Here is a 288358-nt window from a genome sequence, read left to right on the forward strand (position 1 = left end):
GGACTAGGGAAGACTCAGAAATAGGAGATGTTGCCCAGGGGATGCACATGTGTAGGGAGGAAATATCTGAGGATAGCCCTGGCTGAGGAGGAGAAAATGGGAGCGATGACAAAGAAAGCAAAGAATTATGAACCCGATCTTGGCTTCCTTCATAACTTCACCTACCGCGATGTCAAGAGATCAAGTGCTGGAATCGGGGCCAGAAATATCAAGAAAAAAAAAATGACCAGGAAAAAAGAAAGCACCTGAAGTTAGTTGCAAAATGTTTAGTTATGTGTATGTGTGGACAACATAGGTGTGTAGACCTGCTGGTGAGCTCACAGGAGCAAACGCCCATGGGGAGCTGAGGGGACAGAACGGAAGCCAGGGGTTTCAAAAGGAAAGATGGGGAGGCAAGGCCCCATTAATAAAGATGTGGAAATAAGATGCATAATTGTGTTTGACATGGTCTGGAAAAAAAATTAACCATTTTATAGACATCTGCCACCTTTTGTCAAAATTATTACATGCATAAATATTAAGTACTTTTGGGCCAAAAGGGGAAAACAATGAAGAGGAAGAAAAGTCTTCTGAATGCCTTCTTAGGTGCTGTGATTGATATTATGGAGGGATGAATTAGAGTCACATTTAGAAACCATGACAATGGCCTGACCTGTGGTGGCGCAGTGGATAAAGCGTCGACCTGGAAATGCTGAAGTCGCCGGTTCAAAACCCTGGGCTTGCCTGGTCAGGCACATATGGGAGTTGATGCTTCCAGCTCCTCCCCCCTGTCTCTCTCTCCTCTCTCTCTCTCCTCTCTAAATTGAATAACTAAAAGAAAAAAAAATAGAAACCATGACAATGACAAAATAATTCATGTCACACTGAACTCTGGTAACATTTTTGCTTATTTAGGAAGCATCTGATATGTTAGTACTCTGCATGAACAGGTTTTACATACAAATCTTGAGTATAGGTGGCTTTATGCTCTTAGGCTAAAAAACTTGATAGAAGAGAGTGAAGAGGCCAAACTTCTCTCAAATCAACACAAAGACTTTCATGTTCAAACACAGCTAACCCTGCCTGGTGTTTGAGAGAACACCACAGTGTAATTAATCAATATGTCTCCACAATTGTTACTTCAGATATTTGTTGTGCACAAAACAGTCAAATGAATTTTGGTAGTATAAATAGTCTGAAATAAGAGAATATGAAATCCAAAGACAGTTCACAGATTTCTAAAATTATCACAGTGTTAAACGATAACACTTTCTTTTCCAGGTGTGAGCCAGATGCTATAAGATTATTTTAGGGTACTTTCTTTTCAGCAAAGCCTTTCCTTTCAGCATATTCTCAAGGATTATATAGCGATGATTCACACTTGTGTTGAACACTTTCCAAATTGCCTATGCAGGAGTTACTTCTAACAAAAATCAAACAAAGGCTTTGAAGATTTATATAACTGGTGTTTTCTTGGGAGTCATTTTCTAGCATTTTCGGTAAAAAAAAAAAATCTGAAAACAAAACATAGGGTAATATTACAGTTATTAAAAACTAATCCGTGATAATAACTTAAAACGTATAAAGCAGTAAAAAAGTCATAAGGCATATTTTTATTTTTAGAAGCCTTATTACATGAGGTAATATTCAGCTCATTATCATAAAAGACATTCTCTTGGGACAAACATGTATGAAATAGCTGGGAAAAGAAATTTGATATCATAAAATATACAAAATGACAAATCCCACTGTCTTCAGACAGGTTATATATGTGTAGCCCAAATATAACAAAAAAAGATTAAGGAATATATAATATACACTTTATGGTATGGTTGAACAGAAATTAATTAAATTTTATTATACTATAGGTAGAACTAAAGAAATATTTGAATTTTTCCTCCCAAATTTTCCACTAGGCCTATGTCTTAAAAACAAATGTTACAAAAATGCAGTATCCACGTATCATATAGAAAACATAAGGCTGTGAGTGAGGCTGTGACAGGTGTTCTCATGTGACAAGGGTACTGGTGAAAAGTCTGAACAAGAAAATGCCCTTGATGAGCGCTGGCATACCAGTTTGAGGAAGAGAACTAGGGAGTAATTATATAGTGCTGAGGCATTCTCCTAACTGGGACACAGCAAAACTAGCAGAACCCTCCTTCTGACTGTTCTTACTAGTTTCCAATGATGGCAGCAGAGAAATGTCACCTTGTGGCCTTCCCTACTCCAGGAAACGATGTATCTCAGGGGAACGGCCATGACTCTCAGCTACTTTCACTCACACCAGGGATGCCTTTGCTAGACATATGCTGGGAGCAGCTTCTGTAGGCTGTCTACCACCCAATTTTCATGACTTCATTAGAAGAAATTTCTAGGACCACACCCATGAAAACCCAAGATAAACTCCCCATGCCACACACACACACCTCACTGTCTCCCGCTTACCATTTCCCCATCACTGCTTCCTCTCTGGGGCTTTTTCTCAGTTTCCCATTTCTGACCTCTCTGTTATTCTGTTATTCTTTTCTCATCTCTCTCTCTCTCTCTCTCTCTCTCTTTTTTTTTTTACAGAGACAGAGAGTCAGAGAGAGTGATAGACAGGGACAGACAGGAATGGAGAGAGATGAGAAGCATCAATCATCAGTTTTTCGTTGTGACACCTTAGTTGATCATTGATTGTTTTCTCATATGTGTCTTGACCGCGGGCCTTCAACAGACCGAGTAACCCCTTGCTCGAGCCAGCGACCTTGGGTCCAAGGTGGTTGCTCAAACCAGATGAATCCACGCTCAAGCTGGAGACCTCGGGGTCTCGAACCTGGGTCCTCCACATCCCAGTTCAACGCTCTATCCACTGCGCCACTGTCTGGTCAGGCTTTTCTCATCTTGTTTTCCTCACTGTCTCATTGTCTTCGTCTTTATCTCTATTTCTTCCCCCATCTCCTCTATTTCCTCTCCCCTGACCGCCTTCCATCCTACCTTCCTTTCTCTTTCCCCTGTCTCCCTGTCTCATCCGCGTGGGGTAGTCTTTGGGGCTGGTTGCCTCTCTGAGCATATTCTTAGCAGAGCCTCTGTCAACAGCTCTCCCCAGTGTCACTTCTTTGCCTCACTACGCTCTTCACCTTTGTCCCACACCAATCCTTTGTATCCCAAATACACCACTCCTTTTATGAAGGTGAAGTGGGTTAGATGGGTAGGCACCTTGTAGGAAATAAGATTCCTATTGATTTATTGCCATCAGCAATGTATTTAGGCTGGATTTTCACGGGCCCTCCCTTTTCAGAGTCTCCTATTTTTTTTTTTATAAATAAATTTGTATTAATTTTAATGGGGTGACATCAATAAATCAGGGTACATATATTCAAAGAAAACATGTCCAGGTTATCTTGTCATTCAATTATGTTGCATACCCATCACCCAAAGTCAGATTATCCTCCGTCACCTTCTATCTAGTTTTCTTTGTACCCCTCCTCCTCCCTCTCCCCCTCCCCCTCCTTCCCTCGCCCCCCCCCAAGAGTCTCCTATTTTTAAAGCTTCTGTTTGATTTATGCTTAAAGCCAGTAAATTGTTTTCTGCAAATTAGGAGGCCAAAAGCTAATTTTATTGCGTCAAAATGAAGACTGTTTCTTTAAAAATCTGGCCAGAAATATTGGCATAATTGCTCTATTCATCAAGGCTCAAAATACCAAGAGAATGATCATCTTTAGGAGAAAAAAAATGACAGTGTTGTGGTGACAATCTAATATTTTAGATAAATGTCAGAGCCAGCCACTGACCTCACTGTGCGGAGTTACCAGGGCTTGCACATCAGGAATGAAATGGCTAAGGTACCGTATATCCCCATATATAAGATGCTCCCATGTACAAGATGCACCTTAATTTTGGGGCCCAAAATTTGAAAAATAAAATGTATTACATAAAGTTATTGAACTCAAGTTTTATTCATCATAAAATTTATACAACTCCTCATCACTGTCAAAACTCCCGTCCATTAGCTTGTCCTCATCTGTGTCTGATGACAAATCACTGTCTTCAACAATGAGCACACAAACAAGTGCGAAAAAGCGGGAAATGCAAGTAAAAAAATCTACAACCACTGTATAAGATGCACCCAGTTTTTAGACCCCAAATTTTTTTTAAAAAAGGGTGCATCTTATACATGGGAAAATATGGTAAATTACTTCTGAAGTATGCAAATACATCAACACTCCACTACTGTTTTATTATCTGCAGGAAATAATTCCAAGTCTGACTCCAGAAAAAAAGGACCCCTAGGAGTTCTGTTGGTGGGTGCTCTGCTCATGGAGTGAATATGAACATGGCCCCATGTACCCACAAACTTGGAATGTAGACTCCCCCCACCCCAAAATAATGTTAACTATCTGATAAGGAAAACTGAGCTACTGGATTATGTGCCTATTTCCCCTTCTCTCACAATGCTGTTTGATTCTTACACTGTGAATTATCTTAGGATAAAAGTGGGATTTAAAATAGTGCTTATCTGTGTTGTTCTTGACAGAATTTCAAATGAAGCCAAAATCTCTTTTTCTGCTTGAACCGGACAAAAAGTTATCGCCATCGTGTTCCCTTACTGAATCCTATTAGCTGTTCAATGATTCCCAGTTTAGTATGTGAATGTGGCATTCTTTTCTGTGATTAACCCAAATTAAAGTTCACACTACCTGCTTTTTTCAGATTTTCTTATTGGATGAAAGAAGCATACTTAGCATTCAGTAGAAATTATGATAATGAAAATGACCCTAGCCAGTCATCCTGGCACTAAAAATAAGTGGTTTGCTAATTACAAAAAGGGGAATAAAACCATCATGACAGATTAAAATCTTCATCTCTTAATGGGCAGCAAGCTTAAAGTCTCTTTGTCTGAAGGGTGTCTTCAAACCAACGGTTCCCTTTGTATCAGAGTCCAAGGAATCTGTTTTTGTTCCTTGGCAAATTCTATTAAACTTCTAGCAATATAAGAAATATTTGGCCCTGGCTGGTTGGCTCAGTGATAGAGTGTTGGCCTGGTGTGTCAATGTCCCAGGTTCAATTCTCGGTCAGGTCACATAGGAGAAGTGAATATCTGCTTCTCCACCCCTCCTCGCCTTCTCTCTCTCTCTCTCCTCACCCCCCCCCCCCTCCAGCCATGGCTCAATTGGTTCGAGTGTATTGGCCCTGGGAGCTGAGGATGGCTCCATGGAGCCTCTGCCTCAGGTGCTAAAAATAGCTCGGTTCCAAGCATGGCTCAAGTTGGTCAGAATATCAGCCCCAGACGGGGTTGCCAGGTGGATCCCAGTGAGGGAGCATGTGGGAGTCTGTCTCTCTATCTCCCTCCTCTCACTTGGAAAGTACGCTTTTCCAAAGGTATTTTTCTGAAAATAGTACACTTTGTAAGGGTATTAGAGTATCTGAAAATAAAAATGCCAGTTAATTGTATAAAGTGCATAAAGATTTAGTTTCAAGTTCACAAACATACACACGTACACACACATATTCCATAACATTTACATTTTCCCAAATGATCGTAGAATGTTCACACTAAAGAGAACTAGAGATCAGCCAGTGGTTCTCAAGATTAGCGGGCATCAGAAACATTGAGAGGGCTTGTTAAAATGCAATGAATGGGTTCACCCCCCCTCCCCCCGAGTTTCCGATTCAGCAGAACTTGCATTGCAACCAGTACAGGTGCTGCTGGTGCTGCCACTCCTGCAACTGCACTGTGAGAACCTGTGACCCATGCCAAGCCTTCTGACTTACAAACGAGAAACCTGCAGTTTAATACACTGTGGAGTGCTATTCACCTTGTGAGTGGATGAAGTAAGAAAAGGACCTGGTTCTTCTTGCTCCTAGTTTCAGTCTTGGTCTTCTACAGCACTGTTTCTCAGTGGGAGATTTGTGCTTTAGGAGGTCTGGGCTGAGACCTGGGTTTCCACATTTCTTTCAAGCTCCCATGTGCTGTCTGTGAAGCTGGAACACAGATAGACTTCTAGTAGCAATGTCCTACTCTGTGTTATGCAGTAGTGTTGTCTTTATGTTAATTACTTGCACTCAAAAAGTGTAGACCAGATTTTTTTTTCTAACAAACTTTATTCTAGAGCAGTTTGAGGTTCACAGAACAATTGAGCAGAATATACAAAGATTTCTCATACACTCCCCCTTCTCACCCCATCCACAACCTTGCCCACTGTCAACATCCCTCAGAGTGGCACACTTCTTACAAGTGAGGAACCCACACCGATGCGTTGTCACCCGAAGTCCATACTTTATGTGGAAGTTCACAATTATTGTGGCAAGTTCTGTGGATTTTGACAAACATATAACGGCATGTGTCTGCTATTATAGTATCATACAAAATAGTTTCTCCCTCCTAAAAATGCTTTGTACTCTATTTATTCTTTCCGCCTGCTAACCCCTGACAACCATAGATCTTTTTTACTGTCTCCATTGTTTTTGCCTTTTCTAGAATATATTTAAAATCATACTGTATGTGGCCTTTTCAGTTTGACTTCTTCCACTTAAGATCCTCCTTTTGCCTTTTTATGGCTTCATAGCTCATTTCTTTATACTGCTGAATAATATTCCATTGTCTGGATGTTGCCAGTATATTTATCCATTCAAATGCTGAAGGACATCTTGGTTGTTTCCAAGTTTTGACAATTATGAATAAACATCTCTGTGCAAGTTTGTGTGCAGACATAAGTTTTCAACTCCTTTGGGTAAATACCAAGGAGCGTGATTGCTGGATCATATGGTTAGAGTATGTTCCGTTTTATAAGAAGTAGCCAAATTGTCTTTCAAAGAGGCTTGAGCATCTTGCATTTCCACCAGCAATGTGTGAGAGTCCCTATTGCTCTACAGTTTCACTAGCATTTGGTGTTGCTCACTGTTCCAGATTTTGACCATTTTTGTAGGCTTTTAATGATATATCATTATTATTTTAGTAAAGTCTTTTGCCTTTTTTTTAATGTTATGGGTTATTATTTTGAGTTCCTACAGTTCTTTCTATATTTGGGGTATTAGTAATTAATAATATATGCCTTTCACAAATGTTTTCTTCCAGTCTATGGCTTGTCTTCTCGTTTCCTTGACAGATACTCCTTTTTTTTTTTTAAGGCAAAAGGCCTCCTTTCTTGCTTAGGTTTTTATTCTTTCATAAAGTGAAGCTTTACTGACTAGCATTAATTCTTTATTAAGGAAGTATATGAATTATTAAAAATATCTTTTAAACTACCATTTTATTACTTCGGAAGGAAAATGTACTCTGAATATACTGAGTATTTTTGTGGATGTCTTAAAACTATTTTAGTGACTAGTTATTTAATAGCCTTTGCTAGCCTGCATATGTATTCATTCATTCAAGAGCATTTATTACAAGTACTTTCCCTGGGCCTGAAACGTGGAACATGAGAGTCATAAGACATACCCAGTCTCTGCCATCAAGTCTAGTCAGGAAGGCACCTGTAAAATGAAGTGCCCTGGAGGAGGTGTTAGCATGGCAACCTATACCCGAATGGAAAGAGGACTGGAGAGAAAGGGTATTTCGAGATGACTTTCCAGAGGTGGTGACTCCTGAGCTGGATGTAAAAGTACTCTTGGGAATCTAACAGACTTTGGGGGGGGGGGGCTAGGAGGAAGAGACAGACATTCCATTCTGAGAAGTCATAGAACTGAAGACCAGAAGAGGAAGAAAGTCCTTGAGGACACAGCATTGAGGAAGTTCACACTGAGGAAGATAAAGGAGGAAGAGGAAGTAAAGTAGAGAGAGGGCATCTTCAGAGTGAGGTTTTGAGCTGCAGTGTCATTGCCTATGGAGCGTCCTGAGCCCCAGCAGATATAAACAAGGAGCACCTAGCTTCTTGTCAGTTTTGTAGTCTATAGAAAACCCAACATGTTGTAGCTCAATAGGACTCATTGCTAAGGCAGACACACTGGCTAAAACTTCAGGAATTCACTTTAAAAACACTATATTAATTAAGCAATTAAAATGTAAACCAATATGCCATCATCTATTTTAAGTGAAATGTATATTTAAGCAATCCAATAAAACAGAATCAATTGGTTAGACTGCAAACTTTAGAACAGGACAGTGAGTTAAATTAAAACTCTTTTATAGTTAGCTAGTATTTTTACTTCTTTCTTGCCCTTTACTTTTTTTACAACTTGTATATGTGGGGGTTTTTTGGGTTTTGTTTTTTTTTTTTGTTCTTTTTTAAAGAAAGGTCTTCTTTTCTTTCTTCGCAACTTAACTGAGCTGCAAACCCTGCTCTTTTTGGCAGCTCACTTCTCTTTAGGGAGCGATCTTTCTCTGACTCAGACATTTCTGCCTTTCCCCCTCTCTCGTGCAAGACCTCTACCTAAATTTTCCAGCTATATTTAAGCTAAAATGTCTCTTCTTTCCTGTGTGGGTAATTCGTTTCTCTCCAGTTTATTTTCTACCCTACAGTTTCCCTGTTCTTCTTTGGGAGAAAGGCCTTTTATAGAACTTTCTGAGCTCTCAACATATGTCTGCACAGTGATTTAGAGTTATGTAGCAAGTTTTCCTCAAATATAAATTTTTAGATTAGGAGAGAATACTTGTAAATACTCGGACTCTCTTCACATGGAAACATAAGAAGTACTTGAACATATTACCTGCCAATTAATGGATTTTCCTGTATTCTATCTAAACTTTTGTCACCATGAACAGTTAAATACTAAACATTGTTACCATTTTAAGAATTATTCAGTTTTTAACACAGTTAATTCATATTTATGGTGTGGCTATCATGTCAATACAGAAATTGTTAGCTTTTAAAATAAAAAATATAAATATAGAAAAAATAAACTTTTTACACCATTAATCAAAAGAAAGAAAATAATAAAGATAAGAGCATTAGCCCTGGCCAGTTGGCTCAGCAGTAGAGCGTCGGCCTGGCGTGCTGGGGACCCGGGGTCGATTCCCGGCCAGGGCATATAGGAGAAGCGCCCATTTGCTTCTCCACCCCCCCCCTCCTTCCTCTCTGTCTCTCTCTTCCCCTCCCGCAGCCAAGGCTCCATTGGAGCAAAGATGGCCCCGGCGCTGGGGATGGCTCCTTGGCCTCTGCCCCAGGCGCTAGAGTGGCTCTGGTCGTGGCAGAGCGACGCCTGGGAGGGGCAGAGCATCGCCCCCTGGTGAGCAGAGCGTCGCCCCCCCCCCCCCCCCCCCCCGTGGGCGTGCTGGGTGGATCCCGGTCCGGCGCATGCGGGGGTCTGTCTGACTGTCTCTCCCCATTTCCAGCTTGAGAAAAATACAAAAAAAAAAAAAAAAGATAAGAGCATTAATCAATGAAATTGAAAACAAAAAATAGAGAAAATCAATGGAACAAAAAGCTGATTCTTTGGAAAAAGTCAATAAAATTGATAAATCTCTAGCAAGACTGAGAAAGATAAAAAGAGAGAAGACACAAATCACTAATATTAGAAGTAAAACAAGGGCTATCAATACAGATCCTGCAGACAACAATAACAAAGAAATAATACAAACAATTTGATGTGCATAAATTTGACAACTTAGAAGAAATTAAAAATCACATGCTACTAAAATTCAGCCAGGATTAAATAGGCAACCTGAATAATCCTACAAACATTAAATTAAGTTAGTAACGTAAAAGCTCCTGAAAAATAAATCTGTAAGCACAGATGGTTTCCCTAGAGAAATCTACCAAACATTTAAGTAATTAATACAAATTTAACACAATCTCTTCCAGAAAAATAGAAGAAGAAGAAACATTTCCTAGGTCATTTTACCTGGCTTTTTATTACTCCAAAATGAAAATCAGATAGGGACAATACAGAAGAAGAAAACTATGAGCCAATATTTCTCATGAATTTACATTCAAAAATCAAATCCACAAATGTGTAAAAATAAGCACACACCATGACCAAGTGGGATTTATTCCAGGTATACAAGGCTGTTTCAACATTTGAAAATCAATCAATTAATCTACCATATCAACAGGCTAAAGAAGATCATATAATCCTATCAGTTAATGCATGGAGGGGGAGGCATCAGCCAAAATCCAACACCCAATCATAATAAAAACTAGGAATACAGGGGAAAACTCAATTTGATAAAATGCATTTACAAAACACCTATTGCTAATATTGTACTTGACAGTGAAAGACTCAAGACAAGGATGTCCACGCTCATCATTTTTATTCAACATAGTACTAAAAGTTCTAGCCACTGCAATGAGAAAAAAAGGAAGGAAGAAAGGAAGGAAGGAAGAGTAGCAGACAGATAGGAAACCATTTATAAGCATGAGTTCTAGAGGGGTGTAGGATTTAAGGATGGCAGCACTGAAGTCCTGTTGGTATCTAAAGAACAAAAGAAATTAAAGGCCCTGGCTGGTTGGCTCAGCGGTAGAGCATTGGCCCGGCATGTGGAAGTCCTGGGTTCAATTCCTGGTCAGGGCACAGAGGAGAAGCACCCATCTTCTTCTCCACCCTTCCCCCTCTCCTTCCCCTCTCTCTCTCTCTCTCTCTTCCCCTCCTACAGCCAAGGCTCTATTGGAGCAAAGTTGGCCTGGGTGCTGAGGATGGCTCCATGGCCTCCACCTCAGGCACTAGAACGGCTCTGGCTTCAACGAAGCAACACCCCAGATGGGCAGAGCATTGCCCCCTGGTGGGCATGCTGGGTGGATCCCGGTCGGGTGCATGTGGGAGTCTGTCTGACTGCCTCCCTGCTTCTAACTTTGGGAAAATAAAAAAACAAAAAAAAGAAATTAAGGCCCTGGCCGGTTGGCTCAGTGGTAGAGCATCGGCCTGGTGTGCAGGAGTCCTGGGTTCGATTCCTGGCCAGGGCACACAGAAGAAGCGCCCATCTGCTTCTCCACCCCTCCCCCTCCCCTTCCTCTCTGTCTCTCTCTTCCCCTCCCGCAGCCAAGGCTCCATTGGAGCAAAGATGACCTGGGCGCTGAGGATGGCTCTGTGGCCTCTGCCTCAGGTGCTAGGATGGCTCTGGATGCAACAGAGTGATGTCCCAGAGGGGCAGAGCATCGCCCCCTGGTGGGCATGCCGGGTGGATCCCAGTCGGGCGCATGCGGGAGTCTGTCTGACTGCCTCCCTGTTTCCAGCTTTGGAAAAATGAAAAAAAAAATAAAAAACTTAATACTTATCATCGAAGGGTAGTGTTATTAGGAGTAGATCTTTACCGAAGTCAGAGTAAAGATATATCAAATGTTAATTTGTGGTTGTTTGTACATGCTATCTACTGTTTTCCTCTAAAGAGTTTAGGAGAGGTGTTAGGATTTTTTTACTTGCATACTAGTTAATTTGGAATGTGCTTTTTGATGTGCATTTATACACTTTCATATTAGATGCTTACTAAAGTCAATGTCAGGCAAAATGTCTACTCACAGATTTGTACTTTTTCTTTCCTTGTTGCCCCAGAATCTGGACACCCTGGTGTGACTATATGTGTGCATTGGAGTCAGAAGCAGCAAACAAAAGGTAGTGATCATATCACATGTGAACTGTTGGAAAACTGATATTAAATTGTCTTGAAACTCTAAGAACCACTCCCAATAACTATTGTAGATAGTGATTTGCCTTAGTAAAAGGTAGCTAAACCAAATTTAATGAGGCCTGCAATTGTAAAACAATGTTCGGTTTGATTGTGTGTTGATCAAGTCCCAAACCTAACTGAGTTATCTATTTCTTCAGATAATTTTTAAAAGCTCAGGTTTTAAATTTGAACAAAAATTAAATGTTAAAAGGGTCCTGATGAATTTAACTAATGAGTGATATATTAAAAACAACATATATGTAAGGTCTTGAAATGTGAACACACAGGCCCTTCACACCCCTTCCTGCTGCTCCTCCTAATTCTACAGAGGTATTGTAGATTCCTAAAACAGACCTGCTTGAATCAGCACATTTAAAAAAAGAAAGAAAGAAACATATCTAGATCAACAAAGAGTGTTTTTAATTTAGCCTGATGAGATGTATTTCAAACAGCCATGTAAATAGGAGGCTTGAGAGTCATTTTCTTAGACACACACACACACACACACACACACACACACACACACACACATCCCTACCCATTTGGTGATCACAAAGCAAACTCTTGTAATCACAAGATTGCAGGACTGAACTTCTTGGGAGACATGCCATCTAAGAACCCAGAACTTCAGAGAAATTTAATTACCACGTTGCCCCATGGAGCTTACCCTCAACTCTGATGAGTAGATTTCATGTTAACCTTATAAACAAAATGTCTAAACTCTTATTGCTCAGAATAAAAAAAAAAAAATGACAGTACATTTTCTCAAGTAATCAGCCCCAAGATGACAAATCCCCAAAGAAAACAATGGTTTAGAAGCTGATGTGGTAATGTCAAATACCAGAGACCCCGTAAAAATATTCAATATGAGTTTTCTTCTTCATACGAAGGTCTGGTTCATTCACCTGAATAAACTGGCCCCTGATATACATCACGAGTATGAGATCAGAAATTTCTTTCTTAGGTAGTTCTTAAATGCAGAAACATGTGAAGCCTGTGTTTCTTGGAATAGTTGTAGTTACAATTTTAAAGCATGCATAGCTATTTAAGTGTTATTGAGTACAACGTTTTTAAAGCTTCAGTTCCAAATTATGAATTGTTCCACATTGGACAAATCACTCCACACCGACACGCCTGACAATTGCTCTTAGGGACCAGATTGGTAACTCTTTATCCTGACACTCTTAAAATCTATGATTACCTTGGTGTTCAAGTATGAATTGAAAGGTAGTTAAAAACAATAGGAAAGGTAACTCAGGAGACTAAAGAATCCAAGGAAACCAATTCTTCTGAATCTTTATCTTTTACAAATGTTAACAGATTGGAATTGTGGGTTTGTAGTTTTTGGCAAGCATGTTTATTTTGTACTGATGGAAATATTTGGCTTTGCGAAATGTGTTTTAGTCAGGTAGACTCATAACCCAAGCCATCCATCACTGGACTAATGTCAGGACTAGCATAGCTTGGCAGGTCGAGGAGAACATGAATTTCCAAGGATATATAGCAAAGAGCTGTTCCTCAATGAGCAGGTATCTGGGATGGTACACGTGGCTCAAGTGCTGATTGCAGCTGCAGGCTATTATCTCCTTCCCCACCCTCAGGCATGTATCTGCAAATTGCAGTGACTCAGTCCTTCCTGACGGTGTGCAGGACCACAGTCACCTTGAAAACTGGGAAGAGGTCCACTGCTGGTCTGGGCTGGGCTGGAAAAGCCAAAGCAGGTGGGCAATTCTAACCGTTGCTGTGCTGGGCAGTCCCAGAGGTCTCACAAGGCTGGTGGGACATGACCCAAACCTAGAGTAAATGTCACCCACAACGGTCAGATTTCACCACTCACTTCCCCAGAGAAATGGCTATTCTTTTCCGATACATAGGACAGTGCAATGCAATAGGTCTGGCCATGGGGTAATTGTGAGTGGGAGGCGGGTGAGGGTAGGTAACCATAAAGCACAAATTTTCTTCTGTGGGTGGAACTCAGTGTAAACGGCGAAGTCCTCAAGCTGTGCTTTGCATCTGCCTACCATACGCATATAAATTAAAACTTTGTCTACATAAATAGGCAAAGATCCTCCCTTGCAGGGGGTTAGCCAGGCCAGGTGCAGCATTTTAGAAAGCCTGAGACAATGTGCTGTCACATGATGCTGCAATGTTGCTATTACTGAGCAACAGGAAACGGGATAAAAATGCACTTTTTATGAACTGCACCTTGAGCACCTGACCCCAAGTCCTCTCTTCCTGTACTCACTTCCATTCAAACTGTACAGCATGGAAGTTTGGCAACCAGCTGATACATCTGTGCTGTACCAGACAATAGTAGTGGTTAGTTAGGGTCAGATGTGACCATAGCTAAAACATCTTCCCATTCTCGCGAACCTGTGAGCTTTCCTTATGCTTAAAGCATGCTTGGCCTTTCCCTTACATCCTGGTACTATCGGGGACCAGCTCATGATGCAAGTTTGCAGATCTTGAGGTTGGCGGTAAAATCCTTCCACCGGGTGCTTTGCCAGTCTCCACGCCGCCGTTTGTTTTTGATCTGCCTCGCTTCTGTTCCTAAACGGCAGGTTTGCATTATCACAGTTTATGGATCAACACTGCTTCATGGTGGTCACTGCCCATTCTGTCACCTCGTCACTGAAGCACCAGAGAAGAGGATGCGCCACTATAGCTTTGAAATTGAGACCCTGATCGTGTGTTTAGGGGCTAGGATTGGAGGGGGACGTTCTTATTAATAGACGAAAGATGAATTTAACAGAAAGACTATTTAAAGATACGCTCTTTTAGCACACACATGGCGGGCACTCCAGTCCCCAGCTCGGAGCGTCTGGGAGGAGGAGGAATGTTGCAGCCCAGCTGCTTCTTATTTGGCTCGCCACGATAAACTTCCCCTCTGACAGGCTGGCCTTTTAGGTGTCACATGGTTCTTGCAGCTGACGGAGCCTTTCTCTAACTTGGCGGTTTTACATGCAAAAATAGTTTAAGTCAGATACACATTAGCTTAGAGTACCTTAATTTCAATCTTTTAAGCTAAAATAAAAGACTTGTTTTCCTTTGCTGGAATAGGGAGGAGCTCCCTGTGGGTCAAAAGGTTTCAGACCGATTATTAAGTCCATCATCATTACTGTTCAATAATTTTATTTTCTGATTTTCTGATTTTTTTGGCAGTTTTATATATAAGAAACAAACAAACAAACAAACAAAAAACCAAACTGTTTTTGAAAAATTATGCTAGAGAGAAAATAAAAGCACTTGTCTTTATATAACCAAAACCCAAATATCTTAAACTGGTTTTTCCACCTATTTCTTAATCCATTTCTATGTATAGAGTATAACTAACTAAACTTCATTACATACATAATGGAATTAGTTCTGTACAGTGTCTAATTCTCGGACTCCTGTTCTTGAGGAGGAGAACCAACTCTCTAGCTTTTGCAACATGCTGAGATGAATGAGAGAGAAGACCTTAAGGAAAACAGGATTCATCAGTGTCTCCTCTCAGAGCGCCTCCTCACCTCCCTCCCTGCACACACAGAGCTGTCCTTGCCTTGTGAACAGGCTCTCCTGAGGGGATTACAGATTTGTGATCCACTTTGATAGGGAATGCAGGAGGGTGTGGATTTGTGGAGACATATTTGAAAGGTGTGCACTACCATTAGCCCCAAGGTCTACCCGTCTGGAGCTACACTTTTCTTTAATGTCCAAATCAACTGAATCAGCTCCCTGATCCCAGGGCCCCTGCTCCTATTTTTCACACATCTCGCACAGGAATTTGTTCTCCTGGTTTAGCTCTTTCTCTGAATTCCTGTGCCTCTGTGGCAGCCGACCTCCTTCCACAGTCCCTGTTCCCACTCTGGACAGCACAGAAACTCTGGACATTGCACAAAGCTAGGGGGCGCTACTCCCATGGAAGTCTATGTGAATGGAGCACATCTAAAAGTAAATGGAGTCCCTGGTACTGGGCAGCATAGCAGCTGCAAAAAGGGGAGGATTAATAGTACCTGTGAAATTACTATTAATTCAGGATAGAAGTCTAGTGAAAATGTGGCTAATAGACAGTAATGACATCACAGGATGGGGAACCCTTTTAATATAAGTGGAAAGATGAAGACGGCCTCATTTCATAGCCATTTATACCAAGGCCATTAGGGTATTTTCTTTAAAAAAGATACTGCAAAGAATTCTGCCTTCTTCCTAAGACTTTGCTTCAAAATGTAAAATGACAGGTATTTTTATTGCCTCTGTAGATAGCTTGAGGAGAAAGGAGGGAAGGATGAGTTGAGACTACACGGATAATTTAGGACTATGACAAAGCCCCAAACTGAGAACCTGAAATTCCTGGATTTATTCCCTACTCGCCATTCATATTATGAATTCAGCTTTTCCCACACTGAGAGCCAGGGGAAAATACAGCTTTCAGATGGTTATACAGAAACAACTGCCTCTTATTTACCCAATGTGGGCCAGTTGTTTACTCTATTGATTTGAAAATCTTCCTCCTGCTCTAGGTCTTTTTTTTTTTTTTTTTTTTTTTTTTTTTTTTTTTTTTTTCTACAGAGACAGAGTCAGAGAGAGGGATAGATAGGGACAGACAGATAGGAATGGAGAGAGATGAGAAACATCGATCATCAGTTTTTCGTTGCAACACCTTAGTTTTTCATTGATTGCTTTCTCATATGTGCCTTGACCATGGGCTTTCAGCAGACCGAGTAACCCCTTGCTCAAGCCAGTGACCTTGGGTCCAAGCTGGTGGGCTTTGCTCAAACCAGATGAGCCTGTGCTCAAGCTGGCGACCTTGGGGTCTCAAACCTGGGGCCTCCGCATCCCAGTCTGATGCTCTATCCACTACGCCACCGCCTGGTCAGGCTGCCCTAGGTCTTTCTTACATTGCCAGTTAGCTTGTTCCTATTGTCCTGGTCACCAACATTAAGATCCCCTAATTAGGAATTTACAACTGCAATCTCATTTTCATTATATTTTTTTGAGATGTGAAATTTTCCCCTATTGTGTAATTCTTCTCTCCTGAACATAAACATATTTAATTGACTGAAAAGTAAATAAAGTTTTTCTTTTATAATGATTTACAAGGTCTTGATCCAATCCAAATCAAAGTTTACAATTGTTCTTTATCCTTCAAATAGCTACTTCACTGAACATAAAATGAACATTTAATGTACCTATAAATTTTCTTTATGTTGTGCTAAAGCTAAGTGAATTGAACAAAGGTCTTCACCTATGGAAAAATTAGAAAGTACTGTGTTTATATATAGCCATGTCCAAAATAGTTAAGTAGCCAGGAAAATTTATTCTTGGTAATAGAATATTAGTTGGCTGTTCTAAACTACCTAATAAAAGAACACAATGGAAATAGAAATATTCATCATAGAATAATCAATTAAATTTAGTAAAATATTGCAGTATGTGAAATGAATTTTTATTTATATTTAGAAATACAGAGAAACGGATCACTTCCATAAGAGCTTTAGATTAACTTCTCTTCCCTCTGATCTTAATCAAAATCACTTATGTCACATACTGCATCTTCAGCTGATGCTTGGAAAATAAAATTGAAATACTGCATAGAATCTATACTATTTAAAGAAAAAAATCATCATATGAAACAGTGAATTTGAAGGTATCAGAAAAAAAATGAATTGAGTTAAAAACACAAGAGACAAAAGAAATGATTGAATGTTTTGTTCAGATGGAATAATGCTATCTTCTTTATACCAATTTGACCTGACATGTGTATCTTTTGAATTCTTTGTTGAACATAACATGGTAGGAATTTAAATGAGATTCTGTAGAAATGGCATACCTGGCCCCTTGTGTGCCCTCTACAAGACAGGTTAGCCATGGAGGAGGTGAAACATAAGTGTGAGAAAACTATTCAGTGAAATGTGCTCATCTCAAACAACGTGATCTTTCACTACCTGACTTGTGAAATGACAAGAGCCTGCCTTACATTGGAGAATGCTCACCTGCGATGAGGAGAAGACCCAAGGACTATGAAGGCATAGTGCAGTTCTGTTAGGATATTCCTTGAATTTCCTTGTCAAAACAGCAGAAGGCTGAAGGCCAGGTTAAGTTGGTGTGGTAGCGAGCCGCCTCATTACGTGCTTTGAAGAGTTTATTTTATTTTTTTTTCAGAGACAGAGTAAGAGTCAGAGAGAGGGATAGATAGGGACAGAAAGACAGGAATGGAGAGAGATGAGAAGCATCAATTCTTCGTTGCAGCTCCTTAGTTGTTCATTGATTGCTTTCTCATATGTGCTGGACCATGGGGCTACAGCAGACTGAGTGACCCCTTGCTCAAGCCAGCAACCTTGGGTCCAAGCTGGTGAACTTTGCTTAAACCAGATGAGCCAGCACTCAAGCTGGCGACCTCGGGGTCTCAAACCTGGGTCTTTTGCATCCCAGTCCAATGCGCTATCCGCTACACCACTGCCTGGTCAGGCTTGAGGAGTTTCTTTAAGCAACTCTGGCATTGAATACCCTCCACAAGAGAGTTCTTTAAAGCCCCACCATAATACTCATTCCATTTGCACAAAGAGGATCCTAGCCAGATTCAGGAGGAAGCTCTTAATTGCACATTTTACCCAAGAGATGTACCTACCAATGACCTCACTTGTATGATTCTATCAGCTTCCCTTCAGATCCTATTAAGATCCAGGGGAGTAGGGCACAAGACAAATATATTTTGGTGCCAAGTGTTGGATGGAGACAGAAAAGTCTGAGAGGTAGGACATAGCCCAGCTCTATGAACAAAGCGTGGTCCTAGGCAGCCCAGGCCACGGTGAGGACAGTTAATTTCTGGAGGCAAGGGGAAGTTAGGGCTTATTATCAGAGATAGAGGGTAGTTGAAGTGAAATGAGTTGGTTGGTAGCGAACATGTACTGGGCCTGCCCCATAATGTTGCTGTCAAGTACTAGCCCTGCTTTGATGGCAGCCATTTAGGACTCATTGCTGATTGCCAAACAAAGTAAAACTGAAGAAGGCCCAGAGGTCTTGCTGCCTTGGGCTCCAGATGCTCCTCTGCATTCCAGTATCACACGAGAATCTGCCATCAGGAGTTCATCTTTCTTGTTAGCAAAAAAATCAGGGCTTGCTCTTTTAACTGGCCAGTGGTTTTTTGGCAAAATATCTGCTACAATGGGAGATTTTATTACAAAATTATCTCGTGTTATTTTGTTACATTTTAAATAGAACCGGGGAAAACAATAAAAACAGAAGTGAAAGTCGACCCCGCTTCCTCTCTGGGATCACAAAGGCACCTGCCTGTCCTGCCCAGTTCAGGTTATCTGAGAACAAGGGCTGCACATCAGTCAGCACATTTTTTATCTCCCTGCCTTCAGGCATAAAAATGCCAGTGGAAAGAAAATTAAGCCAGGTGATAAACCACCACAAGAAGTTTTCTCGCTGGGAGAAGGTTGGGGAAAATATTACAGGTCCCTGGGTCAGGCTTCAGCAACCTGAAGCATCATAAAGCACCCCTCACCCCCAAAATGGGCTGATACTATCTGCCGGTTTAATAATTGTACCACAGCAAAAAGAAAAGTTATTTTTAAAATTTTAGAAGTCTCCTTGGAAAGGCATTCAAAGCAAAAGGTAAAATAAATGAACCCTGTCCACTGGACTGATAGAAGAGGAACAATTGTATTGTCAGTCTTTCCAGGACTCCAGCGCCCCCGCAGAGTTCGGAATTAGAGGTGCTTGTAAGCCTCTTGATCTAGACAAATGGACAGTAGACATCTGCCAGAAGGTGAAGAACTGTTTTACTAACTGTCTTTGTGTGGTAATTGACAGAAGCTGACAATAAAAATGGCAAGAGATGTAGGTTAAGAGGTCAGTCATCTGCCAAGACCTGTGTACTCGGAGCATGATTTGAATGTTATGCACAAACACTAGAGAAAGCGATTGTGCATTTGTGATTGTAAGCGCAGACCTCACCCATCCTGGATCAGATAAATTATGTGGATGTTTCTTCTCATGTCACACTTCAAATCCCACCTCGCTGCTGCCTATTTCATCATCCCCAGTGTGGACAGACATAAGGATGTGTGCAAGATGAAGACTTTAACTGGCCTTTGTCTTGATCATTAGTTCATTGTTTGTGGTTAGGAAACTGCTGTAACAGAAATAAAAATCATCATCATTTTAAGATGACTAAGGGTATATTGAAGGATATTATATCAGTGGATCTAATAACAAAAGCAAAACAGAGCAAAAAAAAACTAGACAGACTAATATTTCTTTTAATATGTTGAAATATTAGTCAGCCACTAAATAAAGTGAGGTGGACCTAAATGTTTATGCATGAAAAGATGTCTGTAAAATGCTTTTAATTGTTTAAAAATAATTATATTGGTTCCATATCTTATTAAAAGAAAAAGAAATACTTTTTAATATACACAAGCAAAGAATCTGGAAGAGCACACTCGAAGACGAACTTGAAGACGAGGTTTGAAACGTAAGATTTGGATTTTTATTTTTTAACAAATTGACTTCTTTACTACTTATATATATATATTTTAAATGGGTATATATTATTTTATTAATTTTTAAAAATAGCCAATACATATTTATTTAGATAATATGGAAACAGCTGAGAGGTATGGGTCAAAACTTTACACTTTTGCATGCAGGCTACATTCTCTGTCAGGAAAGGTTAATTTTATTGTATTTTTTAAGTTGGTATACAATTCTAGTGGGTAAGTTAAGATTGATATTCTTTAGAATATCCATGTGTGCATGTGTGTGTGTGTGTTTGTAACTTCTACTAACACGTTAAGAAAAAAGAAAGAGAAATTATCTTTAATCATTTTCAGTTTTCTTCTTCCCCCATTTGAGAGACCCTTATTATTTTTTTCCCTTATCTTCTCTCTTTTTACACAGTTTTTATTTGCACTTCACATAGTCAATTAGTTATGAATCTTTTGATTTCCAGAAACAGAAAACCCAGCTCAAACCAGCTTATGTCGAAAAAGAAGGCTGAGTGGAAATTTTGTGATCATATAAGAAATTCAGGGCTTTAAATTTTTTCATCCGAACTTTCTTTGTGTCACACCTCTCAGTACTGCTTTTCTCTACGTTGGCTTCATTCTCAATCAGGCTGTCCCCTCAGGGTAGTAGAGATGGCAGCCGCAGCGGCCCTAGCCTTACATTACTCAGAGGAACAACCTAATCACCCTAAGAGGACAAGAATGAATATCTCTATCGCAACAGCTCCTGCCAATCACCCCATCCCTGTGCAAACACTATGGCCAAGAGGATGAGAGACTCTGACTAGCTAGTCTTGGCCACGTGCCTAACCCAATGGCAAGGAGGTAGCTCAAACAATAAGCCAATCTATCAAGTGAGGAAGGGGGTGTTTCCAGGAGAAGAAGAGAATAGCTGTTTCAAGAAGAGAAAAGATCTGCTAAGTAGGCAAAGACAACAGATATACACTAAACATGATTTTTTTTTTTTTTTGTATTTTTCTGAAGCTGGAAACGGGGAGAGACAGTCAGACAGACTCCCGCATGCGCCCGACCAGGATCCACTGGGCACGCCCACCAGGGACGACGCTCTGCCCACCAGGGGGCGATGCTCTGCCCCTCCGGGGCGTCGCTCTGCTGAGGCCAGAGCCACTCTAGCGCCTGGGGCAGAGGCCAAGGAGCCATCTCCAGCGCCCGGGCCATCCTTGCCCCAATGGAGCCTTGGCTGCGGGAGGGGAAAAGAGAGACAGAGAGGAAGGAGGGGGGTGGAGAAGCAAATGGGCGCTTCTCCTATGTGCCCTGGCCGGGAATCGAACCCGGGTCCCCCGCACGCCAGGCCGACACTCTACCACTGAGCCAACCGGCCAGGGCCTAAACATGATGGTTTAAACGTGTGACTATTTGAATGAAGTAACAGAACCTCCCTCATCTTCTTGGTCTTCCTAAATTCTTAAAAGGTTTCCCGCCTTAGGTTTCTGTACAGTCTTTTTAAAATCTCTCCCTGGATTGGAAGACAGGATTGCCTGTGTTTTTCATCCCTGTCAATCCTGTTATGAGCAAAAGGCTCTTTCTCTGGTTTGTCCAACTGTCCTGTCACTTGCTTTCCAATGATTTACCTCAAAAGGAAACTGGCAAAATAAAATATTCCAATTTTTGAAATAACCTTGTTTGGTTAAGGCGAACGAAAATGCACTGTTTTAGACAGGATTTTTAAAAGGCTTGAGCTGGCGAGTTTTTGCATAAAAATAAGTTATGTTCTGTTCCCTGAGCCAGCAGTCCTTTAAAAAAAGCAGGTGTTCCGGATACTAGAGATGACAAACAGCTTTATAACTAACACAAGGAAGAACAGAGGACAGTGAGCAACTCTGCCAAGTGTTAAAGCCAAGGGCAGAATTTTCAAAAATGGACTTTTCTGTAACCATTTTAAAACAAGGGAAACCAGAGGATTAGTAAAACAGTAAGTGTATACAGTCTGGTTGCTTTGAAGCCTGACATATTAGCTAGTTTGCTAAGGGCATACATACATTTACATAAATCTTTTCAAGGGAAAAGATTTTTTCCTCTGGCCAAGTATGAAGATACAGTAGTGTTTTCTCTATCCTCAGCTCACACTAAGCCTCATCAACATCTGTTTTATAGTCTACATGAAATGGGGCTATTGTCATGAAGTATGCAGAATACACCCTGGATGCCCTAACTCTGGATTGCAAAGGCTTATTTTCTGCTTGTTTTGTTTTGTTTTGGAGGGAGGGTGAGAGAGGTTGGGAATGGGTTTGGAGAAATATGCAGGTGCAGTATAAAGAGATGTCTTGTGACTTTGGACACCTAAAACCTGTATGATTATAATAACTAGAGTCACTCTAATAAATACAATTAAATAAATAAATAAATACATAAGAGCACAAACAAGGTGAAAGACAAGATATTCTGAGTCCCTCAGTCATGGGAGACAGGATGGAGTAGTAATGTGTGGTTGTTTTATTCCGTTTTTCTGGTTTCCTTTTCTGGGAACATCTACAGAACACATCAGTAGTTTCCTTCCAACACTTACTGATGAGTCTTCTACCAAGCATCAATTTTTCCGAGGCTATGTAACTGTCATATCCATCTGCTACATTCCTCCTCAACCCGTAGCTGGTTAGCCACCTGTTTTGCCTCTGACATTGCTGCCATCCATTTGGACAGAATGGTTTAGAATGGCTGTTTAGGGAGCATGTGTGATGGAGGTGATTTTTCACATTTCCTAGAACAGAGCTGTCCAATTGGAAATAGAATGCAAGTGAAATACGTGATTTTAAGTTTTGAGGTAGCTTGATAAAAAAATTACAGGTGAAAGTAATTTTCAATATTTTATTTCATCCAGTATATCCAAACGTTACACAGTTAATAATATACTTTACATTCTTTTTTCTATACTCAGCCTGAAATCTTGTGTGACTCTAACATTTGAAGGGTTTTTGACCAGCCACTGTGTAAATGCTCAATAATTACCTCTGGTAGTGTACTGAAGGGTAAAGCCCTAGGGGACCATGTAGGCTACACTTAAGTTATTGGTTGTGGACTTGTTATGCTTTTATATAATACTCTGTAGTTCTGAGTAGTTCAGGATGCTTTGAACAATAGAATTTTTTTTCCCCCAAAATCTCTGTTTCCTCAAATCTTACCAAGATAGCACATTCTTTTCCCCTAGTCAATCTCGCTGCTAAAAGTCATTGCCAAGGTCCTGACAGGTTTTAGAAAATGTGGGAGGTTAGAGTGAAAGAAAGTGCTCCACATTTCTAGGTCTCAATTCTTAAGTTAAAAGTCACATCAAATGGCAAAATTATTAGAACGTGTCTACTTGTTTGTGAGTCTCATAGACTTTTTTTTTATCATCTTCATAATTTCCTGCTACCTGACTTGCTCTTAAATTGTATTATATTTTGTGTTCTTATCTCAACTCTCCAAGGTTTTGGAACAATCAATGTTCTTCCACTTTGGCTACATATTTCTATTAGCACTGCTTGATCCTCCTGCCAGGGAGGATGCTGTAGGAGCTGCAAGTTTCTCTGAAGACTTGCTTCTGAGGCGTAAGCAGTATGCAGTAATGTTGTGCCCACAGACAATTTGTAAGCATTTTAATATGTCATCATTTCCACCCGTGTTTCCCTACTGGATGGTTAATGGTATTGTTGATGATTGTTTTATTCGTCTGTCGTACTAGTCCAAGAGGCAGATTGCACACGACTCTCCTTAGATCACAGAGTTATTTAACTATTCTGAACACTCTTGGTTTCTGAGTGGTAGGTGGATGGCCACTCAGCAGTCCAAGCTGGGTTTTTTGCTAGAACTCTTCTGCTCTCCCTGTCCACGGGGCTGGCTTTCTATCCTTCACACCTCAGAGGCCTTCCCCGACCACCCAGTGTTACATTAGATGCCCGCTGTAGTTTTTTCCACAGCAATTTGCTTTTTTACCTCAAAGCTCTTTGCAACACTAAAATATACTTGTTTATTAACTATCTATAAGGGGTTTAGTGTGTCTGTTCTGTATACCCCAAATATCCTAAACTACTAGCACAGTACCCAGTGTGCAGAAGGTGCTCAAAAACTATTTTCTGGGCCTGACCTGTGGTGGTGCAGTGGATAAAGCGTCGACCTGGAAATGCTGAGGTCGCCGGTTCGAAACCCTGGACTTGCCTGGTCAAGGCACATATGGGAGTTGATGCTTCCAGCTCCTCCCCCCTTCTCTCTCTCTGTCTCTCCTCTCTCTCTCTCTCTCTCTCTCTCTCTCTCTCTCTGCCTCTCCCTCTCCTCTCTAAAAATGAGTAAATAAAAAAAAACCCAAAAAACTATTTTCTGAATAAATGCACAACCAAGTACTCTGTATTTTCCCAAGAACTGCATTTTCCCCAGATGTCAGATTAATGGTAAACACATCAAGTCATACTGACAGCTCTAGAGTTAAAATGCCAATGATACTCCTCTCACTAAAGATGTTTTATTTTTATAAAAAAAATTAATCTATTCCTGAATTGTTAATCAAATCATCATTGGAGGTCTGGGGAAAAAAATATAAACCAATGTTAAATATCAAATTAGAGGATCGAAATCTTTAAAATTCTTAAATTGCCAGAGAACCAATCACAATAATAAAACATAAACTGTTATGTTTACAAATAACATTTTACATAACCTAAGTGATTGTAATAAAAGTAGGATTGAGGACAAATACATACAGACCTCATAAGGAACCAAGATGTACTATTACTATTGTTTAAGAAGCAAAGAAGTCTAGGTCTATTTAATGCCATGATACAAGTAGTGAAACAGGGATATTTATAGCCAGCAAGGCAGGACTCAAAACTCAGAGCCGGAGTCCATATTGCCAATGAATTCACGAGGTGCCATCAGCTTTCTCAAGTTCATTTATTGAGCAAATACTTGTGAATGCTCTGTTCTCGGTTCTACTTTAAATTCTCTTAGAATATTAGCTTATTTAATCATAAGAACAATTCTTCAAAGGAGGTACTATTGACATATCATTTTGTAGTTACTGAAACTAAGACCTGGACACATTAAAAAACTTTGGAGATGGTAAAATATGAACCTGGGATTTAAACCCAGTGAGTCTGATGCCTTAATTAGTAACCTTACCCTCTATACTCCAAGGACACCTTGGACTTTGAATTTAAAACCATTTAGTCTATCAAAAAATTATATTTTTCTCTGTTCTTTCTATAATCCACATTTAAAACATTTCCCATGATTTGAAAGGAATGTTTTTTTCCATCAATCAGCAGCTTTTCTCATCCAATTCAGTATCTATTTAACTTTTCTCATTGTCTTCTAAAAAGGACCATATATCCCTAGGTTGAGGAATTGGAAACTGGGAGCTATAACTTGAGAAAATAAAACTCACAAGACAGTCATATCTAAAGACAGAAAACACTGCTTAATTTTCAGATCTACTGTTTCTTCCCCAAAGCTGTTTGGAAATAGGATTTATTGTGGTTTGGAACAGTGGCAATTATAATTATTTATCCATTCCATTCACTAACAGCTCTCTTCTGATAATTAGAGGTAACCAATTCTATGCCTTTGCATGGCTTGTCCAACAGGGAAAAGTTAACCTACTAGAACTGCTTAAATATAAAGCCGGAGACTAGTTCATTATAGCTTTAATCCCCACAGGTTCTAAATCCCTTTGTCTCATTTCATAGCCATGGGTATCCAATCATCTCAAAATGCTTGTTTTTGGTCTCCAGGTAGAATAGGTGAGTTAAAGGTGAATTATGTGTAAAGACAACAGAACTCTGAGTCCAAGTGGATATATATCATAGTAATATTCAAAGCACAAATTATATGCTATAATAAAATTATTATCAAGATGAAGGAGGAAGATTTTGTAGTTGCCTATAGCAGTGGTCCCCCACCCCTGGGCCCCAACCCCAACCCAGAGAAAGAATAAATAAATTATTTCCATTTTATTTATATAAATATTTAAGTCTGAACGATGTTTTATTTTTAAAAAATGACCAGATTCCCTCTGTTACATCTGTCTAAGACTCACTCTTGACGCTTGTCTCGGCCACGTGATACATTTATCCATCCCACCCTAAAGGCCAGTCTGTGAAAATATTTTCTGACATTAAACCGGTCCATAGCCCAAAAAAGGTTGGGGACCACTGGCCTATAGGACCAGATACAATTGAACATACAGTACAATAATCAATGATAAGTAATCAATGGAATTTGTTTCTATGAGTCTCATATTCTGCAACTATGGCAGGTCCATGTGAATGTGGCATGGTGTTCGGAAGTTGACCTGCATTCCTCTTCAAATCATTTAACCACACTCAGCTGATCTGCATTCCTTTTTAAATCAGCCTAATCAAATTCATTTCAGATACCAAAACCTCCAGTTAGAGATTTAATCTGTGTTTATGCAACACGTGTGAAGTGTCTAGTGTCTAATGTATCCTTGCCTATGAATACTCCATGCTTGCAGAATAGAAATTTACCAAGACCTCCCAGCCATAGTTTCCCAATCTTAAATGAATTCTCTCTCTCTTCCTTGAAAATGGAAAGCAGCAAGACAACTGCCAGTCTGGGTCGGACTGCCCCAGATAATGTTTGGTATTATGCACATTGGCCTGTACGGTATTAGGGAATCCTTGCGGGAGGGAAAGGCCAGGGCTCCTCTCTAAGAGGGTCTCTCTTTCTCTCCCATTCTTTCCCCCTTTCTTCTCTTCTCTCCCCCCTCCTCTCTCCTAAACAATCTTTAAACTGTAGGATATACCAATTGTTGAACCACCCATCCTGGGCCTCCATTTTAAAAATTATTTGTTTTATTAGCCCAAGTTGGAAAGTAGTGTAACCCAGCAGGCAAATTACTAACTTGAAAGCTCTGAAAAATATATTGATCCCATGGTATAGCATAGAGAATTTGGCTGAGTATTTCATTACTGAGATATTATATACACACCATGTTATGAAAGCTCACATGCTGACCCTTTGGTAATTGTGTAGCATTTTCATTTATCCTTAAGTTGAATACTATGACGTAGAAGGGCTACTCATTTCACTGATAGGAAAAAACAAAACAAAGCAAAACAAAAAATTAGGAAAACGTTGAATAATAAGGCTGTACAATTTGAAGGATTTTAAACACTGCTTAGTTATTGTTGTAGAATGTAAGATACTTCCCTTCTAGACAAAAATGTTTATATAAAAATTTCCTTAGAAATAACCATTTTTTATATAAATAAATTTTTATTTTAATGGGGTGACATCAATAAATCAGGGTACATACATTCAAAGAAAACATTTCCAGGTTATCTTGTCATTTAGTTCTGTTGCATACCCATCACCCAAAGAGAGATCGTCCTCCACCACCCTCCATCCAGTTCTCTCTGTACCCCTCCCCCTCCCCCTCTCCCTCCTTCCCTCCCCCCACCCCCCGTAACCACCACACTCCTGTCCATGCCTCTTAGTCTCGCTTTTATGTCCCACCAATGTATGGAATCCTGAAGTTCCTGTTTTTTTCTGATTTGCTTAGAAATAACCATTTTTATGGTTAAATAACATATCCATCACATCAATTCAAAGGCTGTTTCAAAGACAAAAATCAGACACGTATGATTGATTTGATTTAGGCTCTTGCAATAGCAAGAACACCCTCAATCTGACTATCATAGTGTTTCTGGAGGGTGATTTTACATTACACGTTTATAGGGAGGAATAGACAAGTTACAGGTAGGGTTTTGCATTGATATTGTTTTGCAATCAGGGGAAGTCTAGGTCAGTTAGCTGAACAGGAAATATTTTTCTCTGCGTCTCAAAAGTTTCAGAGGGAAAAACAGCTCTAATCTCAGCTATTCATTCATGAGACAAAGAATGGAAAGTTGGAGGGTCTGTGTTTGGTCTTGTCAGCACGTTCAGGCAGAAGGGGAAAAGTCTGTTTGGCCTTGACATAGGTAAACAAGAGAGTTATCTGTGAATCTTATGAAGTCATGAGAAAGAGTGAACCATGAGTTTATCAAAGCAATATGGGGAGGTGACTTTGCAGTACGCCATTTCCTGGAACACAAAAAGTTGGGGGCATTTCTGAGACGGCAGGGCTCAGGCAGATTCGATCATGGTCAAAAGTAACCTGATTCAGACTAGAGGCATCAGTGGTCAGTTAGGGAGATATGATACAATCCAAGGGGAGTTAATTCAGATGGACTGGAAGGCAACAAGCTATCCTGGAGGGAAAAGGCTTTTTATAAAAAATATCCAGGAAAAAAACAACAATGACCTGTTTAAAGACAGTGTGGGTGGAACCACTAGAAAAAGAGGTCAATCTACTGGGCTCAGTTTGCTGCAGAAATACCAGTACCACTTTTAAATCAAAACTGAAGGTTGGAGGATGAAGCTTAAGACAGTCTCTCAGGGCCAAGGTGAAGAGTGAGCCCATGTTAAGCTCAGGTAGAATTAAGTGCTAACCTGCAAAACTCCAGCTATCAGGTTAAAGTAAGTGTAAAACCAGTAATGAAACTTATATATTGCCGGCCCCAATACAGTTTGATTAGGGTATCCCCTCAACTTTGTAGATGCACTGTGCTGTCTGCTGGCAACTCATTATGAAAGAGGGGCACAAGGGATAAGATCAGGCCCCAACTCAGATGATTAACCAAAAACTCTTAGCCCCTGTGTGAGATGTCTTTGAATTTCCTCCCAGCCTGTTTCAGAACAAGACATTTAGTCATCTGATTGCACATGACAGAATTGTTTCCATTAAAAAAATAAAAAAAAACCACCAGTGAACTTCCAATAATCTGTAAGATTAGGTAAAGCATGGTAATAGGATTAATTGAAATCCCAGGATAGTCTTGGTGAATGTTGGTCAAATAAGTTTGTAAATATGATATATAGGTTTGCTCGTTTATAGTTTGCATTGGGTGTGGGGGACAGGCTGTAAGCAGGCCGGGTCATTATAGCCTAAGGCTGAGTTTGAAGACTATGCTTTTCCCCACACCCTTGACTGATTGTATGATGTGGGGTGGTGCACTCTCATGAGGAATCTCATTATGCCTCAGATAAGTGACTTTGTATCAGAGACTTCCTTGTTTGTATATTGGATTAAAGGTTTTGATTTTTATACTATAAAGTGGGGCAGACCTAGAGCTTGCACTCTCTCGATTCCTGAGATTAACATTAGAGAGGAGAGCAGAAAAAGGCCACATGGAGGAGAGGAGAAGCAGCCAAGATGGCAGAGTGCTGAAGGAGAAGCCAGTTTGTGCAGAGTTTGTGCAGAGAGAAGGAGATAGGGAACAGAGGTGAATAAGGCTGGTGAGGTAGAAACCTTTGATTCCAGGAAACTCGGATAAGTCAGTGGCTTTGGGAACCCTGAATGGGAAGGAAAGTGTTTTCCCACTGTGTGTATTTCTTGCCCGCCAGGTGCAAGCTAGGATTAAAGCTAATGGCCCATCAGTTCTTGGCTTCATTGTTTCATTACTGTCTGTCCGAATCAAATGCGAACCTGCACCGGCCAGGTGGCTTGTGATGGTGGCCGTGGCTACTGGCTTTACAGTGAATCTGATTAAAAATCCATAAAATTTCTTTTCTACCAAATATTTTATTAAAGATGCTATATTATAAGCAGCTAAGCTGCTGGACTGTTTTAACTTTATCAGAAGTGCTAAGATGAAGCAAAAAGGTAAAACTTGCCCCAGCAGGAGAGAAAAGAAGAAACATTGAAGAAAAATTCAAAAGTAGAAACTGCAGGTTGAACCGAAAACACAAGGCTAGTGTGTTTAAAAGGGAAAACTTATTTTAAAATGCCTGGGAGTAGGTGATCTGAGACAGACTAAGCCCTGTCAGCATCAAGGGAAGGATGGGGCAGGGGTTACATGGATTCGTCAAAGGGCCTTGGGCAAAGGCAGTTGCAAGATAGCTTCTTCTTTTTGTGGTTGGGAGTGGTGCCACAGTTTTTCTAAATAGTTTGCACCCTGATCCAATTGTCCCTTATCAGCATCCAGCTGCAAGGGAGGTCTGAGCCAGATTACTGAGTAAGCAAGTCCTTCTTCTTCCTTCAGGCCTGCATTGTTCTTAAGAAAGATGGTGGCTGAGTAGCCATTTTATCTATTAAAAATAATCATTGGAAAGGGAAGGGGTGATCATAGAAAACAGGTCAGGCAAGAAATGCGAAATTCCTAGTCACACTCAGCTCAGGCAGAGATGCAGAGATGCACCAAGGTGAGCATGATGTAAAGAAGAAATCAAAGATAAGGAAGGTGTGTACATGGAAAAGAAAGTGAACATGACAGCATGCCCTATAATTAGGTGGAAAACTGGGTAAAACCACATATTTCTATAATCATTCTTTTCTCTGTGAAACCCAAAAATTAAAAAAAAAAAAAAAACCCCCAAAACTGGGTTCCTAATCATTCTTTGTCAGTTACTCTTTTTTTCTTTCAAAATGTAAAACTGCTATGGAATTTATACTTTTCAGCATCTCTTTCCGTGCTTAAGCTCTATGGCTTTTATGTAAAATGCTCAATTTTTTTCTCTGACATATAAGATCTCCAATGACATGTAATATGTTCATACTTCCTCAGCCTATAATTTACCAAAGATTCTGGCTATATCGTAAGATGCACATCCTTGTCATCTTGTGATTGGTGGAGCCACATGACTAGTTCTGGCTAATGAGTTGAGAGAAGAAATGACATGTGTAACTACTGAGCTGGAGCTTTCAGTTCCTGGTATAAGATCCTCCAGAGATCTCTTTCCCTCACTGGAATGAATAATAATATTGCTGTTAGTGGCTGTGGGCAAATAAGTTTGTAAAATTTTGTTGCTTGGTTTTGCTCACTTTTATTGTTAAAAATGGCGTTACCGGCCCTGGCCAGTTGGCTCAGCGGTGGAGTGTCGGCCTGGCGTGCGGGGGATCTGGGTTCGATTCCCGGTCAGGGCACATGGGAGAGGCGCCCATTTGCTTCTCCACCCCCCCTCCTTCTTCTCTGTCTCTCTCTTCCCCTCCCACAGCCAAGGCTCCATTGGAGTGGGGATGGCCCGGGCACTGGGGATGGCTCCTTGGCCTCTGCCCCAGGCGCTGGAGTGGCTCTGGTCACGGCAGAGTGACGCCCCGGAGGGGCGGAGCGTCGCCCCCTGTGGGCAGAGTGTCTCCCCTGGTGGGCGTGCCGGGTGGATCCCGGTCGGGGGCATGCAGGAGTCTGTCTGTCTCTCCCCGTTTCCAGCTTCAGAAAATACAAAGAAAAAAAAAATGGCGCTGCCCACGTGGGGCGGCTGATTACCTTCCTGTTCGGAAAGGAGCTTGGTTATGCTAATGTGTGCTAGAGGAGGGTTTTCACGATGAAAGGTTTAAAAGGAGGAGCTAGGAGGTCATTTTGTCAGAGAAGAGGAGACTACGTTGTTGCAGGAGAGAGGCCACATGGTTGGAGAGGAGGCAGGGAGCAATATGGAGGTGTGCAGAGAGAAGGAGATGGGGAACAGAGGTGAACAAGGCTGGGGAAGCCTTTGATTCTAGGAAAGGACGGAGAAAGTCAGTGGCTTTAGGATCCTTGAATGGAAAGGGAAGTGTTTTCCCACTGTGTGTTTTTACTTGCCCGCCAAGTGCAAGCTAGGATTAAAGCTAATGGCCCACCAGTTCTTGGCTCTGCAGTTTCATATCCGTTTGTCCGAATCAAATGCGAACCTGCACGGGCCAGGCGGCTGTGACGGAGGCCGTGACTACTGGCTTTACAGTGGCTGTTCCATTGGGCTGGGATGTTAAAAAGACATGAAACAGAGTTGCAGGTGATCTGGGATTGTTATCTAATGAGAGTGAGAAATTTTATTACTCCTTGGAAATTTGGGGTTGTTACCACAGCATAATCTAACCTATCCTGACTGATGCAATCACATTTACTTAAGAAGTATGATCTGATTCTTGATTTAAAAAATAAACAAACACAATTACTTACATACATTTGCACAAGCAAAGAAAACAAATGACTCCAGAAAAAAAGAATAGTCAGGCCCAAGAGAACATATATATCATTCCCAACCAGAAATCAGAAAGAACCTCAATGAGAATAAATAATCTTTGCCTTTAATATTGAGTGAGATATTTTATTAAGCAAAATCTACCCTTAAAGAATAGAAAAAAAAATCTAACTTGATCACTAGCAATGTTATAGCAGGTTTACCCAATTTTTGTGCACAAGATATATTGTGGAAACTGGGTAAAAGGAGAGAGGCAGATGTTTAATTGTAATAATTGAATGAACAATTACATGGCAGCTGTTTGGCAGATGATATACAGTGAAATGCACTGATGTGGTAATTATTTTCAGTAGCTAACTCTTGAGTTTAAAAATGTGCTCAGTGTTGAAAATCTAAATATAAGTACTATGACCTCTCTTGGCACCTTGATGGGAACTGACAATTGAATAGTAGGGGATAAGAAATGGACATGAATCAGAAATACTCTAAGTACTCTGAGCAGTGCACACTCCTGTTGTGGCAGGCATGAGCAGGAGGTATTCTAAAAGGGGGCAAATGGTCCAGCAGCTGCGGTTGCTAAATCATTTCATTGTTACTAACAAGGCTATAGAGGCAGTTGCTTGATTAGAAAACTGATTATCAGAGCCTAGTTAGTAGTAAGAAACCCCTGAATAGTTTTTTTGGCTTGATAAAAAGCCAGGAAGCTGCCTTTCATTCCATCCAATCTAAAATCTATTTATTTACTTTTTTTTTTTTACTTTTTTAGATTTGATTTTATTCATTTTTACTAGAGAGAGAGGGGAAAGAGAGAGGGAGAGATAGAGAGAGAACAGGGGGAGGAGCAGGAAGCATCAACTCCCATATGTGCCTTGACCAGGCAAGCCCAGGGTTTTGAACCGGCGACCTCAGCATTTCAGGTTGACGCTTTATCCACTGCGCCACCACAGGTCAGGCCCATCCAATCTAAAATCTAGCATCTCTGTTTCAACCCAAGTCTTTTACTACTTCCACACTTTGGTTGTACCAATTTGTGGCTTATGATTTGGCAAGATTATGATTTGACATAAGAGAAGCAAACCAACCAACAGTCCAAGCAAAAGCAAATTCTCAACCTGTGTAAGAGAGTTAATATAGGCCTGACCTGTGGTGCACAGTGGGTAAAAGCGTTGACCTGGGATGCTGAGGTTGCCAGTTCAAAACCACGGGCTTTCCTGGTCAAGGCACATATGGGAGTTGATGCTTCCTGCTCCTCCCTCTGTTCTCTCTATCTCTTTCCTCTCTCTGTCTGTCTCTTTCTCTCTCTCTGTCTCCTCTCTCTAAAAAAAGTTAATAAAAAAATGTAAAAAAAAAAAGAGAGTTAATATAAGCATGTAAATCATAGTGTAAAAATAATCATGGAAACAATGATAAATATGTAATCAAAAACATGTCAGAAACAGAATAAACCATAACAAAAGATCTATATGAAAAAAGGGAAAATATCTGAAATGACATCTCAGAGATTGCTCTAACTCTATGACATTTTATTCCTTTGGCTATGCAGAAACAAAACTTTCTTTCCAGGGATCACCCTTTTTCTGTATATGCAATATAATTGGGTCTCTCCTTGTTGAACAATTTAAATAAAGTTAACACCTGGCTCATTGTTAGAGCTTGCAGATGATTAGTGCAGTTGGAAGGAGATACTCATTTATAATTTTCTTCAATAGGTTGCTCTCAATAAATTAATATTTGATTTTTAAAAAGCAGGCTGTCAAAATATTTAAGAGGATGACAATGAAAGTATGTTGCCTATACAACATGCCAAGGGCGACACCAATTCTATCCGTATCTATTGGATGGAAGCAAGATGTGCTTTTCTCAGAGTTTATACTGGGAAAAAAAAATTATTTTAACCAGATGTGCACAAATTAAAGCCAATATTTTCAAGTATTTTTAGTGCCATATGATGTCATTTGATTTTATATTTTCTACTGAAGGATAATGTGTATTTTTAAAATTGTGAAGCCACATTCCATGTACGTACTTAAAATCTTATATATGATAAATTACAGTAAACAAATTACAACACTGCAGAACATGCTTTTGGCTATTTATGTCAAAAAGCAGAAAGAGAAATTCAGTGTCTCAGTAGGAAATGGAATTAAATTCATGTGAAATTAAAAGCATGTCTTCTGCTGGCCGTCCAGGCAGTCCTCATTTCAGTGACTATAGGTTAACTAGGGCTCCTGATTGTCTTGTCCAAATAGGTCCAGGGCAAGGACCCCTCCCCCACCCCCCCACCCCCGCCTTCTCTTTCCTGAAAAACTCCAGAGGCACTGCGTGCAATATTACACTACTCATCCCAGGAACCCCAGATTTTAAATCACCAGGTCCTTTCTTTTTTATCGGTAACATGTTTTCAATGACAGGCTCACACATGCTGCACATTCCCATTTCCACTAAACCAGATAGAGCTGAGTTTCCGAGAGTCGTAGCGCCACTCTTGTCTTCTGGAATCGTCAAGGAAAAGAGGATACCCCTAAACAGAAGGACCAAAACTTGCTTCCTCACACTTTTCTCTGGGTCAGCATCAGGCAAGCAGCCACATCCTGGAACAACGGTGTCGCCCTCACTGGCTTTGCTGAGTGAACTTCCCCGAGTCATCTCTCCTGGGAAAGAGATTTCTTCAAACCATTTAAAGCTTTCCAAAGGGCAAAAGCGAATGGTCGTGAGCCAATGTAACCATAAATGCTTCCACTTTTCCCTAAACTCATTTCGGAAATAAAGAAGGAGACAGTCGTCACTCTTGGCTTGCCCTCGCCTCATCCAGTGCGCCCCTCCTCCCCGCCCTAATAATTAAGAAAGACGCTAAAAGTAAAGTTAATAAAGTGGTGTTATAAGCGTTGCTGAATTAGAAAGCCGTTATTTCAGACCAAAGTCTTCTCCGCTCACCACCCACACGAGCATAAAACCTTTCAGGCAGAAGAACCCTCTTGCCCTTCACTCCTTGGCGAAGTCCTCGGAGGTGGGCGAGCGGGGCGAGTGGGGCGAGCGGGGCGGGCGGGAGGGTAGGTGACAGGATTGGGGGCTGAAGACTCCGTGCCAACCCAAAATGCTCTGCCAGGAGCTCTGAAGCACAGCAGTTTCCCAGGACCGTGCCCACGCTCCGTTTCCCTCCTTGCCCTGTTTCGGCTGGAACCCAGGAATGGTCAGGGGACCAATGAGGTGGCAGCGGTTGGCGCACGGATCACCGCGAGGGGCGATTTCATTTCCAGGGGGAGAGGCCGCGAAGTGGGCAGGGTGGGGGCGGAGGAGAGCGAGGGAAGCGGTAAAAGTAGGAGGGAGGGGAAACCCAGCTGCCGAGCAGCAAAGGCAGCAGAGGTAAACGCGCGGAGGTGAAGAAGAAAGAGCAGGTTCGCGGCCAGGCGCTGGCGGGCGGGCGGGCTGGGGGTCGCGGTAGGGAAGCGGCGAGGGAGGGGCGTGCGCCGGGCCGGGGGCGCCGCGCGCAGGGCGGGAGGGGCGCTGTCAGCCAGGCCGAGCGGGGCTCGCCGGTCCGGGCGCGCGGCGGACAGAGGGTGCGGCGGCTCCCGCGGGCTGGGCAGTGGCGGCCGCGCCCCCGGCCCCAGCCGTGCGCTCAGCGTCCTCCGCGCCGGCCCGGAGCCCGGCCGCCCCGGGGCTGCCCCCGCCCGCGCGCGCCCTTTGGGGGGCCGGGGGAGCGGCGCCGGCGGCCGGCCGCATTGTGACGTAGCGGGGCCGCGGCAGCGCCTCCACCGCCCGCCTGCTCCGGCTGCGGCTCTTGCTGCTCCCGCCGCCGCCGTCCGTTTGTCGGTCCGTAAGTCGGTCCGCGCACGGGAGCCGCCGGCGCGCCGGGTGCCCCGGGTGAGTCCAGGTTCAGGGCGGGCGCCGCAGGGAGGCAGGGGCGGCGGCGCGGGCGGCCGAGCCTTTCCAAGTTTGCAGCGGGCGACTCCGGCGGGTGTCGCCCCTGCTCCCCCAGCCCACAGGCCCCCTTTGTGCCTCGAGTCCCGGCTGCTCGGGTAGCGGCGGCGACTCTGCAGAAAGGGTTTGGGGGGAAGGTCTCTATAGTAACAGCGGCGGTGCCTGCTTTACACCGGAGAAGGGGGAAATAGCCCCAGCCTCGGTTTCCAAAGGATTGTTCTTTTCATTTGCCCGTTTCCTGTGCTCATTATTCTTGCTGCCACCTCGGACCGTAAGGGAGACAGGGATGGGCAGTGCTGCGGCTCCTGAGAGCTGAGATAACGAAGGGTGAAGTAATAGTAATAATAACAGAACCTACTATAGTAATAGACGCCAAAGACGGACACCTGGGTTGCTGCCGGCCAGGGCTAGCCCCTCGCTCATCAGTATCTCGGGTCCGGTCTGCCCCGTCCAGCCCGGCTTCGTCCGCCTCCCTACGCGGCAGTGCTGCGTCCCCAGCCGGTCCGTGTCCATTACAGCCGGGCACGTTTCTCTCTTGGCCTTTGCTGGTGATGACTTGCATCTGCAGGTGGTAAGTGAGGTGAACTGGGATTTTGGCTATTGACAGATGCCATATTTTGTTTATTTCATTTTTATGAAAAGAAAAGAGGGAAAATTATGAGCCATTACTGGCAGCCATATAGTTTCCACAGGAAATTCTAGCATTCTTTGAGGAACACGCTACTGCTTGCAGAGAAGAAAGTCTTTAGGAAACAAAAAGGCAACAGCATTGTTGCTCATTTTCAATGGACCGCTAGGAGAGAGGAAACGTGTTGTTTTTTCCTGTGGGAACACAGCATTCCTTGGGAAAGTTAATGAAGGGAGCTTACTGTCCGTGTCCATTTTTCACTTCCTGGTAGCTGGGCCCCACTCCTCTTGGCTGTTATTGACAGGTGTCCATCAAAGAGCCCCAAGGAAGGAAGAATCACTGCAGGACAGTCTCACCACACACTATGTGCTGTGGAGCCTGGCCAGGGTGCAGTTTGCAAAATGAAATAAGGGCTGTCTGGGGAGGTTTATGAGGACTACATGTGTGCAGAGTCTGTCAATTCTCCAAGGTGTCCCTCGAAACACATAATTTCCAAACACCACTTGCTGGATCTGCAAGAAGGCAAAAACCTATTTCTCTCATTGTGGACCAGACATCCCAGTTGGGAATCAGTTGAAACCTGTATTTCATTTGTGAATATTGAAATTTTATTTTATTTTATTTATTTATTTATTTATTTATTTTTGTATTTTTCTGAAGCTGGAAACGGGGAGAGACAGACAGACTCCCGCATGCCCCCGACCGGGATCCACCCGGCACGCCCACCAGGGGCGACGCTCTGCCCACCAGGGGGCGATGCTCTGCCCCTCCGGGGCATCACTCTGCAGCGACCAGAGCCACTCTAGCGCCTGGGGCAGAGGCCAAGGAGCCATCCCCAGCGCCTGGGCCATCTTTGCTCCAATGGAGCCTTGGCTGCGGGAGGGGAAGAGAGAGACAGAGAGGAAGGAGGGGGGGGGTTGGAGAAGCAAATTGGGTGCCTCTCCTATGTGCCCTGGCCGGGAATCGAACCCGGGTCCCCCTCACACCAGGCCGATGCTCTACCGCTGAGCCAACCAGCCAGGGCCTGTAAATATTGAAAATTTAAAAGGTAGAGAGAACAAGGTGTAGAAAAGCAGTATGCTAATATGTTCACATCTGGGAGAGAATGCCTATTGGCTATTTCTGATGCATCTCAATAGTAAATGACATGCACCGTGGTTAGAGTGCAGGGAGATACCTTAAAGGTGTCCTCAAAAGTATTTGAAAAAGATGTGACATTTTGGTAGCAGTCATAGAAGTCTCTCCAGGAGGCGATATTAACTGAAGATTACACATAACCAAACATGTAAGAATTCCAAGATCTAGAATCAAAAAGAAAAAGATTGTGTTTCTCTTAAGAGTCTTTGGATATCTCAGTTAGAGATATAATTTTTTAATTATTTATTTATTTTAGAGAGGTGGGAGGAGAGAGAGAGAGAAAGAGTGAGAGGGAGAGGAGAGAAGGGTAGGGGGAGGAGCAGGAAGCATCATCAACTCCCATATGTGCCTTGACCGGGCAAATCCAGGGTTTTGAACCAGTGACCTCAGCATTCCAGGTCAATGCTTTATCCACTGTACCACCACAGGTTAGGCCAGAGATATTTTTGAATATAAATTTTATTTTCTCCATAGCAAGCATTTCATGACAAAAGGTTACAAGATAGTGGATTTGAAATGATGACGCATTTGTTTTGATATTTACCATGTGTTGACGTCCAAAGAGTAGTGATTAGAGTAAATGAATTTCTGTCTACTGTGTCACAGTTTAACAACTCCAGGCAGCTGCTCTGGTGCAGGTGTACAGTGGAAATGCAGAACAGAGGCCAAGAAACTTTGTATGTGCTGTTGTTTTGGAAGGAATCATAGTAGTGCTTTACTGCTCTTAAAGGGAGGGAAACCCACACAAACATCTAATACAAACAAGTGTCTTTGATATTATAAGAGAAAGCCTGGAGCTATTTTTTTTCTTGCCAGATTTAAGGCATGATCTTGTCAAAAGAGGAAATCTCCCAAGGAGCAGGTGCACTATTATAAGAAACACGAGGGAATTTCTCTGTTCAATGCAAAATCTAATTGAACAGCAAAGAGAAAGGCAGTGACATTCTTAGAATGGAAGCCTTGTGTTTTGGCAGTCTGTCAGATTAGGGTTGCGAACCACAGAGGAGAAATATGTGTCTTGGGAGAAAAATAATGTCCTGGTGAAAATCAAACAGTTGCTGCTGTGAAACTTTTACACTTACAAACTTGTTTCTTTGTGCCCCCTTTTATTGATGTGTTTGCAAGAAGTAATTGTCTGATAATGAATCAATAAAATGGTTCCTAATACATATGCTGTGCATGATTTTGCACTTTATAGCTTAGATAGATTTTATATGTTATGGCTTGCATCTTATCAAATCTTTTTTTAAGCTTTTAAAATTAATGGTCAAAATATGCATTGAAATGAAGAATGTTAATTGATAGGATTGATGACTGAGCCCTGAAAAAGTATAAATTTATTTCTAAATAGTCATTGTGTGTTCAGTTTGTACATAGGTGAGATATAAATATATAAAATGCACAGTCTCTTCACAAGGAACTTACAAGGGGGAGAATAAGACACCTAAAAGATTAAATAATGCTACAAAACATGCAAAAATATATCTTATGATTGAGTGCCCAAGATGCTAAATAGTAGTTGAAAGGAATTCCTTTTTTTTTTACTGTCAGTGACAAGTTATTTTTTCATTTTTAAAATTTTATTTAGAAAATTAACTTTAACAGGGTGACATTGATCAATAAGAGTACATAGGTTTCAGGTAAACATTTCTATAGCATTTGAACTGTTGACTATGTTGTATACCCATCACCCAAAGTCAGATCATTTTCTATCATCTTAAATTTGTCCCTCTTCACATCCTTTCCCCACCCTCTCCCCCACATCCACCCCCTCACATCTCCCCCACCCTGTAACCACTTCACTTTTATCTATGTCCCCGAGTCTCAGTTTTATATCCCACCTACGTGTGAAATCCTAACAGTTCTTAGCTTTTTCTGATTTACCTTCGTATAATGTTCTCAAGGTCCATCATGTTGTTGTAAATGTCACTATGTCATTATTTCTTGTGGCTGAGTGGGAGAAAGTGACCAAATCAACCTAGATGTTTTTTCAGTCATCCTGTGCTATATAACAAATCACCCCAAAAGTTGTTGCTTAAAATTACTACTATAGGCCACGATTCTGTAGTCAGCAGTGTAGGCTGGCTTGAGCTAGGTATTTTTTCTACTGGTCTTGGTTATATTTCCTCAGGCAGCTTTGGTCAGCTATTGGGTATGCTGGTGGCAGGATGATCTAGGATGGCCTCACTTATGTCTGGCAGTTCCTTGGTGTTGGCCAGGTTAACAGGTGACTGGGACATGAGCCTCCCATTCTCTAGCCTACTAGCCTGGGCTTTTTTACATAGCAGTCAGAGCACCATCAGAACAAACCCCAATTCAAAAGTGATTTTTAAGCCTCTATATTACATTTGCTACTGTTGCATTGACCAAATCAAGTCATAAGGTCACCCCAGATTCAAGGGGCATCCAAAGACCCCACTTATGATGAGAAGGAGCAGCAGAAAATTGTAGCCTTTTTTTTTTCTCCCAATCTACAACATGTTTAAGAATGCTTGTTCTAGAAAATGTTTTCTGCTGAGGAATAGTGTCCTGTGAGATGGGCTAACTGGGTGGAGCCTGCTTGTAGACAGCCCCGAATTGAGGTTAGGGAATGTCCTGGAATCTTTGTTGTGTAAACTCTGGGTAGAAGAGGAGTGATAACAGTGATAATAAAATTTTAGCCATGTCCCTCTGCTGGTGGCACCAGGATGATTTGGAGACAGTACACTGGTGGCAGAGTCAGCAGCCACTGTTGGGAGGTGAGAAAGGCTCTGACAAAGTTGGAGGCAGGGGGGATGGGAAGGAGGGGTTTGACCAAGTCGATCCCATATTTAGGGTGAGGTGACTGATTATAGGGTGGTGAAAGCCTAGAGTCAAAAGCATTCTAAGATCTAAAAAAGCTTAAATAACTGAAAGAATTATTGTGCCATTGTGAGAAATAGAGAAATCAGTAAGTGATTTATTTTGGGGGAGGATAAGAACTCAGTTCCAGAAAGGTTGATTAAAAGAGATAAATTGATTGTGAAAGTGCTTCATAAGCTGTAGCATATGCTATGTATTTTAGCTATTGCTTAGTGTTTAAATCACAGTGGGTTATATATAGCTAAATTCCTCTAGTTGTAAAGCAACGGAAGATAGAATGCCACATGGAGGATATCCTAAAGTATCAAAAGAAGTCAAAATAACCACTCCCAGGACGGAAACAGAACTACTCTGGGCACTCTGGGCAGCTGGGGAGTAGAAACTGATGTTCTTTTTCCTGCGGCCCTGCTGGACGTCTGCCCTTGGACTTAGCACACCAGAGAAAACAACACTTTTTGGTAGTTTGAGTGGCAGGCACAGTGCAGAGCCAGAAGCATTGATTGACAGCCCCACCAAGACAGAACGCAATCGGGAGAAGTGCTTCCGCAAAGGACACGAGAGCACTGTTGTCAGAAGTGGGAATGGACACACGGTGGCAAAACCAACAAAGGCCCACCAGAGATGGACACTTGAAGATTTATTTGGGCCTAGCCACTGGGAAGCAGAAAGGGAAGGTGGACAAATTAAGCATATCTATATAGAGGCCTGAGTGCTTTAATCAAAGTTAAGCCTGTCTATGGTAATGGTAGGTGTTTCGCATGGAGGGAGAGTAAAGAAAGAAGGCCCCGCACAGTGTGTCGTCTGAGCTCCTCCATAAATGTCAGTAGATATTTTATTAGAGGGGAGAGAAATTCAAAACATGTTCTGTTTTTTTACCTAAGGCTTGGTTGAGGTGCTGCTTCACCAGCCTTGCTTTATAGGTAGCCAGCCTCAAATTCAGGTGGTGTCCTTAACACCAAGTACAGCTGTTGGGCCAGACAGAAACACCTGGCCTCTCTGACATAGTACAATTAGTCTGAACAGCACGCACAGCTGCTTTTTATGGAAGGGCCTTAGATGGACCAGCTCAAACCCACGCATAGAGTTTTAGAATTTCTATTGTACAAGTTTAAGAGCCCTGAAGATATTCAACAAATGTTAACTTAATGAGTGAACGTGCTATTGTTGGTGCAGAAACCTCTTCTAAAGCAGTCTGGTTTGGCTTTTCATTATTCACGGTAGACTTTGCTCTAAAATCCCTAAACGCCTTGTGTAGATTTAAATGTTTTAAGGCACTCTCTCTTATCATAGGAATGTAGGTTTTTATAATGCACCACTCAAAAAAGTAGTCTTCTCTTTTTTTGAAACACAGTTGTCTTTACTTTTCGTACTCGCCGGGACTCTTGGCAACAAGTCACAGAAACCCAGTTTGTACTTGCTCCAGTAGGAAGGGCCACATCCTGGCCCCTGCATCTGAAAAGCTCAGGAAGGACCCACTTCTGATTTTCCTCTCATCTTCTTGGTGGTAAAATGGTGAGAGGCAGCTCCAGGCTTAAACCTGGCAGGAAAAGGTAATAATTCAGGATTAACTTTAATTAGATCACTTTGATCCCATGCCCATGCCTGAATCAGTTCAGAGGTTTGGAGCCTTTGGGAATGGGAAGGGGGTCTGTGTGAGGAGTGGGTGGGAGGTGGAGGAGGTACACAGGAGTGGGGACAACAGCCCTCCTAATCCAAGTGACCTGAGTGCAGGGAGAGGGGGGTTTTTTAAAAGGAAATATTGAAAAGAGAGAGTGGATGCTGCGCAAGGAGACATAGCAGATACCTGCTGTTCCCTCTGTTGTCCCTGGAGGTGCTATCGTCCTCTCACTAAGCCACCAGGCCCTGACCCTGGGAATGCGCTGTTCACACCTCCTCCCTTTCCTCCTCCACCTCTTCAATCGGTTGATTGGTTGGGGCCTTCTGCTGCATCTGTCAGTCTTACTTGTGTTCTCCTTCAGTTCAGACCCTCCCTGTTTCACTCGTTACTAGTCATCTCTAAGATGCTGCCTCCAGTCTCTCTGCTTCCAGGCCACCCTCCTCACCCCTGTCTGAGTGCTCTTTCCAAAGAACAGATAGATCAGATTGAATCATGAATCCATGGTCAAAAGGTACAAACGTCCATTTAGGAATAAACAAGTCGTGAGGATGTGATGTACCTCACGCAGTTATAGTTAATAATACTGTGCTGCATATTTGAAAGTTGCTGAGAAAGTAGATCTTACAAAGTCTCTCATAAGAAGAAACTTGTCACTGTATGTGCTAATAAAGGTTCCATTCAGAACCTTATAGATACAACTAGAGAGGACCTCACAGATAGAACCATTCAAAACCTCAACGCCCTGGGGGAAAGTCCAAGCTGCTGCCCGTGAATTCTGAGCGTCCCCGTGATATGTGCGCTGCCTCCTCTGGACTCAGTAGATGGAGAGGAGGGAAGATGTTCAGTAAAGGCTTCTCCTGGCTGCCCACATTATCCGGAAGCTGTGCTGACCTGTATAACATCAGGATTACCAAATGCTCCATTTCCTCCTCGTTTTCATGGCTTTTACATGTGCTTTGGTCTCTGTGGAATATTGTTTCTCATTTTATGACCTAGTGAACACCTACTCCTTCCTAACTCAGCCCAAGTGTTGCTTTTTCAAGAAGCCTTTGTTGAACACCCGCTCCTACCCAGTCCCTGCATCGGACTTGACCCTGTGGTGCCGTGGTGGCTCTGCTTGTCTGTCTCTCCTGCTGCTCTGTTCCCTCTTCTTTGTGTGTCCTTGTGCCTGTCACATCACATATGCCCAATGATGTTTAAATGAGGGAAAAAATGTGTACTGAATCATTCTTCTTTAGGCTTTTAAGGTGATTTTTTTTGAGGTGTAGTCTATTTCTTTTCACTTGATTCTCACATTTGCATCTCAGTGTTGGACATGGTGATAGGTTCTCTTTGAATAGCTGCTCAGATGTTCTTTCAACAGTTTTCACAGCAGCCTGTGCTCTCTTCCTGCTTGGTCACTAAGAGATACCTTAGGAAAGAAACTGAAATGTATTAATGGCCCAGAATCAATCTTGAGGATAGAATCTATGATTCAGAAATCAGATGAGGAGGAATTTTTAATACTATAAAAAAAGATATTTAGTAGTTAATATTTACACTGTGTTGGGTGCTTAGCAGACACCTTACAATTATTTTCTTATTTAATTTTCACGGCAGCCCCAGGAAAGAAGTATTATCACTGTCATTGCTTCCCCCCCATGAGGAGACTATGATTTAAAGAGTTGAAGTAGCTCTCTAGCTGCCAAGTCTCCTCTTGCCAGAGATTGTTGAGCCACTAGACACTCATCTGGGTTGATGAGGAGCAGAACCAATCTTCAACTGGGCTCCTGCAGTTCATTTGTTATGTACTTTTTTTTTTTTTTTTTTGGCCTAAAATGAAGTGACCACCTCCCAAGAATAAAACATTCCATCTGCCTCCCTTGGCCATCAATTATGTCAAAAAGACTAGAAAAAGATGCATTTAAAGAGGTCAGAGCTGCAGTACTATTGTTGATATTAAGATGAATTTCTGCTTCAGAAATTTCTGTCATATATCTTTGATTCTGCTATTGCCAGATAGTAAGGCCTCTGACGAGGTTGTGTTGTGGTGTTTTAATTGTAGGCTTCTTAAATAGGCACAGGAAAGGTTTAGCTCTGAGAATGCCTTAGAAAGTTATTCTATAGATACATAAAGTGAACTCAGCACTTTGAAAGGCACAAAAGCTCAGTGATTTAGAACCTGTTTTCAGTCTGAGAGCTATTTGAGGTTCTGGTGAAAACTATGGATTTATTCCTTCGAGGAAAAAAAGGTACACACACACACACACACACACACACATTCCACTTTGTATGAGTTCAGGGTATTTCCAGGATCTGTGGAAGCCCATCTGTGGATTTCCTGGGGCTCCATAGACTCCAGGTTAAAAACCTTGTTTAAAAACTACAACCCAAGCCTGACCAGGTGGTGGCACAGTAGATAGAGCATCGGACTGGGATGCAAAGGAACCAGGTTCAAAATCCTGAGGTTGCTGGCTTGAGCATGGGCTCACCAGCTTGAGCATGGGGTCGCTGGGTTGAGCATGGGGTCGCTGGCTTGAGCGTGGGATCATGGACATGACCCCATGGTTGCTGGCTTGAGCCCAAAAGGTTGCTGGCTAGAAGCCCAAGGTCGCTGGCTTGAGTCCAAAGCTCACTGGCTTGAGCAAGGGGTCACTCTGTCTGCTGTTGCCCCCTGTTCAAGATGCATATGAGAAAGCAATCAATGAACAACTAAGGAGCTACAACAAAGAATTGATGCTTCTCATCTCTCTTCCTTCCTCTCTTCCTATCTGTCTGTTCCTCTCTCTGTCACAAACAAACACAAAAAATCAACTAAGAAAACTACAACCCCAAAGAAATAGAGCCATTGTTGGGTATCAACCATGTATCACATGTAACCATTTACTGAGTGTTTACCATTCGCCAGTCCTTTTTGGAAAGTGCATTATAGCTAACCAATCCTTTAAGATATGCATATGAGCCCTGTGTAAGCTGTGGAGAATGAGGTTCAGAGGAGGAACTCCCAGCTGCCAAGTGGTGAGAGTGGGATTAAACCCAGAACCCAGACCTGTATCTCCGCTGCCTCCCGCTGCCTCCATGCACGTTCACCTTACCAGGCTGAGTGTGAGACCAGTGCCGGAGAAGTTCTGAGCCACTGTTAGTCCTGACTTCTCTCAGCCCTCAGATTCCTTGTGTAAAGTCTGTCAAGGTGCTGCCTCTGCCAGAAGAACCCCCTGGAAGGTCTTCAGACCACTGTCTTCCTTCCCCTGTCACAACTCTTCACATGCAGATAACGCCATGAGAGCGATCCTGTACTACTGCTTGACCATTCCTAGGTGAAGCCTAGCTCGTTCCTAAGAGCAGTCTACACATCTGGAACTAACTCAACAAATAGATTTCCAACAACAATAATGACTGCAAAGTCTCCATTTGAACCTGTCCCTAGACGTTTATTTGGATCTGCTGTGTTGTGGGCTCCGTACTAGGACCTGCGGCCACAGCAGTGAGCACACAGGTGTGGTTCCTGGGCACATGCCACTTCCATCTAGGGCAGTGGTCCCCAACCCCCCGGGCCACAGACCGGTACCGGTCTGTGGGCCATTTTGTACCGGTCTGCAGAGAAAGAATAAATAACTTACATTATTTCCGTTTTATTTATATTTAAGTCTGAACGATGCTTTATTTTTAAAAAATGACCAGATTCCCTCTGTTACATCCATCTAAGACTCACTCTTGACGCTTGTCTCGGTCACGTGATACATTTATCCGTCCCACCCTAAAGGCCTGTCCGTGAAAATATTTTTTGACAATAAACCGGTCAGTGGCCCAAAAAAGGTTGGGGACCACTGATCTAGGGGACTAAATCATAACTTAAAGTGCGATAAGTTTTACGAAAAAGGAAATGTAAAGAATTTGTTTTGTACTAGTTTCTGCTCTTTCACAGCTTCAGAATTCTAGTGACAAAATGAATCTACTTCTCTGTCCCTTTCCTCCCTAGAGTACTTCAGGCTTCCGGAAACTTAGCTGACAGAGTGAGGGGGACACACCAGCAGAGCGGTCCATCTTTGTGCCCCCCTTTGCAAATGACAGGCCGCAGGTAGGGTAAAGACAGGGCTAAGTAGTCTGTCTGGTCCCAGGCAGAGCAGGACTCATTGTAAACCGCAGGCTGCTTCTAATTTATTTGCAATGTGATTATTGTCATTGTTTTTGGCCTTTATGTTGTGGTCTGTCTGTTGCAAATGAATCCAGCAGGCAAGCGCTCTTCAGGAAGCAAACACATAGCCAGTCTCTGTTCCCCTTTCTCAGCCCCCGGTCAGCCCCTCGGGGTGTCGGCTCTTCATTCTGGTCACTCTCCCCACTTGCCCACCTGCCCCCCTGTCCTGAGGCTGCCTCCCAGGATTACTCCCCAAGTGTGGTCTTGTGACTGCTTAGCCCAGAACCGGCTGACAGAACTAATAGGACCCATGGAAGTAAGCCACCGAAGTAGTTTCTAATTTTCTAGTAGATATATTAAGAAAAGCAAAAGGAAATGGTGAAATTTTAATAATGTATTTTACGCCTTACCAGGCGGTGGCGCAGTGGATAGAGCGTTGTACTGGGATGCCGAGGACCCGGGTTCGAGACCCCGAGGTCGCCAGCTTGACTGCGGCTCATCTGGTTTGAGCAAAAGCTCACCAGCTTGGACCCAAGGTCGCTGGCTCGAGCAAGGGGTAACTCGGTCTGCTGAAGGCCCGCGGTCAAGGCACATATGAGAAAGCAATCAATGAACAACTAAGGAGTCACAATGCACAATGAAAAACTAATGATTGATGCCTCTCATCTCTCCGTTCCTGTTTGTCTGTCCCTGTCTATCCCTCTCTCTCTCTGTCTCTGTAAAAAAAAAAAATAAAAAAAAAATAATGTATTTTACTTAATCCAAGAGATAAAAAATATTAGCATCTCCCCATGTGATCAGTATAAAAAATTACTAGCCAGATTCTTTGCATTCTTTTTCTTCAAACTCTTTGAAGTTTATTCTTAATTTATTCCTAACTCAGACTAGCCACATTTCGGTGCTCAGTCACCAGTTTAGTGGCTCCCGTAGTGGTGGACTGCAGACTTGGGCACTGAGGAGGACCTGCGAGTCTCTGGGGTGAACCCAGTGACATTGGACCCCGTCTTCCTCAGCTCTCAGCTTGCACTTGCACTGTTGCTTGTGCAGGAGTGCTGTATGTGGCTGTCTGTACTCTTGAACCTGGCTCCTGAGGGTAGGGAAGGCACCTGTCATCTTTCTGTCTCCACTGTAGAGTGCAGTGTTCACTAGGCCCTCGTTCGGCATTTAGAACAATGGAAATACATTAATAAATGAGGGAGGATTCATTGGTAACCCAAGCCTCTGAAGAGAGTGGTTTGTGGGGGCTCACCTCACCAGCCCTGGCACCCATCTTTAAATTCCTGATGCTCACCCTGGCCGGATAGCTCAGTAGATTGGAGCATCATCCCGAAGCTCAGAGGTTGCCAGTTCAATCCCTGGCCAGGGCACATATAGGAACAGATCAATGTTCCTATATCTCTTTCTCTTTTTTCCTTCTTCTCCTTCTAAAATTAATAAAATAAACATTAAAACATTTTTTTTTTGCTCCTGCTGCTCTGCAGTGCCACTGGCCTGCATTTGAGTCCGACTGAATGGGGTGGGGCCTCTACAGTCAGAAGGAATATTCTAGCCTAGAATTGTACTACACCTCTGTGGGTCTTGTTTAGCTTTGGGTTTCACCTCTCCTAATATTGAATACTAGAGAAATTTATCTGCAGTCTAGTAGGCGAAATCATAATGGTTTTATTGAACAGGATAACACCAACAACAAAGACAGATAAAAGACCAAAATAAAACTCATCCACTGAACAAGCCTTCTATTGAGAGTACTCGAAAGGCCACCTGGCATCTAGAGCGTTAAAACTCAAGGAAGGAATAGTCTGCACCAGGGAGCTTTGGAATCATCATGATATGCTTTCTCTATTTCCAGCAGTTTCAGATCATCACCCTCCCCCCCGAGAATGAGAGGTTTATATCCTGAGTAAATTTGCCTTTGCACATACAGTATTTTAAATCCTGCAAAGGCTTCAAACCAACTAATGTGCATGGGCTTGCTTGTCTACTTCACCCCTAATGATAAATGTCACTTAAAATAATTCATACAAACAGGGCTCAAAGATTGAATATGTGGTTAGTAAAACCATACTGACCACATATTCATATAAATTCAAAGTTTGAAAATGCAAGAAAATATGAGTGTTTGATCTGTTAAGTCATATAAACATTTTTAGAACAGATTCCTGTCTCAGAAAAGAGTATGGTTACTTCAGACCCACTTAAAGAGCGCATTGAAATAGAAAATGGAGTTAGGCCTAACATCCATTTTACCAGTGATGACCAGTTTCAACCTGGAAAGCTCATCGACCTGCTTGGGTTTTTTTGTTTCTCAGAATGCATACAGAGAGAAGCAAATCCTGCTGTCACACACTATGTAGGAGGACGATGAATGAAGTCTAGAAAATGTTTTGAAAAATTCTTCCAAAAACCGTTTGGAACGGTTTAAGGGTAAGGTAGCCTGCCAATATTTTTGCAAAGTCTAAAAAGTTAGAAAAATCATAGCATACATCATATAGTAGATAACTATACACTAGCCATGTATAAGGAATTTGTAGCTCTCTTCTTTAGTAAGTCAAGGATGGTTAAAACAGACAAAGCTTTGCATCCGTTGGCCCCAGTTTTGGGAACGCTGCTTTCATTTTTGAGTCTCTCAAAAAAAAGAACTTGTGCCTCTCTGTAACTATAATACACTTCTTCCAATATGACGGCTCTGGTGTGCTGTGTTGGTGTAATTGAAAACCTATAAAACGGCTGAGAGCTACTTTTGAATTGGCTCAGTGAACTTGGACTGGATTTGTCAAAGTGGTGAAAGGTTTAAAGGAATTTTCATAAATGAGGTCTCCGAGCTGTGTTTTAACCATAGAATTCCAATGAACTCCAAGGCCTGTGAACTCGGAGAATAGCGCCTCAGAGAAGAGCAGTCATATCAAGATGGAAATAAATGATTCATTTTCATTCCCGGAGTTCTGCAGACATAGGCACACTTAGCCACTGATCATCATAATTTAGCAGTACTGTTGTGCACTAAAAATACAATTTAAAAGTCTAATCTTTAATTAAGTTGAGCACTCGCAGATTAACATGGTTACAAATCTTGGGGCACTGGATATAGCACCATGTTTACTCATGTTGCTAGGAAATAGCAGAGCTCTTAGCAAGTTACAGATTGCCTTGGTAGAAGGAGGGAAGTGAGCTTCTCCCAGTAATGTACTTGAATGTTTCTGCTCTGTTTTGTTACATGATGTATGTAATTACATTTCATGCAGCAAGAGTTTTGCACATGCAGAGCTTTTGTTGGCAGCAGAGAGCACAGGTGTGGGTACCTAAAGTAAACATTTGGAGGATATTTGAAATAGTAATTTTCACCTAGAGCTCTTGGATGAAATAAGCTTTATGCAATATTTGAGTTTTTAATGAAATAAATTTTTCCATGTGCTAGAATTATCAAGAAAATAGATTCTTCTTTAAAATGTAATGATAATGAGGCTACTTGATGGTTTTATATTCTTGCCATTGGTTGGGAAACTGTCAAATTAGTATAGAAATTTGATCCAGGTTGATGGTTTTCCAAAATCATTTAAACTTGCATGTAGGAAATCAACTCTGCTATTCTTTTTTTCCTTTCCCTCCCTTTGGCAAACCTCACTGCATGACACATTGTACAATAGTTTTTAAAAATGCAAAGCTAATGCTTGCACAGCATGAAAGGGAGTAGCGATGCCAGCTCGCTTGCCTTGTCCCTGAAAAAGATGAAAGATTTCTATGTGCTATTTCAGTCAGGATCAGGCATGAAAGAGTGGCCTCTCCAAGCTCAAAAACAGAACTGAGAAAAAGACCTACAGGGACAAATTCCTATTTGATCTATTTGAGGCTGGCCCTGTACATGGGGCTGGTATTTCAAAGCAGAGGCCTTTCCTAAGAGACGGAAACTAGCAGAATACTTGATTATCTTGAGGCACCACATCAGGGCTGGAGTGGCTGTGCTCATTAGAGGATTTTACCCTGTATTCAAGCTCGGAACCTGGGGAGGAGGAGGAGGAGGGGAGGGTGCTACTGAGGGGCAGCAGCATGACTGTATTCCAGGACACATACCCACGACCTCCTCTGGTAATTGACACACTTTGAACTAACCTTCGGACAATTATGGACAGCTTTCTTTTAGAAAGCCAGTTGTTGATTTTGGTAAGAATCGTTTTCTCAGTCTTACCCAGCACAGGCTCCAGGTATATCCTGTATGATCAGTAATTGTAGGGTTGAAGAAATGAATCCTTCAACGGGTCTTGAGCAAGTAAATTTATTAATAATATAAAAGTCAAGGCTTATTTCACTGAATTAAATAGAGGTTACGGGCTTGGTTTTTCTTCTCAAAAGATGTCATCGTGTTACCTGTGTTATGTATATTCAGAACATCCCTCTGAGGCAGGATACTGCCAAACAAGTGGGCAAAATGCCGTGTGCAGTGGACGGTTTCACTGCTTAGCTGCTAGAGGGAATAGGTGGTGGAATTATAGGAGGCCTAGGACCTGCTGTTAGAGAACTTCTGATGCTCGAAGGGGTCGTCAAACTTTTTATAAAAACCGCCCACTTTTGCAGTGCTGGTCAACCTGGTCCCTACCGCCCACTAGTGGGCGTTCCAGCTTTCATGGTGGGCCAATCGCAGCGCTGTTTGGTTGCGCGGTAGGGACCAGGTTGACCAGCACTGCAAAAGTGGGCGGTTTTTATAAAAAGTTTGAAAACCCCTGAAAGGTAAGATAAAACTAGCACACAGAGTGTATGCTTCTTGGGGGTGTTTATTTCCTCTCATTCTTACAGTCTCCCAAAACACCCAGCAGCCTGTTTACAGAAGGTGTGGTATGCAGATGGAGGGGAGGGGACAGAAGACCATCCTGGTTATGTGGATGGACCTGAAGCTCAGAGCAAAGCGTGGCTCTCAGCCTCTTTCTGTATCTGTGACCCGGCGCGGCTTACCCAGCCTATGGATGTTTGGATTTGCTTCTTTCACTAACAAATATTTAGGGATTACCCTATTTATTCAAGGTAATTTTTAGATATTTGGGGTAAAATGGGAATTGTGGATGTCAGAATAACTCTCTTCCTTTCTCCTCCTGCTCTGTGTGCTGAGATGTCTGGAAGACATGGTTTTGGCTGTGGCCAATGGGAGGCATTAGCAGAATGTACAGGCAGATAGTTTGAGCTGTTTATTTCCTGGGTTCCCTACTTAACCAGGTCACCTTCCGCTACTGTTGGCCACAGCTCCTGGCATGCAGCCAACTCCCTAAGACTGCCTTATGGATTCTGGTGACTGTGCCCTCCTACAGACACTTCATGCTGATAACTCTTCATGATAATCTACTAGCTCACCATATCATTTCTTATAGTTTCTCCAAACCCTGCCCACACCTTTGCAAATGTCTGTTTATTAAACTACCCTCAAATTGCATTTGAATGTGTCTCCTGTTGGGAACCTGACACAAATGATTATTTGTCTGAGGTCATAGTAAAAATGACATGATTTAGGTAGAATTTAATACAATGATTGGCCCATAGTAAGTATTCAACAAGGTTAAGTGTTATTATCAGTTGTTGTTTCTTACAGAGTATTAGGTTTGCCATATTAATTGTTGCATTTCTTTTAAATTTCAAAAAGGTGAGCCCTGGCTGGTTTGCTCACTGGTAGAGCACCAGCCCGTTGTGTGTATGTCCTGGGTTTGATCTTCGGTCAGGGCACACAGGAAAAGCAACTATCTGCTTCTCCACCCTTCCCCCTTCTTTCTCTCTCTTCATCTCTTTCTCTTTCATTCCTGCAGCCATGGCTCATTTTGTTTGAGTAAGTTGGCCCTGGGCACTGAAGATGGCTCAGTGGAGCCTCACCTCAGGTGCTAAAAATAGCTCAGTTGCTGAGCAGCAGCCCAAGATGGGCAGAGCATCCCCCAGTAGGGGGCTTGGTGGGTGGATCCTAGTTGGGGCACATGCAGGAGTCTGTCTCTCTGTCTCCCCTCCTCTCACTTAAAAATAAAAAATAAAAATTTAAAAGGTGAGAAGAAATATATTATCTTGAAAATGTTAAAAATGAATAAGGTATAAACCCTGGTTGGATAGTTTGGCTGGTTGGAGCATCATCTGGAAATGCAAAGCTTACTGGTTTGATCCCTGGTCAGGGCACTAACAGGAATAGATCTATGTTCCTGTCTTTCTGCCTCTCTTTCTCTGCCCTCTCTCTAAAAAACAAAACTAAACTAAACTAAACAAAAATAACACAATAATAAAATAAAAAAGTGAAGCATAGTCAAGGGCTAAAGTGTTGCTTCAGTGGCAAAACTAAAAAGTGAATTAAGGATTTTTTATCTTGTTTCTTTGCACAGGGTACACAGACACATGTCTGTAAAAGAAACTTGCAACATCAAAGTATTTAAATGAAAACATAACCTACTTTGTATAATTGGGTATACCTAATGTTATAAACCCTATTTATGACCACTAAATAATAATTGGGTTGAATCATGGACAACTCAACATCCTCATTTAATTACTGTAAGGGTGAGGGCTAAGCATTTTCACATTTGTACCCTCTTGGTTTCAAGGCAGATGATACTTAGGACTAAATTTCTTGTGAGCTCTTGACGGTAGATCTGTTTATTTATAATTAACAGCAGCACTCTGATGCTTGTATGGTAGATTTTCTGCACATAACTCATTTTTCTAACTTCTTTCTTGAAGTTCTCATTTAGTCACACAAAGTAGGTCACTCTGTTATAGTTACAAAGCATCTCGTCTATAACTTATATATACTCATGAAACTGTCAAGAAAGAAAACTGACAAATTCCTAAAGAAGTGGTCAGTTTGAAAAAGAAAACATCCAACTTCTTTCCATCTTATACTAAATTTGTCATAGTTGTTGAAATTTCAGACCATATCAATGTGTCTTTCACTGTCTTGGAAAACTGTGTAAGTATTTCCTAACTAAAAAGAAAAATGAATTTAAGAAATGTCTTCTTTTTACAGTTTAAATAGAATCAAGGGAGGAATAGCAGTACGAAGGGCCTTTTGATGTTAGTCCAGAAAAGGATTTAGAAATTGTCCCTTCTGTTCAAGGAGTTGAGTAGGCAAAAACAAACGTCCTGTTGCCAGAAGAGCTGATGGTTCTAGAAGGAATGATTACTGTTTGAGAATTTGGATCTCTTTATATTCTTCATCATTTTCTTTAAAGTCAACCCAGATACAACTCCTGTCTTCTTTTATTATAAAGACTCTGCCTCTCATACGTTGGACATGTAAATATAAACGTTTTCAATTATCTTTCTATCATCTATTTATCTATCATCTATCATCTTTGAATTGCCCTTTCTGAAGGAGATACTACATCAAACTGCCATAGTGATCTCCCAGATGACCCTAGTGAAGCCTGCTATTGCTTCATTCCAGCCCACTACTTCTGCTTAGATTTCATCTCTTCCCATTTTTTTGCCTTGAGTGAAATACAGTGGCATTTTCATTGAGAGGAACTAATGTAGTCATAGTAATTATTATTCTAAACGATTACACTGTTTTCACCACATCATTTGTGTTGACATGAGTTCTAATTACAGGGGAGTAGAAAAAATTCTTAGTCAATCATACTGAACATACAGTATATACCTAAGAACCTGCTATGGCCGCGTGCCAAACAGAAGTCATCACAGATCCTTTAGAGTAATTGATGGTGTTTGCAGATAGAGAGGACACATTACTGTATGAAAGCATTCTGTAAACATGCCTTGATGCCTTTTCCTGTGTAGATACAATATTTTCCTTATAGGAAGGAAAATGTTTCTATCTAGTAGAGGAGGAAAAAATTGTATATCAATAGTACAGGCATGGGTCAAATACTAGAGTAAAGAAGGAAGAGAGTGCTATGAACCTCACCTGGAACTGAGAGGAGGGTGGTCAGATTATCAAGGACTTCCCAGGAAAAGTGATATTTGGTTTAGAGTTAAAGGCCAAGTAAGTGTTCAATGGGCAGAAAATTTAGGGGATGGCATTGGGTTCTGACAGACTGAGTGTAAAGCCAGTAGGCACGGCCACCATCACAGCCACCTGGCCCATTCAGGTACACATTAGATTCAGACAGACGGTAATGAAACAACAGAGCCAAGAACTGGTGGGCCATTACCTTTAATCCTAGCTCACACCTGGTGGGCAAGTAAAAACACACACTGGGCTCCAAAACCCACTCATTCAGTGCTCACAAAGCTACTGACTTATCTGAGTTTCCTAGAATCAAAGGTTTCTAGCTCACTAGCCTTATTCACCTCTGTTCCCCATCTCCTCTCTGCCCAAACTGCACAAACTGGCTTCTCCCTCAGCACTCTACCATCTTGGCTGCTTCTCCTCTCTGCCACGTGGCCTTTTTTCTGCTCTCCTTTCTCTGCTCTCCCTTCTAATGCTAATCTCAGGAACCGAGTGAGAGCAAGGTACCAGTCTGCCCCACTCTATAGTGTAGAAATCAAAACCTTTAATCCAATATTCAAACAAGAAAGTCTCTGATACAAAGTCACTTATCTGAGGCATAATGGGATTCCTCATGAGAGTGCACCACCCACATCAAAAATGGTGGGTAAGGCTTAGTCTTAAAACTAAGCCTTAGGCCAGGGGTCAGGAACCTATGGCTCATGAGCCAGATGTGGCTCTTTTGTTGGCTGCATCTGGCTCTCAGACAAATTTTTAATAAAAAAAATATTAAAAATATAAAACATTCTAATGTATTATAATCCATTAATTTCCTACTGCTCATGTTCATGGTTGCAGGTGGCTGAAGCCAATCACAGCTATCCTCGGGGACAACACCAAATTTTTATTGGATAATGTGTAATGTATATGAGTCGTTGTATGGCTCTCACGGAATTACATTTTAAAATATGTGGCGTTCATGGCTCTCTCAGCCAAAAAGGTTCCTGACCCCTGCCTTAGGGTATAAGGATCACGCCTGCTTACAGCCTGTCCCCCCGCATCCAATGCAAACTATAAGTGAGCAAGAATATACATATTTGCAAATTTATTTGACCAATACTGAGAAAGTGGTATTTTGATATGGCTTTACAGTAAGAAGTTGCAGGAGATAATGTTAAAAAGATAATTGGAGCCAAAAAAAAGGGAGCTTATAAATCTTTTTCAGTGAGTGATATTAATAAATAACCCTATGTCAATTCATGTGTCATCCATTCTCAAGGCTTATGCTATCACCTGTCTTGGTGACTTCCAAATTTTTCTCTCTAGCCCTGGGCTAGAGAACCTCTTTGTCTTCTGGTCATCTGCATTTGGATGTTTCATCAGCTGTCACAAAGTCTACACCTCAGACAACAGCTTTATCACCTCTTGCTCAAAATCTTGGCTCTGTCCCAGTGTCTTAGTTTAGTGACTGGCCCCAATTTTCAAGGATATTATCCATAATGCTCCCTTCTCTTAAATCCCTCCCTACTCCCTAGTATCGCCCGGCATTCAAACACTCATCAAGTTGCCTTATTTATTCAGAAACTTAGACATTATTGTTTTCTTTCCATTTTCATTTTTAGTATCTTTATTCATGTTGTCATATTTTTCCCATTTTGTTATAAAGTAGCGTTCTGCAGGTTTACATAGAGACACCAAGGCAGGATACAGAAGAATTTTTAAGGGGAGATTTATTGATTAAGCCGGCTGCATATGACATACACGGGGTATAACTGACCCAATTTGTGCCGTGTCGAATATAGCTCTGAGGCTGGTTATATACCCTTAACCAGATACAGTTTGGGGGAAAAGTAGGGAGAGCATGACATAATCATTAACCAGCTTATAACATTTGTCTAGAGGATCTATAAAAAACATTAAAACTTTCAAGGTAACACAATAGTGATGTCGTTTTACGTATCAAAGATATTTGCACCTTACCAGGCAGTGGCAGTGGATAGAGCGTTGGACTGGGATGCAGAGGACCCAGGTTCGAGACCCCAAGGTCACCAGCTTGAGCATGGGCTCATCTGGCTTGAGCAAAAAAAAAAAGAAAAAGAAAAAGAAAAAGCTCACCAGCTTGGACCCAGGGTCGGTGGCTCGAGCAAGGGGTTACTTGGTCTGCTGAAGGCCCATGGTCAAGGCACATGTAAGAGAGCAATCAATGAGCAGCTAGGGTGTCACAACGAAAAACTGATGATTGGTGCTTGTCATCTCTCTCCGTTCCTGTCTGTCCCTATCTGCCCCTCTCTCTGACTCTCTCTGTACCTGTAAAAAAAACCAAAACGATATTTGCAAATCTTTTAGTGTCTATCTCCCCTCCCTTTGCCTAGAGGTATATGTTACTCTCAGGATTCCAGGAAGGGAGGAAGAGTTAAATCAGTGTAGGATATGTAAATATTGTCTCTTATTGACAGGGAAAGGAAGTTCTTCAGATAACCTTTATTGTAGTTAAACTAAATGACCCAGTCATCCTTGCAAGCCAAAATGCTTCTGCATTCTTCTCCCTCTATTCTCTAAAGAAAGGATGGGGCAAGAAGCCTGACTTTTCCTCCAAATATTAATATTAATGTTTGCAATTCTTTGGTCCCTTACCACAATTTGATTATAGCAGCAACCTCTTAACTCAACTCCACCCATTTTTTTAAATCAATTCCATCACTGTTACCAAGTTGATCTTTCTAAAATTCATTGCATCAGTAACTGTGTTAGTAAATTTTTTGTGGGTTTTCATTGCTTGTAGATAAAATTCAAAATACTTAGCATGACATACAAGGTCTTACTGATTTTGGACCTGCCCATCTGTCCAGCCTCCTGGGTCCCATGACCTATCCTCCACCCTTCTCCAGACTTATTACATGACTTGGAGCTCCCTGTAATTTCCAATGTATTAGTGTCCTGGGAATTTTCTTGTCCCAGCCTTCTTACGTTGTCACTTCATTCCTCCTACTTTTGCCTCCACCCAAGTCAGGGTAAGATGTTGTAAAGCCAGGAGCCACGGCTGCCACTATCAAAGCAGCCTGGCCCATGCAGGTTCGCATTGGATTTGGACAGTCGGTAAAGAAACAATGGAGCCAAGAACTGGTGGGACATTATTTTTAATTCTAGCTTGCACCCGGCAGGCAAGTAAAAACACAGACTGGGCTCCAAAATCCACTCACATTCAGTGCTCACAAAGCTACTGACTTACCCGAGTTTCCTAGAATCAAAGGTTTCTAGCTCACCAGACTTATTCACCTCTGTTCCCCATCTCCTTCCTTCTCCCTGCATAAACTAACTGCACAAACTGGCCTTTCACTCAACACTCGCCATCTTGGCTGCTTCTCCTGGCCTACTCCACGTGGCCTCCTTCTGCTCTCTGCTCTGCTCTCTCCTCTAAATGATAATCTCAGGAACCAAGAGAGCAAGCTCCTATTCTGCCCCTATTTTATAGTGTAGCTTCACAACCTTTAATCCAGGAGTCCCCAAACTTTTTACACAGGGGGCCAGTTCACTGTCCCTCAGACCGTTGGAGGGCCGGACTATAAAAAAAACTACGAACAAATCCCTATGCACACTGCACATATCTTATTTTAAAGTAAAAAAACAAAACGGGAACAAATACAATATTTAAAATAAAGAACAAGTAAATTTAAATCAACAAACTGACCAATATTTCAATGGGAACTATGCTCCTCTCACTGACCACCAATGAAAGAGGTGCCCTTCCAGAAGTGCGGCGGGGGCGGATAAATGGCCTCAGGGGGCCACATGTGGCCCGCAGGCCGTAGTTTGGGGACCCCTGCTTTAATCCAATATACAAAACAGGGAAGTCTCTAATACAAAGTCACTTCTCTGAGTCATGATGGGATTGTACCACCCCACATCAAAAAGGGTGGGAAAGGCTTAATCCCAAAACCAAGCTCCAGGCTACAAAGATCCTGCCTGCCCACAGAGACACACATTAATTTCACCTGGGCAACGGCCTCCACGTGGGCAGCGCCATCTTTAACAAAGTGAGCATAATATATTTTATCTGCCCAACAGATGTTTCCACAACTGTGTGGTGATAGTCTGTTTACTTTTCTGTGTTCCCACCAGACTTTAGACTTCTCAATTCCAGGTGCCATGTCTTATTCATGTCTACCATAATCCCAGTGCTTAGCTTCATGTCTGACACATAGTTATAGCAAAATATAATAGTTTTTACAAAAGACTTACTATAGACCAGGCAAGGTGATAATTTATTTATATGCCTTATCTCCTTTAAAGGTGAAAAATAAAATCAAGGTATGCTTTGGAAAGGGAATGTGGCAGAAAAGTGAAGATTGAGCAAGAGAATTGTTACATGGAGTTTAGTAGGATGGTATTTTAGCAAAACAAGTGAGAATTTAAGAGATCTATGCTAAAGTGGAGACAATAGAAATCAAGTGAGAATTTATTATAGTGATTTTTAGAGAGATGATGGATGGATGGATGGATGGATGGAAACAAGGAAGGACAGAAGGAAGGGAGAACGGAAGACTGACTAGAAAGCCCAGCATGTGTTTTTTAGAACTTTCAGCAGAACTTACTTTAAGTGCAAGAAGTTTATTAGGAGTATAGAAAGAACTAGGTGAAATGAAGCTTTGACTAGAAGCTTAGGGATTGTCGGCAGAGAGCAATGGTTATAGTGTGGACTTTGGAGTCACAATGCCTTGTTTGAATTCCTGCTCAGCCATTTACTAGCCATAAGACCTGGGACAAATTATTTAATCTTTAAGAATGGAGGTCCTTTCATTGTTGGGGTGTATTAATGATTGAATAAAAACAAACATGCTACTGTAGCAGAGTGGAATGTAGCTAGCATCCAGTAAAATACAGGTTTCCCTTTGAGTACAACCTCATTCCTTAGCAATAGTGGGAAAGGAAGCAGTTCCTGTATTTGAACTTCAGCTTATGTTTTTGATTGGCTTTCATTATGTTTTGTAGATGTATTATAACGGAAGAAATTTTGCCTCGTTTTTTATTAAAAATGATAATTATGTATATGAAAATTCACTTCAAGGATTTTTTTTAGGATGCAACCTAAGGACGTTTGGTTTCCCCACATAATTCCTGGAAAAGTTAGTGAGGAGAACACACAAATGTTAGCGGTGAACACTCACTTAATGCATTCAGTGTATTAAACGTGGTACCTAATTAATTCCTGTTCGGTGGCAATTTTCAGGTTTATTGGTTTTGAATATTCATTAAGCAGTCTCTTATGCTATTCATTATTTTAGCCATGTAGACAAACATCTTAACAGGAAGAACCCATAAACTATGTTTACCAAATGCTTAGACAATATAACTTGTTTCTGTATATTTCAAGGTAAAAGTATTGCATCCTTAAGGGACTTCCCCAGAATGAATAATAATAAAAGTTGTTGGTTTAATGACTGCCCAGCCAATAACGAACAAGGAGTGAATAAGCACCTGCAATATTAACCCGGTGAGGCCCTTCTGCTTCTGTGCTTCTTTGACTTCCGTGTGTGTGTGTGTGTGTGTGTGTGTGTGTGTGTGTGTGTTTGTTTTTGATGGATATAGACTCAAAACACTGGTTTCTTCTCTCAGTCCCATATTATTTTCTACCTTTCCCTTGTGTTATTTCTTGTCATAGCTCTTACCGCAGTTTAGCATATCCTATGTTTATTTGCTTATTTATTGTCTATCTGCCCCGCCTGCCTATAAGTTGATATGCGGACAATTTTTCTTTGTTCACTACTCTAGTCTCCAAACTTAGCATAATGCCTGGCCTGTAGCAGAAACTGAGTAAATATTTGTGGCTTGAATAAGTGTACCAATACAAGCCTGTGCTTAGTAGAGAGTCCTAAACAGGCTGTGCTGCCAGTCCAGTGTGTGTTTGTAAACATTGCTTGTGGAATATAATGTAACACTTGTTCTCTGAAAGCAAAACAAAACTTGGAAACTACAAAGAAGTACCAATAGAAAAATTGAAATGACTCTTCAACTCTGAGACAATGATTTAACATTTTGGTGTATTATTCCCTTCATGTATTGGGTATCATAATTATGTGTCATCCTGGATGTATTATTGTATAGCCTGCATTTTTTTTTTCACTTAATGTTGTATCATCAGCATCTTTCTATGTTTTTAAGGAAATTTTTATACAGATTTATATTTTAAAATGTTGGAGTAAAAGTACATTTCTCCCCATTTTCCAAACAACAGAAATAATGGAAAGCAGAGAAGAAAATCTGTCTATAATGAAATGAGACATTAGCAACAACCCTAGAGCAAAAACCTTGAGGTGCATACACCTGCCAAGTCTGGGATGTTCGGATACAGAAGGAAGACATAAGATACTATAGTTGTCTCTTCGTCTTACAGTTTGAGCAAGACATGGACTTTTCTCTGTCAAATGATGGTTGTTGGCCCCAGCTCAGTACCAACAGGAGTCTCCAAGTTGGGGTGTGGCAAGGAAGGAAACTTGATTCAGTGCAAAACAGCTCAACTATGACAGCAAAGCTGTGAAAAGAGCATGGCTGTGAAAAGAGAGTGGCCCTGGGGCCAGGCATCTCTCTGGCTAGACATCTCAGCTCTGCTCCTTCCCAACTGCTTTGTGCTGTGCTGTTCTGTGCTGCTCTGCTCCTCCAGGACATCTTCCGTGTTAGGGTGCCAGCCAGAGAAGCTCAGTCTTCAGTGGGAAGGGAGAGTGAGTTCTCAGAGCCTGAGAAGAACTGGCCTATATGGACAGAAATCCTTGTCCCTGGTCCCTGATTGGTTTGTCCTCATGCAAATAAGGACACCAAATCCTTGCAGATTGGTCCAAAAGGCACAGCCCTGATTAGTCAGAATAGAGTTGCTCTGAGGGTGGAGCTGTGCAGCTCCAGTTGGGTGGGGAAAGCCTCAGTCCCATTGGTTGAAATAGGATTACAGGAACTCCTTCATACGGGCTGGCTCAGATGGCAGAAACAGTGCGGGCAGGCAGTTCAGTGCAGAGGCATGTGGTTAGTGCAGGCTTCACTGTGAAGTGCAGTTGGCTTGAGAGATCCTTTTGTAGAAAAGGCTACTAGGCTCTGTGTTTTAAAATTTGAGCCCAGTTAGCCACAGGAACCCTTCTTTGTAGGTGTCTTCTTTCTCAGGGTTCACACATTAAATGAAATGTGTTGCCATAAAAGACATCACCATTTTTCCCTGAATTATGTGACAAGACCAAGAGCTGTATGTAGATGGACTGTGGGAGAAGTTGGGGGTGACTCTGTAGACATGCAAGTGTTACCACTGAAAGGCAGATGGGGTGGAACTGGAGGAGAACCCGTTCTGCTGTGCCATTTAAATGTTCTTCTCCCTAGCCTGCTGGCTGAGGGAGCCTGGTGACAGTGAAGCGTGGAAGGGGGGAGCGCAGACAGCCATTGCCTGTCTGTGCTTTGAGGCACACTAGAGCAAGCCATGGGGGAAGCAAGGGACAGAAGAGAAAGGCTTTCTGGAAGAGGTAGCCAGGCTTTTAGGGAAATGGATTGCCTGTCTTAGACTCTGAGAACACACGAAGACACTGGCTAGTGTTAGGTAAATTGAAAGAGTGAAGAATTTCTCCCTGACCTATTTGGTAGAGAGACATGGCCGCTTGGGAGAAAATAACCCATTAAGATTAGAAATAAGAATGAAATAGCTGAGCTTGTACAAACTTCACATAGTGTACAGAAAGAGGTTAGCACAAAGATAGGGCCATAAATCAGAGATTAAGCAGCATGGCACAGAAGGGCGAGTGTTTCTGTAATTGTAAAGTGAGCTTTGAAGCAAAAGGTGAAGCTGAGCTTTTCAAATTGCTAGACTGTCACTGTTTGTTTATGAGCCAAGATAAAACTCATTTTTAGATAAATGACTAAATTGAAATACTATAATGTGTACCATTCAAGTGCTGTTATAGTTTTAAAATGTGACTATAAAAATGTCACATTGTTACGGAACCTATTTGTGGTTTAGGTGTTTTCCGAGTTCTATCTGCTCAGTTTATTGACTCCCACTAGGCTTAAGGCTTTACTGCAGCCTGCCTTGTGTAGGATACACAGGAGTTACTGTAAAAGTAAGATCTAGTTCTCTCTCCCTCACATAGCCCTGAAGAGTCTCTGGAACTCTTTAAACCAGAACTGTTATTGTCAATGATAATGTTAGATGAAGTAGAAATAAAGGCACTTTGTTTACAGAGACCACACCTGATGGCCAGAAAAGCAGTGGCTCTTCATAATTCAAGAGCATATTTAATTTGCAACTTTATACCCTACATTGTAGTTGTTCTGCCATTTCCCTTGTGGTGTCTCTCTGCCACATTTAACCAAGGCAGTGCTTTTGCTATATGGGTGGGGCAAAAGTAGGTTTACAGTTGTTTGTATGGAAAATAACACAAGAATTAATAAATAACAATACAAGAATAAACTGTGTTTCCCGTACTTAAAACTGTAAACCTATTTGCCCCACCCTGTATAACTCATTAAAAAACCTGTGCAAGACAGCACCACAGCAGTGGTCCTGGCATTTAGTGTGCCTTATGGGTTATGAATGGAAATTTACCCGTGTTAGTAAATCACATTTTACATTTTATCATAGGTCACAGTGGGCTGAACTGTTTGGAGACAAGTGATGATAGTTCAGAAATAATGGGGCAATGGAATGTATGCTATGATGGATGTGGAGGAGGTGGCGGCCACAAGAGGTGGTAGATCCATATGGAAAACTGAGCTTTGTAAAGAAGAGAGAAGTTAATCAAGACCATGGGTCAGGTAGTGACGTAAGAAGATGCTATAGCAGGCTAGCATTCTGTAAAGAGTTTGTAGGAAGAGGAACTCAAGGAAAATGAAAATAGAATGGCAAACTATAGCAAACACAAACATACCATGTACAGGTACTGTCCTAAATGCTTTGCATATGTCAACTCGTTGAATCTTCACAATAGCCCAGTGGGATAGGATTGATTAACATCTCTACTATACAGATGAAAGGAAAAAATGAAGCATAAAAATTTTTAAAATGACTTGCCTAAGTCAAACAGCTAACAAGAGGCCCAGCTGGGATTTGAACCAGGAACCTCAGATCCGAGCCCATGCTCTTGATCATGAGACTGTATTGTCTCTTTCAGACATGGGTGACAAATTAAGGTGATTGTTTTAAAAGAGTTTATTGTGTGAAAGAATGAGTTGGCAGTCAGGTTCTTTGTTTAACGTCTAATTCAAACTCAAGACAGTTACAGCTGAGAAGTGAAGAGTAAAAGAGGACACACAAGTTCATGTCCATGGACACCAAATCGTAAAATTGAGGGAAAACAGGGTGGTTTAGAGAAAAAATAACAGCAAAGCCTCATCTGGGAACTGTGGATTCATATTAGAAAAAGTTGTTTCTTTTTAAAGTTTTATTCTGCAGTTGAAAAATATCATGCAAATTTACAGCGGTCCCAGATTAAATAGTATATGAAATAATTTATTGTTACTACTATACAGATGAATAAATCACTGGTTTTGGCGAAGTGCCCAGTAATTTGTGAATGATTCCTTCAACTTATTATCCTTGGGCAAAAGCTGATATTGATGTTATAGGTGTGGATGTAGTTACTGCAGTTTTCAGGAAATGTTATTGAATTGCAAGAGATATTATTAAATCAGTGTAGATGTGACTGAAAGTTACTTTTAAATGTATTTGACAAAGCGCCTTCACTTTTAACAACTAACACAGTTAAAAAGGTGGGAGGAAGACTTTTAGGCAACATAAATATATATTTTCAAGCAATTTCCCATTTCCTTTTTGTTGACAATGTAGATACTGTATAATCTTATTTTAAACAGAAACAAACCTAATGTTTTAGCATTCATCTTTAGTGGAATATAGTTATTGGGAGGGGGGGACAGTTTTATAAAGAAATTTGAGTTGAATATAATTGCCAAGGACCCAAAAGACAGGTTATATCTAAGGTATTGTCTCTATAGTGTCAAAATAACTGCTTAGTTTGATTAAGCATTCAATTCCACAATCAAATAGGAACAACCAATCAATTTGGCTAAGTTAACCTGTTTTTATTTTTTCTCTCATCTTCCTCAATCAAAAGTACCCATTTGTAGTTTTAGATAAAGCAGGTACACGAGCTCTGATGAAAAATGAAATGTGTTTCAGTCATGATGGTATTGGAAGCCCGACGTTGGTAACCTGTAAAGCACGCTTGAGTTGGGGCAGCTGGTTTCTTTGGACTGTTATACATCAGGGTCCTGATGGTTTGTGTTGTACATCAGGTTCCCTTGGAAACGGACTCCAGAGGAAAGTTCATTAGAGAGTTTTCTTGACAACGCCTGTGGAGGGAAGGAAGCAGACGTGGGCAGGAGGAGGAGTTGGGCTATGATGCCGTCTCACCAAAGGCCTCTGCTGTCCTGTAGATCAGTGGTCCCCAACCTTTTTTGGGCCACGGACCGGTTTAATGTCAGAAAATATTTTCAATTTCCGGCCTTTAGGGTGGGATGGATAAATGGATCACGTGACCGAGACAAGCGTCAAGAGTGAGGCTTAGATGGATGTAACAGAGGGAATCTGGTCATTTTTTAAAAATAAAACATCGTTCAGACTTAAATATAAATAAAACGGAAATAATGTAAGTTATTTATTCTTTTTCTGCGGACCGGTACCAAATGGCCCACGGACCGGTACCGGTCCGTGGCCCGGGGGTTGGGGACCACTGCTGTAGAGAGCTCTGAAGTGAGGCGTGCTCTTCAGCAGGGTACCAAGTTGGGGCAAGGGGGCCTGGCCTGTGTGAGTCCATGGCAGCCGGTCATGGGGTACAGTAAACTTCTGGAGGCTCTCTCTAAGCAAAGGCAATCCCCAGAGAAGGCCTATAGCTGAGGGCTTTCCTTCTTAGCAGCTAGGACAGTAAGTCCTTCGGTCTCAAAAGGGAATCTGGGTAACACACGATAGTCCCTTCTATAGTAACTGACTAAGATATTTTGCCATTTTAAGGAAAATAAATGGAAATAATAAAAAATAATATCTACATTTTTGGGGGGGACATTTAAGTTATACCATATAGAGTTATCACTGAAGTCTCCTTTGTACAAAGAAAATACAGCTAAAAGAACTTTTGTTCCCTGGATAAGTCTTTTTTTGTATTGAAAAGAGGAAGAAGTCATATGTTTAGTTATATACTGATAATCAGGACAGAGAGAGAGAGAGATAAAGTGAGTTGACTAACAATAGATAAAAGTGAGCCACTTTTAGTCTTATGCACTGTATTAGGCTTATGTTAGGAACTTACTGTATTATTTATTCTGTGTAACTCCTCTGTGAGGAAGGTACTGTTGTCCTGATTCTACTGATAGATAAACAGACTCAGAGAGGTTAAGTGACTTGTCCAAAATCACACAGCTACTTCGTGGTGTAGTCATGACTCTAAGCCAGTTCTGCCCAAATCACAGTTCTTTTTCTTAGGTCCCATACTGTGTTGTTGGTTCTAATCCTTGAACTTTAGCCAGAGATTTTCTAGTTCAGAAGAAAACTGTTCACCTTTGTTTTAATGATGTTTCTTTATCCAGCTTCTTGTCCTTAAAAAACTCAGAAATTTCACTTTAAACTGAGTGTGTCTTGTATTTGATTCTTGCCACAGCTTCTGGAGGTAAAAGGCAAGTGTTTTTATCCCCTCTTTAGCAGGACTGTAGTTCTGATAACAGTGACCCAGCATCCTATGGGAACGGGTCCATTCTGGGATGACTACTGCCCTATACTTCTGCCCCCATTTAATAGATGATATAGCAGGTAACTGAAACTTGTGATGCTAAAATGGGGTGAGAGGTGACACTGATTCTAAATCCTATGCTTGATTTCCCCTTCAGTGGGATTAACATGGGGAAAGAAAAATGTGTGTATATGTATGTACGTTAAGTACAGAAACAAACTAACCTTTAAATAACCCTCCAATATAATCATTTTATTTATTATGAAGAGATTCTGGGACCAGTAGAAGGAAATCATTTGAGTGGCTACTAATAAAAATATAAGTATATGCACTTAAAGTGTGTGACATTTGAAATGAATGTATCCCTCATTTAGGTTAGAATAACTTCCTGTGGGCTTCTCATTTGATTGGAATGTCTGAACTATATACTATATACGTACTATGTTCCGCATTCTGAGAGAATATGGTTGGCTGATCCCCACAGTTGAATCAGGTTACAAATGATACAACACTTGTACTGCTCTGTGAGTGTCGGCTTCCTCCAGTTTGTTTTTGACGACACACAATTGAACTAGACAAGGTTCTCTTGTTCCTTTGCTTATTTTAATAGGGTACTGCTTGTGTCAGATAATCCAGGAGAATTTTAAGGTATTTTTCAGATTTTTATATAATATTTTTCTTCTGTAGTTAAAAAAAAGGAATAAGGAGAGTCACTGTAATATTTTTAGTCAACATATTTTTTGATACAGTGAAGTAAATGACATATCTCAATCTGAAGTATTTTACGCCTTTTATCAAGCAACTGTTTGTTCATATGTCTTTGGTTTTAGTTCGGTATTAATTCAATGGAGGGTTTTGAGAATTATTGGATGGAACAGATATTTCTGCATGATTGATTCAGTGTCCTATATATTGTATAATTGCATTATAAATTATTTGGGACTTTAGTATTAAAAACAGATGACAGTATGTTTGCTTTTTAAAATGTAGAATTAAGGATATCATTATATAAACATATAAATATTTTAATACATCATAAACACATATGCATGCATGTTCGTTAACAGCAAGTCAGTCAGCTTAAAAATATGCATTCACAATTTATCAGTATTATTCTAAACATCTATAAACTGGATTATACTACTTGTGCTAGAGTCAAGACCAACTAAAAGTTTATTACTTTTATTGTTCTGGGTATTAAAATGGTCACAGGATGACAGTAATACCATTTCATATCTATACATACATATATTAAGTTATGCTGACATTGGCAATTATAACAGTTTCTGAATGAGAACCAAATTAAAGATGCCTTTGAGTTCTCTTTTTTCCATTAAGTACTAATACTATATCTTGAGAATTCATAAACGTAGAACGATTTAGTACCTTCAGGTCTCAACGTTATTTTAGATCCCCACAGTATTTGAATGAGGTTTTGTGTGTTATTTGAGTCTGCTGGCCCAACTCTTCAAGGCAATGCTCATTTCCTAAAAGCTCTTTATGGGCTAAACATAAGAGCGGGATTCACACGCACCTCTCTGCTTCTAGGGCAGGGATCCAAAATCACATGCGTAAGGAGGCAGGAAGTACTTGGATACCGCGAGGGGACTTGGAAACGATACAGTTGGGGGCGGTGGAAACTGGCAAATTGAATGGGCGGGCCTGGTCTGAAGGAAGCAGCTGGGTTTGTGATCATTTGGGAAAGTAGTGCCACTTTCTCCACATCTGATTTCCAAGAGAAGACAAAAATATGGATGTTTTTGTAAAATTCCTTATTTTTAGAACACCAAGTGGGCCAAATCAATCCCGTATGTGTGCTGCATGTGGCCCAAAGGCTGCCAGTGTTCACATTCCCATCTAAGTCATGGGAAACTGGAGTCCTGGGTTGTTTTGCCTGTTACGTGTATGGGTTGTCAGTGCAGCTTGAGTAGGAAGCTAATGACCTTAATGGAATCTTCAAAAGAGAATCAAAACCAACTTTGGGTAAGTTTACATTTTATTCTTCAAGTGTGAAAAATAGAATGACCCTCCAGTTTTCTAGTTTAAACCAGGGGTATATGTACTTTCAGCCAGAAGGGGGCGGGGGACTTGGAATCCCGTTTCACTTGTAATACTGTGTTTTATTAATGATTGGTCCAAAATTGGATACCGAATTTCCTCTTTCCCACTTACATCTCACTGTGAGGTTTCCTGACTTGATTCAAGCCTTTGAGGCCAGTTTTTATCTGATCATTCGTCTGTCTGATATCCTTTATATGTTTTTATAACATTTTTAACAGAAAAGTGTAAGTGCTATTTATGGAAAGCAAGCTGGTCGGTGGGGAAGGGTCTCTTGTGATTTCTCAAGTTGTTTTCACATTCGACTGATACTGGCTTCTAGAACAGAAGTCTGGGAACTAACAATGAATGTTAGACCTCTGAACACAGCTTTCTTTCCTTTCCAAGTCTGTCTTCAGAGGGAGAGAGAAAAGATGAATGAGAATGGAAAATAGATGCTTGTAGCTGAGCAGGTTAATTATATTAATTTCAGACTCAACTCAGCTTGAAGACAATATAATAATCTATAAAAAATGGAATGCCAACAAGGAGCCAAACTACTATTACCTTTTTTTCCATTTTTCCTTTTTAGGAGTACAATATGTTATAGCAATCAGGAGCTCATAAATTGCCCTTACAAGCAGTTTAGAAAAAAACACTGTATTCAGAATTGGAAACCGTGGGGATATTCTTTTCCCTGTTGCACCTGAGGTATTTTTTCCATGTGTTGAGTTCTCAGTGGAGAACATGGGAATTCTGCTGTGCTTCTTGAACATGTGATGGATTGGGAGGGGTCAGGATGCAATTGAATTATTTAAAATATTGGGGAGCCAAATGTAAAGAGCACTCTGTAGTTATGTGCGCTTACTGTATATGTGACTATGGAGAAGCAAGCATTTCCCCGCCTGCGTACTAAGATACCTGGTAAGAGTTAAGCGGGGATGGGGACGGGCACAAGTGGAAGGGTGGGATGAAGCATTCCAGTCTGTTGTGTTTTTTTTTACAGAGACAGAGAGAGAGTCAGAGAGACGGATAGACAGGGACAGACAGACAGGAACAGAGAGAGATGAGAAGCATCAATCATTACTTTTTTGTTGCGACACCTTAGTTGTTCATTGATTGCTTTCTCATATGTGCTTTGACGGCAGGCTTTCAGCAGACTGAGTAACCCCTTGCTCAAGCCAGCAACCTTGGGTCCAAGCTGGTGAGCTTTTTTTTTTTTTTTTCCTCAAGCCAGATAAGCCTGCGCTCAAGCTGGCGACCTCAGGGTCTCGAACCTGTGTCCTCCACATCCCAGTCTGATGCGCTATCCACTGCGCCACCGCCTGGTCAGGCGAAGCATTCCAGTCTTCTCCAACATAAACCTCTCCCTTCCTTCTGCATGGAAGCTTAGCTTCCTCTCCTTCCTCAAAAATACTAAGACTTGCCAGGTACAAGACTAATGAGAACGGTTGACACTTCAAAACAAAGAAATGTTTCAACATATTTACAGCAGCCGTGAAAATAATTCAGAAAGTTAATCTGCCCTGAAAGGATTCAACTTAGTCAATTGTGCAAAACATCCTTAATATTTAGTATCATTGCGTTCTACAAGCAGAAATAATCACGTTTCTGACTCCTTTTTATGGAATTATGTGAGCGCTTATATTTCATTATTGCAAAGAAGCACGTGATCCTACAATTCCATGGAAATTATTTAAAGTGAATTTTACTACCTCTTCACCTGTGTCTAGACAAATTTATTAGGTACTTGCTGGTGGTGAGTAATACCTGTTTATTAAGCTGATTTTCAGGCTGCTTACATGAGAGCCTTCATAAATTAGCTTTAGTACCTTAGGATTTGAGCTTAAACGGAGATTAGGCACCCATAAATTGAATCAAGTGATCATTGACTAAGAGGGAAGAAAAATGCTTTTTAATGCATTTTTTGGCCCACTACCCCTCCCTTTCTTTTAACCCCAAGAGCCTGCTTTACCATAAAGAGGACATATGTAAAGTTAAACTCTCCTAGCACCAGAAATACCTACTTCATGTCTTGGCTAACCAGGGAGGATAATCAGCACCTTGTCTCTCTTCAGACTGGCAGGGTACATTTTTCAAGTGTTGAAAGAGAAGTATACAGAGCTCACAGGTTGAGTAGTCTCAATTCCCTGGCCTCATGGAGATTTTGAAACTTAAGTTGTTTTCAGTTGTCAGGGTAATGTACTGTGGTCAGTTAAATGAATTGGGTACCTTAGTCATCAGTATTTTCTAGCTAATACATAAAAATCAGGAGTGCATGCTCTGAAACATGAAAACTGACATTATTCCTAGAAAGGCTTATTTTGTATAGTTTTATGGTACTTGAATGAAAGGAACAATCTCTCACCGATCAGGCTGTAGATCACCCGCCGTTGATGTTAGTATAGCCAATGTTATCATTTGTTTTGGTGTTTCCTTTCTTCCACCTCTCTTTTCTTCTCAACGGTTGATCCACTATTGTCTTGTTACCCAAGTACTTAGGTCAAAGGGTAGAGAAGACTGAGCAGGGCCGTTTGGGGAAGGGAATACTGGAACCAGCACTGATCTGTTCCCTCCCAGTGGGAGTCACTTCTCCCAGTGCACAGTCCTCAGGTAATGTCCACAGGGACAACTGTAGGGTTCAGGGGCTTTGGTAAGCAAAGATTTGGGATCCTTTTACCATGAATCAGTTCATGGATATGGATTTTAATGCTTAAGAAAAAGTGGAATTGTTTTAATTCACATCAGTTAATTACACCACTAATAGCTGCCAGTCATTATTGATTCCTAATGGAGTGCCCAGTGAAGTGCAGATACTCTCAGATGTTGCCTTGTTTGATCCTTACTACAGTGCTAGGGGGAACTTTGATGACCATTGTCCCCAATTGACAGATGAAGAAGCTGGTCTTATAGATTGCTTAAGGAACTTGCCTATGGTCGTTCTTCATGTAATTGGTGGTAAAAGGACTCAATCCTGGCTCCTAAGCTTATACTCTTAACTTGGCCATGTGTCCTCCCAACTGCCTGATTTACTCACCAGTATATGCAATGCATTTCACAATGTTAGCTTCCTTGATTCTGTCACTTGTTTTCATGGTGACAGTATGATAAGCAGGCATTGCTCTTTTTTCCAGTGACAGAATGGTTAAGATATAGTGTTCTTAGATGGTGTATGAAATGTTTACAATTGATATGTGAAACTCCATCTCCATATTTGCTTTAAGTAAAACAAAATAGAATGTCTTTTCTTGCTTCTTAAACTTGTGATTACACTTGTATTGGGAGAGATCTCATGACAGATGGTATCTTAAAATAGTTTTCGCAGATCTGTTCTTGAGTTAAAACTATAGACGTCCTTAATACCAACCAGACTTTTCAATGACACAATAAAATCCAAAGATTTTAATGTTGAAAATTATTTAGGTGCTTAGCTCTCAGGCTGAATTAACCAAGTAGAATTTTCTGCTTGCTTCTTAGTTGTGTATAGCTAAATATTTGCATAGGGAACTAAACTCTTGCCAGTCAAGTAGTTCTCTCATGTTCTCCATTCTTCTCACTATCCTCCTATCAGTTATTATTGACTGAAATCTTTCATTCAAGTACAAACTCCGCCTTAGAGTAGGAACACGTGTTACAAATTCAATAATTTGAACCGGGGACTCTTGATATTAGTGCAAATTTTAATTATAGGATATTTGAAAGAACAACAATATGGTTATTATATGTAAGCAGTTATTTAAACTGAAGTTTAAGGGTTAGTGATTATCTCTTGCTTTAATGAATCACTAAGACTTTTTAATAAATAAGTTCTGCATAGATATTCTTAAAGTAAAGGAGGATATGCTGTTGTTTTCTTTTGAGTAGGCGTGGAGGGTTTTGGAGAGGCCAGGCATGCCTCATTCTCTATGATAGGGTTTCTAAACCTGGTCCTACTGACATTTTGGGTCAGATAATTTGGTTTTGTGGGGGCTGTCCCTTTGCATTGGAGGCTGTTTAGCAGCATCTTCGGCCTGTACCCACTGGCTGGTTCTCCAGATGAGAAACCATGGTTAGAAAGGGATCAAAAGATTAGCTCTGTTGATCATGAGGCCAAGGAAGGGAATATGGCTAGTGAGGTCTAGGGCCAAGCCAGGTTGTTTATTGTGTCCTTTTCCGACTTGTCTGCTTAGGTGTCATCTTACCAGACCTTCCATAATCTACTTTATTAAAAAATAGCATTACTCTGTGACTGTCACTCTCATCTCTTCTGTTTATCTTCCCATCCCCCTCTCAACTTGAAGGTATGTGTTTACCTATTATCTTCTTCCCCCATCAGAATGTAAGCTAAATGAAAGCAGGACATTTGTGTTTTATTCAATACTATAAATTCAGAGCATAGATCAATGCCTAGCACATCATTTGTAATTCATGAATAATTGTTGACTAAATGAGCCGATTAGTTAGAGACACTTGCTGTAAAAAGATAAAGAGTGAAGATATTAAAGATCGCAAATATAGCTTAAAATAAATTGTTGAGTGGAGAAGCCCAGCTTCAAATATGATAATTCTACCTAATGGTTTTAGAATGAATGATTCCATAATTGAGATTTAGGTTTTTCCTTCATCTAATGTAATTAGTTTTACTAGAGTCTATTTTTCATGTCAAGCTTCAGATAAGAGAAAGCTTTGAGCTGTAAAGAAATGAGGGAATGCCCAGATGGTGCTTGAAATGAGAAGACAATAGGGAAATACCAACACTTCTTATAAAAGCAATAATTGAACATGTCAGTAAGCAAAAGGCCAGCATCAGGTGGTTTCACTGGAAGGTATGGAAGGACAAACACAATAATCCTTTTAATACTTATTTGTAATTTCAGAACTAACAGCTGAAGTTTGGGATTTTCAGCCGATAATTTATTCATTGAGTTTACAATTTTTATTTTATATTTTCAAAATTTTACTTGTTTCATACTTATTGATTTAGCTCCCTAAATTTAATTAATTGCAAATATTTTAAAGTAGTTTTGCAGTTTTGAATTGAAGTAGATGTCTTTAGTAGGAAATGTGCATTTCATTAAAAAGATAGAACACAAAATCCTTGGGTTAGTTGAAAGGTCCGGAAATGAATGGCTAATATGCGGCAAGCTTATCAAAAACTAGATATATGCCCTGGCCGGTTGGCTCAGCGGTAGAGCGTAGGCCTGGCGTGCGGGGGACCCGGGTTCGATTCCCGGCCAGGGCACATAGGAGAAGTGCCCATTTGCTTCTCCACCCCCACCCCCTCCTTCCTCTCTGTCTCTCTCTTCCCCTCCCGCAGCCAAGGCTCCATTGGAGCAAAGATGGCCCGGGCGCTGGGGATGGCTCCTTGGCCTCTGCCCCAGGCGTTAGAGTGGCTCTGGTCGCGACAGAGCGACCCCCCGGAGGGGCAGAGCATCGCCCCCTGGTGGGCAGAGCGTTGCCCCTGGTGGGCGTGCCGGGTGGATCCCGGTGGGGCGCATGCGGGAGTCTGTCTGACTGTCTCTCCCTGTTTCCAGCTTCAGAAAAATACAAAAAAAAAAAAAAAAAAAAAATAGATATACATTGCACCAAATGTGTTTTGGTCTTGAAAAATTATGGATATATATAGGGGCAAGGTGAAGAATGCAGCCCTTGCAAGCTGTGTACTGAACACCACTGAAATTTTAAATGACAAGAATTACCTACGTGGCCATGGGCAGATGCCAGAATTCACTAGTATCATCAACAAAAGGGGTGTGACAGTTTATCTTTTAAAAAATGTTAATATCAAATTTATTTTTGTTGGTTGATTAGAGTGCCCTCATGTATTTCTTAATTATACTGCTTATTTAGCTATTTCAAAGACCATAATATTTCTTAGTTTTAAACATAGGTTCAATATAATTAATAAAAATACTGGATTGTTTTTGTTTTGTTTCACCTTTCCCCATACGTGCTTCCTGTGGTATGCTAACATATATCTGAAGAGTGCAAGGCAAGCCCAGGGCTGTGGATTGGCACCTGCTTATTGCTTGCAAAAGTGGAAGAACCCAAGTAAATATTCAACGCTACGCCTCTATTTGATGGGACTAGGAGAACAGTTGACTCACCCAGTCTCACACAGTGAGTTAGTGCTAGATCCTTGACTGAGCTCTAGCACTCATTATCTCTATTCATTGTTATTCTCGTCTTCTGTTTGTGGTATAGTATGGCCACATCTTAGCCTTCCTATTTTATAACATTGGTCAACATCTGGAGTCAGGGTTTTTTTGTATAGTTTCATAATAATAATGGGATGAGTGGAGGTGACAGGGAACAAAGAAAGAGAGAAAACAGTACAGGACTGCTATTCCCTGAAATTCTGATAGCAGAAAATTTAAAAAATATGTCCAATTAATAGATATGTTAAGTTTGTGTTAGGTGCAAAACATCATAAAAGTTGATACGGTGGATAAAGATGAGTCTGATCTTGCCCTGCCCTAGAGGTTCAAGTAAATCATGCTTCTTGATCTTTTGGATACTCAACAGAATGGCTTACATAGTCTGGATTGGCTGGTAGCATTATTTATTTATTTTATTTTACTTTATTTTTTTTACAGAGACAGAGAGAGCCAGAGAGAGGGATAGACAGGGACAGACAGACAGGAACAGAGAGATGAGAAGCATTAATCATTAGTTTTTCATTGCGCGTAGCAACACCTTAGTTGTTCATTGATTGCTTTCTCATCTGTGGCTTGACCGCGGGCCTTCAGCAGACCGAGTAACCCCTTGCTCAAGCCAGCGACCTTGGGCTCAAGCTGGTGAGCTTTTGCTTAAACCAGATGAGCCCACGCTCAAGCTGGCAACCTCGGGGTCTCGAACCTGGGTCTTCCACATCCCAGTTCGATGTTCTATCCACTGCACCACCACCTGGTCAGGCTATTATTTTTTATAATGAACAAACTTTGTTTATTGATTTTAGCAAGAGAGAAAGGGAGGGAGGGAGAGAGACAGAAACATCAATCTGTGTCTCTATGTGCCCTGACTGGTGATTGAACTAGCCACCTCTGCTCTTTCAGAGGATGCTCTAACCAGCCGAGCTGTCTGACCAGGGCTGACTTATAACATTTTTGTCGTTTTTTAGAATCATCTCAGAGACTTTAAAAAAAACTCAAAAGTATATTTCATTCATTCCACGATTTGTTCTATGTGGCTTTATATTTTCTAAGTATATTCACATCACTGAAAGAGGTTTAAAGTAGGAATAGACCTTGTCTCAAGTAGCTGATGAGTTTTCCAAAGTTGAAAATAACACTTCCTCTTTTCATTCAAGTAGAAGACAATTTGACCAATAAATTCAATTATAGCCTATCTCTTGCAAAGCATAGATTTAGAGCTGTAAAATTATTAGCAATACTCTCCCAGACAGCTGAATCAGAAGACACTTGAATACACATCTTCCTTCTAGTTATTGAATAATAGGACTTACACAATTTTTTTCCTAATAACTTACTGGAATTTGGGTAAGTAAAAATAAGGTTGAAGTGACCTATTTAATCTATTTTGATATATCCAGTTAATGGTAGTGTAAAGCTGAGAAATCAATTTTAAAACCTTTTAATAGCCATATAGAAAGTAATAACTTTATTGACTACTGAGATATTTGAACTGCAGATTTGTAATGGAAACTAACGATATGGATATAATGAAAGCAGTTGTTAATGGATCGTGTAGGATTTTTTTCCCATCGTACTAACTATATTACCACATAATTAGAACAGAATTAGAAGCAAGTTTTCCAGGAATGATTCCCAGATGTGAGTGAGCTCATTTTTATCATTAGATTAGAGATAGCTCAATGTTTTAATGCTGCTGAAGCAAAAAACATGTACTTGAGTAGAGTCTTCAAGAAGCCACTGCTATTCGATATTTTTCATTTTATCCAAAAATTATTTGAAGAGGTAGGCTATGAAGTCCTTGTCAGCCATAATATATTACCGCTTTCTGGAAGGTCTGTGCAAGAAATGCTTTTCAAAGCTTGCTGGGATAAAGTGGCGATCATTGCATCTTTACCGCAAAGAACATCTGTTTACCAGCTCTGCTTTCTTTGACCGGTTGTAAGAACACTTCAGGGAATGATTTCTTTTTTGTCCCTTGACAGGCTTCTGTGCTTGAGGCCCGACTACAAAGATTACAGTAGGAAGGGTTTCTGTGCGTGTGCGTGTGCGTGTCTAAGTACACGTGTGTACATGTGCGTATATGTGTAGAGCATGGTCAAATCATAAGCATAGCCACATATGAGTATGTTTTGTTTCTGCAGATAATTTGGAAGTTCTTGGTATTTTCATATATGTGTAGATAGACACCCTCAATTTGAAAAAAATTAAATATTGGTTTTCCTATGTCTTCCTTCTAATTTCTCAATTTCTAGAAATGCTTTGCAGTTTTAACTAGAATAATGCCTTCGATGTTGCGCCCCCATGTGTATTTATACAGTTCTATTTGTGTCTTATTTGCAGACTGTTATTTAAAAAAGTATATTATGTCTTTTCGCCTGAAATAGAATTGCGAAGTTCTTTGAGGTAGGAGAAGTTGAATTTGGGAAACATTCATCCTGATTTTTGCTCTGATGCCATTTTCCCCCTTCTTCTTCTTAGCCTTTCACTATTTAGAATTACTAAGCATGATATGAGCAAACAAAATTATTGATAGTTTGTTTTTACCTCTTAAATTAAAACTGATTTTCAATATGTAAAAATGCTACAATTATTGATTATATTTATACTTTTCTCAAAATTCTGGAATTCCCTTTTATTATTTCAGATTCCAAGGGACATATAACTTTCATTCAAAATATTTTAACAGTTGAAATACAACTTGGAAAAATTTAAATTTCCAAGTATTTTATATGTTGCTTAAAGAAATGTGAAACATAGAAACAACTATTAATAAAGTTTATTTTTTCATATTTGTTAAGATATCTTTGTTCATTAAAGAAGAAAAAAGATTTAGAAACCTAGTTTTCACTTTTTGGACATTATGGTCTAGCGAATTGATATTATGCGTTATATATTAACGTTATGTCCTTGAATAAGTGGTGTGCTAACAGGAAACCTCATCATCTGACTCCTCACAGTTCAGTTGAGCTATCATAAGAGGAAACTATTCACTGATGAAATAACTAGTTATAAAAGTAGCCTTCTAAACCCACATCAAGTTAATGTTTCTATTAGTTGTTTTTGGGATGATTATAAGATGCTTATAACAATTTAATGCTAAAAATATAATGCACATGCAATGCAAATAACAAAAAAATTGACTGCAAGAAATCATTAATTCAAGGAAATTTATGATGCAAAAGTATCTGAATCAAATATAAATCCATTGATAAACGAGAATGCAACAGTGTTAGAGCAACGAACAGTTTAAAATGAGAGTGTAAAATGTTTGACACAAGTAGGTGTTTCATATGAGAATTGCTTTAGAATACAAGGATGGGAGAAACTCTTGGGGCAAATGATATTCAGTATTTTTTGCATAATAGCTCTGGTTTAGGCTGAAGTGTTGTATAATTTTGTCAGAAAAGAAAAATTATAACCCCCAAAAGTCAACCCTTGTTTCAGTCTTTACTTCCAGTCACAGCCACAATTATAGCTTAAATGTTGTTCCTTATATAATTTTTAATGAACTTAAGATAATAACCCAGTGTGATGTTTTATCATTTTTGTTAAAGTGTGGATTGACCTTTTCCTTTTTCCAGGTTTTCTCTGATAATGAAAACCTAAATAAAGCAGCAGTCTGAATTACCTATCGCCAGTAATTATGAATAGAATGTGCCTCACTTGTTTTTTCCATTTACAACCTAAAGTATTATTTGTCTCTTCTCAGAATATTAATTTAACACAGTCATTCTCAATTCTGCTCACACCTAAAAAATACCCAAGGAGTTTTAAAAAATACTGATGCCTACATTCCACTCCCAGAACAATTAAATTAGAATCTCTGACAGGTAGAGGTTGAACTAGTTTTGAAGCTTCACATGCGATTCGAATGAGTACCACTGATAGTACATCCAAAAAAAATTAAGGCTTCCAAAACTTAGCTTTACAACCAAATAAATGAATATATATATGGTTTTTCTTCTATTCACATGAACTGAAAACATCTTAAGATTTTCCCTTATATAAGTCAAATTTGTAAAAATAATGACAGCATATTAGGTTTTAGTGACAAGAAGGAGAATGTTCTTTTTTTTTTTTTGACAGAGACAGAGAGAGAGAGAGGGACAGATAGGGACAGCAGACAGGAGAGAGATGAGAAGCATCAATTCTTCGTTGCAGCTCCCTAGTTGTTCAGTGATTGCTTTCTCATATATGCTTTAACTGGGGGCTACAGCAGAGCGAGTGACCCCTTGCTCAAGCCAGCGACCTTGGGCTCAAGCCAGCGACCTCGGGCTTCAAGCCAGTGACCATGGGGTCATGTTTATGATCCCACGTTCCAGCCAGCAACCCAACCCCTCGCTCAGGTTGGTGAACCTCTGCTCAAGCCAGATGAGCCCACGCTCAAGCTGGTGACCTCGGAGTTTCAAACCTGGGTTCTCCGCATCCCAGTCTGATGCTCTATCCACTGCACCACCACCTGGTCAGGCAAAAGAGAATGTTCTTAAGAAAGACAACTCATTTCTGTATTTCTTCAGTTTATTTTCTCATGTTATTTCTCCTCTTTAGAGAAAACATCACAGTATTATCCGTGTTACTGTGAGGTCGAGGTCCTGGCAGGCAGGACCTCATCCTACCTCACTCCCCTAATCTCCTCTTTGTCCCATCCCATTATGCATGCTTCTCTAGCCACATAAGTGTACACTTTATTTCCCAAATCTATGGTGCTTCACTATTCTTTTAAATGTATTTATTGATATTAGAGTAAGAGGAACAGAGAGAGAGAGAGAAACATCGATTTATTGTTTCACTTATTTATGCATTCCTTGGCTGCTTCGACCCTGCAACCTTGGCATATTGGCATGGCGCTCTAACCAACTGAGATACCTACCCATCCAGGGCCACCATAATGCTTTTTAGGGAGCATTCTCTGTCCGTGGCTGTGCTGACTACCTATCACAGCCCCTTCAGCCAGTCTGTAGAACACCTCCCAACTTCCACAACTCTTGGCTCCTAAGTCAGCTGAGTAATCTTTAGGAAGAACAATTGTATTGTGTTCCTTCCTAACTGGATGTTATAATTTGCTCATGCTAGATAGACCCTCGGTATGTTCTTATTAAGTTAGGAAATGGTGAAAAAGGAAATAATGGTGGACAGAAACTCAAAGTTTCATTCCACTATAATACTAGTTTACTCTGTACAGATTTATTTCAAGAATTATATTTTCTTGGTCATGTTACACTTCTACATTTGGATTAAGTTATGCATGGCAATATCTGAATTCAGGAATCCATCCCTGTTGCAGGAACAAAAACTGCTCAGAGACCAGATGAAATGCACCAAGGGGCCGATGGGAGGCCACAGTCCTGGTCAGCAGATCAAAGGACTGAAGCCCCGTCCCCAGCCTCACGCAGATATTTATTAGCCAGTACAAATAACTCAAGGAAGCAGACAGCAGAAGTTTTCAGAGGGTGAAGTAAAGGACAAGAAACATGCTAATCTCTGTTCTGAGAGCCTAAACATTTCTGTGTTGCTGATTCTTATCCTGCTGTTCTGATGTTTCCACACCTACTGTCTCCAGTACAGGATCAGAGAGGCCCTTGGACTCTCAGCTGCTCAGGGCCTTCACCCTAGGCTGCCTCACTGTCTCTAATTGTTATCCTAACTGTATGTTTTCACAGCATGTTCCCATACATCCCAGCTGAAAACACTTGTAAATCCATAGTTAAGTTTGCAGATCTTTATGTTGTAGAGGAAGGACATATCAGGGGTAGTTGTTTAGATTCCATTCAAACATAAAACAATGATTTCTTCTTTTTTATTAATTCAGTTTTTCAGAATTAGTTTCAACTAATGGAATTATTTTTTAAAATTAGGATAATAGTTTTTTTACTTTATTATTTCAGTATACAGTAAATAGCTATTATAGTTTAGATTTGTGCATCCCTTTCATGCACAAAGAATAATATCTCATAAAGGGTTTACTAGGATTAAAGAGTTTTGCCTGAATTATTGTTGATTACTAGGAAAATCTTATAAATTGCCTTTCTGTATTTTAGCTCAGACTCTGACTCATAGCTCATCACTGACAAACTTTAATTACAAGGGTTTGGGGGCAACAACCATGTTATTTTAAGTTGTGTGTGTGTACGTGTGTGTGTGTGTGTGTGTGTGCATGTGCTAATGCGTGCAGTGAAGCCAGAAGGTCACATAATGTGTATGGCAGGGTCATTAGACATGTCTCCAAACCGCTTTCAGGATGCTTCCTGGCAGAGCCTGACAAGAAGGTGTGTCCCAGATGGGAAGATGCTATGAAAAGAGGGTCCAAGACGAGGTCGGGGTGTTCGCAATGAAGTAGGGAGAATAGGTTAGGGTGGTATTGAGGGATTTTTTGAGGCTTAACAAAAGCCAAACACCCAAGGCCATGTACTAGCTAAGATTCAGGATTTATTCTCTTTACAGTGTTGAGTACTGTTTACTTTCTCTAATCCTGAAGAGCTTTGTTAAAAAACATTAATTATGTGTCTAGCATATCAGTTCATCAGCTGTTGTGACCCAAATCTTATTTTCTTTTATCTCTGCTGTAGTTCCAACATTTTTCTGTTGATGCAGCATATTTACTTGATCTTCTCTTGGATATAAAATGTTACTTGCCCTGGCCAGTTGGCTCAGTGATAGCACGTTGGTCAGGGATGTGGAAGTCCCTGGTTCATTTCCTGGGCAGGGCACACAGGGGAAGCAACCATCTGCTTCTCCACTCTTCCCCCTCCTTTCTCTCTCTCCCTCCCCCTCACCCACAGCCATGGCTAGATTGGCTCAAGTGAGTTGGCCCCAGGTGCTGAGGATGGCTCCATGGCCTCACCTCAGCCACTAAAATAGCTCAGTTTCCAAGCAATGGAGCAATGGCCTCAGATAGGCAGAGCATCAGCCCCAGATGGGTTGCTGGGTGGATCCCAGTGGGGCGCATACAGGAATCTGTTTCTTTGCCTCCCTGCTTCTCACTTAAAAAAAATAAAGTGTAACTTTTTTATGATTTTGTTATCCTATCTAAATTCTGTGTTTTGGTACCTTCTCTCTTCATTTTACCTCTTCTCCCCCCCCCCCCATTAATAGATACAGTTTTTTATTTCAGTCAGAGGAAAATTATAAATTTAAACTGATGAAAGACATATTATTTCTTCTGTAGTGGTTGTGTACTTAGCATACTGGTATGCAGCTTTTTATGTTTTTTGTGTAACATCGTTAGGATTCAGGCAGGCCTGAACAAAGGGCAGTAATCAGTAGCATGCAGTATCTCCTCTCTGTTTGATTCAGCTATAACTGGGATGTCTGTATTGACCTCATTGCGGAAGGCTGGCTGTTCAGCAAATGTGGCCAACCCTAACCTAAAGCAACAGAGTTTGTTAAAATATGTCAGCTGCGTACCAGAAGACAAGATGATTGATTTGCTTAGAAGGAAGGATTGTTAGCAACGATGACCTCTTGTTTCCCCAAAATCAAGATACTGTGACCTCACCCACTGATACCTCCAGGAGGCAGGCCATATCTCACTCACCTCATAGCTGTGTTGGAAGCAAGGCGTTGGAAGCAACAAGGCTTAAGAATGATTGACAAAGTGTAGTTTTCAAAATCTTGGATTTTGATGATGTTTTCATATTTGTATTGAATTGGTACATGTCATATTGTCAGTAAAAGTTACTATCTTTTTGTCTCTATTCCTCTCATTAGATTTCATTCAGACCTTCCCAGAAAAATGAGTTACTTGTATGTATATCACTTCTGCATTGTCATCAAAGAGTACACCATGGTTTGGATAAAAATCTCAAAGGTCTTTTCAGAGTTTCCAGTGTAATTTTTTTTAACTATATGTTTTTAATAAGCCTTCTTTTAAAAAAAATATGTCGATGTGTTTAACAGCTTCTTGTAAATTATTGAAATTTTTATTGAGCTCTCATTAATAAGGCTAAAATCTACTTTTTAAAACTAAGTTGTCTTCTCTAATTACTGCATTTTCTACTTCTCTTACTAAAGGACAAACTGTAAATATGTGATTCCATTGATTTTTCTTGGTTTGCAAGATTCTGTGTACCGTAAATATTAGAAATCTTTCTTCATGGTTCCATGTATGGATGGCAAAACAGTCCCTTAATACAAAAAGAGATTCTTGCAGGTTTTTAAAAAATGTTTTTTAACCTCTTTAAAATTTTAGGTAGCTTTTAAGAAGTATTTATTGATTTACTATTAATGCAATGTATATTAACATAAATAACATATATTATTATTTTGAGATAAAATTTGACCTTATGGACCTCCTTAAGGACCTCCTTCATTCTAATGAAGGACAAAACTTGGAAATTAAATATTATTTGCCCTGGTTTATCATATTTGAATTTGAAAACAATGAAATTTTTTAAACCTTGAAAATTTGTTCAATTTTCATGGTCCTTTTTCCTTGGTTTACTAATTAACCCTCTCATATATAAAATCAAAGATTATTCTTTACCTGTTTGTGATTTTCCTAGATAGAATTTTTTGTTTGTTTGTTTAAGAAGTGCTTTATTTTTACTTTATTATGTATTTGATTATTTAAGGGAAAAAAAGGAAAAGTTTCTCATTTCTGAAAGAGCTGTTTCTTAATTTTATTAATCATTTCTGATTGACATGTTTTCTTGCTTTTATTAAATAAGAAATCAAATATTGTTTGAAATTCACTCATGATCCTGTCTTAATGAAAGATCAGCATTTCCCTGAAAACCTTTTTGAATTTTATCTTCCCAAATTCAGATCCCAAATACAGAAAAATAAATAAGTAAATTCTCAGGAAATCTTTTATACCTAAAACAATTTTTTGAGATTTCACAGAAAGTCACTATGAATATCACAGAGATTTGTGCTTTCATCTTATCAAAAGAGAAGTAGTAGAAACAGTTTTGTTTGAAATGTTACTGCAGTAATTCTCCCTTATCCACTGTGAATCCATTTCAAGGCCTTCTGTGCATGCCTGAAACGAACCACATCTAGTACCAAACCCTGTATATAATGTTTTTTCCTTCACATATGATATAGTTTCATTTCTAAATTAGGCACAGTAAGAGGTGAACAGCAATAACTAATGATAAAATAGAATAATTATAACAACATACTGTAATAAAAGTTCTGTGAATGTGGTCCCTCTCTCAAAATATTTTGTGCTATACTCACCCTTCTTCTTGTGATGATATGAGGTGATACAGTACCTACGTAATGAGGTGAATTGAGCTGAATAATGTAGGCACTGTGATGCAACATTAGGCTATTATAACGGTTACTTGAACACAAGCACTGCAGTACCTTAAAAGCTGATCTGCTGAAACAGCTAAGTGACTAACCAGCAGGTAGCATACACAGCGTGGATACACTGGACCAAGGGAAGATTCATGTCCTGGGCAAGACGGAGTGGGATGCCATGACATTTCATCATGATACTCAGGACTGCTCTCAATATGAAACTTACCAATTGTTGACTTCGGGAACTTTCCATTTAATATTTTCAGACTGCTGGTAACTAAAACCTTGGAAGGTGAAACCACAGATAAGGGGGAGGACTACTCCATTGTAAAAATTCTTGGGAAAAGTCTAATAAGAATAGTTTCTCAGACTCCCTTATGTTATCTGTATAAATTGTTTTGTTTGTTTGTTTGTTTGTTTTGTATTTTTCTGAAGCTAGAAACCGGGAGAGACAGTCAGACAGACTCCCGCATGCGCCCGACCGGGATCCACCCGACACGCCCACCAGGGGGCGATGCTCTGCCCCTCCGGGGTGTCGCTCTGTTGCGACCAGAGCCACTCTAGTGCCTGGGGCAGAGGCTAAGGAGCCATCCCCAGCGCCCAGGCCATCTTTGCTCCAATGGAGCCTCGGCTGTGGGAGGGGAAGAGAGAGACAGAGAGGAAGGAGAGGGGGAGGGGTGGAGAAGCAGATGGGTGCCTCTCCTGTGTGCCCTGGCCGGGAATCGAACCCGGGACTTCTGCACACCAGGCCGACGCTCTACCACTGAGCCAACCAGCCAGGGCCATAAATTGTTTTTAAGATAAATATTTCAGAAATTGTATGCTTTATAAAGGGAAGTCCCTAGATATTTGTCAATTCTCTATTTTCTATAATATTTTTAATAGATTTTATTTCTTAGAGTAGTTTTAGATTCACAGCAAAATTGAGAGGAAGGTATTGAGGTTTCCCGAATACTCTTCACCCCTACACATGCATAACATCCTCCATTAGCAATACCCCCCCATCAGAGCGGCATATTTATTAGATTTGGTGAGCCCACACTGACACATCATTGCCACCAAAAGTCCGTAGTTTACATTAGGTTTCATTCTTGATGGTGTACAGTTCATGAGTTTTACAAATGTATAATGACGTGTATCTGTCATTAATTACAGTGTCATACAGAGTGGTTTCACTGCCCCATACTTCTGTGTTCTGCCTATTCTTCCTCCCTCTGGATAGCCTCTTCTTGCCTGCTCTGAACCTTGTTAAAAGAATCAGGCTTTTTAATCCTCACAGTTGCAGGCCAAGAAAAGATCATTGTGGGCAAATAATCAGAACATAAGAAGACAGACAACCTTGGATTCCTTGAAAAGAAGGTATTAGTCCATTCATTGAACAAATACTTCCTTTTCTCTTCACGCACATGAGTTACAGGCTACTCAAAATCACCTTGCTTTACAGATTAATATATGGTTAATCGTAGTTGATATGCCATGGCTCTAACTAAGCAATTAATTAGAACTGTGGACTCTTGGAAAGTTATCTAGAACAGTTCTGGAATCATCATCAGCTCCAGTTACTCATCACCAGTGAATACAGAGCCCCTCCTGCATGGGAAATCTTTTAATACACATGTAAGCAAAGATAATAACATCTAGAGCAGGGGTCCCCAAACTACGGCCCGCGGGCCACATGCGGCCCCCTGAGGCCATTTATCCGGCCCCCGCCGCACTTCCGGAAGGGACACCTCTTTCATTGGTGGTCAGTGATAGGAGCATAGTTCCCATTGAAATACTGGTCAGTTGGTTGATTTAAATTTACTTGTTCTTTATTTTAAATATTGTATTTGTTCCCGTTTTTTTTTTTTTTTTACTTTAAAATAAGATCTGTGCAGTGTGCATAGGGATTTGTTCATAGTTTTTTTTTATAGTCTGGCCCTCCAACGGTCTGAGGGACAGTGAACTGGCCCCCTGTGTAAAAAGTTTGGGGACCCCTGATCTAGGCTCTGTCTACTTATGGTTCTGTTTATAACTGTGATCGGTTTATATTGCCCTGGATGTTTTAAAAGTATTTTTTTCTTGTTTATTGTGTTAGTAGTTGGCATCAATAGAGCTGGAAGAAATCAACAATGTGTATGAGTCTCCCAACATTACGGTGAGCAAAAGAAGTTAGGCTTAAGATTGCATACTGTGTGGTTCTATTTCTATAAAATTAAGACCAACCAGTCTATTGTATTGGAATTCAGGGCAGTGGTTACCTAGAATTAGAGAGGGAGCAGTAACTGAAATGGGGTAAGAGGGAGATGGCTTCAGTTTGTGAAAATGTATTAAGGTGTATAATTGCGTGTACTTTTCAATCAAAAGCTTAAAATAATTCTAAAATTCTAACAGTTACTAGCTAGTTGAGGGGAAAGACGACTGCTGTAGTTAAAGCAGGGATAGTATGAAGGGCCCAGGATGGGGTGGGGTGTGAGCCAATTTGAAAAGCACTGCTGTAACCCAGCCACGACATTGATAGGTGAGGAAAGGAGGGCGCCCCAGAGATTGTGAGTCGGCCAAATTATACAGCTGCTTGATCACACACAGAGAGAGAGAGAGAGAGAGAGAGAGAGAGAGAGAGAGAGATGGAAATTGAGAGAAAACCATGTCACACACACACACACACACACACACACATATGGAAATTGGGAGAAAACCATGTCAAAGATATGGAACTGAACGCCACTGTTGTTGGACATAGACAGGGACCGAGGTGGGTCTGTCGGATCATTCTGGAAATAGGTTCTTGTGAAGTTGCAAGAAAAGAATTTCAGGGACTCATACATAGGAGGATTTGAGGTATGTGGCAAGATTTATTGGAGGGGCACGCAGGGCATAGATGCCCCCAAAGGTACTGCTGCACTGCCTCATCCGCGGCCAGGTGGCTCAGCTGCATCTCTCTGTGGGAGCAGTCCAGCTTCTCAGGGGGCAGGCTTGCGCTGGTCCTCACCCAGCCCAGGAGGAGGGCCTGGGCCTGGAGCAGTCGTGCCATTACCCTAGCACTGGAATCTGAAGCTGCAGTCGTCTAGGTTAGTCTCTGCTCCCCTCCAGCCCATTTTCAGTGCTGCTACAGAGAAGAGAACACACAAGCCTGGGGCTTTGTTAGCCTTTGATTATAGCTCTTTGGGTTTGGCGTAAGCTTTCTTTCAAGCTATCCAATCTTCTGATTCTCTGCAAGCTTATACTGAGCCCTCCCCCAACCCAGTCCTTTTCTGGATCTTCTGAGGTCTTGTGCCCTTATCCTATCCTGTCCTTTTCCCAGGGTAGGCTCTTCCCCTTTATGTTGCCATTTTGGCTCCTACTGCACATACCTCAGAGTTCTGCTTCATCAGATGGTCTGGGGAGTTAGCCAGCTGTTCCCCAGTAAAGTCCCTTTGGCGGAGGATGCAGCTGTCCCCTGCGGTGTCTGTGAAGCCATAACTTCCAGATTCAATCATACTTAGCCAGTTTAGCTCCTTTCTCTTTTGAGAAATCCTAACTAGCTACCTACACTAACACAGGATGTACTTAGGGACCAGACCGATGCAGCCAGACCCTGCCCGCACAGAATTGAGAATTCAGGTTTTCCAGCAGACTCATTGCATGACCTGCCCCCTCTCAGGGGACCAGTAGACGTTTTGCACTTCCTTGATTCACATTTATCTTCCAGTTTCAGAAAAGTGGATACTTTTTTTTTTTTTTTTTAAAGAGAGATTGAGAATGAGAGGAGGGAGATGTGGGAAGCATAGTAGTTTCCCGTATGTGCCTTGACTGGGCAAGCCTAGGGTTTCGAACCCATGACCTCAGCATTCCAGGTCAACGCTTTATGTACTGTACAACCACAGGTCAGGCTGGATACTTCATTTTTTTTTTTATAAATAAATTTTTATTTTAATGGGGTAACATCAATAAGTCAGGGTACATACATTCAAAGAAAACATTTCCAGGTTATCTTGTCATTCAGTTCTGTTGCATACCCATCACCCGAAGAGAGATCATCCCCCGCCACCCTCCATCCAGTTCTCTCTGTACCCCCCCCCCCCCCCCCCCCGTAACCACCACACTCCTGTCCATGCCTCTTAGTCTCGCTTTTATGTCCCACCAATGTATGGAATCCTGCAGTTCCTGTTTTTTTCTGATTCGCTTATTTCACCCCGCACAATGCTACCAAGACTCCACCATTCTGCTGTAAGTGATCCGATGTCATCATTTCTCCTAGCTGAATAGTATACCATGGTGTATATGTGCCCCATCTTCTTCATCCAGTCCTCTATTTTTTTTTTTTTTTACAGTGATTAAAAGCCTTTAAGCAAACTCTTGGCCAATACAGTAAGAATCCATAAAAGAGTTGTGTCCTGGATACTTCATTTTTTAAGGCGCAGACTAGCCTTTCCTTTCCCGTTCTTGTTACATGTCTTCTTGTGTTCAGAGAAGGATGACTCGAGAATTAAGTAAAGTTTAATATTCCTTTAGAAGAGACACTTTTCCACAGTCTGTGATGAGAGCAGAGAGAACTTTGCCTGGTCCTCTCTGGGCTTGCAGACTGGAGTCCCCATCATTTCTGTGCGGGTAAACTCATTCACATCACTTGGCTCCCAGGCTTGTCATTTGATCAGGCTCTCATCTGCATGTCAATGAGGCTTAAAGCCCATGGAAAGAATTAACTGGTCTGGGATGTTTATGCAACTTTTCAGCAAAGGCAATTGAAAGGAAAGTTGCTCTGACTGAGCTGATTGTCTTGGAGCAGATATATAGTGAAGTAATCATGTTAATATTATGTGACTCGAGTTATACGATATTTTCAATAATCAGCCTAGTAGGAGTTTAAACATGAGAAAAAACACAAACTAATCAAAAACAGTAAATGAAACATCCCTTTTAAAGCAGATCAACTTGCCTTTTATTTTTATACTTTTATTCAGATTAAAGCATAGGACAAATTCAGATTTCTTTCAGAGTTTATGAACCATGTTTTCTATTGCATTATTAAATCAACAATATTAATTTTCAGTTGTATTTCTTTTCCTTTAGGACTAATTAAAGAAAAGGCATGTTTGTTTTTCTAGGCATTACTCCCAAATCTGCAAGTGCCAGGATATAAATTCTGGTTTTATGTTCCAAAAGGATGTTTAAGTTTTGAGATCATATAAGCTGTAGTAGAAAAGAGTTTGTGTGTGTGTGTGTGGTGGGGAGGTATATGATCTTTGTTCAAGGATTTAGCCTCATGCCATCAACATTTCTAGAGAGGTAAGCGAATTCCATGCAAAGACTGTCCTGTACTTCTCCACAGGTTATATAAATAAACACACAACAAATTCAACTTAGATTTAAAACTATATTTCAGGGGCAATTTAATAGCTATAATCCCTCAAAATTGGTGTGTTTCCTTTTGTTCATGTTAATGTCCTTCATTCATATAAGGATGGCCTGCCCCCCGCCCCCCCAAAAAAAAACCCTTGAGAAGAGCTTGATTTTCAAATTCTTATAAACAAAAGGTAGTAATGTTAGATCCTTCATGATTTTCCTTCTGAGAAAAGTTGAAGCCTCTCTGTGGCAATAATGGTGAACAGTGAACCCCCATCCTATAAAACGATTAGGTTACAAACTCAGTGCACGAGGCAGAAATTATGTCTAATCAAAATGACCCTTGAATGCCCGTTAAATTGCCCATAAAATTCTCTCCCGTAAGCCCAATGCTGCCAGTTTTTCCTCCAGCATTGGAAACAGCGCTTTGTCTTTGAGTATCAGAGGAGGTAGGACCATATTATAGGAAAAAGGGATACTAGAAGGGCATCTGGCGTGGTAAGACACCATGAAATAAGTGGGAACCAAATCAATGGTGGAACAGCTAGTTTCCCGTTGAGCCCCATGTTTATTGTCAGGCCTATATACTCACTGAGGGGAAGGGTGAGTGCAGTTTCCCATACTCTCCATTGCTTCCCTTTCTTCCTGACTCTGAAGCGTTAAATTGAACTTAAATGCATACATGTAGTGGTACTAGCTCATTTATGAAATCCCTATTGGGCTTTTCTGTGCATAACACACCCGTGGACGCAGAGGAAATACATTGTCAATCCCAGGGTTAAACACTTGAACACAACACCTGTAATGAGAGATTTAAGTGGTCTGTACCCAGACTTTCTTACTAGATAGCATTTGTAGTTTAAAACAACTGGTTTTGAAGGTGGGTGGCCATTTATGCATGTTTAAATATATGTAGATCGTGTTTAATATTCTGCCAAAGCATATTTTGGCAACAATGAAATGCTGCAAGAGTTGGCTTCCTTTTTAAAAGGCCATTGCACAGTTTATATGCCTAAGGTTAAATAAGTTCTTTTTGATCAGACTTGAAATAATTGGGCACATTTTACTTAAAATTTTACATGGACACATGCACAAATGGGCTTCCTAACATATGGATAAGGACATTTCTGGCTTGATTTCTTCTGGGAATTTGAGCACCTTTTTTTTCCACATACTGTTCAGAGGTTCAAAGGTCATTCTCTCCCCAGCGTCTAATGATGTTGGGATAAGCTCTACAACTAATTTGGAGTCATCCTCCTTGATCTCTCCCTTTCCCCCCTCACACGCAGACATACTCTCACCACATGTCATCCGTCCCCCAGGCCCGCTGGCTCTGCCTGATAGTACATTCTGAGTCTGGCACTGGTGGGGCCCCAGACAAGCCCCTGGAGCATCAGGCCTGACTAGGCAGTTCCCGCCTGACTGACCGCTGTTTCCACTCTTGCCACCTGGTCTCCAGCTAGCTGTTCGTCTGATCTTATTAAACATAAATCAGCTCATGATACTCTCCCACTTGAAGCCATTCACTGGCTTCCCTCCACGTCGGAGTAAATGCCAAACTCCCTCCCTGGATGAGGCCCTGCCTGCTCACATCTCTGCCTCGCTGCTCTCTTGACTACCCGTTCTCTCCACCGCACTGGCCTCTGGCTGTGTCTCTCCTAAGCACTCTCACCTCCGGCCTTTTGCACTTGACGGTTCCCTCTTCCCCCACATTTTATATGACTGTTTTGTTGTGCAGAAAGAGACCTTCGGTGACCCACCATACTTTAAAGAGCCCAGCCTCCTTGCCCCACACTATCATGCTCAGCCAGTTTTTCCCCCCATTAATGCACTTATCCAGACCTGAAAAGATTTTATGTACTATTTATTTGTTTATTGTTTTATTAATCCATTGGTTCTGTGCTAATGCAGTAGCCACTAGCCACATGTGGCTATTTAAATTTAAATATAATAAATTAAAGTGGAATAAAATCTAAAATCTAGTTCCTTGCTTGCACTAGCTACCCTCCAGGCGCTCAAGGGCCTCCTGGAGCTGGTGGCCACCACATCGGACAGTGCAGCTCTAGAACTCTTCCCCCCCTCACAGAGCGTTCTCTTAGACGGCACTGTGTTAAAATGGGAGTTCCCTGCGGTCAGTGAGCCTGCTTTGCTTGTTCACTGCTGAATGGCCAGTGGCCACGGTGCTCAGGAAGTATGAGTTGGAAGAAAAGGGATGGAGGACGGAAAAGGGAGGAGAGAAGGAAGAGCCCTGTATCTTTCATAAAGAGGTATCTTCATTACTTTACAATTGGTCTCCAATTCTTCCTAAATAGTCTTAAATTTCAGAATTAAAAACATTAAAATGCTTTTCTATGTATAGAAGACTTGGGAGGAATTTTAATGATCATAATGGAATCCCTTCTAATTCCCCTCTATTTGCCACCTTCTCTCATCTTTTTAGAGCCTCACTCTGGGGACTCCAGTCTTCATGTGACTCCCAGGAGAGAAGTGCGTTTTTTCTAGTCCCTGTTCAGTACAATAAACAGTTCTCCTCCCGTTATCTCCAGATGTATGTAGTGGTTTTGTTTTTTTTTTCTCTTGCAAAGACTACATAGAGTTCCTGAAAGTTAAAATATGCAATGTGTGTACCTGCAGGTTTTTTGTGTAATCTTTCTGAATTGACCTGGTGGGAAATCATACATTTTTAAACGTGTCGAACAGTGTAGGAACTCGCAGCATTCTATATCCTACTGGGTTGGCGCAGGGTACAGCAAGCCAGGGATTGAAGATGAGTGTTGATTTAAAGCAGCACTTCCCCTCTGGCTTGCTTCAGTGCTAAAACCTTTATAAATTGTTGCTCTGAACTTTTGAACTCAGAGAACTTGTGAATATATATAATAAGAAGTAAGGTAATCCAGAGCTTAGAATTTGTGTCTTCCTCATAACAAACCACATCTATTAAAAATAAGTTTGATTCTTGGCTTTTAAAGGTTTTCTTGCAATTTATTGTTTTAAAACTTATCTGAAACCTGTATACTTTACATAAACTCCTTAGAAAACAATTTTTAATATACAATTGTCTAGATAGGAAACCATTCCATATAGTAGATATAAAAATTTTTTTCAAGTAAGAATGGTTTCAAAAACAAAAATTGATCACTTTTGTATTAAGACACAGAAAGAAATCATTTAAGCCAAGAGTAATTTACCAAATCATGTTTTGAAGACTATACAGTCTAGAAATATATTAAATTTGAACTATCAGAAACATGTCAGAGCACGTACAATTTTTGAGTAGGTTTCATATCAAATATTCTATTAGCCTGAGTAACAACATGAGATGTTTCACTTTAATAAAACAAATGTAGATCTACTATGCCTTTCTTCAGAAAGCTTAACAAATTAGTGAATATCTTTATTTAATAAGATTTTATAAGAGAGATATAATAGCTATTAGTGGATAGTCATAATAATTTATTTTTATTGGAAAAGGTAAAGCATAATATGGCTTTAAAAGCTGAGTGCTAAGCAGCCCACGAATCTGTAGGCTTAGAGATCAAGATCTTGGCCTCCAGCACGTGTTTCAGGCCACAAACAGTAATGCCTCCAGCTTCTCAAGAGGAGGATCTCGTGCTGCAAGGGTTCTTGTGGACAGTGCTAAGGCTTGGAGAACCTACTGGATTTTAAGGTCCTCTGTGTGCAGTCAGGCTTGATTATTTGCACTTGTGGCAGGGCTCTTACGTGCAGAAGTGGGAAAACATTGTTCCAGGAGCACCTGTAATCACTTTTTCACAGTTCTTTTTGGTTTTAACATGTTGATGTCAGAATTTGCTTTCGACTCACTGAATCCTAAATATTTGGCCAAATAGCCATTCTGCCCAGAAGAATATCCCACAACAATCATAAGAGTGCTTCAGATGTCTATAGCTGCACCAATTGGGCAGAAGGCCTGGAACCCTTTGGAGCTGTGGATCTTGTATCTTCTTGACAGGCCCATGGCCAGCTGCAGAAGCTACGTTTCAGTTTCTTTTTTATGGAGGCTGGTGATGAATAGGGTTGCATTAGCAGCTAAACTTAAAAACCGCTGTCTTCCACCAACGCCAGCATCCAGCGTCTGGTTTACTGTCTCCTCGGCATCAGTTGGACTGATCTTAGGCTCTTAGACGATATGGATTGTAATCTTTCTCCGCCAATTACTTGCCCTGAGAACCCACACCTCAGTTTTCCTGTGTCTAAAATGGGGATAATTATATCAACCCCATTATATATATTACATAATTTGCAGAGTTGTTAAAAGTTTTAGAAGTTAGGCATGTAAAGTGCCTGGCATGTGGTAGTTCAAAAAGCACTATTGTCTCTTTAGCTTCATGAAATTCATTAGGTAGAACTTTACTTGGAGAAGAGAACTCTTTTTTTTTTTTTTTTTGGACTACATTCAGTTAGCTCTTAAGTTCTATTTTGTAATGTCTCCAAGTATAGTTTATGAAAACCAAGTATGATTATATGGACCAGACGTCCTTATTATCTGAGAATAATCAGAAGAGGAATAAAAGACCACTTTAATTAAAAAATAAAGTACTTGGACACAGACAACAGTACGGTGGTCACCAGAGGGAAAGGGGGATGGGGGCCCTGGCCGGTTGGCTCAGCGGTAGAGTGTTGGCCTGGCGTGCGGGGGACCCGGGTTTGATTCCCGGCCAGGGCACATAGGAGAAGTGCCCATTTGCTTCCCCCCCCCCTTCCTCTCTGTCTCTCTCTTCCCCTCCCGCAGCCAAGGCTCCATTGGAGCAAAGATGGCCCGGGCGCTGGGGATGGCTCCTTGGCCTCTGCCCCAGGCGCTAGAGTGGCTCTGGTCGTGGCAGAGCAACGCCCTGGAGGGGCAGAGCATCGCCCCCTGGTGGGTGTGCCGGGTGGATCCCGGTCGGGCGCATGCGGGAGTCTGTCTGACTGTCTCTCCCCGTTTCCAGCTTCGGAAAAATGCAATAAAAAAAAAAATAAAAAAAAAAGAAAGGGGGATGGGGAAAATAGTCAAATACACAGTGACAGAAATAGATTAGATTTGCGGTGGTAAACCCAATGCGGTAGACATATGATGTGTTACTGAATGATTCACTTGAAACCTGTATAATTTTATTAACCAATGTCACCCCAATAAACTTAATTTAAAAAGTGAAGTCACTACAGACTCCAACATGTTTTCAGAGTAAACAGTAAAACAAACTTCACTAATTTAGAATTTGTCTTAAAAAGTTAAACTGAAATTATGAATATAAGTTCATTTATGCCTATATTTAATGAGATTTACATTAGACCTTTAAAATGAATTGACAGTCATTTCTTTCAATAAAATTATACATTCATATTACATTACATCATTGTGTATTTGGCATTGTGGTACATAATTATGGTCATTTTTGCCCCCCTAAATGTCCTGGGTTTAATCAACTTACCCACAGCCTCTCTTTACCTTTTGAAAGTCAAATCAATCTCTTGTGAAACATCTATTACACCACCACCCTTGTAGATATGTTTCTGAAATCACTAACCATTCCAACTTTCCTAGTGACGTGATGTGCATTTCAAGCAGTTACTCTACATCACTGTTTCTGACTTTATGAATCCTACATCTTTGGCCAGCAATTTCCATTCCAATCTACTTGCATTGTATTTGTGTTACACTAAAGGAGTGTTTGAAGTCTCCCACAACCAGTGTGGGACCGACTTCCAAAAACATTGATTTAATGAATAAAGAGAGATGCTACTTGTAAGCAAGAAGGAAGGGGGGGGGGGTTGGTGGGGGGAGGTTGTTAAAATAGCTAACTCATGCATATTTTTATGTTATGATGACTTTCATATCCCTATGTGACCTTGAAGCTGTGGGCAGTTGGATAACCAGGCCTCCCCGTGTAGAACTGTTGTCCTCCCCTGCCGAGGAGCTGTACCGCTGACCTCAGCCTCCCAGGCGCGATCTTCTCCAGCATGTTTGCTCATTCTCTCCCCTGGGTTTCCCAGAACAGCTTCTCACTTCAGAATCATTTGATCTTCTGCTTCCACATAATCAGTTCCTAATGACAGACCAGACCTAGAAAAGCGGGGAAAGATCTTTCATGCTTCCTCAGTCCTGAATCATCACAATCATCTTTTCACTAGCAGTGATTTAAAAAGTATGACCCTTGTAATTTTCCGCGACTGGAGGATGGGTGCAGTTTGGGACAGCTGAAAATGGAAGATGATGTGTGTCAATGTTCTGGATTCTAGATGTGGAGTCTTGATTTCCTAATCACTGAACCTGTGCACTGAGTAATTTTGCTTATCGTTGGAGATACTCTAGTAGTTGATCTAATATGAGGATAATAATAAAAACAGGAACAACTAACATCTACTGAACTACTCTAAGGACTTTGCCTACATGATCTCATTTAATCTTCATAAAACCCTCAAGTGCCCATTTTACAGATGAGGACACTGGGGCCCCATCACTCAAATACCTGTGAACATTGGATGAGAGTAGATATCTGGTAAGAGTGAGATGACTCCAGATGTTGTTGCCTGCTGATGTATCAGTATTACCATTATGGCTCACCACAGCAGGCATGTTGGGAATTCAGGAATCTGTGTGTTTTTTTACCCCAGAAATGGAGCCAATGGAAAGAGGAATGGTGGAAAACCAGGTTTTTCCTCTGTTAAACTCAGAGATTTGCAGCAGAAATACAGAATTGATTTGAAGCAAACTGTAGTGGATTTAAACAAGGGGGATTGAAGGCTTATCAGTAGAAATGGAATGTGTGGAGTCAGAAAACTCATAATAATATGTACTGGTTACCATGTGCAGAACCAGATTAAATGGGGGAGAAGGTAACCGGAGAATGTCTACATTTCTACATCACTCTAGATAAGGAGAAGAAAGTAAACCAAGAACTCAATTAGAGTTTGACAAATGAAATAAAGGTTCAACTGAGACTGAATTGAGCATGAACCATATTCAGTGGCCTTGGCAATGCCCCCCACCTTGATAACGATATAGTGATAACAGACACATTCAAATAAATAGTGTAGGAATACCTGCTCCAGCTAGCTTTACCTGGGGGAATGGAATTTGAAAAGCTTGATAAGGGTTTGGGTACCAGACAAAACATGTGGTCAGGGGGAAAATCTATGTTGAAAACATTGAATTTCAGCCCTGGCTGGTTAGCTCAGTCAGTTAAGAGCATCATCCTGAAGCAACAAGGTTGTAGGCTTGATCCCCAGTCAGGGCACACATGGGAATCAACCAAAAAATGCACAACGTAGTGGAGCAACAAATACTTCCCTTCCCCTTCCCCTCTCTCCCTTACTCTCGTCTCTCTAAAAATCAGTGAAGGTTGAGCCCTGGCCAGAAGGGTTGGAGCATCATCCAACCAGTTCAGTTGGTTGGAGCATCATCCCAGAGTGCAGAGGTTGCTGGTTCAATTCCCTGGTCAGGGCATCTATAGGAGCAGCTTGATGCTCCTGTCTCTCTCCCTCCCTCCCTTTCAAAACAAACAAACAAAAAGCAAAACAAGAAAACATTGAGTTTCCAGATACCATGGTGTAAGGCCAGTAGCCACGGCCACCATTACAGCCGCCTGGCCTGTGCAGGTTCACATTTGATTTGGACAGATGGTAATGAAACAACGGAGTCAAGAATTGGCTCCTTTATTCTAGGCTCATACCAGCCAACAAGTAAAAAACAAACACACCAAAACCCACTCAAATCTTCTCCTTTCCCACAATGAGGAGAATCTTTCCGGTTTCTTCTAGAATCAAAGGCTCCCACCTCACCAGTTCAGTGGAGCTTACAAAGCTCCTCACCTCTGTTCCCCTTCAGCTCCCCGCCATCTTGCTTGCTTCCTCTTTGCCACCATGTGGCCTCTCTCCCTGCAACAACATGGTCTTCTCTCTAAATGGCCTCCTAGCTCCTCCTTTTAAAACTTTTTGGCATGAAAGCCCTTCCTCCAGCACACATTAGCATAACCAAGTGCCTTCCCGAGCAGGAAGGTAATCAGCTGCCCCATGTGGGCAGCGGCCATCTTTAACAATAAAAGTGAGCAAAACCAAATAACCCAAATTTTACAAATTTATTTGCCCAACATTCCAACCCTTTTGCTCACTTTGCAATCCACAATCCACACCATAGGCATTCCTGTGCAAAGAATTGGGCATATCACAAACAAATCACAGTAACAGCACAAGTCAAACAATTTTAACAATTATAAAGATGCCCTTCACCGGAGCGCCCCCTCCCTCCCAATCAGGGTCTCTCTGAGCACTTTGCCCAAAGCATAAAATATCCTTGGAGCTTCTCTCCAACCAGATGAAAAGCTTCCCGGTGCAGGAGGGCCTCCAGCAGAGCTGCCCCTTCCCCGCCCCCATCAGGGTTTTTCACATTGACCAAAAGCCGTAAATCCATCCAACATAAGAGCTGATGCTCGCTCTGGTCATGGTCCAGGAATCAGTCCACGCACATGGGGCCTCAGCCTCCCCTGTCCCTGCCATCCTGGCAGCTCTTAAGCTGTCCCAAGGAGGAGCATGTGGCAAGGACAGTCAGCATTTCCACCTCTGCTCCAGAGAGCATGCTACCATACACCCCTTTGTCCCCAAATCACAGCAAACCTACCAGGGACACAGTAGGAACTCCTTGCTGCTGGGGTCTCACCTTCTCTCTGCGGACAGCATCTTCAGCCTTCTCATCCTCAGAAGAGGAGCTGGAAACGCCAGCTCCCGCCTCCAGGCTTGAGCCCTGGGCTGCCGCTGCCTGCCACCCTGCAGGCCTTGCAGCCCCAGCCCTGGTCTCCCACTGCCGCTGGCTCTCCACAACTTCCAGGGCAATCTGGAACTCCATCTCCAGCAGCTGCTCCATTTCCAGGTGCAACTCCCAAAACTGATTGGCCTACTTCTCCTCCGGCGCTTGCTCCAGCTCTAGGATTGGCATCTCTTTCTCCCGTGCTTGCTCCAGCTCCTTCCACTGCTCGGTTTACAGGCCTTGGGCAGCCTCTTCCACAGAGCTCTCAGTTTCCTCATGCATGGCTGTAAACATCAGCCATCCTACAGTCTCCCAAAGGACAGCCATGGGGAACCGTAACAACAGCCAGTCCTTACCCCACCGCTCAAGGGTGGTGGCGACTCCATACTGACTTGATTTGAATCCTGCCACAGACTACACCAAATGTAAGTCTAGCAGGTGTGGTCATCACAGCCGCCACCAGGCCCATTCAGGTACACATTTGATTTGGATAGATCGTAGAGAAACAACGGAGCCAAGAACTAGTGGGCCATCCTTTATTCTAGACTCGTACCAGCCAACGAGTAAAAACCAAACACACGGGGCACCAAAACCAACACACATGGCTTCCATCATTCTCTCGCTGACTTGGTTGCACTAATACCAACAGTTCAAGTAGTCACATGTTGTCTTGCTTATTCTACCAGTTGGCATTGCTTCCTGGAAAGGACTTGCTTGGGAAGTGACAGAGCTCCTTCTCTTGGGACCCTGTGTAAGCCGGCTGATACTGACCAGGCTCCTCGTGGTTCAGTTTGGCTCCCATGTGTTGACTCACCTAGAAGAGTGAGGCCTTGGAAAAGGAAAAATTAGTCTAGAGCTGGAAGTAAACTCAAGTGTTTAAATTGAGGATCCAACATGCCAGGTACAGTGGGGAAAAGGAAGGCTCCTAGAACAGTGCTAGAAACTGGGGAGGAGTTAATAATCATCTCCTGATTTACTTTTTATTAAATTTCTTTTTACTCATTTTCGAGAGGAGAGAGAGAGAAAGAGAGAGAGAGAAGGGGGGAGGAGCAGGAAGTATCACCTCCCATATGTGCCTTGACCAGACAAACCCAGGGCTTCGAACCAGCAACCTCAACGTTTCCAGGTCGATGCCTTTATCCACTGTCCCAACACAGGTCAGGCCTCCTGATTTATTTAAAATAGTTTGCAACTGAAAAATTTCTTAAAGACACACAGACAATATAGCACATTGAAAAAATAAACATCTATGTTCAAATTCTTATTGTTCAAGATATTTAACATAGATGTGAGACTTTTGATGCATATTCTAAATAATTGTATTCAAACAGATGTAGTATTTGTACTACTATGTCCTTCACCTGCTTGTAATGAAAATGGGACACCTGTTTTGAATGACTCACTAATGAAGTCATTTGGACTAGATGCTTTTGGTGTGAATGAATGGGCAGCTGTTGACTTGAGGTCAAGTTGCTTTAATGTCAAACAGTAAATCCTTTTTTTAAAAACTAATTTCATTTTATTTATTTTTATTACTATTGTTTATTTATTTTCCAGTTAATTTGAAAAGTGTAGTAGGCAGAACAACTCAGGAGACCTGTGTCCTCTTCCCAGCTCTGCCTGTAGGAAGCTGTGTGGCCGTTAGCACACAGCTTCATTTGTAAACTTAGAAGATTGTGCTAAGTACTCGGTATTTTTTAAAGACTACTTTGTTAGAGAAGTTTTATCCTGACCTGTGGTGGCGCAGTGGATAAAGCGTCGACCTGGAAATGCTGAGGTCGCCGGTTCGAAACCCTGGGCTTGCCTGGTCAAGGCACATATGGGAGTTGATGCTTCCAGCTCCTCCCCACCTTCTCTCTCTCTCCTCTGTCTCTCTCTCTCCCTTTCTCTCTCCTCTCTAAAATGAATTTAAAAAAAAATCTTTAAAAAAAAATAGAGAAGTTTTAGGTTCGCAGCAAAGTTGAGAGGAAAGTAAAGAGATTTCCCGTATTCTTTCTGTCCCCAGCACACACGTATAGCCGCCTCCAATATCAGTCTCCCCTACCAGAGTGGAATATTTGTTAGAGTTGATGAACCAACATTGACACATCTTCATCATCCAGAGTCCATAGTTTACTTTGGGGTTTACTCCTGGTGGTGTATAGTTTATGGATTTGGACAAATGCATAATAACATGTATCCAGCATTATATAGTAGTATCATACAAAGTATTTTCACTGCCCTATGAATCTTCTGTGCTCTGCCTATCTACCCGTCCCACCACTGCCCTGCCCCCAACCCTGGCAGTCATTGATCTTTTCACTGTCTCCATAGTTTCGCCTTTCTAAAATGTCATATAGTTGGAACCATACAGTGTGTAGCCACTTCAGATTGGCTTATTTCATTTAGTACTATGCATTTAAGATTCCTCCCTGCCCTTTGATACCTTGATAACCCATTTAATTTTAGTGCTGAATGATACCTATTTATTTGGGTGTACCTTAGCTTATTTATTTATAACTCTACTGAAGGATATCTGCTTGCCTTCCAAGTTTGGGTAATTATGAGAAAAGCTGCTGTAAACATCCCAGTGTAGATTTTGCCTGGACTTAAGTTTTCAACTCCTTTGGGTAAGTATGAAGGAGTGTGGTTGCTGGATTGCATGTTTAGTTCTGTAGGAGACTTCCAAACTTTCCCCTTACAAAAAATATGGCTGTACCATTTTGCATTCCTACCAGCCATAAGTGAAAGTTCCTGTTGCTCCACATCCTCGCCAGCATTTGGTGTTATCAGTGTTCTGGAGATTTTTGCCATTTTAATGGTGTCCAGTGGTATCTCACTATTGTTTTAATGTCCATTTCCCTGGTAACATGTGATGTGGAGCATCTTTTCGTATGCTTATTTGACATCTTTATATCTTATTTGGTAAGGTGTTCGTTAAGATCTTTGGTCCATTTCTCAGTCAGTTGTTCACTTCCTAATTGTTGAGTTTAAGAGTTCTTTCTCTAGTTTGAACAACAGTCCTTTATCAGATGTGTCTTCCGTAAATATTTTCTCCAAGCCTGTGGCTTGTCTTTGAGTCTCTTGATGTTTTCTTTCACAGAGCAGAAGTTTTTAATTTTGATGAAGTCCAGTTTATCAGTTATTTCTTTAATGGATTATGCCTTCAGTGTTAGAGCTAAAGAATCCTCACCACACCCGAGGTGACCTAGGTTTCCCCTATATTTTGTATTTTGCATTTTAAATTTAGGTCCATGATCCATTTTCAGTTCATTTTTATGAAGGGGGTCAAGGTCTGTGTCTGGATTTATTCTTTTTGCATATGGATGTCTAGTTGTTCCAGGACCATTTGTTGAAAAGAACTTTCTTCAATCCATGGAATTGTCTTTGCTCCTTTGTTAAAGACAATTGACTATATTTATGTGGATCTGTTTCTGGGTTCCCTGTTCTGTTCCATTGATCTCGTTATCTGTTCTTTTACCAATATCACACTGTTACTCTTACTGTATCTATATAGTAATTACTGAACTCAGGTAACGTCAGTCCTCCCACTTCAATATTGTGGTGGCTATTTATTTATTTTTTGTCTCTTCATATAAATTTTAGAATCAGTTTGTCATTATTCTCAAAATTACTTACTGGGATTTTCTTTGGGATTTTATTGAAACTAACTCTAGATCAAGTTGGGGAAAACTAACATCCTGACGATGCTGAGTTTTCCTTTCCATGAACATAGAGTATCTCTCCATTTATTTAGTTCTTTAATTTTATTCATCAGAGTTTTAGAGTTTTCTTTATATAGATATTATACATATTTTATTAGATTTATACCTAAGTATTTCATTTTGGGGAATATTAATATAAATGATGATGTGCTTCTAATTTCAAATTCCATTTACTCATTGCTAGTGTATAAGAAAGCAATTGACTTTTTTTATTTATTGATTTTAATTTATTGTGTTTACATAGATTCAAGTGTCCCACTGAATACATCCCCCCACCCCCATGTTCCTTTCAACATCCCCCTTGCCACCCTCCCCCCAAAGCCCTCCCCCCTTCCCTCCAGGATTTTGTTTCTGCTTTCTATAATGCTGTGTTATGTATATATAATTTCACCAATCTCTTTCCCTTCTCTGATCCCATCCTCTCATCCCCTTTTCCTCTGTCCTCTTTTCCTCTGGTACCTTTGATCCCATCTCTGCCTCTGTTCCATTCCTCAGTTCATATTGTTCATTGGATTTCTCAAATGAGTGAGGTCATATGATATTTTTCTTTCTCTGCTTGGCTTATTTCACTTAAAATAATAGTTTCCAGGTCCATCCATGTTGTCGTAAAAGGTAAGATTTCCTTCTTTTTCATGACCCCATAGTATTCTGTTGTGTATATGTACCACTGCTCTTTAATCCACTCGTCCACTGACAGACACTTGGGCTGTTTCCAGATATTGGATATTGTAAACAATGCTGCCATAAACATGGGGGTGCATTTCTTCTTTTGAATCAGTGATTTGGTGTTCTTAGGATATATTCCTAAAAGTGAGATAGCTGGGTCAAAAGGCAGATCCATTTTTAATTTTTTGAGGAATCTCCATACTGTTTTCCACAGTGGCTGCACCAGTCTGCATTCCCACCAGCAGTGCAGGAGGGTTCCCTTTCTCCACATCCTCGCCAGCACTTATTCTGTGTTCTTTTGTTAATGAGCGCCATTCTGACTGGTGTGAGGTGATATCTCATTGTGGTTTTAATTAGAAAGCAATTGACTTTTGTATAGTAATGTTATATCCTAAAACCTTGCAATAATCAGTTATTAGTTCCAGGAGTTTTGGGTTATTTTGGTGGATTTTTTTTAAATAGACAACATGTCATCTGTAAATAAAGACAGTTTTATTTTTTCCTTCATAGTCTGTATACCTTTTATTTCCTTTTGTCTAGGAAATAAACAGTAGATAGGACTTTCAGTACAGTGTTGAAAAGGAACGGTAAGAGGCCTTGTTCCTGATCTTGGTGGGAAAGCTTTGAGTGTCTCACCATTAAGTTTGATGTTAGCCGTAGGGTTTTATAAATATTCTAAGTTAAGATGAGGGGTTCCCTTCTATTCAGTAATTCTCAGTGGCTTTATGCAATGAAAGGAAACACAGGACAGAATAGTAGTAAAAAGAGACATTTGTAAGACATTTGGGTAAGGCCAGAATTTGAACATAAAATGAATTTCAGAAGAACCTGTGTTTGTGTTGGTGGATTTTCCCCCTTGGAATCCTGCCTTCTTTGTTGCCCTCCTCTGACCCTTGGTCAGCCTTATTTGTTGTATTTACTGTTGTCAAATGTCCCTTTTTTTTTTTTTAGTTTTCCAAGTTCTCCATCTGGACTGTTTGGAACCATAAACCCTAAATTTTGGGGGGTAATAACTTTGATTTTATGATACATGGCCTTCCCCAAAATGCAGTACAATATATCCTATATTTATTTGAAAATATTAAACTATGATTTGTGGAAAGACTTGCTATAGTACTAGTGCAGAACATTTTGGATACCCTCTGTGGCTAAACTGAAGTTAGCTTCTCATAAAAAGATTCTTCTTTGGTTTACTGACTCATCCAGTGAATTTTTTCATGTGTTCAACAATTCTCAGGGGCCTTACATATGTCAAACTCTGTGATGAATAGACTGGATTATGGTGAACAAGACAGTCTCATCATGAGAAAAGCAGATGTATAAGCATATAATAATATTTTTATGGTAAGTATATTGAATGTAATTTGCTCAGGAATTTTTCACAGAGGAAGAGGTAGGTAAAGAATCTAAACTAGAACTCAGATGTAGCTGTAAATGCCTCCTTTGGAGTAATACCTAGGGCTGAGAGGACAAAGGAAAGGTTTGTTATTACCCATAAGTTAGGGCCTTCTAGAGCAGGGGTCTCAAACTCGCGGCCCGCCGAACAATTTTGTGCAGCCCGCAGACTAATCCACGAAGTTCAAAATATTTTGGATAAAATTAAGTAAGCCTAGGGGCCTACTTGTATTTTTCATTTCTCTAGCATCCTAGCTAGATATTAGCTTAGTTAACAGCAGTTGTGATGCGAACTACAGTTTCTGGTCATTTTGTGACACTGAGTAAACTGCATGTATGATTGTGCTTGTTGTACTGATTTTTTTTTGTTTTCAACTGCAGTGAGAAAAGTGTTGCGTAACAGTTGCCTTTTGTAGACCTAGTGCGGCCCGCCGAACGGCTATGATCTTGCTCTGCGGCCCACATGCTGAGTTGAGTTTGAGACCCCTGTTCTAGAGCAATCAGAGAATGATGCTAATGATGCACCCTCCTAGGAGCTGATAACATAGGAGGCACTGCCTATGGCAGAGCAAGAGTGTGTGAGAGAGGGAAAGGAAAAGAGACTGAGAAGGAAAGTGGAGAGAGCCCGGGGAGAGAGACTTGCCCTTCCCCCGCCCCTCTAATCTTTCAGCCCAGCCTGCCCTTGGCCAAACTACCAGGAAGTCAGTGGGCTGGCAAAAGAGCTTAGGAAATACAGTTACCTGAGAGAACAGGCAAATGATTGCACCGTTCAGTGGCAAATGAAGAGCCAACGGCGGGGCTTTGGGTGGCTTGGAAGAGAAGAATGTATGCAGAGATACCAGCGTAAGCCAAAACCCCAGGACAGGGAGCAGCATGGACTGTGCACAGACTCTCCGTCACTATCGCTGAAGTTTCCAGCGTGAGTCAGAGCTGAACAGGAGGCAGGCGTGCAGCAGGATTGGCTCTGTGTAACTGGCGCAGGAGCTGGCTACCTGCCCGTAGGCGGTGGGAAGACACTGAAGTGTTTTCAGAAGTCAAGTGACAAGGCTATCTTTTTGTTTTAAGTCACTTGAAGGGTTGTTTAGACTCAGCATTTTTAAAGAAGCAAACATGTACTAATTTTCTTGCCTTTAGTTTTGTCCCTCTCAAATTCATTCCAGCAAAAAACAGGGAGAAGATATAATAAGAAAATGGTAGGAAGGATGAAAAGATAAAAACTTAACTGACAGAATGATTGAATGTGCAAGTGAGGGGGAGGGACAGGACAGAGATAATACCTAACTCTCTAGACCAGGGGTCCCCAAACTACGGCCCACGGGCTGCATGCGGCCCCCTGAGGCCATTTATCTGGCCCCCACCGCACTTCCGGAAGGGGCACCTCTTTCATTGGTGGTCAGTGAGAGGAGCATAGTTCCCATTGAAATACTGGTCAGTTTGTTGATTTAAATTTACTTGTTCTTTATTTTAAATATTGTATTTGTTCCCGTTTTGTTTTTTTACTTTAAAATAAGATACATGCAGTGTGCATAGGGATTTGTTTATAGTTTTTTTTATAGTCTGGCCCTCCAACGGTCTGAGGGACAGTGAACTGGCCCCCTGTGGAAAAAGTTTGGGGACCCCTGCTCTAGACCTTAGCCAAGTAAAGAATGATAATGTGGCCAAGGAAAGCTGAAGGGCAGCCTGTGGGACATCCAGGTGGTGACATCCAGGTGGTGACAACAGGTGGTGACATCCAGGAGCAGGTAGAAATCTGTACATTATGGGGGTCAGTGGTTGAGTGAGAAGTGGACTGGGCTCTTGACCGATAAGGAGGAAAAATATTAGAGGCTTAAAAAAAAAGAAAGAATGTAAGACAAGGCGAAGTGTAACTGGATTTTTGTGTGCGTGTGTGTGTCTGTGTGTGACAGAGACAGAGAGACAGACAGATAAGGACAAGACAGGGAGGGATAAGGATGAGAAGCATCAATTCTTCATTGTGGCACCATAGTTGTTCATTGATTGCTTTCTCATATGTGCCTTGACCAGGGGCAGGGGGACTACAGCAGACCCGGTGACCCCTTGCTCAAGACAGCGATGTAGGGTTCAAGCTGGTGAGCTGTGCTCAAACCAGATGAGCCCGCGCTCAAGCCGGTGACCTGGGGATTTCGAATCTGGGTCCTCTGCGTCCCAATCCGACGCTCTATCCACTGCGCCACCGCTTGGTCAGGCTGTAATTGGATTTAGTAGTAGGAACTAATCTTGTTCTAAATCATTTTCAGAGGGAAAAGAGATAAAAAGGAAATTGTGGTGGATTAAGAGCTAAAAGGAGATAAAGTGGCAACAGTGAATCTAAACACCTCTTTAGAGAAGTCCAGAGAGAGAAGAGAAGATGGGGTGGATTTTATCTGTGGGGTTGATGTAGGTTGTTGGTTGTTTGTGATCAGGTACAAAAAGCAAGAGATGGGTTTAATCTTTAGAGGACAGAAGAGAGAGAGAAACCAAGGGGCTCAGGAGTGGACTTGGCCTGAAGAAGGATGGACTGTCTGCCAAGTAACTGAGCTTATGCTGCAGACAGTGAGTTTAAAATTTCAGCCTTCAGCAAAGAGCCCACATAGCACCTTCAAGTTACAAGCATAAAGCACCTCTATGTCTGTGTGATTTTAGGAAATAAATACTAATAAAAACTAGCAGTTGTATAGCACCTTGCAACCTTCAGACTGGGTTCACAATTTCATTTGACTCTATGATCATCTCATAGCTGTGTGTATGTGTAGACATATACCATATTCCCCATGTATAAGATGCACTTTTTTGGGAAAAATTTGGGGTCTAAAACCTGGGCGTGTCTTATACAGTGGTTGTAGATTTTTTAACTTGCATTTCCCGTTTTTTCGTGCTTGTTTTTGGGCTCATTGTTGAAGACAGTGATTCATCATCGGACACAGATGAAGACAAGCTAATAGATGGGAGTTTTGATAGTGATGAGGAGTTGTATGAATTTTATGATGAATAAAACTTGAGTTCACTAACTTTATGTAATACCTTTTTCTTTTTCAAGTTTTGGGCCCCCAAATTAAGGTGCATCTTATACATGGGAGTGTCTTATATTATACATGGGTAAATATGGTACATACATACATAAACATATATGTATGTGTGTTTATATGTGTGTGTACATGTGTATATACACACACTTGTACAGACATATATGACTCTAGATATTTCATTGTGGGGAACCTGAGGTCAGAGCAGATATGACTCGACAGACCTTTCACAAATAATTTAGGATTGAACCTCGGTCTTCTGGCTTCAGATTCCTAGGGACAGACTTCATCACTCTTACAGATTGGCCTATAGGAAGTGCCAGAATAGGTCTGCCCCTCCACTTTATCTCCTGGTTTGTCAGTCCTTCCACTCAGACGTCTGGGGGCCTCTCCTCCGGCACCTCTAGCTAGTGTTGGAAGTGCAGTGGTTTCCCCGTGCTCGGGAAGCCCCTCCTCTTCGGCAGCAGCTCCTCCCCTCCCAGCCTCCTGCCTTCTGGTTCTGACGTGGGGCTTTCCCAGATCCTGCTCACAAAGCTTCTCTGTCGCAGGCTCTTCCTTACCGCAGTGGCAAGGAAAGGCACTACGGGGCTCCTCGGACTGGCAGACTTTTTCTTGAAGGTCTGATTCTCAAGTTCTCTCATCGTTCTCTGCTACCTAGTTTTTGGATTCAGTATTTCTCCCCATTCCCACTCAAGGCTCTCCTAACCGACTGCTCTGGGAGCCACACACACCTACCTGGTGAGACTCTCGATTCAGTCACGTACCAGCTGGAACCAACTGGGCAAGTGACTCAGCTCTATTGAAACTAGGAGTGCCTGACAGGTTAGAGTGAAGGTTGCAGAAGGACTGACTGTGTCTGAGGGTCCAGCTCAGTGTCAAGTGACTCAGCTCTATTGAAACTAGGAGTACCTCACAGGTTAGAGCGAAGGTTGCAGAAGGCTTGTGTCTGAGGGTCCAGCTCAGTGTCAAGTGACTCAGCTCTATTGAAACTAGGAGTACCTCACAGGTTAGAGCGAAGGTTGCAGAAGGCCTATGTCTGAGGGTCCAGCTCAGTGTCAAGTGACTCAGCTCTATTGAAACTAGGAGTACCTCACAGGTTAGAGTGAAGGTTGCAGAAGGCCTGAGTCTGAGGGTCCAGCTCAGTGTCAAGTGACTCAGCTCTATTGAAACTAGGAGTACCTCACAGGTTAGAGCGAAGGTTGCAGAAGGCATGTGTCTGAGGGTCCAGCTCAGTGTCAGGTGTCATCAATCAAAGCCCCCTCCCCCCAACCAGAGTGGCCTGGAGCTTGGTCCAAGTTTCCCAGCCCCGAGCACACTAACATAATCAGCAGCGTTAGTACCTATCTCTAAAAGGCAGTTACCATTTAATTGCTCGGGCCCCAGCCAGCCTGAAGTTTCTCGTCATTCACTTCTAATTTGGAGCCAGGGGTTTTCAGTCCTACACTGGCTGTTCAGAAATTAGCTGCCTTGGGGAGAATTAAAGACTTCAGGCAGTCATTGATTATACGAGAAAAGATTTGGTGATTCCCTCCATGTGGTTCTATATGAAAATGCAAATATCAATTTGCTCCTGGACAGGGAGCGGGTCAAACAATTTTAAGTAGCATCTTTCTGTGAATTATTCTTAGTGAATTATCCAGCTTGGTTAGACCAGCCTGTCAAGATGGCATGCCCTTCCCCATGTGTGCTATACTGATCTTCAGTAAAATAAAATAGTGCCTTTGTATCAATGCAGCCTCAGAATCAAGTTTCAAACCATCTCTTCTTAAAAGACATTTATTTATATTACATCCTCAGTTTAAAAGAGAAAGTGCCCTCCCCTCCGCCTGCGAAGTTTGTTTATCTTTGCGCTACTGTGAAAACCTAATGCCCCAGCAAAGGAAGCCTGCGTGCTCTATTTCTCCTTCTAAAACCCAACCAACTGGCGCGTAAAGCAACAGCAGCCTCTAATCAGGAGGAACCCAGCGTACTTTGAGAGTTTGAACCCACAGCTTTCATATTAGAACAGCACATGTGCGTTTGAGGAAACCTAGACTGTCTTAAGCCACGCGGAAAGCATTTACATCTGAACCACTTTACATGTGATTGCGAGTTAAAGTAAATTCTAAATAACTTCAGCAGTTTGCGATTTGGAAAACAGCCTGGGCCTTATACTATACATTCTCCCTTAGTTCTTTTTCTGTTAAATCTGATGCCAAAGTAAATGGAAGCTGTAGGGAACCTTTGAACTCCTCAGTTCTCAAATGACCTCAGTGAAATTGGATTGGCAGGAGCCTATGTTTAGTTTCCAAAGGAAGGTTGGTTTTTTCTTTCCTCCTTGAAGTGGACACGAACGGTTACCTTCCTCGGTGGAGGAAGCAGCATGGCCTCCTGGCCCTCCTGGTGCGGGGCGTGTTCTGAGAAATGGGCTTTCTGCCGCCAGGCGCTCATCGCGGCAGCTCTCGGGGATCTCAGGAGTGGCACCAGTGGTGGCACTCAGCCGGTTCGCACCGGTTCGGCAGAAACAATACCTAATTTTTTGAGTTCGGCGAACCAGTTGATAAAATGGCACTTGTAATCAGGGTTCTCTCTAAAGTGGGCACCTGAGCAGCCACCCAATGTGGAAATCACAAGTTTATATTCCTAACTCTTTTTTAACATTCACCGGCGCAACTGCATATTCTAAGCACCCACAGTAATGTTCATTCTGCCCACAGGTGAAAAAAATTTAGCTTTGTGTACCTCTTTTATTGTTCTTATTTAAGTATTAAATGCATGAACTGCTTGACCAGGCGGTGGCGCAGTGGATAGAGCATCGGACTGGGACACGGAGGACCCCGAGGTCACCAGCTTGAGCACGGGCTCATCTAGTTTGAGCAAAGCTCACTGGCTTGGACCCAAGGTCGCTGGATCGAGCAAGGGGTTACTTGATCTGCTGAAGCCCTCCGGTCAAGGCACACATGAGAAAGCAATCAATGAACAACTAAGGTGTCGCAACAAAAAACTAATGATTGATGCTTCTCATCTCTCTCTGTTCCTGTCTGTCCCTATCTATCCCTCTCTCTGACTCTCTCTCTGTCTCTGTAAAAAAAAAAAAAAAAATGCATGAACTAATAAACTACCTTTCAGTATATTGTTTTTTATACTTAAAATGGTTATTGAGGCAGAGAACTGGTTGGTAAATTATTTGAATCCCATCACTGAGTGGCACCCAACTTTCTTAGCACCCCTATTTCACAATTCAGTTAGCTTTGCTTGACCGTGTCCCTTTCTGATTCAGATGAGTTGAAGCCAGAGGTCTGGAGAGTTCCATGCCACCTCTTCCTGCTAGTTAGGACAAGTAGTTTAATTTCTTCCTGCTTCAGTTTCCTTTTCTGTGAACTGATGGTTACAAATAGTCCTACCCCCATGAGTCCCTTTCTTGCCTGAATGTTTTATTTTTGAGTTCAAGACCAGACAGTTTATTATACTATATTATTCATTACTTATCAATTTTAATAAATAAATATTTAAATATATCTTTGAATAAATGGCCTGATATATGTGTGTATGTATCTGTACACATAATGTAATATATAACATGCATTATACATCTGTGTTCTTACGACTCAACCATGTGCCTCTCAAAGGCAAGGACAATGGCTTTCACTCCTGTCTGTCATCTTTAGAGTCCAGTGTCATGCTAAAGGTTCTTAGTAGATAGGTAATTAAGTCTTACAAAAGTACTTCTTCAGCCCTACTATGCCATAGTTAATGAAAGTATCAATCAATCAAGCCAGTATTCACAAAAATTAATTTTACTTTCCTTACATTTTTTTTTTTTTTTTTTGCATTTTTCTGAAGCTGGAAACAGGGAGAGACAGTCAGACAGACTCCCGCATGCGCCCGACCGGGATCCACCCGGCACGCCCACCATGGGGCGACGCTCTGCCCTCCAGGGGAGGATGCTCTGCCCATCCTGGGCGTCGCCATGTTGCGACCAGAGCCACTCTAGCGCCTGAGGCAGAGGCCACAGAGCCATCCCCAGCGCCCGGGTCATCTTTGCTCCAATGGAGCCTTGGCTGCGGGAGGGGAAGAGAGTGACAGAGAGGAAGGCGTGGCGGAGGGGTGGAGAAGCAAATGGGCGCTTCTCCTGTGTGCCCTGGCCGGGATTCGAACCCGGGTCCTCCGCATGCTAGGCCGACGCTCTACTGCTGAGCCAACCGGCCAGGGCACTTTCCTTACATTTTAATCAGCACTATTTCGCTAGTGTAAAAATTATCCTGTAGAGGAAAAAATGACATATATTTTACACGTTTGCCCCAATGCAAAGGGACATACTATGTTTGCTGATCCTGTGAAAAACAAATGTTTATGTAAGCCTTTGTGGGGGAGGGCAGAGTGGAGAGTTTACAAAACATTTCTTTTACCCTTTTAGCCCTGAGAGGTCAATTGACTTGCCATAAATTGTTACCATTTGGGCATATTTGAGAAATAGCATCACACAGACAATTTCTTAATTCATATCCTAATAGATCTCAAATGAGGGTAGGCTGTATGTTGCCTGCTGTTTAAGGTTATTCTTTGCTGCTCTCCAAATTCACACCAAGTAGTCTGTGCCTCTGCTTAAACGCGGTCAGGAAGGGGGTGGGCTCGCCACTATTGGAAACAGCCTTTTTCTGTTTCAAGTAAGGTATCTTGAACTGGTGTGTAAAAGGTTTAAAGATCTTTATGACATGCAGATGTGTAAAACACCCATCATGTGTGTGTGTTGTTATCATTGAAGGAGAAGGGAGATGACTGTTACCCCAAAACATACATGATTTGTGTATTATAAACCTGACGACACTCTTCGCAAAAGGATTTTATCATGGGCTCTGTATGTTGAGTGTACCAACTGTAAGTCATTGGAGGAAGATCAAAAATAGTCAACAGGAAATTCACAATCTGACAGCATGTGTGGAGAGGCCGTGGCGAATTGGTGGTTTTGGGGTCCGTCATACCTAGACTTGATTTCTGTCTCCATTACTCAGTAGCTGTGAGCAATTTACTTTTCCTCTTGGGTTTTCTTTTTCCTCGTCAGTGAAATGAGAATGATATTAAGGATTAAATGAGGTTAACTTTATGAAACATCAACATAGTGTCTGGCTCATATTGGTGTTAAATAAATGGTAGCCAATCTGAGCATTATTATTGTCTTGTTACTGTTACTACTTTGTTGTTGTTGTTTTGTTAACAGGAAGTGTTATCACCCGAGGCTCATTCTCCCCCAGTGGAATTGTGGGGCCAGCTCTTTTACCTGCTAGTGCTGCCATAAACCTCTTACACATACCCTTACTTAATGGGTTGGTGGGTACCAAATACTGATCTTATCCTTTGTAGATAAAATATCAGCTAATTTTCTACTACTCTAATGTCCATTTTTTTTTCAGCCTAGTGTTGGTCTAGTAAAACAATTCTCTTCCTCTAAAAGCCCTGATTTGTAGCATTTGTTCATTTCCATGGTGTAAATACTCCAAGCATACCTAATTTCAAGCTCCTAAAATGAAGCCACTGACCACAGAGTTGGAAAGAGATGTGCACAATTACTCAAGTCAGTGCAAGCGGGCTCCAGTCCACCACTGGGGCAGACTGAAGCGGATATTGTGACAGGATAGCATGGGATGATTGACAGCAAAAGTTACAGGCAAATACAGTAGAGGGAAAGTAGTTTGTCCCTGAAATGGATCATTATGATATACTTGGCCAAAAAACTTCATACAAAAAGTGAATTAATATCAGATTACTAGAATAATGTGTTTCAGTGCCATTTTTCTGTTCTTGCTCTGTGCTCTCCAATCATGCTTAGGACAGAAATCTTTTCTTAGCCTCTTGTGCTCTTGGAGGGGAGAGTTTCCCTAATCACTTTCTTTATTCCTTCCTCCCTTCTTTATTTCCTTCTCAACTGCCTTCATGAGTATTTTCTATGATCTTTTTTTTTAATACTCACAAGCACTTGAGATCACCAGAACAGATAAGAGTATTCCTGCTTTCCAAAAATGGTAAAAAAACTAGAAAACTGCTATACTTCACAATCTCTGTCATGTTATTACAGCCATTGGTAATTCGTCACTTTTTGTTATTGGAAATCTTCATTGTTATTCAGGCATGCCCACTTCTTTCATTTCTTTTCTGTGAATGGAGAGGGTGACTTCAACCGCTGGCCACCTTTCCTTTGCTGTCACAAATTTAATTTTATTCTTTCTCTCATGGTTGTTGAAAACTATATGGCACTGTATCTAGGAAATTGGATTACAGTGCTATAAATACATTTCTAAGAACTTTTAATTAAGTGATGATACTTAGAACTTTCTCATCATAGTTAGGTCCCCAGAGATGATAAAGCAGATAGCTCTTGAGAAGGGTTTGTTTTCAGCAGCTCATCACTGGAGCAAGCAGAATTATGTTACAGACCATCTCTGAACTGTTAGGGTGACACCAGGTGATTTTGTCAACATATAGTGGATTAAAAGCAAAAAAACCCAGAGTTCTTGCTAAAGACCTTGTACTGGTTATCCAGAAGCTTAAACTGAAGAGAAGACATTTGAAATAACCAATGTGCCGTTTACCATGAAGCCATCTGCAGACATGCTTGAGATCATCGCTTTTGCCATCCTCATCCTTGTGAGCTTGGTTGGAAACCTGTGTTTATTTTATTCTACCGGGAAATGCATCACTGGGCAGATACAGACATCCTTTCTCCTGATTTGCAGTCTTACATTTGTCTACCTCATTAGAAACTTGGTGGTGAATGTCAGGAAAGCTGTTTATTCTTCTGGTTTCATGTTGGATTCAGCTGGCTGCAAAGTCCTGCACTTCACGGCAGCCCTGACAACTTCACTGGCCTTTTGGTTCACGGTACACTTTGCATTGCTCTACCACCGGAAGCTCTACCAAGCAATCCACCCCTTGAGTGAGGCTCAAAACCTGGACCACCAGAAGCGTTCCTTGAAGGTGGTTGCCGCTCTTTGGGTGGCTGGTGTGGCTGCGTACATCCCAGTTTTCATCTATACTGGAAGATCAGAATCCCCGAATGCTGGGAATGCTACACACCCCTTGTCCACTAACAAGAGTTTATGTGGATTGCCTAATTGACTTTGGAAGCAAGCAAGTAGAGTTCTACTATGGGAAAATATTTTTAGTTCTGATTGATATTCTTCCTCTAGCCATCTTAGTCTTTGTGTCTGGATGTCCTTTCTCCTTTCAGAAAGAAGGAAGATGACATATGGTGACATCTGGATGGGAGATGATGACTCAGAAATTGAAATTCTTAGAGGGGCCAAGTTCAGTATTTTATTAGGGTGGCTGATCGCTCTACTTTGGATTTCTTACTTTATCTTAGTCTGTTTCTTAGAAGACTTGGCAGCCTTTGTCTTTTTTCCAGCTGTTCTCACAGACCTCTCTTCAGGCTTCTCTGTTTTCAGTCCTTTCCTGCTTATGCTGGTGAATTACAAAATGAAGTTGCTGTCCTTCTGGGGTGCTAAAGAGGAAAAGCTACCAGGGGTCTTCAAACTTTTTATAAAAACCGCCCACTTTTGCAGTGCTGGTCAAACTGGTCCCTACCGTGCAACCAAACAGCGCTGCGATTGGCCCACCATGAAAGCTGGACTGCCCACTAGTGGGCGGTAGGGACCAGGTTGACCAGCACTGCAAAAGTGGGCGGTTTTTATAAAAAGTTTGACTACACCATAGCCTGCAAATGTTATTCCTTCTTCATGCACTTAATGGCAAAAAAAAGAAAAAAACCTACTTGGTTTTAATCAATGGAAACGAGCCCCATCACTGGAAGGTATGGCCAAAGCTTCCATGGCCCACATCAAAAGACCCTTTCTGAAAGGGGGACTAGAAGATTGACTCCGCCCCCAAAAAGAGACTTCTGAGGGAAATTGTGCAAGTAGAAAATATATGAACACTAAGTTGTTACAAGCTGAACACAAATAGTCATCACAGCATTTGTTGTTCAGGTCAGTGGCTTTCAACTGCTGGTCCGATACTAAGACTGTTAATGTAGAACTTACCAAGTAACTCAGCAATGATCATAGTCTGGATATGAACTCAACATAATATATTAACTACTTCCCTGTGCAAGGTATTGTGTTTAAAACAGTATATTGTTCAAACTGTGGGTAACACTTCTTAGATGACTCCCTGAAAGTAACCTTGTGATTTCATCTTACAGTTTTCTTGAAATGCATCAGCCTAGCGTGCGGAGGACCCGGGTTCGATTCCCGGCCAGGGCACACAGGAGAAGCACCCATTTGCTTCTCCACCCCTCCGCCACGCTTTCCTCTCTGTCTCTCTCTTCCCCTCCCGCAGCCAAGGCTCCATTGGAGCAAAGATGGCCCAGGCGCTGGGGATGGCTCTGTGGCCTCTGCCTCAGGCGCTAGAGTGGCTCTGGTCGCAACATGGCGACGCCCAGGATGGGCAGAGCATTGCCCCCTGGTGGGCAGAGCATCGCCCCATGGTGGGCATGCCGGGTGGATCCCGGTCGAGCGCATGCGGGAGTCTGTCTGACTGCCTCTCCCTGTTTCCAGCTTCAGAAAAATTAAAAAAAAAAAAAAAAAAAAAGAAATGCATTGACACGCTGGAAGTGCACTACTTAAGCATGCAGTGTTCAGTTTTGGCCCTTTTAATCATAGTACCTTATCCAAGATAGAAGCATATTTTGTTCATTTTCCTTTAAGTGTCTTCAGTAAATTGGGGCTAGATAAAAGCATTGGATTAAGTAATCAGTGATACTCTGTGTGTATGCAGATGTGAAAATATTTGGTTACTACAGACATTAGCCCATTTGCTTAATCACCTAAATATCAAACTATATACTCTTCTTCAGAAAATAAAAAAAAGGAACTTTTATTTTAAAGAGAGTTTATGTTCTCTTTTGGTTATTGAATTGGAACATTTTAATTGGAAAATTTGATAAAATCTTTATACTAACCTGTTTTCTGGATTTTGAGTCAATAAAAATAAGCACATTATAATTAGAATTTTAAATACATGGGCAGGATTTTATTGTTCACAGTTAGCCAGTGTAGCCATTTGGACTGCTTTAGATTCAATGAGTAATTATTTTAAATATCTATGATGCATACATGTTGTATAAGCCTTGACTTTTAAATGAATTATTAGATTTTTCCATTTTTCCATTTTCCTTCTTTATTAGTGGACATGAGATTTACTATACTGTAGTTGTGGTGAATGGATATCCCAACATTGAGATTCGTACTCTGAAAAGGCTGCGAGTAAAATTATAAATCTGGGTCTCATTAACAGGAGAAACTTAGAACATCTTTGCTGCCATGATGTTCTATAGAGAAAGGAGATTTTAAAGTAACCCAGGCCCAAATCTTGTAGGGTTTTGTAGACCAATGTCCCTTGTATAACACTGAGAATTAAACGCACAAACACACTCTCACACACATAAGAACTGAGGTTTCTGGGTGGTCTTCATGGGAAATGCTTAGTCAAGTCCACTGAGGCAGTTTAATCAGAAGGGCACTAGGCATGGATCCTGTATAATGAAGTTAACATCTGTGGAGATGAGGGTGCAGGGAAGAGGTCACTCTCTTTTAATTAAGTACAGATGTAGCCAGCCAGGGCTGGGACAAGTCATTGATCTTAGGAAGGAGTTCTCAACTGTGGTTCTGGGACCAGCAGAATCAGCATCACCTGGGAACTTGTTAGACATGTAAATTCTCAGGCCCCAACCCAGACTTATTGAATCAGGAACTCTTGGAGTTGGACCCAGCAATCTGTTTTATTATAAACAGAGGATTCTCATGCACACTGCACTTTGAGAATCACTGGTCTAGTGTGGTTCAGTTTGGTCACAAACGAGAGGTGTGAGAACGAAACGAGGACAACTAACGCCTGCTGCGGTCTTTAATGCTCTCTGTGCATATTGCTGTCACGTCTACTTTGCTCTAAAATGAGAATCAGGATTGTCATCTGTGTTCCATACATTCTCCATAATAATTGCCAAACAAATCCACTATAGAAATCAAGCAAAATCAGGAGTAAATCATGACCACTTCAGGTGTGCCAAAAATTGGGAACTTGGATTTGGATAGTTTCCTGTACATAACTGAGTAAGGGCTCCAGTTCCCAAATTATTCCATAGTTCTTTTCCAGAAGCCAGTACAAGACACAGTTGGCTTAAGTCCAGGCTCAACTTCCTGGTGCTAGAAATGTTTCTTTTTTCATCCCAGATATTTTCTTTTTATTTGGACCACATTAGGTCATAGTTTTGTCCTTGTGGAATTGATAAGTTTTCATCTTCCACAGAGAGTAAATCATATTCACATTGGATGAGTACCATTTCAGTTCTCTCCTTAAAATTATTTCTCTCTGTCTCCTCCCTTCCCTTCTCTTCTCTTCCCCTCTCCTCCCTTAACCTCCATATTTCGTTCACATTCCTGGTGGGATCTGGATGGCAGATGAAATATGATAAGGGAAGTTCAACAGAGATCATCATGGTAGCACTCTGGATAGAGGATGAAGTGGGTCAGGACTGTCCTGAGGTTCTGGTTTGGCTTCAGGCATGTTACCACTGCCATCTCAGACCGCACAGAATCTTTGAGTTAGAAGGTCATCTCTTCCTTCTTCCCAACTCATGATTCTCATCTTTCTATATTAACAGTTGCCTGCTGGTGTGGTTGTGATCTCATAGAGTCACCCACTCCATGTCGGCCCATTCCAGGTGGTATTAGTAGGAAATCTTTGCTGAGATTGGCATCCCTGAAATTTCCCCTAAGATCTACCCTTGAATTCAAATTCTTCTTTCACCTGATAGCTTTGTAGATTCTTAGGGAAAGAGAAGAGTGCTCTTGTCTTCTAGTTAGATATTTCCTTAGCTGTGCTACTTCAGACAGAATTGTCCAAACATGGGATGTCTTAAGTTCCTTACTGTGTCTTGGTAATCCCAATTTACTGTGGCCTTCTTAAGAAGTGGCATCCAGAACTGAACACAATATATTTTTTCTTGTATATGTGTGTATTTTTTATATATAGATATACTTTTTTGTTGTACATTCTCTTCAATTCTCTTGTGCAGCTACTGTGAGCATGGCATTTTCTCCTTCTTTCCAAAATAATTTTAAATATTAAACTCACTTTAAATTGCACACACACAAATTTAAAAGTACCTCTACCTCTAGGCTTAAAAACTAAGATGTTTCCAAACTCTGAATTTCTGGTATAAGTTGGTTCGTGTTCAGTGTTTAGATTTTAGAAATAATGAAATGACCCCCCCAAATCATTAGCAAGAAGTTTAAACTACAAGCCACGGCTGCGAACCACAAAAAGGGTGACCTTCGTAGGGATTTGTCAGAGTACTCCTGATCTCTAGAACGAGTTTCCTAGTACAGTGCTAGCTTACTTGCCTTTTTAATAAGGTGCAAGGAAAGATGGTCATAATCACATTTTTTTTTGAAGATGAAGTATTAAACAACTGGCTGTGGCATATAATGTTTCACAAACTAGTTCAGGGGTATCTATGGGCAAGGTATGGTAGGGACACCAAGACCTATCTATACACTTTTCTTTCATGATGAAGATCATGTTTGCCATTTCTGTTTACACTCTGCTGTAGAGAGGAAAGAGCACTTCGTTTGGGGTTACAGTTCACTAAAAGCAATACAATTCAGGGCTCAGATTGTCTATGGGATACTGCTCTACATGGTTCAAAGACATGCCAATGTTTCAGAGCTATCTGAGCGAGGAGGGTGAATCATAAGAGCTCTGGACTCATTATCGGGAAGTGGATTGTCTGAGCTGGCGTTGCCCCCAATTGGTAGTCCATGACCTTGGCCCAAACATTTCTGAGTTTTGCCATCTGTAAAATAGAATATGATTGCAAATCACAATACACTCCCGCAGCCTCCCTTACAGAGTTGTAATATGGTATATAAAGTCAGATTAACGAAACAGCACATGTGATTTAAAAAGAAATAGAACAGTTGATACAGATAAGGTGTTACTTTCCCATTGCAGGTTTGGCAAGCTGTGAAATAAGGGAGAAAAGCAGGTTTAACATCAGGAGTCCTGGTGGTGTGGCTATGAAGCAATTACAGAGCCTCTCTCGCCTTGTCCTCTCAAAAGATATTATATATTTATCTCCTGCGCTGTTTGTGAAACATAAATAAGAAAGCATATGTAAAAGCACTCAGACCTAGATGTTGGTGCAAAGTTTTGCTTCATGAATGTTTCTGTGGATGTTCAAACAGGAACTCGCACACCCCTTCCCCACAAGCTGGTGCAGGCTCAATATATTATCCTGAAGTCTCTTGTTTGATGGCAAACTCTCTCCAAACATGCCAGAAAATTTGATATTCCAAGAGGATGTACTCTGTTTACACTCTGGTTTTAGAAATACTCCCCCAGCCACCCCTTTTTATCACCCCAGCTTGGCCCTCGCACTTCAAGATCCCCCCTTTATTTTGTGGAAAAAAAAAGAGCAACGGGCGCTAAATCAGTGTTATTCATCTTTCTGGAAATTCCATTTCAGAATTCTCACCTCCAGGCCTTAGCCCATGCTTTAACCGTTACCAGACTCAAGGGGTTCGCTCAAGGGATATTCTATTCAAGAACGAGATGTGGTTGTCATTAGGTAGTTCTGTATACTTGCAGCCAGTAAAAGAGAGGTGATTCACATGGAAAGCTCTGTGTCCCCAAAGGGAGGCTTAGCCATTGCTTGTATATACTATTTGGTTAATTACATGTTGATTTCTTCTTGGCAGTGCGCTAAACTTATCAGGTTGGGTTCTGGTCAAGCTCATCAAGTTACAGCTGCTTCTGCAAAATACTGTGCTACATTTTAACATAGCAAGAATAGCATTTAGTAAGAACCGCCCAGACCTGGAGACCCTTGTCCTATCTAACATAACTACTACCTGCAACACTTGCTTCTGCAATTACAGCTCCCTCACCTCCTCCAGCTTTCAGCTGAGACCTCCCCTCTACTGGGCAGATGTCTCTCATCTCCAAGGTCTAGGTTAGATGTCTCAGACTCCTGTGCATTTATTTGCCTGAGCCAGGGCTGTATCCTATTATAATGGCTTGTTTTCTTGTCTGTCTCTCTTGTAGTGTATGCTCTGTGCAGGCATGGAGAGTAGAATATGTCTCATCCAGCATGTGCATGCAGGAATATTCTATGAAGGAAGAAGGGAAAGAAATCTACGCAGTGTATGCTTTCTCCCTTTCTCTCCCCATGGGTACTTCTTGGCTGTCCTTTAGTTGTCTCCTTCCAGTTCAAGTTCCTTACCGCTATTATTTTTCTGCAGCAGGACTAGACATTTAGCGACTGCCATGCTTCTGGCCACTGTTGAATCAGAGAGTGAAAGAAACTGAATCCAACATTTGGAATGAGTTGCTTCCTTGCCAGCCAAACTACTGAGCCAGCTGGGGACAAACGTTTCACATATTCCACTTTTTTTTCACCCAAGCATTCCAGTTCTCAGTTTGTGAATTTTTAAAGCTCTTGTTATATTAAAGAAAGTCAGTCCAGGATCTACGTGCAGGCTTTCAAACTGAAAATTTATCCCAATACAAATGTTTCTGTGTATGTGTGTGTGCACGTGTGTAGGGGTGCAGGGAGCTGCTGTGTTTTCCCAAGTATGGGTGAATTAAACAGGAAAGAGAGAAGTTGTGATACAGATCAGCTGAGGTTACCTCATCACCGAATGTACTCTGCTCATTTATTTTGACAGCCTTAACTTACTTTTAATTACCGAGCCTCATAGTTTACTGGTAAATGTAGCAACAGTGACTTTGGCAGAAAAGGAGAAATCTGGGTAACGTGAGCCTTCAGAATGAGTCCGCGCTGACTCCTTGTAAAATGGAGTGAGGCAATTCATTTTAAGAAGAATTTCAGTAGAACAATTTATGTGATATGTGACTGCAGTCACAATTCAGTAAGCCTTTTTTTCCCCCTTTTTTTTTATGAGCCAAGCACACCAGAATGTGTATGTTAAATGGGTGTAGTTTCTCAAAGAAATTTTGTTGGCCACTCCAAGCTTTTTCCAGTTGATGTTGCCATTACCCACCAGATTTTTGGAAGTCTCCACTTGGAATTATTTTCAGAGTTAATTTTTAAGTCACAATAACAACAACAAAAAAAAATTTAAAATTTTCACCTGAAAATCAGACTACTGGAGGGGGAAGCTCTATTTTAAATTGCTTGTCTGATTTTTATTATCCAGTTGGGCTTTTACTTCCTTTGAGCTTTTTCCCAAGTTGAATCTTCCCTGAAAGGAAGCTTTTGGGCCATCACGAAGGCCACTCGTGAGAAGGTGACATGGTGTTGATAGACCCATTAGGGCTATGAGCCCCTCCCACATACTTTTATAGGCACTGGAAGGACTCCTGTACTTGGCAGTTTATCAAAACTCAGTGAGAGAAGGAAAAACCCTGCAGACAGTGTGTGTAGTCAACGCTGATTATTTTGTACTTTGCTTTCTCTAGCGGAGCATCAGCTTGGAGTCTGGGTAAAGTTTTTCCCAGTGGTTTGGGCACATCGAAAGAAGAGGGCAGTGTGTCACCCACAAGTTCTTCACAGCACGCGGGTCCCCCATCACCTAGTCTGGGGTCTACGCCTCTGCATATTTTTATTCTTTCCCTCCCTATAAGTTTTTCTACCCAAATTGGTAGAGCTAAGCCATTGAAAAATATTTTCATTACCTTTCTCTGCTCTCACCTCCTGCCCATTCTCCGTCTTCACCTCTACCTCCCACACGGCCGTATCTGCCTAAGTGAGTAACAGATTAAAAATTGGCAGCATCAGGGACAAGAAATCAAAAGCCCAACTGAGAAAAATGGAATCGCTTCAATACGGAAGGTAGGAAGACCTTGTGAGAGGTGTGGTGGGTGGTAGGGGCGGCAATGCTAAAGGAAGCCCTTGGGATTTCAGTGACCCCGGAGAAGTGACTGCAGCTCGTAGGGCTGGGGCTAACAGGGTGGGGTGCAGTACAGATTCATAAATGACTGCGTCCTGAGTTCCCAAGCGGCCCAGGGCCAACTATGATGCATAGCAATAAAACCTCGTGTAAAGGACTTCACGCTGGACTTCCCTTTCCGCGGAGGCTGAAAAATAGTCTTCACTGAGGCGTAAACCCACTCTGGTTGGCCTGAGGAAGGCTGGTCCTCTTGCGTCCAAGCTGCTGGTCTGGCCAGATGAAGGAAGGCCTAGGTCTTTTTGTGGCTTACACTTGGCACACCGCTTCCTGTCCCGTCTATTCACAACGGGGAAGTGGCACCATGTCACCCCACAGTGCCAGTCACAGCAGGGCAAGAACCCTTCCTTCCTCTGATTGTAAAGGGAGGAAAACATACTCTTCGCCTTGTCACATTTTAACATGTTCCTGAAAGTTTTCTTTTCCTACTCCTAAGAGAGAATGAAGGCCCTGTAAAAGCACAAATTGTAACATGCTGGTAGTTCATGTGTAAGAAATTTTATGTTGTTGTTGCTTGCGGTATGAGAATTTAAAACAACCTTAGACTACAAATTCAATCTTAGAGTACAAATGAAGTAAACAGTATTTGGCAGGAGGCACCACCACTACCAACAAAAAAAACTGAGGGTGGAGCGGTACTTACTGTTTAATGCTGAATTTTTTTTGAAGGGTCCACCACTCAAACAGCCCAAGGCCAGCCAGGGCCTGTCAGTGTGGACGGCAGGCGGGAGGGGTGGCAGGCTGGGGAGCAGGCCTCCTGGACAGGTAGGGCAGCTGCAGCTCAGCTGAAGCCAGCTCTTGTCATGGGGAATGTGGACCTGTGCTGCCACAGCTTCAGATATTTTTTAAGTGAAGCCAAAAACCCAGAATTTAATGTGAAATCACCCAAGGTCTGCGTGTTGGCAACTGATGTGATTATTTTTAAAACACTGCTAGGGCCAAACACATCACATCTGTGAGCCAGACTCGGCTCATGGGCCTCCGGTGTATGTCCTTTGTGGCTGCACCTTCCATCAGAGCCCGTGTGTCCTCGGTCAGGAGAGACGACTCACTGGCTTCCACTGTGGGCTGGTGTGCGGGCTGGAGTGGGGCCAGGGGGCAGGATGAGGACGGCGCCTGGCTCGGTGTCCTTATCAGGTGGGGTTGTTTGCAGCAGCTGCTCTAACCCAACCTCATCCCTTCCCATCGGACACCTAACTCCTGGGATGGGAGTCCTCAAGGGGCCAGGTGCTCAGTGCATGGGAAGATGAGGAAGGAGGAAGCAGTGAACGTGAGATAACTGTGGACTCACCCTCAACTGAAAAGAAGCAGTTCACTTTGGGACTGTGGCTGGGATTGATGAACCACAGGGATTTTGGCACATGATAAATGAGGACATAATACTTTCAAAGTGGCAACTGGCAAGAGAGAAGCGTTCAAACCAAACATAAGGAACAGGGCCGTAGAATAAGGCCTCTTGAAGAAGATAGCTGTGCATGAAGGTCCAGTAGGAACTAAAGGACAATCCTGGATGCCTAGGACCCCTTAGTCTGAGGCTGGACCATCCCACCCACTGAGATAAATATGAGCAGTGGCCAGGTCTGCCTGTGATGGGCTAGAACTTTTCTAACCCTTCTGTTCCAGACTGTAGGATAAAGAATCTCACTGTCATCCTCCAAGTCCAAATGTAAAGATTTTCTGTTTTAATACCATGATTTATAGTATCTACTGGATATGTTTCATGGAAATGGCTACACACACTCAAGTATACATTGTTCTTTATAGCATCAGAATACCTCAAATGGGCTCACTGATTATTTGTTAACGTGCTTGGCTAAGACGTGTTCATTTGCATTTTGCATTTAGTCTTGTATTTCCATATATGTAAGGGTCCACCCAGTACCCACTCTGATGAATGTTTCTCTGATTCATCTCCCTGAGTTTCCGTGTTTCTGGTGATACTTTGCACCCGATTATATACCCAGTGTCATCCTTGTGTTCACCAAAGCCGTGGGAATAGCCTGCAATTTAACAATCCACTATGGAGAACAGACCTAATGAAAAGAAATAGGATTGGAAGAAAGTCTGTTTCAGCTGACAAGCTGGAATCCAAAGAGCCTGAATTGTCTCAGAATCCACCAGAATGGAAGAGATCATTATTCTGAGAAATTTGCAAGTATGAGTGTGTATGTTTTTCTCTGAAAAGCTTTATGAGGATCAGAGGAAGAGTGATATATTTCTTTTTGTACAAAGTAATTTGCTTAAGAACCTATTTTTAGATTTCTATAAATCATAAAATTTCTGGCTACATATATTATAAATGAAAATTTGTTTTTATTTTAAACCTTGCTGTGATTTCAGAAGAACTTTTAATATTTATTCTGAATGAATCTCATTAGAGCATGATAGTAGGGTTCCTAATTCTTTTCTGGACCAATTCTATATCTGCTATATTTTAAAATATACTATATATAAATAGTACATGCATGTGGGAAGGAAGGAAGAAGCACTGAAAATCAAATTAAGTAATGAGTTTAAGGTACAGGATGGCAAGTGATTATTTTCCCTTTTATTGTAATTCTCCTATTTGTATAGCTGTTAAAAAATACCTTAAAATGAGAAGGCAATACCTTCAGAATAAGTGTTTCCTTTTAAAAACTAGGTATTTTTACATTCTTGATCTTATATTGAGAAGCTCATTTTCATGTGTCTAGATTTATTTTCACTTTCCCTTAATGTATTTCTTACTCTTCTGCAAGGGATCCCTTGCTTAGAGGAAAACACAAATTCCTCTTTGTGTCTGAGTCCATAAGGCAGGTTTTATCATCAGAAAGACAACTTCCGGGAAATGGAATCTTTTTAGCTGAGAGTTGGCTCTGCGGAGGACAACTGCATAGGAAGGCACCACCAGGAGGTCTATATTTATGTCCTTGACATCTGTAGGTGCCACTGCCACCGCCAGTGGTGATGATGATAAGTGATGAGAAAATGAGCCGGGAGGTGATGTATCTTCTTGACAGACTTACAGAGCCGCCACGGGCAGCCCCGAGGCGATGCTGACAGAGGACGCGCTGGCGGCCACCTCGGTCACTCCTGCACAGTTGGGCTGAGCAGAGCCATGAGAAGCAGGGGCAAGGTGACAGTAACTCTGTGGTGAAAATGTGTACTTCGATCCTCTTTAAAAAAAAAAAAAATTTTTTTTTTTTTTTGAGTAATGAACTGGAGGTTGTGCTTCAAATTCTGAAATATCCATTACTGTTGGTTAGTTGGACCTGCCTTGTCCTTCTGTTGTTATTACTGTGGAGGCCCAGCATGCGTTGTTCCATGCAAGTGTCCGGGATATGTTGGTACAGACCTTTGAAGATGGCTTTCCTATGATTTCAGGGCACCCCGCCCCCGAAGACCTGCTTCCACCCAGGCGCCATATGGGCTGGGTATGGGCTGGCTCAGCCGTGATAGGGATCAGATCGCAGGGGCTGAGTCTGACCTGAGTCAGTGCTTGGGGAAACAAGAGCGATCGCACAAATGAAGTGCAGCCAAGGACTGCAGGTGCTCCCTGGGGAGGCGTACCGGGGAGCATGCAGGGGCTGTGCTCCATGTGGCTGGAGAGCCAGGCTGGGGCGAGGGAGGGAAGGAAATGTGCTCAAAGGCAGCGCCAGTGCCAGTTACCTTTTTCATTTTGTTTGTTTAAATGTAGATACGATTTCTGTTTATAAAACCACTAACCTTTTTGCCTTTCTTTTCTGTCTTGTCCAGGAATTTATAAGTATTTAACCTTACTCAAAATGTGCAAAGAAGAATAATGGAAGCCCCTGAATACCTTGATTTGGATGAAATTGACTTCAGTGATGACATATCTGTAAGTATTACTACTTGGCAGCAATGCCCTCAGGAGATGCTGCCTTCACCTACATGAACTGCTTTCCCTATTATAATCAGTGTATCCCAACCTCACCAAACCACCTTAGAACTTGACAGCAGACGTCCTGTGGAGCAGACAAAAGTACGGTGTTGAGGTATCCTAGACCAAGAAGTGAATCCCATTTAATTGTGCATGAGCTAAAGTGGAAAAGGCATTTAACCTTACTGAGCCTCCCATTCCTAATGTTTTTCATTGTTGCCGAAATTATTCACTGAGTAAATTTATAAAGTGCCTGCAGATAGTAAGGATTTTCCTAGAGTTATTTATGCACCTCATTAATCCTGTTCATGCTAATTCCCTTTATATGGCTGGCTATAGCACTGCCAGCATTATCAAGAGTTCACAAGCAAATATACTCAAGGATGGACAGGTTAGTAACTGATGAACAGTATGGGGAGTCTGTCCAATCACTGTAGGTTTCAAAGCACAGCTTGGATGCTTGTTGGAAATTTTGAGGAAGAGTCATACATTGGTAAGGACTGGACCAACCAACCTGTGAAGCCCTGCTTACTCCTGTAATGCTGTAGGCCAGGGGTCGGGAACCTTTTTGGCTGAGAGAGCCATGAACGCCACATATTTTAAAATGTAATTCCATGAGAGCCATACAACGACCCGTGTACATTACGCATTATCCAATAAAAATTTGGTGTTGTCCCGGAGGCCAGCTGTGATTGGCTCCAGCCACCCACAACCATGAACATGAGCAGTAGGAAGTGAATGGATTGTAATACATGAGAATGTTATATATTTTTAACGTTATTATTTTTTTTATTAAAGATTTGTCTGCAAGCCAGATGCAGCCATCAAAAGAGCCACATCTGGCTCGCGAGCCATAGGTTCCCGACCCCTGTGGTAGGCTATTGAACTTCTCAGAACTCATGGCTGCTTGGTATGGGTCCTCTTCATGCACCCTGCTTAGAGCTGACTGTGACTTATCCTGGTCCATACAATCAATTCTGCCACCTATTGAACTCTTGTGCCCTCCCAGCCAAATTGGGCTCTCAGGGTATGAGACAAGAAGGTTGCTCCTTTTGAACTAGTCATATGACTTTCCTTCTCAGAACCTCCAAGGTCACAATTTATTTTTTTATTTTAAAAGAAGTAAGCCTTTATTTCCTTGTTTCACAAGGGAAGAGCTGACTGCCCTGACTGCTTTGTGGTTATTAGAGACACCAAGTCCCATATCCTTGTGTGATTCCGAGTCTCCCTTTGCTCCAGCCTCAGCTGGGGCTGCAGCAGCACCAGGAGCCCCAGTGCTGGCAGCAGCCACAAAAGCAGATGGACATAATTTCTGACCTTACTTTTTGTTGATCTTTTGTAGCATAGAGCTTTGAGTCACAGCTAGAAATTGTCTCAGAGAGAGAAGTTGACTTTACCGTGCCTCTGGCAACAGCGTTAGTCCCCTCCTTTACTCCTCACTTTGAAGTAAAATCTCATACCGTACGCAAGAATTGAATTATTACGATGTGTTTGATGAGTGATCTGTTTTAACCTTGGTTGAATCTTTGTACCAGGGAAAGGTGAATTCAGCTTTTCACTACTCCCGGTTCCATTTTTTTATTAATCTTTGTTAAGACGAATGTAAAGTGAGTTTCTTTATTTCTGCAATACCTTTCTGACTTTTCCTCCCTCTTTAAATTACTGTGCTTGACTTAAAAGCGTTCAGAGTGTGATTCTTCTATAATCTCCCTCTCCAGGGTAGTTTGTGCTGAGTAGGATAAAGCAATGGAAGTGAATGCTACTGTGTGGAGGCTTGGGAAGGGTAGGCGGTGTTCTAGAAAGGGGACTTGGTGTAATAAGAGTTTGGGAGTAACTCTCTGAGCTTTCTCGGTGAAGTTGCATCTTAAAAGAATAGGCTTTTTTTTCTTTTCTTTTCTTTTTCTGAAGCTGGAAACGGGGAGACAGACAGACTCCCCCATGCGCCCGACCGGGATCCACCCGGCACACCCACCAGGGGGCGACGCTCTGCCCACCAGGGGGCGATGCTCTGCCCCTCCGGGGCATCGCTCTGCCGTGACCAGAGCCACTCCAGCGCCTGGGGCAGAGGCCAAGGAGCCATCCCCAGCGCCCGGGCCATCTTTGCTCCAATGGAGCCTCAGCTGCGGGAGGGGAAGAGAGAGACAGAGAGGAAGGGGGGGGTGGGGGGTGGAGAAGCAAATGGGCGCTTCTCCTATGTGCCCTGGCCGGGAATCGAACCCGGGTCCCCCGCACGCCAGGCCAACGCTCTACCGCTGAGCCAACCAGCCAGGGCTTAAAAGAATAGGCTTTAAAGGCACCAGTCTGGGTTCCAGACTTGTGACCTTTGCTGGCTGGAGCACATTAACTCGTCTCTCTGAGATACCCACCTAACTTTTAAGGTTGCTTTATAATTTTTATTCCCCCCCCCTTTTTTTTAGGAATGAGTGAAATAATATATGTGCAGCACTTAGCTTGGCACACAGTAATTTGATTTTAAAAATGGTAGCTTTTGTTGTTATTTCAATGAATAATACAATAATATTTATATGACCAATGGTGAAGAAAGAGCTCGAGGGAAAAGACCAGGCATCATGTCAAGACTTTTTTTTTCCAACACTACAATAGAGCAGTTGTATTTATAGAAGACTCATCTGGCGGCAGCCCATAATTTTGATGAATTAGGAATCTCCACTTAAAAGATAATAAAATATGTTAAGCAATAGCTGAAGCTGTTTAGCAAGTTGTGATACAAAATTATGCAATAGTTGAGTTTCTATAACTTGACCGCTCTGAAACATAAATAAAAGATAGCCAGTTGCAATTGTGTAATATTGCAACCGTCCCCCTTTGGTGATGTAGGTATTGTTCAGATCTTTGACCTACATTTAAACTTGTATCAGAGGGGAAAAAAGTGAAAGTACATGGAATTGTTGAAACAATAATAATGGCTAACATCCATTGAGCACTCACTATGGAATAGGCATTGTCTTGTTTAATTCTCACAACAACCCTCTGAAGAAGGTACTTATTATTACCTTCATTTTACAAATGAGAAGCCTGAAACGTGGAGATATTACATAACTTGCCCACAGTCACCCACTTAGTTAGGAATACTTTGGTCTCCAGAATACATACTTTTAGCCACAATACTCAACTACTTCTCCAAGATGAAAATAATCTATTGCAGTAGTCCTTATAAGGACGACTTTACCAACCCTCTGGGGGAACAGTTGGCAATACCTGGGGACATTTTTGATTGTCATAAGTAGGGGTATACTGCAGGCATCTAGTGAGTAGAGACCAAGGATGCTTTTAAATAACCTAAAATGCACAGGAAATCCCCTACAACAGAATTGTCTGGCCTAAATGGTGATACACTGAGGATGAGCAGTCCTGACCTATAAATACCCACACGAAACTGAAAAGCTCTAATTTGACTAGCAGCCTCTATCACATGGTAGATTATTGTAGTTCAATTCAATCCAAGTTTAATACCTTAAATATGCCCGAATCACATTGTTCTTACATAATGATTTCACCAGGAAAGCAGCAGAGATAACCTCGTAAATATTGAAATGATTGTTTTCAGCCCATTTAGGTGAACTACAAGCAATAAATGTGTGACGGCTGTTTTGGGGGCAACCTGGAGACTCTATTCAGATGCTACCATTGAAGAATAAAGATGTGTTCAGCTTGCTAAATTTACTGGCTTAAAGCGAAATAAAAATGCCTTTATTTATAGGGTCCCATAAACCTCCATCTCTGACAGCCCTTAAGCCTTTTTCCTGGCTAAGTGGCAGGGGCGGGGTGGGTAATGGACAGTACAGTTGAAAAAGATGTTTACCAAAAAGATGCCTGAGTTTAAAACTGTTCTTCTTCCTCTCCAGACATAGCCCTAGGCTTTCTGTTTCACGATTTTCTCCTCTGGTCATGAGCCTGGTTCTTGTTTTAATTAAGACACAAGCTCTATAGTAGTACAAAAAAAAAAAAAAAAGCAAGAACTTTTTTGCCTTTACCTAATGAGACAAAACACAGAACGCACTTAAATTATTTTGAAGGTTCCCAGACTTGAAAATAATGCTCATCCTTTGCAACATGCAGGGTTGAAACTATACATTCTTGTAATCCTGCCATGGAAAAGGGCAGAACATTGTGCAATAGCTGCAGATGTGTGAGGGAGAGATGACGCCACACATAAACATAAAGGGTCAAAGTAGGGCCTTTCTGTCACCACAAATGGGTTTACAGATTTCTTTATTCCTATGGAAGCCAGAGCCCTCTGTCTGGAAATGAATAATTCTCCAGAATACTATTCTACCGCGGGGTTCTTAGTAGCCATGGTATATTTTACTAAGAGGAGCCAATTTGCTATTCTCAAAAACAGTATGCACAGGACTGAAGAGAGTGGAGGCAGGGCCATGGGGCCATTGAAGAGCTTGACTCAGAGCCATCAAATGTTGGCTGCGCCACACGCCGCACTGAACTCTTCTTTTAAGTCGATTATTTTGTTTAAGCCTCACATCAACTCTGCAAAGCTGGCTCTATTTAAATCCCGTTTGGCAAATGAAGAAAATGAGGCTTAGCAATGTCGTATGACTTTCACAAGGTTACAGAGAGATTAAGTCGGGGTTGAAATACAAAACTCTTTGACCACATTCCTCTTCCCCTTCGGAGTAACTTAGTTGTAGAATGGACCCGCCCTCTCACCCGTTATTATCCCCAAATAGTCACTGAGGCAATTGCAAATGGCTTTTTGGAACTAATGTAGTTGGTATATATTATAAATAAATAAAATAAAACAAGCTAAAGGGAATTTAGGCAAATCTCTTAATTTTACTGTACCTCAACTTTCCTATCTATAAAATAATAATCATATCTACCTATTGCCCTGGTTTTCTGGAGAAAATTTGAAATTTTATATATGTGCATGTACATAAAAACACACCCCCATATTTATATGCATACACATATATACATATGTATACACATACCTACATGTCAATACACACATGCTTATGTGCACACACACAAATACTAAGGAAAACACTGTATTTCCCTGCACAGGAAGTTTCGTTTTTCTGATTCAGTGTGACTATAACTTTGATGAAGGTTGGCTTTTTTTTTTTTTCATTTTTCTGAAGCTGGAAGCAGGGAGAGACAGTCAGACAGACTCCTGCATGCGCCCGACCGGGATCCACCCCGCACGCCCACCATGGGGCAATGCTCTGCCCACCAGGGGGCAATGCTCTGCCCATCCTGGGCGTCGCCATGTTGTGACCAGAGCCACTCTAGCGCCTGGGGCAGAGGCCAAGGAGCCATCTCCAGCGCCTGGGCCATCTTTGCTCCAATGGAGCCTTGGCTGCGGGAGGGGAAGAGAGAGACAGAGAGGAAGGTGCGGCGGAGGGGTGGAGAAGCAAATGGGCGCTTCTCCTGTGTGCCCTGGCCAGGAATCGAACCCGGGTCCTCTGCACGCTAGGCCGACGCTCTACCGCTGAGCCAACTGGCCAGGGCTTGGTTGGCATTTTTTTTGGTAATTGCATAACCTATTTTGTGTGCAAGTCAAATGAGATCAGATAAATGTGTCCTTCCACGGCACTATTCCCTTCTACACAAGCCCTTAAGTCTAGCAGGGGTCCCCAAACTTTTTACACAAGGGGCCAGTTCACTGTCCCTCAGATGGTTGGAGGGCCACCACATACAGTGCTCCTCTCACTGACCACCAATGAAAGAGGTGCCCCTTCTGGAAGTGCGGCAGGGGGGCCGGATAAATGGCCTCAGGGGGCCGCATGCAGCCTGCGGGCCGTAGTTTGGGGATGCCTGGTCTAGAGTAATAGCACAGAATTATGTGGATTCATTTCCGAAGGTGCTTGAACCTCTGTCTAGTAGAAAAATCAATTCTGTGGTGAACAAGTCTCCCTTGCAATGAGTTTTCACATTTTTGAATCCTACAGATCAGGCATCAGTTGCACTAAAATACCTGCCCACCTCTGCTTTGTGTGTACTGCCTTTTACTCAACTCAGACCACTGATACCTCCCAGGCCGCATTACACTTTGATGAAGGGCCATTTCACAGCAGTGGGAGACCTTGAGAAAGGATACGTATTGCTTACCGAGTGGATTCCTGCAGAGTTGGGCAGGTAAAGAATATAGCTTTTGCCCTGATTTTAGTGTGACAAAGAGTACAAAGGCAGGTCTTGGTCAGCTTGCTAAGTGGTTTGAGCATCGGCCAGCTACACTAAGGTTGTGGGTTTGATCCGGTCAGGGCACATATAAGAAGCAGCCCACGAATGCACAACTAAAAGGGACTAAGAAGGGATGCTTCTCTCTCTCTTTCTCTCTTCCTTTCTCTTCCTTTCTCCCTTCTCTAAAAAACAAAAAAACAAACAAAAAAAACCATATATATGATATATATATAATGATACTACAGGTACAGAGAACCTGGCTCGCTGGCTCGCCTCACCACTCTAGCCAGGAATCTGCCTGCGTAAGATCCTGTAATACTGTCCTCTGTGCCCTTCACAGCAGCCATCCTGCTCCAATCTACATTAAACCTTTCTTAATGTTTCTCCGTAGGATCTAGTTTCATCAACTGCTCGCATGTCCTTTTTGCAGTGTCCTATGTTCAAATCTAAATGACCTCTCATCCCTCCTTTCTCTAGCCCCCATTATCAAAAACCTCACGCCTAGTTCTAATCTGATATGTCATATGTTTTATCTGATTTTCTTAACCCTTGACAGGAAGGGAATTAGGAGTAATCTAATCCCGACAAGATGAATTGTACATTCATGTCCCATGGCTAATGGTAGAGCCCAGGACTAGAACCCAGGTCCCCAACTACAAATCGTGAACAGGACATCCCCTCCTCAGAAGGAAGAAAGAAATGCTGTAGAGGGTTTTCCAAGAAGAATGGGCAACTGCTCTTCTCTCACTCTGTAGCTAGCCCTAAAGGTTTTTATCTTGCCTGAGAGTCACAGTACTTCATTAGATTGGCAATGCAGGTTATTTATACACTATTTACCTCTTATGCATAACTAGATTTTATGCCCATCTACTCAATAAGTATGTATCAGACATTTACAGTGTACTAAGCATGCTTCTAGGCTTGGGTGAGTGACACAGACTTGGTCTGTGTTCTCACAGGGTTTGCAGTACCCCATAATAACACACAAGCAGATTATGACATGTCAGGGTAACTTTATGGTAGGACACATTTAATTAGAATATCGAACTCCATCCTTGACAAGCAGTCTTTAAATTCTGATGGTGATTGATTACTGGTTCACAATTACAACTAGACCATCACTGAAGTTGAATAAGTACTACAGCTAGCCATCTGCCCTACTGCAAGATACATTTCTTTTGTAATTCTTTGTAATTTGTAGTTTTTGCCTCTGTTGTTCCCACTATTTTGGCTTCATTTTTTTTTCCTTTTTTTTTTTTTTTGTACTTTTCTGAAGCTGGAAATGGAGAGAGACAGTCAGACAGACTCCCGCATGCACCCGACCGGGATCCACCCGACACACCCATCAGGGGCGACGCTCTGCCCCTCCGGGGCGTCGCTCTGCCATGACCAGAGCCACTCTAGTGCCTGGGGCAGAGGCCAAGGAGCCATCCCCAGCGCCCGGGCCATCTTTGCTCCAATGGAGCCTCGCTGAGGGAGGGGAAGAGAGAGACAGAGAGGAAGGAGAGGGGGAGGGGTGGAGAAGCAAATGGGCGCTTCTCCTGTGTGCCCTGGCTGGGAATCGAACCCAGGACTTCTTCACGCCAGGCCGACGCTCTACCACTGAGCCAACCTGCCAGGGCCTTGGCTTCATTTTTTAATGCTCACTTTTGATGCTTTTCAATTTAACTAATAATACTAGTTAATGCTTATTGAACACTTATTATGTATCAGATACTATTCCCTACATTTTACATTATTAGCCTATAATCTTCACGGCCACATTCTTTTGTAGATACCATTATTACATGTTTTACAGATGAAAAAACTGATATACGAAGGTTAAGTAACTAAGATTAATTAGTCAGAAAATGATGGAGCTGGGGTATAGTATGTGTAGTCTTAGCACTAGAAACCATGTATGTAACCACTGCATTGAAAGTGACTTCTGCCTGGCCAGGCAGTGGTGAGGCGGATAGAGCATCAGACTGGGACGCGGAAGACCCAGGTTCAAGACCCTGAGGTAGCCAGCTTGAGCGCAGGCTCATCTGGTTTGAGCAAGGCTCACCAGCTTAAACCCAAGGTCGCTGGCTCGAGCAAGGAGTCACTTGGTCTGCTGTAACCCCCCCCCCCCCCCGCCCCGTCAAGGCACATATGAGAAAACAATCAATGAACAACTAAGGTGCCGCAATGAAGAATTGATGTTTCTCATCTCTCTCCCTTCCTGTCTGTCCCTCTGTCTGACTCTGTCACACACACACATACACAAAAAGAAAGTGACTTCTGCTGGGCCCCTTGGTCACCTCTGGTCATCCCTGTTCACCAGGTCTCTTCTGGTTCATGAACACTTCTCCCAGTAGAAGGGGGTCATTCAGTACTGTGAGCCCACCACCTTAGCCAGGGGAGTACTGTTTCTTTTTCCTGATTACAATATTAGCATTACAATAGAGTAGTTTCTTGCATACTCTGTAGGATAAAAAGAGTTACTGAGTTTTCCCAGATTATCAACCACAAGCAGTATTTTAGCATACAAGAATTTATTTTGTGAATTTTAAAAGAAAAACCTCTTGGAAAATAGGATTAAAAACATGGTACAAAAGAAAAAAATGTATTTAACCATAGGATTATTTGTAATAATTTTCTTTATTGGAGCCTGAATGGTGGAAAGAAATGTATTAAAGGCAGATGGGGATGGATATATTAAAAATGTTGATCACCAGTGTTGGGCAGATAAAATATATTATGTTTACTTTGTCAAAGATGGCGCTGCCCACGTGGATGCTTGTCATCCAGGTGATAATATTAATTGCCCTTCTTGCTTGGGATGGGTGTGATTATACTAATGTGCGTTGGGGGAGGGTTTTAGCGCCAAAAGGTTTTAAAAGGAGAGATCCCGTTGTTCAAGGGAAGAGTGATTATGTTATAAGAAGAGCCCACGGAGGCAGGACAGGGAAGCCATGTGGAGGAGGCAGCCAGAATGGTGGATTAGGAGAAGGAATGGAGAATAGAGGTGAATAAGACTGGTGAGGTAGAAACCTTTGATTCTAGGAAACTCAGGTGAGTCAGTCGCTTTGGGAGCCCTGAATGGACAGGGAAGTATTTCCTGTTGTGTGTATTTTCCCCCCCGCCGGGTGCAAGCTAGGATTAAAGTCCACCAGTTCTTGGCTCCATTGTTTCATTACTGTCTGTCCGAATCCAATGGGAACCTGCATGTGAATGGCCACGATGGCAGCCCCTGGCCATACAACCAGTGTCTGTACTATGTAAAGGTGGTGGGTGAAATTGTAGGAGTTGGGGAGGTCAACTATGAAACAAGGAGTTTGGAAAGAGAAGAATGTTCCAAGGAAGGAAGTGTGCAGAAGTGTTTCTCATGGGGGAGGGGGAGAATTAGAGGAGGAAAGAGTCTTCTACAAAAGGGACTAGAAAGAAGTTTTCAAAGATACAGGAGAAAAACTAAGGGAGCTGTAAAGGGTGGAAGGACTTAAGGAATTTAAAGAAGGATGTAGTCAATAGTGGGAAATAGGTCATTATAAAGAAAAAGGTTGAAAAGTGTCCACTGGATTGTCTTGTTAAAACTTGTTGGTGGCCATAATAAGAACCATGCCTGAGAGGGACTGAAGACACCTGATGGGAGAATAAATGCAAGGTTGACGCGGCAGAGATAAAAACCAAGGCGATTCTTTTTTAAAAAGATGGCGATGAACACAAGAGCTGGAAAGTCTGGGATCAATTGGAGAGGCAGCATGTCTTGAGATAGTGGAGGTGCTTGTTTCTTTTTGTGGGGTCAGAGCAGAGAGCCCCTGGTGAGAGAGTGGCTGAGGAGAAGGAGACCGGAGCCCAAGCAGAGAGCGAGCAACGGAGAGGGGGCTGTTCAGACCACAGCCTCTGAGACGGAGCAGCGGAGCACAATCCCTTCTGGAGGGTGTGCAGTTAGGACACCCTTCCTGAATCGGAAGGGCAGGCCCTGGGAGGCGCGGTCAACATTTTAGAAAAATGCTGTTGCTGAACATCTCGCTTCAGCTGTGTATCTTTGCTTTCACTACCAGCTTTGCTCGTACACATTTTAGTTGTTTTATTGTGTTGAGACGTCTGCTGGAGGTTTGGAAAGCTGTGTGAAAAATCGTGAACTTCAGGATAGTTGTTTGGATGACTGGCGAAATTGTTTCTTTTGGAAACTTGATGGGACCTTCATTGTTTAAAAGTCTCTCGCTTGAAAAGGTGCTTGGGATTTTCGTTCTTTCATTTTCTGTGGCTCATTACCATTTGAGTAATGTCTGCTTGTTCACCCAACTGGCTCCAGCTTTCAGGAGTAAGGGCCAAAGCCTTTCAGGCCTGAGCAGTATCTAGGGTGGTCAGAGATCCCCATGGCCCCATGTAGAAATCACACACTGTTATTATGAATTCCACGTTCAGACTGTTTTGCATGGCAGAGTGACAAAATGGACGGGTGTCATCTGGGATGTGTAGGATTGTGTTGCGTCATATCGACTCTGTGCAGTTCGCAAAAGCTAAGTTTCAGTGTCAGCCGTTGGCCATGGATTCTCTTGGATGAGGAAAGGCCAAAGAGAAGCCACATAACGTGCTGGGCAGGCTGAGCTCTTCTTCCTTTGCTTTCTAGCCCCAGCCCAGGCCCCCTCCTCCTGCCTAAGTCTCCCATCCCTGATCTGCTGAGCTTAACATCATGAGTGGAATGATGAGAGGGCAGGGCTGTGGGACACACATGGAAAACAGGTGAGAGACAAGGGACAGAGCATCTCACATCACTTTCCAGCCTGCGGATGGACTTCACTTGCGCTATCCTGTCTGAGTATCTGTTTTATAGGGAAGGAACTGGAGCCCCAGGTTCCTGTGGCTCAGAACCACAGAGTTAATAAATCTCAGAACTGGGACTTGAATCAAGATCTTCTTGCTCCAAATTCGTTATTCTTTATACAAAGGGCTAAGGCATCAGCAAGCACTCATACTATTAATACATATATTGGAAGTCTTTTTTCTTTTCCAGGGGTCGGGAACCTATGGCTTGTGAGCCAGATGTGACTCTTTTGATGGCTGCACCTGGCTCGCAGATAAATCTTTAATAAGAAAAAATAATGTCAAAAATATAAAACATTCTCATGTACTACAATCCATTCATTTCCTACTGCTCATGTTCATGGTTGCAGGTGGCTGGAGCCAATCACAGCTGTCCTCCGGACAACACCAAATTTTTATTGGATAATGTGTAATGTACACGGGTCATTGTATGGCTCTCATGGAATTATACTTTAAAATATGAGGCGTTCATGGCTCTCTCAGCCAAAAAGTTTCCTGACCCCTGAAATAGACCCTGGTTACATTGCTAGACTTGTAATTAAGGGCTTTTCTAAGAAGATTAGTGCTATGTAGACATTAACTACAGGCAGCCATCAGGTTAGGAACAAGATAGGGTCCATAAGTTTGTCTATAAGTTGAATTTGTATGTAGGTTGGAACAGGTACATTTACCTACTAAATTCAACTTAGATAGGGATTTGTATTAACATAGTATTTATTTTTTACCTTACTGTGCATATAAATAAATGTTTAAACATTTTCAGACCTATGGAAACTATTTTATTCATAACCTGGAGACTGCCTGTACCATCATTATTACTATTATTATTGCCACTAAAAAGATGGGCTACATAGGGAAATTTATTTTATTCAATTCAATAACCTTGTATCTTTGTTAAATAAAATATTATCCGTACCATCAGGAAGCAGAAAAGCAATTATGTAAACATGTAGCTGAAACATCACATGATGGGTTCTGTAATGGACATACGCCTGCAATAGGAAATAATGCAGAGCCATGGTTCTTGAATTTCAGCATACATCTGAGTCGCCTAGATGGCTTGTGAAAACAGCTTGCTAGGCCCTGCCCTCCGAGTTTTTGAGATGAGGCAAAGAATGTGAATTCCGAATGGGGTTGATGCCTTGTATAGAGACCATAGTTTGAAAGCTGCCATCTGGAAGGTGTCAGAGAAGATATTATAGAAGACATACCCAGGTAGGCTTAATGAATTATAAAAGAGTTTGCCTTAGGGAATAGGTGGAATGTTATTCCATGTAGATGGAAGAACATGCATAAAGGTATAGACTGGGAAAACAGTATAGGGGATCCACAGAAATAGTGATGTTACCCCAATCTAAAGAGAAATGGGGGAGGATTAGATGAGTCTGAACTCATAAGGGCTTCATGTGCCATGCTCTGGCACGTGGTTTATGCCCTGTAGGCTGTGCAGAGCCCGTGGAGGATTTGAAACAGAGAAGCACTTTAGTCAAATTTGCATTTGAGAAAGCAAATTAATTCTAGTGCAAGGACAGAAGCATGGAGAAAATTCCCACTTACTGCCTAAATATGAAAGAACTCCTTTGATTATTTCTTTTCTTTTTTTTTTCATTTTTCCGAAGTTGGAAACGGGGAGGCAGTCAGACAGACTCCCGCATGCGCCCGACCAGGATCCACCCGGCATGCCCACCAGGGGACGATGTTCTGCCCATCTGGGGCATCGCTCTGTTGCATCCAGAGCCATTCTAGCGCCTGAGGCAGAGGCCACAGAGCCATCCCCAGCGCCCGGGCCATCTTTGCTCCAATGGAGCCTCGGTTGCGGGAGGGGAAGAGAGAGATAGAGAGGAAGGAGAGGGGGAGGGGTGGAGAAGCAGATGGGTGCTTCTCCTGTGTGCCCTGGCCGGGAATCGAACCCGGGACTCCTGCACGCCAGGCTGATGCTCTACCGCTGAGCCAACCAGCAAGGGCCAATTATTTCTAATAATGCCCAGATGATTAGTCAGATGTGTGTACATCTTGGTATTTCAGTCATATACTTGATACATCACTGTGTGCCATGCATATACAGTGTGTCCGTAAAGTCATGGTGCACTTTTGACTGGTCACAGGAAAGCAACAAAAGATGATAGAAATGTGAAATCTGTACCAAATACAAGGAAAACTCTCCCAGTTCCATACCTATTCAGTGCAGTTCGATGTGGGCTCATGCACAGATGTTTTAGGGCTCCTTAGGTAGCTATCCCATATAGTCCCTACAGACTCGTCACTGACTGATGGCCTACCAGAACGGGGTTTCCCCACCAAACTGCCGATTTCCTTCAACTGCTTATCCCACCCAGTAATGTTATTCCTATGTGGTGGCACTTCGTTATAAATGCGCCGATATTCACGTTGCACTTTGGTCACGGATTTTAATTTAGCGAGCCACAGAACACACTGAACTTTCCTCTGTACCATCCACATCTTGACTGGCATGGCCGTGGGCTGCTCCACTGTATACATGGTGTTACGTCATCATCTGCGCATGTGCACATGGGGCCATATCATCCTACAGAAACTGGGAGGGTTTTCCTTTCATTTGGTGCAGATTTCACATTTCTATCGTCTTTTGTTGCTTTCCTGTGACCGATCAAAAGTGCACCATGACTTTACGGACACACTGTATATATACTGATATATATTGGCTCAGTGGTTGAGTGTCGTCCGGAGTGTGGAATTCCAGGTTAGATTCCTGGCCAGGGCACACAGGAGAGGTGCCCACCTGCTTCTCCAGCCCTTCCCCCTCTCCTTTCTCTCTATCTCTCTCTTCCCCTCCCGCAGCCAAGGCTCCATTGGAGCATAGTTGGCCAGGGCACTGAGGGTGGCTCCATGGCCTCCGCCTCGGGCACAAGAATGGCTCCCGTTGTAATGGAGCAATGGCCCAGATGGGCAGAGCATCACCCCCTAGTGGGCATGCTGGGTGGATCCTAGTCAGGCACATGTAAGAGTCTGTCTCTCTGCCTCCCCACTTCTCACTTCAGAAAAATACAAAAAAAATCCCACAAAACTTTTCTTTCCCCCAGGCACTTATGGGAGCCAACACCAACACACAGGCAAAACAGAGCAGAAGACAGGCAATATTTTACCAAGGGCAGAAAAGAGTAAGGTCAGGAAGGGATGAAGCCGTCGGCCAGGGTTTCAGGGAGAAGGCAGAACACAAGCCGGCTGGCCTTGCAGAACAGTTCCATCTGTTGGGCCAGAGGAAGGCAGAGCAGACAAAGAGGATCCTGGAGTAAAGGGACAGACGGGAAACTAAACAGTGAATGTGCAGGGACATCGAGGAAGCGGAGGCAGCTGGTCAACCTTTGGTGGAAGCTTTTCTTGAGAAATGATGGAGGAGTGGAAAATAAGTTTGGATCAAAAGGGCTGTTTCTACTGAGTAACCTCTGGAAGATTTTTAGAAAAAGAATAAATTAGAACAACATAGAGGTAGGAAATATACTGCTTCTCAACTATCTGCAAGCTTCCTCTCCTGTCTTAACATCCAAGGATAATAGGAGTCAAGGGAACAGAATATAAAGCCCTGGGTTGGGGGCAAGAGGTAGGGAAGATTGGTCTTTGGTTCTGATGGGGCCAAAATGACAACAGTGGCTGGCATGGGAGCCGGCCACTGACTTGAGAATGAGGTGGGTTGGGGATCTGATGGCTTCATGTAAAAGGCCATCTGTCCCGGGCACAGGGATGAAGGCCTTGGGTGCCTTCCATTTTAGCTCCCACAAGGTAGCAGAATGCATTCGTGTAAGGGTGGCTTCCTGGGTCATTTGTTTATTCCCAAATTTGCAAATAGGAAAATGATTTGGCAAATTGTCTGTTTCCTCTTCATCTCTTCACATCACAACTTAACTACCTTTGCAGCATCCCTTAAGTACTTAACTGAAACAGATCTACGCACTGATTTTTTTTTTCTTGTGTCTTTATAAAGAATGGTGAATTTGTTCCACTGTAAATCAAAAGTCATTGCTGCGTTTGACATTCCATATACCCTTACAGTTATCCAAAACTTTGACTTTTCTGACGAATGCATCATCCTTTTCTTAGGTTGCTGTACTTTTTATTTCCATTGCCAGGAGCAGCACACAACTTTTGCTTCAAGATCATTTTTCCCAAAGAATTAAGGTGTATGCTTTCCCAAAGAATTAAGATGTATGCCTTCCCTTGGCCCTGGCCAGTTGGCTTAGCGGTAGAGCGTTGGCCTGGCGTGTGGGGGACCCAGGTTCGATTCCCGGCCAGGGCACATAGGAGAAGCGCCCATTTGCTTCTCCACCCCTCCCCCTCCTTCCTCTCTGTCTCTCTCTTCCCCTCCCGCAGCCGAAGCTCCATTGGAGCAAAGATGGCCTGGGCGCTGGGGATGGCTCCTTGGCCTCTGCCCCAGGCGCTAGACTGGCTCTGGTCACAATAGAGCGACGCCCCGGAGGGGCAGAACATCGCCCCCTGGTGGGCAGAGCATCGCCCCTGGTGGGCGTGCCGGGTGGATCCCGGTCCGGCGCATGCCGGAGTCTGTCTGACTATCTCTCCCCGTTTCCAGCTTCAGAAAAGTACAAAAAAAAAAAAATGTATGCCTTCCCTAAAGTGACTTCCTGTGTAACCATGGGAGCAGGAGAGGCAAAGCCTCCATGTGTGATATAGGTTGAAGCAGTAGCTGGGCATCTGCTTGTCTATGCCCATAGCTCAGTCCCCACACCAACCTGGCAGCCATGCTGTTCAAGTTTAAACCTCTTCAAATTAAAAGTTACTGCACAGAGTAGACCTTTGAGGTCACAGGGGAAGAGCTAAAGGTACAGCGAATAAATAAGTCGGAGATTCTGACATGCCTGACTTCAGGGTAGGGGTTGGCAGTGAGGATGCATGTGGCTGGCAATGCAGACAGATGGCAGCCCACCAGCTTCATTGAATTTATCATTAACTATATTTAAACACAATCAATCTTGAATTTCCTCTTCTTAAACTGTGCTTTGGAACAAAAGCAAAAAAAAAAAAAAAAGAAAGAAGGAAAGAAATAAAAAGAAGAGAAAAGAGGGAGAAGGTAAGACTTTGCCAGACCAAAGGGTGTATGGGCACATGGCAGCCAAAACAAAAGGCCTGATTTTAATTGAATTATAGACTGTGTAATTATTTAACTTGTACCAGCTGGTCTCTAGAAGCTACCAGATTCCTTAGAGACCTTGTCCTTGGCTGGAAACATAAGGTACCTTATTAGTAACAACAACAACAAAAAGGCCTTCTGTACCTGTGTTGTCCCTGACCCTCAAAGAACATAATGTGGAAGGAAAAGAACTCTCGAAGTTCATTTCTGATTTAAGAAGCAGTCCTCCCTCTCTTTGAGTATGTGAGTGGATTTGCTAATGCACCTGTATTCTCTAAGGAATGGGCCAACACAAACAGGGTGTTATTGCATCAGACAGGTAAGAGTAATTTCTCTAGTTAGTCCTTGGAGACTTTCTTTTTCATTTGGAAGTGCTAGCTATTTAATTTGTTTGTAATATAAAATTGGCAAACTGACAATAGCTACAAGTGCACCCCCTCCTCCGCCTTGCTGTCTTGATACCCTGTGGGAAGCACTTGGGGTCTCCATGTAGATGCTACGCTTCATCTATCAACATCAAGCTAACTAAAGAACCTTCTTATTGACAAATGTGTCCCAATTACACATTCCTCACTTGTAATGCTAAAATAATCCTGAGTTTCCCATGATCATTTTTCTTTTAGATTAAATGTTTTTTTCCTCCATCCCCCCCCCCAATTTTGCAATACTGAAGTCATTCCTAATATGTTCTCATTTACATAAGAACGTGTTTCCTAAGGTAGAGAGCAAAACATTTCTAGAAGCTGTATTTTCTGCATTAAAATGAGATTGAAGACAGCCCCATGATTAAAGAAAGAGCTTGTCCTTTATTTGTTTTGAAACACCCTTCTCTAAAGAAAGATTGATTGGCACCAAGCGTAGTTCCCATAAATCATGGCTGTTGATTTTACGTTTGTTTTACCCTTCTGATTTTATGCCCCCTGTGTCATAATTTGTTATCCTGATAGCCATCCCCTGAGCTGGTGCTGGGTCTGAACCTGCAAGGGGGTTTCTTTCAGTTCAGTCTAATCTATCTGTGAAACAGATGAGCTTTCAAATGCAGAACCACGCTCCTCTTACTTTTTATAACATTGCCCCGTATTTTCCATAGAGATTACAGATTGGACACAGTAAAACCTGTGACACATGGCAACGTTAGGGATGTCTGTGTAGTCCAATCAGCATTGGCACAGATACGGCTCCTGGCCGCCCTGGGTGTTCCAGGAAGCTAGATGCTTCTCCCCCTGGCTTTCTGCACAGAGATTTCACTCTGAGGCTTCACAGTGCACATGGATTGGCCATCTCTGGACATTCTCAAGGTCAGAGCATCCTTCCCTCTTCCACAAGAAGCAGAAGTGATGGGTGATGGACTGTCTCTGCCAGATACACTGCACCTTGTTTCCTAGAGAAAGGCCATCAGCCCTCTCTTTCATCTGCACCTGCTTAGATGCTTAGAGGTCGAGCTTGGGATGCTCCCAGATCACCAAGCAGCCAATTAGCTAGACTTCCTGGATATACGTGTTGGACTCAAGTATCATGTCTTGTGTTTTGATTTTTTTCTGTCCAATGTGAGTGAATGTCACACTCTCAGTTAAAGTTGTATTTTACACCCTTTCTCCTCTGGCTTCCCATCCAGTACTCAGTCACATCACTCAAGACCATCCCAGAACTGTGCCGAAGATGTGATGCGCAAAACGAAGACAGATCAGGTAGGTTTTGCTTCTCGCCTCTCCTCCTGGTCCTGGATTTTAGTGTGAAAGCTGCTTCCCCTCACATTGTTTGCTCCTGCTTTCTGTTTCCTTTTTCTTTTATAGCTTCTCTACTCACCCTCCTCCCCACTCTCAAAGAACAGATGTTAGGTCATCCTCCAAAGGCTAACAGGACAGGGAGGCTGTCATGAGGACACACGGCTGTGTACAAATAAACGTAGGCGATCATCTTGACAGCCCAAACCACAGTATGCACAGCAATTTACTGAAAAACCCAAGAAACCTTTGGTGACAAAACGTAATGATGCAGGCGCCAATGAAAAAAAAATGTTGGGTGCATCTGAGACCCATACAGCAAGGCCAGCTTAGGGGATGGCACTTGACCAACATCTGCAACTTTGTCAGGGATGTGACATGCTAGAATCTGCAATAAGGCATACTGCAGCAGTTAAGATTAGAGCGAAGCTTTGGAGTTTAATAGTGTAAACTAAAGAGAATTATGGCATATAGATGAAAACCAGCTGGTTGACCTTCTGTCCTTGCATCCCCCCACCCTCAACAAGAAGAAGTACATTCGGGCTTGTTTTTCCCTCTGTAAATCAAATTAAACCTCCTTCCTTTTTTTCTCTGTGATGGGCAAAAATGAAAATAAAAATGGATATTGATGGGAATGATACCATGGCATTAAACTATGAAATGATGTTTATTATTTTTTCCGAGTAATTACTCTAAGTCATCCCATTAACCTTGCCAAAGCTGGACCTCCTCTGATAGCAGCTAGAATCCTGAGAACCGTAGGTGATGGGAGGTTTAAGATAATCCTGAAATGATGTGTTTCATGTTTAAAAATTAATAGGTGGTCCTTACCTATGCAGCTACTTAGAGTTCTTAGAATCCTTCCTCACGGAAAGGACTTATACAAAGCTAACTTATTTTTCTCCTGTTTGTTTTCTTTTGACATTTTGCTTAGACGAGACGGGGAAAACAATTAGTCTTGCTGTGTGTGTGAGAGAGAGAGAGAGAGAGAGAGAGAGAGAGAAAGTAGTATTTCAATGTTTGGATCAGAAACATGATAGAAGAAGGTTTTAAGTTCAAATAAGAGTGTTCATTTACCTTCAAGTTTTAAAAAAGTATTTTTTTTATTTCAAACACACTCAAGTTTATATCGGCTTTAACAGAAGCTTTGACCAGAAGGCTTATCAGTATGTGTTCCCTTGAAAGGCATCACTGGGTTCCAGGTTGAACCTCTGACTGCAGTGGACAGACCACCAGCCTCAGAGTCAAGGGACCTGAGTCCAGCCGTTCAAGTTAGCATTCAACCATTTGTCAGCTGTACGACCCTGAGGTTATAACTAAGTTATCTAGAAAGTAAAAAGGAAACTTATTTTGCCAATGTTACCAGACTATTGTTAGGATAAAAATTAGGTAACATATATGAGGTACTTTGTAGATAGAGTATTTTATTTCTTCATTGATTTGAATTAGGGCGTAAGGAAGTAAAAATAATAGCAAACACTTCACTGTTGCTTAATGTGTATGCTGGATATGGTTGAAAGCACTTTACTAACATTAGCTCAATTAATCATAAAATCCCTGTGAGCTAAGCACTAAGATGTTTGTATTATAGATGGGCAAACTGAAACACAGAACAGAGAAATGAAATACCTTGCCCGGAGCCATACAGCAGTTAAGTTACAGAGCATTCAAACCCCAGGAAGTCTGCCTCTAGAGTTATTTTACCATTCTGGATACTACCTCTCAGATAGCTGGACTTGGTGGCATTAATTTAATTTTAGGATATTATCCTTTTAAAACATTAAAAAAACAGTATTTTCCCTCATCAATTAAGTGGTGAATTTCTTTGCATTGTTAAATAGCTTTTCTTGCTTACCAAGTGAAATGACTTAACCAAAGCTTTTGAAACTGATTTTTTCTGGGACTTGTTCATTCCATTTTCTCCAGGTTGTGTGACTTCTAGCCACTTCCACAATAGGCGATGTTAGACATTTCCTCTCTGGTTGAGAAGGGGGCCATTTCAAGTTCAGAAGCTTGAAAACTTTATGCAGAGCAAAGACCCAGTGCTAAAGGTCATCTGCATTAATTAGACCTGATAGGAAATGGATCTATGAGTGGGGGAAAAAAAATCTCAATATAATCCCATGCACAGTCCAATCTGATAGGCCATTTTGAGGCTATCACAGTCCAGTTCAATTTGATAGGTCATCTTGAGGTAAACTACTTTCCAACGGAGTGAGAATGGTCCAAGGAAAAGAAACGCATGAAAATAGCTATCTCTCGATAGCATTGCGTATCTATGGGTTCCTTTGAAAGAAATCTTAACAAGTCTTCACAGCCAGTTTTAGAAAGAACTGAGGCATTTTCAGTGAGTTCTGTGGGCATCCAAATGTAGGAATACCACCTCCTGCAGCCCTCCAGGCTTTCTTGTGCCAGACACCGAGGAGGAGTCGGGGCTGCTTGCAAATTTTCATCTTTATGGTGGTTTTCCCAACAGATGGCTGCAGAAAGCACCTTAGCTTCTGAGAAGAGTCCACATCTTTCTTTTGGATGGGGCACCCTCTAGGGAAACTGTTCCCCAAACCTCCTGTCACTTAGCATATCCTCCACCAGATAAAGACATTTCTCCTTTCCTTTCTAAAGTGTGTTAAGCACTTTCTACTAAATGTAAATTGTCCAATGTTGACATCCATCCCTGTATTAACAAGTTCTGACCAGATGTTCTTGGATCCATTTTTTTTCTTTTATTTAGTCATTCAGCAAATAATCGTTGAGTGTTCTCTGTCCTAGGCACCGAGGACACAATGACAAGATGCAGACAAGAGGCAAGCAAAGGAATCACTGAACCAGATCATTTCAGAGAATGAGAGAGTGATAAGAGGTGATTGAAGTCATGTGATGGAGTCATTTGTAGGAGTTGGGGAGGGGAAGGGGCTTGGTGGGGGATCAGGCGGTGCAGAAGGACCCAGCCACGTGAAAACCAGTAAAGAGGGCTGGAGGCAGAAGCACTAGCAAGTGTAAAGTCCCTGAGCCAGGAATGAGCTTAGCATGTGTGAGGAAGGAAAAGAAAACCAGTGTAGCTGCCGTGTGGTGATCTCAGTGAGGATGAGGTCACGGTCAGGCTGGTCTGTAGGGCCCTGTCCATCATGTGTGTGGAGTTCAGATCTATTCCAAGTGCTGTGAGGGCACTGCCTGCAGGAGTCCAGTTTTTCTAAAATCCTATTACCTGGAGAGAGCCTCGGTGTGTAGAATCACAACTCTCAAGAAGGGACCCTAAAACTAATCTAGTCTGAGAGAGAGCTAGTGAGATTGTAAATGACAAAGCAGATGGGTAAAATGTTGACAACTGATGAATGTAGATTAAAGGTACACAATGTTCTTTGTACTGTTTTTTTATTTTTTCAAGTCTTCTAGAAATTTATTTACAAATAAAGAGTTATTTTTAAAAGGCAAAAAAACTTCGCATAGTCTAAAGTCCATTAGGTCTTTGAAGGTGACCCTAATTATCCTTCCCTGGGGTCATCCAGCCTGTACGTCATCACCTCAGTGACATGGAACTCTCAGCTGCATGGGGCCACCAGCCATAGAAGTTTTTTTTTTTGGGGGGGGGGTGATATTGGTTAATGAAATTATATATAGGTTTCTACTGTACAATTCTATAATCATCAGCTGGATATTTCATGTGTGTTTACCACCCAAAGATAAAGGAAGTCAAATACATGGTGACGAAAGGTTAATATTTTAGTTCAGCCAAAATCAGTGTCTCTCAAATTTTCCTCCCTTAATCCTGGTTCTTCCTTTGGAATGCTGGAGAAGGACAGGCCATCCTGGACAATGGTACCACTAAGTGTTTGGAGATGGCCGTCATTCTCAGTCCTGTCTCCTCCAGGTTGTAACTTCTCTCCACAGTTTTAAGTGCATCCTGCTCTTCCTTCTTGCACTCTGGTGGGTGACCACCGTTAATCAGCACCCCTCTTAAAAGTGGAGCGCCCTGAACTGAACCTAAAGTTCCTCCATGTATGGTCCAATCAGAACCAGTCAGCCCCACAGAGCACCTCCCAGGACTTAAGTACCTTCCACCTTTTCTGCCTCCCCTAGTGGGCTACAAAGAGAAGACTCATGCCTGTCTGCTTTGTCTGCTTTTCAGTTATTGAGAGGAATAGGAGTGTCTACTAAGCCCTGTTGGTGGTCCTGGGAAGCCCCTCTGTGAGACATAATACCTCACTCCACTTCCTCCCTAAACCCTGGGCCCGACCCCCGATGGGATTTAAGAAAGGCGAATGGCAGAGTATTGTCAGAGGCCCAGAAATGTCTCTACGCCTTTCTCTAGCTCACCGATGCCCATGGCCTGCCTTGGGAGTGCCCTTCCCGTAGAAATCTGTGTTTTCCCTCAACAAGAATATTTTAAATTGTTCTCCATCGATGACACTACGCTATCACTGGGTTTCTCACCGATGCCCATGGCCTGCCTTGGAAGTGCCCTTCCTGTAGAAATCTGTGTTTTCCCTCAACAGGAATATTTTAAATTGTTCCGCATCGATGACACTACGCTATCACTGGGTTTCAATTTTCTGAGAAATAAAGTTTTGAAAGGAAGTGTGAAGGTAGTAGAGATGCCGCAAGACAGCAGGAGAGAGGTGAAGAACTAGGAGTTAGAAGTTTGTGAGCGAGTGTTGCCTGTCCCTGGAGCTGCGAAGGTGCTATTGGGAGTCCCCAGTGTTTCCTTAGGTGTGTCGTGTGCCAGACAGTATGCCAGGTCCTCTGTGAATAGCTTATGTGTCCTCAGAATAATTCTCTGAAGAGAGGACCATTATTTATGCCCACTTTATTGACATGGAAACTGAGGCTCCCTGAGGTAACTAATTTGGTTATCGTTCTACAGCAGGGGTAGTCAACCTTTTTATACCTACTGCCCACTTTTGTATCTCTGTTAGTAGTAAAATTTTCTAACCACCCACCGGTTCCACAGTAATGCTGATTTATAAAGTAGGGAAGTAACTTTACTTTATAAAATTTATAAAGCAGAGTTACAGCAAGTTAAAGCATATAATAATAATTACTTACCAAGTACTTTATGTTGGATTTTCGCTAAGTTTGGCAGAATAAATCTTTATAAAACCACTTACTATAGTTAAATCTATCTTTTTATTTATACTTTGGTTGCTCCACTACTGCCCGCCATGAAAGAAAGCTGGAACGCCCCCTAGTGGGCGGTAGGGACCAGGTTGACTAGCACTGCTCTACAGCTAGCAAGTGTATCTGAAGCTGTGTCCGCTGACTCCAGAGCCAGTAAGAAATTGAGCCAGCTGCAGAGTAATTTTAGCCCAGGGAACTTTGGCTAATAGTGTGGGCCAGGGATTAGCAGCATGGACCTTGTATGTGAAAAAATTTACTCGTCTAAAAGAACGTTATTTGTGAGAAGTTTGCATGTATTCTCTGCCTGATCCCTGCTACTCATGGAGTAAAGAGGATAACACAGGACCGTGAGTGTTAACTCTGCCCTACAGTTTACCCACATGGGGACAAAAATATCTTATGTTGACTTATGTTATTCAAATCAAACATATTCAATGACATTAACTTTGAGTTTTAAAAATTAAATAGTAATTCAAATGCACATTTGTTTCAATTCATGGTGCTTTAAATGTCTTGTGATTCTTCAAAATGTGTATCTGCTGAGCTCATTGTATCATTTTCTTATGAAAGAAGGAAATAAATATTAATGCAGCTTTGCATCTGAGAACTTAGATGCTCGGAGATTATAAAATTTGGTTCTGTAACAGTAATAAATGGCCTGAGGATGTTTGAGAAAAGATTCTGAAAGAACATACCTAAATTATACATCACTGGATGACGATGAGTAAAGGTGCACAATACTTTTAAAACTTCATATCTGGTAAAAATAATTTTGGATGTATATTTAAAAGCATTGCAGATTTTCTGTATTTTTAGTCCCTGTGCATGTAAATTTTGTCATAAACCCTAAATTTTTTAAAATACAGGGTTTTTAAAGATTTCCAAGGATTTCAGACAGCACCCAAAATAATGAGTTGATGTGAAATTTATCCTTTCACGCTACTGTGACATAGCTGATGATACTAAGTAAATAAACAATATAAAAATTAAGATTTAATATTAAAGTATGAAAGGGAAGGTTGGCACGGCACTTGAAATTAAAAATCCTGCTAATTGAACCATTTCACATGATGTAACATAAAATGGACTCCCAAGAGTAGGAAACATGTTTGCTAAGATCTCAATCAAGAAAACAAACACTATGGCCCTGGCTGGTTGGCTCAGTGGTAGAGCATCAACCCAGCATGTAGATGTTTTGGGTTTGATTCCCAATCAAGGCACACAGAAGAAGCACCCATCTGCTTCTCCAGCCCCCTCCTCCCTTTTCTCTCTCTTCCCCTCCCACAGCCATGGCTCAGCTGGTTTGAGCACATTGGCCCTGGGCACTGAGGATGGCTCTGTGAAGCCTCTGCCTCAGGTGCTAAAAATAGTTCAGTTGCAAGCATGGCCCCAGATAGGCAGAGCATCGGCCCCAAACGGGTTGCCAGAAGAATCCCAGTCGAGGAACATACAGAAGTCTGTCGCTCTATCTCCCGTCCTCTCACTTGGAAAAGAAGAAAAAAAAAGAAAGAAAATGAACACTTTAATTCAATAAAGAATCTAACATTTATGTCAAAATTCTCAGTTTATCTAAATATAGTAAAAATTTACATACAATAAAACATCTAGATGTGAATGTTAATCAAATAAAACAATAATTTTTATTTTTTTGAATAAAATAAAAATTATACAAGTAATATAATTCATTGTAATAAATGGAAAGTAAAAACTACAATTAACTCTGCCGCCAAAATTACTGTCTCTTTATAGTATTTTTTCTGGAGGCACTTTTTATAGTATTTTTTCTGGAGGCATTTTTTATAGTGTTTCTTCTGGAGGCTTTATTTGGGGGGATGGTTGTAATCATAATGTTAGGACAGTTATATCTGTTGCTTTTTTTTCTGTTGCGAGAGAATGTGCATGGCCATCATTTTGAATGAACCACAGAAATTATTCCTGAGGGTAGAGCTGCACTCTGGCCAGAGGGAGAGACCATCTCTACCTTTAAATCATTAACACTCTGTTTATGTTCCTACGAGAAAGAGTAGGTGTCCTATTTGGAAATATAGGAGCACGGAGTGATAGAGAAGTTAAAATTAAACTCTGGTAATGTAAAAAAAAAAAAGAAAGAAAGGGGTGGAATGTAACAGAGCCTATGTATGTTGCATCTTGGCACCTTTCTCTCTTCACTTGAACATTTCTTCTCTTTATTTGACCATAGCTATAAGCAGCAAATTTTTTTCTTTTTTTAAAAAAAATTTAATTGAATTTATTGGGGTGACATTGGTCAATAAAATTAAACAGGTGAGCACCTACCCCCCCCAATCTTTGTCTGTCATCTCCCTGTCTCCTCTCTGCAGTTCCCTGCTGCAGTCCCCACAGTGTTGTCTGTGTCTATAAGTGTTCTTTCCTTTGCTTAATCCCATCGCCTTTTACACCTATCTCTCCAACCCCCATCCTGTCTGACAGCTGAGTCTGTTCTCCATATCTATGTCTCTGTTTCTATTTTGTTTGTTAGTTTATTTTGTTCACTAGATTCCACATATAAGTGAAATCATATTGTACTTGTCTTTCTCTGACTCGCTTATTTCATTTAGCATCATAATCTCCAGGTCCATCCATGCTGTCGCAAAAGGTAAGATTTCCTTCTTTTTTATGGCTGCGTAGTAGTCCATTGTGAAAATGGACCACAACTTTTTTATCCACTCTACTGATGGGCGGCGCTTGGGCTGCTTCCCAATCTTGGCTATTGTAAATAACACTTTAATCATCATAAGGGTGTATATATTCTTTCAAATTAGTGTTTCCAGCAATTCTACTTCTAGGAATATATCCAACGTAGCTCCCTGATTTTCTTAAATGCTAGCAGCCTTGGGGAATTAAGAAAATCGGGAATGAGACATATTAGAGGGAGAGAAAAATCTAGGTGAAGGGACTCAACAGTCTCCTCTCCTGTGTTTTGGTTATTTTTATTGGACTCTAAGAAACAAATGTTTCACACTTATAAATGACAGAAATTGCTTGGTAGAAATGAGTTCGAAGAAATCTGGATAAGGAAGGACAAGAAACTGGAAGTACAAAGACAAGCATTTAGCCAGGGAGGGAAAGAACTGAAGCACAGGGACAAGGAGAAGTATCTTGTACCTTGTCGAGGCCTCACAATGACTTTCTTCTCTGAAGTCTCAGTCCTGTCCTAAGGGTGAGGTGGTGTCTGATCCCATCTTCCCAGCCCAAGGCTAAAGTATGAGTACATGGCACTAGGGCAGGGGAAGGGGGCGTGGTTACTAGATTTGGGGCTTTATAGCATCTCTGACAGCATCTCTTTTGTTGCTAAAAACATATCCTTTTCCTTTGGTTCCCACTACTAGGTGGGCTCTTTCTTCCCATTTTAAATGACCCCTGTTTGGTCCATATATCTCCTTGGCCCTGACCCTTCCCTTTAAAAAAACCACAAAAGAAACTGAAGTAACAGAAACAGAATCCTAGAATCTCATAGTTGAAGAATCCTCAGAGAAAGTCAAGAGCTTTGACTTTCACAAAAGCCCAGACCTTGCTCTGGCAGTTGATCCCTGAGGCCCTTGCATCTCACATTGTGGTCCAGACCCAGCACCAGCACCAGCACCAGCACCGTCAACATCACTTGGGACTTTCTTAGCAGTGCAGACTCTCAAGCCTTGCCCCAGACTCCAGAATCAGACCTGCATTTTAAGAAGCTCTCCAGGTGATTCATTTATGCATATGCAACATGGAGAAGCAGGTTGCCACCTCACTGCTCATCTCTTGTTCATGGTTAAGCATGGGGACCTTTTCTTTTCAAGTGAGAGGAGGGGATATAGAGAGACAGACTCCTGCATGCGCCCGGACCGGGATCCACCTGGCAACGCCCATCGGGGGCCAGATGCTTAAGTCAACCAAGCTATTTTTAGCACCTGAGGCTGACAAACTTGGACCAATGATCTATTTTCAGGGTCCAGGTTGGAGCTTGAACCAATTAAACCATTGGCTGCAGGAGGGGAAGAGGGAGAGAAGGGGGAGTGGAAAAGAAGCAGATGGTTGCTTCTCTAGTGTGCTCCGACCAGGAATGAAACCAAGGACATCCATATGCCAGGCTGACACTCTATCCACTGAGCAAATGGGCCAGGGCCTAGGGTGATCTTTTCTAAAATGCAGATCTGATCACGCCACTCAATGCTCAAAGTATCCCAAGATGGTTCTCAAGATATACAGTGGGAAACACTCTTGTGTTGCCTTCAGCATATTGAGTTATCTTCTCCTGGATCAACAAGCTTCCTTGCATGCCACTCTGCCCTTGCCTTTGTGCCTGCCAGTCACGTCAAGGATCCTCCTGCAGTTCTCCAGGTGTGCTGTGTTCTTTCATATGGGATGCCCTTCCATCGTTCCTTTCACTTCCAAGTTCACCTTCTCAGGGCCCATTGACTTCCTCCCTAGACCACCACTATCCAGTAGAAATATAATGCAAGCCATTTACATAATTCAAGATTTTTCTAGTAGCTAGATTTAAAAATATATACCATCCTGACCTGTGGTGGCACAGTAGATAAAGCATCAACCTGGAATGCTGAGGTTGCCTGTTCGAAACCCCGGGCTTGCCCAGTCAAAGCACATATGAGGCCCTGGCCGGTTGGCTCAGTGGTAGAGCGTTGGCCTGGCGTGCAGAGGTCCCGGGTTCAATTCCCGGCCAGGGCACACAGGAGAAGCGCCCATCTGCTTCTCCACCCCTCCCCCTCTCCTTCCTCTCTGTCTCTCTCTTCCCCTCCCGCAGCCCAGACTCCATTGGAGCAAAGATGGCCCGGGCGCTGGGGATGGCTCCTTGGCCACTGCCCCAGGCACTAGAGTGGCTCTGGTCGCAACAGAGCAATGCCCCGGAGGGGCAGAACATCGCCCCCTGGTGGGCAGAGCGTCGCCCTTGGTGGGCGTGCTGGGTTGATCCCGGTCGGGCGCATGCGGGAGTCTGTCTGACTGTCTCTCCCCATTTCCAGCTTCAGAAAAATACAAAAAAAAACCCACATATGAGAGGCAACTACTATGAGTTGATGCTTTCCACTCCTCCCCCCACCCTTTCTCTTTCTTCTCTCTAAAACTCAGTAAGTGAAATCTTTGAAAATTTTTTAAATATATAAACATACAAGGTTAATTTAATAATATTTTTTTATTTAACCCAATAAATCAAAACTATTATCATTTTAATGTATATCACTAGCCACGTTTTAAGTGCTTAATAGCCACAGGTGTCAAATGGCTTCTGTTTTGAGCAATGCAAGCCTAAATTATATTAATAACCCTTCAAACTTATATTATTTCCTAGTTCTCTATGCTTTTCCTATTTAAATATCTGTCTTTAAAATATTATTGCCTGTCCTGGCCGGATGACTTAGTTGGTTGGAGCATCATCCCAGAGCACGGAGTTTGCCAGTTTGATTCCCTGGTCAGGGCACATACAGGAGCAGCCCAGTGTTCCTGTCTCTCTCTCCCTGCCTCTCACTAAATCAATCAATCAATCAATATAATTGCCTGACCTGTGGTGGGGTGGGACAGTGGATAAAGCCTGAACCTGGAATGCTGTGGTTGATAGTTTAAAACCCTGAGCTTGACCAATCAAAGCACATAAGAGAAGCAACTACTGTGAGCTGATGCTTCCTACTCCTTACGTCCCCTCACCTGTCTGTCTCCTCTCTCTAAAATTCAGTAAATAAAATCTCTGGGAAAGAATTATTAATGTGATGTTCGTTTGATATCAGTTTTCTCTAACAGACTAAATAAAATCTCTTTGGTGTAATTTTGTTCATTATAATATCTCCAGTGTCTGGCACTGGTGCTAAACACAGGGGTGGGCAAAAGTAGGCTTACAGTTGTGAAGCGGAGTTTATTCTTGTACTGTTTATTAATTATTGTATTTTGTCTTTTTTCATATGAACAACTGTAAACCTACTTTTGCCCACCCCTGTGTATATTGAGTTTGGATGGACGGATGGATGTGGGTTTTGTGTTTTAACTGAGGTTTGGGACAACCCTTCTCTTCATTTGGTTCAGCACTTAGATCCTTCAGTTATCTCCCCTCTTAGCTACAACCTCAGTGTCTTTCTCTCTGTGGGGTCATTACCCTCATCATACAAACACTCTATTTCCTATCTTGAAAAACCAAGTAAACAGTACCCCTTCTAGTGGCTTCCAGCCTGATTCTCTGCTGCTTCCTCTCCCTTCCCCCTATTTTCAGCCAACCTGCTTTAAAGAGATAAGGAGACCTCCATCTCTAGCCTTCTACTTCCCTTTCACCCTAAGTGCCGACGGCATGACCTTCACCTCTCTAGGAATGGCCGCAGCTTCCATGTTGCCAAATCCGTTGGCACTGCTCGTTCTCATCTTTCTTGGCCTTGATGTTATCTGAGACTTGGCCATGCTTTTCTGGAAACATCTTCCTCTCTTGGTTTTGTGATACCACTTTGTTCCTCATTTTCCTCCTAATATTCTGACACTTTCTTAGTCTCCTTTGCAACTCCTTCTCCTTCTCTGCTTGACCTGTAAATATCTACGTGGGACTTAAGTATTCAGTAGGACTCTGGCTCCTGTCAATATCCGTGTCTCTCTGGGTTGATGTCACATGTGTTTTCACAGCCTCACATACCACCTACATGTTGCCGCTGCTTGCCTCAGCTCTCCAAGCCTCCTGCTTCCTGGCCCACTCAGTATGTACACGAGCTGTCGTGTGCAATTCTGACGAGGAAGTCTTGAATCTCCCTTCTGAACATGTCCCTCTTCTTACTCCCCCTCATAAACATACCCAGTTCACTGAAAATCCACCCAGTGGCTGAGGCCAGAATTCTCCCTCTCCCTCCCACTCAACATCGATGTATATGTATTAGGCCCTGGGCTGTCAGTGCTCAAAGTGCCCCATCTGTCCGCTTGTCTTCATCTCAATAGCCACCAGCTCATCCGGGTCACCTCTATGTTTCTTCCGGGTTAACGGCCATGAACCAGTCTTCCCTCTTTGTTCCTCGCTAGTCCTTGCCCACCCGTTTCCCACAGAGTAGGCAGAAGGGTCTAGTGTATAATATAAAGCAGATTACTTCTCTGTGAACCCCCCCCCCCCAGGGATACCACATTTCAGTTAAAATACAAACCAAACTCTTTATTGTGGTCAATAAAGCCCCTAAATGAGCTGGCCTCTGACAGCCTCCCCAACTTCGTCTCTGATCGTGTTCAGCCTGGCTCACTGGGCTCTAGAGCAGGGGTCTCAAACTCAACTCAGCATGTGGCCCGCAGAGCAAGATCACAGCCATTCGGCGGGCCGCACTAGGTCTACAAAAGGCAACTGTTACGCAACACTTTTCTCACTGCAGTTGAAAACAAAAAAAAATCAGTACAACAAGCACAATCGTACATGCAGTTTACTCAGTGTCACAAAACGACCAGAAACTGTAGTTCGCATCACAACTGCTGTTAACTAAGCTAATATCTAGCTAGGATGCTAGAGAAATGAAAAATACAAGTAGGCCCCTAGGCTTACTTAATTTTATCCAAAATATTTTGAACTTCGTGGATTAGTCTGCGGGCTGCACAAAATTGTTCGGCGGGCCGCATGCGGCCCGTGGGCCGCGTGTTTGAGACCCCTGCTCTAGATAGAAGAACTTTAGGAGCAGATTCTCTCTTGCATTTAGCATTGCACCCAGATCCTCACAGCATTATCTTTCCTCTTGTATTTCCCCCCAGATCCTCACAAAATCAGCTTCTTGTCCCGTTGATCTTAGCTTACATGTCTCCTCCACGATGAGACTTCTCGGCCATTCTCTCATCCAATAGCCTGCTTGTCTCTTTCTGAGTACTTTGCATTGTGTCATTTCTGATTCCTCGGTATAATCACTTTGCTATCTGGTTCCGCCACTGGGGCAGGGAGTATGTCCACTTCATTCACCTCGACACCCCGGAACCACGTGCACAAAAGGCATTCAACAAGTGTTTGTTGAATGAGTAAAACTTGTAAGAGCATTTTAGCATTCTGCCAATGACTTGAACACTTCTGGACAAGCTTTATTAGATTCTTGTATGTCTGGCTTACATTAGAAAGAGATAGCCACCTTTCACCAGCTGAAGGAATTAAGAGCTGAAAGAACAGATTCTCAGGGATAAGATGACTCTAAATCAAGGCTGATGCACTCAAGATAAAGGAGGAAATTTCTTTCACTCCATTGTTTCTAAGAAAAATTGTTATTAAAAAACATTTTCTAATGGCTGCCAGCCATTTTCTGTTGAGGAAAGGTGGCTGAATGAAAGGGTTGGAGGGATTGAGCAAAAAGGGGGAAAAAAAGAGAAAAAACTAGAAAAAACTCAGGAACACAGACAGCAGTGTGGGGATTGCCAGGGGCAGGGGACGGTGGGAGTGGAGACAGTGGTGATGGGAGGAAACCTGACTGGGCTGTGGATGCACAGGACAGTGAACAGATGATGTGATGTACTATTGTCACCTGAACTCTGTATCATTTTGTTAACCAGTGTCACCTCAGTAATTAAAAAAAAAAAATAACTCCACCATTTTCCTAACTGTGCTGCCACACAGAGGCTCAGTGTCAGTGGTTGCCAAACTCTGGGCAGAGAGCACGGTTAGGATTTAGGTAAAAATGGATCTGCAATGAGTACAACCAGATTTTGCCACTGGTTTCTGGAATTAATTGCCTACATGTGACCCAAATAGAGAAAATGTGAATTGCATGTTTAGGAAATAATTTTCATCTTCATGAAGGCGGCCCTGCAGTGTTCCGGAAAGAAGTTGGCGTCCAGGAAACTCAGCCCTGGTAGAGGAGTCAGAGTGCGATGGGTTTTCCACATAGCGCTTAAAATTCCCTGAGTGCTCATTTATTTCCATGTAGGAACTCATGGGAACTGCTCATCCATTCTCCAGCGTTCTTGTGAAAATCTAAGAGCATCCAAGATTTTCATGCAAAACCTCTAAGAAAATCATCCACTTGTACTCAGAAACATAGATAACTTTATGGAAATAGGTGATTCCAAAGTGTTAAATGGAGGGCATTTCAGAATATCAATTAAAAAACATCCTTGGAAGTCTTAGACTGCACATAAGCCTTTTTTCTGCAGTTACAGCCACACCTGAGCGATGTTCAGGGACCTGCACCAGAGACGAGGCAGTGGCTCCCTGTGCATGTGTGCTGCGACAGGCCTCCGGCTGCACCTGGCTTTGTTCAGCCGCCCCTGCCCTGTTCCCTCTGCAGCCCTGTGACTGAGAGCTCTGGCCAGGCGGGAGCTCGCCTGGGGCTGCCGTGAGGAAGAGGGGGCAGCAGGCTGCACTGGTTCTTCCTCCCAGTCCTCCCCTCGGGCCCCTCGTGAACACCACCTCAAAAGGGGACCAGGTTTCACAGACTGTCACTTTGTTTCTCATAGAAAATTGAATTCATTTAACTTTTAGGGAAAGAAAAGTTAAGACAACACTGTATCCAAAAGACATACCCCTTTTTCTTTTTCTTCTTGATGTCTAAACCTCTCTTTTTTATTGAACTAACACAATTTATTACTTTTTTTTTTTTTTTTTGTATTTTTCCATAGTTAGAAGTGGGGAGGCAGTCAGACAGACTCCCCGCATGCGCCAACCAGGATCCACCCGGCACGCCCACCAGGGGGGCGATGCTCTGCCCATCTGGGGCGTTGCTCTGTTGCAGCGGGAGTGTGCCTGAGGCAGAGGCCATGGAGCCATCCTCAGCGCCCGGGCCAACTTTGTTCCAATGGAGCCTTGGCTGCAGGAGGGGAAGAGAGAGACAGAGAGAAGGAGAGCGGGGGAAAGGTAGAAAAGCAGATGGGTGCTTCTGTGTGCTCTGACCGGGAATTAAACCTGTGACTTCCACATGCTAGGCCAACGCTCTACCGCTAAGCCAACCGTCCAAAGCTTATTACTATTTTAGAACAAGTCTCACAAAATGACATTCAGAAACTCAACATTTCTAAATAATGTAAAAAAATAAGTTTAGTCAAATTCCTGCACATAAAATATTATTACCAAAATATTAATAGATGTTAATAGATGATAAAATATTCTTCAGAGTGGAGTTGGTCCTAGAAGCCAAAGATTCAGGACTGATGCTGATAATCCTGACTGACAGATAGCCCAGGAGAAGTAGCTGACAATATGCAGCGGGCATTTAGGGAGCCATCAGTTGGATACGGGGAGCAGAGGGTAGAGGGTAGGGATTTTCCAATACTCACCCTGCCCTGTACCCCACCCCACCTCACACACACTCACACTCACACTCCTCCATCTGCCTCTTGCTTTCTCTTACAAAGGAGCAGTAACTCTGTGTTCTTTGTCTTTAACATCAGAGCAACACTGTAAAACACCGCCACCTTCAGTTAAAACTGGTGTGTTTCTGCATTTTCCAGAAACCAGCTGAGCTGGCGAACACTTTCCAGAAAACACGCTGAGCAAGTTCTTACTTTCTACGTTTCTGGGATGCTCTGCTTGATGTCTCTTGATGTGTATCTCTTTCTAGAATTCAGCACAAAAGAGGGAGGGACGGAGGGAGGGAGGGAGGGACGGACGGAGAGAGGGAGGGAGGAATACAAGGCTTAATCCACTTAAGAGGTTTTATTAATGTCAAAGTGAAGGTCAGCATACTTTTTAGATGACAGAATAACTCTGAAGCCATGTACTTTCTTTAGACCCACCAATTGTTATTCTACTTGAACTGTACTTTTGAAGTCCAAAGGTTTAAAGTTGTCAAAATATTGAGTCTGATTTCATGATAGAACATGGCTTGTTGGTGAAGAAGTATCGTTTCTCTCCAGGGTAGGAGGGGCTTGAGTATGTCTATGAGTATTCACAGTCCAAAGACAAGGATGCAGATGGGGCACAAAGTTAAGTGACAATTCTGGGTGGAACTGGGAATAAAGAAATGTGAACCTGACACTTGCAACAGCTGCTTGATATCAGTAGCCACTTTAACTCCAGAAATTTAAAGCCAAATCATGTATCATTTCCAATAGTATTTTAACATCTTATTGTGAAATAGTTTTGATTTATATTTTTATAAATACAGTAATAAAGTCCTCTGTACTTCCTCTGTAGCCTCAAAGTTCTCTCAGTAATGGGTATGGAGCATCACTGGCACATCCCTGAAAGGGATGAGCAAGCAACCCCAGAAACATGCGGGAACATTCCAGAAACATGCCTTCCTTATACTCATTCATTCCAACGGGACAACCTGAACACAAGTCTCTAAATCCAGAGCTCACCCTTTTCTGGGATCAGGTAACAGTATAGGATGGTACAGGTGAGGATATGGCCTGCAGTCCTCAGACTCCATACCTTCTTCCTATCGCCCGAGATGGGTAAAGTCGACTGTCACCACTTCTTCTAGAGCCTGAGGTGCTTGGAATAAGCGGTTCTCCTAGAGACTTCAGTTCATATTGGGTTAAGGAAACTCATCACTCTCGCATTGGCATCCCTCATCTTTCATAATGTCCCTCCCTCAGGTGTAAAAATGGAAGGGAATGAAATGTTGGAGAACTTAAAAGATACGTTCTTGAAGGTGCCTAGATTTCCGGGAGCTATAGATGCGAAGTGTATTGATTGTTATGTACATTTTTTGTGTGTGTGTATTCTGAAGCTGGAAACTGGGAGGCAGTCAGACAGACTCCTGCATGCGCCCGACCGGGATCCACCCAGCACACCCACCAGGGGGTGATGTCCTGCCCATCCGGGTGTCGCTCTGTTGCGACCAGAGCCATTCTAGCACCTGAGGCAGAGGCCACAGAGCCATCCTCAGCGCGTGGGCCAACTTTGCTCCAATGGAGCCTCAGCTGCGGGAGGGGAAGAGACAGAGTGACAGTTAAAACAGACCATTTTGCTTCATGGAAAATAGAATTTGTTTAATTTTTAAAAATAAACAGTAGGGGAACACTTTTATCCTAAAGGCATACCGCTTTTCTTTCTCTTCTTGATGTCTAAAGTTTATATTTTCTAAACTGAACATATAATTCCATATTTAAAAGTAAAGTAAGTAGGCCTTTTGGGAGCCAGCATTGACGTTCAGTCTTAAAAATTGTCTTCACCATTGCAATAGCAAACTGTACATTATCTTCCTAAGAAAATACTAATTTATCAGTCCCAAGAGCCAAGGAATTGTTCTGTGTCAGCAATCAGCTTAGCCTCATAATTACAAATTTGTAAGGATCTGTTGAAAGACACAGATCCAGAAGAATTACAGTGTTTCATAGTGAGTCACTCAGAAGAAGGAGCCCTGTTATTTGTAGACATTCCATCCAGTCACAGAAATTTAGAGGTGGGTCAGGTCTTAGCAATCATGTAGTCTAACCCTTTGTTTTACAGAGGAAGAAAACAAGACTTAGAACTTGTAGGAAATACATAAAACTGTTTCAATATGCAATGCATCTTCTAAATGTCTGAACATCTTCAACAGCTGACTAAGACTGTCTTTGAAATAGTTGAACACAGTTAGTGTGCCCAAACTGTGGCAAAAGTACCTCATTGTGACAAGACTTGATTTACTATATCTTTAGTCTAGCATATTCCTTTCACATTCTTCCTTCCCCATCTTACCCCCTTCCTTCCTTCTACCCTTTCCTCCCTCTCTCCTCCCTTTATGCATTTATTCATTAAAAGATTTAGCGACCGCCTGACTGGTGGTGGCATAGTAGATAGTGTGTCAACCTAGGATGCTGAGGTCCTAGGTTTGAAACCCTGAGGTTATTGGCTTGAGCACAGGCTCAACAGCTTGAGTGTGGAATCGTCTATCTAGATGATCCCATGGCTGCTGGCTTGAGCCCAAAGGTCACTGGCTTGAAGCTCAAGGTTGTCAACTTGAGCAAAGGGTCTTTGGCTTGGCTGGAGCCCCCCAGTCAAGGCACATATGAGAAGCAATCAATGAACAGGTGAAGTGGCACAACTATGAGTTGGTGCTTCTCATCTCTTACTTCTTTCCCTTCTTGTCTCTCTCTCTCTCTCTCTCTCTCTCTCAAATAAATAAATAAATAAATAAATAAATAAATAAATAAATAAAATTTAGCTACTAAGCCCCAGTACCTGTGAGATAATTGTGCTAGACAGAGGGCTGGTTTTAAACACAAGGTTTACAAGCAGTCTTTGCCCCCGAGGAGCTCTGGAAAAAGAAGGTGAAACTGATGAATGAGCAAACAGTTGCAGCAGATCTTCAGAAATGCCCAACTCTTGTGTATGGCCAGATACTATCCAGTCACTGAGAAGCAAGGAGCAGTGCTTCCCTGGGAGAGAACGAGGAAGAGCACCGTGGAGGTAACACCTGAGGGGAATCTTGTCAGATGAGCCTGCATCTCAGGCAGAGAAGGCAACCAGGGGATTGTAGGAGAGGGGGGATTTTCCCAAAGGCGGGAGCAGTGAAGAAAAGACGAAGGTTAACCAGAAAGGATGAGTTTAGTGATGGAAGCACAGGGAAAAAAAAGGGATGTGGGAATAATGGGTTCTGAAAGGAGAAGATAAGTTAGGAGATAAATAAAAGAATGCTACATACATTGCTACTATCCTGAAAGCCTGGGTTTCCCAAACCTCAGTGATTCAAGTGTTATTTCCATAACGTGTGTTATACCCAGCATCTACCTCTGCTAATTTTGCTTTACTTATGTGTATTTGTACTATAATTTACTTAACCTATTTTTCTAAAGTAACTTAGATACTTGTTCTTAAAAGAAACTTTATGTTAATGTTGTAAATAGAAAATCAGTGTCAGCCTGACCAGGCAGTGGCACAGTGGATAGACCATTGGAGTGGGATGCGGAGGACCCAGGTTCGAAACCCTGAGGTGGCCAGCTTGAGTGCAGGCTCATCTGGTTTGAGCAAGGCTCACCAGCTTGAGCCCAAGGTCGCTGGCTTGAGCAAGGGGTTACTCGGTCTGCTGAAGGCCCATGGTCAAGGCACATATAAGAAAGCAATCAATTAACAACTAAGGTGCCACAATGAAGACTTGAAGCTTCTCATCTCTCTCTCCCTTTCTGTCTGTCTGTCCCTATCTGTCCCTCTCTCTGTCTGTCTCTGTCACACACACACACACAAAAAAAAGAAAACCAATGTCATTCGCAATAATTTTAAGGTCTTCATTAAAATGAAGGTGATGAAAAGAAAATATTTCTGCTTACTCTTTACCTACGAAAATTTCTGAACCCATAGCCTGTGGCCTCATTATTCCAAAGGGAGATTAATTAAATTCATTGTAACATCAAATTGAGACCCCTTAAATTAATTAGGAGAAAGAGAGAGAGTTGAAAGTTGTCTAGCTTCCTCCCTTTCAGTTGGAGTATTTAGCGTGGCTCCATCCGGGGTTTTTAGCTGTGTGCCATCTTAGTACTGTGTGGATTTGCACCTTGCATAGGAGGACATACTGTTGCAGGCAGTACAGGCCACCTGAGGATTTGAACTAAGAAGTAACAAAATGAGACTTACCTAAAGAGGGATAAACCAGGACTGGAAAGGAAGACCAAAAAAGTAGGTAGAACCTTGAAGAGACTGTGAGAGGGTCCTAGTGTGGTCCAGTCAGTATAATAAGATGAAGAAAAGGGGTTTGAGAAAGATATATGGTCAGGCCATAGCAGGACCAGGACTTGGTTCCTGAGGAGTGTGGGCAGGGGTCAAAGGAAGAGAAGGGGGAGCCATGCCTTGGAGATGGGTTGCCCAGTAGACGGTAAGTGGTCATGTGGTCCAGGAGTAAGGGATATGATTAGGGAAGACAGTGGAGTGGGTGTGTATGTGTGTGTGTGTCGAGTGAGGAGGGGAAGGAGACAAAGTAAGCAAGGGTGGAGAGCGATAAAGTGACCCCATACATCAGAACATCCTGCCTGCCACAAATACTTGCAGTTCGCAGGCTCATGGTGAATATTTGTTGAATAAATGGTGAAGTGTGGATGGTCAGCAGGCAATTGGAAATATCTTGCTGGTGATCAGAGACATTCCGAATGCCAGTTAGATTGGAAGAGGTAATTGTGGCCTATAAATCAGCCTCAGATACATTTCCATTTACCCGCTGACCATTTTAGAAAATTTGTGAATAATCAGCAGACAGATCTAAGATATATTAGACATGTTTACTTTCTAAGATGTTAAAAATGAATCCATTCAACTAAGAGTCATTAAGAACCTATTTATGTAAGGCAGTTTACTGGGTGCTTTGAGGGACAGAGAGATAAATTAGACACAGACCCTGTTCTAACTGAGCTTGTAAAGATCTAATAAGATAACAGGTAAAATTTTCAGGGATTTATAGTTTGTTAACATGGGAAGTATTTATTCATGATTCTCAGAAAAAAAATTTAGCTTCAAAAATCTTCCTCATAGCCACAGTTAGTCTGAACTTTGTTTCCATGTATTGGAAGAAATTTATTATGATGTTGGTGTAGAACAAAGTTAAGTGACATTTTTAGTAGACTTACAGAATTAGAAGTGAAAATTTTGCCAGTTTCTTGGGTTGTGCTTAAAATATACCCATTTTCCCTTACTAGGAGAAATAAACTAATAGAATTTTAGCTTTTGCATGTATATAAAATTGCCCTTCTCCAATGGCAAATATTCCAATAATAAATTAGAGTATTCTCATGAAAACCAGTAATATAATCCATTTCTCATGACTTAGATTTTTTTTTCTTTCCAGTAGTAAAGACACAGACTAGAAAGTTAGAAAGCATAGATTTCACTTTCAGGCTAAAAAAGACTCATACGTTTAAATAAGGGGAAGGACAACAGTGTCCTAATGTTGACACCATACTTCAGTTTCTAGACCCTTCCGTAGAAAGTAGTGTTTTCCTAAGACTCAGACAGAGCTCATTCCCATAGAGCATTTGTAATGGCTCCTGTCAGAACAAAACAGCTGGGAAACATATGGTATCCATTTCCCTGTATCACTTGGAAAAAATTTCACATGTAAATAAAGCCAACATAAAAGAGTAGCCCTTTGAACCTACGACCTTATACAATACATAAATATATTGGTACAATGCACTCGTTGTATTGGCCTACTAAGCTCTGAGCCTTTAAAAACTCTTTATTGTGTCCTGAGATGTGCATGTTCAAGAAGTTTCAAAGAAATGAAGGTAATTGGCAAAAATATTAGCAGACACTGTATTTAATAAGTATGTATCTCAGAAATGTGAAGGAATATATATATCACTATATTTGAAGCTTTTTAGAAAATTGATGGATAAAATTAAAGACATATTTACACATAATAAACTCTGTGTCCATTATCTCTGCTGTTTTAAACAAGTAAGTAAGTAACATGTGTTCTTAAAAGGGAGAGGGGAAATGCTTGACAGGAATTTCTGTCAGACATTCGTTTATTCATTGCTTTACATTTTTAAGGAGAAGAAGACATGGATAGAAAAACCTTTAAATTTATAATGGACCAACTGGAATTAGTCTTTAAGTTTTGCATCTTTACATTTCATACGTCATTTTAAAAAATCCAGCCCTTATTGGTAATTGTCACTCCTCTGAGTTTATTAACAGAACTCTTTTTTGCGGAACATGAAGCGGTAAATCCCTCAGAAGGATGCACTTTGAGCAGTTAAAAAGGGGTTAATATGTTGTACAAAGTGAGATTCAAATTCAAATACTAGCATTTGTTAATTGTCTGCTTGGTGCTAACTACTGTGCACACCTCAGAACCAGAACCTACAAAAAGGGAGAGAAGCCACAGCTTACAGGTATCTGGATACCGTCTTTTCTTTCCAGAATATTCCCTGCTAATACCTATTCCTTACTGGACAGAATCCAAGTCTCCCCCACAGCTTATAATATTCTCTGAGATCCTAAAATGCCAGAGCTAGAAGGGCCTCAAGGAGAACTGTTTAATTCAGACTCTCTGAAACCATCCTGCAAAATCAAGGTCCATTTTGGAGAAAGAACCCACACTCAGTTATATGGCATTCAGGATCAGAACATTCACTTGCACCTCCTTAGGTTGGTTTTAGAATGTCTCTGAATCCTTTTGGAGCACATCCTACCTAGCAGGAGGAAGAATGACCAGTGGTCTAAATTTAATAAGTTGTATTCCACTTTCAGTCCCCAAATCAGTGGTAGCCAGGGACTCTTGCAGAAGGTAGAAACCTGGATATACTGCCATCTCTTTTGTTTTGCCCAGTAGCAAAGAACAGACACAAAAACATGCTTTGGGTTGAAGTCTCCCCACCTGCTGTTGCTCCGGAAAAGGAGAGAGAGATGAGAGGTCCCTGGTTGGACGGCATGTCCTGAAACCTCATCCTTTTGGATGGGGGATGGTGTAAATTAAGTGGCAGGGGAGTAGGAATCCATAAATCACCAGCCTGCACGTTTCCAGGAGTACTGGGTCATCTGTCATCTAGGCAGGGGAGTGTCCCAGGGAGGAAGCAGTATCATGGTGGCCGAGAAAACTGGTGTTGCTCAACCATCCTGCACTGAGAAGAGGACAGGTGGCCTTTCCTATGAGGCTAACTGGGAGAGGTGGTGGTTCTCACCTCTCACCTCCAGGTGTGACACTGTTTGGCTTTTTACTTCATCGCAACCAGACACTCAAATGCAAACCATACGGTGTTTATCTAAGCTTTGAATAGAAACGAGAAAGAAAAAAACCCACTAGTCTGCCTATCTCACTAACCCTTTGCAACATCCTTCTCCTGTTTATTTCCGGCTTTTCACACAATAGAGGATAGCACTGAAGCTTGTTTTGTTGTGAAGTGTCAGCACATTACGTTGCTGTGTCATATGCAGAAAAGCACCGTGACAGGCCTCTAAACAGTGATTGACCGGGAAGCCCAGTGTAGAGTGGGGCAAACTCAACCACGGCTACTCTCCCACGGTCCTGTCAACTCCTGACCACTTCATTTCGTTCTGTTCTTTCCCCAATCCATCCAACATATCACCTGGTGAAGCACCCAACTGGTCATAATTTGCCCAATGTTGAATAATCTATACCTTCTATATATGGAACTTCTTAAGCTTTAGGAGTGTACATACGCATGTGTGAATGTGTGAACATACATCCCTTCTCTCCCTAAATTAGTTTGGAAGTTCATTTAACACAGAGACACCTGTCCTCTAATTCTGCGTTTCAGGGATAACAAGTATCAAAATACCTCCTGGCAGATGTGACTGTCCAGAAAATAAACCTGAATATCCATCTGGATTTGTTTTCTTTAGCTGTCTGCTTTCACCATTACTACTTTAATTAATTCTGAGCCGATATGTCATAACTTTTCTATCTTTCACAGTTTTCCAATGTTAAGTGTGAACTATTTGTTTTATTATACATGTTCTAAGTGGTCCCCTTACACAGGAGCTTACTAGGAGCTTAACTTCAGTGGACCAGATCTGCCTGCATGGCCTAGATATGTCCAGTGTTTCAATTTAATAGTCTCTTCTTTTATATTAAAACAGTTTCTAGCTCTAGCTGGAATTGCAGCGTCTCAACTCTTATTACAAATGCACAGAAGCCCACAGGAATCGCGGATGTATACAGTAAGTTCCGCCCAGTGAAGCGAGTGTCCCCACTGAAACATCAGCCGGAGACTCTGGACAACAATGAAAGTGATGATCAAAAGAACCAGAAGGCGGAGTACCAGAAAGGGGATGACGCTGACTCAGGCCCCCAACCTGAAGAGCTCAGCCCCGGAGATAGAGAGGGTGGCCCCCAAAGTAAGATCCCGGAGCCCGGTGTGTTGCTGGGCGAACTGGAGCATTATGACCTCGACATGGATGAGATTCTGGATGTGCCTTACATTAAATCCAGTCAACAGCTTGCCTCTTTTACCAAGGTGACTTCAGAAAAAAGAATTTTGGGTTTATGCACAACCATCAATGGCCTTTCTGCCAAAGCCTGCTCTGCGCCAAGTGCTGAGACCTCCGCGTCCAACATGACGCCACTTTGTGTCCTTTCTCCCGTGAGAAGCCCTCACCTGAGAAAGGCGCCGTCTGCCTTCCACGACCAGCAGAAGCCCTCCGCCGAGGACTCCGAGAGCTCGCCTCCTCTGGTTAAGTGTGGCTCTGCCTATGAGCCTGAAAACCAGAGTAAGGACTTCCTGAACAAGACGTTTAGTGATGCTCACGGTCGAAAAGGCGAGAAGCCAGCACCGGACTGCCAGCTCAGGGCCTTCCACCTGTCGTCCCCAGCAACAGAACCCAAACTAGAAGAGCAGATCGGTGGCATGAACTGGACCAGCTCCCAGGGCCCAGAAGAAAGGAGTGAGTATCTGAAAAAAGTAAAAAGCATCTTGAACATCGTTAAAGAAGGACAAATCTCTCTCTTGGTAAGTGTGCTCTTATTCAGCGTACGTATCAGTAATTCAAAAACTCTAGTTTATCAGCTCCCTTCATTAGTAACAGAATATGGATGCATTTGTTTCCATTGTCTCATTTTACTTGTGGCTTTAGCTAGGTGATTTGACTTATGAGTTTTAAAATAAGTTAGGAGGTTAAGGCAAGGGGAAACAAATGACTGTAGAGAGAATGTTATTTCTTTAACTTTGCATGAATTCAAATGGAAGGACACTTAATCTAAAACAAAAACAAAACAGAAAAGCCCAGCACTTTCTTAAACTTGAATTTTAATGTCTTTCTCTTTCCTTTTCTAATGGTTTCCAATGCTCTCACTCAGTTATTTGTGGGGATGTCATGTCAGTTTCTTGCTGAAGGTGGACCTGCCAGATACGTGAACAGAGGGTCTTCTGTTTTATCCTAATCATTATTCTGAAGAGTTGGGCCAGGATGTTTGAAAGCATTTGCAGATAGAAGCTTACCCCAGAGCTTAACTGCCCTCTGACCCACATGGGGTTTTTACTAGTTCCAGCTCAGCGTGTCTAGGGAGCATGAAGAAGCTTTTCTAAAGACTCTAGACACAGAGAAACATGATGTAAGAAAAGTCTGGTCTGCTTAGGCTCAAAGAACTGAACTGAAATCACACTCCATCTGCCTGCATTGTTCTTTTCTGGCTTCCAGACTTGGATCACACAGTAGCAAGTCTGGGCTAACACTATGATGTTAATTAAAGTCTCATTCAGGAAAATCATCACATCTTGGCAGTGTGATTCTACTTAGGGTAAAGCCATGCGTAGATAAGTACAATGTGCTTATTCTGTTATCACAGATCTTATTGTTGTAATAGCATGATATGATTGAATAATTTTACTAAATAAAGCAATATTTTTTTTTTCCTGAAAATGTCTTTTCCTTTTCTCCTGGCTTTTCTTCTCTATTTCTCTTTGGTTCATTTGTTTCTTTTGTCCTTCCCATGTTTTCCTGTTTCCCAAATGAGAACACCTCTCAATTTACCAAACAGTCTTTATCAATGAGTTTATAGTCAGGGGATGAACTTCAGTAGAGGTGAGCAAACCAAAGGCAGGTAGCTTCCCAATGCCCCCAAAAGCTTGTTTGGGGATGAAAGTGTTTAGAGGAACCCATGGAAGGACTAGTTGCAGCAGTCACCATGTAGCTTGCAGTCAAAGCCAGTTCTCCATGATTCGAGGTAAAGCAGATGGTTAAAACAAGTAGTTTGTTCTTTCTTTTTTAAAAAACACATTTAATTGAATTTATTGAGGTGTTACTGGTTAACCAAGTTACACAGGTTTCAGGTGTAGAATTCTATAACACATCTCCTTACAGTGTATTTAGTGTGTTCACATACACCCCCCCCCCAAGCCAAGTAGTTCATTCTTTCAACAAACCTACAACAGGTAACATAACACAACTGGCCCTCAGGACTTAGCAGTGAGTGGAGGAGAGAGACTAGGAACCTGCCAGTTACTATAAATGTCATCATAGTTGTTTATAAGGCAGTTTGGAACCTCCCAAAGCCTTCCAACCTATCCTGTCATCATGTTTCACATGAAAATAAGTCTCTTGAACTTTTATGTTCTAAAGCATAGTATAACAACAACAACAAAGTAATAGAAAATCCTTAGAATTAATAGCAAGGGTTCTGACTTATTAGATCCCAATGGCTGCTCCCCCCCCCCCCCGAAGCTCATACCTTCTTTGTAGTGCCCAGAGTAAAACCCTCAAAGTATCTCATTCTGATTTATTGATCTAAGTTTTTCTAATCTTACTATTTGTACAGCCACACCTAGCTGCTGACAATCTAGACAAAATTCATGACGAGAGTGGAAACAATCTCTTACACATTGCTGCGTCACAGGGCCATGCAGAATGTCTGCAGCACCTCACGTCTTTGATGGGAGAAGATTGTCTCAATGAGCGAAATGCCGCGAAGTTGACTCCTGCAGGCCTGGCCATCAAGGTGAGTGGTTGGGGGCTGGGCCCTCCACAGCTAAAAGTTAAATTTCTATTTTTAAAAAATAATTTTTCCATTGATTTGAAAGAGGGAAAGAGAGAGGGAAGCATCAAATTGTTTCCCTTAGATGTACCATCTAGTTGTATACTCATTGATTGCTTCTCATACATGCCCTGAACAGAGATTGAACCTATGACCTCTGGCATTCCAGGTCAACACTTTATCCACTGAACCACCCAGTCAGGGCCTCGATTTCTATTTTTTAGGATTCCTACTGAGCTAAAGTATTAGGATGGAGAGAGAGAAAGAAGAGTGATATACCAAGCAAATGATCTAACAGCAAATGAACATGTTATATATTTAAGAGATTAATCATTTCAGTCACTGTTTTGAGATTTTGAGACAGCATTCCAATTTATTGTGCAATGAGGTTATGCCTCAAACCCCTTAATAAAGAGAAAGGGAAATGATCAGTTGTGGTGCTAGGAACTTTTGTTATTCATGGAGACAGCAATTTACACTCTCAACCACACATGGATCTGTTGCAGTCTTTTATTCTTTTCTAACATGAATATAATGAGCAAGACAAATGAGGGCAAGGTGTATTTTAAGGGATGACAGCCCTCAGCAGGCGTCTTTTAGATAGTGAAGTGGGCTTTTTATGGGTCACATCTGAAGTTGAAATGTCTTAAGGATCAAGAATTGTTTAGAGTACCAGGGCTAAGTTTGAGTTTAGCTCCTGCAGAGCACAGTATATGCTCTGTCAAAAACTACACCAATTAAAATGCTGACTGCAATGGACTTAAAACCTAGAAACTGTGATGCAAGAAAACATAGTTTTTTATAGCATGGCAGTGAGTGTCTCTGTAAAATATATAACACATCACTAGAAGGTTAAGCTATTAAACTAAAATTTTTTTAAGGTCTTTGGCAAATATATGTGGAATTCAGTCATATTTGTTAAGCTAGAAATGAAGTTTGGAAAAATATACAGCTTGTGCTTCTGCATAAGTACTTTGCATAATAATGTCTTCTAAAAGCTGAATAATTGTAACTTTCATTAATGGATTTATACTGAAATTTATTAGGGGAATTTGGTAGTTACAGAAATCTATTTATGAATTCATTAAAGAACATATAACATTTGAAAAGCAAGTAATTCCTATCTTACCCTTAATATATCTTTTATGCAAATCTAAATTTTTATATCTTGATTTACTATTCAGTAAAGTTTTAGACATTAAAAGTTGTTTATTTCATATTACTCAATAATAGGGTATTATTTCAAAGATAGTGTAAAAAATAACTCTCTGATACAAAATGACAGATCTGTGAGCCTAGTGGATATAATTGTCTTTAGTTGTGAATGATGTTATCAGGTTAAGACCTGACCACAGATAGTCATCATGAAGAAAAAGAAATAAATGTGAAGTAGAGGTTCAGGATAGCTGAGTTCAACAATATGTACCAAGTCCACCGCATACTATGTTAGGTGATGATAATAAAAATTTGAATGAGACATCATCCCTTTTCCTAAGGAGCTGATAACCTGGTGGATAAGATGAGTAAGTTATCAGTAATTCAAGTACTAATGCAAATTCACAATCTTGTCCTATGTCAGAGTCCTGTGGGAAGATGGAGGCTGGGTTTGGTCATCAATGGACACATGCCAGTGACAAGTAGAATACTCTTGCAATGCCAATAAACATTGACATTAAACTCTAAATGTTTTAGTGTTTATAAAATATTTATATGTATAATTTCCCTGATTAATGGTAGATTATTCTAATAACATAGTTGGATAAAAAAGGTTTTCTTTCTTAATTTATATGCCCTAGTCCTGTTTTGACAGATTAAGCATTTTTTGAGTAGGAAGGTACTTAAGAAACTTTGTGGTTATTAAGCCATCCATGGGTATAAATTCCTTCTATAATATCCAGATTAAGCGTTACTCATTCTTGAACTCTTTCAGTCAACATAGTATTGCCATCAAACAATCAGCATGCAAAGCTTAGCACTTTTTGTTTGTTTTAATGAAGAACACAGCCAAACAATAAGACTCAAAAGCTTTTATAGTTCCAGGCTTCTGATGCTTTACTTCTGGACAGTGATTTGAGAAGTGAAAGTGTTCATCTATGCCTTTATTTAACCTAGATTTTATAAAAACAATACATACAAATATTTCACAAATGCTACCCCGTCTAAAAATCTGTCCTGAGACATGTCCTACTTCCATCTATTCAGTATAGTGGGATGGACATTAATGCAAAAAGAGTACTAAGAAGTCATCATTTTCTGTTTTAGGACCTTGTTTTGAATACCAGTAACTGGCTGGTGGTGTTTCACCTCATTAAGCACAGTTCTGAGAGCCCTGTTGTCATTAAAGACAAACAAACTAGGTACAAGTGGACAGAAGTTGCTCAGATAATGTGACTTGGCTGACAGGAAATAGAGTCAGAGATAGGGTATCAAATAAAAAGATTATCTGAGAAAAAAGTAGTTTTGAAGTTATCCCAAGATTTAAGAACATCTCTCTCCCACTCTTGAACTTCTTAAATAGAACATAATAAATACTTGCCAGAATTTATTGAGTGTTTTCTGGGGGACCCAAAACTGGATACTGTAGGAGTTCAGGACATATATTGAGTGCCCTTTAAAAAGAAAGATTTCTATAAGGTGAAAGCACTATGTTTCCTAAAATGGGGCTAGAACAAGAAATTATTTTAGGAGCTAAACAGACTGGGAATGAAATAACCTTAATTCCTTCTCTTCAGTCAAACTTTCTGATTAAGCTCAAAGAGAAAATGTTGGCCTGGTGAAAAAAATGACTTAAAATACAGTCTGCTGACATTCCTTTTTAGTACACAGTGAGTGAACTCAGGCTCGGAGACTTCAGCAAGCAAAAACCTCCCACTGGAATTTAATAACATATTTTGTTTTCTTGGTATTTCTGTTTATGGCAAGTGATATTGCTTTCAAACTCATAGTTGTGATATATTTCTTTTTTCCTTTCTAAGAAGCAGCATTTTACTTATTTAAATGTTGTCTTCCTGAATAACTAGACCTAACAGACATAAAACAAAGCATTCTACCCCCAAACAGCAGAATTCTCAAGTGCACATGGAACATTTTTCCGAATAGAACATATGGTAGGCCATAAAACAGGTCTCAATAAACTTAAAATGATTGAAATCATACAAAGTATGTTCTCCAACCTAATGGAATGCAATTAGGAATCAATAACAGAAAGAAATTTGGGGTATTCATAAGTATATGAAATTAATCTAAATAATTTTATTGAAGAAATTACAAGGGAAATTGAAAAAAAAATTGAATGGAAATGCAACATAACCAAACATTTAAGGATGCAGCTAAAGCAGTACTTAATGGGAAATTTATAGCTATAAATGTCTATGTTAAAAACAGAAGAAGAATAAAGATCTCAATTGAAAAAGAAAAGCAAACTAAATTCAAAGCAAGCAGAAGAAAGGGAACAAAAAATTTCAAATAGAAATAAATGAAATAGAGAATAGAAAAACAATGGAGAAAATCAACAAAATCAAAGATTTTTAAAAATTAATAAACCTCTAGTTAGAACAAGAAAAAAAGACCCTACTTTTTAAAATCAGAAATATTACTTCATATTTCTGTGTTCTTGTAGATACCAGTTTATATAAACTGTCTGCCTAGTAGATGATTAATATGGTTTATCCAGAGGAATAACACATTGTATCAGTGTTGTTGTTTTTCATTCCTAGGAGAAAACATTTGGCATGTTCAAATTGTATAGTTCAAGGAAAGTTTATCATGAAGGACTCACACACAAGAGGAGGGTGGTAGGGTGTAGGGAGCCCACACAGGAAAGTGCAGGATCCGGGCGTTACCACCCCAGAGCCTGAAGGAACTGGGGAAGGACCTGCGATAGAGAGGGCTGGATGGAGCACTGGCTAACTTTTGAGCTTTGACTGGTAGAAGGACTCCATCAGCCAGTGGCAACCTCAGAGAAGGGTAAAGGGGAGCCAGGAGCAGAGAGAACCTCAAACTCATTCTCTTAGTCTCTTGCTACCATTCTCCATCACTGAAACCTAGCCAGAAGCCCAGGGACAAGGGAGCCAGCCCAAACAGATCAGCCTCCCCTGCCAGCAAGGAGGGCAGAGAAGGGAGGAAGTAGATCGGAATGAGGCACCAGGAAACTATTCAGCAAACACCTGTGGTGCTAGATATTCCAGATGGAGGAAATAGACTCTGCGTGTCTAGTTGTGAGTCGACTACTTGAACCATTGGAGTAAATTAAGAATGAGCAGATTACCTCCTCTGTCTTGTTTTTAGAATAGACTTCCCTGACTCCATGCCCACAGTAGCTCTTTTCTCCTGTACTAAGGTCCCATGCTGTGCACACCAGGAAGGCCTTTGAATATCTCTTTGTCTTATAGGGTGATTGTGAGTGTCTAAGAGAACACTCTAATAGTAAAAGGTAACAAGTATTGTGTGTTTAGAAAATTGATGTAGTTTGTCACATTTGATCTCCACAGTAAGTTTATGAGGTAGTTACTATTCATGCTGCTGTTTCACAGAGGAGAAAATTGAGTGTCAGAAAGGTGAAGTAACTCGATCAAGGCCTTGTAACTAAGTGGTGGATTAAGGATTTAAGTCCATTCCAAAGTCCAGGTCTTAATCACTAGGTTATGTATGTCACAACTGCCTTTCTGGATTGTATAATGTGGGCCGTCAGCACAGGAGAAAGGAGCCCTTGTGGGCATGGAGTCACAGAAGGCTTCAGTTCAGGGTAGGTAGCATTAGAGCCAGTATAATAGGATTATTTTCTATTTTGAAATCCTAACATTTTAACTTTTTAAGGAAAAACAGTCTATTCTAAAAGTCAATAAACAAATTGTGCTATATTTATGCAATGGAATATTTCTCAGTGGTAAAAAGGAATAAACTATTAATATAAGCCGTAGCTTAGATGAATCTCAGAGGCCTTATGTGGAATGAAAGAAGCCAGGTCCAAAAGAGTATATATATACTCTATTGTATGGTGATAAAAATCATATCAGTGGTTTCCTGGGGGATGGGGGCAAAAGGCTAGCAGAAATATTTTTTGATGAGGTGATTGAAATATTCTATATCTTGATTGGAGTTGTAGTTACAAGTGAGTACTTACTTGTCAAAATTTATCAAACTGTATACTTAAAAGGGTTTATTTTATAGTGTGCAGATTATTACCTCAATATAGTGATTTTTAAATAACTGATTAAAATTATAAAAATATGCTTAAGTAAATTCTACAGTTGATTTAGAGCGAGAACCACATATTACAGATATAATAGGTGATATACCTATATTTATTTGTAAATAAATTAAGCCAGATTTATAAAAGGCAAAATTCATGTGATTTCTTCCTTAGTAAAATTCCCATCTATGAGCTATTTTTCAAACCTGAATTACCGTGAATCTCTTTCTCTTTCTCTTTTTTTCTCAAACCTAGAATGGTCAGTTGGAGTGCGTACGCTGGATGGTGAGTGAAACGGAAGCCATTGCAGAACTGAGTTGTTCTAAGGATTATCCAAGCCTCATTCATTATGCGGGTTGCTTTGGCCAGGTATGAGGAATTTTTAATTATCAGATTTATAAGCAATTATATTCATTGTAGCATTTTTAATGAAAAAATGTTCTAAAACAACCTAAATATTCTATAATAGGACATTAGATAAATAATGAAGCTACATCCGTATGAAAAACTTTTACAGGTAACTGTCTATTATATATTGAAGTTAAAATGCATGATACAAAACTGTTCTAGTAATTTGGTACCAAATTTGAACTTTGGAGATAGAGAAAAAGGCACAGGTAATAAGAAAAAGCATAAATATTTTTGAACCCAAAATTAAGAAGAAAATATGTAGTAAGACATTAATCAAGGAAGTTCCCTATTGAAGATGAGCAAGCACACTAACTAGATGAGTCTTAGTTACAACCGGTCTCTACAGTAGGAAATCCCAGTATGAGTAATTGATAATGCACAGATCACTAACTCCCATGGAGGAAATGACTATAAATTATCTTTAAAAAAAAAACTTGAAACCACAAAATGCCTATCTCAGTCTTTAAAAAATAAAGTCAGCACTGTATTAAAATAGATTCAGTCATATTTGTTTGTAGCAAAGAAAATTGCTTCTCATGCATCTCTCCATATCCCCTCTGGCTTCATAAACATCCCTAGTGACAGTAAGCTGTGGTATTGTCAACAAGAAATTATGCTTTTTATGCATGACAATCTCAAGTTCAAAAAATTGGCTTGAACTGGGAGTCATGTTAGGTGATGGTTTATTTTATGCCATGGTAATTTCAATTAAAATATGTATTACTATGTACTGTATCCTCTCTGTCCCAGGCACCATGCCATTAGAATTTGTGTGCATTATCTACTTATCCCTTAAAACAGTGCTGTTAGATCATGTTGTATTTATACTCATTCTGTAGATGAGAGTGACGAAAGACAGTGAAGTGGCTTACACATGGTCTACTGGTTAGTAAGAGCAAAGGCTGAATCTCAAGTCCTCTGACTGCGGGGCTAGATTCCTTTTTGTCCCCATTCCCCACTGTTTACATAATTTGTATAACTTGCTCCCAGTGGCATTGATAGAGCTACAGAAGAAGTCTTTTTCACCATTTTATCTAATAATACATTGTGATTTATGGGGTGACTTACATAGCTCATTGAAGAAGTTAATACCTGTACTAAATTTATGAAATGAAAAAAAGGAGCACGAAGAACATTTAAAATTTGTAAAAACTACTGTCTTAGGCATCTCCAGTATTCTACAAACAATCATAATAATTAACAAAATTTTGCTAAGGTTGCCTTTTTTTTCCTACATATACTGGTGGAAGGCACAATACAATTCTCAAAAGACCTAAAGAATTTAATCACTGCTAATCTTTATAAATTGTTTTCAGTATAAAACAGAATTTAGTTTATTCTCCAATTGTCAGAATAATTGTTTCATGTCCCTGATTTGATTTGCTTGTATGGAGTCTAACAAGGAATTCTGATATTAGTGGAAAGGCTGTCTGCACTTTTGGTAATGTTTGCCAAAGAAAAGGAGGGAAGGATTGCATGGCTGTTCTGAGACTCTAAGTAAATAATTGGGCATCCGGCATTCTTTGTCTTGGGAAATGTTACTTATATATGCCAGTTTCCCTATTCAACTCTCACAGCAGGTTTCTCATAATTTGGAAGCTATTGGGACAGAACTAAAGAAAAGTGCCCTTTCTGGGACTGGTTGGGTGATAGTGTGGCTTACTTGGCTGAACTCGAGGAAAAGATGGAAATTGGTGACCTATGCGAGTAGCAGTGTCAGACATTTGCTACATGCTAGTATCAATCTTCAGGTTGTTATTTCAAGCTGATAAGCATTTTTAATGACCTAAAGTACAGCTTTGAGCAGGGCAGTCTAGCAGCGCCCTGAGGAGAGCGTTTCTACCCAAGTACCCATTAGAATTGGGAATTCTGTTCAGCCATCCTATATCCGCCACAGCCACTTATGTAACAGATAACCTGTGGAGATGCTGAACTTGGAACCGTTACAAGGCTAATATTTTCTCAAGGAAGACTGTTATTGAACAGTTTTCTAATGGATTCAGCACATGCAAGTTTTTCTACAGCAAGCCGGTGCTTGAGTGTGTTCTGGTTTTGTTTCTTCAGTAAATACCTCTGAAAAGGATAGTACAGGGGAAAATTCCTCTCTTGGTTTATTTTAGTTGCCCTCTGCCCCTCATATAGATTCTTAAAGAATGGGCTCCATTTGATTTCCAATTTGTGTCTTTTTTCTTGTAAAAATTACCTTTAAAGACTCCAGTGCTACAGGGTAGCCAGCAGTTTTTAGTGATGTCCTGGGGTGATAGATCTTTGGGCGATAGGAATTGATTTTCCTCGTCCTGACACATGAAGTCTCAGAGGGTGCAATTATTTCATTGCCTGGCTGTACCTCTCAGAGCCAGCACAGGCAGCGTGAAGGTGAAAGCCTGGGGGAGACTCCGGTCCACTGTCCCTTGAGAGAGGTGTTGCTAGTGAAACAATTGAGACAGAATTGTCTCAAGTCAAGGCTTCCGCCTGTGTAACTACCGGCTGTTTCATTCAAATGTGAAGGAAGGTTCAAATGGTCTCGTCCAGGCTGCCCAGCACAGCTCTCACCCTCAGCGGCTCGGGGCGTCAGCCTCGTTGGTCACTGGTTCAGCGGGCTCGGTTACTTTCCACTTCAAACCTTTGATCATTTTGTTTCTGAATTGTTCACACCTTCCATCAAAAGATTCCTTTACAAACAAGCGTCATCATAGCAATGAGCATTTACAAAGAATACCTTTGCCCACACAATTCTATTCAGTCTCCTTTTTAAATATTTGCTCTAATACAGATTTTTTTTTGGAGGGAGATTACTTGTTGAAAAAAAAGAAAGGGCTGAACAGCTCCCAGGCTGGTCATGAACAGGGCAAGGCATGCTGGCAGGGGGAATGCTTCCGCAGGCTGTGTTATTGTTTCTCCACCATTTACTTTAAAATGGGGAGTATTCCTTTGACTTTATTGTTTCACTGCCATGGGGTGGAGATAAGTAAACAGCACTGAGAGCGCTGCCATTGCAGATGAAAGCAAAACAGAAAAGTCTCTGATTAGCATGCACGTCTGTCGGCTCTCCAAGGACTGATCTTGGGAAAGCTTACCCGATAACGCAGAGCCCCAAGGATCTCGGACTGACAGGCAGCTAACCATGGTTTCTGTGACACTAAGGGTGCAAAGGGAGCATGTCCTTGATGGAATTAGGGTTCCTGGGCTATTGGGCAGTTGTGGGTATTCATACTCAGAGGACAGAAAACAGCATCATGATGAACATTGGCTCCTGAGTCAAGCTGTCTGCATTTATAGCTTAGCCTCACCACTGCCTCGCTCAGTGGCCTGTAGACATTCAGTTTTGAAAAAGGGAAGGTCTCCTTTAAAATGGAGATAAGGGAATCTTTTTCACAGGGTTGCTCTGGGGAAAAGCCATATGAAGTACTGCCCATTGTGGACACGTAGTAGACACTAGATAAATGTTGGCTATTATAATTATTGGATATCTTCCAATTTATTATTTTATTTCTATAGCTATTATTTAGTTTATGTCGCCATAATTTCTCATAAAATATACAAGAAATCTATCAAAGAATTATTTACTCCTTCAGCTATGTAATTAATTCTCAGTTGTACCCTGCCCCCCACACACATTTTACCATCTCTGGATCCTACAATTATTTCACAATAAATGACATTATGAAATTATTGCTGGCCATTTATTTTATACCTTAACATCTCAAAACCAGAATGAATCTTATAATTGATGGCATCTTAGATTTGATGATCCGTGATCACAAGACAAAAGCTACCTTCTTCGGAACTTACAGTACATCAAAAACTGCAGAGACTTTATTCATACCAGTAATAAAGCTGTAGCATACATTTCAATTATGTTTTTAGTAGACTTTGTTCAGCAGGTCTCATAAATTACAATTACATTGCCTTTAGGAACACACAGAACACAACATTAGAACAGGTTACTAAGAGAGTAGAACATTTCCAGAAGACAAAACTAGTCGATGAAGGAAGTTTTCAGTCAATAATGAAAGCTGAATGGATATAGATAAGATAGGTGGGTGGATGAAATGTAAGTTGGAGAGGCCTTCTGTAAAAGAGAAATAATGCAGAAGAGCCTCTCCATCCATGTGACCACACCAGATGCTCTCTGAAAGCAATGCTTTGGGGAAAATGAAGATCTGAAGTTGGATTCTTTCTTAACTCTTCTCCCTCAGTGTTTGGGGATTGGAGGTAGGTGGGTGTGCTGGAGCGCTAACGGTCTAAGAGGGAAGAGGCGGACACCGTTGCGTAGATGTACATATAATACACACATGCATTTATAAGGGCTTTCTTTTTTTTTTTTAAATAAATTTTTATTAATGATAATGGGATGACATTAATAATTCAGGGTACATATATTCAAAGAAAACATGTCTAGGTTATCTTGTCATTAAATTATGTTGCATACCCCTCGCCCAGAGTCAGATTGTCCTCCGTCACCCTCTATCTAGTTTTCTCTGTGCCCCTCCCCCTCCCCCTAACTCTCTCCCTCTCTCCCTCCTGCGTCCTCCCTCCCCCCACCCCTGGTAACCACCACACTCTTGTCCATGTCTCTTAGTCTCGTTTTTATGTTCCACCAATGTATGGAATCATGTAGTTCTTGTTTTTTTCTGTTTTACTTATTTCACTCCGTATAATGTTATCAAGATCCCACCATTTTGCTGTAAATGATCTGATGTCATCATTTCTTATGGCTGAGTAGTATTCCATAGTGTATATGTGCCACATCTTCTTTATCCAGTCTTCTATTGAAGGGCTTTTTGGTTGTTTCCATGTCCTGGCCACTGTGAACAATGCTGCAATGAACATGGGGCTGCATGTGTCTTTACGTATCAATGTTTCTGAGGTTTTGGGGTATATACCCAGTAGAGGGATTGCTGGGTCATAAGGTAGTTCTATTTTCAGTTTTTTGAGGAACCACCATACTTTCCTCCATAATGGTTGTACTACTTTACAGTCCCACCAAGAGTGGATGAGAGCTCTATAAGGGCTTTCTTAGTTGAAGAAAATGGCAATATTTGTTCTGTTCTCCATACTACATATTTGTTAAGTTTAAATTGTAGGACAGTGAATATTTTCAGTGAAATCGGAGCAGAAAGCAACTTTTCTCTGAAAATGGATGCTAAATACCTGGGGATTCTAGCCATCTTCCTGTCCATCTCAGAAATCCTAGATGTTGGGTGTTAGAACTGTTGTGTCTAAACTGTTTTGGTAGTCATTGAAGAGATTTTTGTTTCCATATAATATCTTAGTGGACAAGCCAGTGGCATATTATTTTTTTTAATTATTTATTGATTTTAGGAAAAGAGAAAAGGAGAGAGAGAGAGAGAGAGAGAGACAGAAACAGTCTGTTCCTGTATGTGCCCTGACCAGGGATCATATCGGCAACCTCTGTGCATTGAGATGGTGCTCTAACCAACTGAGCTATCAGGCCAGGGCCATATCTTTTTACTAAAGTAAGTTATCCAGTGAAAAACACAAAACCAAATTTGAGGTGCTGGCCCAAGACCTGTCTTTTATGAACAGAAAAGTCATGGTTCTTCCATTATGTGAGTCTTGCATATTTAATTGGGTAAGATCTTTAATTGTAAGGAAGAAAGAGTTATCCATGCCATCATAAGAAAAGAATGCAGGTCATTGTAACACTATAGACTGAAGCTAGCCTGGAGAGCCATCAGGAGCCAAGGCAGCTCTTGCAGCACACAGACCTTGTCTTGTTCTCCCAGAGTATCAAGCCCCAACAAAGTCCAGGTGTCTAGATCCTTTCCCAGATGTCTATAAGGGGAAAATTCCTAGTCATATGAAATGCAGTATTCCATTTCCTACAACCGTATTACCAACAGTCAAAACACTGTGAATTATAGTAAAGGGTCTTTCTGTGCATGTGGAATAGACATAGCCACTATAATATTTAATTGAGTCTGCAAAATATGAAAATATGCCTGACCAGAAGGTACCTATAAAACATTTCTAAATATCTGGAATTCCTCTGACCTTTACTTACTAAAAAAAAAAAGCTACTAGAATATCAGAAAATGTACAGTGATCTTTTTCAGTTTTCTGATTTCTAAAATAAGGGTGTTTGAGTTGGATGACCCTAAAATCTCTCTCACTCTGCAATATTAGGATTTCATGACTTACTATTATGGAGAAAACCGAATCCCCGTGAGCTTGAGAACGACCCACTGCAGATGGCAGGGCTGCCCCTTTCGTCTGTAGAGGTCCAGCCGCCTGCCCTCTTGACGTTTCTATGTCTTGGTCATTGACTTCTTAGGATCTTTTAAAGAGTTAAGATTGATCACATGGTGCCATCATCTGTCTCCACATAGAAATAATCTAATTTGTTATCTCCCGTATTAGGACAAATAAAGCAAACTGTTCTACCTTATGCATGTGAAACGTCACCTGCTCTGCTTCAAATGTCAGCTCCAGCTTTTCCCAAGTTTGCCTCTGAGGAAGAGAGTTAAGCCTCTCCGCCCAGATTCTCACTCCCAGCCTGGCCTCCAGGCTCTGTTCCACCTCGTCCTGTCGGCATAGGGAGGGTTTCACTTTCTGCAGGGTCTGTCTGCTTTCGCAGCTCACGCTCACTCTGACTCTGCTTCCCCTGGGTGCATTCTTGGTAGGTTGTAGGCATTGATTACATTTTTCTCTTCTTACTCTTTAGGGGTCTTACTCCCTGCTTGCTCATGTGGAAAAAGTGTGGTGCAAATGTTCAGCTTGTCCCTGATGTCCCAGATGCCTTCATAAACAGTGCCCTGTTCCCCACATGACGGGTGAAACATTAAAGGACTTGGCTGTTTTTATCCAACATTCCTTTAGCAGATTAGTTGGCATGTTCAGAAGGTGAAGGCAAATTTAATCCAGAAAAGTATAAAAGTTCATGACCAGTCCGAGCAAATAACAGAAAAAAAAAAATCCTTTAAAAGGCTAAGGAAAGGTTCGAGGCTATTTCAAACACATGGTCATCTTTTCAAATGTCAGATTCCACCCACTAAACTTCATGCTGTTGTTTTTACCACTCTCATATTTTTTTAACATTATATTTAATTTTTCTATTTTAAAACGGTGCAGTCCCATCCCCCTGCCTTCTTCCTAGGCCAAACACAACATGAAAATACCACAAGGACTCTGGGTAAAATGTAGCGGATCACGGGAACGCACTGACTGCTCTGTGTCTTTCCTTTTGGAAGGTTGTGTTCAGGGCTTTAGATGCTCTCCCTTTAACATGGGAGAAGAGAAAGCTTTCCCTTTAAAGCATGACCTGTGCTTGGTCAGAAAAATCAAAATGAATCTCCATTTCATTTTGGTGAGGTTTTCTTAGACTTGACAAATCAAGGCATCGCTCCTTTTTGTAAGCCGGTTGATTGCAGGAGGTTTGGGATTCGGAAGTCATGGTTGAAGCATTCTAAACTTAAAAGTAGAAGCTAGGCCCTGGCCGGTTGGCTCAGTGGTAGAGCGTCGGCCTGGCGTGCAGGAGTCCCAGGTTTGATTTCCAGCCAGGGCACACAGGAGAAACACCCATCTGCTTCTCCACCCCTCCCCCTCTCCTTCCTCTCTGTCTCTCTCTTCCCCTCTCACAGCCGAGGCTCCATTGGAGCAAAGATGGCCCAGGTGCTGAGGATGGCTCCATGGCCTCTGCCTCAGGCGCTAGGATGGCTCTGGATGTGACAGAGCGATGTCCCAGAGGGGCAGAGCATCGCCCCCTGGTGGGCATGCCGGGTGGATCCCGGTCGGACGCATGCGGGAGTCTGTCTGACTGCCTCCCCGTTTCCAGCCTCGGAAAAATGAAGGAAAAAAAAAAGTAGAAGCTAGTTATCTCCATAGTCCTGGGTTTTATAGTAATATTCATGAACGCTACAGACAGTGTAACAGTAACAAAAACATTGCCTTGGAATCAAAGGACCTGGACACCAGTTTCCACTTCAGATCTGTCCAGCTGTGTCACTTTGAGGAGGTCCACAAAACTTTCTGCAAACCAACTTTCCCATCAATAGGATAAGTAAAACAAGAGCAGTTCTGAGATAACTTCCTGCTCTGAAAGGTCTCTGAACATTTCTCTTGCATTGTCTCCAGTCAGAGGGTCATGGATTTTGAGTTCATTCTGCATACTGCATGGAGTTTTGTTTTCCTCTGTATGTTAGATTTCTCTACATGATATTCCATTGATTCCAATCCTCTGTGTGTTTATAGGAGAAGATTCTCCTGTGGCTTCTCCAGTTTATGCAAGAACAGGGCATCTCATTGGACGAAGTGGACCAGGATGGCAACAGTGCTGTTCACGTAGCCTCACAGCATGGCTACCTTGGGTGCATACAGGTACACAGGCCCTGCTGCTTTGGAGAGGGAAATGAATTTACCAATCTATAAAACGATCCAGGAAAAACAGAAAGATGGATCAAATCAACCTTTTCTATTGTAGTAGATTATTAAGTAGATAATAAGAAATTATACTGATGTATTTGTATTTCCAGCAGGCCACACGGATACAGGCAGAATAGCCCTACAAGATGCCCCGTGAGTGTCACAGGATGTTGAAAGGGGCTATTCCTTCTCTCTCAGCATTACTTTAGAACCCTAATGCTGAGGACAATAGACATTAAGTGCCCCTGTGTTTTCAAGACAGCAGAAAATCATTACCAGCCTGGCATCTCTCAGTCTCTCAAATGGCAGAGTGTCCTTGCTACCTACCATTAGCATACGTCTTCTCAGGTATATGAAAAACTGGACAGATTTTTTAAAAAAATGGATTAGAAGAATTCTTCGGAATAAGGAATAGTAGACTAAAGAGAGTGACTGTAGTCCCCCCCCCCCTTCTCTGTGAAAGGACTGAGCTTCTCAAATGCATTCAGAAAGGCCCAGAATTGATTACAGGAAGGACTCAGATAGCGCTCCCCTCAGCTGTTGGGCATACTAGCCATGGCCTTGATTGACCAGCCCCTCCACCAAGCAGCCTCCAGTGGTTGCATCTTCTTAGCCGAGCATGCTTTACAAGTATTACTATAATCTATGTGCTTTGCAAGTGTTACTATAAGCTATGTGTGCAGTGATGTGAAATGGTTGGGGAGCAGAGCCACAGGAGAGGGGAGGGAGGCTCCACCCCTGGCCCAGACCACATGCGGGGCACCAGGAGAGAGGTTGGGGTTCCTACAAGAGGAATCGGCATCTCATCCCTCAGCCTAATACAGAGGTGTGACACTGAGCCAGACCCGGTGTGGCCGTCATAACAGCACATGGCAGGAGAGCCCAGTAAGGGGCTTCAAAAGTTTGGGGCACAGGCAAAGGTACCAGATAGACCGTTTCACCCAGAAAACAATGTTAAGGCCCTGAGTGACAAAGCAAAGAGAGAGGATAGCTGAAGAGGAGGGGGCAGAGCAGGTAGAAGCAGAGTGACAATGTGAGAAGAAAGGCTTTGAATTGGAAAACAAGGTTTAGATTTGGCCTGGAATCCGATTTATAAACAGTAATCATAGTGACCAGAATCAGATCAATCACAGCATTCTTGTCCTTGAAAGTGACCCAACACTTATTCCTCCATCTCCGGCAGACCCATAGACAACACATGGCCGACAGCCATGATTAGAGAAAATAGTCTTCCTCTGCCAAGTTTGTACAATTCAAATACATTATGTGTCTCTAACACCTCCAAGAAGCAACACTCATTTCTGCCTTCTTGTGTGCTGTTTCCTTTATTGCAAACTTAACATGCTCCTTTATTTCACAGGTACTATTTGAGGTCCTACGCAAGGTAGACTGTATCTGAGAGGGAAAACTGGGCTTAGGAAAGTAGTGAGGACTCAGGAAACGACAGGAGGAGATATAGAAAGACTATAAAAGTAAAAGGCAAGAGATAATGATTTTTTTTAAAAAAAAACAGAGAGCTCTCGAGAGTGTCTACCCACAGACAACTGCTCTTTGGAGAGCTAAATTGATAGAAAATATTCCAAGTGTTCAAAAGTTCCCCCACTATTGTTGGCAGAGGATAAAGCTTTTAATTTAAGGCACCAAGTTGTAAAAGGAGTGCTGAGAAATTGGAGAGTATAGAAAAGAGAGACATTTAAATTATTACCAGGATCTGCAGAAAGATGAAAGGAGTGGCATTATTTTTTGTGGAAGGAAAATAATTGAATAAAAATGGAAAGCTTTGTTTTTTTCCATTCAACAAAACGCCCTTAATATTGAATAGTCCTGAAATAAACGTGGTTTTTTGTTTTTTTTTTATCGGCTAATAAATGACGGAAAGCCAAAGAAAACCAGCTGATATCTCCAATTCTGTTTGAGATTTCAGTTATTTTTCTTTTTACTATGTGAGGAAAGGCGGTCTGTCTTTTCAGAACATTCATCACTCCGCTGAACACAAATGGTATTTTTGGCATTCGATACCACGGATGTGGAAACTTGGATAATCTTGGAAGCAGCTCTGTCCACTGGGTGTGAGATTAAAATAAAATACAAAGGGACTGAGAGGAGAAGTGAGGGTGAGCAAGGTTTCTCATGAGGTGAGGAGGGGACTGAGTTTGAAAAACATTGGAAAGAAAACGACAGAGCCTGGAGTCCAGGGAGCGATCACGGGGTGTGTTTACACTGAGTCTCTCGCGAGCTCTGGGCCGAGGTGGTCTCCGTGACTCTTGTGAGGTGGGTGCCGATGGCTTTCTGGCAGATTGACCTTTCATGCTGAGTGATCATAAACCGAAAGGGAAATGAAGCTCCTTAATGACCTCTGAGTCTAAGTAGTCTAGGAATTTGAAAGTTGCAAGCACAGCTTGTGAGAAAAAAAATTACCTATTACAAAAATAAATTCAGAGGTCTCTAATCGCATGTTGATAGTGTCAAGGAATGTGTCGGATTGTGGCGGTGGATTAGTATCACTGTAACAGCTTTTTGTGGAAGCTGATGTCATCACAGTATAATGCTAAAGAATTTTGATTTTGATTTTTAATTAATGATCTCAGCCATGCTCCATCAAATCTCTCTCTCCTCCACTAATGTTACATTGGCCAGATTCCATAATTTTTGCTGATTTTTAACTTGTAACATTTACTTCAAACCAGTTTAAAGTCTCAGTCTCATTTCTGATTCAAAGCATTCTCATCCCAAGCCAGACTAGACTTGGGGTCCAAGGAACTTGGCATGGGGCGTGAGGCACGCTTGGTTTTCTACACTCCACATTAGCTCCTCTGCCCCTCTCTCTGCTGGGCTCCAGTGTTGGGGACCAAGAGGAGGTATAGAGAGAAAAAGTCCACTCTCTGCTTAACTGGGAAAGGTCATGGCACTCTCCCCGAAAGGCGTCATGGTGGTTTGCCGCAGACGCCCTCTGTGGGCAGCCTTCGGGTGGGCATTGAGAGTAGGGTCTGCGGTGGGCTCTTTGGAGTCTACCCAGTGAGTCCAACGGTCCACCCTTCTTCTTCATGCAGTTCCCTCCACCTGTGCAGCCACTGGCAACCCCTTCCAATCTTAATGGGGCAACGCAAGCTCGCACCAAGCTCCCTTCTACAATATCTGTTCAATCTACGGGGCACGTCCTTGCCATGGCACAGGGTGGAGTGCGGGCATGGCACAGCCTCTGCCATGTCATTTCACTCCAGGGCTTTCTATTCTTGATCAACTTGGCTCAGCAGCAGGTCAAGTGTGCTGCCCAAGTACATAGAACAGGTAAACAGAACTCCACTCTGTCCTTACCAGCACCCCAGCTTTGTGAGCCCACCCGTTCGTTGGAAGGGACACGGCATCTTGTCACAGACACTGCTCTGCATTCTTCATTAAGGACAGGACTGTAAGGATGCAGCAACCCCTGCCCTTCTCAGTCTCCTTCTGTGACTGGGGCAGGGTTGATGGAGGTAGTACTGGTCTTCTGCATCTTTCTAGGCTCTGAAAGGAGGTGTTTGATATCGACTGCTGAAAGCTTGCCAGAGGCTCTCGCTTGTATATGATGGTACCCCTTTGTCCCCCACCCTGTGCTGTTATGAGCTCTGGTAACTGGTTTTGGAATAATAGGAAAAGTTCCATTTTCATCCTTCCGTTACAGTCATTAAAAAAATAATGTTTAAAAGGAGGTTCCAATACGACCACATGTCTCTGCACTTTCTGACAGACCCTGGTTGAATATGGAGCGAATGTCACCATGCAGAACCATGCAGGGGACAAGCCCTCCCAGAGCGCCGAGCGCCATGGGCACACCCTGTGCTCCCGGTACCTGGTGGTGGTGGAGACCTGCATGTCACTGGCCTCTCAGGTGGTGAAGCTGACCAAGCAGCTGAAGGAGTAAGTGCCTGCTCATCCCCTGAGAACAGTCTGGCCCATCCCCGTTGTGCTCAGGGTTCAGCCAGGTGCTTTGGTGAGCTCCCCGGTACGGGTTGTACAGAGACCCCCTTGGTCTTCTTATCTTCTTTTCTTCCTTCTTCCCAAATCCTCACAACCAGCTTTAATGTGGAAGGTGCCATCTCTGCAGAAGCAAAATGATATTTACATTTTTAAAGTGTTTTTCTATTTATTCATTTTAGAGAAGGGAGGGGGGGAGAGAGAGAGAGAATGGGGAGGAGCAGGAAGCATCAACTCCCTTATGTGCCTGGATCAGGCAAGCCCGGGGTTTCGAACTAGTGACCTCCGTGTTCCAGGTCGACGCTTTATCCACTGCGCCACCTCAGGTCAGGCCACAAAATGATATTTAAACAAGAAAAATGCAAAGCAAGCTTTCTAAGCAAGGTATTTAAGCCACGTTGGGAAAGAGCGAGAGCCTCTCCCTGTGTGTCCCCATGTCAGGGACAGAGGATGTCACAAGCATGGAGAGCACACAAGGGCATAATTCCCAAACTTCTGTCCTTCATATTCTAGGAGATCATAAAGCACATGAGAAAGGAAAGTCTAGAGATGGGCCATTTTCTCAGCTTTCTCAAAAAGAAAAATATATAGTTCAGAAATTACAGTTAACATGGTAACATACCACCACTAAATTAACATAAAAATTAATCAGACAATTTATGAATCCTCAGAACATAAAATCTTATGCAGTCAGCATGATGTTACTTAAAACACTCTGTCTAACTAGAGTCAGTTCTTCTCTCTATGAGATTATTAGACAGACACACATTGCATGGATGTGCAGGAAGCATTTCTGGGAGGTTGTCACGATACACTTGAAGTAAGGGGGACCGGGAGAGAGGTAGGTCTCTGTTGGGTTGAAGGATTAGGAGCTGATGCCCACCTGAGACCAACATCAGCCCTTGGAAAACACAGTGGTCAAACGAGAGTTGCCATATTGGTGAGAGAATCACTAAAACTCAGAATCAGTATCTGAAAGTAATATGGACAGAACAGGAGGGATAACTTTAAAAATTATATTTTAAAGGAAAAAATATAAAGGAAGTCTTACTTTTAAATTATAAAACATATATATATATCCTTTTGAAAAAAGGCCTATGCTGGGTAGACGGCCTCCACTGATTACAAATGTAATGCACACAACCAGGTACATGGCCTCAGACCCTTCTCCAAACCTGGGACACCTTGAGCTCTCTGCTGCTACTTGTTTGCCTTAGAGGTACAAGCCTCCGCATCACTCCTGCTGCCAGTACATAGAATATTGTCTTTAATGTGATCAGGCTTTTAATAGAGAAAATACAAACTAATATTTAAAAATATTACAGTTCCCTTCAAGCATTCTTCACCCAATTACAAAACACTACCCTGAGGCAGTGAGCCTGGAGGGCTAGCTGTAACTGAAGGAAAAGTGCACACAAATTCAAAACTCAGTAAGTTATCTTCCCACAGTGAACATACGTGCACTTGTCTTTTTGTGCATGTGTAGGTAATTCTAAAAAATAAGTCCCTAGAAAGGGAATTGCTAGATCAAAGGGCATACACACATACATGTTGCCAAAGAGCCTTTCAAAAATGTTGTACTATCGTCCACTCCTCCAAGTAATGTATAGACATGTCCATCAGGAAGAAATTGTAAATGATCAGATAGAATGTTTTTCCTAGAGGGTCACATTCAAAGAAAGGATTCAAAACATTCTCCACAGTCTCTGTACCATAGAACCTGAGAAGCTTTTATGAGCTGTTAGAGCTGTTTAATTGGTGAACTTTTCAAGGTCAAGGTCTTGGCTGCTCTCTCTGTTGATGATCCTAGGATAAAAAGCATGTGTTCACTAATAGACAGCAGTTCTTCCATCGGTCCAAAGCTGGGTGCTGTGGACAGTTGTAATTAGGCCAATGATGAGATAAAATATAAGAGGTTGCATGTAGACACTAGCCCTTTACTTACCATGTGCCTCAGTGAGGTTGGCAAACTAGGAATGAACAGAGAAACCCCCTTTGTATAGCCACAGCACATTGTCCCCTTCGGGCTCCGTGGCAGGAGGAAGGATGGAAAACACTCGCTTTTCTGGTCCAAAATTCTGAGTGTGAGACACTCCTGAGTGCTTTTGCCTATCAGAATACCTTTACCAGCCCTGGCCGGTTGGCTCAGCAGTAGAGTGTCGGCCAGCGTGTGGAAGTCCCAGGTTCGATTCTGGTCAGGGCACACAGGGGAAGTGCCCATCTGTTTCTCCCCCCTTCCTCTTCTCCTTCCTCTCTATCTCTCTCTTCCCCTCCTGCAACCAAGGCTCCATTGGAGCAAAGTTGACCCTGGGTGCTGAGGATGGCCCCATAGCCTCTGCCTCAGGCGCTAGAATGGCTCTGGTTGCGACAGAGCAATGGCCCAGATGGGCAGGGCATCGCCCCCTAGTGGGCTTGCCAGGTGGATTCCGGTCGTGCACATGTGGGAGTCTGTCTGACTTTCCTCCCTGCTTCAACTTTGGGAAAATAAAAAAAAATAAAAAAAATTAAAAAAGAATACCTTTACCTCTTCTAGTTAGTAAACATAGTAACTATTTAGAATGTCGACCTTAACCTTCAGCTCTGTTAGAAATCCTGATCTCAAGCCTAGGTATTATGGTTTGAATTATGACCCACTCTCTCAAGAAAACAGCATGTTGGAGTCCTAACCCCTAGTACCTCAGAGAGTCACCTTACTTGGAGAGAGAGAAAGATTTTTCTTAAAAATAAGATTATACTGCACACAGTATTTTATAACTTCCTTTTTTATTTAAAGAATATAAGATATACTTTACAAAGTATTCTCTGTGTGCGTGTGTGTATGTGTATGTATATGGAACTTTTTCTCAAGTTTAAATAAAAAATATTCAAGTATATTATCATTTTAAATAGTCCCTTTTAATAAATTATTTACTCAGTCTACTGATGAGAATTTATGTTACTTACAGTCTAAATTTACATCCATTTTGGGTCCTTTTGAATGTATACCTAGGAAGTTTCCTGAACTGTAAGGATGAAGAGTATGAACATGTGTGAGACTTTTAGATTTGTTGCAACTTATTATAAGTTATCATGAAAAAACTTACACCTACTAATTTCTAGTAGGAGTTATATACCAGAGAGCTTATTGTCTTGGTTTGTTTTACCCAGACAGACAATGGAACGTGTCACACTACAGAACCAGCTCCAACAACTTCTAGAAGCCCAGAAATCAGAGGGCAAGTCACTCCTTTCTTCACCCAGGTAATGTCGGGATCATTGGTGGTTAGAGTTCTTAAGTCTCTTAAATCTCTAAGCCTTCTTTTGGACTTTCTTCTGATATCTTTTAAGAAGATAACAACAGGCCCTGGCCAGTTGGCTCAGTGGTAGAGCATCGGCCTGGTGTGCAGGAGTCCCGGGTTCGATTCCTGGCCAGGGCACACAGGAAAAGTGCCCATCTGCTTCTCCACCCCTCCCCCTCTCCTTCCTCTCTGTCTCTCTCTTCCCCTCTCGCAGCCAAGGCTCCATTGGAGCAAAGTTGTACTGGGCATTAGGGATGGCTCTAGGGCCTCTGCCTCAGGTGCTAGAATGGCTCTGGTTGCAACAGAGCAATGCCCCAGATGGGCAGAGCATCGCCCTCTGGTGGGCATACCGAGAGTCTGTCTGACTGCCTCTCTGTTTCCAATTTCAGAAAAATACAAAAAAAAAAAGAAAAAAAAAAGATGTCAGCAGCATATTTTATATTTGTAAAAAGGAAAAAAAAAATTAGATATCACAGGGAAAAGGCACTGGACCTGGGTCAGATGTCCTGGATTGACCTCTGGCTCTGCCATTTCTTCGTTCCTTGACTATGAGCAGGTTGTTAACTCTTTCAGAGTCTTTCATTTCTTCATCTATAAAATGGGAATGAGTATACGTGGGTTCGTAAGATTGGTAAAGATGGGGTAATTGAGAAAATTTGTGCAAAATTGATGTGTAAGTAGTAAAACAGTAGACAAATTTAGACTTGGTATAAAAATATGAGGGATGCCATACTTTGGTTATAGTTGTCACTATTGAGTATTTGTGAATTGCTTGTAACAGACATTAAGTGATTCTTCTTATTCCAATCTTACTGATTTATAATTTATTAGCGACAGCAAAGGCTATGCTATAGCTTGTGGCCAGGTCATTTTAACCCAGGAGGAAATCATCTCATGTCTCCTTCATCCTCTTTTCAGTTCACCATCCTCCCCAGCTTCCAGAAAGTCCCCGTGGAAATCCCCAGATGCCGATGATGAGTCTGTTGCCAAAGGCAAACTGGGAGCCCAGGAGGGGGTGCCGGTCCTCGGAAGCCTGTCGGCATCCAGCCGGGCTAGGGCGAAAGCAAAAGACGAAGATTCTGATAAAATTCTTCGCCAGTTGTTGGGGAAAGATATCGCCGAGAGTGTCTGCACCCAGGAAAAGCTGTCCTTGGAATTCCAGGATACTCAGGCTTCCTCTCGAAATTCCAAAAAGATCCCTCTGGAGAAGAGGGAGCTGAAGTTAGCCAGGCTGAGGCAGCTGATGCAGCGGTCCCTGAGCGAGTCCGACACAGACTCCAACAACTCGGAAGACCCCAAGAGCACCCCCGTGAGGAAGGCCGAGCGGCCCAGGCCGCAGCCCATCGTGGAAAGTGCGGAGACCATGGACAGCGCAGAGAGCTTACACTTGATGATCAAGAAGCACAACCTGGCTTCGGGACGCAGGTTGCCCTTCAGCATCAAAGCCCCCAAATCTCTGGATGGCCATAGCCCATCTCCCACCTCAGAGAGCAGCGAGCCGGACTTAGAATCCCAGGGTCTAGGCTCAGGGACTACTCCCCCAAACCAGCCCTCCGGAGACCCCACTCAGCCCCACCCTGACAGCACGGCTGCCCAAAAAGCGGCCACGAGTCCCAAGAGTGCCCTCAAGTCTCCGTCTTCCAAGCGCCGGACCTCTCAGAACTTGAAACTCAGAGTTACCTTTGAGGAGCCTGTGGTGCAGATGGAGCAGACCAGCCTGGAACTAACTGGAGAGAAGGACAGAGATAAGGGCAGGGCCCTCCAGCGACCCTCCACCAGCAGCGAGTCGGGGGATCACCTAAAAAGGCCTTTCGGAACCTTCCGCTCCATCATGGAGACCCTGAGTGGAAACCAGAACAATAATAATAACTATCAGGCGGTCAACCAGCTGAAGACTTCCACACTGCCCTTAACCGCGCTAGGGAGGAAGACGGTGGATTTCAAGGGACATCCCATGAGCTCTGCCAGCAAAGGAAAGAGTAAGGCGGTGAGTGCTGTTTGGAGGGTATCTCTTTTTAACCTCTGAATGATGTCATTCTTGACACTACAGATTGTTGACCTTCGCCACCTTGCAGTAATCCCCAGAAAAATCCCAAAGGGATGCGTGGAAAGCCAAGTATATGTGTTTCTAGTGAGATACATTTGAGTACATCCCCTTTGCTATTTGTCTGGAAAACTACTCTGAAAGATTAAATAAATTACAGGGAGTTATATTTGGTCCCTATATTTCCCTAAATAGGTGGATGCTTGAGTATTAGGGTCCGAGACAGGGAGGCATTTCTAGGAGATTAGAGACCAATCCACGTGCCGTCAAGCCTTTCTTTGGCGTGGATTCTGCCTCAGGAAGAGTTCGTTTTCCTCGTGCAACTGGGTAGTTTAATTTCAAGCCCAATTAAAGAGCACATAAATAGAAATGCTATTTCTAAAGACTTAACTATTTCAGTCTGGAATGATCTTTGAAATAAACACACCCCAGAGACCTCCATCCACATTGGCACTGTTCAATGCAGGCCCCTGAGCGCTGACAAGGGCGAGAGCAGGCGAAGCACTTCCCAGCTCACACGGGATGGATGGCAGAGCACGCCATGGACTGCATTCTATAATTGCATTTATTAGAAACCCATGGGCTGTGACCTGTGGTTCAAATCCAGTGAATAAGAAACGTGAACATCTTTTCAAGCAATGTGTCCTGTGTGCTCTGTGCGCGCCATGCCATCAAAGATGGTACAGCCGCCAACATGCAAACCTCTGAGGAGTGGAAGGACCCATAATACACATCATGCAATCTAGAGAATCACATCGCGCAATTTATTATTTGGGACATGGTAAAATCCCAGGGGCAGTCTAAGAACTGTCTAATTCTTTTTCACCATACCAAAACTAAGCTTTAGTTAATATCTCTCTAATTAAATTAACACCAGTTGATTTCCACTGTGAATTGTCCTTATTATAAAGGACTTTAGCTATATTTGGTTCAGCTAGAAAAGTCACCCTTGTGCCCCCAAACACCAGGCCCTTGGGGTTAAATGTGTCTGAACTTACATTGCTCAGATACAACTATTCCAAGTAACTTAGTACAAGGAGTACAAGAATCATCTCAGCAGTTCCCCATGCTCTTGAAAGTGTGCACCAAGCTTCTGTCCTACCTAGTCTAAGCTATCTCCTGCACGCCTCCTGTTCATTGAGACTTGCGCATGTGCTGAGCTTGCTGCATGGTTTCAGATGATTTTTAATCGCACCTCTAGGAGATGTCCGGCAGCTGCACCAACCTTCCCTCTAACACGCCGATTGAAGAGCATCTGCATGGCTGTGCACGGTATGTGGTGTAGGGAGACGGAGCGGAGCAGGGTCGTGCCTTTGCTTTGACTCGCGTGACCTTTTAAATCATGGTCCCAGAGCACCTTCAGCAGGGCTGACACCATGACTTAAAACTCTTCCCCCAAATAGAAATAGGCAGGCTTGTGACTGAACCGTAGAAAGGCAGCAAGTGCCCTATGGGAGGGGCTTTATTCCAGCAGCCGAGGGCAGAGGAGTCTGCCCAGCTCACACACCGGCCGTTTCCCAGGTGACGTTGGCTTTCAGTCTTTGTTTTAATGCAGTCAAGTACCAAGTAAGTACAGGAATTGAATTTCCTGCCATGGGTGGAATGAGTTAGCCTCCGGTCAGAACCAGAACTTTGAAGCAGAGCTGAGGTTTTCTTTCATTGTTGATCATAGACTGAAAGCTCATTTCATCACCTTTCTGCTGCCCTTGGAGAAGCCAGACCCTGCCCTGCCAGAATAGCTCCCGCTTAGCATTCGGAACCAGGGTGCCAGTCAGAAAGCCAGTCTCTGAGAGCCCGCAAAACAAGGGTCTTTCTCCAACAAAATGTTTGCAGTTCAAAATGCATGGACTGCGTACACGGAAGGACTATGTTGGATTCCCAGGTGGCTCAGACATCTTCTTAGACAAAACTCTTTTGTAGCATAGCTTTCTTTTATCTCCCCGGGGAACACACACCTCTCTGACTGGGACAGGACTGACAGGTGGGGAACAGGAGGAGGAGGAGGCCAGCAGGGAGGGCAGTAATGCCGGAGGTGCCTCTCACGATGGTATTCCAGATGAGTGAAATCCAAACCCATTCTTAAAAGAGACAGTCACTTTTAAATCACTTAAACTAAATGTAATGAATCATTTAAATTAAATGCATGACACACCTTTTAACCCTCTCTCAAAATCCTCTAAAATATTGATGTGAATGTGTGTATGTGTGTATGTATGTAGTTATACACACACAAATGTGAGTATACTGGTTGTGGGTATGAAATTTAGTTCAGAATCCTGAGGTGTGAGATGTCACTCTCCTTTTGCCCCTCTAAACTGAGTTTTATCTGCTCCAGGTTTCCGTTCAGGCTAGAGGAAAAGTAAGTCAGTCATACAATCATTTTAGTGGGTGCCCCTAGGGGTCTCGTCTAATTCATTAAATCGAAGGAAGTGCCTGGAGTGTCTGGTAGTTACTGGTGGTTACTGCTTGGGTCAGGCTCACATGCTGCTAAGTCTGGTCTGCTTTGGCCACACTGAGGCAATGCCAGCAGCTCAGTTCCTGGGGTCAGGAGGGAACAGGAAAAACTGCCAGCTCCCTTCCCGGACACGGGCATTGGCCCTGGCCTACTTCTGTTTTTCCTAACCTCCCTTCCACACCCACATACGCTTCTCTGTTCCCATCTGAGGTTGACTGTGTCTTCTGGTGCCTAGAAAATTCTCTTTTTATGGTTAAACACAGTCACCATGATATCCCGAGCGACTGAAGCACCAAGACTGGCAAACTGTGCGGGGTGGGAGGGGAAGGGGGCCTCCCACTCCTACCCAGCTCCTCCGGCACCTGGAAGCAAGACGGTGTCGTAAGTAGAGTCTCCTGCCAGAAGCATTTCATCCTGTCTTTTCATAAGCAAGGGAACAAAGCTGAACGATCTACTATAATAGGATTACAAAAATAAGAGCCCAGCAGGAAGTTATGGGACTACTTGGATATCTGACATGAGGTTCACAATTTCCTACGCAGTTTAAGAAACAAACCTTCTGAAGGCTCAGTTTTGAACCTATCAGATTCATGGGCCTTTTGTATTAACAGAGTTGGATTTCAGTGATAAGCAGAAACCCCAAAATAAAAATATCCAGTGTATTTAAATAAGCATCCTGGCCACTTTCCCTCCCTACCATATAAATTGGTTTGCACTTCACTATGTTTTTAGTTTCACATGTGTTCTACAGCAAGTGGAAACCCATGACGTTGTTCGTGCGTGAGAGGGGAGGGTCCTCGGACTCGCTCGTCATCGCCCAGAGCAGAGAGAACCAGCCCAATTCTCTCCTTAGATAAAGTAAGGATGGCTATCTCTAGTTGAAATAGAGATTCCTCAGAGAAATTAAAACTGGTAGGGGAACGTGGACATGAAAAACACCTGGCTCCAGTGCCTGTTTTATTTTGCCGATGGAACCCATAGGAAAAGCATCCTATAGAGCAGGGGTCCCCAAACTTTTTACACAGGGGGCCAGTTTACTGTCCCTCAGACCGTTGGAGGGCCGGACTATAAAAAAAACAAACTATGAACAAATCCCCATGCACACTGCACATATCTTATTTTAAAGTAAAAAAACAAAACGGGAACAAATACAATATTTAAAATAAATAACAAGTAAATTTAAATCAACAAACTGACCAGTATTTCAATGGGAACTATGGTCCTGCTTTTGGCTAATGAGATGGTCAATGTCCAGATCCATATTTGTCACTGCTAGCCCTAACAAGTGATAGGACGCGCTTCCGGAGCCGTGACACATACGTCCCACATCACCGGAAGTAGTACTGTACGTGAGCGACACCATACTTTACTCCTCTCACTGACCACCAATGAAAGAGGTGCCCCTTCCGGAAGTGCGGTGGGGGCCGGATAAATGACCTCAGGGGGCCGCATGCGGCCCGCAGGCCATAGTTTGGGGACCCCTGCTATAGAGAGACGCGAGAAGGAAAGGGACCCGAGTGTTCCTCTATCAGTGATGGCTTCAAATCTTGTCCCAGGAATTGGCTTGAGGGCCAAATGGCCCCTCCCAGGTATCAGGGGTTGCCCAGGATCGTATGACTTCAGACAGCAGTGGCAGTCAGTGAGTTCCACATTCTGCCGCCGACTGGCCCTACCAGGACAGCCCTGGGCAAGGAGGCAGGCCGCGGGCCCTCGTCCCAGGCAGGCACTGGAATCACAGTTTAGTTCCTAAGAAAATTTTTATTTTTCCTGGTAAATGAAAAATGGGGGCAATAAAATACAACATTTTAAAGAATGTCAGCTCTCTGCGGGGTTTCTATTTGCTATTTATTTTTCTAAATTGGTCACAGCTTGATAGAAAGAATCTAAATTTCTTTTCAATGCTTTTTAAAATTAGATTCAACTCAATTACTTTGAACAGCTTTCCCAGTGTCTTTCAGCTGCAGAGGATGACTTTGTTTATAACAGTCAGATTTATCTTTACTTTCTCCTGCAGAGGACAAATTGGTTTTGAGTTATTACCACTCCAAGGGAATGTTTGCAATTACTTGTCTTAAAATGTCAATAAGACATTCATTTCCCAGAGTTTAAGTCTATCTGAGATTCGTAACAAATGAAATGAGCGTGGGTTCCAGTTACAGATAGACAGAGGGCATTAACCCTTGGCCACCACCATTCACACTCTCTTTGACTAGTGTGGCGCCGTGTCCTGGGGGGTTAGCATCAGGAAACCCCTAATCCTAGGACCAACATGAGAACAGACTTCTTAAAAAGACATTAAGCATTAAATACCATCTGTGTGGGTTTTACTGCAAAGGAATTAGCCATACAGAATTGCATATCTGGAGCCCAGAGCTAGCATCAAAACTTTTACATAGATATCAAGGTTGTTCAACAACCACTTCAAAGAGAGTGATGTGTTTAGCCTGAGTTGATGTGAGCACCTAGCAGTGGTCCTCTGCTGTGCCCAGTGGAGATCAGTATTCAGGGTGTCCCCACTCCCGCCAGTATGCAAACGTGCGCGCGCGCGCGCACGCACACACACACACACACACACACACACACACGTTTCTGTCCTTGTTGCTTTATTGTTAAAATATCATTCTAAACAGAAAAATGAGCAAAGATGTGGAAGACATTTGGGAAAGCAGAGGTGAGGCCCTGGCTGATACCTGATCCAAGCGGAGGGTACTGGTAACCGCACTGAACAGCATTCCCAGAGTCATGGTGGAAAACGCAGTCCGCGCGGAAAGGAATCCCTGGGCCTGCTGAGCAAATGCACGTTTGCCACAATTTCTCCGGATGTAATAAAATAACTACATTTTAGTCTCATCTTAAATTTTTGACCTGGAAGTATTAACTTTATTTTTAACCCATATGCTACATTAGGATTCTTGAAGGGGGATTTACCTGTCATCGCCCAGAGCAGAGAGAACCAGCCAGTTCTCTAGTACCTAGTCAGTCAGGTATGTTTCCGAGCTTCCTGAATATGTGCTGAAGGCATAGGTCTAGAGCACACCTGGCGAAGCAGCTGAATCTTCCCGGTGTAACAGTTCAGAAACGTTTGTTAAAGTGCTAATACAAAAAGGGTGTTTTGTAACACTATAGCCATTAGAGTTTCTGCTCAAAAAGGTATAGTTTCAAATTCTGTGCTTTGATCTGAAGTATTTTCTGTGTGTGTGTTTTCATTTCTAATATACTGGCTGTGAGGTCCAGAGCCAGTCCAGTCAGCAGGATTTGATTCCTGACCTGAGGCGATTAGCTTTGCCCCAGAACCCCCTGGAGCCGGTCTGGGCTCCTTTCTTTCCACACCTGCCCATGTTCCCCAGGTGTCCTGTGCTCCCTGCACAACTCTTGTCCCTCCCACCCCGCCTCTGCCTCCCTAGGATTCAAATTCGTTTCAAAGACAAAACCTGTATTTCACGCTGAAGCTCTGTCCATGTGGTGGAAGGGAGGACGTCCCAATCTTGAGCCGTTCCTCCAGACTTCATTATTGACAGGTTCTCCTTTGAAATGGTCATTGGCTTTTGCATAGTAGAAGCTTCTATGTAGAGAAAAATGGCTATGTGATAGGAAATAGTTTAAATGATCAGCATTTAAGCACAATTTAGCAAACTCTTTCTACAAGCCCCTGGAGCTCTCAGGATTGATGAGAGCATGACTCACAAATGGCGTTTCTTTTCATAAGCTCCTTGCACCCTCTGGGAAGAGGAGGAAGCATATTCCGACACAGGAGAACAGTGAATTTAGTATCAAAATAGAATGAGCTGAGACATAGAAAAAGCTATTATGGGGGTCCTCAGTTACAATAGTCTTGACATACGACATTTCGAGTTTAAGACATTCCCATAAAATCTTTAAAAAATTCAGATGTGAGTGTTTGGCTTTAGCCATTAGCTTCACACTTACAGACTGTGGGGGAACTAGTTTGCACACGGCGGAAGAATACACAGTAACGTGGCACATGAGTGAGGGAGTTGGCGTCCTGCAGTATGCTTACCTACACCACTTTGGTCTGTTAAAAGCACAAGTGTTCCATTCGTGTTAGGTAGGGTGTGTTTTGACTTAGACCAAACTTTGGGTTAAGGGAACTAACAGATTGTGTCATAACCCAAGGACCCCTTGTACAACTAAGAGCCCATGTTCTGTCCTAAAGCACCAACTTTCCTTTCTTCACTCCCCAGGGTCCGATTTTGAACTGTGTCATTCCAAAGGCAATACATGTTCTATGATGTGTCATAACTGCACCGCATCTGCCACAACCAGGATACCTTTGTACACTGGGAGAGCGGTGCCCAGCTGTAAACTCTTTAAGGCTAAGAGTTTTAAAGAAGCAGCAAGTTCCTCGAGGTTTAAAAGTACCAGATAGAGACTTTACCCAAATATCCAGTACCTTCACCAAACATCCCTGCTTCAACCACAAGCATTTTGGGATTTTCCTTCTCACACTGAAAACTGCAGATTTGTTACTTCCCTGGATCCACATCCTTGGATTGCTGGCACACTCATTTCCACCATGTCTTTAGTGCTACGCCACACCTTTTGCCCAAAATAAGACACAGTCCCTTCAGTCAGTGAGATCATAATCAAGAGAGAATTAAGGAGGATACAGTTAAAACATAGTAAATTCCATGAAAGGTAAAGAACTTCATAAGAGCAGTGACCCTTGATAGCGCTGTTGTGCCCCAAGATGTACCCCCAGTGTCTACCATGGGCTGGCACGTGGTAGGGACTTAATAAATAGTTGGAGAGAGGGAGACCTAGAAGGAAGAAATGGAAGAAGAAGGAAAAAGAGAAAACAAAAAGGACTGAGGCTGTCATCCCACAGAAAGAATGGTGTGCTCTGTATAAATCTAGGTCTTCCAATTACAGGTCACCTACCAACAGGGAGTATTAGTTTGAGTTCATTCTTTGAACCAAAACCCCATTGTTTGAGATATGGGATTTATAGATATGCTCTCAGTAAAGCTTAGGAGGCGACCACAGAAGTAGCAATGTCCCCCGAAGTTGACTATCAGTGGAAATGTGACGCATGCCATGGATCATTTTAAACTAATCCTCTGAGTTGCTGCCTGGGCTATGGAAATATGGAATCCGTGCCTAGATGAGTCAGCAAACGAGAGTACTTGAAAAACTGTCATTTAAACTCAAGACTTTTCTTCTTTCCAATTTTGGTCACTGAGAATGCGATTTTATATCCAAAACTGAAATCAAGGAGGAGCAAATTATCTGAATAATTCATGCCAGAAGTACCCGAACACATTTGTTCTTTTGAATACTGGTAATTCAGGACTAGGTAATTGTAGGGTTCAGGGATGCTTGAATTAGCCTGATATTATTCAGATAAATGCCCTAAATGAACATTTTACTTGGTATACATTCAGCTCCTTTCACGGTGGATTTTTTCCTGAAGAAAGTGTTCTTTGTAGTGTTTTTGACCACAGCATCTCTTATATTAAAGCAGAAACGCTACCCATATCCGTTCACATTCCTGTTTCTGAAATATTATAGGCATTTTGTCTGTTGCCATCTCCTCTCCCATTTCCCTTATTCACTTCGGTTTATGCCTTCATTATGTCTTTACTTTTTTACATAGTGTTTTGTAAGAAAGGGGTGATAAAGGTGTGTATCTAATCCACCATGTTCAGTGGGAAGTCCTTAGCATGTTTCTTAACCAACTGTGTTTTTCTTTTATCTTTTTCCTTTCTTGCCCTTGGCCAACTCTCTAAAGTTCTATTCAGAGGAATAGATAAAATTAAGAATGATAAATTTCAGGTGGTGACAATAATCAAATATTTACTGAAACACTATGAACAAACTACATGGTCTTAGTAAACCAGCATGATGTTGAGGCTATAAAACCATACTTGGAGTTCTCTCCATCTAAATATGTCTCCATGCTAGCAAGTACTATTACCAGAAACTGTTTTTGCCTCCTATAGAAATAAGAAAACTTTAGTAACATGGAGGCTAACTCACCCTCAGGCAACAGCTCTTCTCTGGAAGATGTTAAACTCAGAATAGAACTAATTTCTCATGAAAATGAATGCATCCTCCCAGAGGTAAATTCACTTAAAAAATAAAACTGTTTCAAAGTTGAGCTTGTACTTCTTTCCACAGGCTTACTAGGTGTCAAGTATGAAGGGAAAAACAGCATCATTGTTCCCTGTTTCCTCTTTTCCCTATAAATCGACCTACTTGTGCTCTAATAACCTATACTACTCAGTAATCACACACCCAAAGAAAAAGCATATTTTTAAGCGATTAATAAGTATTGTCTTTAAACTGTTAATAGCTATTATGCTTACTGGAGAATAAAAGGGGTCACCAGTGAATCCATGTATATAAAGTATGAATATCTCTTGTTTCCACTAGACCAGTTCTACTGTGCTTTCTATTTGTTTGTGATAAAATTCACTCGACTATAGAATTTTGCCTGGATTCCAATCAGCACTTGGAATTGAGAATTACAAAGCTTTCAGTAAATGTGTGTTATGACATGACTTTTATTTTTCCAAGAGTGGTTTATACAAATAAGAGAATAACTTGCCTACTGGAATGAAGTGTTCTTCGTGTGGTTTGTGTGAGGATAATTTCCATTTTTGCTGAACGGTTTAGTGGTATTGTCTTGTAACTTGACCATAATTATATCTAATTTTGGCCTCGTGGTTTCCCTTCTGCTTAGGCATAATGACATCAATAGAAAAATGAAGAAATTCTACAGCATAAAGCATATTGCTGAGCCAGAGTCCAAAGAACTCTTCTTGTAAATCACTTTTTTATTAGATCTCATCGCTGCCCTTTGGACACCATTGGAAATTTCTGGATTGTCTTCTGTGGAAATAGAACCATGAGAACAGTGCCTCACCAGCAGAAGAATAGAATATCTGGATGCCTTAAATTTATAGTAGTAGACTATACAAGACATTTTGGGGTGATATTTGTATATATAACTTGTTTTTAAAGAGATGCTGTTTAAAAGCATGACTGAACAAATGTATGTTTTTAAGATTGTATTGATTCAGCCTACCCACAGAACATTCACCAACTCTCGGACGCCATTTTGAACTTCATCAATTGCATGAGTGTTTGCTAATGTTGATTGAACTTCCTTTCCCTATATGTGGGCAGCCTGGGCTCGGCATCTCAGTGAGATCAAGCCAGCGGTGTTGTTTTCTGTCAAGAGCATTTTTCTGTCATTTCTACTTTTTGTATAAAGGAAACAAAACAATGCTAACAGCCACTTATAAGCTTGGGATACCTACTTTCTAATAAATCTGTGATCTTCTCATTTCTAAGGGACTCAGAGTATTTTGATTGCTGCTATTTTATTTCAGGAACAAACTGCCCAGTTTAGCTGTCTTGCCACCAGGGTCAAATAAAACACGCTAGTTTTCATTAAGTACTAAAGAATCAGACAAGTATATAAAATAAGTCAAGTCCTCTGTCTTTTCAAGGTGCAACATTGACAAGAGAAAATACTAATGACAACTAAGGATTTAGCCCCTTCTTGGGTCACTTTTTTTCTGCCTCTAACACATTATGAGGTCTGTTTAATCCCTTTAGGGGACAGTGTGGAGCCTGACTTATAACAGCCTTATTGATGGAGCTTTTTCAATTCATGTAAGCAGTAAGTTCCATGAGGTTTCATCCTATCATGTAAAATATATTTCTGTTGAAACTTCAAACGTTTTATTTTCAAAGTGTTGGCAGAGCCTGCCTGTAAGAGGCCTGTCAGATTTAAGTATGAAAGGACAATACATTCCTCCCAATAGGAAAGAGCATTGCATGCTATTAACAGTTCCTAGCAATGTTACTACACTCAAATGTGGACCATTCTGTATCCTAGTGGACACAACAGGCCAAGGTACTAAATTAGGGGGTAATTTTGTATATGTGGATCATCTGACAGACTTGAGCTTGATGAGATGCAATGAGGTATACAAGAAGGAGCTAATATTTAAGTGCACAATCTTTTATGCACAAATCACACTTATGTGCAGATATTACTCCTTTTTTTATAGATTAGAAAATTAAACTTCAGAAAATTTAAGTTTTGTGTCCAAGGTAAATGGAAGAATTGGCTTTGGTACACGTTTTCTCATCATCTCCATTACACTTCATCTTTCTGTCCGCCCTGCAATGTGCTATCTCCTTAGTATGCTGCCCACTGGACTAACACACAGGAAGCATGAGTGTGGTGTTGGCTCTGCTTCTGAACAACTCTTTGGTCTGGGGCAAAGGACGTTTCCTTCTTGATAAATCTAGAAAAGGATGAGGCTGGCTTACATATCCATCTAGAAGGTAGGTTCCTTCCAACTTACAGAGCAATGTGTCTATAAATTTCAAGCCAGATTGCCCTGTCCCTGTCCAGTGAGTTTCTTATGTTCGTTTCCACGTATGGTTCTGTGTTTCCCACGTTATCTTTTCCTCAAATGAGATGCCCCATTTGGATTTTGGCCTGTTGGCTTCACATGCCCACTTTGCTTCTGTACATTTCACTGCTCTATTCCAGTGCTTGGGCTTCTAACAGAGAGTAAGCACGTGTGAAACAGAGATTCCTGCATTTTCTGCTTGTTGCCGAGGATGTGATGCTGGAATCACACGTGAACCTTCCTTTGGGACTTAGTCCTAGAAGAGGGCCTGCAAGTGAAGGAGACCCAGAGAGTGTCCTCTCCCCTCAAGGCACCAGTCTGTTCTTAGACTGTGTTTTTAAACTTGAAAGTGGAAGTCGGGCTGGGTAGTCAGTCTGCAGATTTTATAAGCCAGACACAATGTTCCCAATTAAACAGCAAAGAAAATTTCTAGTTTGAAAGAAAGAGATGCTACCTTGACTTAGAAAACTCAGGCAATTTGATTATTAACCCTAGCATTTTAAATGCCACAGTACTAAGCCAAGAATTGTTTAAAAGGTAAAATAGGGAAGTTGAACAGATTCTGATGCAAGACAATGCAGTCTATGTTTAATGGCGTTGCTAGGACACTAAAAATGCAGGTCCTTAAGTCATACATGGATAATATCTTTACCATCCAAGTTCCTTATGAAATGAATTAATTATTTGCTTGAAATTCATAGAAATGGTGTTTTTCCTTACTACAAACCTAGTTTTAGGCAGCATTTAAAAAAAAACAAGAACACAAACTCTTAATTCTTTATAGAATTCCAGACATTTACATGTTAAAGAGTGTGTTGCCTTTTAGTAAGCTGAGCTTTGAGGCCCCTGCCCCAGTTCCCTCCCATTGGGCCAGTAAAATGAGTAAAGCTCTATCTGCATGCCTAATTACATGCAGCAGAGCAGGAAACAGTGCCATTGTAAAAAAGACTATCACAACATCTGTCAGCATCTTTTAAAGACTGGCTTCTTTTATGTCACTAAAGGGATTTGTATTGCCAAAGTTCAACACATCAAATTAAGAATGTTTCTTAGAAATGATAACAAGATACCAAACCTTCACCACTTTGAATGGGTTGAATTTTAGTTATTTCGTCTCATAAAACATTAGTATCAAAACTTCAATCTTTATTTTATAAAAGTTCTAGATGTACATCATAGAAATGGGAGCAGGAATAAAACTCTCAAAGGGTATCTTCAGGTAAATTTTGAGAATTATTTTCTTTCTTAAAGTGAATATTTATAAGCAACATCTATGGTTCAGGCTAGAGGAATTAACTATAAAATAATTCCTTGACAGTCTCCCTGATAGAAAACAGGTTAAATGTTATTTTTTTTCAGAAGGCCACCTTTATGCTTATTGTTGAATTGTGCTGATAAAGCAAGGTAAGAATGACTTCATTATGATGGGGTTATCACCATCAGCCTCTGTAAAAACAGCCTTCATTCTGTCTATTGCCCATAACCCTCATTTGCTGATGGGTCTGTCTATATGTTCTGTGTTATCACTGGTTCTATTTTTCTTTATTCTTTTACTATAGCACAGTTTTATGTAACTTTCAAGCATTTAGTTCCCGTCTCCTATGAAACCATAAGTTTGTTGATATTTGTGTCATCTCTTGCAGAGGATGGCTCATAATTATGTAACAACTTTTTCAATACCCTTGATCCATCTTTTTTCCTTCTCATTTCTTCCCCATTCTTTTTCTTCCACACCTTCCTCCTCTCTTTTCTCTTTTTTCCTCTCCACTGCCCTCCTTTCCTCTTTACTATCTTTCTCCTTCCTTTCTTGCCCTCTCTGCCCTTAGTTCCTAAGATCTCCCTTTATATGGGATCATCCTTGGAATAAGCTGGTGAAGGAATTGCTGTAAATATAAATGTGCTGGACCCATATTTATATTTACAATGAAGAGTAAATCACCTCTCTCTTCTTGCCAGAGTTGTAAGTAGAACAAGCATCTTTCTATATGCTGACATAGCAAACTGTGATTGAGCCCATACCAAGAATGCAGCACTCTGTTTGAACACAAAAGCCCCCAACGTGGGTATCAACCATAGTGGGGCATACAAGGATAGACAGGTCTTGTGCATTTGGAGGGACTTTTGGGGAAGAAAGTATTCTAATTGGTGTATAGCAGTCGTTCTCACACTTTCCTGCACATTAGAATCACCAGAGGAGCCCTTAAAACTCTGATACTCACACCGAACCCCATAACAAATAAATCCAGCTCTCCAGGGTGGAATCCAAGCATCAGCATTTATAAAAACTACCCCAGGATCCAATAGGCAACCTAGTTTTCAATCCAGTGTCTTTCTGTTCAAGGTGTGCTCGGGCACCCTCAGCATTGGCCTCAGCTGGGAGCGTGTCAGACATGCAGACTCTTCTGGCATGACCTTCGTCTCTGTTTTTTAATTTTATGATGTTGTGAACTGTCTATGGAGATAACATTTGAGGAGATGGTTTGACAATAAAAAAAAGAACCTTCCTCAAGAAGAGGTGTGCCCCTAAACCTGGGATAAGGTATGCAGAAGGGATTATTGGATCTTTTGGGGAAGTGCCGTTGGAGATATGACACTCATTTATTTAATGTGTCTATAGATTGAAAGTCATATTCAATATTGTTATTTCATATGAAGGACACTTCAAAGTCATAATTAGAGAGAGTGAGACATTTCCCAGATGAAACACAGAAGACAAGGCAAACACTTTTCAATAAAGGATGGGGTCATCACACTTCTATGGCTAATTGTAACAGGGGCTACATTTTCATTGTTATTGCTCTAAATTTCCTAAAATCTATGTTTATAGAAGTAAAACCATCAGAAAGCTACCCACCTGGCAGGGGCGTAATGAAGACAAAATCACACCAAAGCAAAAACTAAAACCTACGCCCTGAGCACTGCTGCAGGGGCTCCCCATAATATGCCAGCAAGATTCATGATATGGTTTATGACCTCATTACACAGTACAGTGTGGTATTGTATACCAGTACATGTCTTTGTTTACACAACACACACACACAAATGCACACACAATGAATTCCTACCACACAGCTTTTCCCAAGTGGTAGAAATGCAACCATAATTCTATGGCAATAAATGTATAGTGATTATGCTAAAATGTAGAAAGCCTGTGTTAAATGGGATAAATTTGCAAAGTATAACAATCTGTTGTGATGTTGTTCTCACGTCTATATTTCTGGTTTATAACTATATTTATCTTTTTCTTTATATGGAATTTGTTCTTGCTGTTGTTCAGTCAGTTAAGACCAGAGAAGGAAGAATTTAAATTCTATTACTTGTGGTAGGCAGTGCTAGTTGCCTTCTTAATATCCTCTCTCCCTTATTCCTAATCAAAGGAGTCAGCTAAATGTTCTCAGGCAAAATTACTTTCCCAGATGCCCTTGATTAGGAGTGGTCATATGACCCAGTTCTGGCTAATGAAAAGTCAGTAGAAATCAGGGTGATGCTTTAGAGAATTTGTGAAGGAAGAAGCTTACCTAGCACTTATCTGTCACCCTGGTACTTAACCCTTCTTTTCCACTGGGGAAGGGCAGTGCCTCTTGCAGCTGAGAACAAAAGTAACCAAGCCAAAAAAAGAAGAGGAGGAAGGAAAAGAACTTGTTTCTGGTAGGAGCTGCTTAAGCCTTGGACTGTTCTGTATATTTGAGTAAAATGAGCAATTTTCATTGACTAAGTCACTGACATCTGGGTTCTGGCAGGGGACACCAAATATAAAATCTAGTTGATGTATTTGTCATACTGAGTAAATAGTATAACATCCAGGTCATTGGAATAAAGCAACACTTCATAAATTGCATCTTATCCACCACTCGGTCTAGGAGATGTGTGGCTGTTCTCTAGGATTAAAGTATGTTTTGCTAGTTTAGTAAACAGTGCATATAGAATTCTATAACCTACTGTGATGCACGCACTTTTCGGAAACAAAGGACTTATTTCCCATCTGCTGGCACTGCTGCTGCCCACAGCCTTCAGGTGTTGGCCCTCAAGAAATTACCATGGCCAAAAAGCCACCTTGCCCAAGAGCACACCTCTTCCCAGGGCAACCTATCCAATGACTGGTCAACATGGTGCTATGCAGACCCATCTCTCCACCCAACTGTAGAAACTCCAACAAGCCATCCCAGTGCCAGAGCTTTCCCTGGGTTTGACCAAGCTTCTTCATCTGCCTTATCCTGCTCCTCCCCTTCCCTGCCCTAGGTGTTGATTCTGAAAGCCATCTCTAATAAACTTCCTGAACACAAATCTCCAGGTAAGTCTGCTTACCAGGGAACTCAATCTGTGACAGCATATTAGCACGTTCAAGTCCTGAAGAATCTCAGCAAAATAAACTTTTACTTTAATTGAAACTTTAATTGCTTCTGGTGCTTAAACTGATTTGTAAATGGGAGGAACACATGTCACATCCCCCAGAGTGGTTTCTCGATGTGAGTGTGGGACCAACTGGAATCAATTTTAGGTCATTGTACATATATGGAATTTAGACTGTTCTAGTATGATGAAGACACGGTGTTAAATCAAAATGTATGTGTCAGGGCTGAACCCTTTAGCCAAATTTCAAGGAAATGAAGCCAAAATTATATTCTATTTGAATACAACTTCATATGTTTGCTAATGTCAAATTGATACTTTCTGTAGTAGCCTGTGGTTATTATTATTGTAGCATACCATTCCCAGGGTCCTTCCATAAGCTATAAGCCCAAATGTAATTCATCAACCTCATTTCATTGCTGATGGTTGAATAGCATTCTAAGTCCCAAAGAAATGTCATCTCTGAACTATGGCATTTATCAAAAATCAATATAAGAAATAGCCATATAGAAAAAAAGTTTCTATATATATATATATATTTTATAAAACCATCAAATGTTTTAAGAAGCCAATGGCTCTATAAGGGGCCATAAAATAAATTCTTCTTAGACTGGGAGAAAATAATCTGCTCCTATAGAAAAACTGGCATGCTTCTTTTTATTAGCTAATAAGAACCTTATATAACTTATGTTTTCCTTTTTTGTCTTGCCTGCCAGGAAAAGGTCAGAAGTCGAGTTTGTATTTAGCCTCAGTAGCAATCCTTAGCTTACTGTTTTCTGGGAGACCACTTTCACTCAAATCCACCCCCTTCCTTTGTTCGCACTTCTTTATCCTTTTTCATGGTTGTAACACATCTGACATATCCCCTGACCTTCTTCCTTGTGTCCTCCTCCTTATATTCTCCCACCCTATTCAAGGTTCAGCCAACTCTTGACTTAAGCATTCAGCATGGTATATCCTTTTCTCTCTCCTTCCTCTCCTTCTCCCACTCAGTATGGTGGTGGGGTAGAGTGAGGATGATGCTTAGGGTCCTGTGCATGGAGGGTAGGAGTACAGATCTTTTCTCCTCTTGGCAAAGATGAACTAAGTGTTAGTATGTATATTGCCTGTAACTTAGGCTGGAAAAGTCTTTATTTTCTTCCCCAACTTGAGCTCTATCACGGAAAGCCATATTCTATTTCTTATGCCCTGTAAGTTCCAGACTTATGGACCAGATTTTGTCTTAGTGGGAGAAAGAGAAGGGCTGGTCGAGCAGGGAGAGATGGCATGTGATTGAAAAAACTCACCCTACAACATGGGTAAATGTTATCTGAGTTCAAAGAAAAGAATGATCAATAAGAAATGGAAGACAGCTTCCATTTTATATTAAGTTTTCCTAGGCCCTAGCTGGTAAAGCATTGACCCAGCATGTGGAAGTCCCGGGTTTGATTCCTGACCAGGGCACATAGGAGAAGTGCCCATCTGCTTCTCCACCCTTCCCCCTATCCTTTCTCTCTGTCTCTCTCTTCCCCTCCAGCAGCCAAAGCTCCATTGGAGCAAAGTTGTCCCAGGCACTGATGATAGCTCCATGTCCTCTGCCTTAGGTGCTAGAATGGCTCTGGTTGCATAGGAGCAATACCCCAGAGGGGCCAAGCATCGCCCGCTGGTGGGCATGCCGAGTGGATCCCAGTCGGGCACATGCAGGAATCTGTCTCTCTGCCTCCCCGCTTCTCACTTTAGGAAAAAAAATTAAAAAAAAAAAAAAAAAAAAAAAAAAGCTTTCGTGGTTTTTCTTTACATTTGTTGTCCCTTACACAAAAAGCTTTGCTGTTCACAGGTAAATAACCCACACTTCCCCGTCTCACCTTAGGTTTCCCCTTCACATCCTTCTCCATATTTATGTTCATTTAGCACAAAGAATGTGTTAGCCAATTACTAAAGGTATCTGTCATTATTTGTAGCATTTGTTTTCCTGACATTCATCTATGTTGAAAGAGATGAATTTTTAAATATAAATATATTAAAAATGTTCACAAACTTGGTACAGGCAGTAAATAACAGGTACTAGGAAATCAATGTTACGTTAGATTGGAAAGTTAATAGTCATTATGTTATTGACAGTGGTTGCCTTCTTTGGGCCACATGCAGGATTCATTGTTCACAGCCTGATTCCAAAATCTGTAAAGAGTTCAAGGAGAAGAACTGAACCATTTTCTTTGTAGCTTGTCTGAATGAGTGCTTAGCATCATGACTACAGCCTCCAGGTGTGTCTGGGTCTATACACATGTCTGCTAGAAAAATCCTGTGATGTTGCATTCCCTACCATGGCTGGATTGTAGTGATAAATCTCTAGCAGGAAGCAATTCTTCCTTAAGCTTTAGAGTAATCAGAAAAGAAAGAGAGCCCTCCTTTTCCACTGTATATAAAAGAGGCGCAATCCCAAAGAATCTTCTAGCTATTGCTCCTTCCCAAACTTCAAGTCTGTCAACTAAGAAATATCACACCTCTCATTCTAAGACCATTCTTCTAGACTTGACCCATGGCCCAGTGGACACAAAAAAGTAGTTGCTCTCATTGAATACCCTTCATCCCCTCCTAGACATGTTTCAAAGCTGAGTCCTCTCCCACACCCCTTTTGTTTTCCAGACACACTGCAGACCATAAGGAGCGCGTGGCCTGCACTATACAAAATGTTCAAAACAGCATTTCTTGATTGGCTACCTAATTAAGTAAGTCTCCTTGCCTGGAGGAGACAAAGTTAAAATAACATTGAGGTCCGTCCCTAAGCCCACAAAAGAAAATTAAACACCAGGGCTGAAAATTTCCTCTGTTGTGCAACGAGTGTTGGAGAATAGCTGTCAGATGAAGTTTTAAATACGTATGAACATTTTCCTAAGCACGAGTTCAGACCCCACAGTCTCCTAAATGTTGCAGGTTTGGCTGACACTAGTTCCTGGCGGGTTACCTTGTTGGCAACCATCAGCAATGAAATGATTCTAGCTACTCTGCTGCCAACATACCTTCTTCCTGCAAGGTAAGAGAGCTCTTCCTTCTGCTTTTCAGTAATAAACACATGGTAAAGAAAAATATGATATGCCTCACGCTACTTCCACATGTGGTACATGCACACCCTTTCAGACAGAGAAAAGCAAATGCTTTGTTATTAAACCTCTAGAGAATGAGATTCCATCATCCCTCTCAGTAATTTTTTTAGGTTGATACAACCGGTAATGTGAGGCATTTCTTCCTCCAGGCCTGCCGTCTCTGTGGTCCTGCTTCCCAGAAACATTCTTATTCAGACTGACTCAGTTGACCATGACCAGTAGTCAACCCAGTGCAAATATAAAAAGATTGAGGAAGAGTCAGCTCTGGAAGCCAATAATAGTAAGTGAGGAATTGGATAGTACTTTGACTGTATGAATTGGCACTTCCTTTTTTAACCATCATAGTACTAAAATATATCCCCCTCATAAAGCCATTTTTACTGGTATGTATGTGGTTCAATAAGATGAGAACTGCTTTCAAGCTAATAAATTGCTCATATTCCCTTTGACCTGTGGAATGAATAATCACAAAGAACAGACTTTGGGAGGGTAATACATGACTTTGTTGGTGTATTTGTAATAATTCATTGTCTAAGGTATCTCACCAACAGCTGGCACTTTCAGATCACTAGTGAGAGACATCCTTGAATTAATTTAGTACATCTAATATCTAGTTTGGCTATACTGCCCCTTGCCACAGCACCCACAAAAGTCTATTACTTTGGAATTATTTGGTTTATTTCTATATTAGCATGTGATATCTAATATGGCTAGTGAACGTGGCTCACGTATTTTCTGGGCATAAGTGTTTATAGGAAAAACTTCAGATTTATGCAAGGTTTTGGACATGTGGCTCATATAAACTCGAATAAGAGCATTGTTGCTAAAACCTGAGGTTGCTTTGAAGCCTCATCATACTGTTCTTGGGAAACCATTAAGCAAAATGCCCTGAAGGGTAGGAAAAATTGCATTGAGCAATAAAATGTCAACAAACGGCAGAATTTGAACATCAGGCACTTTCATCTAAACATGCCTTCTCTCCTTTCACTTGGCAGGGGTTTGGTTTTTAAAAAGTAATAAACTCTAGCACTCTAGTTGACCTGGGATGTGTTTAAGAAATCAAATCCTAGAGCCAGAAGCATTATGACCTTTAATGTGAACTCCCCAACTCCAAAAAACCATAGAATGAGAAATATAAACAGAAATGTACGTCTCAATTGTCTAGGTCTTGGATTTTTTTTTTTTTAAGAAAGGTACATACACAACAAAACTCTTGCCCAGAAAGAACAATCTTAAATCTGTTTAAACAGGTGTCCAGTACTCACTGTCTCATGAACAGCAAATGAATATATTCATAGCACAATATAAGAAGGATATGAACAAGGAAAACCTATTCATAAGCCTGTGTAATCTTTATAAACCTAGAGCAGAAAATTTGGTCTCTGAGCAGGGTTGCAATCAGTCAAGAAATAGCATTCCACAGCCAAAAGTCATTTCAAAACCTTTACTTATGTTTCTTAAAAACCATAAAGGGATCCAGATTCAAAGACCATAACAGAATTTATTAAAACCTTCGTGCACCTTCCACCTCTCCCCCACGCACTCGCTGCCTGCCACTCTGAGCATTTCAGTTCACAATTCCCCAAAACTTTGTTCAGCACAGCGTTCTCCTTTCTCTGCCTTTCCTCACTGTCTCTTTTCTGTATCACTTATGTTTGTAGACTGACCTTACCTCTCTCCTAGCAGAAAAGAATCCCTATTTGTAGGGGAAAAAAAGAATCAAGAAATTGACCTGTGATCAGAGAATTTTCTTTGGCTAGGTAGGGCCAGGTAGGGGAATAGACAGCTAACATCCAGCATTCATCATTTGATCCCAACATAACTGTGTCATGAATTTAAAACTACTGATGTGTGAGACCTATACATTCAATATTCCCTTAAAACTGAGACCTGAAAAATCAGAGACACTGTGTAAATACATTATGTTTGCATAATTCTAGAGATAATGGTTGCCTAGAAACACTCATGTTTATTCGAGCATAGAGATGATCTCTGTTCTGTGTCTCCAAAGAGTGAAGCTTCCTTTTGAAAGTATAAAGGTCACCCAATTGGGGGTGGGGATCTAGAATTTCTTGGAGAAGGAAGCAGAAGGAGACCTAACAGAATACAAGTTGTGGACACTGGAAAATGTCCATGCCTTCATGTAGAGACCATTCCAAACAGCTGTCATGTGATTTGAAATGGTAAATCAGAGTTTGCCTATATATGACAAACATTAGTTTTCTAAAAAGTTCTAGTTTATCAAAGCAGGGATTGTGAACCCAAATACTTAGAAGTGTTGGTCTGTATCCTAATCAAGTAACATGGGCAGAGTAAGAACTATGCTGAAATGAAAAGGGCGTATGGGTCTAGAGTAATTATGTCCCACTGATTCTTACCATGTGAGAATACTGGCCTACTGTAGCCAGATCCCCAATTTTCCAAGAGCCTAGGACTCTATAAGCTATGTGTAATACCCACTCCCTCAATTTTAGATGTTGGTGGTTAAAAATTTTTTTTTATCACTATAAATGCCAAATAGCTGATGCAGCCCACAGACCACATCAACTCTGAAAAAAAAAATTAACCAAGAAACAACAAATATATCACTGTTAGGTCTCTTCAGTATGAGTATTTAATAAAATTTTCTGCAAACCATCTACCAACAAACAAAAAGGCTTAGGGGAAATTAAACAATCAGCAATTTTGCTAAATAAATTAATTCAATCATGTAAATAATGTGGGCTTAGGCCCAAGAAGTTAGTATGAAAATGGGAAACTGCCTTGAAAAAAGACATTCTTACCCCAAAATTCTACTTTATAGAAAAAGAATGCAAAGACAAAAATTCTTAGTTGCACAAACACTAATATGAGAATATTTATCACAACAGTTTGTAACTGTGAAATATTGGAAATGACCAAGTTATCCAACAATAGGGGCTTGGTTTAAATAAATTTTGTATAATTAATATACCCATAATGTGCAAAATTATGCAATCATTAAATGATGCTACAGAAAATTATTTAATGTAAAGATGTTCTTGATATAGTTAAGTAAAAATGTAGGTAACAAATACAAATAAAGTATTTTATTTTCTTATATGTTTATATTTTGTATGCAAATCTTGGGGTCAAAGAAGATATAATAAAGGAAATTAGAAAATAGTTTGTTTGCAGTGACAGCTACTGAAAACAATGTATCAAAATTTGTGTGATGCAGCTAAGGTAGTACTAAAAGCAAACTTTAGATCCTGATCTTATGTTAGAAAAGAAAAAAAATGTTTAAAATCAGTTATGTAAGTTTCCACATTAAGAAGCCATAAAAAGAAAAGCAATTCAATCCAAGGCAAATAGAATAAAGAAAATAATAAAAATGAGAGCAGAAATCAATGAAAAACAAAACCAGCAATGGAGAAAATTTCATGAAAATGAAAGCTGGTTATTTGAAAATTTCTATGACACTGATAAACCCCAGACTAATCAAGAAAAAATAAACATAAAGCATCAATATCAGTAATAAAAGTCAGTATCACTATAAATTCTACAGCCATTTTGAAAGAAAAGAGAATATAAAATGAACAGTTTTTAACAATAAATTTTACAACTTAGAAAAAATAGACAAATTCCTTGAAAGACCTAAATTACTAAAACTGACACAAGAAGAAATAGAAAATCTGAATTTTATATATATATATCTGAATTATATATTATATAATATAATATAATATAATATATATAATATATATATACTGAATTTATAATTTAAAAAAATCTTGGGTCAAGATGACTTCACTGAGGGACTCTATGAAACATTTAAGAAGAAAATAATACCAATCCTTCCCAATTCTACAGAAACTCAGAAAATAAAGAAGTAAGGCATATTGTCTAACTCATTTTCTTTTATCAAAACCAGATAAATACATCTTTCATGTGAACATAGAAGCCAAAAATCTTTTAAAATTTGTGGCAAACTGAAACTGGCAAGACAAAGAAGATACATTATGACCCAGTGGAGTTTATTCTAGGAATACAGGGTTGACTTTCCTTGTTTTTAAAGCATTCAAGGTAATGTACAACAATAAGATAATTTTTTAAAAGTATATAAATATATATATTAACAGATAGAGTAAAAGCGTTTAACAAAACAATATCTAATCATAAAGAAAAAAGGAAAGATTGTTAACATGATAAAGAGCATCTTTGAAAGCCTCATATCTAATATTCTATATAACAATGAAAAATTTACTGCCTAACATTAGGAACAAGACAAGGACGGTCCTTCTTATCACTGCAGTTTGAATTATAATGGAAGTCCTAGGCAGTATAATAATGCAATGACAAGCAATAAACAGACTGAAGATTGATAAAAACAATTAGTAAAATTATTTACAGATGACATGATTGTGTACATAGAAAATCCTAAGGAATCTACAAAACAAGCTACAAAAACTAACAAGTGAATTTTGTAAGGTCTCAGGATAACAGGTTAATAAACACTAATAAATCTTTGTATAGCAGTGAGTAACTGGAAAGTGAAATTTTAAAATAGCATCAAAGAACAGAGACTACTTAGGAACAAATTTAATAAGCACATGTAATGCACACTAAAAACTAAAAAACATTGCTGAGAGAATCAAAGACCTAAAAAACAGAAATAAACAATTTTTTCATTGCAAAATTCAATATTGTTAAAATGTCAATTGTCCCAAATTTATCTGTAGCTTCAATATAATTCCTATCAAAAATTCTTGACAGAATTTTTTTTTAGAAATTAGCATGCTGATTTTAAAATGCATACAGAAATTCAAAGGACATAGAAAAACCAAAATAATTTTGGAAAAAGAGAAGCAGGTTGGAGGATTGATAGTCCTTGACTTTAAGATTTGCTACAAACCTGCAGAAATCCAGACAGTAGTATTGGTGTAAAGATAAATATAGGAATCAGTGGAGCAGAATAGAGTCCAAAAATAGACCTATACAAAATATGACCAATTGATTTTGGGCAAAGTTCCCAAGCTAATATGAGATAGTTAGTATTTTCAATAAGTGACCCCAGAACAATTGGATATATGTGTGGGTGGGATGGTTAATTTTACGTGTCAACTTGGCTGGGCCACAACCACCCCTGAGATCCAGGATTAAGGATAAAATAGTTTAATGGCAAAGTGAGAATGAGGGTCTCAGTTCTGGCTCTATGTAAAGGTGACTCTCAGCAGGCATCCCCAAACTACTGCCCACAGACCGCATGCGGCCCCCTGAGGCCATTTATCCAGCCCCCTGCTGCACTTCCGGAAGGGGCACCTCTTTCATTGGTGGTCAGTAAGAGGAGCATTGTATGTGGCGGCCCTCCAACGGCCTGAGGGACAGTGAACTGGCCCCCTGTGTAAAAAGTTTGGGGACCCCTAAAGGATACTTACCAATTAACTTTTATTAAATCATAAAGTATGTTTTTCTGTAATCTGTGCCACTACAGATTTCCGAGCCACTATAAGACCATAAAAGTTGTGGAGATTAGGAAATCCCTTTATCTAAAAACCATTATTTACTAGTTTGGTCTGATTAGAAAAATATCAAAGATTATACATCTAAATCCATGAATATGAGGGTATGTCTCCATGAGGCTTTTAGTACGTAGAGCAGCAATTTTCAGCCCATGTGTGTCACAAAAGGCACACTGGTGTGTCACAAAAAAATTTAAAACATAATACCTATTTAGTCATGGGCACTGACCTCTTTATCCTTAGACCGTCAAGTAAAAAAATAACAGTAGTCAACACAATAGCCATCCAGTTTGAATGAATCAAAATTATACCTACTTTATTTTTATCAAATTGGCAAAAATATTTTTGGGTATACTGCAGAAATTTTAGTAATTAGGTTATGTGTGCCATGAGATGAAAAAGGTTGGAAACCACTGAAGTAGGGGGCCATATTGCTTACTTAGGGTTTCTTCCAAAACGAGGTTCTGTTTATTATCTCCTAGCTTACAGGGTAAATTTACAAGGAAAATGTGTGTAAGTGTGTGCGTGTTCCCAATTCCTTGCATTTCAGGTTCTAGAAGACCAGGTAAGATATCAAACCTTTTTTTTTTCAAACTACACATTTTCTTTAGGCCTTCTTTACCCTTTAATAGAAATGTTTTTAATCACTTGGGCTGCCATGAGAACTCAGGGGACTGGAACTCCAGCTGGCAGAGAAAGAAGACACTCTTCTGTGCGGAGGCGTTGAACAGTTGGGGAGTGGAAAGATTTAGAAGGCAATGGCAGCAGGAGGAAATTCAATAGCCGGAGGGCAGTAAGTGGGGGGAAAGCAAGAGGTGGTGGAATGCAGAATGCATGCTTAACTTTCTCTGTCTTTGCCTGGGGCCCTAGTGAAAGCTGTTAACTCTCCAACTTCTCCATGTGTTTGCCAAAAAGGGCCCTTGGGAAAGTATAGAGCACACCTTTCATGATTTAGCCCAGTTTCCACTCTTGAACACTAAGTCTTTCTTATGTCATCCTGATTCTCTCCAGTAGAAAAGAGAAAAAGAGAGACAAGCTCATTACTTTCCTAAACTTTCCCACTTATCAATATATTGACAGAATTCCCCTAATCTAGGCTCTCACAGGGACTCCAATGGCATCTTATTTTACTAAATTAATGACACTTCGAGGATGTTCAAGACTCGGTAAATTTTAGAACATGGGACTGTTGTCCAGTCCAGCTCTTAATCTGAGACATTTAATCATCTGTGCAAAATTACATATTGTAAAGCCTTGACAGTAGCTGGTCAGGTAGAAATCTGGCAACAGTATTCCAGACCAAGAAAAAAATCACAAAAACCCTCTGCGGTGGAAATGAGTTTTGCATATTTAAGGAACAAACAGAAAACTCCCTGTAGCTAATCTGTATGGAGTGAATGGGGCAGATGGATGATGGAGGCAGGTCAGAGATAAAGAGGGGACAAGTCATGGGGAGGTGTGGGGCCTTGAAAGGAATAGAACATAAGTGATGTCCAAGGGCAGAGGTATAATCTCTCCTGTTCCCACCACACTCCACAGAGGTATTGAAGGGTAAATTAAGTTCACCCTAAGCTTCTGACCCCGAAGTCTATCTTTACAACATCATATAGTCCCTGTTATCAAATATAAAGTAGACCAGCAGAGTAGAGCAGATTGGGCGTATGATGAGTAATCCCCCAAAGGAATAGAATGGCTAATAAAATTTGAAGAGAAAAGTACACATTGAGAAATAAAATTGGAATTGTTTAAACCATGAAAGATTATGATAGGGACCTCATGGAATTATCTTTATCATTTTTCTAAATATGTTTATTATTATTATTATTATTATTATTATTTATAGTCCATTTTAGTTTTAAAGATCTGTAGCATGGAAACTCTGGAAGGCTGGTCACTCATGAGAGGTTCCCAAATAGTGAGCCCTCAAGGAACAGCCAGAGAGGACCCCAAGGTAACTAGCGCTGGAACCCGTAGAGGTGGCCCATCTGTCGTCCAGAGCTGGGTCCCAGGCACTCCAACTGGGGCAGATGAATTGGAATCATGGCACCTATTAATTGGGCTGCTACCCAGATCACAGATGACTCTGGTCATATAAGCTGGTTTTGCTTTTCACAAGGTAAACAATGTCTCGTGTGAAACTCTAAAAGCCAACCCTCCTATAGGGATAGCTGCCCCTCACAACCACACCAGAGTTCTGTTTGCTGAGAATAAGTGATTGTTATCTGAAGTTTAGATAGTATGCTTCCCAAGAAATTTGTCCAGAAAGCAGGAAGTTCCAAGGCAATTACAAATAAGTAAAAAAAATTTAAAAAGTCATTTTATACAGTTTACATGTAATCATCTTAATTTTGAGCACTAAAAAAAAAGGTACACAATTTTTATTAATGAAAAAAGTCAATCTCCTCACCCCAGCTACATAAAAGTTAAACAAATTAATAAAGTACAGATAAGTTTGAAGGAATTCCGAATTACTTCCCTGGACAGGGCCTCATATTGCTGGAGCCAGGTTGATTGTCATATACTTTCTCAAACATGCTGAGATCTATGAATGTCCTCCTCACTCTTGCCCTAAGTAGAAATAAAGACTTGATCCCAATTGATCCTGAAAACATATCTGGGCAAGAATCAACAGTACTGGTCAATAAGTAAGTGAAGGACTTGGCATTGGAGATGTTTTTCTTCATATAGGAACTGTAATATTTAGGGACTCAGATATGAATCTGAGAGTCCAAAAGAGGTAAACTTAGAAATAATATAAGGAATTACTACTCACAGAGCAGGTAGTGACTTAAAAATCTTAAAATCCTACATTGAGAGAACATGGCCACCAACTCAGAGTGAATAAACAAAGACATATCTCACCCTGACCCAGTAACTCAGTTGGTTAAAGCATTATCCCAATACGCCAAGGTTGCAGGTTCAATCGCCAACCAGGGAATATACAAGAATCAATCAATGATTGCATAAATAAGTAGAACAAATTGATCTCTCTCTCTCTCTGTCTCCCTCCCTCTCTCCCACCTTCTCTAAAATCAATAAATAAAAATTCAAAGACATGCGTCCCTCTCCCTGGTTGCCTTTAGGGAGGACAGCGGCACCCTTTCCTAGACGTGCCTGGATCTCTCCACCAGACACGGAATACACACTACATTGGCAAACCGTAGGCTATGTCCCAACGCTACAGGGTTTAAGATACTGAGAGGCAATGGTTTTTATTGACCTGTGTTAGCTTGATGTTTCAGGGAGCTCAGAAGAGAATTCTAGCAATTCGAAAGAATTCATGTTTAGTAGAATATTGCCAAATATCTCCTAGAAATATTTAAGTTATTAGCTAAAATGAGGCCTCTGTTTTTCCTCACTACTTGACATTTCATACGTCTTTCCATGTTTATCTCAAAGAGTGTTCTCTGAATAACCTATGGCCTGGAATCTTATCTAAATTCCTAAAGAATTATCTCTGTCCCCCCATTTGTCATTTAATATATACTATTTTATATGATTTCCTTCCCTCCCTTCTCCCTTCCTTCCTTCCTCTCCTCCTTCCCCTTGCAGCTTCCTTTTTCTTCTAGAATTAATTAGCTGCTTACTCTGTGTGGTAACTGTTCTAATCACTTTTCAGTCAATTTTCCAATTTAATCTTCACAAAAACTCCGGTATCTATTTTCTCCCAATTAGATTTTCTATTTCTTGTGATAGAGATTGCCTTTTTCCACTTTGGATCCTAGATACCTAACTCTCATAATGGTTCCAAAAGAGTACCATGTTGACCAAAATCTGTATATATTTAAAGTGTACACTTATGTTTGACATTTGCCTTACTTCTGTATAACTCCGTATAACTAACTGAACAGTTAACTTTGCCATTCTCAGTCAGTTCAATTAGCACTATGTCCAATCTATCATCAGGCATGGCAGGTCCTAGAGCAAACAAAAATGTTTTGATGGATGGAAGGAAAGAAGGAAAGGAGGGAAGAAGGGAGGGAAGGAGGAAGGGAGGGAGGAAAGAAGGAGAGAAAAGAAAGAAGAAGAAGGGAGGAAGGAAGGAAGGAAGGAAGGAAGGAAGGAAGGAAGGAAGGGAGGGAGGGAGGGAAGGAAGGAGGAAAGAAAGAGAGGAAAGAAAGAAGAAGGAGGGAGGGAGGAAGGAAGGAAGGAAAGAAGGAAGGAAGGAAGGAAGGAAGGAAGGAAGGAAGGAAGGAAGGAAGGAAGGAAGGAAGGAAGGTAGGAGGAAGGGAGGAAGGGAGGGAGGGAGGTTGGGAGGGGGGAGGGAAGGAGGGAAGGAAAGAAGGAGAGAAAAGAGACAGAGGGAAAAGAGGGAGGAGAAAAGAAAGGACTGCCATATTACCTCATACTTTTGATTAAACTGCAAAATATATCTCCTCTTTGTATACCTCTCCCACTCCTCTATTCTTATAAATCAGCCAAGAGAAGCACATTAATTTCTTGAATAATACTTTTCAAAGTAATTGCATAAAAAAGTCCCTATTCTCAGGATGAGAGAGAAAGAGTAGAGAGTACGTGGTGGGGTGGTGGATGCAGAGATAGAACATTCCTTAAACCCTGAAAGGCCATTTTCTCAAAATTACAACTTATTCCAAGAAATGGTTCCCCCTGTATATACTGATTAAAAACTGTACTACCAAATCAGTTTGTATCTGTCTTAAGCCCTGAATCCCAAAAGCTGGGAGTTCAAACCTTGACTTCAGAAACCATTGGTCACCTACATGCTCCTAGTGGGAGGTCACAGGGATGGTTCAAACCCCAGAGTCCGCAGTAACGGTAACAAGGCCAGCGTCTCCCTGTGGTCGCAGTGCTGCTGACCCCAGTCTACAGGAATGTGAAGACAGCAGCTTTCCTGGAGGAGATTCCAAACTATACTTCTAGGGGATGCAATTCAAGCCAAGTTGCTTTATGAGGCAGACACAGCACCAGGGAAATTCTGTCGGTGCCACTGTTCTTCTTGAATGCTTTAGTCACCAGAAATCAGGAACCACAAGAGATTATCTAGGAAAACACAGAGTACTGAAATGGCAATAATTGCTGCCCTTGGAAGACGTACCGCATGCCAAAAATTAACCAACTTTACATCTTCTCATACTTCTAACAACCATAAAAATTATTAAATGGACAAGGATATCAGGACTTAGAGAAGCTAATTAAGTTCACGAGTGGCAGAACCAGGATTAGAGCCCAGGTCTACCTCAGGGGTTCTCAACAAAGGGCAACTTGGCTCCCCAGGGAGCATTTACCAATGGCTGGAGACTCTTTTGTTTGCCATAATGAGAAGGCATGCTACTGGCATCTAGTGGGTAGAAGTTAGGGAGACTGCTAACCTTCCTGCAATGCACAAGACGGACCTCACCGCACATAATTATCCAGCACAAATGGCAGTGGTGCCCAAGCGGGAACCCTCAGTCTATGTGATTCCAAGGTGGACTTGGTTGCTTTGCAAAGCCTCCGGATGGATAGGCATGGAAACACAGACGAGACTGTGAAGGTGTGACTGAGGGCAAAAGAGGTTGAAGACAAGTTGTTGGCTCAAGGTGGAGACTTCCATTCATTTGTAATGGAGAGATGGAGAGTGAGCAGGGAACAGAATTCGAGCCAATAAATTTCCCATAATTTAAATTAACTGTTCCCTTTTTCGGCTGGTGAACATCACCCCACATGACAGAAGATACAGAAGACCCTGCCAATGGGTCTGGACAAAGCCAAGCATTCCAGTCCAGGGACTGTTCACTCTGGCTGCCTTCTGACCATCGTCTCCTGCCTCGAAATTGATACAGGCCCCCTTATCTCAGCACCCCTTGGCTGGCTGGGAATGAGCCTGCCAACGTCTGCTTCATCATGGGACCAGCCTCCAGCTGTCAGCTCCTGGAGCCGGGCCAGTAGAGGGCTGTGCGGAGTGGCCGGTACCAAACACCCAGGCCCGTTCTTGTCCTCCCCTACTAATAAATGACTTTCCAGGCACTGCCAACACACGGATCACAGACTCCTTGTCGGTGGAACAGCCATTTTTCTATGCCCGATTGGAGCAGGAAAAACAGAAGCTTTCTTGGATTATAGTTTAGGGTAAATGCTCTCCCATGCATTTTCTCCATCATTAACCAGTCATAAATCAATCTACTAAGCAATATCTTTACACTCTTGGTGAAGGTTTCTACAGCCCCTTCCAGAATTGGGCTGTGCTGCTGGAATTGCACAGGGAATTCGACACTGAGACCGGTGCCTTCCCAGCACGGCTCCCCCTTGCTCCCTAGTATAAGATGTCCCTCTGTCCAGCGCCCCTCCCAGCCTGCTCCCACCTGGCCCCACGGATCCCTGTCCTTCCCCAGTGACCACTCAACCCTCTGTATCTCGTTGCTCCCCGGCTGGTCTGTGAGCTGGCTTGGGACTCTCTTCCCCACAGCCGCACTCCCAACACTAACGGTAGACCTGGTACTGCTAGGTGGATCAGGCTACATTAGTTAAATAAATGCGAGAGATGTCTGTGCAGATATCCTTTACAGCGGTTGTCCTACTGCATTGTCACTTTTAGAGGCCTGGCTCTCCTGCAGAACAGAAATGTCCTTAAGGTCAGGGGCATGTCTGTGCTCCTCTGTAGTCCTGAGCGCTGGTGCAGGATAGGCGCTGGGATGGGTGAATACATGGGCCGGATGAACTGACAAAATTAATGAGTCTAGGTTGAAGACTGTCCTTGTATTTGACTTCCAGCATCAAAACAAAGCACAGGAGGTTACCCAAACTGTACATGTTTGGCAAAAGTCACACAAAGGAGAACGAATTTTACTATTTATAAATGAATATGAAAAATATACCAAGAAAAATTCATCCCTTTTCTCTATTATGTCATTGTGGCCATTATGAAATAGAAAAGCAATTTTCTCCCTTAAAATATGGCATACAAAAAAAAGGGGGTGCATGTTATTATAGAAGCAGCACTTCACTGTCACGTAAAAAAGGGACATGTCATAACTACCTTAGGAGAGTTGGTATAATCTTGTTTCATACACGAGCTCTTAGTAACAATGAAGCGTTTCTACTTCCTCACGTGACATTCAGTTGCAGATGTCTTCAGAGAATAAATGTCCTCTTTAGAAGAATGTCACTCTATTAAATTTTTAAAAATGGTACGTGTTAGGATTCCTGATTTTTAAAAATTGTGTTTTGCCTGGGGGATTTATTGACCTCTATCCCAACATATTACATCATAAAATAGCATACATAAACCGCCAAGAACAGCTTTCTAAGGACACAGGGGCTTAAAAGGACATTATGCTAACAGAATATTTTAAAAATTAAAAATATTTCATGATTTTCAAAAGATTCCTCAATTTTAGAATGGTAAACAATGAGTAGGCAGGGGATCAGAGATCCTATCTTTGGGACAAAGCAACAGAATTGTCATGGTTCTCCTTGCGGTCTTCTGTGACCCTTTCGGCTCCTGCCAAAATCACCCACCCATCTGTGAGTTCCACCGGCACTTTCTGTTTATTTTATCTGCTGAGACCGGGATCATCAGCCTAAGGCAGATTTTATCTAGGCCACATGTAGAATGAATATAGTACAAGTTTTTGTGTGTATGTGTTATTTTGTTTGACTTGCAGGTTTGTAATTTGTTGACATTTCCAAAATTGGCAAATTTCCTGTACAAATCCAGTGTTCTAATTTCTCTTGAGAAATCAGAAAGGTCTGGCACTGATCGGTCCATATGCCCACATGGCCGAAGCCAAGCGGTGGCCGCTCTCTGGAGAAGGAGCCTGTGCTCAGGGTTGTGTGTCTCCACAACCATGTGTGGTATGCCTCTGGCCTTTCTAGATTTTGACTATGTGACCCCAGGCCCTGAGGAACAGTCAGGCATATGCCAGATTGGTGCAGACTCACTCGACGTGGGTAAAAAGGCCAAGGTGAGAGGGCTGAGAGGCTGCTGACAGTGTCAGACCAGAGAACTTGGTCATGAGTGTAGCAAAAGCCACAAAGCAGAGGGAAGGCTCACAGGCTTAGGCAATCAGGACATTTCTTTGGAGGTTGCAGATGGTTATAGAATAGTCTGGCTGATAGTGGACCAGTATTCCCCCAGAGTGGGCAATGGTGATTGCTGTAATTAACAATATGCTGGTATCACCTGGGACCCATAGGTCATGACCTCTGCCATGCCATGCTGTGATGATTTCCTTCTACAAAGGGACTAGAAACACATGGAAGGAGGGCTCTCATAAGAGTTATTACATCAGGGGATACAGGTTCCCACTGTTGTCACCACTACGTTCTGAGGCTGAGGCAGGGCTTCTGGCTTCAGGAACCTTCACTAAGACCTCATTTTGACAACCACTCTTATCCTATCTCATATTGGCTTGCAGGCGTCCCCAAACTGCAGCCCCCTGAGGCCATTTATCCAGCCCCCACTGCACTTCTGGAAGGGGCACCTCTTTCATTGGTGGTCAGTGAGAGGACCACTGTATTTGGCAGCCCTCCAATGGTCTGAGGGACAGTGAACTGGCCCCCTATGTAAAAAGTTTGGAGACCCCTGGTAGTGTCTGTTTTCTGTCTTCCATAGGAGAGTTACTTTTTTTGTGGGCAAGTTCTTACTCTTCACTGATTGCCTTCTGTGACCAACTGCTGTGTGTTAGTCAAACAAGCTGCTCCTTATTTGTCCTAAACTGAACCAGCAGCTCGTCTTCAGTGCATCAGTAAGATCATCGGGACAAAATGGCAGAGTAATAATGGCGGGAACTGCGCTGGGGCCCAGAGCAGTCAGCGTGGACCCTGCTTTGCTCTCCGTAAGAGCTGAGACCAATTCAGCCCCTGCCAGGCTGGAGGTTCCCAAAGAGAAGAGACCCTTTAAGATGCACATCTGGAAGTGTTCCAAAGTAACAATCGGGCAGTAGTGAGAGTGGTAGGAGGTCTGACCTGCTTACACCTGAGAACAGGTATTGCATGGTTATAACATTCTCCGTGAGATGTGAAGGCTAAAAGTCTTCAGGGGGCACGTCTCTCTGAAGATTGTATAGTTTCAAACAACTCCCACCCAACTATCAGAAGAGATTTGTACCTCCATTCATGTAGGGTCCTAATAGGAATGAGAAGGAATCCTTCTGTTGGTGTGAACACTGGTTTATCAGCCTTGCTATCATTAGCATACACCCTATCTTGTAATTATGCCCTAATTTGTACTGTGCAAACATCTAACAGTTCCTCCACCAACAGTGTTTCTAATTAGTAAGAAAATCAGTGGCAGATGTGAAATTCATGGGATGCCGAATGTAAAATGTTAATTAATTTTAAAAACTTTGAAGCCTACAGAAAAGCCTTTTTCTGAGAAAACTGCACAGGATGTCCTCATTATGAAAGACCCCGAAGCTGCCTTGCCCTTTAGTGTGCTGCACCATTTCTGCTCTCTTCTCCGGGGCGCGCTCTGGGGGGGGGGGGTGTAATAACTCTGAAGCCACAGCTTAGCTGGACCAGGCATTGGTTACATGAACAGCTTTGACCAGATATCCGTCCTGACTCTGGTGAGCACCTCCGGGCAGTGTGAGAAACGCCATAGAGTCTGTGGGTTTGTCACAGCCCGTAACGAGGGCCCGGGTCTCTCCTTGGGCGATTCGTCTTATCTCACACTCCAGAAGCTCCCCAGTCCCCTGGAGTTGCTCTTGAGAATTAGTGCAAACCCCTTTGTGCAGAAGAATTGTGCCTAAAGATGCTACAATGTGAGTAATCACTCTGCCCCTGGGTTTCATCGGCCTCCTGCTTCAGGGAACAGCTGGGGACCAGCTGGTCAGTAACTCGGGCTCACCGACATGAAAAAAAAAGAGGCTACAATGAGACAGATCGTCATTTTTAGTCACCCCTACAGCAAAATTGCTAGACACAAATTCCTGTCCGTAGACCCAGGGTAGCTGGAGCATTCTCCTGTGACACACACAGCTCCGGGAGGCAGAGGGGCGCAGTCCCGCCTGCCCTTTCCCTTGCTGTCAGCCTGGAGCACACCAGCTGGCTTTGGCCTGGCCTTGGCATGCTCTTCCAAGCTCGGTTTCAGCCGTTGCACCCTCCCAGCCCTTCCACTGCTGAAGTTTAGAGGAAGCATCCTCGTTGCACGGGTACAAGAATTCTCCCAAACGGAAAATCACTCTCCTGGTTTTTGTGTATGCCCTCTTTCATTGTAGTCACTTTTGTTTTAGTAAAAATTATCCTTTTTTTTTTTTTAAGACCTAAAAATGTTTTTCTTCCGAGCTGGATGGAAAATGATGAAAATATTAACGCTGACTATGTTTCTCAGCATGTTCTAAATGCTACTTAAAACCCTCGATATTGATTAGTTTATTTAAGTGTTTCAACAACTCTGAAGTGTTATTATCATGGTCATTTCACAGATAGGAAAATTAAGGCCTTGAGAGGTTGTGTGGGAGGCATGCCAGGGTCACAGTGGCAAAGCTGGGATTCAAACTCAGTCAGGCTGGCTCCAGAGTCCGTGCTCTGGGTTGGAAAATGAGCCATGTGACACTTCATGGTTGTCGTACCTGAAAGCTGCCTTCTACCTCATTGCTAACTGCGGTCCCCACACTCAGTAGATACGTCATCCCTCTCTCTTCTCACAGTGATGTTTTTCTGTGGGCCAGCACCTCCTAGGCTGGAAAGGGGACCCTTGCTTGCTCTACTAACCTCGTCACCCCAAAACCTCACTCACTCAAGAAGCTCATTCCTAGGGGCTCTCTGACGGCTGCCACCTGACCCTAAGTTACTCCGGGATGGGCTCTGGGCTCTGGCAAAAACAACACCACTGGCTTCTCTCTAAAGTCCTTCACCACATATACAGAAGCGATTCTTCCTGGTGACCCCCACCGCCCCTGTCCTAAGAGTCCCTTTATGTCCTTCCACAAAGACTCTTCCCCTTTAAAGGTCCCTGGTGCTGGCTGTTGATTGCGGTTCATGTGTGCTCAGGGCCTGGACCTCGAGGGATGGCAGAGGACTTCTGCCTGCTGTGTAAGTGGAGGGCGCTTCAGAGAATGGGGACAGATCCACATCCCTGAAGAGCATCATGGTGCAAAAATACTCAGTGGGACTTACATATTCTCTCCCTCTGTTTTTCTGATCATTGAAACCAGTCAAGCTGCTCTTATTTCAAAAATATTCTGTACTTGCCTGACCAGGCAGTGGCGCAGTGGATAGAGCATCGGACTAGGACGCGGAGGGCCCAGGTTGGAAACCCGGAGGTCGCTGCCTTGAGTATAGGTTCATCCGGCTTGAGCAGGGGCTTACCAACTTGAGCGTGGGGTCACTGGCTTGAGCGTAGGATCATAGACATGACCCCATGGTCGCTGGCTTGAGCCCAAGGTTGCTGGCTTGAGCAAAGGGTCACTCACTCTGCTATAGCCCCCTGGTTAAAGCACATATGAGAAAGCAATCAATGAACAACTAAGGTGCTTCAGCGAAGAATTGATACTTCTCATCTCTCTCCCTTCCTACCAGTCTGTCCCTATCTGTCCCTCTCTCTGTCTCTGTCATACACACACAAAGAAATTTGTATTTAAATTGCTATTAAGCATGTACACCTCAGCCAACTTGGCAACAAGGTATGAAAAAAATTCTGACATGCAGGTGTGTAGCTGTAGAAGGTTACTCTTAAGGTAGTGGTTGGTAAGCCTCAGGGTCGGGCCCCTCCCCAGACCAGTTAGTTAGAACCTCAGAGGGTGGTGCCTGGTTCTGGGGATTTTTTAAAGCTCTCCAGGCAATGCCAATATCATTCTGAAAACCATTTTTGAAAAGGAAAGCAGGCTTCCTTCCTCTGACCCCATTGCGTCAGGATTCACTGCATGGTTATCTCCCTGGATGCTGGTCTCAGCCTTCCTCAGAGAGAGAGGGAGGCTCGCTTGGACTGCAGGTGATAATATGGACCCCAGGCTGAGAGCTTCCTCTGTGAAGCATTTACTGGGTGTCTCCTGGGGTGGCCCCGCCTACGACACAGTCCCGAGAGCCCTGGTGAGGTAGGGCGCCATGGTACTCCCACTTTACAGAGGAGGAGATTATGGCTCAGAAGAGCGAAGTCATTTACACAAAGTCAACAGCTGAAAAGGTGTAATCAGGATTCGACTTAAGAATCAATCAAATCTATTTCCCTGAGATAGAGATTCCTAAAGTCTTCCAGTGACCGAAGTCTAGGGACTTCTTAAAATATGTTTTTTGTATGTTTTGTACCCTCTAGGATCTGATTTGAAAATATAAGCAGTGAATTCCTACAAGAAAACTGTCTCATAATAGAGCATACACCGCCACCCGTTCCCAGCTAATGACCCCTCTGCAGTGCCCTTGGCGTGCTGGAAAAGCCCTGCTCCCCAAAGACAAGAGTGTCTTCATTGACCCTAGATCCACAGCAGCCAGCGCTGTCTCTGCCACGCACAGTGCAAGTGCTGATGGGAGTATCCTGTTCACTCCACATGCACCTCTGGGTCACGCAGCTCACACCCTCATTTTACAGCTGAGGGAACAGGCACACCGTTTCAATAACATTCTGGCTGCTTCACAGTCAGTGGCAGAGCCGACATTCAAGCCCAGGCGATTGGTCCAGGGGCACGTGCCATTCGTTACTGCTATGACACGGCCCCCAAACTGAAGCTCCCTTTGGAGTCTTCAAAGGGAAAGAGAGAGCGTGTTTATCAATGGCGAGGTTTCACCCTCTCAGGTAAGTAAACAGGGATCGCTGCAGCCTGTGCGGGAGGCGGAGATAGTAAGAGTGGTCACCAGAGGGAGACAGAGCTTGAGCTATCACAGGCTCTTCCATTTCAGCAGGGAGCTCAGCACAGAGCCTGGAAGAAAACAACCTCAGATGGAATGAATCCTTTGTTTTGGTTTAATGTCTTCCGCTGCTGTGGCTTTTTCTTCCTCTTATTCTTCCTCTTTCTTCTTTCTGCTCCCCCTTTCCCTTCCCCCCTCCTTCTCCTTGCTTTCTTCTAAGTGGTAAGGAGCAGCCGTCCAGTGTGTACAGTCCCCTGGGCCAAAGCCTCTGCCCTGAAGTCTCAGGGAACACATGCTTTCTGAGTTAAAGGCACCAGTATACAGTTTCCGCAGCTTCTGTGTCCAATCCTGAGATTCTTGTCAGAAACACAAGAGCAACATTACTTTTTTTTGGAAAGAAATTGAACACAGCCAAAGCAAAGGGAAGTTTGATGTGGAATTGACTCCTTAGATTTTTTTTTTTTTTTTTGCCACAAAACTTTAAATTGGATTTTTAAAGATCATAACATTCTATATAAATAATGGATATGTGAAACTATACTCCTACAATCAGACATCCTTTTTTTAAGAACCCAATTAGTCTAATTTCTGGATTTGAAACTTTCTTAAGCTTCTCATTAGAATAGGTGCCACACAATGGGAAGGAAAAGTATTCTTTTTTTTTTTTTTTTTTTTTTTTAGAGAGAGGAGAGAGAGTGAGAGAGAGAAAAGGGGGAGGGAGGAGCAGGAAGCATCAACTCCCATATGTGCCTTGACCAGGCAAGCCCAGGGTTTTGAACTGGCGACCTCAGCGTTCCAGGTCGACGCTTTATCCACTGCGCCACCACAGGCCAGGTGAAAAGTATTCTTAAAAATCGATAGAATTAGCCTGACCAGGCAGTGACGCAGTGGATAGAGTGTTGGACTGGGATGCAGAGGACCCAGGTCGAGACCTCGAGGTCGCCAGCTTGAGTGCGGGCTCATCTGGTTTGAGCAAAGCTTCACCAACTTGGACCCGAGGTCACTGGCTTGAGCAAGGGGTTATTCAGTCTGCTGAAGGCCCACGGTCAAGGCACATATGAGAAAGCAATCAATGAACAACTAAGGTGTCGCAACGAAAACTGATGATTGATGCTTCTCATCTCTCTCCATTCCTGTCTGTCTGTCCCTATCTATCCCTCTCTCTGACTCTCGCTCTATCTCTGTAAAAAAAAAAAAAAAATCGATAGAATTTAAATAAAATGTTCTCTTGATTCATGGATCTGATTGAAGAAGGTAGTTAGCCTATTGACACTGAGCTCTTAAAGAGGAGACACTTGAGTTTATTAGTCTAGACATCTCCACTGCCTCTCTTAATGTGAAAAAGAGGCTGTCTAAATATTTATGGAGTTAATGAATGAATGGCAGGTTTGAGATTCCCTGGTCTCCGCAACACAAAGCCCGGACCCAGAAGGAAAGGTTGAGCCCCAGGCACCAGGTGTAGACACCGGAGAAGACAGGTTTGCGAGGGCAGGACTCAGTCAAACAAACCGGCAGGAAGGGGCCACGGCAGTAGCTGGTTCACTACTTCCTCCCCTCGGTAGTTCTAATCCCACTTGTCCTAGTCAGGGATTATTTGGTTAAAAATCATGAAAACCCACCCAAACTAGGCTAAAGTGGAGGGAAGAGATGATACTGGAAGGACTCAAGGATCTTTCCCAGAATTCCAGTACTGGAAGCATCTAGAAGGCCTAAAAATAAGGAGAGCAAAGCAGTTAGGAAGCGAAGCATTCTCAGTCTCCCCCACCAATCCCTCCCTGCTTTTCACTGTTTTGATGAATAGTCTGGCTCAGTCTCCCTGCACACCTCCTTGTCTCTCTTCTGTAGATCAGATCTGTCTGTTTCACTGTCTATGTAAAAAACAAACAAACAAGGTTGCCCCCAGACAATGTACATGTGCTCTGAACTCAAGTTCCTGACTGTCACTGTGTCACAAGACCAACGTCTTCCAACAGAGAATCTGGTCAGGTCAAGTGTTAATCTGTGATCGAGAAAGATCTGGCCAGAGGATTAAGATCATTTCCCCTACTACTATCAGGCACTCCCACACACACACCGTGTATAAATGAGCATCTCATTGATAGACTGCTGGTCGAGGGATGTAAAAGGTGCCCTAAGGGTCTCTAATGGAAGCCTCTATATTTAAAATTACGAAGGCGACTCAAAAATTCTTTCCTGTAAACAGCTGATTTGGTTGATGCTAATTTTGCAGTGTGGATCTCCAACTGCATATGACCGTGTTTGGCAGCATCTTGAGGCATGTTTCAAATTGCTTGTGACTATGCATCTTTGTATATATTTCTGCAACATCCAAAATGTATAATCGCAAAATGACAATTTCAGAATATGTGCATTTCTTCTGGGGGTGGGGGTGTGTGTGTTTCAGTGAGAAAGTAACAGTTATAAAATGTGTGAAGTGCAAGGCAAAGGTGTGATTGAAGCCAAGCAAAATGGATACTTGGCAGTGGCTCATCAAAGGACTTCAGGTCCACGGTGATGGGATATGCCTGATTCACACTGGATGGTTCTACACTTCACACCTCTTCTACATGGTTGTGGCAAAACATCACAGTGAACCCCAAAGAGCGCCAAAGCACATCTGAGTCTTAAAACATTGTCACCCAATTTGATGAACCTAAATACATACAAATCTAATGACAAGGACCTAGATCACTGAAAATTTCACCCAGGTGAAAGTTCAGGAACAGAACAAAGGCCAAATTTCTGTAGCCCATGGTATAGCACAGACCTTTTGCCACTGGTACATTATCTATGGCCACATTTCTGCATGGACAGTGTTTCAAGACAAACTTTTGCAAGTCTTTCTTCACCACATCTAAGGACAGGGTGTCACAAGTTTAAAATGCCTACAGCAAAGTGGCTCATCATCATCAAAAATGAGCTATAATTTGTATAAAATCTTGCTTTGTTGTTTTATTCATCATACAATAACCTATGATTTCATAGGAAATAGCTTTAGACACTTCATTAATACAATTTTCATTTTATGTAATAAATTTATTTCTAAGCATTATAAACACACTAATTTAATCCTCACAACAGCCTTATTAAATGAGTAGTGTTATTTTTTTTATTTTTTATTGAACGTATTGGGGTGACACTGGTTAATAAAATTATATAGGTTTCAGGTGCACAATTCTACAACACATCATCTGTACAGTGTATTGTGTTCAGCTCCCCAAGTCAAGTCTCCTTCCATCACCATTTATTCCCCCTCTACCCTCCTCCACCACCCCCACCCTCTTTCCCTCCTGCAATCCCCACACTGTGATGAGTATTGTTACTATTACCATTTAGCAGATGTGGAAGCTGGGGCCCAGAGGAGTTGTATAACATGCCCCAAATTATAAGCTACTGAGCAGTTTAATAAATAACAGGACTAAAATGTTTTATCAATATCTTCTGAAGATTCCCTAAACAGTCCTCTTTAATAATATCACATTAAATATTCTAAGATTTTTTTCTTTTGCCCTATTTGATTCTCAACATTCTATGAGGTTGACAACAGGAGCCCAGATGTTAAGTGACTTTCCAAGGCTCTGAGAGCTAGTAAGGGATGTAGCTAGGACTCCGCCTAGGCGTCTAACTCCTCCTGGTTCAATGCTCTTGCTACTGACCCACTGGTCTAATATAACCTTCCTATTGTCAGATTTCTAACCTGGCAAGACCCTCCTTAGCCTGAAGTAAGACTCAGTCTCCTGTGAATAAGTGTAGGTTTTTACACATAGAAAACACTTATTTGGTGTCTTGGGCTAATCGCCCTGGGAGAAGGGGCTCCCTCTATCAGTAATTGAATTTTTTTTTCTGGCCGTGACAATGCACCCACTAAAACAATAACTTATTTTCTTTGATGGTCAAAGATGCCAGCTGAGCTCTGACCCCCTTCCCTTTTATCAGCCCTGGCTACCAAGTGGACCCCCAAACCCCAAGGCAGGCTCATCCCACTGATGAGGTCTATGACTGCCCTAAGCTCTGAGACACTAAACCAGATGCTACACCAAGTACTCAGAAAGGTGACAAGATAAAAGTGGTGGGATCTCTTTGGTTTTAGTTTCTTTGTTGCTTGTTTGCTTGTTGGTTTTGCTTTTTCTCCATTTTGGTATCAGGAGTTTGTCTAGCCTCATGGAATAGGGTGAGAAGCTTTCCATTTTCCTTTGTTCTGCAATGGTTTGAAATACATGTTTAGTAAAATCTCTTATCAGACCACTAGGGCTCTGACCATATTTTCAACTATTCCAAAATTATTTGTTGGTTCATATGTTTACTTCTTAACTGTGAATATATTTTGGATATATTCGCTAAAAGCCTAGAGCTTTATATAAAAGGCTTCTTGGTGAAAATACTTTTGCAGATTTATAGTTCAGAAAGTACAAGAACACATGCCAAGATCCAGGAATGGTATATTTAAGATATAAACTTCAGGTCCTGGACAATAGAAAGTTTGGACAAAAAGTAATGGCTGTCTAACCATAATTCGGCAAAAAGGTTAGAAAAAGACAATTTATAATCAAGGAAGACGTTGAGGCTTTAGCTCTATTCATCTCTTCCAGATGCTCTCTCTCAGGAATATGGACCACAATATTGAAGTGAAAAGAAAATCTAATACTGTTTCTGACTTTCAAATTAGACATTCCATATTCAGACTGTGCTCTGCCTTCCATTTTCTACATGATCTTGGTCAATTAACAGTCTCACTGAGTTTTAGGACACTCATCTGAAAGTTTTTATGCTCCAGTTGCTATGGCATCTATAGAACAATTTCTCTATAGCCACAGCTAGCATTTGCCCTGTGTCCTTAGGGATGGTGAATACACAGTGGCCCCTCGTCTATCGTGGGGGTTCGGTTCCAGAACCAACGCCTCCCCCCCTCTGCAATAGGCGAAAATCCACAAAGTAGCAACCTTATATTTATTTTATTATTTATATATATATATATATTTTAAGGCTTTATAAACCCTCCCCGCACTCTTATAAACCTTTCCCACACTGTTATTAACCTTTCCCACACTCTTATAAACACTTCCTATGCTCTTAAACACTTTCTTCACTCTAGAAAATGCTTATTTTACCACAAAAATAATTAAAATAATAAATATACAAAATACCTATATACTGCAAAATCCCACAATATAGTATAGCGAAAAATCCACAATACAAAAATTAGATACATACAATTTAAAAATCCGCGATACAGGGAGACCATGAAAAGTGAACCATGATATGGCAAGGGGCCACTGCATGTCATTTCACATGCCACCAATTGGCGTGACTGTGCTTAGCTGTATTGAAAAGGATGCTGGATCATGCCCAGGCCTAACAGAACTGAGCTCCATGATTGATTAACAACTATCTTTCCTGAAGGAGTCGTTCATATGCCATCTTTGTCCCAGATTAAAGAAACACTTAGCAGTTCAGTGTCTTACTTTGTAAAGTGCTTACTTTCTCCTTCACAAATCACATGAGAATATCTAAATATATGGTTTAAGACTTTCAGTGGAATGGTAGTAAGATGGCTTCAGGCATGTCCACGGCATTGTGCATTGAGCCAAAGTTGAGAATGTGCTTGTGTGTCCGTTACTCTATAGATATTTATAGGTCATCCCATAATAAACCTTTTTCTTCTCAGCCAGGACATCCTCCTCATGACAAAGTTATAAGAGTTCTTTAACAATGAAGACTTCCTGAACATACTAGGTTGAATAGGATAAGTTCAATCAATATTTATTTCTTGTTGAGTTTATTTGGCTCTAATTAATTTTTCTCAAGTCATGAAAAAGATAAAAATGACTCCTGCTAATAGTTGACCCATTGGTGATGGATGAATGGGAAGCCTTTATCTCTCTTCTCTGTCTGCTCACCCTGTCACGGTAATACTATGTTGGGAAACCCTACCCCAACATGGAAGTAGTAGGCAGAAGAAGTGAATAAGAGAAGTAGGATATAAACAGCAATCCAAGCTTCAAGAGGGTGGTAGCAGCTGAAGGACAGAGTCCCCATCTAAGGGTAAACCTATTTGGTTCACACTGTGGTCGGTGGTTCCTTAGGGGTTGGGGTGAAGGTCCAGTGAGATGGTCCTTTCCTGAAAGATTATGGTATCGACACTTCATACAAGTGTTTCCAGTCCTTCACTTTACCATATATCTGTTCAGTTGGTAGATTTTGATCATCTACTACATGCCAGGAATTGAGTGAGTTGGGGATTTTAAAATTAATTAGTCCCTCTCAGAGGTTCAGAGTTTAGAGAGAAAGGACACATATAGAGCAGTAAATTCTATGGGAAAGTGATGGTCTCTTAAGGAATAAATCCTCAATGCTAAGACCCCTTACAGTATATGTGTATAGGAGCTGAAACAAGAGAGAAAAAAAATTATTGTGAGCTTTAATTTTCCACAGTTATTAGGTCACTGGATTTCCAAACAATTTTTATGACTCAGAAGGCAAGTTTTAAAGGCACTCTAGCCAGCATATCTAGTTTAATTCTGGTTTCATTTGCTTCCTGACTCTTTAGATAAGACTTAGCAATGTTGCATTCACATTTAGCTAAGTAAATATAATTTGTAGAAGTCCAGGTTGCTTTCTGTGAGAAGTGTTCATGATTTTGTTGGTGCTTCTTATTTTGGGGTTATTTATATGTTTATCTGAGGCCCTTTTCCTTCCATAAACAAAGTTATTTGCCTTTCTGCCATTTTCAATGTTTCTGGGGATATATTTTGTTTTACCACCAGCTGGTTATCAGTACACAAGTGCCTGCACTGGAGTGAACCACTTTCTATAGTCCCATCTAACTACTCAGCTCTAAAGCTTACTTTATTTACTTATTTATTTTTTAGGTGAGAGGAGGGGAGACAGTGAGGCAGATTTCCCGCATGCGCCCCCACTGGGATCCACCCTCAGCTCCTTTGTTCCTGCTGGAATTTCCCAGGGAAATGGAAGGGATGATATATTAGTCCTTACTTTGCTTCAGATACATATTTTAGACCCAAATCATGGTTTTTTATCCTGCTCATCTGATTTTCTATAAGAACAAATGCCAATAGCCAGAATTGATAAAGTTATCATCCAAGTTATAAACATCTGCTTAGGAATCAGGAATTTTCTGCACATCTATTAAATGGTGGTGTTAACATTCTGTAGATATCTGGTGTGACCACCGGGAACTTGACGGCAGCTACTGGAGACAGGGTCACGTGCACCCTCTGCACCTCACCCTGCAACGGGCACATGAGTAAATGCTAGTGTGTGCTGAACTCAATGTCCTCTTTCATTGTGTTTAATATATTTCAGAGTAGTGAAAAATAGAGGAAAGAATTTTACAGCATTTGTTTTATTATTTTAGATCAAAATGCTTTGACTGTTTACTTGCATTTTGGTCTCTATAGTAAGAAAACCAAGACCTTCAGTCTGAGCTTATGTGTCTAGAGTCATCTTATAATGCAATCACTAGTGTTTTTAGTAAGCGTTCTATTCCTAAAGTGTTTCTTTGAATCAGAATATCAAGGACAAGTTGGAAGAAAACATTTTATCTGTGAGCTAATTATTAGTTCTTTATTACTGAATAACAAATTACCTCAAAGCTTAGTTCCTTGAAACAGCAGATATTATCTGACAGCTCCTATGGGTCAGGAGTCCAGGCGCAGCGCATCGCTGTGCCTCCTGTTCCTGGTGTGCCAATGGGCTGAAACCAAGCTGCCTCTGAAGCTGTAGCCACCTCAAGGCTGGACTGGAGAGGGCTCAGCTTCCGTACTCACTCAGGTGGGGCCTCGGCTCCTCACGGGCTGTTGTTGAAGGTTTCATTTCCTTACCAAGTGGGCTTCTCCATGGAGCAGCTGGCCAGCCAGAGAGTGAGAAAGTACGCAAGACAGAAGCCGCAGTTCTTAGTGACATTTCCTCACTTTTCTATTTGTTAGAACCAATATACATGCACATATATAATGCATGTATATGTATATGCATATTTATATGCCTGTATATATATAAATATATATGCACATATGTGTGTATGTACACAAAAATATGTACACAAACATACACACCACTTATAGGGGGTAAACTTAAATATCATCCAAAATAAGATTCCACCTCTGATAAGGGGAGATGATTGCTGTAGCTTCATCGGTCTGTTTTATGTCATCAAACACATTCTTGTTAGACAAGTTTACATTTTCAGGAAGACTTTCTGCTTTGAGATATTTCTCAAGTTTAAAAATAAAATACTCACTTCTGTGTACTGAAAAAAACAAAACAAAACGGGATTTATAATTTGAGTTTTTGTTCCTGGGAAAAGTAAAGGTGGCCCTCATGTTTATGGGACAGTAAACAGTCTGGGTGAATTTTCTCAACACCTCATCAGTGGGTTTTTCAAATAGATAATTAAACCTTTCTGGGCAGTAAATAAAATAAGTCATTCTCAAGAAGCACTTAATATTAAGAACAATGTTAATAATGGACCCACATAGAGAAGGCAGAATGAATGCTGGGGTGAAGTTTATTCTTTTTTTTTTTTTTTTTTTCCATTTTTCCGAAGCTGGAAACGGGGACACAGTCAGACAGACTCCCGCATGCGCCCGACCGGGATCCACCCGGCATCCCCACCAGGGGGCGATGCTCTGCCCCTCTGGGGCGTCGCTCTGTTGCATCCAGAGCCACTCTAGCGCCTGGGGCAGAGGCCAAGGATCCATCCCCAGCGCCTGGGCCATCTTTGCTCCAATGGAGCCTCGGCTGCGGGAGGGGTAGAGAGAGACAGAGAGGAAGGAGAAGGGGAGGGGTGGAGAAGCAGATGGGCGCTTCTCCTGTGTGCCCTGGCCGGGAATAGAACCCAGGACTCCTGTACGCCAGGCCGACACTCTACCGCTGAGCCAACCAGCCAGGGCCTGAAGTTTATTCTAATACCTTCTCTGCAGCAGACATCCCGAGTTCTAGTTCTCAGGAATCTTGCCATTCTCCAGAATCAAGGGAAGGTCAAATGATGGTCAAGAAATGGAATGATTTTCAAGGCTGCTATTAGACACAGATATCCACGTATGACTGTGCCAGGCACAAAGAAAGGTGAATGGGAAGCCAAGAACGAAAAGGACAGTGGCCTTGAGTGACTCTTTGGCCCGCACACCTTTGCTATTTATCTACTGGTCCCTCCCACAGCCTCAAAAATCCCACCACAGACCTGGCTCCCAGCCACCTCTCTGACTCGCCCCTCCCGCCCCCCACTCCGGCCACGCCCACCTGCTGCTGCTCCCAAGTCCAGAAGTGGGCCTGCTTCAGGGCCTGGGGCTTACTGATACCTCTGTTTGGAACTCTTTTCCTGCAGGTATCCTACTTCACTCAATACTCTTGCCATCTCTCAGAGAAATCTTCCGTGAGAGAGAGAGAGAGAGGCTTTCCCTCTGTTAAAAATATTCTTCTTCATAGCTCAGCGCTCCAGATATGTTATATCTCGCACGTTTACCATCAACCCACCCCCAACTAGATTGTGGGCCCTCTGAGAACGGGGAGCTTGCTGTTTCATTCACTGCTGAATCCCCATAATGTGGGTCAGCACCTGGCACATAGTAGCTCCTTACTCAATTTTTTGTTGAATAAATGAGTGCCTTGCATGCTTCCTCTGTGCCAGACACAGTGACCCACATTTTCTGTACATTGTCTTCTATGACCCTCAGCAGAGCTGCCAGGAGGGATTCAGTGATCATGATCCCCGTGTGAGGGTTGGAGAACTCAAATAAGTTAACGCATTACCCAGGCCTGTCTGGGAGTGGGCGGTTGCCGGGGGATATAAGCCCAGGTCTGTCATCCTCCGTGCTCTTTACCAACTGACCTCTTCAAAGGAGATGATTACCCAGATGCAGACAGCCTGGAGGTAGGAGCAGGAACTCCTGTAGAATTGTGTGCATCACTAGGACTTGGCCTCGTCTCCTCTGGTGAAAACGCCATCTAAGTTAGGCAGAGGCCACAGCCAGGCCGGTGCGGGTAGGTCCAGTCAGCGCTGTCACCGAGATCCCCTCCTCATAGGAGTTCCATCTTCTCCCTTGTTCCGGAAGAGAAACTTCAAGGAAAAGTTTGGGCAAAGTTTCTTTCATTTGAAAATAAGGGGCACATGTTCATTGCAGCACTGTTCACAGTGGCCAAGACATGGAAACAACCAAAAAGCCCTGCAATAGAAGACTGGATAAAGAAGATGTGGCACATATACACTATGGAATACTACTCAGCCATAAGAAATGATTACATCGGATCATTTACAGCAAAATGGTGGGATCTTGATAACATTATACGGAGTGAAATAAGTAAATCAGAAAAAAACAAGAACTACATGATTCCATACATTGGTGGAACATAAAAATGAGACTAAGAGACATGGACAAGAGTGTGGTGGTTACCAGGGGTGGGGGGAGGGAGGACAGGGGGAGAGTTAGGGGAGGGGGAGGGGCACAGAGAACTAGATAGAGGATGGCGAAGGACAATCTGACTTTGGGCGAAGGGTATGCAACATAATCTAATGACAGAATAACCTAGACATGTTTTCTTTGAATATAAGTACCCTGATTTATTAATGTCATCCCATTACCATTAATAAAAATTCATTTAAAAAAAATAAAAAAGAAAATAAGGGGCAGAAAAGCAAACTCTCTTGGTAATGGCAGAAGGATTGATGGGAAGGATGTTTAAAATAACAAGTGCACGTCCCGTGCCAGGAGAAGGCTGATGAGTTCCAGCATCGCCGGGGCCGGCGATTGGCGCTGGGAGTGGAGTGCCTGGCGGTCAGATTCTCACTCCAGAGGTCTGACAATGCCTAATCTCTGCAAGGAATTTAGGAGATGAGAGAGCTTGTGCTGGTTCGGGGAATGTAATGGCTTTGTTTTGGTTCTTGCTCTAGCAATTCTTTATTACTTGCTTTGAATGGCAGGCACCAGGCAGTGTACATTACATTCAGCGTCTCCTTAAACCCTCCACGAGAGCAGGAATTTGACATCGATGTGCTCATTGTTTAGAAACACCAACGCTTGCTCAAAATATGGGTAACTGAGTATGTAGTGGTCACTGAATTCTGTCTAGTTTGACCCCTGGAATTAGATGCTGGGAGATTCTGGGTTCTTCTCTACAGAATCTACACCCAACCATTCGGTCACCGTGGTGAATGTAGAAGCACAAAACCTGGGTTGGAGTCAGATGTGGTGTTGTATGCTCAACTTGGTTCTCCCAGATGACTTCAGCAGTGTTGGGACGATAGGGACTTCACCATAAAGGTGTCCTTGTATGCTCAAACTCCTTTCACTGTCAATCACTAGCACCCCCAAAGTCTGCAGCATGGGTTACAGTACATCCCCAGGCAGCGAGTCTCAGGAGGGGGTGAGAGAGCTCGCTGGAATCTTAGAGGACGGCTCTTAGGAAATCAGAGGAACCCTCTAAGACTGGTCTACTCCCTTTGGGCAGGCACATAGTTTTTAATGACCAGAAACGACTTTCTAGTAAAACATAAATGAAAGACATAAGGACACAGGGGTGCCATTTAAAAATTTTAAAAACAGGTGGGGGGTGGTAATAAGGGCTGCTAAGGTAGAAAGTCTTAACAGCAAAGAAACCTTGAGCAATGAGTCAATGGCCCGTTGGCCCCTTTCAATTCTCTTAGAAGCCAGCAGAGGGCGCTGTTGTCACGCACATGTGATTGTTTATGGCCAGGTTCGCTGAACTTAAATTAGTCTTCCTAGAAAGGGATTTGATCCTGGGAGGACAGTTGAGGTTAAAGTAAAAAGCACTGCACTCAAAACCAGGAAATTTAAATTTCCACCCCAGCCCTGCCTCTTGGCAAGTCACTATCTGGGAATCAGTTTGGGGTCTACCATATGAAGGAGTGAGCTGGACTAGTAAAAAACTAACATTTTCTATTTACTGTCTACTTCCTGCGAGTCAGACCCCCGTGCTAGGCCCTTCCATCAGCAGGGGCTCCAGTCCTGCCTCTACAGCACATTTAGTATTTGTGTGAGTTGGAATAAAGTACATACTTAATCTCCTTAAACCTTTGTTTCCTTATCTACAAATTAGAAATAACAAATCCTTATAGGATTATTCTGGGGATTAAATTAAGCACATGTATATAAACAAACCTCTTAGCACAGCATCTGGCACATGCAAGTCAATACCTGGCGGCTCTCATCATTTACTATTTCACCTCCACGGCAGTCCTTCGAGGCAGTCAGTACATTTTTTTCTATTTGTAAGTGGGGAGACTGAGGCTCAGAGGGGTTCAGCATGTGGCTCTGGTGACCCAGCTCAAAGGTAGCATCAGCTGTATCTAAATCCAGCTGTGAGCTTTCTGTTACACTACACTAAGCCTGCTTAGACATCACGCTCTGCATGTTGACAGTTCCACCTTTTGGACTAGGACTTTGCAATGGAAATAACCCGGCTAGAAAGCGGAGACAGGCTGGCGTTCACAAGCTGCTGGAAGCTGAGCGAGCCTCCCCCAGGATCAGAACAAGCTCCCAGTGTCGGATGGGTGGCGTCAGCTCTGAGCCCGTACCAGCTGCTGTGAACTCAGCTCTCAGCAGTTTTTTCTCGTTTTGGCCACTTTCTTCCACCCTTCAAAGTAGGTGTTGAAACTCTAAGAGGATGGAAGCCACATTTTATCTACAGATCTTCAAAGAAGCAATGTTAAATCAAGGGCTGTTGAATAAAGTCTGACACAGTGCCATCCAGGAAGTGTCGGCTCCACCAGCGTATTTGCCAATCTTGCTCTTTGTCCATCCGTCAAGGTGGACGGGCGCTCCCGTCCGGGCAGGGCCTCCCCACCGCTGGACTGAGTCATGCCTCACTTGCCTCCTTAGGAGGAATAAGAAAAGCCACCATTTCTGTCTGCCTCCATCTTCCAATCTCTGTGCTCAGCAACCAACACATATTATTTTTAATTCTCCCAACAATACTGCAATGCTTGTATTTTTTTTCTCCCTGTTGGAAAGTTGAGGAAACGGAAGCCTGAAAGAATGGTGAGTCCCATAAGGAAGGGACTGACCTGGAGATTTCAACTCAAGATTATTGGGCTCCAAAATCCACTGCCCTTCCGCCCTCAGTTTCACTTCCTGGCTTGACCCTAGAGGGGGATTCTACTCTGCACCTCAGACCACCCCATCTCTTTGGAAAGTCATTGGGCTGTATTTTGGTTCAGTTTGGTTTTGGTTTTGTTACCACATTTGTTCTCATCCCCCCCCCCCCCCCCCTTTCATGCTCTTTGCTAGATGTTTGCTGGCATACGTTTCTTTCTATTCCCTTGCTCCCTGGTTCTGGATAAAGTTTGCAGTCAGGATGCAGTGAGATGCATTGGATTTGGAAGGTGGGAATTATTCTTCTCCTTCAGCAGAGGCAGCAGAGGGGTGAGCCTGCTGCAAGGGAAGGAAATTGGTTTGCTGCAGCCTTTGTATCCCCCTACCCGTCTCCACCTCAATGCTGAGGTGCATTTGTGAGGTTGCCAGCAGCATTCTGCAGATCCCTGTCCTCTGAGTAGTGGCAGCAGCTCACTGACTCTGCCACACCTGTGGCAGGGAACCTAGAACTTGGTAGCAGCTGTCTAGCCTTCCCAATAATTTTGTAGGCACCTACAACTCTGCTTGACGTTCTTCAAGTTATTTCTAGTTTCCTGTCTGATCCCTAAATAGTGTTATTCTTAGCTTCTTCCGCATGCTTCTTTTCTTCTAAATGCTCCTTAAATATATGTATACTCTTAAATTTCAGATCCACCCTTCTTGTCTTCCTACTTAAGACACATCCTAGGATAGCTCTTGTATCTACAGCTTCAGTTATACTCTATATGCTGACGACACTCAGTGAACATTTTCAGAACAGGCCTCTTCTGTGAGCTCCAGGACACACAGCCAAATCTGCACCGAACACATTCATGTGAATGTCCCGCATGTTTCCTATTGCAGGTACTAATGCTGTATAGCAAACCGCCCTAAAACATAGCAGTGGAAACAACCATTCTATTATGCTCATAGGTTCTGTGGGTAAGGATGTGAAGGAGGGCACAGCAGGGATGATTGATCTATAATGCACTAAGTCAGGGGCCTCAACTGGGAAGATTGGAGGTTGGGTCAACTTGATCGTTTGGGCCTGGAATCATCTGGATATTTCTTCACTCACATGTCTGGTGGTGGATAGGCCTGTTGGCTGAGACGTCAGCTGGGCTGTTGGAGAGCCTCTCCATGTGGTTTGTCCACATGGTGCCCATTTGGACTTCCTCACAATGAGTCAGCTGTGTTCTGAGAGTAAGCAGCGCAAGAGGGGACGGCAGAAGTGCATGGAGTTTTGATGATACAGCCATAGGAGTCATACAGCATCAATTCCATCATATTCTATTGGTCACAGCAGTCACAAAAGTCAACCCAGGTTCAGGGGAGAGGAGCAGAGCCTCAGTTCTCAGTGGATGAAGGACATAACAAAGTCACATTGTAATAAGAGCATATGGTCTGTGTGATAAGGTTGAGACTATCTCTAAAAAATACGATCTACCACAAATCTGAAACTCAGCACATTCCAAACCAAAATCATCATCTTTTCTGCCCTCCAAATATACTTTCTCTTTATTCTTTACTTTGGAGAGTAACATCATTCCTCAGTTGCTTGAGCCAGAAACTTAGGAGTCAATCTAGAATCCTATTCCACCCCATTACACTACACCTTCATCTACGCCCACTCAGTTTGTTATCCAACGCTCCCATTGTTGCCTTCTAAATATATCTGGAACCCACCTCCTCCTGTTAACTCCGTAGCCTCAGTTCAGGCCTTCAGATTAGGCCCCTGTATCTCTCTTTGTTCTGGCTTCTTCTTCACCACCAATCTGCAGCCTCCAACCCATTCGGAGTTATTTTCTAAAATTCAAATCTGATCAAGCTAACCCTTTGCTGAAACCTTCACTGGCTCCCCCAGTTCCTGAATTTGCTGTGCCATGCCATCTACATCAGCTCCTTCTCCACCTCCACTCCCAGGCTGGTCACTCTGACAAACCCAACTTTACTGTCTGGAGAACCCCAGGTCCCCGTGCTCACCAAGGACTCTTAGCTGCTACAGGGCCGTTTGCATGGGGCTCCTACAGCTCTCCTTTGTCTGTCTGCCCTCACTCTGTCCTAGAGGCTCAGCTAAGTAGTTCCCTCCCTAGGATGTCTTCCCAGTGTCTCTTCCTGCAGACAAAGTATTTGGTTTTCTCTGTTTTTTGCTCAGTTTCTTTCTTTTCTTTTTTTAAAATATTTGTTTAAATCATTAGTTTGCTTTGATTTGAGTTACTGTCCAATTCTGACTTCCCTAAGGAAGTTGTTATACAGAACTTTAAACTGGAAGAAACTCAGAGAACCGTGTCATCTGAATCTCTTCTGTACCTACTCCTCCCACAAGGTGAGCATCTCGTAACTTAAAAACCACCTCAGCGCTTGGTATTCAGTCGATGTGTAGAATGTTACATATATAATTGAATAAATAAGTGTCCATGCTTTTACAGCCAAATCTGGATGTTACAGTTCTGGAAACCATCATGGTGGTCAACCTGGTGTGAGTAGAGAATTGGAAGTAGATAGGTTGAGGACTTAACTCTTTGGACCCCAAGGAAAACATATCTTCCTCCTCCACGGATAAAGGAGAGGCACCTATTTTTTGGCCTTTAAAAGATCTTAAGTTTTCTTTTACTGATTTCTCCAATGAAAAATCATTTACGAATGACTTGGGCATTTTATGAATCCACTTAGCATTTTTCCCCCAGTGTTGTCTTATTTTATGTCTTCTGTCTAAAGTGAGAGAAAGCATTACAGGATTCATGGTATTGAATAAATGAATTCAAACATCCAAAACCAACAAGATCTTATTTTCTTTCTTCTCTTCTCAAGAGTATTTAATTCCTTGTTGTAATGTTGCTGAAGTCAGTAGTTTATATGGCCCAAGAAAACCACAGCCTGTCTTCAAGGTGAATGTAGATGTTTTTATATTTTTTGAACTAGCCATCCACATCCCTGGTAAATAAAACATTTATAAGCCTTTACACTCCATATCCAAGCTTTTTAACCTAAAAGCTTTCTTGAAAAAGGCAAAGTGTTTTAATAGCAAAATGATATGTTAGCTCCCCAGAGTGAACAAGAGATAAAATGTTAAAAATAGAAGGAAGATGGCAGTAACAGGGAAGCTGCTGTTTCCTTCCCTTGTCTATAGGGGAAAGAAAGCAAAGATCATCCCTACTGTGCCCACCAGTACTTACCAGGTTTGCCCATTGTCACTACAATGATGTGTAGAGTTCTAAAGGGCAAACTCCCAGGAAATCACTTAGACCACTTTCTCCAATAGAAGGAAGTAGGGAGTGACATCTTTTCCTGTGGTGAGTTCCAACTATGCTTGAAATATAATGTGTAAAATAATATGTAATTCTTGTGAGAAGGGAAGGAAAGGCCAGGAAGTGTAATGGTGACTTCTAAAAAAATTGCAAATACTTAGCCTTTGTAAAACAAAAATAACACTGACTCATTGTAGAAAATCTAGAAAATATTAATAACAAACAGAATAAAAATCTACTGCAATCGCACCACTCAGAGATAATTCCTGTCAATATTTTAGTGCTTATTCTATCAGTTTCTCTCTCTCTTCCTTTTGTCCCTCAATGTGTATATGTGTGTGTACATGTGTGTATAAAAACAGACTCCAATATGTGCTAACAGAACAAGATCATGCTCCATATAGTGTTTGTAACCTGAGTGTTTTGGCCTGTTTTTATAAACATTTTGTTTGTTTGTTCACCTATTATACTTAATGAAAGGACAGTATGTCAATGTGAAAAGGTAGAGAATTTAACCAATTTTCTGTCTTTGAGTTTCGATGGCTTTTAATGATAGAATTTTTTGCATCAAGACTGGACAAGAGGGAAGTACTCTGGATGAGAGTTGGGAGGAGACTGAACAACTTGGTGTTACCAGCTATCTGTTTGTACCTGAGGTAGACTCCTCCAGGGAGCACTCTTTGTCCAGAGCTCCTGGGGGTGTCGGCAGAGATTCTGTCAGGTCAGCATCCCTACGGAGGGCTGCGCTGTCCAATCCAGCTTCCTCCCTTTTCCTTTCACTATAAATAACCCTTTTGTCCTCCTAACTGCCTCACCGTCGGCTTCCTAGAGAACCCATTGCCACTCTCCCTCTTTTGAATCCCAACAGAGATTTTCTTTCTTTCTTTCTTTTTTTTTTTACTTTTCCGAAGCTGGAAACGGGGAGGCAGTCAGACAGACTCCCGCATGCGCCCGACCGGGATCCACCCGGCACGCCCACCAGGGGGCGATGCTCTGCCCATCTTGGGGCATCGCTGTGTTGCGACCAGAGCCACTCTAGCGCCTGGGGCAGAGGCGAAGAAGCCAACCCCAGTGCCCGAGCCATCTTTTTGCTCCAATGGAGCCTCTGTTGCGGGAGGGGAAGAGAGAGACAGAGAGGAAGGAGGGGGGAGTGGAGAAGCAGATGGGCGCTTCTCCTGTGTGCCTTGGCCGGGAATCGAACCAGGGACTCCTGCACTCCAGGCGGACACTCTACCACTGAGCCAACCGGCCAGGGCCGCAGAGCTTTTCTTTTCAATCGACTTATGAGGAGGATCACCAGATAAAATACAGGACACCCAGTTAAATTTGAATTTCAGGTAAACAACAAATGATTTTTAAAGACATGTTCCATGCAACATTTGGGATATATGGAAGAAAATCATTCATGATTTATCTGAAATTCACATTTAATTGAAAATCCTGTATTTTTATTTGCTAAACCAAGCAACCTACCTCTGGAGCCATCTTTGTACCTATAGAACTCTCATCAACTAAACCATAAAGTTCTTAAAAATATAAGCCATGGACCTTAAAATTCTTTGTTTCCCCAAAGGCTCCCGTAGATGTCCTTTATAACTGGGGGGGGGGGGGGGGGAAGGGGGGCTTTAACAGTTTCCACAGACCTAGAAACCTCCCAGAAAACAAAAGCAGTGTTTTGTATAACAGAAAATTTACATGTGTACAGCCGATACAACTATCCAATATTCCGTGACCCTCACAAAACTCTGTGACGTAAGTCCTCCCTCAAAAAAAAAAAAAAAGTAATAATTGCTCCTCTCACTTTATCAGTTAAAATTATGAGAAGATGTGCACAAGGTTACACAGAGGTGAACCAAGTATTTAAGCCATGTTTTTGTCACTGAAATACTGCAGTCCTTCCTTTCTGCAGAAATAGAAAATGTAATTTTATATATAATGTAATTATAAGTTCTATAATTATAGATATAAAAATATAATTTCTCAATTGAAAACTACCTAGTATGGCTAGTAGTGGCCGCCATCATGGTCATTCACATGCAGGTTCCCATTTGATTCAGACAGATAATAAAGAAATAGTGGAGACAAGAAAATGGTGGGCCATTCCTTTATTCAAGTCTTGTACCGGTTGACAAGAAAACACACAGGGTAAAACACTTCCTTTTCACTCAGAGGTCACAAAGCTACTGACACATTCTTTGGATCCACAACCAGGAGAATCTTCTCCGGTTTTTCCTAGAATCAAAAGCCGCACCAGTCTCAGCGGAGCTTGCAAAAGTTCCTCGCCTCTGGTTCCCCATCTACCAACATGGCTTCTTACTCTGCAAAACTGGCTTCTCTCTCTTTCTCTGCCATCTTGGCTTCTTCTCTTCCTTCTTTTTAAAACTTTTCTGGTACCAAAACATCTCTTCCAGCAAAAATTAGCATAAAAATGGCCCTTCCCAAGCAGGAATATAATTTGCAATTTCACAGATCACATACCTGGTGCTGCCCAGCACAATTTTTAACAATAAAAGTGAGCAAACTCAAGTAACACAAAGTTTACAAACTCATTTGTCCAACAACCCTCAAGTTAACTTCTGTATAGAAACAACCCTGTTGCTAAAATAAAATAACAGACATTATTAGTGAGATGGTCCGTGGGCACTTGTAAACTGATCTGAGAGAAATGGTGTTCAGGATTGAATGTCTGCTCCCCCCCCCCCCCCCCCCCGCCAAATTCCTATGTTGAAGCCCTAATTCCCATTGCACTGGTATTAGGAGGGGGGGAGGGGGTCTGTGGGAGCCAATTTGGTTTAGATGAGGTCATGAGGGTGAAGCCTCATGACAGGTGGATTAGTGTCCTTATAAAAAGAGAAAGAGTCCACAGAGCTCTCTCCACCATGTGAAGACATACTAAGAAGGTGGCTATCTGCAGGCAGGAAATGGGCCTTGCCAAGAACCAAATCTATCAGCACCTTGATCTGGGACTTCCAGGTTCCAGAACCATGAGAGAAAAAAATGCCTGTTACTTAAGACACTCAGTCTAGTATTTTGTGATAGCAGTCTGAACTGACTAACACAGTGTGTTTCTGATTGTCTCTGAGTCTTGACCATCACAGCATGGGACCCTTGTGTAAGGTGACCAACTTTTTTACAATGAAAAGGAGGACAAAAATAAATTGAAGAAAACAATATCGTAAATAAAAGAAACATTTTATTCATTGCAACAATGATACACTATAATATGATAAATGCATAATAAAAACATTTATAATATTTTATATAATTATGCTTACATGCCTATTAATTTTTAATAATAATTATAAGAAAAAGTACTCATTTAGATAATGTTATCCATTGAATGAATATTTTTTGTCAATGTATCATCTTGTAACAATATATTGAAAATATCTGAACAAGGAATATCCTTCATATTGAATTTTATGGCAAGTGCTACAGCTAGAGTATCAACATTCAGTCTCGATTTCTCACTTGTCCAAAAATCATTAGCAATTGAAAAAACTCTTTCAACTGCTGCATTAGTTCCAGGGCAGCACAATGGAAATTGAACAAGAATAAATAAATTTTCACATGGAATATGTTCATTTTTGAAATGACTGAATATTTCCACCCATCTTTTATCAACTTCAACATGTTCATTTTCCCATTGTATTAATTTTTCAGAATTTAAATATACATTCAGCCTTTTAATTTCTTCAAAAAGACAATTGTCGTCTATTTTCTTTGATGGCTGGCATTTCTTTAGATAAAAACTCAAAACAAGATTCAATATCTATCCAATATACTTGCAATAAAGTAAAAAAAAACATTGAAAACTGTTATTTCCTGTGATATTTGTTTCAGACCATTCTTCAATATATTGAAAACATGTCTGGTAAAAATTCTGTACTTCTTTGATAAACATTTCTGCTATGCCCAAATTTGATTCCTTTAAGTCTGATGGTTTTCTCTTTATAATTAAAGGAAGAAATTTTTCTTTAAAATGAGATTTATATTGAAGGATAAAGTCATTCAAAATAAGACTAACTTCCATAGCCTGAAATGTGTTCACCTTCAATCTTTTGAATCATTTTGTGAAAAATAGAAGTTTGGGCCTTGGCCGGTTGGCTCAGTGGTAGAGCGTCGGCCTGGCGAACCCTGGAGTCCCGGGTTCGATTCCTGGCCAGGGCACACAGGAGAAGCGCCCATCTGCTTCTCCACCCCTCCCCCTCTCCTTCCTCTCTGTCTCTCTCTTCCCCTCCCGCAGCCAAGGCTCCATTGGAGCAAAGTAGGCCTGGGCGCTGAGGATGGCTCTGTGGCCTCTGCCTCAGGTGCTAGAATGGCTCTGGTTGCAACAGAGCGATGCCCCAGATGGGCAGAGCATCGTCTTCTGGTGGGCATGCCAGGTGGATCCCGGTCGGGTGCATGCGGGAGTCTGTCTGACTGCCTCCCCATTTCCAACTTCAGAAAAATACAAAAAAAAAATGAAAGTTTGATTATGTACAAAATACATTAATATCTCAAATATTTTATTATTGAAAAATGATTCCAGGATTTTAGGACATTTGTCTAAACTTAAAAAATATTAACGGAGAGGCTCAAATAATTGTAGGACACGCTCTATAGCAGGTGTTAGAGCAAGCCATCTAACTTTTGAATATCCTAAAAGTTTTTTGTATTCAACATTTGCTTCTTCACAAAATTGTTTTAAAGTAGCAACACGAATGGAAAAATGACTAACATGCAAATAAATTGTAGTTATTATTACTTCTACATCAATTGGCATGGCGCATGATGCTGTGTTGATTGCATTTGACAAAATATGTGCATTACAACCTATTCCTAGTATTTTCTTTTGGAGTAACTTTTGTGATTTTACATATACATTATTCACCCCTTTGCATCTTTGCCACCAAAATTTGTATTTGTATTATCAGCCATTAGTGCAACAACATTGGATTTCAAATTGTTTTCATTTATTACTCTGTATAGATGGTTTGACAAAATTTCAGAAGTTTCACCCTCAATGGATTCTAAATTGAAAATTTTTACTTGAATGCCCTTGGTAACATTAAAATATCTTACTATTATTGGAAACAATTTAATTTCATTATGATTTGATGCATCAGATAAAATCGTTACAAATGCTGTAGTTTCCAAGTCCTCTGTAAGTATTTTGTCACAGTAATTTTTAAATACTGATTTCAAAATAGCCTGGCATTTTGTCCTGGCACATGAAAATTTTGCATTGTGAAACTTTTTCAATAATTTAGTTGTACAATACATATTATGAAAACTTTGACTGTGAATTATGGTATGAAAAGCAAATGTTTCCTCCATTGCAGCCAACTGTTTTTCATCTTCTGAATAACTTGAAGTTTTAAAAAAACTTGTTACTTTACTTACAACTGAAAGCTATTGCATCTAATGATTGCTTATGTTTGTTGGTGGTCAAGTGTTTCGCTATCACTGCTCTGCCCCAACTGCAATACAAAATTCTCCGCTGCAAATATTGCAAAAAACAATGGTATCTTTCTTTGATATGAGGAATAGAAATTCCATTTTCAATTTATCATTGAAATGGCATTTTCTCTTTTTTGATTTTTCCATCCCTTAAATTAAATTTAAAATTAAAAATAAAATATAGAGCTACACGAACGATGCAAGCATATTAGGAACCGAAAACGTTACACCATGGTAGGCAACTAAATATCAAACAAAACCACTAATTTGGAGTGATATTCAGGTGTATTTATCATTTTCTAATTAAAAAACGTCTGTGTATGCAACTATTTAATCAAAAGATGTTATTAATAGATATGGTTTGAGGTTAGATTTCCACTTTAAAACTTGAATTTCAGGAAAATACTTGTAAATAAAATTATACATATTTGGAAATTATTAAATAGATAATGAATTAATAAAACATGAATTATGCTTACCTGTGTATGATTAAAATTCACTGAGAAAGAAATTATCATGAATCTATAGTGTCATATGTGCTGTGTTGTGTTTCAGTAAGAAGTACACAAAGCCATTTGTAGGCTCGGTATATCGCGCACTCTCTCAAGGTGTCCCATGCGGAGCGCATGTGTCTCATAATTGTATCTTTCCACACTGTACTGATTCTTGACAAATCGTCATGTCAAATACAAATAACATCACATCACATGCAATGGATCGACTGCATCAATTGAATACGGACATTTACAGATTAGTCTTCCAATATCAAAAAGGAAGACATGTAGGAGGACACTTTTCAAGGGAGGATGGAACTTACAAAATAAGGACTGTCTTCCCTAAAGCAGGATAATTAGTCACCTTACCCTTGTGGGAAATAAAATGAAGATGAAATATACTAACGTTAGGGTAAGGTTTCTTTAAGTCTGGACTTGTGCTGATTGGGCTATGTGGCACATGTCCACTTGTAGGCCATCTCTGTCCCAGCATTACTGTCACCAGGGTTTCTACCACTACATTGCATTTTTCAGATGAAGCAAGGATGTCAGGAGAAGCAGCCCTGCTGGCCACCCTGCTGAGTTTCTGTCCTGCACCCTAGGAGTCGGGCACAGTCTAATCTGAGCAGATTGTATGACTTTGTTGTCAACATTATTATGGAAAAAGATAATTTTCTCCTTTCTTATAAATACAAATTGTGCTATTTAAAAATAAATCCAATAGACAAAAGCATAAACTCATAAAAGATAAAGTGAGAGATGACTATTTACATGACAGAAGGATTCTTTATTCATATCACTCCCTTCTGAAAAAGCACTCAAACACAGCTTGCTCTTTATACAAAACTCCTAAATACATCCCAGGGCCTCGCCAGGCAAGGCTTTTTCTGGCCACTTTATCTGCCAGGGACCAGTACCCTTTGTTGAAATTGTAGTCAATTACTAGCTTTTTCTTCAGAAATACCACAAACATTTGTGCCTCTGCTCATGTTATTTCTGTATCTTCGGTGCCTTTTTCTCTCTTTCCTTTGCTTCCATGGAAATAATCCCACTCACCCTCCAAACCCAGTTTAGCAGACAGGTAGTAAAGGGTTTAGCCTTGCCCAAAGAGAAGGTCTGGCCTCTGCCCTTGGTTTCTGGGAGGCAACCTCTGAGGCCTTGTGTCATCACTGGTAAGAGTGTTTTTGTTTGCCTGGGGGCCTTAGGTTGTGCCAAGTAATCTACAATTGTGATTCAGAGAGGGGGCTGGCCACACCCCATAGTATTTAGAGTGTGGATTGACTAGAAAGACCAACAATAGAAGGTAGAAGGTAGAGTGGAGGCTTTGAGTAACACAATATCAGTTGACTTAGAAAGAGATCCATCAATCATGTCTACCTGATGGAGCCCCAGTAAATGCTCAAGGTCAGGGTGAACTGCCTTGCTTGACAATACTCCATGCCGCACATCAACATTATCACACATCAATGCCAGGAGAGGGAGGCTGCCTGTGTCTCAACAGGGAGAGAACAACGGGACTCTGCACTTGGTGCTTCATTAGCCTCTCCTAGTGCTTCCTCCCTTGGCTGATTCTAATTTGAACTGAAACTGAGTGTAACTGCTCTCCCTGAGCTCTGTGAGTCCTTCTGGAGAATTATCAAAACTGAGCGTGGTTTGGAGGAACTAATGAACTTGGAGTGGTTGGAAGCAAGAGCCTTGGTATGTGGATGGCATGCTCTCTCACTGCACAGCACCCTCTGTGGGGGCTCTTCTGACTCTCCTGGGCCCTGCTCTGGGGCTCCAGGTTTTTTCATACCATCTAATAACACTTATACTGTATCAAAGGCACACTTGTTTTAGTTTCCCATGCTGCTGTAACACATTACCACAAATTTAGTAGCTTTAAACAAGACACATCTATTATCTTACAGAAATGGGTCTCACCAAGCCAAAATCCAAGTGTCAGCAGGACTGTTGATCTCCTGGAGGCTGCAGGAGAGAATCTGTTCTTTTGCATTTTCCAGCCTCTAGAGATGACCTGCATTCCTTTGCTGTAGCCCCTTCTTCTGTCTTCGAAGCCAGCAGCACGGCATCTCCAGTCTTCCATTTTGACTGGAAGCAGTCCTCCTGCTTCTCTCTCTCTCTCTCTCTCTCTCTCCCTTTTTTTTTTTTTTTTTTTTTTTTTTTTGGTGCCGTGACTCGGATTGCTTCTCTCTTTTAAGGATTCTTGTAGAAGGTATTATGTTGAGTGGGACACTTGAACTCATGTTAACACAATAAATTAAGAAATTTAATAAAAAATATAAATTAGTAGTTACAGAATCGTCATGGGGATGTAAAGTTATAATAACTATGTACAGTGCCAGGTGGGAACTGCAAATATCAAGGGGAACACTTTGTGAAGTATATGATCGTCTAATCACTGTGTTGCACAACTGAAATTAACACAAAATAATATTGAATGTAAAATGTGATTTTAAAAAACCCAAACAAACAAAATAAACAAAGACATTGTTTGATTTAAAAAAGACTCTTATGATTTGGGGGACTCACCCAGATAACTCAAGATAATCTTATGTCAAGATCCTTAACTTAATCACTTCAGAAAGTTTCTGTTGCCGTGCAAGATTCACAGACTTTGGGAATTAGGATTGGGTGTCATGAGTAGGGGTGGGAGGATTATTCTGACTAGCACAGTGTTTGATTTGTTTTATCCAAAATCCATCTGAGAGTTTTTAAAAACATCTAAAGCCCCCTATTTGCATTAAAGTAACTAACAAGAATTATAATGATTTACTTAGGAATTATTGAAGGGATTCCTTAATTTACTGATAATAGCAGATATATTTATTGGTGATAACTACAGGGTCACTGTGAAGATCAGCTGAGACAATACAGACAAATGACTTAGAGCAGTGCCTTGTGCATAGAAACTACACAATAATATTAGTATATTGTTACTACACTACTCACAAAAATTAGGAAATATTTTATTGCTTCATATTCATTTTGAAATATCCCCTAATTTTTATGAGCAGTATATTATTATTATTGCTACTATTAATATACATATTTGATATGTAATGATGGGCAAAGTATGGAAAAAGCCATAATATCTTCCTGTAAGAGAAAAAATATCAAATGTGTATTATAGATTTTAAGAGGACACAAGAAACTGTGAGAAGCTATGAAAAGGGGAAAATGACAAAAAGTTGGAAGCATTTTATTCAATTATGAATCTCATCTTTAAAAATTTTTTTAATTTGCTGAGTTAAGAGAGAGAGAGAGAGTAAGAGAGAGAAACATCAATTTGTTGTTCCACTTATTTGTGCATTCATTGGTTAATTCTTGTGTGTGCCCTGACCGGGGATCAAACTCACAATCTTGGCATAAGGAGACGATGCTCTAACCAATTGAGCTACCGCACCAGGGCCAAGAATCTTTTTTTGAATAGATTGTGCATGGATTATTCAGAGAGGGCTGGAACCAGTTCTGAAGGAAACGGAAGGTGGAGGGATAGAGAACAACTTTCTCTGGTCCTGGGTGGGTCTCAGGCTGAGGACGGGAGGAGCGCATCCCCTGTGCGAGTTGATAACAGACACAATTCCCATAGAGCCACTTCCAAAGCTCACCCAGCATGGCCAGCTATGTCATCCTCACTGGCTGTTCAAAGTCTAGGGGCAAAGTGAATAAGGATAATGATGTGAAAGTAAATACAACATGCTGGTAATTACTTCTAGGTTCTGCCCTTCCATAAAATCTAATAAAATTGGACTTTAAGTGTCTATCTTCATAATGCAGCTGTGATATGTTTATTCTGGCATTACTTTTTTATCTGTCTTGAATTTTTAAAAAAGGTACATTTCATTGGAAAACAGTACATTTTTTATTTTAAGTGGAATAGAAAAAAATTGATTTTTTTTCCTAAGCCCTAATTGCAAACATGTCAAATAACATGTCACATTTAAAGGCTGTCATGGGAGCCAGGGTAATTGTATATGGACAGTGCTATCTAATTTAGCTGGGTTAGTATGATTTACTAGGCTATTTTGTTATTGGTTGCATTATTTAGATCTTTGATAATCTCCTTCTTTCTCCCAGTACTTTAAATCTGGAAATTTTTTGCCTCTTTTGCATCAGGTCATTTTTGTTGATCAAATTATCAGTTACACCAGGAACTGAGGCCCCCCCCCCCCCCCCCCCCCCCCCCCCGCACACACACAAAAGATAAAGGAAGGAGAGTCCCAGCAGGTTAGCAGTTTACAAAGCAGGGGCTGGTATTATGGGCCTGGGATCAATGGGCTAGTCAGGATTTTCAGGGGGTTGTCTGCAAATATTTTATGGGACTCTGTTGGGAAAGGTCATGGTCAAAAATTTTTTTTCTTAACAAAGCTCTTTTATGTCATAGTATTTCTTATATAATATAAATTTAGGTCAAAGCATTAATTTGCCAAACTTAGACTGGGTTGTGGCATTTTTAACACAATTTGTTTTCGATAAGAATTGAGAGGAAACTGTTTCCAAGTCAGTTCTATATGGTATATCAGGTAAATTTTTAAATCTTTGAACTTGATTAATGTGATAAACACTGTGTTTAACGGAGCCACTGCCTTGTACGAAGACCTCTAAGCTTATAATAGAAAAATACTCTTCCATAGTTGAGGTGCTCCTATAATGCAATAGTACTAATGACTGTGACTTGGGACTTTTCATGTGAAGCCATCCACATTTCCTTTCATCAATTCCAGGTTTCAAGCCATTTGGAGGATGGGTATGAACCTCCATATCAACCATCTGAGGAAGAGTAGCAACTAGTACTTCATGAAAAGCTCTGGGAAAACATCTCATACATGATTATATTATAAGACCTACTGTAGCTTCTAAGACCTTTTCTTTCTTCTTAATTTATAGTTGACTTTCTATCTGAAAATTATCATGGTGTCAATAAATATCTTCTCAGGAGTGATTCATAAACTGGAAAGTTGTTCCTAAGGTAGCTAGGTTTGTCACCACCTGCAACGACCTAAATAGGGACTCTTTTTTTCTGAGAGGTTTCTAAATGGTTTCAGGAAGGAAATTGTTTAGAAAATTGGGTCACATGGCCCTGGGCATCATGTAGCTTTCATACTCTTTGCTGAGACACAGTCTTTGGAAAACAGTGAGGCTGTCAGTGGGTATCATTTGTTGGTAGACAGCTCATGAAAAGGAAGAAAAGTGGAATAATTGGAACTATAACAAAATGAAAAACATTTATACATACCTTCCTGAAATATATTTTTAAAGAAAGACCTATAAAGGTGCCTGCATTTGCCAGTCTTTTCACTTACTGCCATTCATTCACTTTGAGAGTAAATGTTTTAATTGTAGTTCTTTGTTGATTTTATTCCTCAATCTAGGAAGTATTATTTGTGACTTCTATTTCCAATTTCTTTAAAATGCAATGAGAACTTGAATAATTTGTGATAAAATCTCAGTGAGAGATTTTCTAAATTTGTATAAAATATTTGTGAATATTTTATAATTACCTTGCCTGTACTATATTTTGAAACAACAGCAACAACTTTGTGTGCCAAGACTTTGACTACTGGTTTATTTAGGTCATTACTCGGGGTTGTTTACACAGCAACTTTGGGAGATAGGGCAGCATCTCTTCCTGAACAAAGACTAGGCTTGCTTACTGCTTGCTGTAAATAGATTCCCCAAGTCCACTGTTCCTCAGCTGAAATGTAAACCAACTACATTTATAGCATCAATCTGGGCCTGTCACACTGGAAGTTCCATTTAGAAGAAAGGGGAACTAATGAAAATGTGCTAATGCTCATGTTGCTTGCTATGCCACGAATAACACTCTTCTTAGTCTTTAATCCAGAAAGATTGTGTTTTCTGTCAGTATCCATAAAATAATAAAAGGATAATTTATTAGCTTGTAAGTGGGGTAAAAATCAAATCTTAGACCCAACAACCTTCAGGAAGCATACAGCTCAACTGGTAGTTCTGAAAATACACAAAAGTATTGGAACATCACCTGTTACCTACATGTATTGTTGTAAAGTACCTGTACCTCAATTCTGCAAGTTTATGTAGAGACACCAAGTCCAGATAAATTTTGAAGAGTTTTATTAAAGGAGGAGGTTTATTAAATATGCCAGCTGCATATGGCTGACATGAGGCAGTTGTTGCAAACCCAAATTGTGTCCCTCCAAAATATTTCAGAGGCTGTTTATATACCCTTGATCACACACAGGCAGAGGAGAGCATGACATCATGGCACAAGCTTACAACATTTGTTTAAGGGATATACAGAAACATTAAGACTTTCAAGGTAACACAATCAAAGATGTTTATAAATCTTTTAGGGTTCATCTTCCCTTACTAGCCTAGAGGTATTTTACTGTCAAGATTCCAGGAAGGGGGAGGAACTTCAATCAATGAAAGGTGGTATGTAAATTCTGTTTCCTATTGAAAGAGAAGTTTCTCGGTTAACCTATATTTTAGATTTAAGACTAAACGACCCATTGTTCTTGTAAGCCAGAAACTTCTACATTCTTCTTCCTCCCCTCCCCAAATGAACGGCGGGACAGGAAAGCCTGACCTTTCCTCCTAGAATATCAATATAATTTTGCAGCTTTTTGGTACCTTACAACAGTATGTATTCAATGTGCAATAGACTTCAATTAAAATGTTGGTTTTTTCACGGAAAAAAGTGCCTGGTTATTTAGGCTAATCTGGTTATGTACAAGTCAGTTAAGATAGAACATCTATGCTAATAAAGGGCAATATTGATCTATCTAGTTTTAATAAAAGTAAATGAGTTAAAGCTGATTATAGATATAAATAATGACCATACTAAAAAGAGACAATAACCACATAGTTGATATCTAAAATAAAAGTAAATGAATGAAAAAGTGGTTATGCTCTTTATCCTTAGATTAGTCACCTAATAATACACAACTCTTTATATTTTCCTAATTAGCAGCCATGTAATATGATTTTTAGGATTGTCAAAAATTCAGCTATCATGATTTTCTGCTTGGTCAAGTATCAATTTTGATTTGACTCCTCTTAGATTTCACACACACACACACACACACACACACACACACTTTTAACGATGTGTATGCAGGAGTCAATCAATAACAGTCAATTCACATTAATTCACCAGTTTTCCATAAAATACAAACTGTTTTTAAAAAAAGAGAATTTTTTTTCTTTTTCCAACTACTTATAACATTTTATAAGCATAAAAAGTATCTATCTCTTTTGGATGTCATCAACATTCCATATCATCAGACTATACACATTTAATTGTTATATTATCAAAATTGTAAATTTTTATGTATTGATTACAAATATTATATGTACGTATTCTAGAAAAATGAATACTACCAGAATAATTTAAAGAAGGAAATTAGAACTGTCAATGATCTCTATCAAATAGACTAGTCATTACAACTTCATTAGGTATTTAGGTTATTTCTAATATTTTTTGCTATATAAAAAATGTTGTATATCAAGGTAACACTATAACAGATTAACCATGGAAATGTCCACAGATTTTGCACAGGAGAGCTTACTTGTTGCTCATGTACAATCTAAACTAATATTCCTGATCATCAGGTAGCTTTCTTTCAAATGGTGATTCAGGAATACAAGGTCCTTTCATATTATGCCTCCATCTTTAACATGTGGTTTCCAAGGACACCGTGGAAAGAAAAAAACAAACAAGTACCAATGACACTGGAAGTGACACACATTACACATCACTTCTGCTCATATTCCCTTGGACATAACTTAATAAGATGCCATTTCTATATGCAAAGGCTGCTGGGAAATACGAATTAGCTGTGTGACCTGAAAGATGAAGAAATGAGTTTCATTATTAGTTCATAGTTTCTGCTACATGTTTATTGTAGATAATCCTCATGTGGGTAAATCTTCTCACATTCCTGATTATTTTTTAAGAGAAATTACCAGACATTGAGACTAATTTTATTATTTTATATCTTTTGAACATGTCAAATTTCTAACTTTTTATCACATCCCTTAAGAGATAGATCAAATTTGTTAGTGTTCTTATCAAGAACCCTAATTTAGTAAATTTGTTGGAAAAAAATATGTATCTACAGAGTCTGTGCCCTGTGATTCATGAAGAGCTAGACTTCTTTAGATAAATGTGTGTGTACATACCTATATACACATATGTCAGAGCAAAACTAAACATAATGCTCAAATATATTTCAGTTACTTTAAGGGACATATTCATGTTTCTATACCACAAAAGGACAATTGACAAAATTTTTGATGCTAATCATTTTATTAAACAAAAATTTCTTTTTTCTTTTTTTTTTTTTTTTTGTATTTTTTGTATTTCTCTGAAGCTGGAAACGGGGAGAGACAGTCAGACAGACTCCCGCATGCGCCGACCAGGATCCACCCGGCACGCCCACCAGGGGCGAAGCTCTGCCCACCAGGGGGCGATGCTCTGCCCCTCCGGGGCGTCGCTCTGCCGCAACCAGAGCCACTCTAGCGCCTGGGGCAGAGGCCAAGGAGCCATCCCCAGCGCCCTGGCCATCTTTGTTCCAATGGAGCCTTGGCTGCGGGAGGGGAAGAGAGAGACAGAGAGGAAGGGGGGGTGTGGAGAAGCAAATGGGCGCTTCTCCTATCTGCCCTGTCTGGGAACCGAACCCGGGTCCCCCGCACGCCAGGCTGACGCTCTACCGCTGAGCCAACCGGCCAGGGCAAAAATTTCTTTTTAAAACCAATCAAATGTTTGTTCTATCTTGGATAACTTAAAAATTCAAGGAACATACTTTTGAATTTTATAGTTTCTTATTTATACAGACAGACCAAAAATTACCCCCAAATCATTTTTTATTCACTATTTCTTTTTCTACAATTTATTATCAATTAAAAATAACCAGTATATAAGTAAATTCTAACAAGGGTGAATATAATTTCCTGGAATATAAAATATAAATTAATGTTAGTAGTGCTTTATACATATTTGTTTGCTTGATTCCTCTAATATACCATGGAACAAATGCATTCCCCATGGAATTTTCCAGGTACCACTTCCTAAAGGTAATTCCTGTCAGTTCCCCCACACCTTCCCAGTTGTTCACAGATTTATTTATCAAATTTATTTCTTCTTGTCAACTTCTTTTCTGGCTTCTCTTTGATCATGTGTTTACTTAAATTATTTACAAAATTAATACTTTTCACACATTTACCTTTTCATATGTATACTCAGTACTAACTATGGCATTAACTTCCCTTCTGCGTTTCCTCTTTAAAGTGGTGGCTAACATTTAACAGTAATCCTGTGTTGAAAGAGAAAATATGGTTCAGAGACTTGAACCAAATGAACTGTCGATTCAGGTTGGAGAATTATTTTGATGTGTTAGTTTTGTTACAGTTCAGTTGTTTCAGAAAATATATATGTTTGGGTTTAGTTCAGACTGGCTCACTGGGTTTTTTGTTTTAAATGGATTTGATTTATAGTTCTGTAAAAAGTTTAATATTGAGTTCAAGTCAGAGAGGACATATTCAGCAAAATAGTTGTTTGTTTCTAGTTCTGGTCCATGGGTCATTATGAGGCCTTGGTGTGGTAGCTACTTTCAGAGTCACAGCGTGAAGTTTGCGCCTCACAATAGGGTCTTACTCAAAGAGGACAATAGATGCCACTTTCTCCCAGAAGAATTGTAATCACTCACAAGTAGACCTGACACAATTATATACACGCTGTGTGAACTAGGGTGATATCAAAAAGTTGTACATCAGAGATTATTTGAGTTCAAACTATGATAGGATTTCCTTTTTACTTTTCTAGAGATGGATAGCAGGTTTCCTATAATTTCACATTTTAAACTTTTATAGCCTCAATTTTAAATTGTTTTCTTCTTTTAGATTTATTTAACCACTCTATTCAGTGGGCTTCACTTTCGGAATCATTGCCGATTTCCAGGAGACTTAACTGAAAGGCTGATGTTCTGATCAATTCCATGTTTTCACTCTTCTTTGAATAGCAAAAAGTAGTGAAGGATTATCAAGTAACTGAGTAGAGCTTTTGGTTCTATTTTTCCAGCCTAGGAATGTTTTATACAAAACTACACTTAAAATATTGGTGGGATTGTCATTGGGTATAACAATACTTAAGGTGAAGAAAGGGGGCAAAATCCTTTCACTAGAAAAACTCTTTAAAGTCTGGATAAATAGTAAGGAGTGTGTTTAATACAACTAATTTATAGATAAATGTGGTGCCACACTAGAATGCATTAACTAAGGCTTCAGGGTCCGTAGGTAAGATAATATATTGCTTTCATTAAAAAGCAATCTGCATGGATGCTATCCACCACCACTGGAAACTCTGCAGCTGTCACCTTTATCAGGGGAGCAAGAGCAAGCCACTACATTTTAATCACTGGAGTTTGTCAGGAACGAAAAACAGCCAGCTTCCCACAAATCAACAGACATGTATCCTGATAAGGGAAGTGCACGGGGAAAGGACAGCTACATACCACATGACACCACCGATTTCAGGGTGATCAAAGCCCATAACTGTTGAAGATAAATCTACCGAATTGGGCTTTAAGATGAAATGGTTGTCTTTAAACGAAGCAGACACATACTTCTGTGAATTGCCCACAACTTAGAACATGTTTAGATCAGTGTATTTTGCAATGTGGGGAGGAATGGATGAGGGAACGGCAGGGCACGAGGCATAGGCGTCCTCACGCTACACTTGTTCTGAGAACTCGTTTCTGGCTCTGTTATGCTTTGATTGAATTGAGAAGCCATCAGGGAATAATCAGAATAAGATTCAGGAAAAGGTTTCTGAGTAGGTACAACCTAGACAAATGAGACAGGAATGGAGACAGTTCTCTACCTGCTCATTCCTCTCACACTTGCATGCAGGGAAACAGAGACACTAGCCCAGGCCCACCGGTGCTATTCCAACCTTGCTCCAGCTCAACTGGACGTAAGGTCCTCACAATAGATCTCCTTGTTCAAGGTGTCTTGAGAGAGTCTCTATGCTTTTAACATAAGAACTTTTTTTCAAAATAAGTAAAACTTTTAAAAGGTTACAAATGAAAACAAACAAAAAAGTGGATATATCATATATAAATATGACAGCTTTTTTTAAAGATTGAGACATTGTAATGAAAAAGCTGACTGACAGAAATGTAGAGCCATTAAATGGGTGAGATTAATAAACAAGAATGCTTTGAAATGAATATCCTTTAAAAATTTTTCCATTGATTTTAGGTGGGGTGGGGGGAGAGAGAGAGAGAGAGAGAGAGAGAGAGAGAGAGAGAGAGAGACAGGAACAGGGAGCTGTTCTTGCACATGCCCTGACCAGGGATCAAACCAGCAACCTCTGTGCTTTGGAATGATGTTCTAACCAAATAAGCTATATGGCCAGGGTGAAATCATTAATATCTTAAAGATCAGGGAAGTGTAGGAAGATAAGACATACGAGCATAAACATGGTGGCCAAAAGGAGACATTTACTCACAGGAGGAGAAAAATGAGAGAAACTGAAATCCAGCTTTGGAAGTTATTGAGGAGATTGTGAGTTAATTGTATTTTTAAAACCCAAATAGGATTATGGCCTCTGTTTTAAGTTACAGTTGTAAATGCTGGCTCCCTAATTATTAGTAGAATGACTTGTTAATAATACTATGTATAATTTTTTCTTTTATATGTTATATATATAATAATATATAATATGTAATAATATCATAATATAATAATATTATTTTATATTGTTATTATTATTAGTTAGTATTATTAATACTAAATAAATATTTATCAAGGTAAAGGAGAACATAAACTCCATAAACTCAATTTTTTTTTAACTGAGGTGAAATTCACACAACATAAAGCCAACCATTTTAGAGTGTAAAATCCAGTAGTATTTAGTAAAGTCACAATGTTGTACAACCATTATCTCTGTCTAGTCCCAAAGCATTTTCCTCACCCTCCAAAATTTTCTGTAACATTAAGCAATCAGTCCCCATTCCCCTACCACCACCCCACATCCTTGGCCACCATTAATCTGCTCCCTGTATCTGTGGATTTATCTAGTCTGGATATTTCACATAAATTGAACCACACAAAAGTGACCTTTACATCTATCTTCTTACACAGTATAATGTTTCTTCGGTTTTCCACATTGTAGCATATATTGTACTTTGATATTTTTATGGCTGCATATTATTTCATTGTACGTATGGCTATATCACAATTAACCTATTATTTTGTTGATGAACAATTAATCTATTATTTTGTTGATGAGTTTTTGTTGTTTTATTATCTTTCAGCTGTTGTAATACCACAGACTTAAGGAGAGGGTGCAGTCTGATTTATTGGAATTTTGAAGTCTGGGTTCAAGGATGGTCTTTCATTCAGGAGTTAAGTAAGACTGAGTAAAGGACCGTTATATATAATAGTTTAGGATTGGAAGAAATGGCAGTTTGAGGCAGAGGCTCAAAGAATATCAGGATGTGAATTGCTGGTTGATGCTTTTAACTGAAGTGTTGATGCATCATCATTCAGGATATTTCTGTAATAAACTATCCAGTTATTTATATGGGCAATAGACTCTTAACATAGAAAATTTATGCTGTTGGCAACAATGGAGTAGTCAAGTCATGTTAATATAGACGGTAAGCTGTACGATGTGGTTCTTATACCACAAGAGATGGAAATACATACAATTGCAGTTTTTTGGCAATATGGAGGGCAGAACTGATTCTGAACTGCCTCAATCTCTAAATTCCATAAAGTAAGTTAACTAAGATCTATTCATCTAGTGCCTGTAATAAATGGTAAGGTCTTCTGGGGGCAAGAACCATGTCTAACAATCCTCTGTGCCACAGGAGCATAGTAAATGGTCTAGCACACAGCAGCAGCTTTCTAAAATCTCTAAGAGTAGTAATATGATATTCTTGCAGTGGTGACTAAGCAAACATTCATATCAGTATAGTAGATGTTTGGCCAATAAAAAAGAGCACCACTTTACATATATTAAATTCATTGTTTCATATTATCTATGCCCATGGGAAGCTATTCTATCTTTTTTTATTTCCAGAGACAGAGAGAGAGTCAGAGAGAGGGATAGACAGGGACAGACAGACAGGAATGGAGAGATGAGAAGCATCAATCATTAGTTTTTCATTGTGCATAGCGACACCTTAGTTGTTCATTGATTGCTTTCTCATATATGCCTTGACCACAGGCCTTCAGCAGACCGAGTAACCCCTTGCTCGAGCCAGTGACCTTGGGTCCAAGCTGGTGAGCTTTTGCTCAAACCAGATGAGCCTGCGCTCAAGCTGGTGACCTCGGGGTCTCGAACCTGGGTCCTTCGCATCCCAGTCTGACACTCTATCCACTGCACCACCGCCTGGTCAGGCGCTATTCTATCATTTAATAAACAATGATTCTTGGCAGTTTGGCCATTATCCAGTTTCTAAAAGGATATGGGAGAAGATAAAATGCCCTCACAAGGTAGGAGCTTTAAAGACTAAAATAAACTTGGCAACCCGGCTAAATATTCAATTGCTGATGTTGCCTGATAACACTGAACATATTTATAAAGAGAGTTTCCTGTAATTAAAGAAAAACTAACTGTAAAAGAGTAGAAAAAAATATTTTATTCCTGCTGCCCTTGGATCAATTTGAAAGAGTATTGCAAAACTAAAGACTTGCCTATTCATTTTCAAATAGACATCATCAAAGCAAATATTGCACTGCACAAGGAAAAGACTATTTTGGCATCAAAGAGTGTATACTTCTGAAACCCTTTTCAGATACCTTTTCTAAGCTAGAAAGAGTGCACTAACCTGTCTCTAACAATGCCTATGGGGAAAGAAAGGCAAATCGCCCCAGACCATTTGTCTTGTTTTAGAAGAAAAAAGAATTACCTTTGCTAAAAATAATAAATATTATTTCAGAGAGGTTTATTTTAAGGGGATGCTGAATTATAAGGGTCATTTGCAATTCTGCATTTCACAAAATTTTTAAATTGTGGTAAAATATACATAACATAAAATTTACCAGGTAACCATTTCTAAGTGTACAGTTTTGTGGCATTAGTACATTCATATTGTTGTGCAACCATCACTACCATCACTTCAGAACATCTCTCCCAGCTGAAACTCTGTACCCATTAACTCCTCACTCTCACCTACCCAGACCCTGGTAACTGCTGTTCTATAGTCTACCACTGTCAATTTGACTACTCTAAGTACCTCATATACATGGAATCACATAATTGTCTCTTTTGTGACTGGCTTATTTCATTCAACATAATGTCTTCAAGGTTCACCCATATTGTAGCATGTGTCAGAATTTCCTTCTTTTTCAGGACTAAATAATATTCCATTGTGTATATATTCCATACACATATATACACACACAATGGAATACACACACACATACACACACACAAAATGGAATATATATATGACATTTCTTTTACCCATTCATCCATTGATGTACACTGGAGTTGTCTCCAGGTTTTGGCTATTGTGAAAATGCTATTATGAAAATAAGTGTCCAAATATTTGTTCAGTTTCCTGCTTTCACTTCTTTTGAGTATACATCCAGGAGTGATACTTCACCATTTTATTTTCCCACCAAGAGTACATAAGAATTCCAGTTTCTCCATATCTTTAACAACACTTGTTATTTCCTCATATATGTATATGTATAATAATCATTCTAATGAATGTGAAGTGGTCCCCCAGTACTCTCTTTTTTTTTTTTTTTTTGTATTTTTCTGAAGCTGGAAACGGGGAGAGACAGTCAGACAGACTCCCGCATGCACCCGACCGGGATCCACCCAGGCACGCCCACCAGGGGCGATGCTCTGCCCACCAGGGGGCGACACTCTGCCCCTCGGGGAGGGGGGAGGTGGGACGCTCTGCCGCGACCAGAGCCACTCTAGCGCCTGGGGCAGAGGCCAAGGAGCCATCCCCAGCGCCCGGGCCATCTTTGCTCCAATGGAGCCTTGGCTGCGGGAGGGGAAGAGGGGGACAGAGAGGAAGGAGGGGGGGGTGGAGAAGCAAATGGGCGCTTCTCCTATGTGCCCTGGCCGGAATCGAACCTGGGTCCCCCGCACGCCAGGCCGACGCTCTACCTCTGAGCCAACCGGCCAGGTCCCCCCCCACCCCCCCACCCCCGCCCAGTACTCTTCAGTTAAGCATCTGATTATCTTCTGTCCTCCTCTTTCCCCATTTTGCTTCTTTTCTTATTTGGTTTTCTCAACATTCCTTTCCCATTTCTTCTGCTTTCTTTAGTCAAAAAAGAAAAAATAAGCTTTTCAAATACAGTGGCTACATTTTGTTTTACAGGAAGAAAAGAAAGGTACACAACAATTTGTAAGACTCTCAGGTTTCTGCTAAGGAGACTGAAAATGACCAGTATTGACTATTCAGTATACCTATAGATATAATTGGAGGACTAATTTTAAGTTTAACTTAATCTTCTGAGCAAGGTTAAGTTTGTGTCTACTTAATAGGAGAGGCAAAAAAAATACTCCATTCTCTAACAGGGCTCACAGAGTGTTTTAAGGGACATAGCACAATATCCTCTTTCTTGGTTACCCTGATTTCAATGTTGGACAGTAAGCAGGGACCGTGTCTGCTTTTACCCGGTCACTAGGGTTCTATCCCACCACAGACTTTCTCTCTGGTCTTGGGCAAGTCCTTTCAAAGCTTCATTTTCTGGATTTGTAAGATGAAGGAATTAGAGTTTACTAACTCTGAGGTCACTTCCAGTTCTGGGATCCTTTTTTTATAGGCAATAATTCTCAGTAGTTATCTACAGGGATATCGTTTTAAAAGTGAAGAGTTAGGCAGTATACTGTGAGGGAAAGCAATGTAGAAAGTACAACTGGTTGAGTCCATAAAACATACATTAGAACATAGACCAGGACTTGCTCTGGTATAAAACTAAAGAACTGTTTCCTGATAATATTGACAGTCATGGAAAAATCTGAATTTAATTATGTCTATTCTAGCTCTCTGTCATCCAAAGACCTGTTTGTCAGCAGAGGTTATGGAGTTTGAGTGATGCTGGGTTGTCTGGAATTCTTGATTAATGAACATACTAAGCACCCTGGATAATTATAGGAAAGTTATGGGAATTTAAAGTCAAGGTGAATTTTATTCCCTAAGTATCTAGGCATTAATTCTTCTTTGACTGTGAACATAAGACTGCTAACAGTTATATAGAGTTCCTTGAACAAGAATTCTGATCTTTTTTTTTAATTCTGATCTTCTGATATGACTGAAATCTGTTGTTGAAATAGTTCAGAAATATCTAAATCCCCAATTAATCAGAGAATTTTTCACTAATTGTCATTTTAATTCACAAAAACATGAAATTCAGTATTCTTTTGTCTGTCTTTTTGTCATGATGGACTAAAACATATTGTTTATACACTAGGATTTTGGAGTGAGTTAGAAAACTGCAGCCCTACTACCTGCTTTGTGCTCTTGGGAAGCCAGTTAGCCATTCTAAACTTGTCTCAATATCAGGACTGAAATAGACAATGAATATTTATAGAGTGAATGCATGTGTTGTCCCTATCCGACATTCCATATTCTCCTTGTGGTCATCATTCTGGGCAGTGTTTGATGTCCTTCAGGCCATTTCTGCTTTGCAGGATGTCTCTTGCACACATGCTATGTAGCCTCTTTCTAGGCTTCTCTGCTTTCCATTCACCAGACCCTTCTAAACAGCATATGTCTCGAGGATAGAAACCTTGCACTTATCTGCACACTGCTAGATATACTATCTCACTTTGCAGCCATATTGTTTAAACTACTCAGCCAAATTTTGACTGAAGTCTTTATGGTCAAAGAAAAAAGAAGCTCCATCCAAACCCCATGCTTGTCAAGGGTTCATTTCCCACGATTATGCTCACCGGAAATATACATGAGCTCCTATGTGGTGCACTATGCTTAGTCTAAATCCCTTCCCACATAAGTAAGATATAAAACCAAGACTCATGGACATAGATAAAAGTGAAGTGGTTACCAGGGGAGGGGGTTAGGAGGAGAGGTTGGGGGAGGGAAATAAAGAGAGACAAATATACTTTGGGTGATGTGCACACAACACAATCAACAACAGTTCAAATGCTATAAAATGTTTACCTGAAACCTATGTACTCTTATTGATCAGTGTCACCCTGTTCAATTTAATTTACTAAATAAATTTAAAAACAAAAAAGCAAACAAAAATAAATAAATTCTTTTCTTGATATTAAAAACTCAGGACATTTTCTAGGATACAAAGAAATATGTACTTTTTGCTAATCTAGAAATGTCAAGAAAGGGAAATTGTGTATTACAAACCCATATTTAAGAGTAGTGTTATACTCTGATATCCTGACTAGAACAAGAATTAAGTGGTTTTCTTTTTCTTTCAAATTATCATTTTCTCTTGGAATAAAAATCTCTGTAATCCGTCTTCCAAGAAACTACTTAAATAAAACGTCACCAGTTGTCTGTTGGCTCAGGAAATAAGCCACATGGTCTTTTTTTTTTTTCTTGTACTTTTCAAGAGAGAATCTGAGTATTTCATGTTGATTGCTTGATTGGATACAGAGGGACTCTTTAAAAATACTGGAAAAAAAATCAGGAATGCAGTACAAATCACACATAAGTTACTATCAATCATGTGCTCAGGGCATTATGTGAGGTTTTTACTCAGAAAGATGTCATTAAAAGTTGCAGAAATTAATTGGTGCCATTGAATGTAATGGCCTTTCCTGCCATAGTTTCTCAAATGTAAAGAAAAATTATGGATAACATAAATTCCTCGTGGGATTCTTATAGATGTCTGCTTTGTTCTGTTATTGTTTATTGCAAATGTTATTACCGTGATCTATGGCCCTATCATGCTTTGTCTGTACTGCACTGCGATTTGGTTGCCCACAACAACGGAGGGCTTTACTCATAAGCTAAGACCATGTTTATTTGGAAATTCTTTGCTTTTATGTATTCCAAAAGTGTCTCAAGGTGTTCATTTTGTGTGTTTAAATTTTTATACAAAAACAGATTTGTTCTGATTGATTAAATATTGACTTACACCATTTTTAGAACAACTCTGAATCTTATTTAAGTTTAGGGTTTGTGCTCGGCTTTCCCAGAAGGTTTGCATTCAGTGTAATAATGGCTATTACTTTGTGTGAATCGATGGATCGAGATCTGCAATCTTTCTCAATAACAACATTGGCTTAATTAGTAGTGGTTTACAAATTTGACTCTTAATTAAGGAGCAATTTTGTATCTCTGAAAAGTTTGAGGAAAAGAAACTTCTTTTTGTATATTAAGTGCTGTCTTATACTGCATAACTTGTAATTCCCTAAGTTATATTGAATTTTTATCTAATTACCACTAAAGGTTAAACTTTGCTTCCAGATATTTTGAAGGCATTTGTGGATGCCTCATTATTCTTTTCTGTTCTATGAGCCAAGGTTCTAGAAAATCATGTAGAAGAGCAGGATGATCCTCGAAACATGTAATGAAGTAAACTTACAATTCTAGTTTGCTCATATTTTGGTTGTGTTTGGTGAAACTTTAGAAGTTTTTTTTTGTGTTAAACTGTTTAAAACATATCTTGAAGATTTTAATTAGTTGGGATCATTTCAAATACTGAAAAATCTATAATGAAATTTAAATTCAAAATCAAGATGGCTTCTTAGGTTTATACACTCTCTTGGCTCTGACATCTAGAAACAGTAGGGAAAAGAATTAACAGGTTACTCTAAAAATTAGTCAAAATAAATTTTAGTGTATGTAAAATAGTAAAACTAAATATATGAAAAAAAATTTGTTTGGGGCTGTTTAATGGTATTTAAAACCTGTTAGGTCCAATGGCATGTTTGGGAGGAGACTAGATATACTGAATAATTTTATTTTGTTTTTAAAAATATAAATAAATATAGATTAAAATAGTAGTAACCACAAAAAATATGTGGATGCATTGTATAGATTTTAAACCAGCAATGGAAAATTTGAAAATTAATATTTTTTTTAACAATCCAATAAAATGCAGAAAAAGAGGAGGGGTAGCAAATATACTGCTCTCAATAATTAGGGAATATTTCAAAATGAATATGAAGCAATAAAAATAAGATGCATTTGATTTTTTTTTATTAAACAAGAACATCAGAAAAGCAAATGACAAGTCAAAGAAAGTTGTTCAATTATGCAAATGAGATGCAAAACCAACTTTTATTTCATTGGTGAAAATGCACTATAGAAAGGCTGTAAATACTGGAGTATTTGCACGTTCCCTGATCCACTAATTTTTGTGAGTTTAATAAAAGGTAAACAGAACACACAAATCAGATGGCATTAATAGCTACAAATATGTGACTAGTTGCAAAAATACAAATTGGTTATTGACTCTATTGAAAGACAATTTGTTAAAGATATTTTTAAAAATGAAGCTATATCTTGCTTAGAAGAAACATCTTAAAATACCTATCTTCAAAAGTTCTATGGACTAAGACATGTTTATGAGACCAAGGCTACAGAGAAAGTTGGGCAATGGATGACTCTATCAGTCAAAGTTTAACCATAGAAGCAGAACCACTAGGAGATATATATTAGGAGATTTGTTGCAAGGAGTTGAATCACACCATTGTCGAGGCTAGCTAGGCAAGTTTGAAATCCATAGGGGAGGCCAGCCAGGCCCTCAGGAAGGCCACTCATTCAGCTTGGGGCATTTCTTCTACTTCAAGAAAGCCTCAGCAATGCTTATGAGACCTTTTAATTGGTTGAATCACATCCATGCAGATTAACTAAAATAATCTCACTTACAGTCAACTGATCAGAGATTTTAATCATATCTACAAAGTATCTTTTGAGAACCCCCTACATTAGCGTTTAATTGAACAACTAGGGTATGCAGCCTGCCCAACTTGATATGTCAAAAAAGACTATCATGAGCAGGGGCTCACCAGCTTGCATGTGGGGTCGCCAGCTTGAGCCCAAGGTCACTGACTTGAGCAAGGGGTCACTGGCTCAGGTGGAGCCCCCAGTCAAGGCACATATGAGAAGCAATCAATGAACAACTAAGGAGCCACAACCTCAAGTTGATGCTTCTCATCTCTCCCCCTTCCTGTCTGTCTGTCCCTGCCTGTCCCTCTCTCTCTCTCTCTCTCTCTCTCTCTTTCTCTCTTTCTCTCAAAAAAAAAAAAAAAAAAAAAGAGACTATCAGAGTGACCAAGATCTGACACTACTGAAAAGTCAAAGCAGATGTGTTATTGGCTGTCATGCAGGAGACCATTTCTCTCACTTTAGCCCCTGAATTGGATTGTATCTTTGTGCCCAGATACTAGCACCACAATCAGCTTCTATTAAAATCTCCTTAAATGTCAAGTCAACTGCAAAGTCTAAGAGTACAAAGATTAGATTTACCAACATCTCCCTGTTCTTGTACATCATTGCTGTCAGTGGCTGGCTACCGGGCAATTCTAAGCCACTCTTGGTTGACATTTTGTGTTTGCCATCTCTCTTGAGGCCACCTTGCCAGCGCAGGGACTGTTCTTTCTGCAGGCCATGGTGAGGAGAGGAGACTGTATGCCCCTGTTGTTATAAAAACTGCACAAAAATATTAAACACTCAGTTCAACGAACAAGATATACAGATAGCAAATAAAGTTATGAAACATTCATGGGTCAATGTGATCCATCATCAAAAAAATACAAATTACAACCACAAAGAAATAACACTATATACTTGTTAAAATGGTAAATGTTTAAATAAATAAATAAATTCTTACCATATTCTAGGCACTATTCTAAGTATTTTGCAGGTTATTATCTTATTTAATCCTTAAAAAAAGAAAGAAAACCCCTACAAGTCAGACACTACAATTTTTCCCATTTTACAGAGGGGACAACAAGTGGTGCAGCTGGGGTTAGAATCAGGCGGTCTGATTTCTGATTCCCACACTTTTAACTATTCTGCCTCAGACTCTTTCTTTTAGAATTCTTTCTCACATTACAGGTTTCCTTTCCAGAATATTATACATGCAACCATACAAAAGACACTACAAAATTCAGTATCGCTTTCCAATTTTTGTAGAAAATTTAATATTGATAATTATAATAAAAATGTTAATGGTTTGCTTTTTCTTTCTACAAATAGATTATTTTCCTTGAAAATTTTCTTAGACTTAGTCATTTTCCATACCATAAATAATGGTCTTTGTATTCAGAGTTCAATGAAATGTTCTGTGTTAATTTGGGGATATATTATCTTCAGAGGTCTAAAAATCTTATTTTTCTAGAGAAGAGTTCTTTTAAATGGTAACACAGAGTGAAGAGACTTTTAATTTTAGATTGATAAGGAATAAACCATTCTCAATTATTTTCTTGTTAAATGGGTACAAAATAAATGCTCTTTCTTTTTTCCTACTAACTTGAGATTACTAAGAAGGTACAAAATTTAAGAAAATAGCTATTGGGGATAAAAATAAGATATAAACCTTGCTGACCCTTGGGTTTTTGTCTCGATATCAAATCCTAATAAAACAGAAAAAAAATGTGTGAAAACTTGAAATCAAGATTGAAGTGTGAGACCCTGGCCAGTTGGCTCAGTGGTAGACCGTGGGCCCAGCATGTGGAAGTCCCGGGTTCAATTCCCGGTCAGGGCACACAGGGGAAGCACTCATCTGCTTCTCCACCTTTCCCCCTCTCTTTTCTCTCTTTCTTCCCCTCTCGCAGCCAAGGCTCCATTGGAGCAAAATTGGCCCAGGGAACTGAGGATGGCTCTGTGGCTTCTGCTCAGGCACTAGAATGGCTCAGCTTGCAGTGAAGCAACACCCCAGAGGGACTGAGCATCACTTCCTGGTGGGCATGCTGGGTGGATCCCCGGTCGGGCGCATGCGGAAGTCTGTGTGTCTGCCTGCCCCCCTACTTCTCACTGCGGAAAAATACAAAAAAAAAAAAAAAGATTGGACTTTGAAACGATAGCACCTAAATTGTATAGAGAATAAACTAATACAGTTGTCTATATTCCAGCTTAGTTTTTCTTGTAAAGCAGCTAAAATTAATGATGCTGAACTTTTAAAGAAGCTCTTCGAATAAATGCATTGGTTATTTCATAGTAGTCCATAGTAATGTTAAAGAGTATCAATTCCTTAAGCATGTCCCTCACAATGAACTCCTATGAGATTCCTTAAGAATAGAGACCCAGGCCCTGGCCGGTTGGCTCAGTGGTAGAGCGTCGGCCTGGCGTGCAGGAGTCCCGGGTTCGATTCCCGGCCAGGGCACACAGGAGAAGCGCCCATCTGCTTCTCCACCACCCCCTCCTTCCTCTCTGTCTCTCTCTTTCCCTCCCGCAGCTGAGGCTCCATTGGAGCAAAAAGATGGCCCGGGCTCTGGGGATGGCACCTTGGCCTCTGCCCCAGGCGCTAGAGTGGCTCTGGTCACGACAGAGCAACGCCCCCTGGTGGGCGTGCCGGGTGGATCCCGGTGGGGCGCATGCGGGAGTCTGACTGCCTCCCCGTTTCCAGCTTCGGAAAAGTTAAAAAAAAAAAAAAAAAAAAAAAAAGAATAGAGACCCATGCATTTAAAATAATGCCATGTTTCCCTCCAGAAAGAGAAGTCTTGTAGAGAATGCTAAACATGCTTTGACTCTCCTGGCTGAAACTAAAGTGAAGGGATTACAAGTTAGCAAGCTGTGAGGTCAGCCCCTTCTGTAAGCATTGAATTTCTGCAAGAACTGAGTGCAAACCCCATATGATCCCTAAGGCTCTTCTCCACCATATCCTATTAGCTACTGGGCTTGGGAGAGTACACGTCTCCTGGACGTGCCTGAGTCAGGTCCTGTGCATCTGAGTGTTGAAGCTTGATGTATTCCCAGGGCAAACTAGAAACGCAACCCTCATGTTTAGCAGCAGAATCTCTCTTGCCAAAATAAGCACCCCATGCTTCCCTATTTACCAGGTCAGGAGCCCTCTGTGCCTGCCTGCTGCTGCTCTGACCTCTGGTACCCACCTCTCCCCATCACAAGAGAGAAGGAACCGACCTGCACTGGGCGCGCTATACACCCTTATTTCTCTTTTGGTCCTTCTTTTATTTATTTTTATTGATTGATTTTAGTGCAAGAGGAAGGAAGAGAGAGAGAAGAAACATCAGTGTGTTGTTCCACTTATTTATGCATTCATTGGTTGATTCTTACATGTCCTCTAACCAAAGACTGAACCCACAACCTTGGCATATTGGTCAGGATGACACTCTAACCAGCTGAGCTACGCAGCCAGGCCCTTTCTGTCCCATCTTTACTGCCTCATTTCTCTAGCCATATGCAGTAACATTTTATTTCTAAAAAAATATCAGCCATTCTTCAGAATAAGTAATATCACAAGTTTCTCTGACCACTGCTGACAATGTGGATCATGTTCGCATCCCTCCCCTCAACACCCGCAGGGATGCTTGTCTTGGGCACCGTCCTGGTGCCATTCTATATCGTGTAGATAACATAATCAACTCTACCTCCAAAGAGGAATGAGCCTCAACCACCTACCTACTTTTACATGTTATCATTTTACGTTAAAATATTTTTAGAGTTCTATCAAATTTAAAGATAAATTTTAGAAAACTTTTTCAAGCATTTAATCCATATTACCTAAAGCTAAGATTTGTAGCTCAGTCATGCATCAAGTAAGGATCCTTTTTTTTTTTTTTTTTTTTTTTTGTATTTTTCTGAAGCTGGAAACGGGGAGAGACAGTCAGACAGACTCCCGCATGCTCCCGACCGGGATCCACCCGGCACGCCCACCAGGGGCGACACTCTGCCCACCAGGGGGCGATGCTCTGCCCCTCCGGGGCATCGCTCTGCTGCGACCAGAGCCACTCTAGCGCCTGGGGCAGAGGCCAAGGAGCCATCCCCAGCGCCCGGGGCCATCTTTGCTCCAATGGAGCCTTGGCTGCGGGAGGGGAAGAGAGAGACAGAGAGGAAGGAGGGGGGGGTGGAGAAGCAAATGGGAGCTTCTCCTATGTGCCCTGGCCAGGAATCGAACCCCGGTCCCCCGCACGCCAGGCCGACGCTCTACCACTGAGCCAACTGGCCAGGGCAAGGATCCATATCTTAATAGTGCTTTTTCTAGATATTCTTAACCTAACAGAAATTTTGGTGGCACACTCAGCTCTCTAGATTTTCTTGGAGATCTGGAAGATCTGGCAAGGCCAGACATGCATTCCATCACGATAGCTGTCCAGTGGAGTGGAGCCCCAGCGGCCCTGGCGCGCTCTCCATAGCTCCTCAGAGACTCCCAAGAGAAGTGAGCTTTTGCTGCCTTTTATCAGCTTATGGCTTGAACTTCTGCAAACTGCCTGGCACCCATAGGCATCTGAGTTTGCAAACTTTGGGGAGAGTTAGTCATATTCAGATGGAACCAAACCTCATTAACTCAGTGCAGTAAGAGGGCTCTTACCGGTCTTTGTCCATATTCAGAATCAAACTGTTGGTGCCTAGAACCAGGCAGTCTCTGCCTTAGTTGACATAGTAATATTAAAAATATTAGAGTCTTTGAATTCAAGACTATGAAAATTAGGAAAATAAAAGATGTATTGAGTAAGGCAATGTCCACTGCATAAGAGCAATGTATATGATAAGTATTAAAATGTTTTTGGGTTCTGGACACATTTGGAATTTGTTTCTTCAGGGGAAAAAAGTGCATGTTTATACAATTACATCACAAAATTTTCAAATAGTTTTAAAGGTTCCTGGTCACCCTGAGGCCATTTAAGATACCCAAAGGTTCACTGGTCTCAAGTGTAAGCCCCGAGCCCTACAAAACAATACAAAAGTGCTGATATCACGTTCCCTTCCCTTCCCACTACAGAGGCTGCAAATGAACCTTTCCCTAGTGTGTTGATGTGTTGACTAGTATATAGTTCTGGGTCAGTCTGATTCAACCCACATCTCTCTGTCTCTTGTTTCATACTGTTCATCTTGCTTGAGCACTCAGTCAAGACATAGTCTCAGCTCCTCCAGGGCTTGTCCACAGAAGGCTAAGCTTCTTCCAGTGTTTACTGCGAGACTGTGCCCACCACCTGTCACCGCAGGATGAGAGTTCCCCCAACGACCAGTGCGAAGAGAGACAATTTTATCATCTCAGCTTGCACTGGAGCTACGGACAGCTCTGTGGATACCACTGCACTTCCTGAGTGATGTTGTCGAACATCCCCTTAGTAGCAACAGCTAAAATTTGGCTGCCGTATTACTCTTCACTTAGTGTCCAACTAGATTATACACTGATAGCCTTTGATAGGTGCTCCGTGCAACAGAGACCGACAGGCAGATCTCCTTAGCTTATCAGTTCCTGTGAAATGCATTGACCCTTGAACTGGTTTGTGGCTTTGAAATTTTATTATGATATATCCAATGATGCCATGTTAAATCCTAAATTCACATCTTTCCTACCAACCAATGCCCCAGTCCGTTCTCATCCTGGTGTCTGAATTTTAGCACTGTGGCCAGGCAAATAAGCTGTGAGATCCTAGAAAAGAATGACACAAAGAAATAATTCTGTAAATTTTTTTTTTCTTTTTTGTGAAGCTGGAAACGGGGAGAGACAGTCAGACAGACTCCCGCATGTGCCCGACCGGGATCCACCCGACCCGGCACGCCCACCAGGGGCGATGCTCTGCCTCTCCGGGGCATCGCTCTGCTGCGACCAGAGCCACTCTAGCGCCTGGGGCAGAGGCCAAGGAGCCATCCCCAGCGCCTGGGCCATCCTTGCTCCAATGGAGCCTTGGCTGCGGGAGAGGAAGAAAGAGACAGAGAGGAAGGGGGGGGGGGGTGGAGAAGCAAATGGGCGCCTCCCCCATGTGCTCTGGCCGGGAATCGAACCCGGGTCCCCCGCACGCCAGGCCGACGCTCTACTGCTGAGCCAACCGGCCAAGGCCTAATTCTGTAAATTTTTGACAATATTTTTCCCTTAAGCTTTTTTCCTTCAGAAAACGGCTGCCAGGCAATTCTGTATAAAGTGAATTGCAGAGAACAATCATGAAAAAAATCTCAGATAAAAAGACAATTCATCTGTCCCTCTCTATTGTTTTGTAACTTCTTTAAAATTTATTAATTTTAGAGAGAAAGGAAGGGAGAGACAGAGAGAGACAGAAACATCAGTCTGTTCCTGTATGTGCCCTGACCCGGGGATAGAATCAGCAACCTTTGCGTATTGGTATGATGCTCCGACGACCGAGTTATCTGGCCAGGGCTCCCTCTGTGTTGTTTTATTGCAGTTCTCCTTTCTTCCTTGAAGCATCAAACAAATCTTTAGCATTATAACCCCTTGCTATGTGAGAGTTGATGTAGCTTCTGTTTTATGATGATGTCTTTTGAAGGGTCATGGCCAATATTACGGTTTCTTCCAGGACTCCAGGTTGCTTGTGCTTTTTGATGTTGTACCTCTCCCAGTCCTGATAAGTAGATAGATGACCATGATAAATGGGTACCATGGGAAAGTGATAAACATTCAGAGGTTTAGCATGAGTTATGTCCTCACTGATACAGAAGTAAAGAATCTCTTATCTTTCCTCTTTAATCTCTTAATTACAAAAAAAAAAGTTCCTATCTACACAGAGAGAGTTCACAAAACATTTTGTGACTCTTGTCTAATACCGAACACTTTGCTCTGAGATCTTTCTCTTGTTCAAGTTTTTTGGTTGTTTTGCTCCTTTTGTTGTTGTTATTGATAGGGGCTTTAATATAGGATGACATTCCCTAATAAATGTTAAAGTTTTTTTTCCTTTAATAGAAACACTTTGTTACTGAAGTAGCAACAAGCAAAAATTGTCATTGAATGGAGGCAGCAGGAACACATTGTACATGTTAAGATCCCAGGCTCCTCCCTTCCAATTAAATAGTATGCTCATTGCTCACTGTCAAAGTCCTCAGCTTGCACACAAATGTGGATTCTAACTCAAATGTGCCCCCTCATTGTAGAATGAAAGGGTTTCTTCCTTCTTCCTTCCTTCCTTCCTTCCTTCCTTCCTTCCTTCCTTCCTTCCTTCCTCCTTCCTTCCTTCCTTCCTTCCTTCCTTCCTTCCTTCCTTCCTTCCTCCTTCCTTCCTTCCTTCCTTCCTTCCTTCCTTCCTTCCTTCCTTCCTTCCTTCCTTCTTTCCTTCTCTCTCTCTCTTTCTTTCTTTCTTTCTTTCTTTCTTTCTTTCTTTCTTTGTGAGCAGAGGGGAGAAGGTGAGGCAAACTCCCACCTATGCCCCAACTGGGATCTTCCCAGCAACTCTGTCTGGGGCTAATGTTCGAGTAGTGAGGTTTTTTTCAGCATCTGAGGCTGATGCTCAGAACAACTGAGCTATCTTCAGTACCTGAGGCCATGCTCAAACCAATTGAGCCACTGGCTGTGAAAGGGGAAGAAGTAGAGCATGAAGAAAGGGAGGGGAAGAGAAGCAGATGGTTGCTTCTCATGTGTGCCCTGACCTAGAATTGAACCCAGGACATCCATACACTGGGCCGATGCTCTAACCACTGAGCCACCGACCAGGGCCAAAGGAAGGGTTTTAATCCACTGTTACCATTATCCTCAGGTGCCAAACACTCCTCTGGCACAGGGGTGTTGGCAGAGAAAGATAGAAGATAGGAGTGCCGTCGGCCGTGCACAACATCTGTGCCTCTGAGCACCACACTCTTCCCTCCTCCCTTCTTTCTTCTGACCACTGACTGCCAAAATCAGACTCCCTGACATTCCTTTCTTTTGTGAAAGGTCTTTCCTTCTCTTGCTTAAAATGATTCATTTCCTCCTCTATTCTCCAAAGCATCTCCATTCTTTAGCAAGGGGATGAAGGAGAAGAGCATGGATACTGGGTGGGGTCTTCAGATCTGGTTAAAATTCTAGTTCTGGCCCTGGCGGGTTGGCTCAGCGGTAGAGCGTCGGCCTAGCGTGCGGAGGACCCGGGTTCGATTTCCAGCCAGGGCACACAGGAGAAGCGTCCATTTGCTTCTCCACCCCTCCCCGCGCTTTCCTCTCTGTCTCTCTCTTCCCCTCCCGCAGCCAAGGCTCCATTGGAGCAAAGATGGCCCGGGCGCTGGGGATGGCTCTGTGGCCTCTGCCCCAGGCGCTAGAGTGGCTCTGGTCGCAACATGGCGACGCCCAGGATGGGCAGAGCATCGCCCCCTGGTGGGCAGAGCGTCGCCCCATGGTGGGGGTGCCGGGTGGATCCCGGTTGGGCACATGCGGGAGTCTGTCTGACTGTCTCTCCCTGTTTCCAGCTTCAGAAAAATGGAAAAAAAAAAAAAATTCTAGTTCTGCTATTTATTAGCTATGTGATTTTGGGCAGGCTCTTTAACCTCTCAAAACTCCAGTTTTCTCATCTGTAAAATGGAGATGGTAACAATTATTTATAGGACTGCTGTGATAAGTACAAGAGATAAAATACATCAGAATGCCAGTGACAATGTCTGGCACATAGAAGTACTTGATCAATGTTAACTCCTCAATACACATTTCACTGGCAGGGATATGAGTCTTCCTGCAACAAAGACCCACAAAGGTGAAATAAGGTAACTATTACATGTAGATTAAATTGGCCACTTAAATAGTAAAATATAACAAAATAATAGGTCTGTTTGTTTCTCTTCTCTCATTGCACATTCTTTTCTCTTTTTAGTTAGAAAAATGGAGAGAGGCAGCACGTGTACAACTTGACCACCTGCCACTTGAATCCCCTCACCTCAAACAAATGTGTTACTCACCAACACATAAGTCATTAATTTTTTCTTGGACAATTTAGTTGCACTAATGAAGAGTGATCTTATATCCAAGTAATCTATTCTCTCACACTATTTAGCTACCAATAGCTCTGTCACTGGTCATTTGCACATCCATTTCATCCACCAGTATGTGAGCTTCCTGAGGTCATGTCAAGGATTTCTCTGTTCTCTCCACAGCTCCCAGCACAGTGGTTTGTGCACAGTGACTAGTTGCTCTATCACGCCTCTAAAAGAGAAGTCTCAAAGCAAGCGTGTTAGCTGTCCAAGTCCAAGTAAGTTGACTCTCCTAAACAGGAAAGAGTAAAATTTGCTTAAACATTTCAAGCTTTCTCTTTCTTAAATGTACTTCCCTGGTTTGTTTTATTTTTATTCCACTAGAAAGGTGGGTGTAGAGGGTCTAGCATTAGTCCTCCTGATGTTGTAGGACCCAAAACCCTGTCCCAGTGCTCTCCTTTATTTCCCATATAACCTTAAGAAAGTCCCTTACCTTTTCTAAGTCACTACATCTTGATTCTATCCAACTCTCTCCTTTTAGAGATGGTTTCTAAGATCCCTTAGTTCTAACACTTCGCGGCAAGCATAAAAATCCATCGTACGGGTTTGAGAGATGCTACCAAGCATGGTCTGACAAGGGCCCCTCACCCAGCTCCTAGGGAGTCACATTGATCCTTCTGTGGGGGGCAGCAAGTGAGTGCTGCAACTCCCACAGACCACCGAGGGCTTCAGAGACATTCTGCTTCTCATACAAGCGAGAGTGACAGAGGCTGCTACGATCTACTCGTTTCCGCCCCACTGTTGTTGACAAGGCCACCCAGGGTGTCTTGAGCATCACTGAACAGCTCGGCTCTGAATCTTCTCTGATGGCTCAAGAGACAAATCAGAGGAGTCAGGCCTGTTCTGTGTTAAGAGAAAACAATAATTAAAAGACTAATCATAATCTCCCTGGTTTGGGTGTGCTTTCTCATGCGGGAATGATATTCTGTGACTTGTCATAAAAACACAGAGCCTTAATACAAGCCCGTTTCCCTGGATTGCCTAGTTGCCCTGAATGGGAAGTATCGTAGCCCAAACCTAGCCCAGTCTCTGGCACATATGAGCCCATTATGAAGTTTTACTGTTGAAACAAAGGGCATGCATTCTTATACCTAAAAGTTCACATACTTCAGTCTTCTTCACGTGGCCAGAGGTTTTATATCCATTTTAAACTGGAACCTCTTTATGTTCCCTGTAACATCCCTTCTCAATGTACTCTTTAGTGTAGAATAGTGCTGTATTTTTTCCTTTCAAAAGTCTCTACTTTTTACTTTTATGTTGAATAGGTTCTTAACTGTGTTAATGAAAATATTGTGTGCAATTCTTGGTTCTAATTTGGAAATAGGACATGTTTTCTAAGGCAGTAAGAGAAAGAAGTATGGAGGTAGGAGCAGAGAGATGAACAACCTGTATATAAACAGTAACTTTAGAAATGCAAAAAGAGAGACTTTCACCATAATTATTCAGATTTCTTTAGTCTCCTTTCAAACCAAGATTTGTTTACTAGAGGCATTACAATTTAGTGAGACAAATTAGACTAAACTTTTTTTTTTATCTCTGGCGGTTTGCACATGCACTGATTGAACTAGTATTTCTTCCAAAGATTTCCTGGGAAGATAAATGAACAGAAGGAGCAATTAGGGTAAGGAAAAACTAAAGATTGGCTGACATGATTTAAGTTTACCATGAAGGCAGTTTGTCTTTTTGTCTCTATAATCTCTATTAGAATTGACTAAAACCGTAAACATAAATCATTATACTAATTTATTTCACTACACTGTAGTCTGGGAAAAGAAGATTTCATTTTTTTCTGAGAGGCTAGGGATTCAGGCAACTACTTTGAACTAATTTTCATTTATATATGGTGGAGGGGAGTGAGAGAATCATAGTTGAGCACCTCAGCTTGCTTAAAATGGCATGTGGAGTAGCAAGCCAAGTATTTGTACTAATATACCAAAAATAACTATGGATCATGCATTAAAAGCAGTTCAACATTGATTTTATTTTTAGAAAAAAAGCAAAAATTAATTATTTTCAAAGAATATTTTATTCATTCATTTTAGAGAGAAGAGAAAGAGAGTGGGTGAGAGAGAGAGAAGGGGGGGAGGAGCAGGAAGCATCAACTCCCATATGTGCCTTAATGACTATAGACCAGGCAAGCCCAGGATTTTGAACCGGTGACCTGAGTATTCCAGGTTGATTCTTTATCCGCTGCCACCACAGGTCAGGTCACAGAAATTAATTCTTAAGGTAGAGTTGTAATCAGTGTGTTGCAAAAACTGATTTTTCAAATAGTAGTTAATAAGCTTTTAAGTTTTTGTATTCTCTGAAGAAGCCTCTGTGACCACAGAGTCAAAATCCTATAAACTGAGGTGTGTTTTTTGAAAGATCAACACTCTTGATAATTAAGACTCAGTATAAAATGCAGCACTTCTGAGTCACCAAAACAAAAGTACCATTAACAGGCTCTTAGACATATGATCCAATTGGCTACTTGAACAAAAATGGGGCCATTGATTAACTTATGGAGGTGGTGTATTGTTTCTGGGTTATTTCTTTACTTTTTTTAGTTTAAAAACTTTCTTTGAAAGATAAGACTATGGCTCAGTGGTAGAGCGTCCGCCTGGCGTGCAGGAGTCCCAGGTTCGATTCCCAGCAGGGCACACAGGAGAAGCACCCATTTGCTTCTCCACCCCTCCCCCCCTCCTTCCTCTCTGTCTCTCTCTTCCCCTCCCGCTGCCAAGGCTCCATTGGAGCAAAGATGGACCGGGCGCTGGGGATGGCTCTGTAGCCTCTGCCTCAGGTGCTAGAATGGCTCTGGATGCAACAGAGTGACGCCCCAGAGGGGCAGAACATCGCCCCCTGGTGGGCATGCCGGGTGGATCCTGGTCGGGCGCATGCAGGAGTCTGTCTGACTGCCTCCCCGTTTCCAGCTTCGGAAAAACGAAAAAAAATAAAAAAAATTTAAAAAAAATAGAAAGATAAGACTAGTTGTAAACCTATTTACAGATGAATAATGACTTCTGAAATGTTCATATACTTTCTGATATTTGTTATTTTCATGTGTTTGTATATATACTTATAAATATATATGTATGTATATTTCCATACATATATGTATATGTACATACATGTATATTTCCAGCTATAATAAATATTAAATTAAGGTTATTATTAGAAGTATAATTATCACAATTTTCTGTGGTTACAAGAAATTTTGAAGCAATACACACATACTTGCTATATAAGTATTTTATTGAGTATCCTCTCCACCAAACTCTTTGTATAAGGGCAATAGTGAAAGGAGCTTTAAAATTTAAAGTTTCTTGTCCTCAGGGGAATTACAAGCTAGGATAGAAAGTAAGGTAGAAAGGTAAAGGAATATAGTACAAGGCAGACTCTCTAGTGCCCTTAGGCTGTATATTCACAGGCTGCTGGAGTCAGGAGTGGAGATCACACTTGAGAGTAATTGGTGGAAATTCTTCCAATGGGATGTCAGCCAAGGTCGGTCTCACAGAGTTGGTATGATTTCAGGAGCTCTTCCAAGGCAAAAACAAAAGTAGAGTGACGGCACAGGGGATAGGAAGTTTGAGACACTTCTCAGGAATGAAGAGGAACATTGGCTATGCGGAGACTCAAAAGATTCGTCACTCCTGGGAGCATGAAAGTAAGATTGGTTGAGATTACATGAGAAATCCTATCTAGTTCAACCAGTTCATATGGGTAATGGTCGTGGTGGGGGTATCCCAAGATTTAGCTTGGAAAAAGTGAGACTACTGCTTAAATACAAAACATACACACAAATAAGTTTGTTAACCACTGAGTAAAACATTGGAGAGTATTCACTCTGAAAACAAAGTTGGACCACGCTTGTCAAGAGCCTTGAATGCCAAGCTAAAAAGAGTTCCGAAATTTATTTAGGAGAGGATGAGAGCAACTGAATATTTTTACATAAGGGAATGAGAGTTTTAAACTATGCTTTAGGAAGATGAATCTGGCAACAGGGCTTGATATTAAAGTAGCTAAGAATCTATTTGCAGTAGACTTGAAAAAGGCCTATAAACTTTTTATCTGGGATGGTGATTGTAGGAAATAAAATAGTAAATGGATGCAAGACATATGGTGGGTGTACACTCAGGACCAAATTATGCAATAGGACCAAAGCAAATCACAGAGCAGAAGAAAGCTGCCATGATTACTAAACCCAACTTCAGGTAAAAACAAAGCTTTAGTAAGGATAATAAATTCACTTTGGGACCAGAGGCAGATTTAACGGTGGGTCACCGGACACATGCCCTGGGCCCCAACTTCTGAAGGGCCCTGCAAAACCCCAACTTTACCCTTTTTCTAATGTACGGGCCCAATATTTTCTTCTGCGCCCTGGGCCTCAACTGACTTTAATCCACCTCTGTTTGGGACATTGAACTTGAGTCAGTTTTACAGCACCTAGATTAAGATGTCTAGCAGAAACTAAAAATTACTAGATAGAGATAGAGTACATAAAATATGGGGCTAGTCATTTTTGTGCTTATTAAATTCATTTAAAATCTGCCTCTTTATATAAGGAATAGCAAAAAAAAAAGAACACTAATATTGTGAGCTCTGATTCAGAGCCTATATCACGCTTAACACTTTACAAGTTATCTCATTTCTTTGTGACAACAATTCACTAACAGATATTATTAGCCATACTTTACAATAAGAAAATTTCTCAGTGGCCTATGTAAGCTCTGTCTGGCTCCAAAACTGTAAGACAACTTGCTACCTCTGAAAAATTATAAAGCAGTTGCTTACAAAGAACATTTTCAGATCATTTGTTTAAAAGGTGAAAATGTCTGCAAATAAAGGTGCCAAGGGGAAAAGTGTTGCTAGAAAATGACTGAGGGTTAAGTAAAACTTGGGGAAAACACATATAAAAATAGGGATGAGTTATAAGCAAGAAGGTGTGACCAACATTTTAGTGTACTACTGAGAGGTTAAGAAAGATGAAAACCAAGAAATGATATTGTAGTTAGTCTATACAAATTCATTAATGACTTTTGAAAGGGAAATTTGCTTATAATCGAACAGAAGCCAGATTGTAAGCAGCATAATGGGATGGGAGGAGAAAATTAGATTGAACTACTATGTAATATTCTTTCAAATGTTTAGCACTGAGGAGACATAAAGAGCCATTATCTTTCAAGGGAGTAGCAGGATTAAGGAAAAGAATATTTGTTAATATTTGTTTGTGTGGCCAGGCCAGTTGGCTCAGTGGTAGAGCATCAGCCCACCATGTGGATGTCCCGGGTTAGATTCCTGGTAAAGGCACTCAGGAGAAGTGCCCATCTGCTTCCCCACCCCTCCCCCTCTTGCTTCTCTCTCTCTCTCTCTCTCTCTCTCTCTCTTTCTCTCTCTCTCTCTCTTTTCCCCTCCTGCAGCATGGCTCGATTGGAGTGAGTCGGCCCCCAAGTGCTGAGGATGGCTCAATGGCCTCTGCCTCAAGCACTAAAAACTGGTTCCAGTTGTAATGGAGCAAGGACCCCAGAATGGCAGAGCATTGCCCCCTAGTGGGCTTGCAGGGTGCATCCCAGTCAGGGCACATGCGGGAGTCTGTCTTTGCCTCCACTTCTCTCACAAAAAGAAATAAATATTTTTTTGTCTGTTCATTTGTTTTTTCTATCGAAAGGAGGCCTTAACCTGTTTTCACTCAGAAAGGAAATCAACAGAGAAAGAGGATAATTGATAGAGCAAGATTCCAGAACAGCAGAAAGAACTAGATTCAGAAATAACTGGGTCTTGGCTGGTTGCTCAGTAGACAGAGAGTCCACCTAGCATGCAGATGTGCCGGGTTTGATCTCTGGTCAGGGCACATGTGAGAAGCAACCATCGGCTTCTCTCCCTGTCTCTCTCTCTCTGCTCTCTCTCTTCCCTTCTCGCAGCAAGTGGCTCTATTGGTCCAAGCATGGGCTCCAGACAGGGATTGCTGGGTGGATCCCAGTTGGGGGGTGCATGCAGGAGTCTTTCTATCTCCTCTCCTCTCACTTAAAGAAAAAAATGAAAGAAAGAAAAAAAGAAAGAATTGTAGTAAGAGCACAGCTTACTCTAAAAACAAAGCAAAAAACACCACAAGGACCTCTGATGATGTAATAAATAAAAAAAGCCATCAAGGTATATAGGAGAAGCAATCTCTTACCAAGAAAAGCAGAGGGAAAGTCATATCTTTAATGTAACCTCTCTGGGTTCCTATAAAGTAGATTATGTAGAAACCAAAAATCATAAGCCCCAAATATTCTGATTCCGCTTGGGTCAATATTGTATGTAAAACCATATTCCCCAGGCCACTGCATTAATGATTGATTTAGGAATACTTAAATATTTTAGCAATGCAAAGCACTGCACTAATAATCTGTTTTGTAAATATAAGACCACAGGTTGGTGACTATTTATAAATCAGTTACCATAAAGGCATGAAGATTAAAGATCATTAGCCAGGAGGGAAGACGGTCCTGTTTAAGTTAAATCTAAACATATTCTATATTTTGTCGGTAAAGGGACCTCAAATATGGTCTTTGGTTATTCTGTTTTCTGAGACTGAAAAACTTTCCTGTTTGGGTTTTTTTTATTTGTTTGTTTGTTTATTTATTTATTTATTTATTTATTTATTTATTTTGTGACAGAGACAGAAAGAGGGACAGATAGGGACAGACAGACAGACAGGAAGGGAGAGAGATGAGAAGCATCAAGTCTTCGTTGTGGTACCTTAGTTGTTCATTGATTGCTTTCTCATCAGTACCTTGATGGGGGGAATACAGCAGAGAGAGTGACCCCTTGTTAAAGCCAGCGACCTTGGGCTTCAAGCCAGTGACTTTTGGTCTCAAGCCAGGAACCATGGGGTCATGTCTATGATCCCACACTCAAGTCAGTGACCCCGTGGTCAGATTGGCAACTGCAGGGTTTTGTACCTGGGTCCTGTGCATCTCAGTCCGACACTCTATTCACTGTGCCACCACCTGGTCAGGCTGTTTGCTTTGTTTTTAATAGGAAGAGTTAATCTTATCTGCTAATGGAAAGTAACATTAAACTCAGACCTTATGCTATCCTTTGAGGCATGAAATTATATTAATGCACCATGTTTTTGTAGAAAATTGTATTTGTTTTAATTTACTTCTAGCAAAAAATTAAGTTTAGTTTTTTGAGCTTTAATAGATTCTTTAGCACCATGATGGTCATTTCTCTACAGTGTGTCTGTAAAGTCATGGTGCTCTTTTGACCGGTCACGAGAAAGCAACAAAATATGATAGAAATGTGAAATCTGCACCAAATAAAAGGAAAATCCTTCCAGTTTCTGTAGGATGATGTGGCAGCATGTGCACATGCGCAGATGATGATATAACACCATGTATACAGCAGTGCAGCCCATGGCCATGCCAGTCGAGATGTGGACGGTACAGAGGAAAGTTCAGTGTGTTCTGTGGCTCGATAAATTCGAATCTGTGACCAAAGTGCAACGTGAATATTGGCGCGTTTATACTGAAGCGCCGCCACATAGGAATAACATTACTCGGTGGGATAAGCAGTTGAAGGAAACTGGCAGTTTGGTGGAGAAACCCCATTCTGGTAGGCCATCAGTCAGTGACGAGTCTGTAGAGGCTATACAGGATAGCTACCTAAGGAGCCCTCAAAAATCTGTGCGTGAGCCTACATCGAACTGCACTGAATAGGTATGAAACTGGGAGAGTTTCCCTTTTATTTGGTGCAGATTTCACATTTTTGTCGTCTTTTGTTGCTTTCCCGTGACCGGTCAAAAGTGCACTATGTCTTTACGAACAAACTGTACATCTTCACTAATTTTATTCTATAAATCCACCAGTATGTAAGTGACACACTTATTTTTTCATTACACCTTCTTTTTTTAAAAAAAAAAAAATCACACAAAAATAAATTCATTTTTGAAACATAACACAAAACCTGTTTCTTTAAGAAAAGTCAGCACCTTCTTAATTCACGCATAAACACTGAGGGCTGACTGCATGCCTGTATGTTCTGAAAGATGAAAAGCAGGAGGACTCTCACCTGAGGCAGGAGTCACCCCAGCCAGAAGCAAAAAAAAAAAAAAAAAAGTGATGTTTAACATTTTGGAGATAAAACATTCAGTTGTTTCTGCTCTGTATTTGTAGCTCTTGAACATGCTTATTAAAAATATATCAGCCCTGGCTGGTTGGCTCAGCGGTAGAGCGTCGGCCTAGCGTGCGGAGGACCCGGGTTTGATTCCCGGCCAGGGCACATAGGAGAAGCGCCCATTTGCTTCTCCACCCCTCTGCCGCGCCTTCCTCTCTGTCTCTCTCTTCCCCTCCCGCAGCCAAGGCTCCATTGGAGCAAAGATGGCCCGGGCTCTGGGGATGGCTCTGTGGCCTCTGCCCCAGGCGCTAGAGTGGCTCTGGTCGCAACATGGTGACGCCCAGGATGGTCGCAACATGGCGACGCCCAGGATGGGCCGAGCATCGCCCCCTG

At 41.5% G+C, this 288358-nt stretch overlaps 1 protein-coding gene across 5 annotated transcripts; it reads left to right on the top strand.

Moving 5' to 3' along the window:
- The first annotated feature begins 35209 nt into the window (after positions 1-35209).
- On the top strand, positions 35210-202078 carry SNCAIP (synuclein alpha interacting protein). 5 transcript variants are annotated; one of them, XM_066382094.1, is made up of 12 exons: positions 35210-35336; positions 124735-124837; positions 142567-142639; positions 166182-167050; positions 168856-169035; positions 174518-174631; positions 182888-183013; positions 186786-186955; positions 190160-190252; positions 191209-192277; positions 193536-193606; positions 201493-202078. In XM_066382094.1, the coding sequence occupies exons 2-12, from the start codon at positions 124781-124783 to the stop codon at positions 201575-201577; spliced, it is 2907 nt and encodes a 968-aa protein (XP_066238191.1). In that variant the 5' UTR covers positions 35210-35336; positions 124735-124780; the 3' UTR covers positions 201578-202078. The 5 variants fall into 5 exon arrangements, with proteins under 5 accessions (XP_066238191.1, XP_066238189.1, XP_066238193.1 ...); XM_066382092.1 differs by lacking the exon at positions 35210-35336 and adding an exon at positions 35677-35802; XM_066382093.1 differs by lacking the exon at positions 35210-35336 and adding an exon at positions 73872-73941.
- Positions 202079-288358: the final 86280 nt, after the last annotated feature.

The sequence above is a fragment of the Saccopteryx leptura genome, chromosome 4 (genome assembly GCF_036850995.1).
Source record: "Saccopteryx leptura isolate mSacLep1 chromosome 4, mSacLep1_pri_phased_curated, whole genome shotgun sequence".
In the NCBI taxonomy this organism is placed as follows: domain Eukaryota; kingdom Metazoa; phylum Chordata; class Mammalia; order Chiroptera; family Emballonuridae; genus Saccopteryx; species Saccopteryx leptura.

Bases quoted from the DNA above. Each gene is read 5' to 3' on its own strand.
- SNCAIP (XM_066382094.1), top strand. From the start codon at position 124,781: ATGGAAGCCCCTGAATACCTTGATTTGGATGAAATTGACTTCAGTGAT. The intron at 174,632-182,887 runs GTATGAGGAATT...GTGTGTTTATAG, and splicing joins ATGCGGGTTGCTTTGGCCAG to GAGAAGATTCTCCTGTGGCT. The intron at 190,253-191,208 runs GTAATGTCGGGA...TCCTCTTTTCAG, and splicing joins TCACTCCTTTCTTCACCCAG to TTCACCATCCTCCCCAGCTT.